Source organism: Salvia splendens, chromosome 22 (assembly GCF_004379255.2).
Source record: "Salvia splendens isolate huo1 chromosome 22, SspV2, whole genome shotgun sequence".
Classification (NCBI taxonomy): domain Eukaryota; kingdom Viridiplantae; phylum Streptophyta; class Magnoliopsida; order Lamiales; family Lamiaceae; genus Salvia; species Salvia splendens.
The window spans coordinates 4,973,940-5,213,864 of record NC_056053.1 but is presented as its reverse complement, the minus strand read 5'-3'; the positions used below and the strand labels follow the sequence as shown (position 1 = coordinate 5,213,864).

The 239,925-nt window shown below is 36.2% G+C and overlaps 28 protein-coding genes and 1 long non-coding RNA gene across 34 annotated transcripts; 14 read left to right on the top strand and 15 right to left on the bottom strand.

Annotated features, from left to right (window-relative positions):
- Positions 1–10,915: 10,915 nt before the first annotated feature.
- Positions 10,916–13,907, top strand: LOC121787599 (uncharacterized membrane protein At3g27390-like). Its single transcript, XM_042186375.1, has 9 exons — positions 10,916–11,202; positions 11,283–11,391; positions 11,481–11,673; positions 11,881–12,017; positions 12,094–12,382; positions 12,698–12,804; positions 12,883–13,241; positions 13,322–13,562; positions 13,627–13,907. Exons 1-9 carry the CDS (start codon positions 11,109–11,111, stop codon positions 13,820–13,822), a joined length of 1,725 nt encoding a protein of 574 aa, XP_042042309.1. The 5' UTR covers positions 10,916–11,108; the 3' UTR covers positions 13,823–13,907.
- LOC121787600 (protein transport protein SFT2-like) lies at positions 13,820–15,614 on the bottom strand. The gene is made up of 4 exons (XM_042186376.1): positions 15,262–15,614; positions 14,486–14,753; positions 14,305–14,409; positions 13,820–14,226 (listed from the first exon to the last, which is right to left on the bottom strand). The coding sequence occupies exons 1-4, from the start codon at positions 15,447–15,449 to the stop codon at positions 14,116–14,118; spliced, it is 672 nt and encodes a 223-aa protein (XP_042042310.1). The 5' UTR covers positions 15,450–15,614; the 3' UTR covers positions 13,820–14,115.
- Positions 15,615–19,107: 3,493 nt separating this feature from the next.
- On the top strand, positions 19,108–22,383 carry LOC121786112 (zinc finger protein CONSTANS-LIKE 10-like). Its single transcript, XM_042184647.1, has 5 exons — positions 19,108–19,325; positions 19,791–20,406; positions 21,001–21,222; positions 21,488–21,789; positions 21,884–22,383. Exons 2-5 carry the CDS (start codon positions 19,846–19,848, stop codon positions 22,011–22,013), a joined length of 1,215 nt encoding a protein of 404 aa, XP_042040581.1. The 5' UTR covers positions 19,108–19,325; positions 19,791–19,845; the 3' UTR covers positions 22,014–22,383.
- Positions 22,384–23,016: 633 nt separating this feature from the next.
- LOC121787016 (probable E3 ubiquitin-protein ligase XERICO) lies at positions 23,017–24,515 on the top strand. Its single transcript, XM_042185616.1, has 2 exons — positions 23,017–23,207; positions 23,813–24,515. The coding sequence occupies exon 2, from the start codon at positions 23,828–23,830 to the stop codon at positions 24,287–24,289; it is 462 nt and encodes a 153-aa protein (XP_042041550.1). The 5' UTR covers positions 23,017–23,207; positions 23,813–23,827; the 3' UTR covers positions 24,290–24,515.
- A 133-nt stretch (positions 24,516–24,648) lies between these two features.
- LOC121786631 lies at positions 24,649–26,061 on the bottom strand. The gene has a single exon (XM_042185266.1). The coding sequence runs from the start codon at positions 26,059–26,061 to the stop codon at positions 24,649–24,651; it is 1,413 nt and encodes a 470-aa protein (XP_042041200.1).
- A 2,243-nt stretch (positions 26,062–28,304) lies between these two features.
- Positions 28,305–29,765, top strand: LOC121786630. The gene has a single exon (XM_042185265.1). The coding sequence runs from the start codon at positions 28,305–28,307 to the stop codon at positions 29,763–29,765; it is 1,461 nt and encodes a 486-aa protein (XP_042041199.1).
- Positions 29,766–30,675: 910 nt separating this feature from the next.
- Positions 30,676–32,694, bottom strand: LOC121787086. The gene has a single exon (XM_042185706.1). The coding sequence runs from the start codon at positions 32,336–32,338 to the stop codon at positions 30,773–30,775; it is 1,566 nt and encodes a 521-aa protein (XP_042041640.1). The 5' UTR covers positions 32,339–32,694; the 3' UTR covers positions 30,676–30,772.
- Positions 32,695–32,863: 169 nt separating this feature from the next.
- Positions 32,864–36,001, bottom strand: LOC121787087 (protein JASON-like). 2 transcript variants are annotated; one of them, XM_042185707.1, is made up of 7 exons: positions 35,752–36,001; positions 35,602–35,662; positions 35,430–35,506; positions 34,413–34,645; positions 33,327–34,095; positions 33,165–33,247; positions 32,864–33,079 (listed from the first exon to the last, which is right to left on the bottom strand). In XM_042185707.1, the coding sequence occupies exons 1-7, from the start codon at positions 35,899–35,901 to the stop codon at positions 32,965–32,967; spliced, it is 1,488 nt and encodes a 495-aa protein (XP_042041641.1). In that variant the 5' UTR covers positions 35,902–36,001; the 3' UTR covers positions 32,864–32,964. The 2 variants fall into 2 exon arrangements, with proteins under 2 accessions (XP_042041641.1, XP_042041642.1); XM_042185708.1 differs by having other exon boundaries at positions 33,327–34,080.
- A 4,996-nt stretch (positions 36,002–40,997) lies between these two features.
- On the top strand, positions 40,998–44,472 carry LOC121786241 (myb family transcription factor MPH1-like). The gene is made up of 5 exons (XM_042184838.1): positions 40,998–41,376; positions 41,533–41,609; positions 42,606–42,709; positions 43,074–43,164; positions 44,065–44,472. The coding sequence occupies exons 1-5, from the start codon at positions 41,253–41,255 to the stop codon at positions 44,272–44,274; spliced, it is 606 nt and encodes a 201-aa protein (XP_042040772.1). The 5' UTR covers positions 40,998–41,252; the 3' UTR covers positions 44,275–44,472.
- Positions 44,473–44,638: 166 nt separating this feature from the next.
- LOC121786240 (WD repeat-containing protein 26 homolog) lies at positions 44,639–48,821 on the bottom strand. The gene is made up of 5 exons (XM_042184837.1): positions 48,687–48,821; positions 47,126–47,996; positions 46,655–46,756; positions 45,262–45,891; positions 44,639–44,933 (listed from the first exon to the last, which is right to left on the bottom strand). Exons 2-5 carry the CDS (start codon positions 47,897–47,899, stop codon positions 44,769–44,771), a joined length of 1,671 nt encoding a protein of 556 aa, XP_042040771.1. The 5' UTR covers positions 47,900–47,996; positions 48,687–48,821; the 3' UTR covers positions 44,639–44,768.
- Positions 48,822–59,611: 10,790 nt separating this feature from the next.
- On the bottom strand, positions 59,612–63,648 carry LOC121786153 (WD repeat-containing protein 26 homolog). The gene is made up of 5 exons (XM_042184705.1): positions 63,548–63,648; positions 62,068–62,923; positions 61,452–61,553; positions 60,126–60,755; positions 59,612–59,867 (listed from the first exon to the last, which is right to left on the bottom strand). The coding sequence occupies exons 2-5, from the start codon at positions 62,851–62,853 to the stop codon at positions 59,703–59,705; spliced, it is 1,683 nt and encodes a 560-aa protein (XP_042040639.1). The 5' UTR covers positions 62,854–62,923; positions 63,548–63,648; the 3' UTR covers positions 59,612–59,702.
- A 4,282-nt stretch (positions 63,649–67,930) lies between these two features.
- On the top strand, positions 67,931–70,189 carry LOC121786046. The gene is made up of 3 exons (XR_006047104.1): positions 67,931–68,197; positions 68,979–69,066; positions 69,937–70,189. It is a non-coding gene; the product is annotated as an uncharacterized LOC121786046 (long non-coding RNA).
- Positions 70,190–78,151: 7,962 nt separating this feature from the next.
- On the top strand, positions 78,152–79,651 carry LOC121786183 (fasciclin-like arabinogalactan protein 2). The gene has a single exon (XM_042184759.1). It carries the CDS (start codon positions 78,218–78,220, stop codon positions 79,445–79,447), a length of 1,230 nt encoding a protein of 409 aa, XP_042040693.1. The 5' UTR covers positions 78,152–78,217; the 3' UTR covers positions 79,448–79,651.
- Positions 79,652–88,754: 9,103 nt separating this feature from the next.
- Positions 88,755–92,965, top strand: LOC121787211 (2,3-bisphosphoglycerate-independent phosphoglycerate mutase). 2 transcript variants are annotated; one of them, XM_042185890.1, is made up of 10 exons: positions 88,755–88,865; positions 89,013–89,182; positions 89,424–89,551; positions 90,078–90,228; positions 90,436–90,639; positions 91,004–91,428; positions 91,589–91,781; positions 91,890–91,985; positions 92,300–92,455; positions 92,540–92,965. In XM_042185890.1, exons 2-10 carry the CDS (start codon positions 89,021–89,023, stop codon positions 92,702–92,704), a joined length of 1,680 nt encoding a protein of 559 aa, XP_042041824.1. In that variant the 5' UTR covers positions 88,755–88,865; positions 89,013–89,020; the 3' UTR covers positions 92,705–92,965. The 2 variants fall into 2 exon arrangements, with proteins under 2 accessions (XP_042041824.1, XP_042041823.1); XM_042185889.1 differs by having other exon boundaries at positions 88,763–88,865; positions 89,010–89,182.
- Positions 92,966–92,970: 5 nt separating this feature from the next.
- LOC121787212 (oxygen-evolving enhancer protein 2-1, chloroplastic-like) lies at positions 92,971–94,593 on the bottom strand. Its single transcript, XM_042185891.1, has 4 exons — positions 94,208–94,593; positions 93,554–93,786; positions 93,434–93,484; positions 92,971–93,352 (listed from the first exon to the last, which is right to left on the bottom strand). The coding sequence occupies exons 1-4, from the start codon at positions 94,455–94,457 to the stop codon at positions 93,092–93,094; spliced, it is 795 nt and encodes a 264-aa protein (XP_042041825.1). The 5' UTR covers positions 94,458–94,593; the 3' UTR covers positions 92,971–93,091.
- A 470-nt stretch (positions 94,594–95,063) lies between these two features.
- On the bottom strand, positions 95,064–99,249 carry LOC121787758 (DEAD-box ATP-dependent RNA helicase 53, mitochondrial-like). Its single transcript, XM_042186598.1, has 8 exons — positions 98,696–99,249; positions 98,208–98,335; positions 97,715–98,126; positions 97,481–97,579; positions 97,115–97,339; positions 96,427–96,588; positions 95,700–96,175; positions 95,064–95,329 (listed from the first exon to the last, which is right to left on the bottom strand). The coding sequence occupies exons 1-7, from the start codon at positions 99,062–99,064 to the stop codon at positions 95,711–95,713; spliced, it is 1,860 nt and encodes a 619-aa protein (XP_042042532.1). The 5' UTR covers positions 99,065–99,249; the 3' UTR covers positions 95,064–95,329; positions 95,700–95,710.
- A 4,916-nt stretch (positions 99,250–104,165) lies between these two features.
- LOC121787213 (auxin response factor 17-like) lies at positions 104,166–109,289 on the top strand. The gene is made up of 14 exons (XM_042185892.1): positions 104,166–104,333; positions 104,488–104,600; positions 105,103–105,201; positions 105,283–105,339; positions 105,437–105,595; positions 105,676–105,760; positions 105,857–105,947; positions 106,034–106,198; positions 106,271–106,393; positions 106,751–106,826; positions 107,103–107,250; positions 107,341–108,494; positions 108,565–108,755; positions 108,878–109,289. The coding sequence occupies exons 1-14, from the start codon at positions 104,279–104,281 to the stop codon at positions 109,080–109,082; spliced, it is 2,721 nt and encodes a 906-aa protein (XP_042041826.1). The 5' UTR covers positions 104,166–104,278; the 3' UTR covers positions 109,083–109,289.
- Positions 109,290–110,486: 1,197 nt separating this feature from the next.
- On the bottom strand, positions 110,487–113,886 carry LOC121787529 (polyamine oxidase 2-like). Its single transcript, XM_042186285.1, has 10 exons — positions 113,545–113,886; positions 113,083–113,198; positions 112,914–113,002; positions 112,481–112,594; positions 112,228–112,315; positions 112,043–112,128; positions 111,851–111,953; positions 111,641–111,738; positions 111,128–111,557; positions 110,487–111,027 (listed from the first exon to the last, which is right to left on the bottom strand). The coding sequence occupies exons 1-10, from the start codon at positions 113,582–113,584 to the stop codon at positions 110,719–110,721; spliced, it is 1,473 nt and encodes a 490-aa protein (XP_042042219.1). The 5' UTR covers positions 113,585–113,886; the 3' UTR covers positions 110,487–110,718.
- Positions 113,887–141,698: 27,812 nt separating this feature from the next.
- On the top strand, positions 141,699–147,591 carry LOC121787512 (heat shock 70 kDa protein 17-like). The gene is made up of 14 exons (XM_042186255.1): positions 141,699–142,510; positions 143,157–143,389; positions 143,488–143,647; positions 143,918–144,163; positions 144,251–144,387; positions 144,480–144,816; positions 144,897–145,058; positions 145,586–145,657; positions 145,773–145,873; positions 145,954–146,023; positions 146,511–146,567; positions 146,679–146,740; positions 146,908–146,980; positions 147,148–147,591. The coding sequence occupies exons 1-14, from the start codon at positions 141,740–141,742 to the stop codon at positions 147,346–147,348; spliced, it is 2,682 nt and encodes an 893-aa protein (XP_042042189.1). The 5' UTR covers positions 141,699–141,739; the 3' UTR covers positions 147,349–147,591.
- A 7,149-nt stretch (positions 147,592–154,740) lies between these two features.
- On the bottom strand, positions 154,741–156,654 carry LOC121786202 (probable UDP-arabinose 4-epimerase 2). 2 transcript variants are annotated; one of them, XM_042184779.1, is made up of 8 exons: positions 156,407–156,654; positions 156,197–156,304; positions 156,015–156,106; positions 155,811–155,952; positions 155,645–155,739; positions 155,443–155,572; positions 155,229–155,373; positions 154,741–155,156 (listed from the first exon to the last, which is right to left on the bottom strand). In XM_042184779.1, the coding sequence occupies exons 1-8, from the start codon at positions 156,512–156,514 to the stop codon at positions 154,933–154,935; spliced, it is 1,044 nt and encodes a 347-aa protein (XP_042040713.1). In that variant the 5' UTR covers positions 156,515–156,654; the 3' UTR covers positions 154,741–154,932. The 2 variants fall into 2 exon arrangements, with proteins under 2 accessions (XP_042040713.1, XP_042040712.1); XM_042184778.1 differs by having other exon boundaries at positions 154,741–155,373.
- Positions 156,655–159,889: 3,235 nt separating this feature from the next.
- LOC121786629 lies at positions 159,890–160,833 on the bottom strand. The gene is made up of 2 exons (XM_042185264.1): positions 160,825–160,833; positions 159,890–160,735 (listed from the first exon to the last, which is right to left on the bottom strand). Exons 1-2 carry the CDS (start codon positions 160,831–160,833, stop codon positions 159,890–159,892), a joined length of 855 nt encoding a protein of 284 aa, XP_042041198.1.
- Positions 160,834–164,711: 3,878 nt separating this feature from the next.
- LOC121787798 (protein PAT1 homolog 1-like) lies at positions 164,712–169,043 on the bottom strand. Its single transcript, XM_042186638.1, has 5 exons — positions 168,758–169,043; positions 168,438–168,595; positions 167,958–168,014; positions 167,737–167,812; positions 164,712–167,004 (listed from the first exon to the last, which is right to left on the bottom strand). The coding sequence occupies exons 1-5, from the start codon at positions 168,819–168,821 to the stop codon at positions 164,969–164,971; spliced, it is 2,391 nt and encodes a 796-aa protein (XP_042042572.1). The 5' UTR covers positions 168,822–169,043; the 3' UTR covers positions 164,712–164,968.
- A 15,583-nt stretch (positions 169,044–184,626) lies between these two features.
- On the top strand, positions 184,627–188,238 carry LOC121786472 (glucan endo-1,3-beta-D-glucosidase-like). Its single transcript, XM_042185115.1, has 3 exons — positions 184,627–184,765; positions 184,838–186,136; positions 188,011–188,238. Exons 1-3 carry the CDS (start codon positions 184,699–184,701, stop codon positions 188,049–188,051), a joined length of 1,407 nt encoding a protein of 468 aa, XP_042041049.1. The 5' UTR covers positions 184,627–184,698; the 3' UTR covers positions 188,052–188,238.
- A 2,309-nt stretch (positions 188,239–190,547) lies between these two features.
- Positions 190,548–191,360, top strand: LOC121786588 (VQ motif-containing protein 22-like). Its single transcript, XM_042185222.1, has one exon. It carries the CDS (start codon positions 190,618–190,620, stop codon positions 191,128–191,130), a length of 513 nt encoding a protein of 170 aa, XP_042041156.1. The 5' UTR covers positions 190,548–190,617; the 3' UTR covers positions 191,131–191,360.
- A 779-nt stretch (positions 191,361–192,139) lies between these two features.
- Positions 192,140–195,171, top strand: LOC121785740 (choline-phosphate cytidylyltransferase 1-like). The gene is made up of 8 exons (XM_042184160.1): positions 192,140–192,399; positions 192,883–192,996; positions 193,298–193,393; positions 193,889–193,931; positions 194,048–194,203; positions 194,350–194,430; positions 194,515–194,625; positions 194,691–195,171. The coding sequence occupies exons 1-8, from the start codon at positions 192,224–192,226 to the stop codon at positions 194,874–194,876; spliced, it is 963 nt and encodes a 320-aa protein (XP_042040094.1). The 5' UTR covers positions 192,140–192,223; the 3' UTR covers positions 194,877–195,171.
- Positions 195,172–198,303: 3,132 nt separating this feature from the next.
- Positions 198,304–199,397, bottom strand: LOC121787947 (36.4 kDa proline-rich protein-like). Its single transcript, XM_042186790.1, has one exon. The coding sequence runs from the start codon at positions 199,367–199,369 to the stop codon at positions 198,479–198,481; it is 891 nt and encodes a 296-aa protein (XP_042042724.1). The 5' UTR covers positions 199,370–199,397; the 3' UTR covers positions 198,304–198,478.
- A 10,926-nt stretch (positions 199,398–210,323) lies between these two features.
- On the bottom strand, positions 210,324–220,148 carry LOC121786021 (histone acetyltransferase HAC1-like). 3 transcript variants are annotated; one of them, XM_042184529.1, is made up of 17 exons: positions 219,952–220,148; positions 218,842–219,187; positions 218,310–218,421; positions 217,803–218,115; positions 217,208–217,726; positions 215,226–217,051; positions 214,564–214,860; positions 214,196–214,474; positions 213,647–213,775; positions 213,091–213,291; positions 212,853–212,995; positions 212,444–212,756; positions 212,166–212,305; positions 211,846–211,924; positions 211,347–211,736; positions 210,926–211,143; positions 210,324–210,846 (listed from the first exon to the last, which is right to left on the bottom strand). In XM_042184529.1, exons 2-17 carry the CDS (start codon positions 219,033–219,035, stop codon positions 210,735–210,737), a joined length of 5,265 nt encoding a protein of 1,754 aa, XP_042040463.1. In that variant the 5' UTR covers positions 219,036–219,187; positions 219,952–220,148; the 3' UTR covers positions 210,324–210,734. The 3 variants fall into 3 exon arrangements, with proteins under 3 accessions (XP_042040463.1, XP_042040462.1, XP_042040464.1); XM_042184528.1 differs by having other exon boundaries at positions 218,842–219,162; XM_042184530.1 differs by having other exon boundaries at positions 217,824–218,115; positions 218,842–219,162.
- Positions 220,149–222,764: 2,616 nt separating this feature from the next.
- LOC121787210 (protein-tyrosine-phosphatase IBR5-like) lies at positions 222,765–225,891 on the top strand. The gene is made up of 5 exons (XM_042185887.1): positions 222,765–223,183; positions 224,406–224,505; positions 224,855–224,912; positions 225,053–225,159; positions 225,359–225,891. Exons 1-5 carry the CDS (start codon positions 222,947–222,949, stop codon positions 225,667–225,669), a joined length of 813 nt encoding a protein of 270 aa, XP_042041821.1. The 5' UTR covers positions 222,765–222,946; the 3' UTR covers positions 225,670–225,891.
- An 85-nt stretch (positions 225,892–225,976) lies between these two features.
- On the bottom strand, positions 225,977–230,017 carry LOC121787209. Its single transcript, XM_042185886.1, has 12 exons — positions 229,886–230,017; positions 229,174–229,413; positions 228,719–228,928; positions 228,488–228,568; positions 228,224–228,310; positions 227,984–228,079; positions 227,828–227,881; positions 227,496–227,726; positions 226,856–227,424; positions 226,718–226,766; positions 226,593–226,632; positions 225,977–226,321 (listed from the first exon to the last, which is right to left on the bottom strand). Exons 2-12 carry the CDS (start codon positions 229,408–229,410, stop codon positions 226,173–226,175), a joined length of 1,803 nt encoding a protein of 600 aa, XP_042041820.1. The 5' UTR covers positions 229,411–229,413; positions 229,886–230,017; the 3' UTR covers positions 225,977–226,172.
- Positions 230,018–239,925: the final 9,908 nt, after the last annotated feature.

Sequence of the window (239,925 nt, the reverse complement as noted above, 5' to 3'; positions counted from 1 at the left end):
GAAAAATTTAGATATTGCTGCAGATTGGTGAGTATGCATCAGATAATGTTTTGAGTGTTGCTTCATCATCCAAGGTGGAGATTGTTATGGAAGATGGATGAAGAAGCGACGCATGTGCATGGGAGATTTATATGGAGATGCATTGTACCAAATCAAGAAGAGAAAGATTCAAAAGTTAGTTAGTTAAGCTGCAACGGCTACTAGCCGTTAGATATAGCTGTTGAGTTCTTGATTGAGCTCGGTTGTTGTAACTGATATAGAAGTGAAGTCTCAATCACTTCATTCGGTTTACTGATGTATATAAGTAGTAGATGTAGTGTAGTTAGCAGTTAGTTCGTTGTTCATCAATTCTTGAAGCAATAAAGATTCTACTTCTCTCTCCAAAACCCTACTTTCTATTTTCCTCTCCAAGTTCATGTTCTTGTCGATTGATCTCTGATATTTCACAACTTAGTGGGCCCATACTGGAACATTGGGGGTTCCCCTTCTTCGTATACATAAATTTTCATCATCTTCTCCGTTAAGATGTAACTCCTGCTTGCAAAATAAATAAAATTAAAGAACTACAAATATGTATTTAAGTTTTGTCGTTTGGGCTGAAAATACTGAAATTGAGGACAATGGACCTATGTCTATTCTAATCATATGAATTTCGCATGAAAATTGGGAATTATGAGAATAATATACTATCAATTGAGAGATCATAGTAAAAGTTAATGAAAACGTCAAACAAAGTCCATAAATTTCGCTACGTTAAATTAAATAATTGAATTATATACTGCCCCATAATTTGGGGAACATTATTGTATAGTAGCTATTATAATATATATTCTCGATAAACAAGAAATATGAAATATGAAATATGAAATATGAAATATGAAATATGAAATACTATACTATGTTCGAAGACACTTTGTAGACCCGCCTTGCATGTGTCATCGAATTAATACTAGACACAATTATTTAATAAAAACTAGAAACAAACAATGGAAGGAATTGACATTTTACAATAACAAGAAAGTTTTGTAATCGGCTCGGATAGTTTGCACATAGTGTTCATATATATATTTAAAAAATTTTAAAAATAAATTGAAAATACACCTAGTTTCATCTAATTAATGTCACACCAACATTTTATCAAAACAAATTAAAAAAACTATCTTTAAGAAATCTCGATGAATTCACAATTTAAAAAATGCAGCCTTTATCCAAAATTAAACTATGATCAACATTTACCTTTGGAAAACATAAGAATTCCTATAGATTTCTCCATGAGGAAAATAATCTGCTTCTTGCGCTAGCAGAGGCGAATCGCGACTCATGAAAATCGCATCTTTGATTAACGCTCTCGCGGAAGCAAGATCCGCTTTGATTTTGACCATATTTTCGTCTCTCTCGGTGCCTCTTCTCATCATAGTTTCCTCATCCAACTCCTTCGCCAATTTCTCAACCGCCTTCTGCATTTTCGGATTCTGTTTCACACAAAAATAATATGCAAAAGTATGTCACAAAATCAAGAATATCATGAGGTTTTGACCTAAATCATCAAACCAAGAAAAGAAATAGTACTACTTATACAGTGAAGGTAGGGTATAGGGCCATGTTGGATTCTTCGTCGTCGTTGTTGTTGGTGGTGGTGGCGAAGGGACGGGGGAGAGGGAGGAGAAGGAAGAAGGGTTCCATGCCCATGGAAGAGATGGGAGAGAGAAGAGAGAGAGATTTGTGGTGGATGTGTTGGTGAAGAGAGCCAAGGAAGCAATTGCTAGAGATGTAAATGCAAGAATTTGAATGCATTGAGATTTTGTGACTCTACACAAACCTTCAACAACAACAACACCTCTCATTGGCTCTGTGTGTGTGTGTGTGTGTGTGAAGAGTAATTGTCTTTTTTTTTTGTTTTTTCAGTTACAAGAGAAATCCTAGATGGTCGGATATTACTAGGATCCTTCCAATTATAGCTTGGTGCATGTCTCTTTAGTTCTTCATGATCTAACAGATTAAATATGTTATCCTATAGTATATGCACGTATGTTTATGGGTATTAAATACCTTATATTTTATTTGTACACAATACTATATGATGGAGTATCAACTAAGACGTTAAATAGGAATAGATAAATAAATAAATAAATATAGAACTATAATTTCAGTGTTCAATTTTTCTAATCCGACCTATATAATAAAATTCGGCAAATTTTATCCTATGTGGCTTGCCGTGAAATCTATGTATGTGTTTCAGTCTGAACTATACATAACACTATCGGGTTTAAAGGATGACCCATCATGAGAAATTGGAGTTGATCTTAAAGTTTATGATTTTTAAGGACTTTTTAAAATTAGTACTATATAATAAAATATTAGAATTGTTCAAAGTTTATAATTTGTAAGACAGATACATCATAGTTTATTTATATGTAATTTCAACATTATTGTTGTTATTAAGTATTATCGAACCACTGCTACAAAAAAAAGCCGTTAAGGACATTTTTTAATACAACTAGTGTTAACACCCGTGCTATGCACGGACCAAAGAATTTTGTAAATAATTAAAAATATATATATCATTATATACTCCCTCCGTCCCAAGGAATAGCACGGACCAAAGAATTTTGTAAATAATTAAAAATATATATATCATTATATACTCCCTCCGTCCCAAGGAAGATAACACACTTGGGAGATGACACGAGATTTTAGGAGATGTTGTTTTGTGTGTTAAGTGGTGAGAAAAAATATAATTTTATAATCGATGTGAGATGAAACTTTTTTCAAAAGATAAAATGTGACATCTGTTGTGGAAAAAACTAAAAAGGAAAGTGTGACATCTACTATTAGATGGAGGGAGTACAATTTATAAAAAAAAGAGAACGAATGGTCCTAATCTAAAATATATATTTCCTATTCGAAATCAATTTTAATATATTTGTAATTTGTGAGAAGAAACAAAAACTACTCACACAACTTAGATTTTCAATATACATAAATTTAAGACCACACTATGGAAAATTTCATTTTATTAAAAAGCCAAAATAGTATAACGCGCAATACTAAAAAATACAATTTCAACATTTACATGACCAAATTCCTCCGATAGAAAATGAGTTGGGGAAAGAGATTGGAAGGCATGAGAAATGAAGATAAAATATGTTGTATTTATAGAGTGGAAAAGAGGAATAGAAACAAAAATTAAATAAAAAATTATCAAATTATAGTCTAGGTGCCCGCAATGACGGACTATAGCCCGGATTATACATAGGGCGAGAGTGGCGGACGTAGAAAAAAATTCTGGTAGAGGTTGCACAATATATACACTTCCTTCGTCAACGAAGAATTATAATTTTATTTCCTTTTCGCTTCGTCCATATATAATGATATCATTTTACTCTTTTATTTTAGTAACTCAATCACAATAGGCTACTCCCTTCATCCCGACTAAGTTTTCTTTTTGGGATGTCCCAACTAATTTGAGTCATTTCATTTTTTTGACAAAAAACAAAATATCCAGTCACTTTTATTTAATTCCATCATCTATCTTTCTTACTTTATTTTTCTCTTATACTTTTTAACACAATTTCTCAATCGCCGTGTCCAAAAATTTTGACTCAACTTAGTTAGGACAAAGGGAATATAAAAGTATAATTGATATTTCATACACTTTCTTCATTCCCTTTTTATTATACATTCTTAAAATCCGAAGTCAAAGTAAAACGATTAATTGCGTTGAAGAATATATTTTTTTAGTGTTATGTATGCAAACACTAAATATACTACTCCGGTTAAACAAAATACTAATCCGACCGAATAACTCAAAATATTGTCCTATGTAGTTATAAAAGAGGGTTAATATTAATTGGGACAACTCCAGATTTCAATATGAGTCCCTCAAACTCTAATTCTAAGAAAAAAACATTAAACCAACGTCTTAACTTAAAACAAATAGAAATCAATTATTTAAATATAAAAATTTAGTATATTATTATACACATCGACAATCAAAACTAAAATTCTATATATTAATAAAAGCCCATATTATAAAATTAAAAACCCAAAATAAAAATTGAAATTTAAAATTAAAGCTCATATTATAAAATAAAAAACAAATAAAAGCCCAAAAGTAACAGTGTTAGTGATTTTTAACATAATGTACTAATTTGAAACAATAATCAAACTTTATGTGTGATGTATGCTAACTTAAAATTTTTTTTTACAAATTTAAAACATTAGTGAAACATTTTGTTTGTATGGTGTAATTACCCCTTAGACTAAAACCTTTAATCATTCATGGACTCGTAACTCTTGAAATTGCAACATACAATTGTCAATGACTAAAAAAATGTCTTTTAAGAAATAGGCCAACATGATCAAACAAATACAAAAATAAATATTTTTTACAATTAATATATTCGTTTTTGCCAAATTTAAATTCAATACATGAAAATATACCTAAACATGAAAAAATAAACTAAGAAAAATTAAAAAATACTTAAAAATTTTATCGTCCCTCTTGAGTTGAAGTAACACCAAATTTACGATCTAATATCAAGAAAATAAAGTATAGTATGCGTTCATATTAATAAAAATCTTAGTGTGATGCAATATTGTTTATGGTTTGATATTGATATTAATTTAGTTTTGCTTTTTATCATTATTATTTAGTATTTTATTAATTATTATTTGGTTTAGCCAAATTTTATTTCAATATATGATAATATAGTTATTATTCCAATATTTTGAAAAATCTAAAAGGAGAAATATGAGTAATCAAAGTTAACTCAATTCTAACTATATACTATGAATTTAATTAAATAGTAAAAAGACTTCAAAATTTTATTTTCCCTCTTGAGTAGAAATAACACCAAGTGTACGATCTAACATCAAGAAACTAACACATAGTATGTGTTCGTATTAATAAAAATGTTCTTGTGATGCAATACTGTTCTTTGTTTAATAACATTAATTTAGCTTCACTTTTTATAATTATTATTTGGTTTAACTTAAAATAAAGATTACAGAGTAAATAAGTATAAAAATATATTTATAGATAAGAAGCAATTAAAATAAGTATTGTAATATTATAAACAATTAAAAATCTTATAAACAACAACAAAAAGATATTGGTACTTCTCTTAACCCTCTCTCAATGAAACATTTCATATTTTAGCAGATGATTGTATACTATTTTAATATTTGATATGAGTGTAGTAGTATAAAATAAAAGAAATAACAAAAGAGGAGATGTGTGGATGAAATAGAATAAGACATACAAATAAAGAAAAATGTAATACTACTATTTACAAAAGAAAAAAAAGAAGCAAACTATTTGAATGAATAAATAGTTCACCAGTTTTGATTAATAAAACATAAGTATTGATAAATGCAAATAAAAACATAAAAATAAAAAACCAGTAGTTCATAAGTTTTGAAATTGCAACATAATTGTTTATAACTGAAAACATACTCCACGCTAATAAATCATGATATTTCAATTCTCATTTCTTATACGACCATCAAGATAATTGATAAAATTAAAATTTTATAATTTAATATTATATTTAAAAAATTTATAAAATTGATCATAAATGCATTTTCATCAAAGTACATGATAATATATATACATATTCAATTATTTGAGAAGTCTAAAACATAGAAATATGAGTAAATCAAAGTCAACTCAATTATAATTGTATATAATTTAATTACATAATAAAAATAAATTTAATTTTAAAAATATAATATATTATACAAATTTCAATAAGTTAGAAGTCTAAATTAAAATTTAGCTTAAAACGTAATAATAAAATCCAATATCCAAATTTAAACTCTATTTAATTAAAAATATACTCCAAAAGCATTATTTAAAACCAAAATTATACTCCAAAATCCAAATACACTAAAAGCCCACTAAATGTATAAAATAAAATCCAAATAAATATAATAAATAAATTAATATCCTAACCCTACAATGCTACACCTCACGCCTCGCCTCCATCCCTCTCTCACCTCTATCTCCTCACCTGATCGGCGGAAATCAATCTCCCCAGCAAGAGCATCATCCCTTCTCCCTCGGCGGCGCTCCTTCTCTTTATGTAAATCAGTCTCGCCGCTCGTCCCGCCTGTCTTGCCGCCTCACCGGCCGCGCTGCCGTGCCTTCCTCACCCACCGCGCCATCGCCGTCGGCTCTCCTTCTCTTTATTCAGCTTCCGACGCCGTCGACCCACCTGCACCGCCACGGCCGCAGTAACCCATCCTGCACAGCAGCAGCGTCGCCGCTTCCTCTTCATCTCCGGCATCTCTCTCGTCGCCTCACCCGCCAGCTGTCGCCGGATTCCAAGCAGAACCAAACCTGCTATACTGCAATCACAAAATCAGTCCACAAAATGCAGATTCTAGTCCATCTATTTAAAAGTGTTTCAAATCTTCTTCAAGAAGTTTGCATTTGGTTGGACCATTTGAGAAGCCACTATTGCTCAATATGAGCTGCCTTTTTTCTATCCAATGATTGTCATTTCTCAAAATGACCAAAAGGATAAACAAAATAGCTTCACAATTTCCCGCCAAAAAGGGCAATATTGACTTTCCATCCAACTGTCCCTTTTGATTGTATAGATTAATGACGCTAATTTGTGTTTCTAAATATACCACCAACGCTTTAAAAAATGTCTTTATTATTGGTGTTCCAATTAAAATTAGAGGACGCAAATGGAAGTGTCCTAAAAAATAAAAGATTAGGTTAATGTATCCTTAATTTAGAGACGCTTTATTTTGTATCCTAAATTGTTGTTATTTTTCAGAACTTTCCAAGTGAAGTGATTGCATCTCAATTTTTGTATCCAAAATAAGTATTTTGTAGTGAACTTTGACTAATTTGTTTCGTAATAATGGGCTTTACTTATAGATTGATGAAAATAACTGAATGTGTGGGGATAGACAGGTCAATCACCTTCAAATTAGTATTCCCTTCGTCCATGAAAAGCATGAATATTTGTTTTGTCACAGATTTTAATGCATAATTGGTAAACTAAGAGAGATAGAGAGACAAAAAGTTTTTAAAGTATTATTAGTGGAGAATGAGTCTCACCTTAGAGAAAAAAAAAGTTTCCAAAATTAGAAAATTCATAGTTTTCAATGCCCGACTAAAAATGAATGAGTCCATACTTTTTCAGGGACGGAGGGAGTAATTAATAATAGACTAAAGTCCAATTTTAGTCTCTTATATTTATTTTAAAATTCTTTTTAGTCCCTTACATTAAGTTTGTGACCTTTTGGTTCTTAACATATTGTTTTGGTATCTTTTGGTCCCAAACATATTGTTTTTGTCCAAAATAACCATTTTATGTTAAAATTAATAGTCAAAATGTTTAACCAATTTAATAACTTAATTATAATATAGGACTAAAGTTCAATTTTGGTCCCCTATATTTTCCATAAAAAAATTTTCGTGTCGCATACATTAAGTTTGTAACCTTGTTTGGGACCAAAAAGTACCAAAACAATATGTAAAGGACCAAAAGGTCACAAACTTAATCTAAGGGACCAAAATTTTTTTTAGGGCAAATGTAAGAGACCAAAATTGGATTTTAGTCTTAATAATACTAGCTAGAGTCTAATTTAAAGTATAAGATTGTGAATGCAATTTATAAAATATTTATGCATTTCAAATTCATGATTTTCTTTTCTACAATTGTGGATATTTTTTTGAGTCAGATGTATACAAGGAAAGAAAAGCATCCTACTATCAATTAAGCATATCTCGACTAAATAAAGTGGAAATTTGAACCATATAGGACCATCCATCGATCTTCGAATTTCTTGAAACTTTGGATTCATTGTCGGATAGAAACTAAATAAATCGGCACAAATAATTGTGAAAATTTGTCGGTTTATAATATAGAAGTAAAACTAAAAGAAAGAGTTTAGACATGGCATTGATGAGAGATGTAGCCAAACTACTAATTAATTACTTGACAAATGTAGCCCACCGTCCACTTCAAAATTAATTAATAGTACTATATGATAGTACAAATTTTAAGGTTAAACACTCATTAAAATTTCATTTTATTTGTATTTTTATGGATTTTGGATTTCATTGATTAACTAAAAACATATGAATTTTATTAATTTAATAAGTTACAATTAAATTGGAAGTGCTTTTTTTTATGCAAGTTGTAACTACTTGAACTAGAAAATAGTTTTTGGAAGTGCTTTTGCAATTTCCTCCAACACGGATTTAAAAGCTAAGAACTGACCTCAAATTTCTTGGAAATAAATTTAACTACGGAAGAAAGTGAACACTAAATCTATCCAACAAAAGTAACACACGCTGGACTAGTTAATTAACTACTTGAACTACAAATTAACTTTTTGGTTCTTTTTCTCTTCAATTTTTAACCAAGAACTGAAATGAAGGCTGGGAATTAGCATATAAGTAAGAACTCACTTTAAACTAAGTTAGAAAACGCAAGAAAATCGAAAACCTAAGGCCTTATACAAGATTTTTAAAATATCACCACATTAAACACTTCAATCAAATAAAACTTTGTGCAGTGTAGGTCACTAAGAGCTTGGAGAATGCTAACACCACAATGAGTCAAAACTCCCTTGCTTGGAAGAAATCTGCCTCGAGTTCAACTACTTGTCTGGTTTATCTTGCTAGGAAGGCTTAACACTAAAGATAGACCGATCAGATCGGGCATACCACGAATTGAGGATGATAGATGTATTTTCTACAAGGAAGAGCAGTAGACGTTGGAGCACATCTTTTTTAGTTGTAGAATCTCGAGTGGGGTATGGTATTACTGTTGTGTTCAATGGAAATTATCCATGTGCTTGCCTAAGGACCCGATGACATGCTTCCTCTCTTGGATGGGCACTCCTCTTCACGAAGCCAACAAAAAGGTGTGAATTTCTTTATTCTTTTTTATCTCATGTTCAATATGGAATATTCAGAATAAAATGATCTTCAAAGGTTTTGTGCCGTATTGGGAGCTTGAGAAGAAAAAATTGAAAAGATTGTGGACAAGATGTAGGCACCCAAATTCTCCCTTTCCAACAGAGATTTTGGGCGAGAGTTGATTTATTTCTTGAAGGCCTTAATACACGTTTTTTTTCTTTTAGGTTGTTTGGTTTTTTGGTTGGCTTTCTCCAAGGTTCTTTTGCCTTGATGGGGTATTAGTTTTTGGGTGCCCGTTGATTGCCTTTTGGTGTTGACACTAAGGGAGATAGCTAGCTTGGAAAGCTTTTTTTTTTGGATAAAAAAAAGCTAGCTTGGATAACATTTGTACTTGATTTTGCTGCCTTGTGAACTTATGCTCACCACTCATTGTTTTAGCCTTTTATTTTTATAAAAAAAAATAAAATAAACGCACAAGAACTAAAGCAATTACGCCTCTACAAAAAATCCCCAAAATGGTCCAACAATCTTAACTAAAGAGTTAAGATGTTGAAAAAACAAAGAAGTAAATGAATCGACATTCAACTCTGCTGATGGTCTTGGCAAGCTAAGCAATTTATGATTAATTGCTATGTGTTTGATTAAAGTAAATAATTGGATTATATGTTATGAAAATAATATGGTTATGTCTTATTTGATGTCTGGTGGGAAATGATAACGATATGTAGTTGGTGTAATTGATATGATGTTTTTACATATTGTATGGGAATTATATGAATCATATGATTAAAAAGAATCTGTGACGGTCTTGTCCTAATCTGAAATTATAGAGGGGCCTTCGAGTCCAAATACAGAGGGATCCATGAGTCCAAAACAAAGGGACCTATGAGTCCAAAAATACAGAGGGACCTACGGGTCATAGAGGAATTCCTAACGGATACCAGACTTGATTTGTCACTAAATAATTAACTGAATATAGAAGCATATGCATATTGATGGAAAACTATTTATGATCTTTAAAGCTTATGATTATATGTACCGGTTAAAGTATATGCTTGAAACAAAATTAATGTGCAATTAAACATATAATCACTGGGTAATGACGCATATAAACCAATAATATTTTTATTGAATAAGATGATGTGTTGGTTGATTTGAGTTATAAAAATTTCATATATTATCATGTAAAGACCAGAATTTGGCCAAACTTCGATTATTTAAATGGCTATTTAGTATTTACCCATTATTATTGAGGGTGCAAAAATTTTGGATATCTAGGGTTATCTTGTTGAAATCAGCTTGGAGCATACTCTCTCTGTCCATGAAAAATATGGCTATTCCATTTTTATCCTTCGTTTTAGAAAAATGATACTCCCTCCGTCCCGGGCTACTCGCTCATTTCCTTTTCGGCTCGGAGATTAAGGAATGAGTGTATAGGAAAGTAAAAAATGACGGCTGTAGGTGAAATTTTTTACTAAAAATGGAAAGAGTGCAAGTAACTTGGGACGCCCAAAAAGGAAATAAGTGCAAGTAGTGCGGGACGGAGGGAGTAATAAATACTTAAAGTGGAGAAAAAGAAAAGTAAGAGAGAGAATAATATAGACAAGAGACTTATCTATATTATAGACAAGAGAATAATATAGACAAGAGACTTATCTATATTATTCTCTCTCTTACTTTTCTTTTATCCATTTTAATTATTTATTATCATTTTTCCAAAATGAGGGATAAAAATGGAATAGCCCTATTTTTCGTGGACGGAGGGAGTATGAGATAGCACGTCTTCGTGGCCAATAATAATTAAGTGTATTAATTATAGTACAAAATGGCCCTATCAAAATTTTAAATGATTTAAAAATAGATTTCAAATAAAATTATCGGTCCTAATTCAGGTGGTTGTCGTTGTAGCAAAAAAGAAAACGGCAGTGGTTCCCGCCAAATGACACGTCACCTACCTGCTTTCGCGGGAATCCCACTTCTAGCCTGTACACGTGTCGCGATGCCATCTTCCCACTGCGCCACTCAGCGCTTTTCTTTCTCGAAAGTTTACCACTTTCAAAATCTGCTGTTTAATCTGCTTTAGGAAAAGTTGTTGATTCATCTCACAGCTGGGTTTGCTTACCAAAAAAATCAAGCCTTTTTAATTCTGTTGAGTTTTGAAGCTTTAGTTGATTTCTTGAAAGCGTTGGTTTTGGGAAGAGAGAGGTGAGTTCTGTCAATGGAGGTGCCAATTGGGTTTGTGGCCAAGTGTTGGAGCTTCATCTCCTTCCTGCCCTTCTTCTTCTCTCTCTTCATTCTTGGCTTTCTCAAAGGTATGGCCTCTTCCCCAATTTTTAATCTTCTAATAATGTTGAAATTAGGGTTTCGATTACTTAATTGCCCCAATTTGTAGGGTTGATTATATGTCCAATTGCTGTAACCATCACAGCAGTTGGAAACTCGGCAGTTGTAATAGGTCTTTGGCTTGCACATTTTCTCTGGACATACTACTGTGTTGCAAAGTAAGCTTGTAGGAGTAGTAGTTGTTATTTGATACAATTTCGTCTTCCGATTTCTGCATCGGATAATGGTGGATTTGTTTCATAAACAGAAGCAAAAGAGTTGGATGGGTTTTGAAGAGTCTAGTGTTGGTTTCATTGCCTCTCCCCTTGATCCTATGGCCTGTCATGGCCATTGTTGGGAGCATTGTTGGTGGGGTGGGGTACGGCTTTTTCGCCCCGTTGATTGCAACATTCGAGGCTGTTGGAGCGAATGTCACGGATAAAGCCTACCACTGCTTCAGTGTGAGTCTCTCTGTTTTCTTGAAGTTTCACATATAAAGCTTTATTTATGTCTGATCTGTAGTGTTTCCATGTTTGAAGGGAACCAAATTTCGGATAAGGGAGCGTTTACATTGCGTTCTAAAGTAGATAAATAGATAAAAATAATTCAAGCTAATCTACTATGTATCTCTAGTCATTTTGTTGTAAACCGCAGTTAATTTTATTCAGGATGGCTGCTTTTCAACAATTGAGAGTAGCTGTACAGTTGTTAGGGATTTTACAGATTTCTGCTTCCACTCTTACTTCTCCTACATGGATGAACTGAGCAAGGATGTGAACGAGGACGAGAAACCTATAGACATAGAGTGAGTCTGTCATTCAGTGTTGTCAAATCGTATGGATTTTTGCAGTAGAAATGATGCTTACATATATGGTTTACAGGTTATGGAGGGTTCCTGGGTGTTTGTTAGTTTCGAGTATTGCCGTTCTGGTAGATGTTCCTCTGATCACTGCGGTAGCTCTTTGGAAGAGCCCATATATGTTGTTTAGGGGATGGAAGAGGCTATTAGAGGATCTCGTTGGCAGGGAAGGACCTTTTCTTGAAACAGTATGCGTACCCTTTGCCGGTCTAGCAATCCTTCTATGGCCATTGGCTGTCTTAGGTGCCTTCGTTGCTGCTTTGTTCTCAAGTTTTTTCCTCGGTCTTTATGCTGGAGTCGTCGTTCACCAGGTATTTTAAGCTTTGAAATGTGTTTATTCCCTCTGTATTACTCCCTCCGTCCCTCTGTAGCTGAGTCGTATTCCTTTTTTGGTTGTCCCACGGTAGCCGAGTCATTTCCTATTTTGGCAAAAAGCACAAACTTTTCTTCTCTCTTACTTTATTCTCTCTTCATGTCTCTACCTTTTCCCTTTCCTACTTTGTTCTCTATTCATTTAACTCACTTTTAACACATTTTCTTAAATCCCGTGCCAAAAAGAAACGCCTCTACTACAGAGGGACGGAGGGAGTACTTATTAAGGCTTAATGGTATGATTGTCTGTCTAGGAAGAGTCGCTTCAGATGGGTCTTGCTTACATTGTGGCAGTGATTTCGTTGTTTGATGAATACGCGAATGACTTACTTTCTTTGTCTGAGGGTTCATGCTTTCCCAGGTATATATCGTAGTGTTTTGAGGAACGACTTCCAACACGAGCTGTGATTTTGACTAGTTAGACATTTTTGACAGCCAGGCCTCAGTACCGTCGAAGGATGAAGCCTTCAACCGGACTGGAGAAAGGGAGGTCCCTCGACAGCCAAGACGAAAGAGAAGGCTCTCGTTCACGGTCTTCTAAGCTGGTTTCGGAAGGATCGAGAACGCTCAAACAAGCTATTCAACGGTACACACCAGTGCAGGTATGGGATTGGCTCTTTAAGTCGTGTGAGGTGAACGGGAAACTTCTCCTCGGAGAAGGGCTGATAAGCATTAAAGATATTCAAGACTGTATGGTGAAAGGGGACTGTAAGAAGCTCGGCATCGAGCTTCCTTCTTGGTGCATCTTACAGTGTCTACTCACCTCAGCAAAGTTAGATTCCGCTGGTTTGATCATATGTGAGTGTTCATTTTTCGATATGGATTTTGATGAGATGTCATTTACTTTACATGGTTGAAATTTGGTGATGTTTATGCAGCAGAGGAAATGGAATTAACGAGATTCAACTTGCCAAGAGACAAAGTATTCGAGTGGTTTATCGGGCCGCTCTTCACCATGAAGGAGCAGATAAAGGGTTTGCAGTTGCAGGAGGACGAGGAGAGCTGCCTGAGAAAGCTTGTTTTAGCCTGCAATAACGATAGGCCGGAGGACTGGGACAACACCGGATTCCCGTCTACAGACAAAGTGAGAAGAGCACAACTGCAGGCTGTGATTCGGAGGTGAGTTAAACACATATTCAAGTGTTGGGAGCAACTTGATTAAGAGCATGGTGCATTGTAACAGGCTGCAAGGTATCGTGGGTTCCATGTCGCGACTGCCCACTTTCAGACGACGCTTCAGGAATCTAGTGAAGGTGTTATATGTCGAGGCAATTCAGACGGGCATTCAGGCCAAGCACCCCAACGGCTCCTCAAGAATACGTTTGTTTATTCGAGGGGGGAGAAGAGACAGAAATGGAGCCCAAGATGACATGGTGTGACCAATTGTATTTCCATTTCTACTAGTATAGTTTTGTATGCAACAGAATTTCAATAAATCTACCTGGTTAATTCCTAAGCAAAAAACACTTGCATTCAACTATTCAAGCATACCTGAAAAGTAGCCAAAGCTTTCTAAGCATCAAATTTACATGGTAGCATAACAACAGCAAGTGTCTCAATCGAGCGAGGGAGCTTCGATTCAGCAAGCTCTCGTGCATATTGAGGATGAAGGTGTAGCCACTGCAAAATCGAAACCTCAAAGCCGCTAATGGCATTTCTGAGGATAGGGGAATCATCTTCCGAAGCATCGGAGAACAGAGGAGGTGAGTGCTGAGGAAAGAAATCTCATTCCGGCTGAACCTCCGGGGAAGTATGAAACAACATAGTACAAGAGAGCCAGCACCTAACAACACAAAATGCTATTCAAATCAGTATCATCTTCTTCAACCATGATTCAAACATACAAATAATGATGCAGCACCTGTAACACCGAGAAGAAAACGGAGAGGATGTAGCTGTGGAGCACCATGGATACATAAATCGTACCAGCCATGCTACCAAAAAATCCTAGTGTGAAAGGCAGTCTCTGTGGGAACAACACAGCACATCAGTTAATCACCTGAACACAGCAACCACAGTGCCAAATGCAGTTCCAAAAATACCTCTTTTGACACCATGTGGCTAAGCTGATTCTTTGGGCCTCTTAGGGCGAAGAAGGAGCCAACGATGAAGGCGCACCCAATGGTGAAGCAGATTGCAAATTTCTGAGGCTTCAGCACCATCACAGGAAGGAATATGGTGAAGGCAATGAAGATGAAGAAGAATCCAGCTGCGAGGAAGAACCCGAAATAGACTAGAGACTTCCCCGAAGGCACGCTGCTAGTAGCCGAGTTGAAGCTCCCAGGTAAGTCCCTCACTCCCTTTGTAACCCTGTTCAAGATAGGGAACAAAGGTAGAGTTTTAGGGTGTAAATCACATGCTCACAATAATCACTTGCCTAGAGATAAATATCACAGCTTGAACTCTAGGATTTAAAGCTTTAAAACTAAAGAGGCCCTAACCCATGGAACTGTAGATCTAAAACTGCCCTACAAATGTGAATTATAGGATTCAAAACTGAAAAAGTAGAAATTTGAGATTGAACATATTTGGACAGCTAAGGAACAAATACTATCTTTGATATACAACTTATGCAGATTAAACAACCTTCCCACAAACATTAGGGTTCAATTTGATGAAAGGCATCAAATTCTTCGAAATTATGCTTTAGCAGAACATCAATTTACGGGTTTTGATCGAACGAGGCATCAAATTTATCTGTTTTTTGAGTTTGAGAACCGTTAGACAAGGAAACATCGAATTCCTAAAAAAAGCCTCATCACACATGATCAAAATCGATGAGCATGAACATTTTCTAGGTTTGGGGATTCACACTTACACGTTGAAAGTGGAGGTGACTCTGTCGTTGGCGGATCGCACAGCGGCCTCGAGATCGAATTGTGAATCGGCGGCGGCGGGCTCGGAAGCGGAGGCATAGGCGTTCCAATCAGCGAGTAGCGACGACGACGTTTTGTCGAGATTGCTGCTTGGGCCGCCAGCGAACCACGACTGCGCTGTTTTCTGCATCTCGGTTTGTTGCGGGAAGGAAAGGAGACGTTAGAGTTTGAAATCGGCGGCGGTTTTACAACTTTCACGGCGAGCAATTGGGCGGCATCCGGCGCCGTGAGTGAAAATGGATCTTACGCATCTGAAACTCTGCGAGGAGCAATTTTTATTAGTTTTACAAAAAATGAGTTTTTTCTATTTAATACTAGTAAAATTTTCTATAGTATACAATTCTTAACACCTTTTCATTTTTCTATGATTTTTTAAAACCAAATAATCAAATTTAGTAGTATTCTTTTAATTTTTTCATGTAATACAAGCAATTTCAATCAAATTGGTTCTCATCTCACTTGAAATATTCATCGTTTTGTTCTTAACATAAAATATTGACATACTAAATTTACGTGGATATAGTAATAATCAAAATAATTGCATTCAAAATATAATGAATGCAAAAATAAGAGCAAATGCCAAAATTAGTCTTGAACATATGTCCATTCTATCATTTTGGTCCTAAATTTTATTTTTTGAATTTTTTGGTCTTGTACATTTAAAATCGGATCATAATTGGTCATCCGTTAACAATTCCGTTAATATTTAATGGTCAGCGATATTAATAACAATTTTGACCAACTTAAACAAATTTTAATTATTTAATAATCAAAATTATTTTTTTAAATAAAATCATAAATTATTTATTCCTATTGTCACTTTCATCTTCTTCCTCTACTTCCATCAATGGCGTAACCCTAGAATTTCCTGCACCCGATTTGGGACATCCTTGTTGGATGAGAGTAAGAAGAAGGATTGAGCGAAGAGATTCAATCGAGCTAAGCTCATCCTTGTAGTATAGTGACGTAATTGAATGAATTGAAAATTTTGGGGGAAACGGCGAAGAAGGGCATGTGTTGAAGATCCGGATCGTGGTCGAGGCTGTTGCAGGCAATGTGGTGCGCGTTGTGGTTGCGCTTCCACCACGCGATGCTGATTCCGGCGAGGCAGTTGCCGGAGAGGACTTGGATAAATCGATTGGAGTTCCTTGTAAGCATGATTTGGTAATGGCCGGAGTCGTGGCCGAGCCAGCCGCTCTGGATCCACAGAAACCCCATGGCGCCGCCTCAGAGGGCGTGGAGGAATGCGCCGTGGCAGAAAACGACGACGTAGAGGCAGAGGGAGAAGAGCATTGCGATGGCGGTGAGGGAGAAGAGCATTGCGATGGCGGTGAGGGAGAATAGCACGTTGTGGCCTTTCTTGTCGAAGAGCCCTAATTTGGTGAATTCGTTGACGAGTTTGCGGTTGTCTTTGGAGACTTCGGAAACGACGTAGTTTGGAGGTGGTTGTGGAAGGGGCCGAGGTGGGACCAGGCGTGGCCGAGGTGGTAGGCGACGAATGCGTCGGTGGCGTCGCGGCCGGCGAGGTTGAGGAGGGCGAGGTCTCCGCCGGGGTGGGATTTGATCCAATCGGAGACGTCGTAGATTTTGCCCTGGATTGAGATCCAGAGGTCGCCCGGGCGTGTTGTGGGTGGCGAGCTCCTCGGCACTGATGTATTTCTTGGTTTCCGCCTGTTGAATTATAGAAACTCATAATAGAAACTCCATTAAAGGAGAAGAATCTTATTCACTCAAAATAGAGGAATACCAGATACAAAAACCGATTACAAAGTTAAGCCTTATTTATATGAGCTAACACAAAATATCTACTAACTAACTTCTCAACTAACTCTCTTCCATTTCACACTTAGCGTCCACATGTAGATGACATGTAAGTGATTAGGATCCAGCTCAGCTCCAGCTCATCATACTAAAGTTCATGCATGCACTCGTGATGCTCTCATGCAAAGTTAAGCCTTATTTATATGAGCTAACACAAAATATCTACTAACTAACTTCTCAACTAACTCTCTTCCATTTCACACTTAGCGTCCACATGTAGATGACGTGTAAGTGATTAGGATCCAGCTCAGCTCCAGCTCATCATACTAAAGTTCATGCATGCACTCGTGATGCTCTCATGCATGCACTCGCGAATTATCTTCAATATGCCCCGTCAAGATGGACCATATATTGTGTTGAAGTTCATCTTGCTCAGAATGGATTTGAAAGCAGCTTCGCCTAGCGGCTTAGTGAATACATCTGCCAATTGCAGATTGTTGCGTATGTGTAATGGCTTGATCTCACCCTTCAAATACTTCTCTCTCACTGTATGACAATCAATTTCTATATGTTTTGTTCTCTCATGAAAAACCGGATTAGAACATATGTGAATAGCTGATTGATTATCACAATATAGAGGAACCGCCTTTTCAATTTTTACTCCAAAATCACCAAGTATAGCCACAGCCCATGTTACTTCACAAGCGGCTTGAGCCATGGCTCTATATTCTGCCTCTGCAGAAGATCTGGATATAGTACTTTGCTTCTTAGCTTTCCAAGATATCATGGAGTTTCCAAGAAGAAGACAGTACCCGGTCATGGACTTTCTTGTATCGGGACAAGCAGCCCAATCTGCGTCAGAAAATATGCTTAGAGTCGGTTTACAGCTGCTTGAATAGAACAAACCATGAGCTGGGCTTCCTTTCAAATATCTCAAGACTTTCTCTGCTGCTTGCCAATGTTCAACACACGGATTTGAGACATATTGGCTCAATTTATGAACAGCAAAAGTGATGTCCGGTCTTGTAATGCAGAGATAGAGAAGCCTTCCAATTAATCTTCTATATTTAGAAGCATCTTCCATAGGAGTTCCTGAGTTTAACTGCAATTTCTTTAGAGGATCCATAGGAGTTGCTGATGGCTTGCTGCCCATAAAACCTGTGTCTTTTAGCAAATCCATAGCATACTTTCTCTGTGATATTTGAATTCCTTTCTTATTTCTTGCTATCTCGAGTCCAAGAAAATACTTGGGGATACCAAGATCTTTGAATTTAAAGTGTTGAGTCAGAAATTTCTTGAACTCATTTGTCATCTCTGGATCTGTGGTGGCAACTAAGATATCATCCACATAAACAACTATTCCAAAGAATCCAGCAGCATCATCAGATTTGTAGAAGAAGGAGTGATCAGAAGCTGACTGGTGCAATCCAAAACCTTTGAGAACTTATGATAGTTTTAGGTACCATTGCCTCGAAGCCTGCTTCAAACCATACAGAGATTTTCTCAGTTTGCAAACTATGGTTGATTCAGGAGTGGCCCCTTCAACAGTCAGCCTATCTACCTCAAGTCCAGGTGGTAAAGTCATATAGATGTCCTCTTCTAAATCTCCATAGAGAAAGGCATTATTGACATCTAAATGAGTAAGAGACCAGCCATTGATTGCAGCCAAGGCAAGCATCAGTTTCACAGTTGTGAGCTTTTAAAAAATAATTTTGATGATTAAATAATTAAAAATTATTTAAATTGATCAAAATTGGGAATAATATCGTTAAATATTAACGGAATTGTTGACGGGGGACTAATTATGATCCGATTTGAAATGTACAAAACCAAAAAATTCAAAAGATAAATTTAGGACAAAAACGATAAAATGGACGTATAACCAATTTTGAACTTTACTCCAAAAAATAATCTAATCTAATAATTGCCTACCTTTATGTTTTTGACAGAATTGGGTCCCACTCTCCACCTCGGACCCATCTACATGTTCTCTCTCTGCTACACTTTTTATTTCACTATTTACTTAAAAAATGGCAACTTTTGTCAGAACGCAAAAAAAATTCAGCTGCTCACCAATCTCATCTCCTGCTCGCAGAGAGAATATTCCATTCCCAAAAGCTCCATCCTTTTCTGTTGGTTAGGGTTTTAACTAGCTGACCACTCCAGCTCAACTGAGATCTGCCACTTTCTTCTTATTTTTCCACATATAGTAATCTGCTGCTGTCTTCCTTTATCGCCGAGTTAGGTAAGATTTCCTGCAAAATACGCTTTTTTGTTTTTATTTGGAGCAATTAGCCAAATCTCTCTAATTTCACCTCCTACTCATCTTTTCCAGTTCCAATTTGGTTGAATTTAGGAAACTATTTTGTTGAATTAAGTGAATAATTTCTGATTTTTTTTAAAATTTTTTTGGGGGTTTTGTCCGAAACTTGTTTCCCAGCAGATTGGAGAGTTGGGGAGTTTTTTCCTCTCCAAGTTTTATGGTGACGTATTGCAAGTGATACGTCTCAGTAAAAAATTGGGGGTTTTGAATTTTCGTGTCGTAGAAGAAGTTTATCGGTCTTGTTTTCGAATTAATATTGCTTGTTTCTCATTTTTTTTTCTTTTTCATATAGCATTTTGTGTTCAGATCCAAACCAACATCGACTGACTGATTCAATGTTGTTGCTGATACTTGATCTTGTTTGTTTCCGGCTGTCTTTTGTTGCAGAGAATAAAGTGTGTTTGTAAAGCAAGATTGATTAAGAAGTTGATTTTGTGTGAGTATGGGATATCGTTGTGATTTCTGTGGGGAGCAAAGATCGATTGTGTATTGTCGGTCCGATGCAGCTAGTTTATGTCTGTCCTGTGACCGCAACGTCCATTCTGCGAATGCCCTCTCGAAACGACACTCGAGAACACTTGTTTGTGAAAGATGCAATTCTCAGCCAGCTTCGGTTAGATGTATGGAGGAGAGGGTATCTCTTTGCCACAACTGCGATTGGGCGGGGCATTCCAGCTCGAGCACGCATAAAAAGCAGAGCGTTAATTGTTACTCTGGATGCCCCTCGTCCGCAGAGCTATCTCATATTTGGTCGTTCCTGTTAGACGATCCTTCAGCTGAGGGTTCCGCCTGCAAACAGGGGATGGATTCGATGAGCATTACTGATAACAAGCTAAGGGATTGCCAAGATAATGATGGTAGTAAAGGTGTTGTTACGTTGCCTTCGGAAACCAGCAACCTTAGTAATGTGGACATGGATAAAGAAGCAGATTGGATGGAGTTGTCAGCGTCGATGCAAAATGCAGGCCTATTGGCTGGATCTACTCACTCGGCCATGCGCAAGGTAGCTATTCTCAGAATCCTTTAGCAGTCTCAGAATTTTCATCAATTGTCATTGTAATTGGAAGTGATATAGGACTCTTAACAAAAGAAGATAACAAACAAACTAAGGATAATGACTCTTACAATAAACAAGACTCTATTTATTCCTACGTCTAATCTGCAGTGTCCGATAATTCCTACAGCTAATCTGCAGGAGATGACCCCTGTCATAGCCATTGTCTTGTTCTTCTTGTCTTGAAGCGATAGCTCCATATCGAGTTCATTACTTAATTTCATTTGAAGAAGATGAAAACGCATATAGATGATAACACTTACCTTACCTGGAGAAGCAAATATAGAGACAATGCAATGTCTTACTAAGAATTGTTAATCACAGGCAACTCGAAATACTAAAACTGAAATGCAGTTGAGGTCCCCAACCGTAGGACTAGTGTGGTAAAGCATCTCTGCTCGAAATTAGTTCAACCAAGATAACTTTTGAACTTAGCTTCAGGTTGAAACTAGAATTGGAGATGATACTTTTACATTTCAACTATCTTTTGGTTCTATTCCTTTTCCTTTTATTTTACTCCATTTCATTAACCGCGTTGTGCAGGTTTATGTACCTCGTGAAGAAGGGATTGCTGAATGCAAGGACACTGAGTTCTATGATAACTTCAATGTGGATGAAATTGACTTAGGCATTGAGAACTATGATGAACTTTTTGGTGCTGCCCTGGACAATCCTGACCGACTTTTTGACAATGAAGACATCGATGGATTGTTTGGGCCACACGACATGTCCTTTTCTGATTGTCAGGCTGCTCATCCTACTGAGGTAAAACTCTTGTTGGTACTTATTTCCTTTTTGGATGTCCCATTCAAAGTGACACGTTTCTATAAATGGAAACACCGCTCTATTTACTTTATTATGTCTCGTACTTTATTCTCTCTCCACTTAACGCACGGAACAACACCGGATAAAATCTGCAATTTCTTTGGCTTCTATATTGTTCTTCTTGTGGTATGCAATGGACTCTGCAATTTCTTTGACAATTTCAGAGGAGTTTAAAGGGCATAGTTTCGATTTTGATACTTACTAGGGATCGGCTGTTGGAGGAATTAAGATGCAACCAGCATGCAGCAATGCGGCATCTGCAGATTCGGTTGTTAGCTGTAAGACTGAACCCAACATATGTTTCATGAGGCAAGCACACTCTGGTTTCTCATTCTCCCGCCTCACCGGAGAGAGTAGTGGTGTCGACTATCAAGACTGTGGTGCATCGCCAATGTTAAACATGGGAGATCCACCATGGGGCCTTCCGGGTCCTGAAAGCGCGATGCCCCCCTCTTCCAGCAGGAGCGATGCTGTCATGCGTTACAAGGAGAAGAAGAAGACACGAAAGTAAGGATCAGCTCTTCCTTTTCTTGGTAACAGTTTGGTATGATTTGGTCTTATTATCCTTTCGTTCCTCTTTAAATTTTGTATGATTTGACAGATTCGAGAAGAAAGTAAGGTATGAAACCCGCAAGGCCAGAGCCGATGTAAGGAGGCGCGTGAAGGGGCGCTTCATCAAGGCCGGTGATGCATATGACTACGACCCGTTGTGCAAAAGCAGAAGCTGCTGAGTATAATAAACCTTCCGCGAGATCAACTTAGCTACTGCACGACATCATTAAAAAAAATGCACGAATCCGCCCTTTGTCATGACAAATGATCTTGCAACGAGCTTTACCAAGCCACGTTGAGATAACTCCGACCATCATCGGAAAAGATACTCCCATTGGCGGAGGCAGCAGCAGCCTTGCTAAATTTGTTAATACTGTTATGTTAGTTACACACATATATATATATAATCTGATTTAGTCTTGTTTGATTGGTGTGGGGAACATGTATAGAGCATAAGTCTCCCATTCACACTTTCTTAGCAAGAATGTGATTTTCTATCTGTAGAAAACAAGATTTATGTGATGTGTTTGTTGATATCTTGTCCGATGAGATCTCATCTTGTGTCCCTTGGTTGGATTTGATGGCCAGTCAATCATGCCCCATGCATTTCCCACATGATCTTCACGTGCTACTTCGAAAACGACGAATTTAGCGGTTTTACTCTCTACGAAGACGGCTTTGTATTTTTCTCCCCGTCTACTCTTTTCGTCCACTATTAACAGACGATACTAGTTTTAATGCAAATTTGAAATAATATTATTAGAGAATGTGAAAATGGAAAAATGAAGTAGACTGATGATGATAAAAAGGGACAAAAGAACATTCAATAAGTAGCAATTCATGGGTTAGTTAGGGCTACTAAATTTAGAGGTTCAACTAACATTTTTAAAGACATGATTTTTACATCATGGGTGGGTATTGATTGAATTTGTATTTGTCACAACATGTTTAAAAATGTGTCGGTGGTGATGTTTGAAACAACAGAATAAGTAACAAATTATATATGCTGAAGTAACCAATTCACTACATTGACCAAAATATTCTTGATGATTTGTTCCTTTTTTACTTTGCAATTTCTTATTTTCATTAGATTTAGTTTTCTTTTTATTTAGAGTAAAAGGAATTTATTAGAATTAAGAGGCAATAACTTTTCAGGGGTAGTTGGCTATGAGAGCTAATCAGTTAGTTAAAACTTCTTCAATTGATCCTAATTATTATTGCAGAGACCTCATCCACTAAAATAATACCCAAATTTTCTTGAGGTCAGCAGATAATTTGTATTTAAAAAGGAAATAATCTATATAATCTCCTCCCCTTCAATCTGCCTCTAATCTATAGCTGCTCTCTCTCAGAAGAAAGGGTTCTTTTCTTTGGTGGGTTTTGATTTCTAGATCTAATTTAATTTGTTTATCATCTATTCTATTCTTGATTGCTGCTTGTGTGTGATGCAATCTTGAGATTCCCTTTACAAAAATCCAGTTTTTGTGCTTCTAATCAATGTTTGAAATCAGAAGAATCATCATCTCGTTGCTTCAATTTGAGATGTTACTTTTAGGGTTCTTGAAAATGAAGTGTTTGCTTGTTATTTTTGTTTGGGATTTCGATATTCTGAGCAAATCTTCTTTGCATATGTTCTATTTCACTTTTTATCGCATCGGATTCCATATTGTTTGAAGAAATTTCAATAGATAAAGATCCATTCTTTTTGTCCATTTATTCAACTGTTTGATTTACTTTGCCTTTGTTTATTTGTTTAAATTACCAATTAATTTTATGAGCTAGATTGTTTCGTTTGTTGAACCAAGCCTCATTAATTGGATAATCTTTATGCATAACTAAGATTTAATCGATGTATGGTTTATATTAGTTGATATCATCATGAAAGAGAGGGCCAAGAATGGTGTTGTGTTCTTGCTTTAGTGCTATTTGAAGCAGTAGAATTTATCTGATCTATGAAGTGTTTTTTGGTTTACATTAGGTTTGATCCTACAAAATGGCTATTTCGTCGTATCCAACTCCGGCTGATGCTGGAGTCCTGTGCGTGATTCTGGCAAACACGGTGATATCCATATCGATCTTGAAGGAGCTCGTTCGCTCCATACTGCACATTGTTGGCATTAGGATTGCTTCGTGGGAGGAGCTCTCTGCAGACACATCGGACTCTGGTGAATGTCGTAAAGGTCTCTCAGAATCATACATGGAGGAGTTCAGAAGCCAGATGCCTGCAATGAGGTTCGACTCGCTCTCTATGCACGACAACCCGGGGCAGGAGTGCTCCATCTGCCTGTCTGAGTTCGAACCAAATGCAGAGGTTAACCACCTCACCTGCAGCCATGTTTTCCACAACGTGTGCTTGGAGAAGTGGCTGAACTACTGGAACACCACGTGCCCCCTCTGTCGTAATTCCATGATGCCTCAAGAAGCCGAGGAGGAAGAAGATACTTGTCCCATGTGAGGAAATCTAAGGGTGTACAGCTTAGTGTAAACAGGTTTATGTATCTTTAGCTGCCACGGTTTGCGTCCTCTTGAAGTGACGGGTCAGCATAGCTAGCTAGTATTCGCGTTGTATATATCGTAAACGGGTGTTGTTTGAAGTCATCACTTCTTGTTCTAGCAGCATCATCAAGCTGCAAGTTTTTTGTTTTCAATGGTGTTAAGTTAACTATGCCTTTTGTACTGAATCTTTACACCACAAAGCCTCTCTCACTTGCTATTATTAGGGAATAATGCTTACAAAAAATGTTACAGTAAACCATAAACATGAATTGATCCACCTTCTTTCACTCTTTCTTTCTGCTTGTTTCATGCATCAAACTAGCATCTATTCACACCATACCTGCAGTCTTCAGTCAGATCATTGAACGTCTCAATCCGCGTCTTCCCCATCTTGAACACGCCATCATCAACGCGTTCCCCCATGTAACCATCAAACTCGACGTCGCTGCCATTGTTCATCTTTCTCATATCATGGTACCAATCACTGTCACCATCCCACAGATCTCTATGATCATCAAGAGACTGAACCTCATACTTCTCCTTCAACACATCGAAAAACGATGCATTCCCCTCGTCTAAAGCAACATAAACCCTCCTCCCATCTTCCACACCCTTCCCTCTCAAAGCTGCCATCACAGCTTCTGGAGAAGTATCATTATCAAGATTAGGCCACGCCTCCTTAATCTTCGCCTTCCCCCTTCTCTCAACACGAACACCATCATATTCCCAAGCCATTCTCGATGTAATAGCAGAAGCCACGCTCCACAGCTGCCTAGACGACATAAGCTTATGCCACGGCTGTTGGATCACTCCACCAGACTCCCCTTCACACACTCGCCACCAGAAATCATCAGCCTCTCCGAACCTCCTCACGATCAGACTCTCATTCCATTCAGCCAGCTTCCCCGGTGTAGCCTTAGAACCCTCCACGACACGGACCTTCAAACCATCCCTCTCGCTCCACTCATTCCAGTCAGTCCAGAACACAGCCTGATCAACCACAGAAGACATAACCTTCAACATCTCAAAATCATAATAGAACCGGAAATCCCTCTCCTCGTCCATGCCAGACGAAGTGTAGATCTTCGACAAACACACGTTCATATCCACAACCAGAGTCCGGTTCAAGAACTCTGCCTCGCCTAACGCACAAACGAACTTCCACGAATAGTACCCCATGTCATGGCATCTATCACCACCCCCTGCATACATCAAATACTTCCCTCGACTAAACGGCTCCTCCATCAGCCGATCACCATCCACAATCACTCCGATTTCAGCCCTCTCCACCATCCCCTTCTCCACATTGCCACCGGAATGAAAATCCCCAATCCCAACCATGCCCAATTTGCCGTCACCAAATCTCAAAACCCTAAAATTCCGATTATCCTCATCAAATCCGCCCTCCCTGCGCCTAAACCGCCACGCCATGTGGCAACAACTGCAATTATCCCCTTCCACAGGCTTCCCAAACCGGTAGAAATCCACATCCTTGAACCTCTCAAATGCCGCACTCATCAGCAATTGGAAAACCTCGGGATCGCCACAGTCGATCGCCTCATCCATGCCACAACGCCCAATTCCGGCTAGCGCCGTCTGATTGGATGAGGGGAAATTCGTGAATTTGGAGGAAGGAGGGAGAAGGATGTCGTCGGAATTGTAGATTGCAGCGATTATGCTGAGAATCACTACCAGAGCTACGAAGACACTGAAACGGAGAGTTGCGGCCATGGATAAAGCATTGCATTTGTGGCGTAAATTGTGAAAGCGCAAAGACGGCGCAACATTGTGTTAATTAGCGGTATGAACAAAGCATGAAGCTTCCAATCCACCGATGTATCGACTGCTGAAGAAGAAGCAAAGCTCGGCTTGTTTTATAGGGATCAGCTCTGTACAGAAAATGGCGGCAGTCCAAATCAACGGTTAACCAGTTTGTTGGTGCTAGAATGAGCCGGGTGCGCATTTTAACTAACCAACCGTAGTAGTAGTAGAAATTAAAGAACGGATAAACGAAAATAGTTTATTTGATATTTTTATTTGCCCAATTAGATATAGAGAAAACCAAAATGTAGTTTTATTTATAAAAATATTAATATATAATTGATAAAGGGGAAGGAAATAGAGTAAATATGAGTGAAGTTATGAGATATAAATGAAAATAATGATGACAAAGTTTCTGTAAATTTAAGTAGAACTAATTTTAGTGTTTGTATCAAAATGTAAAAATGAGATATAAAAAATTAAGTATTAACTGAATTTTAAATAATTTGACTTACCAACTGATTACATAACTTTCATTCAATTGCTTCCTATATTTGGTTTTGGATTTGATCGAACCTGAATCAGATAATTTCAAAATAATATGCATAAACTGAGATTATTTTTTTTATTGATGGAATACTGATTGAACTATTTAACTAATTTGACTTATTAACAGATAACATAACTTCCATTTATTCCTTTATTAAAATTTGGATTTGATCGAAACTGAATAATCCCAAAATAGTTATGTATATAAAGATTTGACAAAGCTTTCTTATATTTTTACATGAACACTATATACACTTATATTACCATCATTTTTTCTGTTTTAACAACTATTTATCTATCTCTTACGTGCTAAACTTCATTCTTCACTAATTATATTACCATCATTTTTTTCTTTCTATCTCTTTCATACTTTATTTAACAAGTAATCATCTCTTACGAGGTAAACCTCACTCTCCACAAATTATATTACGATCACTTTTTTCTTTTTCTCTCTCTCATACTTTATCAATTTAACATTAAAACTTACATTGTCCCCGAGTCACTATTTTTTTGGGACGGAGAAAGTACTTCCCTCACCCCATAATAAATGTCATAATTTCCTTTTAAGTTTGTCCTATAAAAAATGTCACATTTTCTTTTTTGAAAAAAAATTATATCTCATGTTAATACAAATATAATATTTTCTCTCTTCACTTAACACACAAAACAATATCTCTTAAAATATAGTGTTATTACCCAACTATGTCATCTATTGTGGGAGGAGGGAGTATAATATTGTACTCTTAACTTTTATCTTAAAGATACTCTATAAACATTTTTATTATTAAGGGTATGTTTATTGCTAAAATACTCTATCTCGGAAAATAATCAATTTTCTTGATTTCTAAATTTTAATGTTTATTTAATTTTTAATCATATAAAGAAATTAATTAAAATTATGAAAATAAGAAAATCTTAAATTCACCATCTTAATATTACTATTATTATTAGTAATATTTTGGTTATTAAAAAAAATTCAATAAAAAAACGTATTTATTATTACTTAATTAGTTAATTAAAACTTACTATTAATATAAGTTTAAAATCACAATAAGTTGATATTTTCAATATATCAAATTAGATTTCATGAAAATAATTCCATAGTGTTTACATTTTATTTTTTAACTAATATGTCTGTGATATGGTATTCTGTTTAGAGACGAATCATAATACAAAAATTGAAGTTTATTGAATATCCCTATTTATAAAATCAAATTATAGAAATCAAATTTATATATTGACCCTTTCTTTTTTCTTTTTACTGAATTTTGTAATTTTCCATATGTGTTCCAGATAATGAGAATTCAACAATCATTTATATAGATTTTAAAAAAAGCAAATATAGTAATAAACATTTTCAGATAATCTCAATTCATTTTGATTAGATTCTAAATTTAATCACAATGTATTTTGATTAGATTCTAAGATAATACAAATGGATTTTCAAAATTAAGCAAAAAAATAGTAAAACAGACTCATTTATTAAATTAATAAAGAGAGTTAACTCATTTAACCGTCTCTTGATTTTCACTCGGCGCCAAACAGACTCTCTCATCCATATATATATATACATACAGACTCTATGTACGTATAGGTCTCCTTCTTCTTCACATGTATTCACTGAAACTGAGCCCAAGAAAAAGAGCTAACTGCAAAGCAACAAAATGATGCACAATCCTTGGGTTAGGAGCCCTAGAAATCTCGGCCGAAATGCGTTGGCCATGATCGCCAGCCTCCTTTTCACTCTATGGCTAACCGTTGTCGTAATTCTCACCACCTCCTTCGATTCCGAATTGTACTCCACCACAGAGCACACTGATTTCCTCGCGCCGGAGCTCAATTCGACCGATCAGCCGGCGATTGAGGCAGGTAATTGCAGCGTGGATGATCCGATCAATTGTCGCGACGACGAGGTTTTCGAATTGTTGATGAGCGCGGCCTTTGAAAACCTCCGGGACGTCGATTTCTACCAGTTCGGGAAGCCGGTGGAAGGGGATAACGGCAGCTCCTGCCACATGGCGTGGCGGTTTAAGCACAAGGAGGCGAATTTGGTTGGATTTTACAAGGATTATCGGAGTTTTAGGGTTTTGAGATCTGAGGATTGTAAACTGCGCGTGGCTGGAATTGGGGGTTTTCATTCCGGTGGCAATGCGAGGAAGGGGAAATTCGAGAAGGCGATTGAGATTGGAGAGACGGTGAATGGTGATTTGGAATTCGAGGAGCCGTTTAGTGATGGCAAGTATTTGGTGTATGGAGATGATGGTGTGAAGTACAAGAGCACATTGCACTTTTCTTGGAGCTTCTTGTGTGCCCTAGGCGAGGCGGAGTTCTTGAACCGGACGCTGGTGGTGGATAACATTCGTTTCGATTGGCCTAGCGTGGCTGAAGGGGAGATGGTGAGAGATTTCAGATACTACTTTGATTTGGAGAATTTGAAGGATGCATCCTCTGTGATTGATCAAGGGGTGTTCTGGTCAGAGTGGGGCAAAAGAAACGGATTGGAGGTCCATGTTGTGGAGGACTCTCGTGTTACACCGATGAAGCTGGCTGAGGCGAATCAGAGCTTGATCATAAGGAAGTTTAAGGGAGGTGACTATTGGTGGAAAGTGTGTGCAGGGGAGGCAGATAGGGTGATCCAACGGCCGTGGCATAAGTTTAGGAATTCGCGGTCTTTGTGGGATGTGGCCACGGCTATAGCCTCGAGAATGGAGTGGGATTATGATAGTGTTCATGTTGAGAGAGGGGAGAAGGCCAAGAACAAGGAAATGTGGCCTAATCTTGAGAATGACACTTCTCCACAGGCTGTGTTGGCTGCTTTGAGAGGGAGAGGTGTGGAGGATGGGAGGAGGGTCTTCGTTGCTACGGATGAGGATGAGGCGAGATTGTTTGATGTGTTGAACCAGAGGTACGAGGTTCGGTTTCTTGAGGATTACAGAGATCTGTGGGATGAAGGGAGTGACTGGGACTATGAAGTGAGGAAGCTCAACGATGACATCGTTGGTGTCGAGTTTGATGGTTACATGAGAGAGCTTGTGAACTATGATGTGTTTTCGAGGGGGAAGACGAAGGTTGAGACGTTTTACGATCTGACTAGAGATTGCAAGGATGGTTTGAACACATGCTAGGTTGAGTTTGAGGAAGCTCAGCACAACTTCAATCTGGTTTTGCCATCTTTGAATTAGTCTGTTGTTAGGAGAGAAAGCTTGCCATTTGCTTCTTACTAGTTCATGAGTTTTGTGAATGTTTTCGATGATGAAATTCAAGTGCTGATTTTGGTGCATTTATCTTTTAACTAACAATAACATGTCTCTCTTATAGTGATTAGTTAAAAATTAATTGCAGTCTATTTAACAAGAAAATAATATTGTTGAACGTTATAATTTCTGTAAGATACATAATGTAGACTATTTTATAGTATTATATTTTATTTTGATTGTATATTAAAATCTAGTTTGGACCATCTTATAATCTAATAAAAATAATTTGTGATTTTAGAATCAGAAAATAAATTGTGATTATCTTAGAATCTAATCACAATAAATTGCGATTATCTTAGAATCTAATCTAAACTTGTACTGTAGTAATTAAATTTTAAAAATCCATATATTTGAATTTTTAATTCTCATTATCTCGAACACATATGGAAAATCACAAAAAAAATCAGAAGAGAAAGTCAATATATTAATTTGATTTTCGTAATTTAATTCTTTAAATAAGAATATTCAATTAAATCTATTTTTTATAGTTTAGTTTATCTTAATTCAAAATAGAATGTATCATATATAAATGAATAAGAATATTATGACATAAAAGATATTATATCAAAAAGTCATTTTCCAAGAATTGGACTTGCTATCTGATCATATCATTTCCAAAAAGTCATTTTCCAAGAATATGTTTAAATTTAAACATATTCAATACATCAAAATGATCTGAAAAAATAGAAGTATTAGTAAATTATAAAGTGTCAATTTTGCATTAAAAATATGAAGCGTCTCCATATTTCCTTCTCCCAGAAGCTAATGTGATTGACAATATGCACCAAAAAAATGAACACTTTGATTTCCAACAAGTTAAACTAATTGTAGCTGTGACTACTTAACATTACATACCACTTTCTTGTTTAAACAAACTAGCATGCGTTGACACCATCCCTACAATCTCTAGTCAGATCATTAAACGTCTCAATCTTCTTCTTCCCCTTCAAGAACACTTCTCCATCTACTATCTGCCTCATGAATCCATCAAACTCCACCGCGCTCCCGTTGTTCATACTCGTCGTTTCATAGTACCAATCGCTATCACTGCCCCACAGATCTCTGTGTTCCTCAAGCGAGTGAACCTCGTACTTCCCCTTCATTGTATCAAAGAACGCTGCCTCACCCTCATCCGTAGCAACGTAGACCCTCCTCCCATCCTCCACCCCTCTCCCTCTCAAAGCTGCCATCACTGCTTCTGGATGAGTGTCATGATCAAGATTAGGCCACATCTCCTTGTTCTTGACCTTCTCCCTTCTCTCAACGCGAACACTGTCATAATCCCACCCCATTCTCGATGCAATCACAGAGGCCATATCTAGCAACGGCCTCGCCTTAGAAACCTTATGCCACGGCCGTTTCATCACACCATCCGCCTCCCCTTCACACACCCGGAACCAGAAATTATCAGGCTCAACTGCCCCAAACTTCCTCATGATCAAACTCTCCTTCGCCTCAGCTAGCCTCATTGGCGTGACCCTGAAATCCTCCACCAAACGGAGCTTCAATCCGCTCCATTTCTCCCAATTCGGCCAGAACTCAGCTTGATCAACCACAGAGGATGCATCCTTCAAATGCTCCAAATCAAAGTAGAATCTGAAATCCTTCCCCTCCTCATCCACCCCAGACAACGAGTGCATCTTCGACAAGCATATGCTCGTGTCGAAAACCAGAGTCCGGTTCAAGAACTCCGCCTCGCCTAACATACAAACCAAGCTCCACATATAATGCCACATGCTCTTGCACCTCTCACCACCACCTACATAAACCAAGTACTTCCCCAGCCGGAATGATTCCTCCTTCACCCCAAATCCAACGGCTGTCGATCGAACCTTTTCGATTTTCCCCCTCCCTTTCCTCTTCCTGGCATTGCCGCCGGAATGATAACCCCCAATTTCAACCACGCTCAGTGTGCAGTTATCAAACCTCAAAACCCTAAAACTCCGATAATCCTTATTATACCCAGTCGCCTTCCCCTCTTTCGGCCTAAACCTCCACGCCATGTGGCAGGAGCTCCCATTCTCCCCTTCCACCGGCTTCCCAAACCGGTTGAAATGCACGTCCTTGAACTTGTCAATAGCCGCCGTCATCAACAGATGGAAAACCTCGAGATCACGGCAATTGATCGGGTCATCAACGCGGCAGCTTCCGCTGTCAGAGAATTCCGTGAACCCTGCCTCTTCCACAACGGATTCCACGTCTCTGGTGTCGATCAACGCCGTCCGATCAGTCGATTTTGCTTCAGATGAGAGGAAATCCGAGATCTCTGAGACAGGCCGGAGAAACGGCTCCTCGGAATTGTAGGTCGCGGCGATTGTAGTGAAAATCACGACGCCGGTTACGAAGACGCTGAAACAGAGGCTTGCGATCATAGCAAGGAAATTTTGGCCGAGATTCTCCGGGCGCGAATTCCCGCCCCTAAGCGAAGAACGCCGCAGCATTTTCCCCTTTTGATTTCAATTTCTCTCTTGAGCTCAGTTTCAGTGAAAATTATAGAGAGATTTAGGTTTTGAAATTCGATTGAGACATATCGACGAACAAGTATACAGAAAAAAATGAGCTCCACCATTGAAGATGAAGCAGAGCTCTTGATGCAGAATCTGTATCTATAGGGAGGAGATTGCGGATCAGCTATGCGTGTGTGTGTGTGTCTGAGAGAGAGAAAGAGAGACTGGCGCGAGTCAAAATCTGAACGAGGAAGGCACAACGGTTAAACTAGACTGCTGGGTGCTAAAATCAGCGGGTGCGCATTCTATGTTCCGCTGCTAAAATGAGCCGGATAATAGTATTTTATTTAAAATTTCATTCAATTACTATGACCATTAAATTTAGTTTTTCATAAATACAGTCCCATTAAGTTCACAATTTACAAAATACTAATTTTATTCAAAAAGGAAAATGAACATTTCCATTATTATAAAGTTAGAGTTGATAAGTTTCTTCAATTGGGAAGGAAGAAAGGGAAGCATTACGGTAAAAGGCTCATTATTATATACATTGATGGAACTTTCATGCACAATGATGCATCAACTGTGTGAACTTGCATACTTTAGAAATGGTCTTTCAATCAGACTGTAACAACAGAACTGGGATGGGATGAAGAAGATTGAGGTTCTGATGAGGCGGTATCAGATTCTTCACATTCATCGAATTCGACTGGCGGGCCACCACTGATTTGTTTCCTGCAAAACATGGGATCTTGATATGCATACTAAGATTTGAATTAAGTAGATTTCCAGCAAATATGTCATCCGCAATATAACATACCTCTGAGAAATGAAGCTGTCTTCGGATAATGCCTTTTCAAGCCTCTCTTCGAATGGTGTAGCATGCCAGCTAACCTTCTGATCCTGCAAAGAGAATGGAATTCACAATTCTCAATGTGGATATATATATTCAAACAAGACTGAAAAGGTTCAAGATAATGACCTCTTTGTACTTTGTAGTTGTATTGGGAATGCCATTTACACCCCACCATTTAGGAGAGACATGAGTGGCTTCTTCATCATACCAGTGAGCTGCCACCATCCCAAGAATAGGTCGATCTCCCGGACTTCTCCAGTTATGAACATTTTGACCAGCATGCCCGTTGCTTCCCTCTTGATTGGCTGGTTGTGATTTAATCCATTCGGACAAGCTCAGCTCCTCCTTCTTGACACTTTTAAGCGAAGGAGCGTCTTTCAAGGCGACTGACATCGGGGTTGATATCAAGGTTGCTTCATCATTAGGCTTTGGTGATTCTCTCTGGTGGTTGGGATCTGAGTTCTCTTCGTTCAACCCATTCCACTGGGATTGATACTGAATTGGATTCAAGACTGAATACACGTATTGAGATCGGATATTAGTCGTCCCACCAGCCATATTGTTCGTGTATGAAGGGAATACAGTGCCGGGTGTTTGCATCTCATCAGTCAAGTGCAGTGGGGTTGGATATGGTGATGGCATTGATACTCTAGAATCACCAGATGATCCGGATTGCTTTATGCGTTGAACAGAATTTTTAGATGATCTATCAGAGTGGCACTCAAAGTGCACTGACTTATTTGTGCGCCGTACTGTAGAAGCAAAGGCTTCAGGTGAAACTGCAGAGCGATGAGCTTCATCAGTCTCGTTGTTTGGAGTTATGGCACCGTGATTGTCACTGCTCTGAGTGGAGCTGGTAGAGTCTCTTCTGGTATTATCTCTGGCAGTCAAGACACTAACAGAGAATTCAAGACAGGGAGTTGGCTAAGAATTGTCTACCACTTTTAAAATACAAAAATATAAGATATAACACGAGATATGAATTTAGGACCCATGAAAGCGAAAACAAGCTAGCTACTTAAAGAAGCTTGAAAAGAAACAGACAATGCTCAAAAATCTTTCAACAATTAAATTATATGAATCATGAAATTCATGTAATCATGTTGATATCTACTAATGTGCTGAAAACATGCCAACTCATTGTATAACTCAACATTATTTTTGAGAACTGGAGCTGATCAATATACTCAGATAAATATGCATGAGATATACCTGCTCGGAGTGCCTACCAAAAAACCTTCACCAGTTACCCATTTTCCACAAGTTTTAGCAGACGTTAAAGATTCATCAAGTGGATCCATGAGTTTCAGTTGCTCAGTGGATACACAGGTCATCAAAGGACTGGATTCTTCTTTGTGAGTGTCTGTATCCACCCATTTGCGAGAGACTTTTCGATTTTCAACAGGAGTCTCAAGCAAAGTTCCACATGCTTTCAGGAACTTGGCCTGCAGAATAAATATTTAAATGGACCGTTAAAATAATGTAAGGTATTGTGAGATGAATCAAGCATCCACTAGTGCACATATAACTTCATTCATCTTTTTCTTGTGATGGTAAATAGCCAACGTGATGCTACACATTTGTACGAAAAACATTTTGCATACTTCATTACCAAACTGAAATGCCATTATCTCAGATTCTCAAACATTTGAATCTATGAAATCACGCGGTCTCAAATTAGGCACAGATCCAGAAATCTTATGTTAAACGAAAACACATAATGACACGCATATTCCATTGCTCAAAGATATTCAAACGGACATAAGATGCACAAACAAAGGAAAGATGATAGCAACACGGTTTGAGTTCTGACTTCACTACACATAACATTAGTAAGACCAAACAAAGAATAGCTCAAAAGCACAAAAGTCTGATCTGAATAAATTAAAACAAGTAACATACAATGTAGACAGATGCCATCGATGTCAAGCTTAAATCAGCTGATCCGTTTAACAGATGATCAGCTTCTACATGCATTGCTATACCATACTATGAAGCTATAGATTCAAAAATCAAAGAATCATCATCCATTACACATGAAGAGAAAAGTCATCTCATCATCATTTCATTCATCGATCTGGCCTTTATATTCATAGACTAATTTATATACATGCTTCCTCATCATGATAAACTCAATTATGAAAGAATAATGCAGTATATCAACATTCTCACAGTTCAAAATGCCCAATCGAGAAATTACATTTTTCAATAATCTAAACACACACTGACCTCGTCCTTGAGCTCCTTGATATCAATTTCTTCAGATATTGTCTTTCGATTCAAATCATCTTCTGATTCTTGTAAACCTATTTAACATCAATAGGAAGAATCAATCAAGAAATTCTACCAAAAAAACTAATTATCATTGTTAAACGCACAGGAACAGGAAAAAAAATTATACCATCGGTAAGAAATAGCGATGAGAGTGCGTTCCTATCACGATGCACCAGGCGTTCCTTCTCCTGTAATCGAAAATGCAATCGAATCATTCACACAAAATTCGTTCCATATTATTGAAAATACAATCAATAATTGAAAATCCAATCCATACAGGAGTGGTTTTGTGACGAGAGTGTGGTTCTTTCACTCGAAGACAACCGAAAAAACACCCCATTGTTGCAGCTACCACTAGCCTCAGGAACCCTAATACACCCACTCTTTCACCGCCTTCCTTCTTCTTGACTCCAGAAAACCACGCCATACTATTTACTAGTATAACGATGAATCTCTTCAGCTTCAATTGATTTCGAAATTGTTGTGTGGAGAAGAATATTAAAGAGAGAGAGAGATGGCTGTTGCGATTTGAAATTCAAAATAAAGAGGGAAATGAATTCAAATGAAGAAAGTAGATCATTTATATTTACCTCCCATCAACTTTCCCATTTGACAAAATGAGCCCCTCTCTCAATGCTTCACACGATATCTAAGTTATTCAATGAATATTTTCATTGTGTTTTGATTTTCATTACTTTTCTCTTCCTTATTAATTACTCTTATTTCGAAAAATACAAGTCTTCAAATTCAATTTTAGTGACAATATTTTTATAAAAATAAAACAATTATGTTAGATAATTTAGAGTAAGATTTAATAAATAGAAATAAAGAAAAAAAAGTATTGTCATCTTCCACCAAAATAATCTTATTTTTTTTCAATTTATATCGGTCATAAAATTACTCTTAATCTATTTATAGTAAGTTTTGTCTCAATCTTTATAGTAAGTTTTATCTCTCTACTGAGGTGCTTCCTATTTTTAACTACGCTTCAACCTCTTTTTTTCTTTCTATTTCTACTCTTTACTAATATTACATTAAAATCGTACCGTATACAATGAAAACTATTTTTCGTGAATAGGGCTAGTATAAATAAAAAAATAAGTATATTTTATACTTTACACAAATATTAGTAAAATATCACTATAAATTTATATACTATTAAGGAGATCTATTCTTGCCTAAACTTTCTATGCACTAACTTTCTATGAAATTTCTAATTTGGAAGATCTAACTACACTACTAATAATATAAACCCTAATTTCCACTAATACTACTTCCAATGCCTTTTCTCTATATCTCTTATTTTGTCAATTGTATATTAAAACTCATTTCTAATCAAAATTTTATATTTTTCAGCAGTGGAGGGAGCACAAAATTCTAATGATCATTTTAAATATTTCTAACTAGCTAATCCAGTCAATGAACAAAAATACTCATCAAGACAAAAAATATAAAAGAAAGAGCAAAAATATCTTCGCTCGTCAAATAGTAGAAAAGTCATTTTAGCTTATACTATATCAGTCTAGGTACTATTTGGTGCAAATAAAATTCATTAAAAAGTACAAAAGAGAAAATAGGAATGTCCATAAAATTTGTAGTTCACTCAAAAAATCAAATATACTCCGCACACAAAAACATAGAGTACAGTATGTCTATAAAATTTTTACATTTTTTTTTAATATTTAGCTTCAAGAAATTTACGTTTCAATTACTTTAGTACAGTATATTATTATTCCATTAACTAATAATTCTATAGTTTATTTTATATTATGCCAATCACTTTTTTTCTCAAATCTTATACTACCTACTATTTTATATTTGAAATAATTAATTTGCGATATGTGTGATCCAAATGTACACACACTAACTAATCACGATGCATAAGTATTTGTGAAAATATAATATTAAATGAATATGATCTCAATTAATTTCACCAAATCACATATAATCACACATGTATATCGTGGATATATATGTGAACGGAAGGAGATGCATCAAGTGCACTATACCTAACAAAATACTCCCTACATCCTTGAAAATTTATCACCTATTTTTTTCGTCCGTCCCTAAAAATTTATCACCTTTCATTTTTACCATTTTTGGTAGTAGACTCTACATTCCACTAACTCATTCACAATCACAATTTATTATAAAACTAATATATAAAAGTAGGGTCACATGCCACCAATTTTTTCAACTCACTTTCTATTACATTTCTTAAAACCCGTGCCGGGTCAAATGGTGACGAATTATTAGGGATGGAGGGAGTATGAAAAATCATGAACAAAAATTCTGTTGGAATCGTTGCGATCAAAGGACTTTGACTAAGAATACTTCCAACGAGACATTTAATTTTGTGAAATTAAATAATATAGCGTCGATCTACGTTCGGAGTAGATGACCGTGGTATATTCATTTTCTCAAAACAGATTCCCGGTGAGTGAGAAATAATGGATTAAAGTTGCAAAATAATTACTAGTTAATTAAATGAGCTATGAGAGAAGCCATGTGATTAATTAAGTACCCCACATTGAAAGTTAGAAGCTTATTAAATAAGTATTTAATAAGTGGGATTATTACATGTAATACGTCTAGTGGACTAAGATGGGCTGTAGAGCCCACACGCGCGCGCCGCCGCCACCCGCCCTGCCGCGAGCCTCGAGCCTGTGTCCGTGGACTTGGATCTTGGCAATTGGTCTTTGGGCATGGTCGTGGGGCTTGGTGCTTGGGCTCGACCCCAAGGCTGGTTGGTGTAGTTCTTTTTCTTTTTTGACCACCAACGTTTCCACGCCAGCAAGCCAAGTAGGATGACACATCGTCAGTATGACGCGGTAAGAGCCTACGTGGCTGACACGTGATAAAGTCCACGTCATTACGAACCTAGACGCGCGCGTGTCCCGATGCGTCAAGGAGCAGCTCGTAACGATTTGTAACGCCCGTAACGTTCGGCAGTTACAATCTCGCAATGATGACAGCCAGCAGTGGACTGAGCCTATAAATAGGCTAGCCATTCCATGCATCTCTACACAACATTCACAAAGCATATAGCATCATAAGCTCTCTCCCTCTCCTGCATTGTTTTTCCTGTCGAAAGCTCTGCCCTCTCCTCCATCCAGTTCGCCGGAGCTCTGTTGATTGCGGTGCTGCTTCACCAGAGACGTAGCCGTTTTATCTTTGGGGACGACACGCCAAAACCGAGAGCACTACCGGGGCGTATCTCGTCTTGCGGAAAGAGGCCTCCTCGACTCGGCTAAACACTTTTACGGTCTTACTGTTTCGATTTTTTCCATTGTAATTTCGGTTCAATTCGTTCTTTTGTATTCCTTCTTTGGGTTGTATTACGCCCGGCTTTTATCTCTGGTAAGGAGAAGAATCACAACAAATTCTTATCTTTGAATAGAACTCTCATTTATTTAGCACAATGAGAGTTATATAAAAAAATCGTATATTTAACGTAATTATCCTATTTGAAATTACGTGTGATAAGGTGGCTAGCACTAGTGGACCTAAGTAATTCAATATGAATTGGTGAGTTTTTACACTTTGAGTAAATTAAGTCGAATTGAACAACACATATATTTAGTAAAAATGTGAAATATAAAATTCAACGAAAAATTCGAATTGCAGCTAAGTACAGCTGTTACGTGCATTAGAAAGATACGTAAAGAATATAATTTTAAGGTCAATATTAGTGAGCAATATATACCAAAGGAGTGAAAAGGACCACGTCAGTTAGTGTTGCAAAACCAAAGAATTTACTAACTTTTTAATTATATTATCATCCAACTTTAATTGAATTTCAAGAAAGCAATATGTAGGGTTGAATAATTTGGATAGAATGGGTCCAATATTAGGCACCGTCTTTCATTGACATGACTGCACCCAAAAACAAACATACCTTTTTATTCTATTATTGCATGCTAATTATATTTATTATTATAACAATAAATGATCACAAACATAATAAGTTCAAAGTGGTTGATTTTGGGTGATTGAACGAAAACATGATTCACACTATTCACATTAATTTATATAGCAATAATCAGATTAGCTTTTGATAATCCTATTATAAATAATTAAGTTCATGTCACTGAATTTGCACGATTTGAATTCCAATCAGGCAAATTTCATAATCTTGGTATGAACTATGGAGTTATTTAATTCATACTATTATGATCAAACCAAGTCTGGTATATATACATATATGAGTTTAGTAGATTCATACTAAAATTATTAAGCTAAATTTAATATGTTGGTATAGATTTAAGAATTCATACTATGATTACTATATACCAAATTCTACAAACAAAGTAAGCAGCCTAGGTAAAGAATCTAGCCTCCCATTAAAAAAAAGTGTCAATTCAACATATTAACACTGTATTTTATATGTTAATAATATGTAAAATATTTTATATTGATCTACTAGTTTATATGAAAAAATAGATATATTTATGCATTTAATTAAAATATATGGATGCATATATAGTACATGAAAAGTGCATAATACTAAAATCATATATTTATGATTTGTGTATACTTTTTTTTTAAATCATAAATGTAATTAGTGCATACTTTAATTCAAATTATAAAAATAATAGAAACGAAATTCAAATATAAAAATAAAAAATGAGATTAAAGGCTAATAAATCTTTTTAATTTATCCACTTACTGTATTTAGTATTTTAATATATAATTAAATGGTTGTATAAAATTTAATTGTTTATCATCACTCTTTTAAGTTTATTATAATAGAAATAGTCCTATTTCAGTGCCACGAATTTCTAAGTAAAAAAAGTCAAATAACGTTGTCAATTTCGAAGTTTTATTGCACTAATTAATTCAATGATTACTTGGGCGGCTGTGTCTACTTGGATTTTCGCATGTGCCTCATATGGAATTAATTGAGACAAAAATTTTAAAAAAGAGGTTGATAAATTTTGGATCAATTTTAATTGTTATGAACTGTGATCCACGATATAACTTGACAATAATAATATATTTGTGTGTGTTATACTATATCTCTTCAAGACAATGATTGTTGGAATAGTTTGAACTGATGGCTGAATAAAAATAATACTACTAGCTAAGAAGTAATCAAAATAATGGAAAAATGTATTTAAGAGAGAGAAATGCCAAAATAGATAATCTTAGAATGAGTAAAATTCTTTGGTCTTTACCTTCTGTCAGACGTAATTTTAAATTTCATACACTGCTGCTACCTAGAAAATTTTGCCACTTCAATTGTCATCAAATAGACTACTATTCGTATGAAAACTTTATACATGTACATTAATCAAAAATGAAAATTCAATAAGTACATATATATATACATATCCAACCCTTAATTATTTTAAGAACTGATAACTATTTCAGTCTTTTACTCCCAATTATTTACTCCACATCACATCACATCACATCACATCACATCACATCACATAGCTAGCTAGGTTCCAATCTCATGAAAATAAACAAAAATCATGTACAATTGATTTCACAATAAACCTCATGTAACACATACTAATTGAATAAAATTATAACCTCAAAATTCTATACAAAATGATAAAAGTCATGCAAAAGAATAAGAATTTATTAGTTCCCCAAAAGTCTACAAACCTTAGCACAAAAAGTCAAGAGTCTCCGACCATCATTTCTTCCTTACCACATTAATATTTATATCTATATATTGAATTATCCACTGCATTTAGACAAACATATATTATATTTTCAGCACAAAAAGCCCTGCAGAAACATTCCTCTTCAATTCGAGCATTAAGCAAAATGAAAAATTCAGACAGCTCTAGGGTTAGAAAGTATAGGAAATCATCGGCCCCGCGGCTAAGGTGGTCGCCAGAGCTCCATGACCGCTTTGTGGAAGCTGTCGAAAACCTTGGAGGGAAATATCGTAAGTCCGAAATTATTCATTTTTACACTTTTAATTATTTAGGGTTTGCCTTTGTTTTGATCAATAATCTGTGTGGAAGAAAAGTGCAACCTTTTACTTTAGGGTTTGAAGATTTTCATCAATTTCTTTTTAGTTGATATATTTTTGAGTTTGCAGAAGCAACTCCAAAGAGAATTATGCAGATGATGGCTGTCAAAGGGCTCAAGATATCTCATGTTAAGAGCCATCTTCAGGTATATGTTAAAACTGTTTATTTCAATTTGAAATATTTTGTCTTTGTTTTTTGTTTCAAAACCATACTTGTAGATTTGAATTGAATATTAACTGACCTAAAAGATATTAGTGAAATTCGAACCATGACATAAAAAATATAATATAAATCATAGATCAATCTCGAATGTTGTCATTTCTGTGATCAGATAAAACACAGTATGGGAAAAACCAACTATGTACCAAAAAAAAACATAATAATAAGGTAATACTACTAAAGTTTTTTTTACTGATCCTTAAAATTTGGAGTGGTTTTATTTGTTAGAAATCTTAAATTCATTTTAAATGCTTCTAAACTTCTGCAATAGAGAATAGGTATGAATTAAAAGTAAATGTAATATTTCATTACAATATAAATTTAGATGCATGTCGTATTTGTTAAATCTACAATAATAGTATACTAGTAATAAATATCGACCAAAATGCATCAATCATACATGAAATGTGTGAAATGTATGATACCATGAAGCATACATATCATGCATATATAACATATATCATGAACCATACATATCATGCATGAAATGTGTGATGAAAATATAATGCATTTTGAACCAATTTTATAATAATAAAAATAGCTACAATGTGTACATTTAACGAATACAGTATTAACGATGTAGCTACCAAAGTTTGAATAAAATAATCTATTTGCATTCTTTTACGACTATATAGGTGTAGCTAGGTTAGGTTTAGTTCATGTAACAAAAAAGTGTGTTGTCTTATGTAGTTGCTTTTGAATAATTAAATAAAGTATCATTAATTGTTTAAGTCTCTTAATTTGTTGCCTTGGACATTTAACTAACTCACCATTCATTATATATATATATATATATATATATATATATATATATATGATGAAAATATTACTGATCAGAGAAGCAATGCATTATTGTACTTCAGTATATTGCTTAATTTAAAATCACTTTTCAATTAATAGTTTTCCAAATTCATTTTTTCAGATGCACAGGAGCATGAAAGAATCCATGGGTTCAAACAATTTTATAGCTATTAAAAACTACCAACTAAAAGAATCCGAATACATAACTTTATTCTCTTCTCAAAGGTAAGTAATTCTCGCCTTATATTATTGATTTTTTTTATCCTAATTGGAATAAAGCAAGAAATTCTATAAATTTCTCAATTTTCGACTAAAATGTAGTAGTACGTTTGGATTAGTTATAAGTTATATCGTTATTTAAAATGTTTTTGTTTTCTTATTTTCCCTCACAAAAAATATATATAAATTTTTACAAGTAAAAAATAATTTTTTAAGTTCTTGCATTTGTTGATGAGCATGAATTTATACAATTTTTAATTTGGTTGCTTATGCATTGTTGATTGCGTCGTTAAATCTATTTAACTCATGATATTTTTTTTTTAAATATTAGGAGAAACTATTGTTAATATAAATAAATGCAATTTTGCAGACAATTTTCCGAAGCTCCAAATTGTAGAATTCAAGGGAGAAGGAGAAAACCTCAAATCGATGAAAATTTAATTTACCATCAACACCTGCAGGTAGAGATATTTCATAAGAGGGAACATCTTTTTTGGTCCACAAACTTTGTCAAAGTATCATTTTAGGTCCGTGAACTTTGAAAATATCATTTTAGGTCCGTCAACTATGAGTTAATGTCATTCTAAGTACATTTTTACTATTTCCAAGTTTTTCTGAAAGAAAAAATACCCTCAATACCTTGAAGGGTATATATTTTTAATAAACTTATCATATACTCATATTTTTTTATGAATATCTTTACTATATATTTTTTATGAATTTATAAATATAATTTAACCTCCAATACTATCACTTAATTTTGTGACATGCAAGAAATGTTCCTTATTCAACTTTTTATAATTAAAGAATTTCAAAATATTTTTAAGATATGTATACTCGTAAAATTAATGTCCCAGTTAATAGACGATACTTGAATACTGATATATTGATATTATTTTTAAATAATATATTAATATTCAAGTATCGTCTATTGACTGTGACATTAGTTTTACGAGTATACATATCTTAAAAATATTTTGAAATTCTTTAATTATAAAAAGTTGAATAAGGAACATTTCTTGCATGTCACAAAATTAAGTGATAATATTGAAGGCCAAATTATATTTAGAAAATTTGTTAAAAAAATATGAGTATGTGATAAATTAATTAAAAATATATATCCTTCAAGGTATTGAGGGTATTTTCATCCATAAAAACTTTGAAATAGTAAAAAAGTAGTTCAAATGATATTAACTCATAGTTGACGGACCTCAAATGATATTTTCAAAGTTCACGAACCTAAAATGATACTTTGACAAAGTTCGTGGACCAAAAAAGATGTTCCCTCATTTCATATTTGTATATATAGAGATTTGGATGTGGATATAAGTGTATATGTGTTTGATTATTTGATGGTGCAGGGTATAAAAGAAAGCATAGAAAGCATGAATGAGATAGAGAGTGAAGATGAAGAAGATGATGAAAGTGGATTTGGATGGACAAATATAAAGATGATGGAGGTAGGAGAAGTAGAAGAAGTAGCACAACCAAATCAACTTAGTACCTCAACTTCATCTCAATCTAATTCCCCTCTCAATTTAGAACTCACTATCTCAATGCCATCACACTAATCTATTTCTTGAGCTACCCTACATTCTTTTATTTCAACTATATATTTCAAGACATGACCAAATCTATTTATGTGATCCGTTCTATTTCTAGTAATTTATTTATTTACTTACTATCATAACTTTTAAACAGTTTTATAAGCTAAATACTGTTGAAAATTGTAGTCCTACTTCAATAGATTTACCACAGCTCACTATGAATGCTATCCCTTCTTGGATTCAAATAATTTAATTGTGCAGAGAAGTTCTTAGTATTTAAATATTGCCATTAATATGTAATATTCACAATTCTCTAAATTAGATTGATCTTCCATAATTTGTAACTCTCAGTCTAGAATAGCATTTAAGAAAAAAGCATACATTGTTGTTAGAGTGAATGCTAGTTTGCATTGATCATGAATTGTTACAGTGAGTGAAACAAGTAGCATGCTTGCTGCTTCAGCATTTTGAGGTATGAGAATTTACACAGAAGCAAATGTTAAACCTTTTCAAGTGGACTAGCTGTTTACTTGCTTGAATCCCCATATACGAATCGTACGATCGTCGCTAGCTGATGCAAGCATATGATGATTGGCTGGATTCCAGCTAACACAGTTCACAGCTCCAGTGTGACCACTCAAACTACAAATCAACTCCACAGAGTGTCTGTGCCATATGTGAACCTGCAAACAGAAATTTCAACACATCATTCATCACATTGTTACAAGTATTCCAATATTATCCTCATGTCGCAAAACATCACATGTTCATTTCATATGTATAATGACCGGAAAAATACAGTTTTGAGCCTCTCTAGAAAATCTCTCTGCAAATGTGATTATTGAACTCAAAAGGGTGATTCTTATCATGTAAATACATTTATCATCTTCACTTTGGTTCTCTGTCGAGAAAACTCATAGACAATCTACATTCAGCAGTCTATTTCTGGGGTGTGCAAAGAAACGAACGATATAAAACAGTAAATAAATAAGAGCAGAAAATAAAGATCACCTGGGAGTTTTCGCTTCCGCTGGCAACAAAAGCTTGCTTTAGTCCACCTAAACAAGACCGTACAACAAGATGGGAACGTTTGTTACCTTTGTACTCTCCTATACAGTGTAAGCATCCATCTATATTATATAGATGAAGATCTCCATTGCATAGGTTAAGGAGCAAGAGCTTTCCATCTTCGGAAAGCGCAAATGAAGTTATTTTTTGATTCTCTTCAATTGATCTTTGAGAATATGTTTCCCATCCAAACAAGACTACTCCATCATCTTTACAATGTATAATTAACTCCTTCCCATCAGTGGTGATTCCCAAGTTTTCCATACGATAAGTTGTCTTCCCTTGCCAAGAACCTACTTCTTTTCCTTCGAGATCCCACGTGCAGATGCTTTTATCAGTAACACCAGTGAATATATGTTTCCCATCTGCAGCCCATTCACATGAGAGCAAACTAAGATTTTGTTTTCCATAGACACAGAGGCATTCACCAGAATCGATATCCCACCGCCTAACTGTTTTATCTTCTCCACATGTAAGAATTTGATCATCTTCAGGGCTCCATGAAACATAGGATACAGGTTGTCCATGGCCAGTTAATCTATGCCTCATGATTACATGACCATCAGCATTAACCTAAAAAGAAAGAAAACCATCAGTGCACAAAAATGTATAATGCATGCACAACATACATATTATTAAGGCATGGAATGTATAGTATGCATTTGAGATGATGCACCAAAAATGCATCATATTGCACATCGATAAACTTGATGTAAAGTGATTGGGTAGTACGGTAGGTAAACATTTGAGCAGTCGATCGTAAGAATTTGACCAATTTAGTTCCACAAACAGCAAAAACAGAGTTTTCAAGTAATAGCTTGACTTGGTTTGACAAATATTTAACAGGAGGATGTCAGATTTAGATGAGTATAACTTAAATAAGAAACATCAATCCAGATAAACATATTCTTCTCTAGACCCCTATAACATGCGCGATATATTAGAATACTATAGAGTGCATTCTTGCAAACGAAGGGAAGGAGTACAACAAGTATCCATATATGGTAGAATTTCATCAGCAGGAGAGTGCATACATTTCCACTAAAAGTAATTGACACTGATTTACATCTTGTATCACTTTTTTTTATATGTACTGTACGTTGTAAATAAATGATATGTTTGGTCAAATCGTATCTTTTAACTTTATCAATGTCAGAGATGAACTTTCAACTAAAAGATATTAAACCGTAAAAATATTAGAAGGTTGAGGATTCTTTTGTAACAAACCTGGTATAATATGACAGTAAAAAGTCAAGTGCAAGCCACATCTAACATAAAGACTTCAACCAGCAACTTCAGAAAAAAAAACGAATTCAGACAGAAGGAGAAGCAGTACCACCCATATGATCACATGGGAATCCCGGGACGATGAGGCCAAGTATCTTCCGTTGTGAGAAAATTTCAGAAACAAAACTTCAGCACTGTGTTCTTCTAATATCTGGGGTTGAAAGGAGAGAGAGGATATCAAATACAACAGTCATGATAGAACACGAACTTTTAGCGTGACAACTATTTGAGATCCTAGTGGTTACTCTAGAATCAAAGATAAACTTTGTAAAGTTGATGTCCTATTACAGCAGGATAAGAAAAACACTTTGAAAAATCCACAATTGATAGTTTCAAGCAAGAAGTATTGATCCACCACTAAAACATCAGGAGCCAGTAGAAAGATACCTAGAGTTTCAGTTTTTCTTACTTGGATCAAATACAACAGTCATGATAAGAGAAACACTTTGAAAAATCCACAATTGATACTCCAACAAGTACTTGTTTACTTCCACAAGTATATGTGCAGATTAGAATATACCTGCACAGTTTGACAAGGAATCTGGTCCAGTCCACACTGATGGTCCACGAGCAATGACATTTCCCCAACTGAGTTGTGGAGCCTGCAACCATCCCTTTGAAAGTCAAGAGCTTGTTCAACAAGACGCACCAATCTGTATTCCGGGATTACCACTGTTGGAGGAAGTAACTTTTGCAGTTCCCCCAAAAACTTTTTACGAGAAGAGAGTCCTGACTCTTGACTGTGACTATTATCAAGCGAAATATGGGGTTGACAAACCATCAAATAAGACAGTTCTTTAGCTCTGTCAAGATTCACATTACGTGGCATAATCTGGGTCCTAAGAGTATTCAATGCATCCACTTCCTTTTCTCCATACAAAAGTTCAAAAAATTTCCGCTCTAGTATCATAAAAGATGCCGTTTTAATAATACTTTCATCTATTAGGTCAATTTGATGTAATGTTGTGACACTTTCATCCCATTGGCCATCAAGAATTTGCTGTATAAACGTAGCTACCAGATTGGAGTGTAAAGGTATTCCTGACTCTTCCTCCAAATGTTTCCCAATCTTTGAATAGCCAAGAGAATATAATGCCTCAGTTATGATGCGAACAAATTCAACTTTACTAATCAATCCATTCGAGCCAACAACCTTGTCATCTCCAGATGCCATTGAACCACTTAATGAGCAACTACCTTGTTCTCCAACAGATATGCCGTCCGAAAGACCTCCTATTTTTCCAGAGGACACTTTCATACGTTTTGGGAGCGGATCGTCCTCTACACCTCTCATTAGAAGCCCACTTCACCCCATAAATGGATAACACGGAAGCACAAGGGAACAGTTGAGATCTTTGTAGTCAGTTTTTTGATAAATCTCAGATAGTACTCTGTAAAATGCACCGAAAGGATACTACTAAGTTTATGAGCAGAATTTAGTAGTTACAATAACTAAATAAGGAAAAATAACACTCACATCAAACTTCCAACATAAAAACCTCTCTTAACGCATAAAAAAAACATAAATGAAACACAGTTCGACTGCAAGTAGCAATTTAACTGAAGACATTCCCCCTAAAAGAAAATATTACTATAATACTAATAGATTTCAAGAAAAAACTCATTTTACAGAAACTCAACAGGTTTGTAGCTGTAAAGCAATCATATTGTTGGGTTCAAATTTTCACTCAGGTACAAAAAAATCGATGAGTATGCAAAATTGTATTCAAGATGAATCCGACTTAAAAACATATGCATCACAAAACCATCAATATCTCTCAACTTCTTGCTTCAACCAGCTGACAAACAAAGCAGCATTGGTTCCAAAACAACTAAAATGGAATCAAGATTAACCACATAGAAAAAAGAATCAGAACTACCAACTTCCCCTAATCAAACAGCAAATGCAAATCCAACTCCTCAAAGTAATCAACTCTTTATATCTTATCACAAGCAACATCAAGATTGGGATCAATTTCACGTACAGTTGACTCAAGAAACGGAATATCCCAATGACAATGAATGATTGAATTGCAATTAGGAAGTGATTAACAGAAATTAATCAGAATTTAGGGACTCACAAGAAATCAGCATCCAAAGCGGTTGATGAAGAAAAAAGGAAATCGGTGGAGAACTTCAGAGATTGAGAAGTGATCCGGTTTGTAATGTGAATTGTTTTTTTGTGGGGAAAAAAGAAAATTGAAATGTACACTCAATTTAAATCTAATATTGCACACAACGACGAAAATAAACAAAATGGTTTCTAATACTAAAACATCATTGGGTAGTTACATCATTTTTCGATTAGACATGATACAATTTATGATAGTTATCATAGTTTTGATTAATTAATTTATCTTGATTGGGTGTTTGATATCTTAAGATAATTATGAATTATCTTAATAGGGATAAAATTATAATTGTCAAAATTATCCTCATTAATTTAAGTTAATGAATAAACTATCCTTGAAGAATAATTGCTCTATTCTATGAGTCTATGACACACTCTCTCCAATGATAGATCCAAAAAGCTGAACTCGTGGGGTAAAAAATATAATTAAAAATATTATAGCATAATATAAATAATTATTATATATATTACAACTTAATATTATATTATCTTTTTTAAGGCATGGTGAAAAAACACGTCACACAACTTTATATAATATATTGTTTAGACTAATATAGAAATTTTAATATTTTAAAATATTTTATTTTAAAATTTGTGATATGTTATGTAAATTGTTTTTATCATTTTTATTATTTTAAGTACACTTTTGTTAACTTCTAATTATACCAATAATTTTATTTGTAATTTTATAAATATTAGTATTGCTTTTAACTAAAAATGGATGAGTAAAAATGTATTTTACTAAAGTTAACTAGGTTGATATGTAACATAGGCAAATGGGTAGTTACAAATATGATTGAAACATAGGTTTTTCAGTGGGCTTTGTGCGGGCAGGATACCAAACACGGGCTGTGTAGATTGTTAACATAGCTACCAAATGCACAAATAAACCCAGATCACTCCTCTTATCTAGATGTTACAGCTACCAAATGGCCCATAATAGTAGTAATTTGCTATTCCCTAAGTTCAACATTAGTGAAGTCATTTTTCTATTTTGGTACATTCCTTAGTAATAAAGTCATTTTCCTTTAGGACATTCTTAATCCCGGTTCGAATTTAGGCCCCAAGTCCCCTCCACGTAATCATTCTTCTAAATTTCAAGTCCAGGCCACAACTACTATAACTTTGTAGTCCCATCCAGACCCCAACTATTAAATTGCACTATTCACTACTCCAACCTATTTTACTTGTAAAAATTGAAAACGTTGAACAATTATAACACGAGAAATTTATTTTTAATTCAAAAATAATAAATTATAAAGTAGATATTGAAAAAAATGATCAAAATAAGAAAATCAAAATGAGAGCTCCACTTCAAAATTTCCAACATATAATTATAAATTATATTATAAATTAAAAAAATTGAGAATCAGAACATAAAAAGAAATGCAAAAGAATCAGAAATGCAAAAATTTTCGTCGCCCCTCTCTCCCTCTTCATCCTCTTCCAAATGCAAAAAAAATCAAAAATTGGGGGACTAGCCCGAACCCCCTCCAACCCCGGGCCGGGACGCAATGGGTCACGGCCCCGGAAGCTCAATTGCCATTCCAGGCCGGAACTGGGCGCGGCCCAAGCCGCCGTCTTCGCTGCTCCATCGCGCCTGGCCCGAGCCGGACCCCAATTGCGGCCTGACCTGGCAGCATTAAAGATGCTCTTATAGTAAAAGTCAGCACATTTCTTTTCACTTACTTTACTCTCTCTTACTTTATTCTCTTTTCATTTCTACCTTTTTCATTTCTTACTTTATTCTTCCTTACTTAACTCACCTAACATAATTTTTCTTAATCTCCATGCCGGAAATAAATATCTCCTCTATTATGCAACAGAGGAAGTACAAGACTACGAAAACTAGATAAATTTTGGGTGTGTCTCGTACTTTTCAAAATTAAATGATAAATCACTAAATTTCATAATTTTGCAATGTTTTTATGATAAAACCTGGGATGATTTAGCAACCAGATTTTTTAACATGGACAAAACGGCAATATCACACCATGAGCATGTCTGGTTTATCCTTCTATTTCTTTATCTAATAATAAAATCATGTTGACATTTTAATATACTATGTCGACATTTTAAATATCAATATCAACACAGTGTATAAAAATATCAACTAAGTTTATGTTGACATTTTTAATGCACTGCATGTATAAGTTAAGAGAGTTAACAACTTTAAAAAGTTAGCAACGGATCACACCTCCTAATAACTACAATCTATTATATAGAGATATATTAAAAATATGTATGTTAAATCTAAATTCAATATTAATGCAAGAAAAATTGTATAGAAGATATTTTTCCACAAATACAAAGAACGCAAATTCAATTATAGTACTATAATGTATTCCCAAATATATTCAAACACACTAACAGAATTATACTATTAATGTAAGAATTATACTAGTATATTGTATTCCTTTGGTCCCATTGAAGATGACACACTTTCCGTTTTGGATTGTCCCAACCAAAATGACCCCTTACTAAAATTGGAAACACCTTTTATCTCTACTTTATTACATCTCTCTTACTTCACTCTTTCCACTTAACACATAAACTAAAGCTGCATAAAATCCGGTGCCGCCCAAAGAAGGGGTCATCTTCCTTGGGACGATGGGAGTATGTAGTAGTAGGGTTGTGACCATGTATATTCTCTTTGAAACTATCTCTATGTACGAAAAATGTAAACCATGTATTTAGATACGGGGTTCTCCAGCTAGATATGGGCGACCATGGTGGAGGTATTGAGATCAGCATTGGCTAAGTTCCCATTGGAGCGGTGGCATGGCCCATGTTGTCTCCGTGACTCCGTCCTACTTGTGATTAATAGTCATAAATAACTAATCTTATTTCTTGGTCGATTGTATTTTTATAAATTTGAATCGTGACAATATATATCGGTTCTACTCTATAAAAGAGGATTAAAATGAAATTATATCTCAAGAGTAATGATTTACCATTTCACTTTCACCCTTACAAATACAAGTTACAACTAATTTAATCCAAGACTAATTAATCTACAATGCTGAGGTACATTGCAGATAGAGCTAACGTAATAAATGTGTATTATAATCACTTTTCCATTAAAACATTCCATTAATCTACAATGCTGAGGTATATTGCAGATAGAGCTAAAGTAATAAATGTGTATTATAATCACTTTTCCATTAAAACATTCATAAATAGTATTTGATTCGTACTTGTCAAAAGACTTTTGATTGATAATAAATGTGATAAGATATTTTGTGAAATTAAATGCAATAGCATTTCAGACTATTTCACAAGAGCTTTGGTTATTGTGAATCAAATGAAAAGACAAGGGGATATTATTGAAGATGTTCGTGTTATTGAGATTATTCGTTCCTTGATGTCGAAGTTTGAGCATGTCGTTGCGGCTATCGAAGAATCAAAAGATCTCAACACCACAGTGGCGGAGGGAGAGGGGACAATGGGGGTACGAGTGTACCCCCAAAAATTTTTTTTAGTAATATTATATATTTAAAATAATTTGTTATAGGAATTTTATAAGTTAAGAAAATGCATTCTTTCTTTCCAATTCCTTTTTTTCCCTGAAGTTCGACAGCCACACCTCCTCAAAACCTCCATACCTTATTTCTTTAAAATTCTCAAGTTCATCACTGATTTCACGGTTTGTAAAAGTAATCACGAAATTGGAAGGTTATCAAAGTAGCTCTTCTTTACTGAATTGTTTTTGAATATTGAAAATTTATATATCTTAGGGATTATGGTTTTTGTGGTTAGATGTTCCTGATTGATGAAATAAATGATGTCAGAGATGATTAACATGAATTGAGATAGAGTTTGAGATAAAATCTTGCGGAGAACTAATCTCTTTGGTTTGTCTCCTCCTAGTTTGGATTATTAAGCATGAATGCACAACATTAGAATTGAATGGTCAATATTTATTTTGACAAATTTTGTAATGACATCGTGTGCAGGAAATAAAATAAAAAGTGATGAGAAAACAATCCGATCTTCGACAATTTATGTCCAAAAGGAGAAAAACTCATGATAGTTCAAGCTCTCCGGCTTCAAGCTCTCTACCTTCAAGCTCTCCGGCTTCAAGCACTCCACTTTCAAGCTCTCCACCTTCAAGCTCTCCGGCTTCAAATTCAATTGGTATTGTATCTCCTTCAGATGCTAGTGTGCCATTACTTGAGGAAGAATTGATTTATGATATCGAAAAACTTCATTATGATCCTATTAGAAGAACCGATATAATGAAATATCCTCCAAATGAGCGAGATACAATTAGGAGGGCGTATATTATATAATGATTTATCATATGACTCGCACCCCCGAATATAAATTCATGGATCCGCCACTGCAACACCATGTCTATCGACCAATTGCAGAGCAGCTTGGAAGTTCACAAAAAACGTATGAAGAAAAAGGCCACTGTTTCTCCTGAGCATATGCTACAAGCGAAGATGTCAATCAAAGAAGATAAGAAGTTTGAGCCTGGGACATCACGTGGTGGATACAACCGAGGTCGAGGCCGAGGTTATCGTGGTCGAGGAGGACTCAACCAGAATTATCAAAATGAGGGAGGGCGTCAAAATTTCACCTATCGAAGTTCTTATGGACAACAAGGACGAGGAAGAGGACAATATAGAGGCGGTTATTCGCAAACCCACAATCAATAATGGTTTGATAAAGCAAATGTCGAGTGCTATACTTGTCACGAATTCGGGCATTACAACTATGAGTGTCCAACAGCCGGAAATACCATGTCCAATCAACAAGTCAATTATGCCGATGGTGGAGACGATAATGAGCATGAAATTTCAACCTCTCTTTTTACTCATAAAGGCTTGTAGGTGATTAGTACAACACGTGGTACTTGGATATTGGAGCTAGTAACCACATGTGCGGGAATAAAGAACTCTTCGTGGAGCTAAATGAAACATCTTATGGGGATGTGACCTTTGGAGATTCCTCAAAAGTTATTTAAGGAAAAGGTAATATCTTGATTAAGCTGAAGAATGAAAATCATGGTTTTATATATGATGTATATTATGTGTATGCCATGAAAAGTAATATTTTGAGCTCTGGTCAATTGTTGGAGAAGGGATTTGATGTTATTATCAAGAATTCTTACCTTGCTATCAATGATGCTCGTGGTAATTTGATTGCATGTGTGAAGATGTCCAAAAATAGATTATTTGCATTAAATACGAAACATGATATGTTGAAGTGCATGAAAGCTATTGTTAAAGATGAATCGTGGTTATGGCATACGCGTCTTGGAAATCTGAATTTTGGTGGTTTAAAGCTTCTGTCCAAAAAGAATAAGGAGAAAGGCTTGCCGCATATTGATCATCTTGAAGAAGGTTGTGAAGGATGCATGCTTGACAAACATCATAGGCCAAGCTTCTCGAAAGAAATAAGATGGAGAGCATTATGCCCGTTGGAGATCGTTCATACGTATGTTGTCCTCTAAAGCTTGTTTCTACTGGAGGTAATCAATATTTTTTAACTTTCATTTATGATTATTCCAGAAACACTTGGGTGTATTTCTTGAAAAGGAAATCTGAGGTGTTTGATATTTTCAAAGAATTCAAAATTCTTGTTGAAAGACAGAGTGTGCATATATTAAAGTTCTCTGATCCGACCAAGGTGGCGAGTTCACATCCGATCTGTTTGAAAGTTTTGCAAGGAGCATGAAATCATTCACCAGCTTACACCTCCATATACTCCTCAACTGAATGGTGTTGCTGAAAGGAAGAACCGAACAGTTCTTGATATGGCGAGAAGTATGATCAAAGGGAAGGACTTACATCGAGAATGTTGGGCTGAAGTTGTTGCAACAACAGCACATCTCTTGAATTAGTGTCCCACCAAAAGTGTTCGCAACATTACGCCCGGAGAAGCATGGAGTTCGTTCAAGCCCAGTCTTGCGCACCTGAGAGTTTTTGGCTGCATTGCTTATGCCAAAATTCCTGAAGCTCGAAGAATTAAGCTTTATGATAAAAGTGAAAAATGTATCTTCGTGGGATACGTATATAACACTCACGAAGAAGTTGATCATAAGTCGCACTGAGGTGTTTGAAGAAGATCAAACATGGAGCTAGGAGGATAAGAGAGCTGAAAGCACGCCAGAAATTGTACCTGGTCAACAAGAAGATGCACGTGAAATCGAAGAACCAGAATCACCAGCATCATATCAAGGTCCAGTGGGAAGGCCAAGAAGAATGCACAATCTGAATGATATATATGAAGCTACTAAAGAAGTTGATGGAGCTGAAGATGAAAATGTTAATTTTATTTGTTTTTATATGGATGTTGATACTGTTGCTAATGCAGATGCTGCCCATGACAGAAAATGGAAGATTGCAATGGATGAAGAAATCAATGTGATTGAGAAAAACGATACTTGGTCGTTGACAACGTTTCCAGAAGGCTGAAAAGCAATTGGTGTGAAATGGGTGTTCAAAACAAAGAAAAATACCAATGGTGAAGTGTAAAGGTACAAGGCGAGGTTGGTGGCGAAAGGATAGAAGCATAAGGCTGGAATCGATTATAGGGAAGTATTTGCTCTTGTTGCTCGTCTTGAGACGATCAGATTGTTTATCTCGCTAGCCACCCAACACAATTGGAAGATCTATCAGCTTGATGTGAAGTCGGCCTTCCTAAATGGTTTTCTTGAAGAAGACATTTACGTGGAGCAACCTGAAGGTTATGTGAAACGAGGAGCTGAAGATAAAGCCTACAGATTGAAGAAAGCTTTATACGGGCTCAAGCAAGCAACCACGCGCATGGAATTCCAGAATCGATGAGTATTTTCTGAAGAATGGCTTTGTAAAGTGCCCTTTTGAACAAGCTCTATGAAAAAAGATGATACATGTAACATGTTATTTGTTTGCCTATATGTTGATAATCTAATTTTTACGTGAAATTGTGAAGCAATATTTCATAAATTCAAGAAGAGCATGATCAAGGAGTTCGAGATGACGGACATTGGCTTGATGACACATGTTCGAGATGACGCACATTGGCTTGAAGACGGGATATTTATTTCTCAACGCTCATTTGCAAAACAAATCTTGGAGAAGTCAGTAGAGTCTTGCAATCCTATTAATACTCCCATGGAGATTGGTCAAGAATTAAGGAAGCATGATGATGAAGCATAGGTGGATCCAACTTACTTCAAAAGTCTGGTTAGAAGTCTATGATATCTAACGTGCATTATGTGTTGATAACAAGTCCGCCATAGCACTTGCAAAGAATCCGGTGATCCATGAAAAAAGTAAGCATATTGGTACACGTTACCATTTTATTTGGGAGCACGTGAACCAACATGATGTGGAGTTGGTGTACTGCAAGTCACAAGATCAAATTGCAGATATATTTACGAAGCCACTAAAGTATGATGTTTTTAGAAGATTGAAAATTATACTTGGCATGAAGACCTTGAAAAATTGAGCTTAAGGAAGAATGTTAAGTTTATTAAACTCAATTACTTCAAGATTAAGAAAAATGATGAAGTTGTTGCATCACCACTTGATGAAAATTTTGAGATTTCTCATGGCTAAAAAGATGCCTACAAGTTCTCTAAGCCATATGGTGGTGGATTTTGTAGATCAATACTTAATTGTTCATGGTCAAAAAATGAAGCCACACTTCCATTTATGTAATAGGCGGTGGAGTATATGGGTAGTATGTGTATATTAGCTAGGTACTTTATCATATTTGAATATCTACTTATCTTCCAAATTTCATCCTTATTGAATGTTCATATATTTTGTGTGTCAAATACTCCAACACTCCACCCTCTTCGAAACCGACGTCAAAATCACCAATCTCAGAGACGGCTTCACCCCCGTCGGCTCTGATTCCATGGCCACGTTCCTCAAATCCATCTATGAAATGCCCTACAACATCTCCGTTATCCAAATCTGCAACTTCCTCACCTCGCCCTCGTCTCCACCCCAGCCAATTCAATATAATAGTATGATTCAATGATGAAACATTTTGTATGTATCTACGTATACTCATCTAATGCTGTAATTTGCACACATCGATGAAAATAAATAAATCGTTTTTTAATACTCTTAACTTACAAGACTACGAAAATATACATATGCATCTCGTTTGCTATTTTATTTTATGTTTCATTTATGCTTTTGGAAGCTTGTAGTGCTAGCTAATTAATTATTTCATTTAATGCTTTTTAAAAAATAACAAAAAGCACACAAAATTAACAACAAACATAAAATGAAGAACAGATTAAACTTTTGGCCCCATCCAATCATAGAATCTTGATGCTGCATGTCAGCCTAAATATATCTGTGATGTGATGAAAATATTGAAAATTAATTTCATTTATAATCGCTATACATTCTAGAATGTATAAAGGAAAATTGTAATGCAAAACGAGATTTTGTGTAATGTATATTATAAATAGTTGTGATTCAAATACTAATGTAAACGAAATAAGACACTGCTGTAACAATATTGATTGAGCAAATAGGGTCATCTTAAAATGCGTTTAGTATCCGATCCACGATTAATATGAGTGGATGAGATTAAAGCACATGAGTTTCAATAAATAGTATACATAAAATATTAATATAAGAGTAAAATAGTTACTTTGTTATAACATAATAATTTTCAGTTATTTTTATATCAACACAATGACCTGAGAATTTCAACACAAGCACCCGAAAATATTAACAAGTTTTATTGATATTGTACATGCATTATATTAAAAACTTTTGATGCAATTATTGATATAAAATCTGCTCTCAACATATACGAAAATTAAAATCAAAATTATAAAATTTTATCATCCGATCATCGTCGGACATATGCAATTAATATCATTAGAATTATTATGAAATTACCATTAATTTGGTATATTTTTTATGAAAAATAATTTAAATCGAGAGAGTTACGTAAATTTAAAGTTTAATATGATTTTGAAGAGAGAGAAAATGGTTAGGCTTAATCACAATATATAAGAACTGACATTAATACACCTATTAAGTTTATTTAATAAATTTTTAAATTTAAAATATAATTCACTTGTCATTATTTCAACTACTAGGTCTACTCTAATAGCTAAAATTTAACTTTAATTTGGAATTACTAATTAATTAGCAATTGATGAACAAATAATATCATATCTATCGTTAATTAGTCAAAATCGACTACTAATGATAAAATTGAACTTACCTTATGATAAACAATCATTGGCGCTTTTAGTTGCAGTATTTGAGTTGTTTTCATTTCTTGTTTTTGATAAAGTTAGTGTTCTGATAAAGTTTCAAAAGTGCTTTATTTTAAAATAGTTGTTCTTGCTAGTAACTTGCATTTTTATTATGATATTGAGCCTAAATTTTCATTCATATGTGGTTTGATTGAGTACATGTCTTTGTTTTAGAACTTGCTCAAGATTTTCTCAAATCTACATAATGAATGTGTATTTAAGTCATCTCTCTTTTAGCCAATTATATTTCTTACTTTGATACATTTACTGATTTACTTATAAAAATCCATAGTTAATCCTTTTGAACCTTAAAATCTACTTTTATTGATGAACCAATATTTCAAAGAAAACATTAATTTATAACAAAATTTATCACAATTTAAATCCAAATAATACTAAAATTAAAGTATAACATATTTTTTTAATTGATAAAAATAATAACTTTATTTTTTATTGGATAACCCGAACCCAACTCAAAATCAACGGGTTCTTATTGGGTCGATCCAATAAGGACTCAAACTTAATAAGACTCGACCCTAATCCATTAGTTTCATGTCGAGTTATTGTGTTATATCGAAAATTGTTAGGTCTAAGAAAAATTATATTTCATTCGTGGCTATGTAGTAGAGGCATTTTTTACTGTGTTTAAGAAATTTGTTTTTAAGTAAGTTAAGTGGAAATAAAACCAAATACTAAAATTATAAAAACGAGCTATATTATTTTTTTGCTAAAAAATACTCCTTCCGTCCTATAATAAGAGTTACACTTTGTCATTCGGTCCGTCCAACAATAATATATAGTCACCTTATTTTCTCGTTTTTTATTTTATCATTTCTTCTAGAATACGTAAACTTATTGAATTTAACTTTCCATGTCTTTGACAGTCAAATAAAATACCAATACGCTGAAAACAAATTTGTTAGTATGATATGGAGTAGTAAGTTTTAATCAAAATTGAATTTTGTTTTATGTTTTTTTCATTTTCTAAATTTTGCCTAACAACTTTGTTGTTAATTAGCCACATTGTTTTTCATTGATGACAAAAGTACTACTACTATTAAATTATAAACTAATTTTAATTCGATGAGGTCCACAAGTAATTTAAATTATTTTAGGTCATCCTTTATTAAAATGACTTAAAAATAAATTAACAATGACCTAAAAATGCATTTCGTATGATTTTGTTCTACATTTTTATATTAAGGTCTAGTTTTGCATAGATCAAAACCCATATATGTATTCAGGTCAACACATGCAGGTAGAGATATATGTATATATAGAAAGAGTTAGATATGGATATAAATGTATATATGTTTGATTGTTTGATGGTGCAGGGTATAAAAGAAAGCATAGAAAGCATGAATGAGAGAGAGTGAAGAAGAAGAAGAAGATGAAGAAAGTGGGAAAAACTGTGGAAAATTGTAGTCCTACTGCAATGTATTTTTCACGGCTAACTATGAATGTTATCCCTTCTTGGATTCAAATAATTTGTGCGGAGAAGTTCTAAGTATTTAATTGTTGCCATTAATTTCTAATTTTGACAATTCTCTATCACACAATTTGATTGATCTTCCATAACTCTCAATATAATGGAACTAGTCTAGAATAGCATTTAAGAGCAGAAACCAGAAGAATTGTTGTTAGAGTGAATGGTAGTTTGCATTCAAGAATTGTGTTACAGAGAGTGAAACAAGTAGCATTTACACAGAAGCAAATGTTTAAACCTTTTCAAGTGTACTAGCTGTTTACTTGTTTCAATCCCCATATACGAATCGTACGATCGTTGCTCGCTGATGCAAGCATATGAGGATTGGCTGGATTCCAGCTAACACAGTTCACAGCTCCAGTGTGACCACTCAAACTACAAATCACCTCCACAGAGTGTCTGTGCCATATGTAAACCTGCAAACAGAAATCTCAACACATCATTCATCACATTGTTACTAGTGTTCCTCACGTCGCAAAACATCACATGTTCATTTCATATGTTTAATGACCAAAAAAATACAGTACGAGCCTCTCTCGAAAATCTCTTTGCAAATGTGATTATTGTACTCAAAAGGGTGTTTCTTATCATGTAAATACATTTATTTTCTGGGGTATGCAAAGAGACGAACGATATAAAACAGTAAATAAATAAGAGCAGAAGATAAAGATCACCTGGGAGTTCTCGCTTCCGCTGGCAACAAAAGCTTGCTTTCGTCCACCTAAACAAGACCGTACAACAAGACTGGAACATTTGTTACCTATGTATTCTCCTATATTGTGTAAGCATCCGTCTATATTCCATAGATGAAGATCTCCATCCCATAGGCTAAGGAGCAGCAGCTTTCCATCTTCGGACGGCGCAAATGAAGTTATTTTTTTATTCTCTTCCATTAATCTTTGAGAACCTGTTTCCCATCCAAACAAAAAAACTCCATCATCTTTACAATGTATAATTAACTCCTTCCCATCAGTGGTGATTCCCAAGTTTTCCATACGATAAGTTGTCTTCCCTTGCCAAGAACCTACTTCTTTTCCTTCGAGATCCCACATGCGGATGCTTTTATCAGTAACACCAGTGAATATATGTTTCCCATCTGCAGCCCATTCACATGAGAGCAAACTAAGATTTTGTTTTCCATAGACACAGAGGCATTCACCAGAATCGATATCCCACCGCCTAACTGTTTTATCTTCTCCACATGTAAGAATTTGATCATCTTCAGGGCTCCATGAAACATAGGATACAGGTTGTCCATGGCCAGTTAATCTATGCCTCATGATTACATGACCGTCAACATTAACCTAAAAAAGAAAGAAAGAAAGAAAACCATCGGTGCACAAAAATGTATAATGCATGCACAACATACATATTATTAAGGCATGGAATATATAGTATGCATTTGAGATGATGCACCAAAAAGTGATTGGGTAGTACGGTAGGTAAACATTTGAGCAGTTGATCGTAAGAATTGGACCGATGTAGTTCCACAAACAGCAAAAACAGAGTTTTCAAGAAATAGCTTGACTTGGTTTGACAAATATATAACAGGAGGATGGCAGATTTAGATGAGTATGACTTGAATAAGAAACATGCGCGATATATTAGAATACCATAGAGTGCATTCTTGCAAACGAATGGAAGGAGTACAACAAGTATCCATATATGGTAGAATTTCATCAGCAGGAGAGTGCATACATTTCCACTAAAAGTAATTGACACTGATTTACATCTTGTATCACTTTTTTTTATATGTACTGTACGTTGTAAATAAATGATATGTTTGGTCAAATCGTATCTTTTAACTTTATCAATGTCAGAGATGAACTTTCAACTAAAAGATATTAAACCGTAAAAATATTAGAAGGTGGAGGATTCTTTTGTAACTAACCTGGTATAAAATGACAGTAAAAAGTCAAGTGCAAGCCACATCTAACATAAAGACTTCAAACAGCAACTTCAGAAACAAAAACGAATTCAGACAGAAGGAGAAGCAGTACCACCCATATGATCACATGGGAATCACGGGACGATGAGGCCAAGTATCTTCCGTTGTGAGAAAATTTCAGAAACAAAACTTCAGCGCTGTGTTCTTCTAATATCTGGGGTTGAAAGGAGAGAGAGGATATCAAATACAAGTCATGATAAGAGAAACACTTTGAAAATTCCACAATTGATAGTTTCAAGCGAGAAGTATTGATCCACCACTAGAACTTAATTCTCGAATGTAAGATCCTTTAACATCAGAGCCAGTAGAAAGAGGCCTAGAGTTTGAGTTATTTTCTTAAGCCCATTGTTTTCTTACTTGGATAAAAAAAAAACTTGACTGAGGAGCCATTGCAGAACAATACAAAGATGCATAAACATTAATTGTGCTAAAATACCACCTCATTTTAAAATCATAAACTTCAACACATCCCTCAGATAATGGGGCGTAACTCTGCTAGCACATGAACTTTTGTATTTCATTATTTTCCGGATATATTGGTGGTAGTGAGATTTGAGACTGATAGAACAGAAGCTTAAGCCATTGGAGCTAGTTAAAGTTTTAATCCTTAACAACTCCAACAAGTACTTGTTTACTTCCACAAGTATATGTGCAGATTAGAATATTACCTGCACAGTTTGACAAGGAACCTGGTCCAGTCCACACTGATGGTCCACGAGCAATGACATTTCCCCAACTGAGTTGTGGAGCCTGCAACCATCCCTTTGAAAGTCAAGAGCTTGTTCAACAAGACGCACCAATCTGTATTCCGGGATTACCACTGTTGGAGGAAGTAACTGTTGCAGTTCCCCCAAAAACTTTTTACGAGAAGAGAGTCCTGACTCTTGACTGTGACTATTATCAAGCGAAATATGGGGTTGACAAACCATCAAATAAGACAGTTCTTTAGCTCTGTCAAGATTCACATTAAGTGGTATAATCTGGGTCCTAAGAGTATTCAATGCATCCACTTCCTTTTCTCCATACAAAAGTTCAAAAAATTTCCGCTCTAGTATCATAAAACATGCCGTTTTAATAATACTTTCATCTATTAGGTCAATTTGATGTAATGTTGTGACACTTTCATTCCATTGGCCATCAAGAATTTGCTGTATAAACGTAGCTACCAGATTGGAGTGTAAAGGTATTCCTGACTCTTCCTCCAAATGTTTCCCAATCTCTGAATAGCCAAGAGAATACAATGCCTCTGTAATGACACGAACAAATTCAACTTTACTAATCACCCCATTCGAGGCAACAACCTCGTCATCTCCAGATGCTAACTGCAGAGCCATTGAACCACTTGATGAGCAACTACCTTGTTCTCCAACAGATATGCCGTCCGAAAGCCATCCTATTTTTCCAGAGGACAATTTCGCACGTTTTGGGAGCGGCTCGTCCTCTACACCTCCCATGATAACACGGAAGCACAAGGAAATAGTTGAGACCTTTCTAGTCAGTTTTTGATAAACCTCAGATAGTATTCTGTAAAATGCACCGAAAGGATACTACTAAGTTTATGAGCAGAATTTAGTCGTAACGATAACTAAATAAGGAAAAAGAACACTCACATCAAACTTCCAACATAAAAACCTCTCTTAGCGCACAAAAAAAACGTAAACCAGAAACACAGTTCGACTGCAAGTAGCAATTTAACTCATTTCACAGAAACTCAACAGGTTTACAGCTGTAAATCGATTCTTGACCCTCAAAGCAATCACATTGTTGGCCTCAAAGCAATATGCAAAATAGTTTTCAAGATTAAAAACATATGCATCACAAAACCATCAATATCTCTCAACTTCTTGCTTCAACCAGCTGACGAACAAAGCAGCATTGGTTCCAAAACAATTAATATTGAACCAAGATTAACCACATACAAAAAAAGAATCAGAACTACCAACTTCCCCTAATCAAACAGCAAATGCAAATCCAACTCCTCAAAGTAATCAACTCTTTATATCTTATCACAAGCTACATCAAGATTGGGATCAATTTCACGTACAGTTGATTCAAGAAACAGAATATCGCAATGAGTGATTGCACGCATGCTCGATTTGCAAATAGGAAGTGATTAAAAGAAATTAACAGCCAGAATTTACGACTCACAAGAAAGCAGCATTGAAGAAAAAAGGAAATCGGTGGAGAATTTCAGTGACTGGGAAGTGGGCCGGTTTGTAATGTGAATGTGAATTGTTTTTGGTGGGGAAAATCTCTGCTTCATTTGTGTTTTATACTTCCTTTTTCCCCTGCATATAAATAGCTTTCAAGCTATGAAAGAGTAGAGACTCAATTTTGCTAGTCTAATAATAAACAAATTGGTTTCTAATACTACTAATAATTTACAAGATTACAAAAATATAATAATTATCAAATAAATCATGAAAAATAGATAGATTTTGGTTTGTCTCATCTTTTTCAAAATTGAAATGATAAATCACTAGATTTCATAATTTAGCAATATTTTTTTGATGAAATCCACGATGATGTGGCAATAAGATTTTATAACATGGAAAAAACAACAATGGCATACTATGACATTGTGTTGTTTATCCTTCCATTTTTCATCTAATAATTAAAATCTAGGCTCTAATCAATAGCGGAGCCAAGATTCTAAACTTGGGGGTCCAAATTACTGCTAAATTTTGTCAGAGTGTTTTATGTGTTAACGACGTGGAAACGGCTCCGACATATGTGGTAGTATATGCGAGAAATGGATAATGAGATAAATAACTAGAGAATGAGTAATAAAATTTAGAAATATAGTAACAACATCGAAATAAAAAAATTAAAAGATAGATTTTTTTCAAATTCCATTTACTAGATCTTAATTAATAAGTCAAATGGGCGAGGGGCCAAGGGCCCTTGCCCCATCGTGGATCCGCAACTGGCTCTAATTATGTATTAAGATATAGTTATACATTGAGGTAACTGATTAAATACAAATTCTATATATTATACAAACTCCAGTTCAAACTATGGCCTGGACTGTTAGATTTTAAAATTTAATGTTAACAGATAACAAATAACGTCAACAGAAAATGTCAACACAATGTCATTCGTGGACAAGAGAAGGGAGAAGGGGAAGAAGAAAGAAAGATAAAAAAAATTAAATATTTTAATGAAAAAGTGAGAGTAAATAGACTAAATTTCTCTCTATGGCCTTAATGGTAAATGAAAAAAATGTTCTTGTGATATTATAGAGATATTCAAAATATGTATGTTAAATATAAATTCAATATTAATGAAAGAAAATTGTAGAAGATATTTTTTCACAAATACAAACAACGCAAATTCAATTATACTATAATGTATTCCCAAATCTATTCAAACACACTAACGGGATTATATTTAATGTGGAGTATTAATAGTAGAGTGAGTATGTTATATTGCTAACTTTTTGAATTGCTAATTTTGTTAACTCTAAATTAGGATTTTGGATGAAAATGTCAATATAGTGTTTTGAAAATATCAACACAATGCTTTGATAATGTCAACACATTGCTTATGTCAATACATTGCCTTAAGAATGACATTCTACATGTATTATATTGACATATTTTATATATTATGTTGACATTTATTGTTGTACGAAAAAATTGAAAATTTTCAAAAATATTTTTCAAAATTTGACATCGGAACATATGCAAGTGAGATCTCGTTAGAATCGTTATGAAATTATCTTTAATTTGATATATGTTGTGTGAAAAAATAATTTAAATCGAGAAAGTTATATGCGTTTTAAAGTTATGTGATATTTTTCAAAACTTAGTTACAACTAATTTGTTGTAAATTGACCTTAATACCCTTATTGATGTTTTTTGTTGATCGTATTGACATTTCGGGGTTGATGATCTATACCCTTGATTTGAATATCCAAGGACTATTATTTAATTATAGTTAGCAATTAAGTATTGAGTTAGCAATAAAACATCCCCTATGTCAACACAGTATATTGAAATGTCAAGAAAATTATGTGTTGATATTTTAATATCATCATGTTGACATTTTTAATGCACTGCGTTGATGAGTTAGCAGAGTTAGCAACTTAAAAAGTTAGTAGTTGATCACATTTTGTTGTGATCAATAAGCAATTCTCTTTTAAACTATCACTCAGCATGAAAAACGTAATTATGTATCTGGATTCATAGTTTTCCGCCTAGCACACATGGGCGACCATGGTGGAGGTATTGAGATCAGCACCGACTAAGCTCCCATTGGAACTTGGCCCATGCTGTCTCCGTGACTCCATCCCACTTATGATTAAAAGTCATAACTAATCTTATTTCTCATCAGTTATGTTTCCTAAATATTTGATTCGCAACAATATATTTTAGTCATACTCTAGTTGAGCAGTAGTCCAGAGCCTTTGTCCTAGCGGCAAGGAGCCTTTGTCCTCCTCTCCCACGATTACCCCCTCCCCACCCTAAAAAATATCCTATCTCTCAACGTCTTCACCCACTACTTTGGCGCCAAAAAGCTCCACCACCACCTCCACCCTCTTCCAAGGCTCTGCCACCGTCAAAATCACGAATCTCAGAGGCGGCAAGGTCGGCTTCGCCCCGGTCGACTCTGATTCCATGGCTACATTCGTCAAATCCATCTATGAATTGCCCTACAACATCTCCGTCATCCAAATCAGCAACTACCTCACCCGCCCGAGGCTGAAGCCCTCGTCTTCCCCCCCCCCCCCTCCCCCTCCAATACAACCTAATTAATACTTATGAAACAATGATGAAACATTTTGTATAAATCGTGTATTTATCTCTACACCGTGATGAAAATAAATAATAAATTGGTTTCTAATACTCATAATTTACAAGACTACGAAAATATGAATATGCATCTCATTTGCTAGTTTGTATGTTTCATTTATTCCAAATGTAGTACTACTAATTAATTGTTTCATTGCTTTCAAAAAATAACAAAAAAGCACATAAAATTAACAACAAACCTAAAATGAAGAACAAATTAAAATTTTGGTCCCATTCAATCATTGAATCTTGATATTGCTGCATTATCAGCCTAAATATCTGTGATGTGATGAAAATATTGAAAATTAATTTCATTTATAATCGCTATTACATTCTCGCATGATCACCTTTATAAAGGAAAAACTGTAATGCAAAAAATGAGATATTGTGTAATGTATATTATAAATAGTTGTGATGCAAATACTAATGTAAACGAAATAAGACACTGCTATACCAATATTGATTAAGGAAATAATATCATATCTACCGAAAATTAGGCAAAATCGACAACTAATGATAAAATCGACATTGGCGCTTTCAGTTGGTATTTATTTGAGTTGTTTTTATTTGTTTTTGTTTTGAGCCTGAGTTTGTTTTAGTTTTATCAAGTCGCCCGATTTAGTTTGATCTTTGCTTTTGTGCTTAATTTTAATTAAAAAAAGTTAGTGATCTTTGCTTTATTATAAAATATTTGTTCTTGTGGCTAGTAACTTGTATTTTTATTATGATATGCTCAATGGTGTATTGTCCGTTTACCTCGTCATTTAATTATATTGTTGAGATTGAGCATAGGGTTTCATTTATGTGTGGTCTAACTGAGTACATGTCTTTGTTTTTAGAACTTAGCTCATGATTTTCTCAAATCTACATAATGAATGTGTATTTAGGTCACATCTCTTTTAGCCAATTAATCCTTTAGAACCTTAAAATCTACTTTTACTGATGAACCAATATTTCAAAGAAAATCACTAATTTATGGTGATAAGTTATGAAAAAATATACTCCCTTCGTCCCCCAAAAAATAGAAGTTATTTCCTTTTTGCTCCATCCTCGAAAAATGAAAACTTTCTATTTTAGGAAACTTCTTTCTCTCTAATGAGGTGGGATCCATTTTCCACTGACACACTTTTCTTTTTATCTATGTCTTACTTTACCAATTTTGCATTAAAACTAGGGTTGGGAAAATATACCGAAATACCGCACTTACCGTACCGAAAAAATACCAAAAATACCGAATTTTTGGTATACCGTACTTTTCGGTACGGTATCATACCGTACCGACAGTTTTAGGTACGGTAAAGGTATGCATTTTGTATATACCGCGGTATACCGTGTTATACCGCATCATACCGCAATTGCGGTATATACCGGAAATCACGGTATACCGCATATTGCGGTATACCGAAATCACGGTACGGTATACCGGAAAAAGTGGTATGGTAACAATATCTAAATTTTGGTATACCGACTTTTCGGTATACCGCAATTGCGTTGTAATATCCCAACCTTAGAAGAATTAGGAATTAGAGATTAGAATTTATAGTTTAGTTAGTGGTTTTATTTGCATATGTTTTTGTTAGAAATAGAAGAGATAAATATAGGATTTTTTTTTGGAAATTTAGGAAAAAGAATGAAATAAAGAAAAAGAAGAAAGAAAAAGAATATGAAGTTGATGAGTAAGTTAGTAGGAAAAAAACGTGTCATGTGGAGAATTAGGAAAAAAATAAGGAAAGGAAAATAGGAAAAATAATACCCATCCTCTTCTTTCTTCTCTCTCTCTTTTTTTCGTTCTCCATCTGCCCATGCCAACTTCATCTCTGTGTAAATTTTCAATAGCCCTCTACTCCCTCCGATCAGCTACCGCGAATCCTCCGGCCGCTCCACCGTGAAACATGTAATACACTCCATCAGTCCAAGCTCTCAATTCCCCATTCTTCCCCTCAATTTTGGAGCTTAGGTTGCAAACCCACTTCCACTAATCTTTGGAAAATTGTTGAATTTAGAGGTTAGCTTCCTCCATAACCTCTTCAATCATGTTTCTAAGTATAGTAGTGATGTTAATTTGATGTGAATTTTGTTGTTTGATGCTTTGGTGTAATTTGGCTATTGAACTATGCAATTGGAAGTAGGATATAATATTTAAGCATGAAAGTGATAGGAAAAATCTGATTTTTGGGATTTCATTTGTTGGAAATGAATCATAATTGGACTAAAACCATGTAATTTTGTTGTTGAACATGAAATGTTTGGAGAAATTACCCAATGACACACAAATAGGAAATAGCTTGTATGTGGGCTGTTCTGATGCTACTGTACTGGTCAGTTTCGGCCACTTTAACATGATATAATTTATGTTCTAAAAATTTTAATGCATACTATAAGGTCTTGGTAAGATGTCTGCAAAATTTCAGATCGTTTCGTCAACGTTTGCTATTTTTAAAAATTCATGCTAAACCGTCGCCAGAATCTGTCACAAACTGGCAGGCTGTAGTCAAACGTTCATAACTCCCTAGTTCCTTGGAATTTTGAGGAAAACCTTTTTTGTAATTAAAATAGACATCTAGAGGTTTATTTTGGTGTAGGGCTCGACCCCTAGTTATCTCCGAGCTAAGTCAGTTTATTATATGAAGTTGATGTAATGCAGTCAATATTTTTCTAAAGCTTTAAAAGTTGAGAATAAAGGTTTTTATGCTAAAAGGGAGATAGATAGATGTGATATTTTGGCTTACATATTTGTGCTTTAAGTGTTTATTTATGAAGTGTATATGTGGCTATTTTAAACCTAGGTGAACACGGTGCAAGCACAAGCAATAAGGGAAAGGAGCACCTCCCTGGTTGACTAAGCCAGTAATAGCGTTTTTTTGACGTGTACAGGTAGTGTACGCGTGTTCTAGAATTTAATTCCTTTAACTTCGATAAATGTTACTATTTGGTTGTGTGATTCGTATGCTTATGCCATAGAACTTAAAAATGATTGTGTGGATTTTGTATACTTCCAAGTGATGTAAATAGCTATATGTGTTGAATAATGTGAAAGTTGATGTGAAATAGTTGCGTTGTGCCCCATTGCTTGAGTGAACCACAGGGTATAGTTGGCATGCCATAGGACAGCAGTACTGCACACATGTTGATCACTCGTCTTCTGGACAACCGAAGCGATGATCTATATGATATATCGATTGTTGAAATGTACCCTATATGGGTAATATATGACAGTTGTCTTGCATAGGCCATTTGGAAGATTACAGTGTCCGATACGGACTTACATGATAGACGCCCTCATAGGGCTACAGATAGTGTCCGTGTACCCGTGTCCATCACTAAGCATAACTTGGGGGCTGAATGTGACTTTCTATTTTTGAAATAATATGGTTGTGCTTTGAATTCTTTAAATAGTTATGTTTCTTATAGTATAATTATGTTGACGAAGGAAAGTGACTGCTGACAGGATCCTTTGTTTATATCATGTTGTTGTACAGGATGAATGTGTTGATTATTTGCAAGTGATATATGTGATCTTAACTGATTCAAACTTTTAGTAAGGATAATATTTGGTAATATTGTTTTAAATTTGTATATTGATGCCGATGTAAATTGAATATGTGTTGTACGACATTCCAGGTAATAAAGTGTTTACTTGTGGTAGTGATATAGATTGAAGTTTTAGAGGTTTTATTCTGGAATGCGATTACACTACGAGCTTTTCGAAGCTCACCCCCCCCCCCTTTCTTCTCCATCTTGCAGAGTATAGAAGCGAGTGAGCTCGCTAGTTGGCAGCAGCACGTGTCAAGTCACTACCCTCCCTTTTTGCTGGTAAAGTTGGAGTTCTCACGTGGCATGCTTAGGCTAACTTTTGGTTGTTTGTAGTTAGTTGGAAATGTAAGGTTATAACCTTCTTTTTGCTAGTGAAGTTGTATAAATATCTATCGAAACAGGTTAATGTTGTTTTGTTATGTACAGTAGTAAACAGTTGTGTTATCAGGTTTAGTTTCTTTTATGATAGTGTTGTATGTTGAGTGGTTGCAGAAAAGAGAGAAAAAAAAAACAGGTTTTGTTTATCTATCGTACCGAAAGGTAACGTCACTTATTCGGTTAAAACTAACCGAGTAAGGGGTGTTACATGCGGTATACCGACAAAAGCGGTACGGTAAAGGTATGGTTTTTGGTCATACCGCACGGTACGGTACGGTATGCGGTATGTCCATTTCGGCGCGGTATACCGTACCGTTCCAACCCTAATTAAAACTTGTGCCGTTTCAAAAGTTTCTATTTTTGAGGGACGGAGAGAGTATATTGACACCAATATTCCGCTAACTTTTTTTCCCCTACTTTTCTTAATATTTCTTAAAACTCATGCTGCCTAGAAATGAGACTCCTAGTGGCGACAGATGGAGTAGTTTTCTAGATCATTTTTAATAATTTGTATTTTAGTTAGTAAGCAAGTTGAAAAATCGTGTGGATTTGGTCATTATCGAGTCAATCTATTATCGCCCAACCCAATAAGGTCAAACCACATCCCAACCCAAAATCGTCAGTTCTTATCGGATCCCAACCGATTATCTTCGTGCGTGTTCGTGATGATTATCGTGTCATGTTAAAAATTGTTAGCCTCGCCACTAATATTAATAAGTTACTCTTCGATTTAGCTTGACACGACAAGATATCGATCAGAATATGATACTATTGCATCATTAAAACTTGATATTACACTATCAATTGTAGTGTAATATCAAATGCTTGACCCAAACCTTATAAGGCTTGACCCAAATGCATTAATTTCGTGCAGATTCGTGTCAGATCATCGTGTCGTATCAAAAATTGTCAGCACTAAGAAAAGTTATATTTCATTCGTCGCTCTATAATAGAGGCATTTTCTTAAGCACATGAGTTTAAGAAATTTGTTTTTAAGTAAGTTAACTGGAATTTTTTTTTAAAAAAAACTAAAATATGAAAAAACGAGCTATATTTCTTTTTGCTAAAAAATATTCATAAATAAAGAAATAACTTAAAAAATATAACTCAGCTATACAGAAATGGAGATTATTTGTCTCTATCAAAGTCGATTCATAAAATATAATGAAGAGTAAAGGCTTATTGTACTATTCAATATTTTAGATAGTGCGATTGTTTGTTAAGGGCATATATTCTTAAATCTTAAGTACGTCACATTGAAAGAACTAAATAATTGGATTTGGGTGCATGCCGTCGATTTGACCATGCTATCAAATTAAACTTGTAACACCCCGACTTTTACTACCTTTTTATTTTGTGTTCTTGAAAGGACCGTCGTTTGTGCACTTGAAAATTTTTTCGACCTTGATTCTATTATCGAGAGAAGTATTTCACTTTTTGGGCCAAACAATTATTCTTTCCTAGCTCAATTTGAAACCCAATTGTTACGAGCCCAAAATGATACCTACATGAAAGAATAGACCACGTATCAAATACACTTTCGACAACAAATCAAGACGAAAAGTTGGATAAGAACCGCATCACATCAAGACGAAAAGTTGGATAAGAACCACGTCGCATCAGGCACGTTTTCCAACGACGGCCGCATTAATTACTAGTCGCATCAAAACGAAAAGATGTGAATTTTTGTCTTTTATGAAAAAAAAATTCTATAAATACAACCTCCCTCCACTTCAAATCCTTTACTTCACTACCAAAGAATTGAGAAATCCGAGAGAGAGAAGAGAGAAGGGATGGAGGAACGAATTTCCGACCACCTACCTGTCGGGAACGGCGTCGGCGGCTGGGGGAGATCCTCGGCGATGGTGGCTGAGGCGGATCCGGGACGACGGCGGACCCGCAGCGGTGGCGGCGCTGCGTTTTGATCGAGGGAAGTGCAGCCTTACCTTCGACCAAGAGGAGAAAGAGAGGAGCACGGAGTGAAGGCTTTAAACGAACGAGGTAGGGCTTTCTAACTAAGTTTTTCGTAGGCTTTCTGTTAAAGTTACAGTTTTTACGAAAAGTATTTTACGTGGGCTTTCGAACTAAAGTGCTTTCAAGAGCTTTAGTTTTAATATTTTGATTCGAGCATCATTTTATGTGACGAAATTCCTTTTAACTGAGATTGCGAGTATTATTAATTTTTATTCGATGTTGATGTGATTATGTGCTTAAAGTGAAATAATTAAGGTGAAAGTGATGTTATGTGATATATGTGTTGATATATCGAGTGATTTGTGATTTGCTCGACTTGTTGATGTGATATGAGATGATGCTCGATCTTGACGGAACAAAAAAATGATTTATGTTTCAAAAACGTTTTGAGGAAAATAAAGTTGAAAAGATTATGTCAAGCCATATTTTGTTTTGGAACTATGCCTATCTGACTGCAACGATGAATGGAATGGATTGATGGGAGACCGTGGGAGGTAACCACTTCCCCGGCACTTGAATGTTAAGATATGATGAATGATGAAAGGAACGATGAATGATGAATGGACTGATGAATGGACTGATGAATGAACAAGAGATAGTGAAATCGGGTTTGTCAGATACGGCATATGTTCCAGGAAAATAGATCGAAAGATCGCTTTTGAAAAAGGAAAAGAAAAATGTTTAGTGTTCTCGGACTTTTCCTAAAATCCCGAGTTCACTCAAAGAGTGGCTTGACAAAATCTGTTTTTATAAAATATATTTTGGCACGTGTCCACTGAGTACACCAAGTACTCAGCCCTGCATATATTTTCTCTATGTGCAGGTTGAGCGGTGACGAGCGCGGTGGGTGTTGAGCATGAAAGTGAAGAAGATTGTAAATAAAACTTTCTGAATATATTATGTCTTCATACATAATAGTATTCTACTCTCGAATGCTTCCGCCAAGTGTTGTTGAGATAATTTTATCTCAAGTTGTTGATTGTTGAAAAGACACTCTGATTTTTATTCGAGCTTTTCCCATTTGTTTGGAGCTAAAGTCGAGTTTGCACTCTGTGTATCATACACTCTGATATATATATTTCTTTTAAGCTAATTGAGCCTTTCTTATGAACTGTTATCCTTAAATGCTATTCTTAATGTTTGTCCCTTGGTCACGATCGCCTCGTTTGTAACACCCCTGGGGTGGGCGGGCGTGACAGAATGATATCAGAGCAATTTTTCTTTCCGCTCTGGACCCGAGAGTCTTTTTCATTCTTAGTCTAGATTCGATTCGCTAGACTAAAATAAGGTTAAATTTGGAAGGCTCAACATCCCTCTTCGCCACGCTCAACCAAGAAAGAGGTAATATATATTTTTTTTTATGTGAAATTTTTGAGAAAAGTGTGAGTTTGAAGAAAATATTTATTTTGAAAGTAGATGTGAAATGTGAAAGGGTTGTGATTTGGGAAGGTAAATGTTGTGTATTATATTTGTTATTTGAAGTATGAATGACTTTAAATGTGATATTTGCTGATATGATGATGAAGTATGTTGTGAACATAGAGTGCTTATGTTGTAGGCTAGATTGAATACGCGCGAACCGTAGTTTTAAGTTGAGATAATTTATCGCTTTTCCGAGCGATGAAAACGAATGAGAATCTGAAAGTTTGGGGTGAACCCCTAATTTGTCAAGTCACGGCGAGGCAAGGAGATCGAGAGTGCGAATGGAGGCTGATGGACCATGAACATTTTCTTGGAATTGCGTGAAACTTTGAAGCAAGCTAAGTGCGAACCATTCGAAGTACGTAAGCAAATTTCGGGACGAAATTTTTGTTAAGATGGGTAGATTGTAACACCCCGACTTTTTCTACCTTTTTATTTTGTGTTCTTGAAAGGATCGTCGTTTGTGCACTTGAAAATTTTTTCGACCTTGTTTCTTTTATCGAGAGAAGTATTTCACTTTTGGGGCCAAACAATTATTCTTTCCTAGCCCAATTTGAAACCCAATTGTTACGAGCCCAAAATGATACCTACACGAAAGAATAGACCACGTATCAAATACACTTTCGACAACAAATCAAGACGAAAAGTTGGATAAGAACTGCGTCACATCAAGACGAAAAGTTAGATAAGAACCACGTCGCATCAGGCACGTTTTCCAACGACGGCAGCATTAATTACTCGTCGCATCAAAACGAAAAGACGTGAATTTTTGTCTTTTATGAATTTTTTTTTTCTATAAATACAACCTCCCTCCACTTCAAATCCTTTACTTCACTACCAAAGAATTGAGAAATCCGAGAGAGAGAAGAGAGAGGGGATGGAGGAACGAATTTCCGACCACCTACCTGTCGGGAACGGCGTCGGCGGCTGGGGGAGATCCTCGGCGATGGTGGCTGAGGCGGATCCGGGACGACGGCGGACCCGCAGCGGTGGCGGCGCTGCGTTTTGATCGAGGGAAGTGCAGCCTTACCTTCGACCAAGAGGAGAAAGAGAGGAGCACGGAGTGAAGGCTTTAAACGAACGAGGTAGGGCTTTCTAACTAAGTTTTTCGTAGGCTTTCTGTTAAAGTTACAGTTTTTACGAAAAGTATTTTACGTGGGCTTTCGAACTAAAGTGCTTTCAAGAGCTTTAGTTTTAATATTTTGATTCGAGCATCATTTTATGTGACGAAATTCCTTTTAACTGAGATTGCGAGTATTATTAATTTTTATTCGATGTTGATGTGATTATGTGCTTAAAGTGAAATAATTAAGGTGAAAGTGATGTTATGTGATATATGTGTTGATTTATCGAGTGATTTGTGATTTGCTCGACTTGTTGATGTGATATGAGATGATGCTCGATCTTGACGGAACAAAAAAATGATTTATGTTTCAAAAACGTTTTGAGGAAAATAAAGTTGAAAAGATTATGTCAAGCCATATTTTGTTTTGGAACTATGCCTATCTGACTGCAACGATGAATGGAATGGATTGATGGGAGACCGTGGGAGGTAACCACTTCCCCGGCACTTGAATGTTAATATATGATGAATGATGAAAGGAACGATGAATGATGAATGGACTGATCGCCTCGTTTTGTAACACCCCTGGGTGGGCGGGCGTGACAAAACTTAATTCCAAAAATAAAATTAAAAAAATGTGTATACCTTATTTTCTTGTTTTATTTTATCATTTCATCTAGAATATGTAAGCTTATTGAATTCAACTCTCTGTGTCTTTGACAGTCAAATTAATTACCAGTACTCTGACAATAAATTTGTAATGACATAAGTTTTAATAAAAATTGAATTTTGTTTTATACTTTTTTCATTTTACAAATTTTGCCTACCATTAAATTATAAACCTAATTTTAATTCGATCAGGTAGAATTTCCCCAACGCGGAAATCGATCACCCTTGCTAAACCTTATAATATGTACTATATCAAGTCATGTAATTAATGATTATAATATAAATTCAAAAACACGTGTTTGTTTATCTTATAATTATACTTCCTCCGTCCTCATTAATTATCTACTTTAACCATTTTCGCTCATCCCTCTCATTAATTATCTAATTTTACTTTTTACCATAAATAGTAAATATACCTCACATTCTATTCATATTTTATATAAAACTAATTATATAAAAGTGAGACCATTATTCCACTAACTTTTACAACCCACTTTTCTTTACATTTCTTAAAACCCGTGCTAAAACCAAAGTGGACAATTATTGAGGAACGGAGGGAGTATCTTTTTACTCAGCCCAATTTATATTTTAAAAACATGCAAACTGATCGGTGCACATATTTTTACAATTTTACTATCTTCGTCTTTTAAAAGTACAAACTTTTAAAACGATATGAGTATTAATACGTAATTGGCAAAGTAGATAGAAAAAAGTGATTGAAGCTAGGGGTGAGCATTCGGGCTTCTGTTCGGTTTTTGTCCAAACCAAACTAGACCTGAAAAACCGAATTTAGTATAAAATCCAAAACTAATCGAAATAAAAAAAAATGAAACCAAAAACGGAACTAAACCGAAATACAACTCAAGGGAGGTTGTTATGTAACTGCCGCGAGTATATAAGAGAGAAGCAGCAGCAGCAACGACAAATGGTGAGAAGAGAGGAAGAAAAGAGAGTTTCAACCGCGAGAGTTAGCTCAGAGAGAAGTGAAACTGAGAGTTGAATGTTCTTCATCTTGATTCTTGTTGAGAGAGTTGTTCTTTGTAAATCACCATCTTCACATCACCTTCAAATAATACTTGAGAGATCACGTTTTCACCCGTGGTGGATGTAGGATTTATCCGAACCACGTTAAAACCTTCTGTTCTTCACATTTGTGTTGTGTTTTTCTTTGAGTTCTTTCATTCACATTTTGAGCATGGAGATTAAAGAATATAGTACATATTTTAAAAGTTGAGCGGGATGAGATTGTGAATAAAATATGAAAAAAATAAAGTAAGAGAGATAAATATATCATATATAACAGAAAAGGAAGTGATCCAACACTAATAAAACATCCTAATAAGTAATATGATCCAACCCTATCGGATCATCGAGAGAGTATATCAAAACTGATAGAAGTTACATATTCTATTATTATTATTATTATTATTATTATTATCCTCAAACATGCCCTGTTCAATTTTGGGCACAAAAAAGGCCGACAATTTATTATACACATAAAAGTATAATCCATAATGGAATACCACTAAAAATGTGTAGACAATCTGACCATGATTGAGCCCCCCCCTCTCTCTCCAATAGTTGTAGAATTAAATTTAATAAATAAAGTGTAATCAACACTATACATCGTTGACAACTAAGATGGATGATTTTAACCAATAAACCACCACATTGAGCTGTATCCAAATTGTGTGATTGATCACACTACACTGTCTTCTTCATAATCATATTCGATTATCCAACAAAAATGTACTAAAATAATGCTAAATGTGCAAGCTTGTGTTTCCGCCGACACTTTTCTTTAACTAAACTACAAAAAAGGTCATTGTTTCCTAACAATAACCACTATTTAATGTAAATAATTAACCATATTATCTTAATCTTTGGTTGGATCATAATAGTTCTGGTGGAAATATTGAGTGATTATTCTAATCCATTTTACCTATACGTAGGAACATCAATTTGCCGGTAGTTGAAAATACTACTCCCTCCGTCCCTGAAAACTTGTCACATTTCATTTTCTTCACTCGTTTTAGAAAAATGATAGTATACATCTAATAAGGTGAAGAGAGGGTAAAGTACAAGAGAGAATAACGTAGATGGGAGTTTTTTCTTAGTTATTCTCTCTCTTACTTTACCATCTATCCACTTTAACACTATTTATTATTTTTTTTTTCTAAAATGAGTGCAGAAAATTAAATGTGGTAAATTTTCAAGGACGAATGGAGTATATAATGGTTGACATAATGGTTGAACACCTCATCCCTTATATATGAGATTAAGGGTTCGATTCCTTTCCATGTGAATGGAGCAATCCATTTGGTTAGTCTCTTGTCGATAAACCATTTGGTCAGTTTAACATTCAGTGCGCTGATTGTTGGGATGAGAGATTAGTCATCTAGTTGTCCTAAGGAAGAATACTTTAGGAAACGAAAAATAACTATAACAATTAATATCTCATATCCTCCTATAAATAACTATAAGTTGTCCAAAAGAAGAATACTTTGCGAAACAAAAAGTAACTATAACAGTATCTAATATCATCAACTAAATTGGCCAGCTTATACGTAATGAAACTAAAAAATGACGGACCCAACAGGTGATCCAATTCACAACCAGAATAAGAAAAAGTTAACCCCTTTTAAACTTCACCTTGAAGAATTTGAGTAATCTATTGACAAATGAAATTAAAATAATTAAATCTATATCTCACATTGCTATTAGTAACACATTTCTTCGCTCCGAGCATCCAAAAAGACCAAATCTAAAACATTTAATCATAATAAAAATGCATTATAACCACTTTTCTACCTAGAAATATTAGTAGTACACAATTTGGAACCACCATATAATGATATCATATCAATTGGTTCGATTTTCTTCCCTTCTTGCACGATGACACTCCAACAAACATGCTATAGTCAATATCTAAATTTCATACACCAACATTTGAAAAACAATTTAAATTACAAGCAATGTAAATGCATGGTGTGTGTGTGTATACAATTCTTCAAAAGTTGTCCCTTCCAAAAAAAAAGGAAAAACTATACTACCATGAAGCCGATCAAAACATTCCTCCTCCTCCTCCTCGCCGTCGCGGCCGCCCTAGCAGCCACCACGAGCGAGGCCCACAACATCACCCGCATCCTCGGGTCCCACCCCTCCCTCTCCACCTTCAACCACTACCTCTCCGTCACCCGCCTCGCCGACGAGATCAACCGCCGCGTCACGATCACCGTGTGCGCCGTCGACAACGCCGCCATGTCGTCCCTCCTCTCCCATCAATACCCCCTCCCCACCCTCAAAAACATCCTCTCCCTCCACGTCTTCGCCGACTACTTCGGCTCCAAAAAACTCCACCAAATCACCAAGGGCTCCACCACCACCTCCACCCTCTTCCAAGCCTCCGGCGAGGCCGCCGGCACCTCCGGCTACGTCAACATCACCGATTTCAAAGGCGGAAAGGTCGGATTTACCCCCGTTGACTCCGATTTTGACCCTCCCATGGCCACATTCCTCAAATCCATCCACGAATCGCCCTACAACATCTCCGTCATCCAGATCAGCAACGTCCTCACCTCGCCGGAGGCCGAGGCTCCCGTCTCCGCCCCCACCGATCTCAACCTCCTCTCTCTCCTCGCCAAGCAAGGCTGCAAGTCCTTCTCCGATCTCGTCGCCGGCGCCGGCGCCGGCGTCGCTGACGTCTTCACGGAGTCCGTAGAGGCCGGCCTCACCGTGTTCTGCCCCTCCGACGCCGCGATCAAGTCGTTCTCGGCGGCGTACAAAAACCTAACCGCCGCCGGAAAAAACTCGCTGCTGCTGTACCACGGCGTGCCGGAGTACAATTCGCTGGGGATGCTGCGGGTGAGCAACGGACTGATGCGGACGCTGGCGACGGAGGGGGAAAAGAGGTTCGATTTCACGGTGGCGAACGACGGCGACGAGGTGAGGCTGAAGACAGGGGTGGTGACGGCGACGATTAAGGGAACGGTGATTGACGAGGATCCGCTCGCGATTTTCAAAATTGATAAGGTTTTGCTGCCGACGGAGCTGTTTAAGGCGGATCCGGCTGCGAAGGCGGAGGCGCCGGGGCCGGCTGGGGAGGATGACGCACCGGCGGATGAGGATTCGAATGGCGGCGGTTTGACGGTTGCGCGCGGTGGCGGGATTGTGGCGCTGAGTGTTGCTTTTGTTTTTGGTGTTTTATTTGTTTGAAAATTTTAATTTAATTTTTATTTTTTGAGAAAAATAGATCTGTTTCGAACAAAAGTGTTTATTTTTTGCTACTGTAAAAAAATTGTATTTTTATTGGCTTCTTGGGTTTGTGTTTCTTTATATTGGATTTATCTTTCTTATAAGCGATCTTATTTTTAAAAAGACATAGACTAAAGTCCTAATTTTGTGCTTAACATATTGTTTTTTTTTTTTTCAAAACATTATCTTTTGAATTATTCGGTCTCTCATATTTGAAATCGGATCACATTTGGTCCATTTTGGACGGTTCCGTCAAATTTTTGACGGTTTTAATTACCGGATCACAAATCCGTCACTAATCCGTCACTAACTGGGAGAAACTGATCCGTCACTAACTGGGAGAAACTGATCCGTCACTAATTATCATTTTAGTCATTTACGTGTAAGTTACATAAATTAGGAGGAAATTGAGGCATGAAAGTACTATTATTAGAATAATGATAATATATTAACTAACTAAAATATAGAATATTAAGTGGTACCAAAAAGTAGTACTTCTACATTTTATTGTTGAAAATCGACGGACACATATTTACATTTTTCTATATGTAGCCTAATAAAATTTGGCTCTTTTTCTATAAGTACACAATTGCATACACTTTCATTTAATTATAAAGTCTAATAAAGTAAATACCTATATTTATATACTTTACAAATACTAATTTTATGCATGCGTACATAGTGACGGATTAGTGACGAATTTGTGATGGATTAGTGACTGATTAGTGACGGATCAGTTTTTCCCAGTTAGTGACGGATTAGTGACGGATTTGTGACCCGGTAATTAAAACCGTCAAAAATTTGACGGAACCGTCCAAAATGGACCAAATGTGATCCGATTTCAAATGTGAGGGACTGAATAATTCAAAAGATAATGTTTTAGACCAAAATAATAAAAAACGCAATATGTTAAGGATCAAATTGTGACTTTAGTCAAAGATATACTGTAGTTATAATTTATTTTTGAAAAAGCATAAATTTGCTCAATTATGCATGCTTGTCTTCATGAAAGAATACAGATTACTTGAGAGCGATGCAAAAGAAATTGCATGTGAATGTTCCTCAATTATTCATGAATTATGATCAAAGAAAAAATTGGTTCGTATGAAATTTAAAAAAAAAATACTAGTAATTGTCTGTAATTGAATAATTTATTTATATAAAATATAGTAAATGTTAAAATGCATTTTGAGAGAGAGAGAGAGATGTTGGTTAATTCATGTATTATTATGTAAATACAGCTAAGATTGGCTCCACATTATCAATTTTTATAAACAATTCTACAGCCAGCCCATCATTAAACAGCTAATTAAGCATTTAGGAACTCAATTTTTTTAATTAAACTAGACCGAGGATCCTTAAAGCATTATTGTTTGTACATTCGCAACCAATAAACTTATAAAAATATTATGGAAAGTCACATCACAAAGAGTTACTACTAAATTTTCCAATTTGCACATTTTATACTGTACTTTTTCAAAAAATAGACTAAACTGCCTCTGAAACCAAACCGTAAAGGATGTTTTGGTATAATAGTATATTATAATAAATAACGTAATGATAAGAAAATATAATAACCAGTATTAGTAGTACAAAATCAAAATTGTGTTTTTGCTGTTGTTGTATGAACCTATTAATCGTATGGGAGGTAGGGTTTATTAATTTCTAAGTATTAGCATATGAACTTTCTAAGTTTTGAAATTCCAGGATGGTGATGCAAGGTTTATTGTTGGTATTAGATTGTGTAATATGTAAGTTTGAATTGTTTGTCTGAAGTTGCATTGTTATATTGCACGATTCTCTCACTAAATTGTCGTTCAAATGCAAAGATATATAGGTAAGTGTACCTATTCGATCATGAAACAGAATGCAAGATGATATAATTTATCAATGCTATCAGTTTTTTAGTTAAGCTTAATTATCAAACCTAACAATGGATGCATGTAGTAACAAGTGCAAACACAGTGATAAAATGACTTCACAAAGTAGGGAACATGTCATACACAATCCTCATAAGGTTCAATACGATAACATACCAAAGTACTTCACAGTGATGAAACAACTTCACATGTTCATAAGGTTCAATACGATAACAACTACAAAAGACTAGAGTTGCGGCGAAACATATACTATCACCGGATGTAAATGCATCCACAACTCATAACGGCCTAACAAACCAAAGTACTTTCCTCCTTTTAAAGAGTTTGAGGTTAAACATACCAAATTGTCACGCCCGCATTTTCTAAGGATAGAAAACACGGTTGATCGCGACTAGTGGATGATTAAAGAAGCGGAGAAGAAAGGGGAAAACAACACAACTCGACCAAAGCTCGAAACAAATGGGAATAGCTCGAATAAAATCAGAGTATCTCAACAATCAACAACTCAAAAATGAATACTATCTCAACGATACAAGAACTCAAAACAAGGACAACTACTTAGCGGAAGCATTTGAGAGAAGGAATATGCCACGTGTGAAGATATGACACATTCTACACACTTAAATTTCTTCAACGGTCTTGCTCAACACCCACCGCACCCGTCACGCTCAACCTGCACATTTTTAAAAATAAATGCATGGTTGAGTACTTGATGCACTCAGTGGACTCATGCCGAAAATATTTTATAAAAAGTATTTATCATGCCACCATTGAGTAACCTTGGGGTTATAACTTTAGAAATCGCCCAAGACACTAAAATCATTTCCATCGTAAAACTCGTGACTGCGCAGTCATTTTCCCATAGATGTCTACCATATCTGATCCATTGATGACAAGGAATGTGGCCACATTCCAAGTCACTAGACTGGCCGACCCAAAAGACGGCTCATGATCTCCATAGGCGTACACTAGCCTAAATAGGGACTCACTCCCTAGACAGACCCGAATTCGATTATCCATTGATGGCAAAAGCCACATCAGATAGGTTCCATAGATAAAACAAAACACGGCATGACAAATATTCATATTATTTTCACATAAAAATATACTTAGGGCATTGCCCTTATTTAAAAAGAAAGCTCATCTCAAACGCTTAACTCCTCAAACACTTTCTGGTTCCAACCGCAACAACGTGCACATGTTCACCCTTTTCGAAATATCATAATATGCAAAAATCAGACTTTTCAAAATAATTTAATTTAAAAACGATGCATGCATCCTCTGTGTGTGCTCAAATTATTCCTCGTTCTTTCACATAGATGAACACACATATTCTCGCACAATCAGTCCAACGCCTACTCAAAATTATTTAATTAGCCAAGCAGAAGTTACTAAATGCAAGCTAGCTACAAAGCAATTAAACAGAAACCTTCCAACCCATTGATTTAATCTAAGAGGCCCAACTCATGAAATTTAAGTGGCCTAATACATAAATGAAACTAGCAAAAGAAAAAGAAGGCAAAGTAATTAAAAGACTAAAGCTATACTCCTTGCCATACACGTATCCTCCCTACCCAACACTTGTATATGTATTACTAGTATAAATCCGACTCCACTCATTTGCAAAAAGGAAAAAAAAAAAGAAAAAAAAAACACAGTTTACCCCCAAATCGTCTTCCCCAAAAATCATTCGCACAGTGACACTACTTCTCCATCCTCTCTCTATCTCAAACTTTCACACTCTGTGACTCTCTGAAACTAACGCTCCTCCGTCGAGAACTGCCATCGCCCAAATTCACGGTGCCCCTGACCCATCGGTCCACCAACTCCGCTGCGGTCAAACCGTCGCCGCCGCAGCCCGTCGTCGCCGCTGTTGTCGAGCAGCGCCGCCTCTCACAACAGATCCGTCCCTCTCGCCTTTATTTTGTTTTCCCACTCAAAACTAATCTTTTATTTATTCCATAGTTTAATTAAATTTCAGAATCTATAAACAATTGGCAAAAGATTTGATTCGAAGGGGCTAAAGTACTTCATCGAGAATTAAAGATTGGAGCTTCTTTTTTTAAGAGGATCGTCAATGGTTCCCCATCTACCCCATGTTGAGTTCGAGAAATGGCGAGTAAACTAGCCCCCCAGATGGGTACAGGCCCGTAAACTGCCAAGCCAGCAAGGAAACTAACCACCCCCAGATGGGTACAACAGGCCCGTAAACTGCCAAGCCAACAAGGGAACTAGCTACCCCGGATGGGCACAGGCCCATAACCTTGTTAGGCCCACATAGGAAATTAATCCCAGATTGCGCCTCGCATGGGTCGAACTCGTGTCCTCTAGGATGGAAGGTCTCTAAAAAGTTTCATAGTGTTGTATGAAATTCATGTGAGTGAACTACCGTGAATCATGAATTATGCCACAAAAATTGAGGGGAAAAGGCTATACCTATTCGTTCAAGGAATGAACTTAAATGTGCAGGGAGAAAACTTGATGAAACTCACGGCTACCCTACTCCAGATGTGATGAAAAATTTGTGGGACGGTTTGGGTGTATATATTCACATATAAATTGTAGATTTGAAACTGATATGGAGTAGTTGAGATATATATGAGCTACACGTTTGGATATGGAATTGAGAATTTATCCCTCTTTTTCAGGGTGGTGGAGAGATTTGAGATAACTACCGTGGATTTGAAATTGAAGAGTGATAGATATCCTTAGATTACAATTAAGAGGGCTAATTTTGAGCTCAAAGAAGGAAGAATTAAAAAGGTTTTGGGCTCATAACAAGCGGGTTCCTAATTGATAGTAAAAGAATAATTGTTTGGCCCAAAAAGTGAAATACTTCTCTCGACAAATAAATAAAGGCGAAAAAATTTTTCAGATGCACAAACGATGTCACTACGAGAACAAATAAAAATGGAAGAAAAAGTTGGGGGTTTACACAAATAAAATAACTCCATCGAGTTCGACAAAAAATCAGTAGCTAACTTAGGAATATTGGTCAGCAATGTTCCTTAGAGCATTCTATCAGTTTCCAAAAGATCACAGACAAAGGCCGCACGAGCAGTCTCATGCAATCCCCGAAAGAGGTCAAGAAGTTCGGGTTCTTTCACAAGCTTCTTTGAAATATAGAACTGTTGTTTCAATGTTAGGCCCGGAATACCTTTCATTTGATCAAACACTCCGGTCCTCTTGGTACTAAGATCAAACTCGTATCCAATCCTGGCTGAGATCTATTTAAGCCGCTCATTTGTGTCAGTGTGTATCTGACCCATGAGAGTAAGGACTCCATCCATCTTGTCCTCTATTTTTTCGTTTCTTGAGAACTTTCTTCGGCATCTTCGTTCCTGCGCCAGAGCCAGAACCGGATTCTCTTTCTGCTACGGCCCCTGTCCCTGGCCCTGCACCAGACACAGTCGCACCACCCTCCGTAACAGACTGGCTCTCATCTACCATCTCGGGGAGAACCCCATCGGGGAATAGCTCTTCGAATGTCATTGGGTGGGATGTACCATCATCGTCAGGGGAGACCTCTTTATTACCATAGATCTTTCCAACTGTAGCCCCAACGTCTACACCCCGTTCACCATCAGCACGATCCACTCCGAATATCTCCTTCCAGTCTTCAAATTGTGGCCACGACTTGTTCCTCATGTACCTTACATTGTTGTCTTTCTAGCAAAAATTGAAAGTGAAAAGCAAAGGTGTAATTAACAGCAGCAACAATGCTAAGGTAATCTATTTATAAATATGTAGACAACTAGATAAAATGATGATGAGAGATGCAAGCATTACTCAGTTTGTAGATAGATAGTTGAAGGAATGGTAGTGAAATTCAAACAAATACTCATTGAAATTATCGACATTATGACAAACCTTAACGAATTGTGCCCACGACTCATCATCACATTCTATTTTGTAATTACCGTCCGAATTGAACCCAATAACACTGTGGTTAAGCATCATCTTTAGAGAACCATAATTTCTCTTCCACGTTGTTATCTTCGAATTGATGTGCGGGTGAGGCAAGATATCCGTCTTCGGAAATTCACGCTTGATCGCCTCCCTCGCCCGTACAAGATATCCTGATCGGAAACCGTTATCGGACTTCCAGTCGTTGGCTGCCAGTTCCTTCAACGTGGCCATTAGGATCTCTTCCTCGCGAACACTCCAAACGCGCCTCGACCTGTCTGATTTCACGTTTTTGTTCGTACCCAAATCGTTGCTACCTACAATCTTATATTAGCGACAATGAACACAACAATTAAGATCGATGAGTTTGAAATTTATAGCAACCAAAACTGAGGTAATACACAATTACCCTCTGGTACAGGGCTACCATCTTCCTCGCTAACTCCTAGCCGCTGAGAGGCCATTCGAAAAGTTGATTTCAAGGGTTTGCGCACGGATACTACACCAAAAACATTTTCAATCAAACTACACAAATGCATCTTGTTGAGGACTTTATTATTAATCAAACTACAAGACCTAAATTCTCTAAATTGGAGATGAATAATGTGTTAACAATGAGTTTCTTTTAATTTCTACAAGTTCAGATTAACCGGAATAAAGCATCAAAACATAATATGAAGCAGGGGTCCGCAAATGATAACTACACACCACATAATCACGTCTCTTCCAACTTTCCGATGATTGCAAAAACAAGAAAAGTTACTGGTGTAGATCTTCCCAACTCCGACGATTTGTATATGATTTGCTAGATGTTAATCGAATCCACGCATCTCCTACCGACATGAATTTGATAGAGGCGCGCAGCTATTCAATTTGGGCGCCATTTTGATTTGGCTGTGAATAACATAGAGTTTCGAAAGGACAAAATGGTCAATACAAAATGTGTATGAGGGCATATTTGTCAATCAGTGTTGCTATCATGGTTTTGTATTAGCCCAACCAAAAACCAAATAAGTTATATGATTTGCACTATCAGGACAAACAAACATCCGAGTGAGATATGGATATATCAGCACTATCATGTAAAACCCTATTCAACTATCCTATCATACATAATACTCTCATACCAATAAAACGCACCCTTATCATATTGAGTTATAGACGCTTTATGAATTCTTGGTACTACGCTTCAAGAAAGCTTGAAGAACATCATTTACATTTAGGGTGTGTTTGAATTGAAGTTTATATTTCATTTAGATAAGAACACAATCATTTTGTAGAAATGTTTTTCTTGGTTTACCATTTTTATTTGTGGTGTTTGAATTGATGGTATGTTATCTATAATCTTTAATATCACATGTCTGGTTTGTTATATAAAGTCACACTATAGTAGGAAATTCCAAAACTATCCTCTGTCTTTTTCAATATGTCCAAGATTGAGGGCTATATTAGTAAATTTCATGTGATTTAAGATTGATATAGTGCTGCAAATATTACTATCACTCAATTTTTCATGATAATAAAACACTCTTTTTCAGCTTTAATCCAACGGACCCTTGCCCATTAAACGGGCCACACAGAAAATTTAAACAACATATCAAACACTAGATTGGAACATTAAATATACTTTAAATGTGCCTATCTACCAATTCAAACACACCATGAAAATACAAAACTGCTGAAAAATTCCCCCAAGCACCAACACAGAAAACACCATTAAAAACAAAAGCTTTAAGGAATTTGATATATGAAATGAACCAAGTTTCCAATGCAACGTTTCTATGTAAACATTATGTTTCTAAAGCTTAGATCAAAAGAGATCCAAGCAATTTAAGAAGAATAGAGGCCCACGATACAGCTCCCACTCACACCAACAGACACATCATGGTAACTTGGTAAGGGTGCCAAAGTGTGAGTGACAAAAGTAGCAACATACGAATTTATAAGAGGAAAGAGATTGCAAGATTAAACGACTTTCTACTTTTGTAGTTTTGCTACATGCGTATTGTCTAAGAAAATGACATCTTTCTAGTGTGTAAAAACACTTTATGCTCACTATGCATCAACGAACTTCACGATATTCCAAGAATGGAGCAAACATATTTCTATACAAATGCTATACGGATAATATCAAACATGTCACTTTGCAAGAGACATTGATTTAGTCTTTTTTTTAATGTGAGTTTGACAAAGGTAACACCACTTTCAACATGTTTATTAATTGTACACATCGATTAGCTTAACTGGGGTTGGCAAATCGTGTGGATTGCGTCATTATCAGGTCTACCTGATAACGACCCAATACAATAAAACTTAATCCAAAACCCGACCTGTTAAGGAAACTGTCAATCTGAACACGAACCCGACCTACTACCCTCAAACCCAAACAAGACACGATATAATATGAGTTGACACGACACGATAACAACCCAAATCCGATATTACACAATTAAAACTTGATATTACACGATTAAACCTAATTTTTAAACATGATTTACAATATAAAAGTCCATTTTCCACGATTTAAACTTGATTAACAAGAAATTAAATAGCTAAAGTAAACATTATTTTAAAAATAATAATAATAATATTATTTCTTAATGGATTATCCGCATCTAACCCGAACCTGACTGAAAAATTTTGAGTTCTTAACAAGTCAATCTAATAAAGACATGAACCCAATAAGGTTTGACTCACACTCATTATTTTTGTGCATATTCGTGTCAGATCAATAATTTCGAGCCCAAGCTTAACCCATCAGATATCAACATTATTTCTATTTAATTTGAATAATTATCATAGCAAGATTAAATTAGTTGAATTATTGAGGCATGAAAAAGAGATTAGTATTTGTGAACAGATGATCCATGGTGGTGTGATTTAGCACGCGAGAATAAGCAGTTATAGCCACGCGAGCTATTAAAACAAACTACTCAAAGATTCTCTAATTGCCACTAATTCTAAAAGCTTAAAATAATAACGCAAGCATATTGTTACTAATTCATTCCTTACTTTATTTTTACATATTAATTATTTTTTTATGTTTGGAAAAGTATAAGTGGCTTCAGTTTTTCTGTTGCAATTGTACCAATTTGAAAAACAATTAGATTAGTGGACTTCTTACAAAAAGAATTTCGTTTTACTATAAATAATTTTTTATTACACGAAATATTTATAAACGAATAAAGATAAAGTCGTTCAATCTAGTGATGTACAACTATCCTCTTTAAATTTAAGGCTCAAAATAATGAATCAACATAATGGATTTTAAAAAAAAGCAAATATATTCGATAATTACAATAAACTTATCATAAACGAATCAAGATTTAAATTATACTACCTAATAAGTATATATCATCTTTTTTAGTTGGTAATTTGCATTAGTTTTTGAAGAGTACCTTTTTCACTTATTTCACAAGATCATTAATTTTTAAAATTTGGCATATTCCCTAAAGATCTCGATTAAACAATTAAATAAAATAAAAAATCCCACCCACCCCACGTTTAGTATATAAATACAACTTCAGATCACAAAGCTCCTTAATTTTCTCTCCCAAACCTAATTTTTTCACAGAATTTTGTCAATTAACTTTGTAAGTTGCTGAATCTGGTATTCACATAGTTATGGTTGCATGCGTGTGATTATTTTAATTCATGCAAATCGTAATCTTTTATGTTCTAGATCTGAAATTGTTTGCCTCAGCTTGTAAAGATTTGATTTTTATTTGAAATTTCAGCAGAAATCGAGATGGGTAGCTCTGGATTCTCATGGAAATTGAACGACCACCCCAAACTTCCCAAGGGGAAAACCGTAGCAATGGTGGTTTTGGATGGGTGGGGCGAGGCCCAAGCCAATCAATACAACTGCATCCACATCGCCGAAACTCCAACCATGGATTCACTTAAAACGGTAGCACCTTTATCTGTTTCCCTTTGATTTGTTATGTTTTTACAGTTTTTGACAATCGATCTTCAATGGGCTAATGGATCTGTAGCTGTTTTTGCTGTTGCGGTTGTTTGGATGTGTGTGTGTTTGATTTTTTGGAAGGAATTTGGATTGATGTTTTGTTGTTTGGATGTGTGTGTGTGTGTTGATTTTTTGGAAGGATTTTGGATTGAGATTTTGTTGTTTGTGGGTTTGTTTGATGAAGGGTGCCCCTGAAAAATGGAGATTGGTGAAGGCCCACGGTAAGGCTGTGGGGCTGCCCACAGATGATGACATGGGTAATAGTGAGGTTGGACACAATGCTCTTGGTGCTGGCAGGATTTTTGCACAAGGGTGAGTTTTATTTTGTTTAGTTGTTTGTTGGAAAGTTAATGCCTTGAAATCAAGAGATTTGAACTTGGAAATTGGAGTTCCAAAATAGATGATGAATTGTGCAGCTAGTTTCTGTTTTTTCAGTCTGCAAATAATTCTTTTCCTATTTTAAAATGTATGGAGATTTATATGTTGGCAAATTTTTCAGAGCTCAAAGCTACCTAAGCTAGTGGATAAGTAGAAAAACCTGTTAAATATTTGCTTGTTAATATTGTCAAGTCCAAGAATCATGTGATGGCGTTGTAGGCAACTATAGTAGTAACAAATTTTAGGAATCAGCTTTGGGTGCTTTCTTTTGCCTATCTTGTTTCTTTTTGTTTTTATACTCTTTTTGTTGCACTATTGTCAAAAGAGAATAAGCCATTTTTCTTGTCCTCACAGGCATGATGTATAGATATAAACTAAAAGGCCTTAAAGTTTTGCACATTGGGTTATGTACTTTAACATGATATTATCTTAATCTTCATTTTTGTGTTTCTTGCTGTAGTGCTAAGCTTGTTGATAGTGCTCTTGAAACTGGGAAGATTTATGATGGGGAAGGTTTTAATTACATCAAAGAATCCTTTGCAACTGGAACACTTCACCTCATTGGATTATTGAGTGATGGTGGTGTCCACTCTCGGATCGATCAATTGCAGGTATCTTAGTTCTATAACTTTCAGAATAACAACGAATCCGATAGCAGCAATGAATTTTTTAAATATTCTTTGGTTATATGCTTCACTCTTCCTTATTTTTTAACTTTGTGGGCCTTTTCTTTCTTGCAAGTCTTTGTTGTGTAAATATGTATTTTATCTGTATAAACACAAGGTATCTAATGGTGCAATGCGTATGATGAACTGCAGTTGTTGCTGAAAGGTGCCAGTGAGCGTGGTGCTAAAAGAATCCGTGTTCATATCCTCACTGATGGACGTGATTGTTTGGATGGATCCAGTGTTGGCTTTGTTGAAACTCTAGAAAATGATCTTGTGAAGCTTCGTGAGAAGGGTATTGATGCCCAGATTGCATCTGGTGGAGGTCGCATGTATGTCACCATGGACCGATATGAAGTAAGTAGTCCATCATTATTATTTTATTCTAAAACGTACAGATATATTTTTGTTTTCATGCTGGAGAGAATGCTTGACTCTAGGTTTAGTATTGGCGGTCTTCCATTTTAGCCATGCTAAGTTAGCTGACATGGGTTATCTAGTGTCCGTTGATTTCATGCTTTGTGTGTGTTCCCGGAAATATATCTAGTGGTGATAACGTCTAACATTTTCGGCTAGGATGTAATGGAATTTGTTAAAGGCATGAAATTAATCAATCATTTCTTTCGAACTTGAAATATTTTTGTGCCACATTGGCCAATTTCCCTCTCAATGACTCATTATGTATTCCTGATGGCACCAATGTCTTTCTTGATGCTGGCAGAACGACTGGGAAGTTGTCAAGAGAGGATGGGATGCCCAAGTGCTTGGAGAAGCCCCATATAAGTTTAAGAATGCAGTTGAAGCTGTCAAGAAGCTGAGAGAGATCCCTAACATAAGTGATCAATACTTGCCCCCTTTTGTTATTGTTGATGATAGTGAGAAGTCCGTTGGGCCTATTGTTGATGGTGATGCTGTTGTTACCTTGAACTTCCGGGCTGATCGCATGGTCATGCTTGCTTCGGCACTTGAGTATGAGAAGTTTGACAAATTTGACAGAGTTCGTTTCCCTAAAATTCGCTACGCTGGAATGCTCCAGTATGATGGTGAACTCAAACTTCCAAACAAGTACCTTGTTTCTCCTCCAGAGATCGACAGAACCTCTGGAGAATATTTGGTGAAAAACGGTGTCCGTACTTTCGCTTGCAGGTAAGTCTAGCAAATCTTTATTTTACAGAAATATCAGTTACTTTCTGTGTCCATATCAACAGTTGGTCACAATTTGAGTGAAAAAAATGAAGCTTTCACGTTTATAAGACTTGTATGCCTGGGCTTAGTTGGGATAAACGTTTTCCATGGTGTTTTGCAGTGAAACGGTTAAGTTTGGTCATGTCACCTTCTTCTGGAATGGAAACCGCTCAGGATACTTCGACAACAAACTGGAAGAATACGTTGAAATCCCAAGTGATAGTGGTATCACATTCAACGTCCAGCCCAAGATGAAAGCCTTGGAAATTGGTGAGAAGGCGAGAGATGCCATTCTTAGCCGCAAATGGGACCAGGTAACCCAACAATACCTCGTTCTTGCCACCCCCTCCTCAGCACAAAAGCATCTCTTTGTATAAGTAACAACTTAGTTGTTGATGATTTTCATTTTCCTTCTCTAAAAGGTACGTGTCAACCTACCTAACAGTGATATGGTGGGACACACTGGTGATATCAATGCAACAATCGTGGCTTGTAAGGCTGCTGATCAAGCCGTCAAGGTAAATACTAGTAATTCATAAGCTGTTACTCTTTCGTTCTGCATTTCCAGCACACGAAATTTGTCATATGAACCAAAACAAATCCAAAATAATTACAAAGATGATCTATGTTCGGCATAATAGTAGTTTGTTTAAATCGTGTGGTAAATCAAGGAGTTGGAGTTTTAGGAATACAAGTTCTGCAAATTTTGTATTTGTTTCAATGTAATGAAGGCTCTTATTGACTCTACGCTAACAATCGACCAGCTCATAACCGTTTTTTACTACATCAAACATCAGCTGGGATAATTTGCTGATCTTTTGAATTGGTTTAGATGATTCTCGATGCAATTGAGCAAGTTGGTGGAATCTATGTCGTTACTGCTGACCATGGCAACGCTGAGGATATGGTGAAGAGAAACAAGAAAGGTGAACCTCTACTCGACAAGAATGGCAACATTCAAATCCTTACTTCTCACACCCTCGAACCTGTAAGTATCATTTATCCTTGGTTTTGAGTTAGTCACAAATGAAGTCATTTCCTAATACATACACATTGCCTAATTCTGCTACAGGTTCCTGTTGCAATTGGTGGCCCTGGGCTGGCACCCGGTGTCAGATTCCGCACTGACGTGCCCACCGGCGGACTGGCTAACGTGGCTGCTACCGTCATGAACTTGCACGGGTTTGAGGCCCCTAGTGACTATGAGACCACCCTCATCGAGGTCGTTGACAAGTAGACGAGCCGGAGAGCCGATCACGCCCTTGATTTTTGAGTCTTTTTCCTTCTTTTTTGGCAGTAGAAGATGTGAGAGTATTACACAGTCCTTCAATGTGTCCCAATAAATAACTTTGCTAGGATTTTATTCACTTCCTAGAATTCTTGATTTGTGACTTGAAACATCCAGCAGTTTCTGCTTGAGATTTTCATTGTTCTCAATCAGTATCTATTTCAAGAATTCAGTTTGTCATTTATCAATCAAGACTTGATTTTTCTACAATTCTGTTTGGCTCATGATTGAAAAATTCCATTGCAAGAAACCTTAAACAAAATACTTGATGGAGATCAAACTATCATACAGTTTTTTTATCAAGTATGGCATTAGATACAAAATATAGAGAATCAATCAAGCAACACTGAAAGAAGTTGCTGCACTCTCCACAAACTTCTTTGCACCCTTGAACCATCTCTTGTCCCCGGCTTGAGCCTTGCAGATGTAGAGCTTACCGTCCTTGACAGTGGCCGTGATCAGCTGGTGCTTCCCCCCCTCGTCTCCGTCAGCAGTCCTAGTCAGCACAGACAAGAAGTAGTACTTGGTTCCATCCACCACCGGAGTTGCAGTCTCCAGCAAGTTAGCGGTCGCCACCGCCCCAGAGTCGAATCCACCCTACAAATCCCCAAGTGAATTCATCATCAACATTTTAATTTTTAGGAATACATCACATTTTAATTTGAAAGATGTGATTACCTCAGAGTCAGTTTTGCCAAAGTAGGCCTGCTTCCCCAGCAAGTAGTCAACCTGCAAGAAATTTACATATGTTGAGAAATTTTAGGAACAAAGGAAGGTTTCCGGGTTAGGGATAGTTACTTGAGATAGGAACTCCTCAGGGGAGCCGTAGTCGGTGATGGTTTTCTTGTCAGTTGGGTTGACGGTGACGGTGAGGTTGGTGCTGATATCAAAGTTGTCCTCGTACCGGAGGACTGTGCCCGGGAACTCGATCTCGCTGCTAGGGTTCCATTTTGCAGGGACTAACACCTTGAATCCGTTTCCGGTGTAGGGTTTAAAGTCTGTGTTTGCCTTTGCCTTGCCAAACACATTTGCTGCACCAATTTTCCATCATTTCTTCCGTTTTATTCATAACAACGATTACTTTTCACTAGCAAACTCGAAATTTTCTCAAACACAACTTGAAAGATCTCTCGCACCACAACAAAGTCTGATTAATGCCCGAGGCCAAATGTCACATATCACTCAAGTTTTGGACAAACTTTAGTTATATAATAAAAACGGTAGAAATTAGTCACACACCCCCTACGTGATCATTACCAAGTCTAATGTGGGACAAGAATGAGATCTATATCGACTTGGATCTGTTCTGATACTATGTAGGAATGAACCACTCGCTCTCTTAAAAGGCCTTATAAGTCACCAGTAATATATAGATGAGACATAATCATTACCAAATAGATACGAAACAAAAATGAATAGTACTAATGTAGATAGATAGAATAGAAGTGATACCGGCTTCTCCGTAAACAGCCTCAGCAGGTGAGACCTTGGAGGCGACAGCAGCAGCTCCAATGAGGACGGTGAGGGCCAACCTCCTCGAGACGGCGGCGCCGGAGTCGGATTCTTGATTCTCAGGCTGCTTCTGGGCTCTGCAGACAAGCTGCTGGGCTGGCTTCAGAGAGGGAGAGTAGCGGTTAGAAGTGGTTCTTGCTGAGGTGGAGAGAGCTGCATGGTGGTGCAAGAAGCATGCAGTTGATGCCATTTCCTATTTACTTCTGTTTTTTTTTTCTTTCTGATCAAAGACGCACACAACCTCCTCTTCTTGACTAATTGATAGGTTGAGAAAGATTTTGATGAGTTGAGTGTGTGATGTGTGAGTGGTGGAGTGTTGATTTTTTGGATGAGATTTTGTGATGGAGGGATAAGGTTGTGGTGGTCTTCTTGATGCCAACTCTTCTTCATATCTCCACCTAGGATGCATGTGGGGCCCATGTATTATAATTATACTTCATCTTCTCACTATTGCAAATGTTTTGGAATTTTCTACTTTTGTTTGCTTCTTCCCAAAATTTGAAGTACTATTTTTTTTGGTTCAACTAACATAGGAACTTGCTTTTGTCATTTTACACCAATCTCTTAAAATTTAAGTAAAAGTAATTAGACACAAATGTGTGATTTGTATATTTCCAAAGAGACAACAACTGCATCTTAGGGGATAAAAAAGGCACTGCAAGATTGATCTCTGCATCATTATTGAGAAAAGATTATGACAATAAATATTTAGATTATATAATTGCACATATGTTTGTCAGTTGAGGCAGCATGAGTCCTATTGCCGTTTTACACATATGAGCATTATTATGTCGGATGATGTTCAATAAGCCATTCCTTCATAAAGAATCTAAAGCAAAAATTGTCGATCCAAAGCTTTGACATCAGCAACTATGAACACTAGCAACTAACAAGACAGTAGTAACATATGGCATATTATTACAAGTCTTAAGCAGCAGCAGAAGAGCGACGAAGATAATCCCTGCATCTTCCTCCAAAAGGTTTAAGGATCCTAGACGACTCACGAGCTTTGCTCCCAGAAGGTATTCTTTTTCCATCCTTGCCTTTGCTGCTACGATAATGCTGTCAAAGCCGAGAGTTAGGTAGAGTAGACAAAAATTATCAGTAGCAATGCGAAAGGCATAAGTTACTTTAGGTAGTAGAGATAGCATTTCAAATAGGTTGAGTATTCAGCTCAACTCAACTCACTTACACAACACAATATATAAGTATGCACAAGTAATTGAACCTCCTGATCTTGTGTAGATTTGATACAAGAAATGATTGCTGCATGCGAACTGACAAATGCCAAGTAGTCAACAGTGATAACCTTTTGTGAAACATTAAGGATGTAGGCTTAGGATTTTCATACTACTGGATACTATATCACAACTATAACTCATCATGGAGCACCACAATTTCATGAAACACCACATAGGCAAAGGGGAATTACCATTGATATCTTTAGAATTCATCATCATTGCTATAACCACCACCAAAGCGCCCAGAACTCTTTCCAGATCCACTGGATCGATCAGAACCAAAACCAAAACCACCCGAGCGACGCGAATCATTGTTTCTAACTGGACCACCGAGGCCACCAAAACCATCCGAGCGGCCAGAGCCCCCGAAGTCCCCAAAACCACCTGACCGGCTAGAGCCAAAACCACTGGATTTTCCTGAACCCTGTCCCCCAAATCCACCACCCGAACCAAAACGACCGCTTCCTGAACCTCCATATCCACCAGAAGAACCAGAATATCCACCAGATCGACCACCCCTTAAATCTCCAAAACCACCAGAACGCCCAAAACCTGAATCCCCAAATCGACCATTTCCCCTGCTGCTTCCACCAAAACCAGAACGACCACCCTGATCCATGGAACTATACATGCTCAAAGCATCATCTCCAACAGCTATCTTCGGGAGCTAAAAAACCAGGAAAGTTTCAATAGATTTAGCTAAAAAATTGGAAGAGCATGAAAACATGACATAATATGCAGCCGGCAGTCACATACTTAGACTGATTTACAGTTCTTTCAAATAGACACGGTTGTATTATACATACACAATATATAGCATTTATAAGAACAAACTAGAAGGCAAAATTGTCAAAAATATCAGTGCACACACATGAACATTACAGAAATGCTTAAGAAAAACATTGATTGAGAGCTTACCTCTATAAAACGACATCCAACTTCACGCTCAATAGATTTAATTTCCCTATATTGGTGGTCTGAATAAATAAGAACCGCACTACCTTTCTTCCCAGCACGGCCAGTTCGTCCAGACCGATGAACAAAAATCTCAGAAGAGTTGGGAAGTTCATAATGCACCACCTAAGCAGAACAAAGCTTGTCAGATAATGTCAAGAAAACATAATAGAAGCATGCACAGATCCTAGTTATATAAAAAACAACAGTTTTTAAGAATTTAGTGATTATTGACTTGACTTAGAATCAAACGAGTGTATGAGTTGAACTTACTCAAGAAGTAATAATCCACTCAACACAAAAATATTGTTGATGAATCAAGCAAGAAGTTTATGTGAGGTGAGATCTCACTTTAAAATATAGCATCATGTTTGGCCAATTTCATTTAATACTATTAAAGATCCAACACATATCAAATCTAAAAACGGAAAAGCAGGGTCTTTATTCCAAGTGAGTGAAAACATAATATAACATAAATACAGAGGAAGCAGGATATTATTTACACACTCCAGTAGTCTATCAATAATTTCTTTATGTTTTAACAAAAAATAGGAAAATAGCAAGATAGCTCATCCAATGGACCAATGGTGTATCAATTATCATATTGACCAGTATATAAATAACACATGAACAAGATAATTCAAGAACATACAAGATCCACATTTGGCACATCAAGTCCACGGGCAGCTACATCAGTGGCCACTAAAATATTGATCCTTCCCTCACGGAAAGCAGACAGAGTTCTTTCCCTCTGGTTCTGTGTTATGTCCCCATGCAAAGGTTCACATTTAAAATTTCTTTGCATAGCATATGCCAATCTATCAGCATCACGCTTCGTCTGAGTAAACACAATACATTTACCTCCTTTTGCATGTTCCTGATAAAAAAAATTGGTTGTACTGCTTAGCTCAGAGCATTGAACATTATGATAAGATACTGATACATATGATGAATTAATCTAGTAACAAGACTGGTGTACAATAAACATGTAAAGAAGACTTAAATGGAAGATTCATACAGTTATCAGAGGTCCAAGTATAGCTGGTTTCTGCCGCATATCTGAAACAATGGAATATAAGGAAATCCCATCTGCTAATTTCTGATCAGATTCTCCAACCTGCAGAACATAGTTGACAACAGATTTCATATTAGATGATCAACTCAAAATGATGCTTGTTGCATGGAAACAGCTAAATAAATAAGATCGCATAAAAGGATTAAAAGTCAATAAACACAGAAACTGGACTCGTACAAGGTCAACGGTAACAGGGCTTTTCAGAAACTTCTGGGTAAGTTTCAGTATCCAATTTGGCATAGTAGCTGAAAACATCATTGTCTGATGTTTCTGCTTTATGAAGCTCAGGATCATCTCAACATCTTCTGCGAATCCAACGTTAAGCATCTGATCTGCTTCATCAAGGACAACAAACTGCACCTCTGACAGGTTCAAGGAACCACGCTTAATCAAATCAATGATGCGGCCAGGAGTTCCAACCACCACATCAACACCACGGTCAAGAGTGCTCATCTGGCGGGATATCGGAACACCCCCATAGACACAAAGTGTGTCTAACTCTGTGGCGGACTCTGCAAATTCTTTGTCAACCTGTCGAGCAAGTTCTCTTGTTGGAGCCATGACAAGGGCCAACGGATTCCTTCCCTGTCTGAACAATAAAAGCAAGAAGAAATTATTAGCCTAATAAAACAACCCCAATTGATTACTTAAGAATAAGTTATATACTTACCCGTGCTTCTTATTGAACTTAATAATTTTATCCATGATGGGAATCCCAAAAGCCAGGGTCTTCCCTGTTCCAGTTCGTGCCCGCCCTATCATATCACGGCCCATCATGGCAGGCTCCAGCACTGCCCTCTAAAGTTAGAAGAAATCAAATTATCAAAAAAGTGGGAATATAGAAACGAAAAAAGTAAATAATTTCAATAGGTGATAACACAATTCCCGAATGTCCTCACATTCCCTTCAACACATTGATAGTATCATAATTAAACAGACACCTTTTTAGCTCAACAATTCAATTCATTGTTTCCTTTTTAACTTCAATTAGAACTCGATTCAACTCACATAATTGTTAGCTCTTGAAATGACGAAACAATTCACCTAATTTTATATAACAGTGTCAATCCCTAATCAGCTTCAACAAGCTATAAGATAATTAAACACTAGCACACAGTATTCAAAACATTTAACGATTTATGCATTCTAGATTGATACCTGAATCGGGAAAAGCTTCTCGATTCCCCTATTCTTCAAAGCCGATACAATCTGCGGAGAAATATCAAGCTTGGCGATCTCGAGCCCTTCATCCGTGGGCCCGCTCGAGGCCTTCTCCGTATCAGAATAATCCGCCATAGCAAAGGCTGCCCGCAGAGGCTGCCCCGAATGGAAACCCCTCGCTGATCCTACGCATGGATAAGCTGTAGGAAGGCTCGAACCAGCTGCGCAGGAGTGAATCCGTGCACCAAAAACCGCATTCGACGTAGCTGATTGCGGATGGACGGAAATGAAACGGCTGGCGGCGGTGAGAGCCAGCGTCCTCAAGTAAGATCGAGAAGATCTCCTAATTAGAAGAAGGCTGCCCATTTTCTCCGAATGTTTCTGTGGAAATTTGGGTTGTGGTGAAGAGGGGGACGGAGATTAAACCCTAGGGTTTTGGTTAGGGTTTATCGAGGACTACAGAGATCTGAGAGGAGAGTGAGAGAGTACTGAAATATGAATGGCGGTTGAGTGTTTTGGGGGTTAGGGTTTTAGATATTTTCATTACAATTGAATAAATTTTGGTGCATTTAATGGTTTATAATTGTCTAGTTATAATTGTTAGAGAATAGAGGGAGTATTATTTACTTAGTATAATAGTACGTATCACTTCTTTTTCTTACTATGTGTGTTTCAAATGATTCAGTTTTGAAAAATGTTTTAACTTATTTATTTATTTTGTGAATGAAACAAGTTAAGCTAAAGTAAAGACAGGTACTATTTGTAAGCATATTTCAAAATATACAAGTAAGAAACTGTTATTAAATCATATTTTTATTAGGTTCGGGTTAGTCCAATAAAGATGTGATACAAAATCACATGTTTCAGATAAATCAGTGTCTTTTAATCACCACAAAATATAAACGGCATAGTAGATATCATATTGATTAGTTTCAAAAGCAATATAGACATGGTAGCAAAATATCATCAAACTCATGCTAAGAACATTAGACTGCGATAAAGAACATACTAAAGTACCTAAAGAAGACTAAACGGCATGCTCTAGTTTAGTATGCATCGGAACTATGTCATTTGGGTTATACCAATTCTAATTTCAAACATATTGGAACTTAAGAAACTCTACCTCTATCTATATGTTTACATTAGGAGGAGAATTATGACATAAAAGGAGTGTGTAGTAGAATTGCATCGCAAACTCCTCTATGAAAGTTGAATATGTGGATGCTTCTGCTGCAAAGGAATTGTTTATGGAACTTTATAATGTCTTTGAACGTGATTTCGAGTATTCCCTGGAGTATTACTTTATCTGTTTCCTCATAGTTGAGTTATAGTAGTATATGGTAACACTTTTTCTCACTCTTAATTTAGACTCTCTTACTCTACTCTCTCCACTTTATCTACTTTCTACTCTATCCTCTCTACTTTTTCCTCTCTTTTTTTATTTATCTACTTAACACACTAAACATCCATTTCTTAAACTCTGCACCGAATTTTTTTTCGTCAACTATGAGGGAACGGAGGAAATTCTATCTGTTGTGATAATTAAGGTGTTGTGGCAAACTCAATGGAACCACGAGCAACAAGCTCATAGAGATGAAGTACACTATGTTATAAGCCTGACAAATCCTTTCACAAAGAGCCTACCTGACAACACATTGAACGTCATGTGGAAGGAGAAGGATTGAGTGTTAGATACATTAATGACCAATGCATCATTTATGTATAACTGGTAGATTTTAGTAGTTGTGTATACTCGAACACATGATTTGAGTATAAGTGAAGATTTTAGCAGTTCTATATACTCGAAAGCATATTTTAGGTATAAAGTGGGAGATTGTTGGACTTAGTATACTGAATAACATATTTTGAGTGCTTTATACATGTAAAAACTTCATGTTCACTTTGAACCTTTTACTAGAAGAAATAATTTTATTGCATTGCTTGTTCATTTAAGTAATATAAGCAAATGAGTATAGATCTTTTGCAAATTAGTAAACAAGCAAGAGACAAATTGGGTTTGATAAAATATGGAGAAAAGCAAAGCTTTTAGATCCAACGTACAAGTCTCAGTCTTGATTCAATTAACTAAACCTATTATCTATTTCGTGTTCCAAGATTAAAAGGAAAGTCGCAACCCTAAAATAAGCCATCTCTTAGTGCACTTACACAAAAGATTAGATTATAACTATCAAAGTCTCCTCCTAATAGATTAGAATCTAACTTCTTTAGCTCATCATACCCAAGCCCCTCACAAAGGATCCCCTCTTGAGTGCAAATAATCTAAGTGATGATCGTTCCCTCTACCACGTAAAGCTAACTATCTCTTAACTAATTTAGCTAAACGAACATATTTCTTAAGTTGGCTAGACGAAAAAATAATAAAACACATAGAACAATCAAAACAATCACAATAGCTAGGTAAAAAGATTCAATTGCATAAACCAAAACTTAAACTCGTAGTCTTCACCAAAAACTCTATGTAAGTATTTAGCTACTCGTGTTCAACATTATTCAAGCAAATAATTGGTAAGAGACAATAAACACACGAACAACCAGAAGAATGAAGGTCACGGAGAAGAATTGGACGGATGGAAGTCTTCAACTTGGTGATCAAAGCCTTTTGGAAAATATGGACATTTTCCATTTTGGTTTGTCCCATAAAAATAACTCATTCTATGTTTAGTACGACCTTCGTCCAAGGTAGTTGGGACATTTCTTTTGGGCACGAGATTTAGGAAATTGATATGTTAAAGGTGTTAAAGTGGGGAGAATAAGTAAGAGATGAAATAAAATAACAGAGAAAATAAAGTAAGAGAGATGAAGAGAAACTAAAGTATGGGAGCATCTCCAATAAGAATAGCTCAGCCATAACCCAGCCACAAACTCCTCCTGCCACATCATCAGCACTAAAACTCCTCCTGCCACATCATCAGAACAAGCAACTGGACAAGCAATAGCCCAGTCACAATAAACAAAATTATTAAAAACAAATAATTAATAATCACACAAAATACGGAATTAAATTTACGACACATATACGGGAAAATTCAATAATTTCATTTAAATTAAAAAAAGTTCATTCAAAAAATTACATTATTAAAAAAAACCCCTCTTCCACCCACGAATTACGAAATTACAAAATTAAAAATTACAATCACGCAAATACGGAATTAAATTTACGACACAGATACGGGAAAATGCAATAATTCTATTTAAATTAAAAAAGTAAATTATAAAAAAATTACATAATTAAAAAAAATCCATCTTCCACACACGAATTACGGAATTACAAAATTTAAAATTACAATCATGCAAATACGGAATTAAATTTACGACAAAGATACGGGAAAATGCAATAATTTATTTAAATTAAAAAAAAGTAAATTATAAAAAAATTACATAATTAAAAAAAAAGTCTAGCCGATTCCGGGCCTACAATGGCGACTAGCGGATCGACTAGAGCCCGCGAATCGGCTAGAGCTCGCCGATCGGCTAGCCGTTTTGCCGCTCGCCGCCTACAATGGTTCGGCTAGCCGGTCCGCTAGCCGATCATTGGAGATGCTCTGAGAGAAGATAAAGTATTTGCCAAAAAGGAAATGACTCAACTACATTGGGACAAACCAAAAAGAAATACCACTCAACTACCTTATGACGGAGGGGGTAATTCATTTCTATTTAATGAGATGAGCCTCATTATCACTAGCAATACTCGAATTACTTTTTTTTGACACCATACTCTAATTACTATTTATTTCTATATCTCTTTTATTTTACCAATTTTGTATTAAAACATGTGCAGTCCCAATATTCATATTTTTATATGATGGAAGAAGTAATCTATACTTTTCATTTTGTTGACTAATAATTTAATCACCATGCTATTGAATATATGACATTTATTAAAAATAGGGAAATTGGTAAGGAAAAACATGCAACTTTCATAAAATTTTGATATTTTCCACAACCTTTAAAAGTGGTCTTAAAAATCACCAACTTTTCAAATTGTGCGGATTTTTCACACTAAAGTTTCCGGCATAAATTTTGCATACGTGGAATGCCGATACTAATTCTAGAGCATCCGTATCATCATCAGTTTCATCTTCCCTACAAGATCAAATGTAGCTTCGACTATGACACGTAGTAGGTTTTTTGGCATTCAACGTAGGCAAAATTTATGTTGAAAACTTTAGTGTGGGAAATTCGCACAGTTTGAAAAGATGATGATTTTTAAGACCACTTTTAATAGTTACGAGAAATACCAATTTTTTTGTTAAAGTTTACTATTTTTCTGACCAATTTCCCTTAAAAAATATACTTTTATATACGAAAGAAATAGTTATGGTATTTTATAGCTTGACTCTATGACACATTTTAAATTCGACGGTGTTAATCTATTTATTAATGTACTAAGTACTCATGTAAATATGCATTGTAATCAAATCGGTGATCTTTTAAAAAAGCATTTAACAAATAATTAGCTAGTATAAGTAATATCTCTAAAAGCATTAAATTTAACTTGATGCTAAGGGCTTTCCTTTTACTTTATTATCCTAACAAAATTTATTAGTTTTGTAGTTTTGCAACTTGCAAAAGTTTATTCAATCCTCTCATTAAAATTGTTTCCTTTTCATGAAAAAGTAGACATCCAAGACTCCATTTCCCTAAAATACCTTGTAATAAAAATCACATCTTTGTCATTTCAAGAAACTTTTATCGCTAAACATTGGATTTTTTTTGCAATTATTTTCTCATTCGGGTTGTATTTTCAATCATTTGCTCCTTGGTCCGAATTTTGGTTACTTTTTCAAGAAACTTTCAGCACCCAAGATTTAAAATTTTGCAATAATTTTCTCCCTTAGATTTTTTTTTCAATTATTTTGTACTTTTGTAATAAAAGATTTTAAAGAAAAAGAAAAAAATGAATGCAATAATTGATGTACTTTTTCTGGATTTACCATGACTACCGGCATCGTTTTTACTTGTGTACGATCGAGAATATAGGGAGTAATGAATGAAAAGAAAATAAAAGGAAAAAGAGAAAAATACTGAAAGATCTGTAGACTGTAGCTGATTTTAGCTTCAGAGAGAGAGAGAGAGAGAGAGAGAGAGAGGGAGCGGGTGAGTGAGGGTGAGAGAGAGACAGAGATCTCAATGGTTTACAAAAGCTACTCGTCATTTCCTTCTTGTTTAGCTTTTACTTGCTCACTTTAGTTCATTTATTCCTCGGACCAGTCCTCTTCTTGTTCTTTTTTGCGTTCCTCTTTAGGGCTGTTTGTTTCAACTTCAAGATCTGCTTTAACTTTTCGTTTTTAAGCAGATATTTATGAAATTTCATGCCCCCACTTTGCTTATTTTGAGCTTTTCTTGAACTTGGGGAAGCACGCTGCATAAACTGGGGGGAGGAGGGGTGCATGTGTGGTTTGGATGAGAAGAATCAGCTGTTTTAGTTGGTTTTTGGGTGGGGTGGGGTGGGGTGGAGGGATATCTTTCAAGATTGTTCCTTTTTTATGAATCCCTTTTGATTTCAGGAAAATTAATTAGTGCCTTTTGTTTTGAGCAAGATTGCAATTAGTAAGGAATATGAGGTTATCTTCTTCACCTACTTCCACTGGATTTAATGCTCAGACTGAAGAGGGTGAGTTGTGTGTTTGTGCTTTTTTTCAAGTCCAGCTCTGATTTTGGTGCTGCATATGGAAATGCTGGTGTTGTTTTAAGAATTTATGATATGGGTGTGGAAAAATTGACTTCTTGCTGCATAAAAATCATTTCTTGCTGGTTTTGGATGACAGGAGAGACGAAATGCTTGAATTCAGAGCTATGGCATGCCTGTGCTGGCCCTCTGGTCTCTCTTCCTTTAATTGGAAGTCGAGTCGTCTACTTTCCTCAAGGCCATAGCGAGCAGGTATCGTTGTTTATGGCAAGATTTCCTTGGATGTAAACTTTGATGAAGAATTAGTGTGTTCAAGTTTACAAAATAGTGTAATTGTTGTTGTTTTCTTGGAAATAATTGGAAGTTTGTTAAAATCTTAGGTGAATGTTGTCGCCTTGGCTTTCTTGTGATGTGTATATGTGTGTGTTTTATATGAATCAGTGAGTAGTTTGCAGCTAAACATATCTTAAAAGTCACATTGTTTTATTTCATGTTGGAAGCATGATTGATTGGAAAAACTACGTAAAATTAGCTTCGTTATCCAGTTAATCATGCTGACTTCTTCGAAAAAAATCTTAAGTATTTCAAGATTTTCGTTACAATAAAAGTTATTCATGTTCTTGATTATTTGACTCTATATCTTAATTGCTTCTCTTAATAAAAAAAACTCTATATCTTAATTGCATGTTGTGATATTAGCAAAGTTTCTAGGGTTTTTAGGTGGCTCCTTAGATGTGTGGTGATTTGTAAATAGGTTGCGGCCTCAACGAACAAGGAAGTGGATTCGGCTATCCCTAGCTATCCGGGCTTGCAGCCACAGCTAATATGCCAACTTCACAATGTTACCATGCATGTAAGCCACCTTTTCTTCTGAAATTTTTGTCATATCCATATAATGACGCGATTTTAATGCTTGAATATGTTGAAATCACAGGCAGATATTGAAACAGATGAAGTATATGCTCAGATGACTTTGCAACCACTCACCACTGTACTGCACATTAACTTCCTTGTTACAGCTATGAATTTTATGTGGCCTTCAATTCTTCGTTGCTCATGTGATTTTTCACTTTTGCCATTTTGATCAGCAAGAGCAGAAAGACTTATGCTTGTTACCAGCAGAACTGGGCACCCCGAACAAACAGCCGACCAATTATTTCTGTAAAACTTTGACAGCTAGTGACACCAGTACCCATGGGGGATTCTCTGTCCCTCGCCGAGCAGCTGAGAAAGTTTTTCCTCCCCTTGTACGTCCAACAGTTACCTACTTTTATGGTCGCTAATGCAATTTTTGATTAGTTAACTATGTTTCTATTTATTTCTTCAGGATTTTTCTCTAACGCCTCCTTGTCAAGAACTGATCGCAAAGGATCTTCATGGAAATGAATGGAAATTTAGGCACATATTTCGCGGTGAGTTCTTGAAGATATCATCTGTTTTAGCAGTTTTCTGAAGCTGACATTTTTTGTTCTTCAGTAGTAGTTAAATTAAAGAATTCTTGTTTACAGGGCAGCCTAAGCGACATCTCCTTACCACTGGATGGAGTGTGTTTGTGAGTGCAAAGAGGCTTGTCGCTGGAGACGCCGTTATTTTCATATGGTATGCAACAAATTTTGTAAAATGATATTAGTGCTATACTATTCCTATCCATAAACTTACACGTGTCGGACTTAACTCTCTGGTAGGAATGAGAACAATCAATTGCTTTTGGGAATTCGGCGTGCTCAACGTCCTCAAACTGTTATGCCGTCATCAGTTCTGTCCAGTGATAGCATGCACATCGGTCTTCTAGCTGCAGCTGCTCATGCAGCAGCTACAAACAGTCGCTTCACTATCTTTTACAACCCAAGGTACAAATTCTGCTTTGTTTGGTTCAATTAAGTAGCTGTGTGCAATCACATTTGTGTCTTTTCTGATTTTAGGGCAAGTCCGACTGAGTTTGTCATATCACTGGTGAAGTATGCCAAAGCAGTGTATCATACACGTGTTTCTGTTGGGATGCGCTTCCGGATGCTATTTGAAACAGAAGAATCAAGTGTTCGTAGGTAGGTCTCCAATTTGCTTGCCGATTTCTGATCTTTTCCTTTTGTGGAGTTGGGCGGAGGACCACCATACGACCGACACAAACATCTTTTAACATCATTCTCTTTTCTTGACGTCATAGCGTATATGCCAAAATTGGTAAACTTTCTTGATTGAATGACGTAGGATTTGAAGTTAGTTTATCTTCCTCTTAAGATGCTATTACCTTTCACGAGCCCCTCGGCTGGCGTGCTTTGTATTTCAACAGAATGTTGAGAAATGTTTGCTGTATACATGTAAAAATGAAGAAGGCATGATTCACCCACCAACTATTGAATTCCGTTCTTCTTCGTATGGTACTGATATATGTTTGAACTCAGATATATGGGCACGATTACTGGAGTCAGTGATATAGATCCTGTTCGCTGGCCAAACTCACATTGGCGCTCAGTGAAGGTTTTTCCCTCTATTTTGATCAAAATTCGATTATTTTTCTTTATGCATTGAGTGATCATGGCATAATTTCTATTAAGTCATTCGACATTTCCTTCTACTTTTGATGAAATTCGGGATTATGTTTCACGCACACTGACAGCTGTTGAAAACAGTCTTAAAACTTCCAAGAATGGCTTTATCATTTACTTCTAGTGGGCCTTCTTTTGCTCAATGCTGAATGTTGACAAGCATACGTTTCTCTTACTATTTTAAGCATATCCTGCATTTCTTATTTAGGTTGGATGGGATGAATCAACTGCAGGGGAAAGGCAACCGCGAGTATCCTTGTGGGAGATCGAACCCCTCATGACCTTTCCCATGTATCCGTCTCCATTCTCCCTCAGATTGAAGCGTCCATGGCCGTCTGCACTGCCTTCCTTTCCAGGTCTCATTCTAGAGCTTTAACGGTTACCTAAGAAACGTGCAGTTTCCTTATATGTTTCTCTTCTCGTTACTCACTTCTTTGGCTATTCAGGTGTTGGAGATGGTGATATGAGCCTTAATTCTCCACTGACATGGCTTCGTGGTGGTGGTGGAATTGGAGATCAAGGGATGCAGTCGCTCAATTTCCAGAGATTTGGCATGTCCCCATTCATGCAGCAGCCGAGGCTCGATAACTCCATGCTTGGTTTACAACCTGATATGTACCATTCGATGGCGAGTAATTCTTTCCAAGATGCACTCTCATTAGACCCCTCTAAAGTTCCCAATCAGTTGCTCCTGCAGCTCCAACAAAACGTCTCTGCTTCACCGATCCAGAATCAAATGCTGCAGCAGTCGAACCCTCAGCAGACCTTCGTTCAGAACTTCCCAGAGAATGTCATGTCTCAGGCTCAAATGTTGCATCAGCAGTTGGAGCTCCACCAGCAGTTCAAAGACCAGCAGGAGCAGCAACTGCAACAACACGAGCAACGAGTTCAGCAGTCTCAGCAAATGCATCAACACTTGCAAGATCAGCAAAACAAAACCACCATCCAACACGGGCCAAGAATGGGGCAAGCCTCTCAACACCAGCTCTCGCCTCTGCAGGCGATGGCCTCGACAAGCCAGCTGCACAACTTCTCCGACCTCATCGGGAACCACGTCTCTTCCTCTAATGCTCCCTCAATGCCTCAGAACCTTTTAACTTCGTTCTCCAATGAAGGCATGGTGAACTGGCATGGACCCAACAACACCTTAGTCTCTCATTCCTCGTCATCAAAGCGTGTAGCATTAGACCCTCAACTCCCTCCCAAGGTCTCCCAGTTTGGAATGCTTCATCCGGATGAGTTAGTGACACCTGGTCCCAAGCTCCCCGACCTCTCAGCTTTGTTGCCCCCGTTTCCTGAAAGAGAGTTCTTGGGTCTCCAAGGTGCCTCTGACTCTCACAACAAAAGCCCTTATGGAGTTACTACAGACTCGTCTTCGGCTATGATGCTGAATGGGTTATCATCCTCCTTTAGTAACACGGGCAATGAGAACGGATCGTTTTCAATGCCTTATGCTACCCCTGCATTTGTGAGTGCTGCAGGCACCGAGTTTCCTCGTAACTCAGAGATGACTTCTTCCAGTTGCGTAGATGAGTCTGGCTACTTGCAGGCCTCGGAGAATGCAGACCAAACTAACCCACCCCCTGGAACCTTTGTGAAGGTGGGTAGGCATATATTTCTATGCATACTCTTTTTCACAGATTAACACAAATTTAAAACATTTTTATCAGGTTCATAAAACAGGGTCCTTTGGACGGTCGCTCGATATTTCCAAGTTCAGCAGCTACAACGAGCTCCGCAGTGAGCTTGCTCAGTTATTCAGGCTGGAAGGCTTATTGGATGACCGTCAGAGATCAGGCTGGCAGCTTGTATTTGTTGACCGAGAGAACGACATTCTTCTCCTCGGCGATGACCCTTGGCAGTAAGAGCACCTAACTACAGTCTTGCATTTATTTTGACAAAAACAGCATCTTTAATTTTTTATCGGCTCCATATAATTACTCGAAGCATCTTCATCGAGTCTCTCGTGTCTGTCCAATCCAGGGAGTTTGTAAATAGCGTGTCGTGCATCAAGATTCTATCTCCTAACGAAGTACAGCACATGGGGAAAGAGGGGCTTGACCTTCCTAATACGTCCCAGTCGCAAGTGCTTCCCAACAATGGCAGCAGCTGCGATGACCGTACGAGCCACAAGGAATCGAGAGGTAGCTTCAACAGGATACCCTCTGTGGGCTTGTTCGACTACTGATGATGGCGCGTGGCTCAAGTAGACCTCGGTTTATGTGTAAGACGTTAAGTTTCGTATGACCATTGTTTGCAAGAGGTATTTTATCACTTTTTCAGACTGTTGAGGCCTGCAATATATGTAATATTCTGTTGTATGTAGCTTGGTCTGATGTATTTGACACCTCTCTGAATTTATTGTGATGATATAGTATATATATTTTGAGTCTCATGCAAATCCACTCCTTATTATAGAATCGCAGTACTAGACCAGATTAGGGTTTTTAGATCTAATTTTTTATAGATGAAATATGCACATGTGTAAATTATTTTCGCCTTCCGCCTATTTTACTTCTGCCCAGGGCAAATAAGTCATAACATATTGGGAAGATTTAACTTAATTCTAGTAGGTCTAATACGTACATGCGGTTTTGCCGTCGCGTACCGTTCTTTCTCTCTGCAATGTCTATAACTGCCGCTACGGCGCTGACAACAAAATGGAATGATAGCTTAATTGAATTGTGTAAAATGTTAGCCTAATTGAATTGTGTAATAAGCACATGAAATGATGTAATAAACTATTTGAATGAACTATGTGTAGTCGTAGAAATGATGTAATAAACTATTTGAATGAACTATATGTAGAAGCATTTGAAGTCCTACTGGAATGAAGTAAAAATCTTGTCCAATGAAGTAATAATGTTTTCTAATGAAGTAATAAATCTATTGGAATGAATTGTATTTTTTAAAGTGAATAAAGTAAAAAATCCAATGAATACGGATGAAGCATGTGATGAATCATTTCAAAACTTACTGGAAGTAAGTAAAAACATAATGTAGTCTCAAGGTATTACGTACCAGAATGAAGTAATAAACCTATGGCAAAACACATCCTTAAGTCCTTGTACTTTGATTGTTTATTTCAATAGGTCCTTATATAATTTTTTCGTTTTAGTAAATCCTTGTACTTTTATATTCGATAAATTCAAATCCTTATTTGACGAAATCGTTCATTTCCGTTATAAAATAACACATAATATATTAATTATTTGAATATATTCCACCTAATATCCTAGTTGGAAAATATAAACATAACTAAATATAAAAAAAAGATAAAAATAAAAATAAAAATAAAAAAAATTAAAGAATTCCAAATCGTTAAAAGAAATTTGTTGTTTGATTATTTGAAGTAGGAATATTAATTTATAGAAATTTTGCATAAACCTATTACAATGATGTAAAATTGCCTTGATCACAACAACTTATCCCATAAATCTTTGTCATTCTAGAAACTAGTCTTGCAAAGAATCATCAAATTCTGTTTTATTACCAGCTTAGAAATTGTGGTTTCTTTCATGAGTGTTGTGTTTTCTTGAATTTGTAAGTGCAAACGTCGAAGAGGGAGGCAAGATGGATTAACTACACAGCCTTTAGTTAAAGATAATAGCAGAATTGTCACAAATTCACTCAACATATACATACACTTTTACATCATTATACACAGCAAACGTTCTTGCCTGAAATATACCAACACATTCTAACCATTAATACACACACATGGACTGATGCTCCGATCACTCAATTGGGAAACCTTCTGATTTCCACAACTGTTCACAAAGCAACAACCACCATACATTTGCCTTGCCACTACACCACACTGCTTACATACGAGAGATGAGCAACGGGACAGAAACCGGGCTGTCCTCGCCCATCACCGGCTGGAAAAGATCCAACATGCCGTACCTCTCCAAGACGCGCATCCTGCAATCCTCTGCAGCCATCAGACCGGTTGCGTATGCACCATGGACAGACCCCGGATAATCTATGCTCGTTGCTTCACCAGCGAAGAACAGGTTGTCGACAGGGATCCTCAGCCGCTCGTAGAGCTCATGGGATTTCCCGACTCTGTCGTAGCTGTAGGATCCCAGCGTGTTCCTGTCGGATCCCCAATGAGAAACAAGGTACTGTATCTGCAAGATCACACAAGTAACATCGTGTAAAGAATTTCCGACGTCTACAGCCACACATACGAAACACAAGCATTACACATGTGCACGAGATATGACTAACCGGCGCATCAGCATTTGGAAGGATCCTCTGGAGTTGTGCCAAGGCAAACTTTGCTGCTTCCTCGTTGGACATTTTCTCAATCTCACGGGCAAGCTGGCCAGCGGGCATGTAAACAAGCACTGCACGGCCGGTGGCCTTGTGCAGATTGAGAAAATAACTGCACTCGTACGAGGTCTCAGCAACAACGCCCAAGAACTCTACATTAGGCCAAAACACCTTCTCAAAGTGTAAGATGATCTTGTTCTCGATCCCGATTCCTAGGTCGTTGATGGCTGCTTCCTTCCATTCAGGTAGTCTCGGCTCAAAACTGATGCAATTCGATTTCAGAACACCAAGAGGAACAGTGACGACAGCAGCATCTGCTACAAAGGTCCTCCCATCTTCTACAGTCACCTTCACTCCGTTGTAACGCCTAACGACTTTGATCACTCTAAAAGGTTCACATCAAGAAAGGTTGAAATCAGTATTCTTCACTAGAAAGGGTTAGTCTAGGCCATTAAGGAAACATGCTACCTGTGGCCCAAGCGAATGTCAAGACCTTTGGCAAGAGTATTAATAACAGGGCGATATCCTCGCACCATTAGCCCATGGCCACCAGGGAGTAACTCTTCCTGTAAATGCAAATATTACCAACCATGAAAATCATACTACAAGGATGGAGCTAGCTTCGTCACTAATAAACAGATTTTTCACTAGGAAAAAGCCATAGTAAAAGGAAATAACCTGATCCCAGCCTCTAAGTGATATGGTATCAGAATCTGCAGAAAACCAGCCTTCCATTCTGCATAGGTACCACTGCAAAACTTTATGACCAAGGCCCTCCAACCTGAAATAGAGAGGAGTTGAATCTTCGTTAGAGGACCGTTAATAAAGTATCTTTATACGAAGTGTAGGATGTTGCTGCATCTATACAACCTTAAATCTGGTCTCCTGTCGAAAGCAATTGAGATGGCGCGCTTAATGGACATGTCCTCACTGAATTCCTGTCTTATGAGTTCCGTCTACAGAAAATTAATTTGAGAAACAATTAGAAATATAATAGGCTAATGAGGTGTCCAAATAAATCTCTAGCACTCATCATGTAAAGAGATAAGACGTACCTCTTTCAAGATGCTCTCAAATGCTTCACCAACTTTCGACACAAGATCAGGGGAAATTTGCTCCCCATCCATATCAAAAAGTGCATAACTGAAATTGAGAAGATATTAGATAGTAATCGATGGATTTTTTTTACTTATCTGAATCAAAGCAATGTGTCAGACCTAATATAAAACTTACTATTGAAGCCAATATATACACACATACAAAAAAGGAAGAATAAGAAAACACATTCTTTTGAAGCTGCAAAATTACCTCTCGAGATCATGATCATACAAAACAGAGTTATCCCCACTAGTACGATAAAGTGGCAAACCCAGTCGTCCTATAACAGGGGCCAACGGATTTTCCTTGCACACACCATGTAACCTGAAACATGAAGGAACATGGTGGCAAGCAAGATTAGGATTATTAGAGCAATCAATATATATTGTATAGAGGGAGAGAGAAAGCAACACCAAACTAAAAGGGTTAACTCGTTTTCAGTTGTTGAAGCTCCAAACAACACAATTAAAACACTGTCCATTATATAAATGGACAAAGATTTTGACATCTTTGCATTCTACAATCATACACAAAGCTTGCATTTCCGAAACATATACAGAACGGCTCGTTGCTTGAAGGCACTTATTTAGTTATTTCAAGAAGGCCTACAAATAAAAGTAGTGTTGAAGAGTGAGACAATTACCATGAAGCACCCAAGTCCAGTGGGAAACCAAAAGAGTAGTCAGTGTGCACTCTCCCACCTATTCTATCACGCGATTCAAGCACGACAACCTGCACACAGAAATTCACTTGTTTCAAGACTTGTATCTATATCCTTTCTTAATCATGCATAATTGCATACTAAAATATACCTCAAATTCCGCATCATGGAGAGCTCGTGCAGCTGCAATGCCGGCAAAACCGGAACCTATAACAATAACAGATGGTGATGCCATCGACTTCCTCCCAGAGTTTGAATAGCAAACAGCTGCAATATGCAAATTTTTCTCAATAATCAACCTTAAAAACATAGTAATTCACTCATTTCTTCACATTTTAGAGTATACTTATTATTTATTAATAAATCAGCAATAAAAGAAAGCGTTAAAGTAGCAAATTAAGATGAACATCATACATAAAAATTCTAGAAAGAAAAAAAAAACTCAGAATAGCAGGCTTAAAAAAATCAACAAAGGAAAAAACAGATACCAAATCAAATTCCATGCACAACTTACTGATTTAACAATGTTTCAACTAAAACAAAACTGGCGCCAAAAACTAACTCAAACACACACACACACACACACACACGCACGCACAGTGTTAAATCTCACCTCTTTGGAGTTGTCCTCTACTATTATTCCTCGACTCCATAATTTGCGACGATCGGAGCGAAAATGAGAATCAACGAAATTGATCGAAAATTTTAATTATTAATCCTGCAACAGCACAGGTGACTTCAGCAGCAGAAGCGAGAACAAAAAGGAATTTGCTGAAGAGCACTGGATAAGTGACGAAATTGTTGGAATCTGAAGAGCTGTTTAGCTGCAAACTTTCTACGAATTAGGAAAAATGCGGAGAGAAATTGCAACGGTGATGAAATCAGAGATTGAAGAAGCAGATTGTGTGGATTTGAGAGGAGAGAGATTGAATAGTTAGGTACTTTCTGGTATTTCTGCATCATGTTTTCGAGTATTTATGGAGAGAAGATGAAAGCACTTCCACGTTTTTTTGGTATTTTCTTTTATTTTTTTAATAATATCTTTTTTCCTTTCAAATATATTTAATTATTTGCATTACCGCCTCTGAAGTTTTCCTTTTCCACGATGTTACCCCTCAAACTTTTAAAATGTGACTCTAATACCCTTTTATACTAAAAATTCACTCCATTCGTTTTATATTACTTGAATATTTCTTTTTGGAGTGAAAATTGTGTAATAAATAATTTTCAAGATAATAGGGGGGAGGGAGTAAAATAATACTCCCTCCGTCCCCTAATAGGAGTCGTTGTTTGACCGGGCACGAGTTTTAAGAAATGTAGAGAAAAATTGGTTGAAAAAGTTAGTGGAATGTGAGACTCACTTTTTTATATTGGTTTTATAATAAAATGTGAGTGTAGTGAGTTAGTGGAATGTGGGGCCTACTACCATTTATGGTAAAAATGAAGAGTGACTCTTAATGGGGGACGGCCCAAAATGAAAATTAGCGACTCTTATTCGGGGACGGAGGGAGTATAAATTAATATTACACTATTTTTTTTGTCATATAGAAAAATATCACAATAGACGTGAAATGAAATACTACAACTCAAATAATATAGGGAAATGCGACAAGAAACGTGAAATGAAATACTACAACTCAAATAACTTGGAATGAAATATGAATAATTAATTAAAATAATACTAAATGAATTTTCGTTTTTTGGTTTTGATATGCCACATAGGAGTTAGGTGGTTAATAACCGTATCATTAAAAAATGAAACATCAATTTGGTCGGTAGCTAGCAAATTAGGTAACCACCTCGATTCATATAAGATTGCTAAGATTGGAGCTTCAAATTAAGATAAGGTAAAAGTTTGATTAAAATGGGATTAATATGTGTGATTAGTTGCAACGTGTGGTGATTTCTTGATTCTTTTTCTAAACCAACTTAATTAGTTTTTTCTTGTAAGAAATAGTATTAGTATGAAATACTACAACTCAATAATTAAATCAACAAAGTGTACCTTTTCATATATAAATAATTGAAGTTAATCTAAGGGAAGTAAAATTTGCTCTATAATAATGTTTTAAATATGACATTAGTATATTTATAAAAAAGAAAAGCTCATTTAGTTGATTGAAAAAGACTCGAGCAATTGAAAGTAGATATAATTGTTAATGTACTTTTGTATTCCATGTTGCGACGCGTAGGAGTGGAGAATTTAGGTAATATACATTGGATGATGTATCACACCACTAACATCTTGTTTTTATAATAAAATAAATTGTTAGACCAAAATATGTTATTATCATCGTAATCGTTATTTATTAGGATGCATCAATTGAGGATAATAAAAAGTTATACTAATGCCGTTATGCGTCTCTTTTGCGCAACAAATATGACTTAGATATAATATTGCATAAGTTAATAATTTTTTAATCATATATTCATTGATTAGATCAGTTTACTTAAAAAATAGGGTTTTTAAAAACTTTATTCATTATACAAGACAAATTTCCATTTTTATTAGTATTATTTTAACTAATATTTGCTTGAAAAGTGTTTTATTAATATTTGAATTTGAAATATTTTAGATTGAATAATACCCACTTAATCGTTAAGCTATTTTTAAAGGGACAGCCACGTTAAATATTAATAGATGATGGATTGATGTTGATATAATTGAAATGATAATATGGCCCCTCCATGGGATGTGACATATAGGAAATGTGAATTGATAAAATGTGTCAAATTTTGAATCTACATATAATTGATTTTATTGCACGTCCAAAAATTTGGTTAACAAAAATTTTACTTGTACGACTACCTCTATGTTCGGATCTCACATTCTCACTACTCCAAAAATATTTCTTAGATGATAATCCAACTACTAATATGGATCATTATATTTGGAAACTGATTAATCATATTTTTTCAATATTTGATAGTATCATTTTTGTGTATAATTGTATATGCATGCTAGTATGTCATTGAGTGTATTGCAGTTCATTCAAGATTCAAAATTTTGAAACGCATAATATCATTAGGAATATTAATGTTAGACTCAAAGAATATTGAGGTTACAACTTAAATTAATGATTTAGAAAGTGACTAAAATGTTGGTGTATATCGTTATAATCTCTTTTGCAAAAGTAATAGTACTTGTACACAAGAAAGAATGGTATTGTATATATGACAAAAATGATATTATATATATATATATATATATAGGGTTTTGATCTTTGCAAAACTGGATTTAAATACAGAAACGCAGAACAATATCATAATTAGGGCACTTTTAGGTCATAATTAGGTAATTTGTAGGTCATGCTAACAGAGCATGACCTAAAACGATCTTAGTATGACATTAAATCCAAATATTATAATATGACCTAAAATTGCTTAATTATGACCTTCCGTGTTTTTGGTTAATTATTGACCATTAGATCATCTAATCCTAGGGCTGAGATTTGGTCTGCATTTCTGGATTTAAACACATACTTATTTTGATCATCTCCCTATATATATATATATATATATATATATATATGGAATATTGATATTAGCCTCAAGAAATAATGAGATTATGACTTGATGTTATTGATATAGCAATAAAACAAAATTACTTTATTATCATTTTTATTATATTTCTTTCTTTATTTCTTTAATGCTCCGTATTATTCTTCCTTATACTTTATTATCTCTCAACTTAATTATCCACATCATTTTTTTAAATCACGTGATTAAAAGTAACCTCTCACATATTACGGGACGAAGGGTTTATCATTTTTCATGAGTCTCATTATCATTTTTTCAGAAGTATATTATCATTTCTTAGCATCATAATATCAGTCACAAAAGATAAATTTTCCAATGCCACAATACCTTTTTTTCAGCTTTTGAATATAATATCATGCAATTTAGGTTTGAATTAAATTCTTATAAAATTACTTTTAATTTATATTTTCAATGTGGAATTTAAAAAATTTTAATTACTGTAGAAGAGAAATTAGTTTGCATAAAAGTTTTGGGAGAAAATATATAATTATATGAAATTTTATATTAAAATGTCAAAATTACTTTATTTACTAGTAAGAAAAAAATGGTTTAATTATGGCGGTCTAATCACGAAATTGAATTATCAAAATAAAGTGATACTGGAGCGAGGGACGGGTCGTGCTTTTGGGGCGGCTTGATTCGAGATACTGCATGTATATGGAAGCATGGGTTTGTCATCAGCGTAGGAGGTTGTTCCATTTTGCTAGCTGAGATATGGAGTACTCTTTTATGGATACAACTAGCGGAGGTGGAAAGTGATAATTTGTGGTGGTCTCCATGATTCTGGGCAATTTAAACTATCAACTGCCGCTCCATTGTGAAGCGAATTCGTGATATGCATTCGGGCTTTGATTTAATTATAGTACGCCATGTGCATCGATAAGGTAATTTTGCTATTGACTACATCACACTATCTATGCATACACGTTTCATCAGGGTGTCCATGTTCTAGATACCTCTCCGTCAGATATTAATATTTGGCTCTGCATAATAGACTTGGTGTCTCCATCTCCGGTAATTTTTGTTTTGAGTTTTTTGACTGTTACCGCTTTTTACTACTAAAACATATAGTGATGCTACTACTACATATTAACATGCATTTGATTACGATTTTTATAATATATCTATCTGCACCTCGTTTTTTATGTATTTACTTTTATATTTACTAGCCAAGTACTTCTTACTCATTCTATTAAATTTATTGTGGTGACAATTCTGCCGCCGATCTAAGTTGATTGTGAACCTTATAGTATCTTAGTATTTGAACATCAATCTCGTGGCGAATTATATACCGACACATCACTATTCCTCGTGCTAAATATATATGGTGCAAAATCATTTAAATGTTTACTTTTTGGATTTTTTATCCCTCTAGATATTCATTCTACAAAACTGTATTGTACTATAAATAAACCAATACTATATAGTAGTATATGTTTTATTTGAATTATATTTTAATCAAACCTCTACTCCATAAATGACGCCACTCAGCGATACACTATCATGTAGTATATGATAGAATTCGATAATAATTTCGAATATAAAGGCTCAAGGCATATAAATCACAGTCAATAATGTGTATGTTACAAGTAGTGTTATACTATCAGGTTAGTATGAAATTGATAAATAATCAGTCATAATATACTAGCCGAACCTTTTACTTGGCACACGTGACATAACAAATTTGTGATTGTAATTTGCTTTGGATTTTTTTATTCGACATGAGAAAACATATTGGAATACCTATACATATAAAATTATATGTACTCTCCTTCTTGGGTGATGAAATAATGACTTCTACAAATTTATGGTCAAATGTCATGTTCGCGTACTAAAAGAATACAATCTCATTTTGGGGTCATGCATATTTTGTTATAGTATTTTATACATATTTTTTAGAAGAGTTACATACGAATAAGGTAGATTGTTTATCCGTGGTCATTTAAACTTTAAAATGCATCTGCCTAATTTTTTTGTTTTCCAAGATATCGCTCCTGCCAACAACCAAAGAACTAACCATCGTCCTAATTACCGTCAGTGCACTAGACAGTAGGAGACTAGCCAAATGATTTGCTTCATTTACGTTTCTTCCTTTTCACTTCTATAATTTCTCTCTCAACATTAATTAGAGATGAGCATTCTTAGAGCATCCGCATCGCTGGCTCAATACTGTCTCGGTCTCGTCCCGTATCCCTCCGCCAAGAAGAGGGTGGCGAGTTGGCCACGTGGCGTGTGGCCTTGACGCCCACTCGCCGGCTCACGAGTGGGCGTCGTTTATATCCGTTGAAAAAATATTTTTTTATTTTTTTAAATTCTGAAAAAAATTGAAAAAAAATTTAAAAATTCCCCCAAAAATACTAGCCGTTTTCCCCAATATTTTAATTTTTTTTCTATTTTTTTAAGCCCCCAATCACTTCTATAAATATAAAATCATTCCCACAAATTATCCATCATAAAAAAACTCTCTATTCTCACTCAAACACTTTACATTCTTCATCTCAAAACATTATTCTTCTCCCAAATTTAATCCATTCATGGATCCATTTGAGCAAATGCGTCGAATGATGGAAGAATCGCTAGAAGCAGATCGACGTAGGGAGGAGGAGGAAACCGCGGCGCGTCAAAAGCGACCCCGGAAATACATCCATCGTGACCGGGAGGAAGCCGCCGCAAGGTTGGTACGAGATTACTTTTGTGAGAACTCAGTATGGGGAGATACCTACTTCCGTCGCCGTTTCCGCATGTGGCGGGAGCTATTTTTGCATATCGCAAATACATTGGCGGCCCGGGAAGAGTACTTCCAAGAAGGGTACGACACTATTGGCCGTCCCAGTCTCACGACACTCCAGAAATGTACTGCAGCAATCCGTCAGCTTGCTACTGGACAAACGACGGATTTTTTCGACGAGTACCTGCACATTGAGGACAACACTGGGAGACTGTGTTTGATGAACTTCTGCAAAGGCGTCCGGGCAGCCTTCACCGAGGAATATCTCCGGAAGCCAAGCACCGCAGATTGTCAGTTTATGTTCCGACTTCACGAAACAGTGCACAGATTCCCCGGGATGCTTGGCATCGTCGATTACATGCATTGGCAATGGAAGAATTGCCATGTGGCGTGAAGGGGATCATACACGAGCGGCCACAAAGGCACCCACCCCACCGTTATACTTGAGGCCGTTGACGACTACCGGCTATGGATTTGGCATGCATTTTTCTTGGTTCCCGAATCGAACAACGACATCAACGTGCTCAACCAATCCGACCTCTTCAGCGAAGTTTTGAATGGTAAAGCGTCGGCCATCAACTTCACCGCTAACAACCGCTAGTATAAAATGGGGTACTATCTTGTCGACGACATCTATCCGAAGTGGCCAACCTTCGTGAAGACGTTCAACAGGCCGATAAACAAAAAACAAGATCTTTTTGCGCAAAAGCAAGAGGCTGCTCGCAAGGATGTGGAAAGAGCGTTCGGGGTTCTACAAGCTCGATTCCACATTATCAAATCCCCGGCTCGTACGTGGTTTATGGAGAATATGGTCGACATCATGTATACGTGCATAATCTTGCACAACATGATTATCGACGAAGGACTTGAAGCGGGAAATTGGTTCGACCCTGAAACCCCGGAAGGCTCTACCGCAAGTAGTCCGCCTCGTAGTGGAGTGCATCCTTCTTTGCAAGAGCGAATGTGTGTTCGGGCAAGGACACATGATTCTATCGCCCACGCCCAACTCCAGGAGGATCTAATGGAGCACATTTGGATAAAATTTGGCAACCGTTAGACGATCACCGCATCACTTTCCATGATTATGCGGATTTCAATAAATTGTAATATTAGGATTTCAATTATGTATTTTTTCATATTTTTGGATGTTGTAATTTTTGTGATTTTTAATGATTTTATGAATTATTAGTATTAATTTAATATTTCAATGAAATATTAATTGAATTTGTTGAAAATAAAAATAAAAAATGAAATTGAATGAATAGTTAAGGGATTGGATGATTAAGAGATGGAGGGTTGCAGGTGCTGTCTCTTAGTTACAGAGATGAGGTAAAAAGTGCAGTGGAGCCCATGAATAGTTAAGGGACGAGACGGTATTGAGATATGGATGTGGACGGCCTTAGGGTTTGATCCATTGATAGAGAATTTAATAGTGGAATGCACTCTAAGAGCACGGGAAAGCATAGACAAATTTTGCTGTTTTATTTTTTTAATAAATTAAAGGCTCAAACCTTCAACCCAACCAAAAACGGACAACAAGATCACCAAACAAGAACAAACATCAAGTAAAAAAGACACAAAAGAAATGAACGACAAAACCACGACCAACACATCTCCCGCCAACAAAGAATGCAACAAAGAGGCAAAAGCAGCACCACCGCCAAAAGGAGAGAACAGTGCGACCCACCCTTTCCAAAAACACATGGAATTATCGTCTCTCTTGTCCGAAATTGCTCGCAACGATTGGATTCAATCTACTTGAATTATACCAAAATTGTGTATCGTCATTCACCACTGCAATTATAGCAATTAGCAAACAATATTGATGAATTACTACTACTTGCCTTGCAAATCCAGATCTGAATATATATTGGTTTCATATAAGAGCAGAAATTTTAATTGTTCGTGAAATCAAAGCAAATTAATTGGTCGATAATTTACACGAAGATATCATGGTTGGTATGCAAATCTAAAATTTGGCGAAAGTTGAATTTACAGACAAATTAATTACCTTTTCATAAATTTACCTTAAAGTAGACATTAAATTCTACAAAAAAACATCCGGGTATGGCATGGGCATCAGGGCATGCATCTCTCTCTTTAATAACAACTAGTATCACACCTGTGCTATGCACGGATTAAGGTATTTTCAAATAACATGGACTAAAATATAATTACTGTGATTTAAATTAACCAAAATAGTGGTTATATAAATTAGTACGAATTGCAACGCAATAAAAGAATACTTAAACCAGCAAACGTATAGTACATAAGAGTAATATAATTATTGTGATTTCAATTAACCAAAATGGTGCTTATATAAATTAGTATGGATTGCAACGCAATAAAAAAAAAACTTAATTAGCCAAATAATTCAGTACCCAATTAACTAAAAGAATAAATCTAATCAATTAAAGACTTCGACTAATCATACTAATAATTCGAATACCGAAAAAGCCTAAACCCTCCTTCTCCCATCATCACTGTACCTTATTTTTTTATCGAGAAACTCCATAAAAAGATACAGATTCAAATCTTAAATTTGTAATGCCTCTACTACCATGCACAAAATACAGATACTCATCAACCAACTAACCGAGCAACTATAGACAACTCGAATATGACCACCCTAATGGTGAAATCTCATAAAATAACACAAAAAACCCTTAGATCTATGACTCCATCGCTGCCACATACATGAAATAGTCGATCGCCATCTGCATCGATGTGTCCTCCGCGTCGATAAGGTCCGGGAAGCTCATGTTGATATTCTTCCTGTAATTTCCTCGGACCCCAACAATGTCCAAAAAAAATGCAAATATGAATAACAATGAAAGAACATGTATTTGTAGATAAAAACTAAAAGTTAACCTTTCATGTTCCACAATTCATAACAAAAGACCTTTTAGTTTCTACCATCTTCAACATAATTATACTCCGTCCGTCCCATAAGAATATGCACTCTTTACTTTTTAGGCCGTCCCACAAGAATATGCACTTTCCAATTTTGGAAACTCTTTCACCCTAACAAGGTGGAGCTTATTCTCCACTAACAATACTTTAATTAGTTTTTCTCTCTATCTCTCTCTTATTTTTTTAATTTTGCATTAAAACTCGTGCCGATTCCAAAGTGTATATCCTTTGAGGAAGGAGGGAGTAATATTTACATATGAAACGTTTACTAAAATTTAATATTTGTAGGTGAAATGCTTAGGGAACAAATGCTAATTAAAGGTCACGTACGGTGGTTTTTGGAACGTGGAAAGCAAAACCCGTAGAGCAAATATACTCCACCAATTTAAACCATGGACTATTAATAAAAAATATTTTAATTAATAAATAACTTTTTTATTAACCTGACATTGAATATCAAGTTTATTGTCATTTGTTACAAATTATATCAATAATAAATGTCTATTTTTTTACGTTTCAAATCATAAACTATTTATAAAAAATAATTTTAAATAATAAATAAATTTGTTATTCAAATGACATTCATGTAAATATGACCAAAACTCCCTGAGCTTCATTTCATTGCAATAGAGTGACCCTATACACTAAAAACCTAAACCTTGAAACCTAAATCCTAAACCCTTGACTTTAAAATATACTCATCATGACCAACAAATGAGCCAAATATCAATAAAATTCTCCCTCCGCCCCAGTTCAATTTTACTTTGTTGATCATTTATTCTACTTTGGAGGTTTTAGATCTGTATTCGATATCTTACACTGGGTCGGCCTACTTGATAATCCTTATTAATAGTAGATGTTTTTTTACTCGAATCTTGGCTATAAATCTGTTTATATGCTCATATCAAGAAAGAATAATTTTAATTAAAAAAACATGATGACATTCTGTTTTTTTCCCTAAACTCCACTTTTATATAATTCATAAAAATCTATATGAATATCATTGTAAATATTGAAATTTATAAAATAATTTAGGTTTAAATTATATTTCATATATTTGATTGGATTAAAAAAATTAATTATCATCATTATTATTGTGCATTAAATATTACACAACATTATTATCTAATATTTAAAACTTTTGATAGAATGGAATAGACTCGATCATGCAACAACATGAGTATATTGACAATAATGATCCGTAATTGTATAATATTATTAACCGGAATTTCATTCATTTATACTAAGGTTGTTCACATCCCATACTATAAACGGTATACGTATACCCCATCTCAGAACCCACAGTTAATTATGTCACGTTATTTTACTCCATTTTGAGTGTTGCAATACCTACAATAATTCATACCCCACAAACACCAAAACTATATCACAAATTAATTTGACTTTCTCAAATATTTTTAATTCATCTTAAAAAAAAATTCATTTCATTTTCCCCATTCAATTCAAAAACCTTTCTTGTAATTTATTTATATATCAAATATAATGTATATTCGATAAAAATTACATAGCTTGAAAATGAAAATATGATCCATTAAACATACTACAATAAAATGTAAGCATAAATTAAAACATATTTAAACATTGGAATTCAGTACATAGTATAATAATAAAATGTGAAACGCATTTTTACAAATTAATTGTTACTACAATCTAACCAATTACATTAGCTAAATATGAAGCCCAACATGTTCGGTCCATGCCCTTGAATTCCAGTCACCTTTAACTCATAGAACGAATAATAAATTCATGCGGCCCCTTTGAGTCTCTTCTTCGACTTCTTTTCAGTTTCAGAGCTTTTTTTCTTCCCTTCTTCCCAACATTTCAATATCCGAAAAAAATTGATCTTGAAGGTATGTTTTGTAATTAATATTCATGTATCGTTAAAATCCATTAAACAATGTTAAAATGCATTAGTAAAAATAGTTTTAGTAAAATTATAATTTTATCACACCCCGTGCTATGCACGCCAATTTCACTTTTTTTAAGTATGAAATTTTATTTAAAATAATAAAAAAATATCATTATAAAATTATAAATATATTAATAAGAAACGTATAAAATAATACATTTAATAAAAGTAGTATAAATTTTATTAGGTTACAAACATGACTTATTCTTAAGAAATATATTTCATAAAAAATTATTGTATACCGATTCTGAATTCTAGCTGTATCATTTTGTTTTATTTTTGTATGAAATAATATTTAGTTTTACAATTTTATTAAATATAAATGAATCTATTTATTAACAAAATTTAAGAGTGTAGCATGTAATGTACATTTCTAAAAATAGTTCCAATGGCACTAAAAATCAAAACTAAAATAATCCAACAAATTATCTAATCAAAATACAATGTAAACCTAAACACACCAATATATCACTACAGTCGGCATCTCCCAAATCCTACTCAATACAAATTCTTTCACTTTCTCTCTACTTCACCTGAACCTGAACCTGAATTATTGAAACCCTCTGAACCTGAAATGAAACAGTCTCACTGAACCTGAAATGAAACAGTCTCACTGAACCTGAAATGTGCATGTTATTTAATGGTGTTGGTGTAAGAGTAATGCCTCTTTGGGTTTGTGCTTAGTTCAATTTCCAAATCCAATTTCTGGTTATAATCTTCAATTCATATATAACAAGTACCTTACCTGGTTCATACTTTTAGAGCATGCTCGCCTTTCCTCTTTCGTTTGTGGACTTTGCATTAATGATACAAAACAAAAGGAACATAAACTAAATTCTACATCAAGCAATAACTTTTGACCAGCCAAAACAATCTAATTCCATACACATCCACTGCATGTAGAAGGTGAACGAAAACTCTCCAAAGACGTGAAGGTGGTGTTGGAAACACAATCACAAGAGCAAGGCGAGCACCAATTAGCCAATGCAGTTGAATACATTGACATTTAAACAAAATATGATAGCTTTTGGTATTCACAATTCTCTTATAATATGCTCTTTCGAAGAACTCATTCATTACAGTGATTAAATGAAATTAAAATATTATTAGGGAATATGTAGTGCCACCTCACATAAATGGGGTATATTTTTATTAAATACACATAAATGAAATTTTACAATGATTGACATACACCAGTCGGTTATGCACAAATAAAAAAAAGTAATTTCAATTAGATTATAATTTTAATATAAAATGAAATTTCCATAAACACCCCCAAAACTTCCATTTTATATATGTATAGATTAAATATCAATTAAAGCTTAATTAGTTTAGAAGCAGCTGCATGCTCATCTGATTAATTAAGTGTGTTGTTAATTTGAATCCATATTGCTGACAGAGAAATAATGACAAAAGATGGAAGTGAAGACGACATGATTGAAAACCACTAAAGAGAAAGTAAAATACAAAATAAAACTTTCGTGTTAAAAGATACTCCTACTTTAAAAGTAAAAATGTGTTTTAAATGACATTTGTATATGCATTTTAAAATTTATCGACTGCTATTGGCACATTTAAAATTTTGGATTTAACAGATAATTTATAACGTAGCGTTATAATATTGGTACGTGCTTTTTTTTTCCTTCTTTCCTCTTTTCTACTGATTAAAATTACAAATGACTGAACTGGGAAGTAATTAAAAGAATTCTAGTTTTTATAAAAATGAAAATATTATTATAAATAAAAACTACAGTCAAAACATGGACAAACTTTATTTATAAGCGCTTAGGAAACACTATAAAACACAAACGGAAACTAGGAAATTACAAATAAATCGTACAAATGTAAATTATTTTTTTCGCTCCCTAAATAATATAAGATGGCCAAAATCTACTGTCCATCGTTGGAATGTCTTCGGTTTATAAGCTCGATTCGTAAGCACCGTCCGAATTTTAAGTCATTCTGACTCAACCCATTTACAGCATCACTGGCGTTTACTGCTGGAACTGCATAATCTTTAGCATGTACCTCGAATTATTTTGAGTTTGAATGTGTGATAGAAGTGTAGATGTTAAAATTCTTAATATCTTGTCACACATCAACTTGGTAACGATCCTAGCTCACATATAAAAGTATGGATAACCCTCCCCCTTATAAGGCATTTTAAGGGGTGAGTGACCCATTTCTAATATGGTATCAGAGCAGGCCCAAGTCGATGATGGATTATATCTCTTCTCTTGCCTACCCATGTGATGGAAGTCCGATGTGTCATTCCGGCCCACACGTGAGGGGGCGTGTTAAAATTCATAATTCTTGTCCCACATCGACTTGGTAACTATCCTAGCTCACCTATATAAGTGTGGATAACCCTCCCCCTTATAAGGCCTTTTAAGGGGTGAGTATCAGAGCGGACCCAAGTCGATGATGGATTTTATCTCTTTATCTCTCTCTTGCCTACCCACGTGATGGAAGTCCGATGTGTCATTCCGGCCCACACGTGAGGGGGCGTGCTAAAATTCTTAATATCTTATCCCACATCGACTTGGTAACGATCCTAGCTCACCTATAAAAATAATGATGACCCTCCCCTTATAAAGCCTTAAGGTGTGAGTAACCAATTTTTTAACGGTAGATAAACTAAATATGAGAGTCATGAGCCTTATGACAATGCGCATAAAAGAGTTTAAAGGGGAGTAATTATAACGAGTTTTTAAATATAAAAAGTGAGGATGCAGAATCTTATAGAATATAATAAAGAGTTTATAATTATGAGTATAATATAATTGGATAAACCTCTAGTGACTAAACAATGTTTTTTGGGGAAAAGTAGAAGTATAGCTCATTTTTTTTTGTTAACAAAAAGAGAGACCAGTGCTCTACGAACACGTATACTCAAGAGATGAGCTTTTTAAACCTTATATATATATCGAAGAATAAAATCAATAGTATCGTATAACCAAACAAAATTCAATAGTTTTATAATTTTGAATGTATAATTTTTTGTAAAAGCAGCCGCTCAAGGCCTCAGCTACTGCGAAAAGATAAGCAATACGTGATAAATGCGTTAACTTTGTTTTTGTATAGTGACAAGCATTTGGATTCCACATATTTTAAGATATTATCTCCAACTTTTAATAGCAACAATTTACAATCGTCTTATTTTGGTAGTATTTCATGACCCCGTGATTTTTTATATTTAATAAATCCGAAATTCATTGTTTCGTACATCGTGTCATTATCACTAGTGACCTACAGTGACTTGACAAACGAATTTAATCCTCGTGGTTTGCATAGATAACTTTTTGTGTGTTTATTGATAATATTATAAACAAATATTTCGAATAAATAACTGAATTGTAGAGTATAAAGAAATAAATACAAATAAGCACGTGTTGAGGAATTAATAATGGTACTCCCTCCATCCTGTTTTACCTGATTTATTATTTTTGGGTGTCCTACTTTAGAAGTTTCGGTTGAAATATTCTTAAATGGTAATAGGCCTCTATATTTCACTAAATTTTTTTCCAACTCACATTTCAGTATCTTTTTCAACAACTTCTCTTTACATTTTATAAAACTAGTGCCGAACTCAAATGAGATTCCTAAAGTGGGATGAAGGGAGTAAAAAGAATACATGCATAAAATAAAGTTTTCCTATCATTTTCACAGTACACAGTAAAGTAAAAAAATTATTGCATAGCCAGGAAATTATATGAGAGGGAGCGAAAATATATATATTGAGTAATTTTGAGACTTTTAATAAGGCGGATTTTGTGAATAACTTCTTACATATTTGAAAATTAGGGCAAAAATAAATTACTTAGAATGAAACTCATAGAAAATAGAATGAAAAAAAATGAAAGATCGAATAAAGACTAGTTGTATTTGTTTATAGCTACACAAGTACACAACTCTTATAGTCTCCTGTAACAAGTATCTTTTGATTTCTCATAATCATTGATTGATTAATTCTTACCTTAAATCTTGCTTTCAATGAAATTTTTTCCCAACGAAAACGTTTAATCACAATAGTTTTTTTTATTATTATTTTGAGTGAAAAAGGCAATGTGTGATCGAATATGACTATCATGACTATTATGACACCTTGTATGAGTGAGAAATATTATTAAATTATACTTACGTATGTATCATAAGGTCACTTTTTGTCACAAAGACTTACCAAAACTTACAAAAAGAAGCACAAGACAAAAGGCAAGAAAATATGTAATTAGTGAGTAATTGATACACAATTAATAGGTGATTGATACACAATTACATTGTCTAGGAATAAATTATTCCCTACCATACATGGATGTAATATGGCCTATATTAAGGTGAACCTATTGATGAATCAAACACTGAAACATATTACAATCATATCAATTTGACAATATGGTATCAGAGCGGGTGAGGATTCAGAAAATTATCATCATCATCCATAAACCATTCCCAACCCTTTGGCAAAACCAGCAAAAAACATGTTGCATACGAAGGAATTCAACTCCGGCGACATCAAAATCCAAACCACCGAAACGTCAACCCAGAATGTGATGGTGTTTCCACCCGAATTAGCCGCACAATTCGCGGAATTCTTGAAACAGAGCAGCCTCATATCGGTCTCTGAACCACCAAAACCCAACACAACATCAACAAATCACCACCGTCATCACCCAAAATCATTGGGCGATATCACGGTCAAACCAAAATTGAACGGAGAGAACTATCCTCTCTGGTCCAATCTGATGGATCGAGGAATCAGGGGAAAGGGGTTGTCTTCTCACATAGATGGAGTTACAAGTCCCCCAACCCGATCTGATCATTTTTTTTTCAAAATGGCAACAATGCGATCACTGCTTGTTCAATTGGATCATCAACAACATTGAGACATACCTGATTAATGAGGTTTCGCAATATGAGACGACATATGACCTATGGGAGGGTCTCGCCATCACATACGGCAGCGGGGGTGACCCACTCTAAATTTACGACCTACATCGGCTAACCAACACAGTCAGACAAGAAGGGACATCACTCGAAGACATATGGAATAAGTTCCAAGGGCTGTGGATATCAATTGACCGACGAGAAGTGAAGCCAATGGACAAACAAACGCTACGGCTGTATTAATTTCTCACCGCTTTGGATGACAAATATGATGCAATAAAGAAGGAGATAATTACACGCGACCCTTTACCAACGGTGCGCGAGGCTTACTGAATTGTTCGTCGCGAATCGAACAACGATGCCATCCTTGGTGTTGGAACTGGAGGAACATTGAAGGATGGAATAGGCTCCGGCCTTGCTATTATCGACTTTGGACTCTCCAACCAGCCGCCCAACACCGCCAACCGACAGTGGAATCGATGCTCTGACGATAATAAAAGTCGATTGACATGTTCCCACTGCGGCGGAAAGAAGCACACCAAGGATGGGTGCTTTCACCTCATTGGATTCCCCGATTAGTGGGATGATATGAAGAAGGCAAGGAGGGCGCGTACACTGAACAGAAACGGCGGAGGAAGAGCAGCACTCGCTATTACCGACCAGGCTGCCGACACCGGAACTCCGGTGGGTAGCACCGGCACAACACGGCGGGAGGCAGCCGACGGAGGAGCGACCCACACCGGCGACGAGCTAGCCAGAGCATCGGCGGCTAAGGTTTGGGAAGAAGGTAGTAAATTACCCCTTTTATACCCTAATTCTCATGAAATTAAAAACCAACCCCAAACATTCCATAAAGCCCAAAATGAACCCTCCAACTCCTGGTATTCTCAGTTTGACCCCGGGAAAAAATCCTCCTTCAAAAATCGCCCACACACTTCCGGAAAAGATTTAAATGAGCCCATTAGTTTCTGTGCTTTTGTAAATACACCCTCAAATACCCCAGAATTGGAAATTGCCCCCAACATCCCTTGCCACAATAAATTCCAAGCCCTTGCACACTCATCAATATCTGAAAATCGACCTAAAGATTATGAATAGATATTTGACTGTGGTGATACTGATACTATGTCTTATGAACTCACTGATTTTACTAATATTTCTGCTCCACATAAGAAGTACGTTCAGACAGCAAATGGAAGTATAATCCCAGTCCAGGGGGCGGGCACAATCAAGATCACTCCAACACTGCACATCTCGAATTGTCTATATGTGCCTTTATTGGCACACAAATTACTCTCAGTTAGTCATGTAACTAGAGAATTAAAGTGTAAACTTCTAATGGAGCCAAATTTGTGTGTTCTACAGGATATCAAGATGGGGACGACAGTTGGGCATGGCACTGAACAACAAGGACTGTATTATGTGGACAAGATGGCCCAACCTGGTGCTGCGATGCTGACTCATGGACCAACAGAATCACGAGGTTGGCTTTGGCATCGCCGGTTAGGACATCCCTCCATAGGATACATGCGTATATTTTTTCCCAATTTAGCCAGTACTCAGTTTTCTTTCAATTGTGATACTTATTTTTTTGCTAAGAGCCATAGACACTCATATAAGCTCAACAACTCTCGTATGGACACTACTTTCTCTTTGATTCACTCTGACGTTTGGGATCCAACACCTGTTTTGGGTAGCCTTGGATTTAAGTATTTTTTGTTATTTATCGATGATTGCACGCGTTTAACATGGGTATACTTTTTAAAATCCAAATCTGACGTTTTTGAGAAGTTTACTTTGTTCTACAATATGGTGCACATCAATATAACAAGAAAATCAAAATCCTTAGGTCAGACAATGGGGGGGAGGGGAGCAGCGGTGGAAGGGGGAGAGTCTGTTAACTCAAGAATGCAACAGTATTTTTCTGGAAAAGGGTTAGTACATCAAACTACGTGTCCACATACTCCTAAGCAAAATGGGGTCGCAGAGCGGAAAAATAGAAAAATCCTAGAAATGACTAGAGCCCTTCTAATCGACTCACACGTACCGAAAACCTTTTGGCCAGAAGCCGTAGCTACCTCAATTTACCTACTCAATCGGTTACCCACCCATATCCTAAACTTTAAAACTCCATTCGATGTCTTCTCTACACAAAACCAAATTCCACCACCACTTACACTCGACCCTAGAATTTTTGGGTGCTCTGTCTTTGTCCACATACCAAAACAAGACCGAACAAAATTATCTCCATGTTCAGTTAAGTGTGTTTTCGTAGGATATGGGCGGAATCAGAAAGGATATCGGTGCTACGATCCAAAGACGAAACGTCTTTACGTTACCATGAACTGTGATTTTGTGGAAAGCGAATATTTTTATAACCAACTTAGCAGTCAGGGGGAGGAAAAGGGTTCTCAACCCGTTAGTGACCTGCTAAGTTGGTCCCCGAGCCCAAGTCCAGACCACCCACTTTCGCCAGACTCCCCACTTCCTTGCCTACTGTCATTGCCAAGTCCTGTGACAGAAGATGGTCCAACAGACGATGCAAGCCGCGGTACTACCGGGCCGTCTTCGTCCCATGATCAACCTTGCGAATCCAGTGAACTAGCCTCACCGTCAGACCCACATACGATTCCTGAGGTTAGTAATCCTGAGAATAATTCCATCCCTCAGCTTAATACTGACCATGTGAGACAGGAAAATAAGACAAGTGAAGAGTCAGGTGTGAGTGACAGAATGTTTGAGCTGCCACCAAGAAGCACATGAGGTGTACCACCAAAGAGATACTCACCTGACTGTAAGGGACACAAAACAAAGTACTCTATGGCAAACCTCTCCGTTGGACACCTAACTGAGATGGCTAGAGCTTTTGAAGTAGCCTTGTATGAAGAGGATCTTCCACGATCAGCTGAAGAAGCAATGGAACATCAGCACTGGCGAGAGGCGATGAAAAAGGAGATGGATGCACTTCTCAGAAACAATACTTGAGAAAAATGCAGCAGACTAGATGGAAAGAAACCAGTAGGGTGCAGATGGGTGTTCACCATCAAACGACGGGCAGACGGGTCTATCGAGAGGTACAAAGCATGGTTGGTGGCAAAAGGGTACACTCAAACTTATGGGATCGACTATGAGGAAACCTTTTCCCCGGTGGCAAAAATGAATACAGTCAGAACCTTGCTTTCAGTGGATGCGTGCAAGGATTGGGAGCTACACCAGTTTGACGTAACAAATGCCTTCCTACATGGAGAATTGAAGAAATATGAAGAAGTGTATATGGAAGCCCCTCCAGGATACTCAGAAGAATTCGGAGAAGGACAAGTGTGCCGGTTAAAGAAAACTCTCTACGGACTAAAGCAGTCCCCTAGAGTATGGTTTGGGAGATTCTCACAAGCCATGAACAAGTATGGATACTTTCAAAGCTAATCAGACCACACTTTGTTCATAAAAAGAAGGAGTGACGGGATGGCCTGTTTAATCATCTATGTGGATGATATGATTATAATTGGGGGATGATGAAGAAGAAATCGAGGACTTGAAGAGAAACTTATTCCAGGAGTTTGAAATGAAAGATCTGGGAGCTCTCAAATATTTCTTAGGAATTGAAGTACTTCGATCCAAAGAAGGAATATTCCTACGACAGAAGAAGTATGTGTTGGATCTCCTCGCACAAACCGGGCTCCTCGACTGCAAACCAGCAGACATACCACTTATGGTGAATCATGGACTAAAATTTGAAGATGGAGCAAAACTGGCCAATCGAGAAGATATCAGCGTCTGGTTGGCAAGCTAATATATCTCGCCCATACAAGGCCAGACATATCCTATGCAGTGGGAGTCATAAGCCAATTCATGCACAAACCTCAGAAAAATCACATGGATGCGGGCACTAAGGGTAGTTCGCTATTTGAAGGGGACTGCAGGTTATGGAGTATTGCTAAGAAAGAATGGTGATCTTGAAGTGGATGGATACACTGATGCTGACTGGGCAAGCAACCCGATAGACCAAAAGTCTATTGGAGAATACTTTTCCTTCGTTGGAGGAAATTTGGTCACGTGGAAAAGTAAGAAACAGAAGGTGGTAGCATTATCGAGTGCTGAGGCTGAATTCCGAGGAATCAAGAGTGGTCTAACAGAGATTATGTGGTTAAGGCGTTTACTCACTAAGATTGGTCTTCCTCCCAAAAAAAGAAGCCAGTTATTCTGTGACAACAATGCAGCTATCAACATCTCCGAAAATCCAGTTCAGCATGACAGAACGAAGCACGTGGAAGTGGACCGTCACTTTATCAAAGAAAAGATCGAAGGAGGGATTATAGAATTTCCATTTGTCAGATCAGAAGATCAACTCGCAGACATTCTTACCAAGACAGTAAACCCAAAGATGTTCAAGGAAGTCTTAAGCAAGTTAAGCATCAGAGATGTCGTTGCTCAACTTGAGGGGAGTGTCACAAAGACTTACCAAAAGAAGCACAAGACAAAAGGCAAGAAAATATGTAATTAGTGAGTGATTGATACACAATTAATAGGTGATTGATACACAATTACATTGTCTAGGAATATATTATTCCCTACCATACATGGATATAATATGGGTTATATTAAGGCGAACCTATTGATGAATCAAACACTGAAACATATTACAATCATATCAATTTGACTAATATTAGAAGAAGTTGTTATTAAAGGAAATAGAAATATCTTGAATGAGATAAATAAAATAGATAACAAATATAACAGATATTATTTACTTTTGTTGATTCAGCACATTAAACCAAACATCAACTTCGTGGTATGTACATTTAGCAAACACGTATTCAACAGAAATATCTTTAAAAAGAAGAGATATTATCAAAGCATTTTGGTTGTCATTTTTAATTACATTAAAAAGAAAACAACTATGGGCATTTTTTAATACTAGTAATTAAGAATGTTTAAAAAAATTCTTATTTTTAGTGTCTCAACTAAAATTAGGTGATATAAAGAGAAATATTTTTAAAAAGTAAAAAATTAAGATAATTTGCTCTTAATTTAAAAATATTTTCTTTTGTGTTCTAACTTGTGGTTATTTGTCAAAAGTTTCCAACATAATTAATTGAATCTTTATTTTTTCGTTCTTATATAAATTTTTTGTAATTTATATTATTATTACATATTGTTTGGTGGGAAATATGCACGTATAAATAATTATTCACCCTCCAATTATTCAATTCCATAACAAATAATTAGTTATTTTCTAACAAATTTCAGGTTTGACATTTCTTTATGCTTCATTAGTTCATTATAATCCCTTTCCAAATTAAAGCTAAAAAAATACTGTAATGTGGTATTTATAGTACTATTATATTTCTCCATTGAAAGCCAACTCAGTCAGTTTAATTTGTATGAATGAATCACTGATCAAATTCAAACTTTAGAGAATTGACAGACATAATTTTCAAACAGTTATGATTAACCACAATAAAATACTAGTATAAGAAAATAAAAATATTGTTGAACTTCTGAAAATTGTTTTTAATTAACCAATTGTTAATGATATACGTAGTATATGGATCATTTGATTCATGCCGTGACATTTTTGATTAACCACAATAAAATACTATAAGAGATTAAAAAATATTATTGAACTTTTGAAAATTGTTTTTAATTAACCAATTATTAATGATATAATATGGATCATTTGATTCATGTCGTGACATTTTTGATTAACCACAATAAAGTACTATAAGAGATTAAAAATATTGTTGAACTTCTGAAAATTGTTTTTAATTAACCAATTATTAAAAATATAATATGGATCATTTGATTCATGCCATGATATTTAAATAGCTAAAGTGTGACACATGTATGATTGTCGCTAAATTAATCATTTAGATCAATTTTTTCTTGAATGCTAACCTGTAAATTAATTACAAACGTGTGGCGAGAATCTGACTACATCTCAAGCTTTGAATTTAATCAATTTTATCCCTTTAACCTTTAGTAATTGTGTCAATATTTCCCAAAATATCAATTTACTTTTCAATTAGTTTATTTATAATCGTTTCTAAAAAATTAGAAGGTCATTTTTTTATGATAAATCAAAATATTCAAACCACACAAGTGGTGAGGGAAGGTACAAGAAAGAAACAAAACAACAACTACAACAAGAGAAGCACAAACACAAACATAAACGATACGACAATATCCAAAAAACAGACAAGAAGAGAAGACAACAAGAGACAAAGACAGAGGAGAAAAAGCCAAACACAAACTGATAACACCAAAGCAGCTATCGTCCAGAGACCGCTCGAAATCACAGCAGGCACCAAACAGGAGAAGAAACAAGCACTTCCCCACCAAGTCATCTTCTACGTGGGCTTGTTCCCCTTGCCCACCTTTTGACATCCTCCATAATATGTCCCGGTGAAAAAGGAAACTCCGAGCACCATCCTCTTATCGAAGATCCAAGGTGCCAAAAAATAATTTTTTTCTCAAAATCCCAATTAGGCTTAAACTTTTGGAAAATGATCTTATTCCGGATATCCCAGATTGACCAAGAAACAACATAGAACAAGGCAATCCATATTTGTTTTTCAACCTTCCTAAGAGGAAAGCCAAGCCATGACATGAGGCAAGCTCCTGGTTTATTAGGAAGACAAATGGAGATATTCCACCGAGCACCGCAATAGTACCAGAAGTTGCTTGAGATCCTGCAGCTGAAGAAGAGATGTTCGACAGTTTCCGGATCCTCTTTACAGAACGTACATCGATCGTCTTCCACTCCATTCACACCGAATTTGAATAATCGATCTTTGGTGTTTAATCTTCCTTGGAGAATAAACCACACATGTAGTTGAGCTTTAGGCGGGGCAAGGTTCCTCCAAGCCAATCGCCCGTGGTCTGTAGCTGTTTCATCCTTCCCCGTGAGTTTCGTGACCTATAGAACAAAGTTAAAAACCGAGAAAGATTTCGAAGGAAGCCAAGACCAAACTCTGACATCCCTCGTGTTTTCTCTCAAGCAGATGCGGTTCACGGCTTAGAAGGTCATCTTTAGATACGTCATGGCTCGATTCCACCGTTAGAGCATCTCCTACCATTACACAAAACCTAAACTCATTTTAGTGTAATTATACTAAATAGTGGTTTTACTTCAACCACACTAAATAGTGTAAATGGTTGAAGTAAAACCACTATTGGGAGTTTTATTTCTTATGTATATATGTAAAATTTTAAATTCTTATTTTATTATGCAAGCATGTTAACTTTTTAACTATATATATCAAACCGACGAAGTCAGAACTCATTCCAGTAGACAAAGTCAAATTTCAAAACAAAATTACAGATTAAAAAAGGGAACCAACAGAAACAACCAAAATAACTAAAACGATCAAACTCCATTAAAATTGAAAATCACAATTCCAGAATACAAATACACTCGGATTGAAAGTAAAAAACGTTACAACCTAGTACAACGGATAGAAGATCATTTTCTTACTAAAAGAATTGCACAGACAGACAGTCTGAACCACATAGAGACCGATATTGAAAATTGCCACCAGTAGTGAAATTATCTTCGCACTCTTAAAATTTGCATACCAAGTTTTAGCTTCACGAGAACGATAAGTGTTAAAAATTAGTTTCGTCTGACTTAGTTAGGCTATGGAACGATAACTGAACCTGATGATTGACATCCAAATAATGGAGATGAATGTTGTCTACCCCTCACTCCATGGAAGGTTCATTAACGATAGAGGCTTTGAAGTGGTTTATCAAGATATAATGTCACAACCGTTACCTATTTCGGTATATTGTACTGAAGTAGTGTTACCTATTTCGGTATATTGTACCGAATAAATATTCCCTCAGTCCCATAAAATTATGTGCACTTTCCATTTTTATACAACTCACAAGAATATGTGCATTCTATTTTTGGAAAATTACCCCAATTTATTACTATATACATCAACTTATTTACAACTTATACCACTATTAAACACTACTAATAATGCGAGTCACACTATCCACTAACATTACTTTAACTACACTTCACATATTCTCTCTTACTTTACCAATTTTGTGGTAAATCCCGTGACATATCAATTGCCCATATTTTTATGAGACGGAAGGAGTATAATTAAATTTATAAATGATTTATAAATTATTAATGGATATATTTATTATTTTAATCCAAAATAGTAAATTATATTATTATTTTATTATTGATTGGTGTATGTTAGAACCTAAGAATTTAATAGGCCGAGTACAATATTAATAATTATTAATATGTACGGCGCCTCTTCCCAATAATTTTCCCCGAGCTCTCTTAATCTTGGCCTCTTCTCTCTCCTGTATTTTGCCATTTTTTCGCAATCTCCATCTGCTGGATATGTTTTTTGGGAAATTTTACTAAGTGTGGAAATCTCAATCTCTTCGAAATATTTACTAAGTTGGGGAATGGAGAAATACAATATGACTCGGGCTTTGTTCATACCAAGCCTTGTACAATGGCTTTATCACATGATATCGGTAATGAATTTCAATCAAAATTCATAGTTTACTTTTGCTACCATTTGATTTAATTTTTGAATTTGTTTGCAGTTCTCATTGTTGTTGAGATATTCGAGCAGTATGTGCGGTTTGGTTTCCAGGATGATACATATATCCGGCAACTGGTTTCATAGCAAAATAGGGAAGGGAGATTGAAATCTCTAAGCGAGATAACATCCGTCGGGAAAATGCTGATTGATAATCGCACTGCCAACAACTACTGTCGGAATGCCAACTGTGGCAATCTAGCCTCGTTCCTGGTCCGCGTCCTTGAAAATGTAAGGGTGAAGGCCGGAGAAGGCTCTCAAGACTTGGCTGATCTCGGTTTTCAGTTGGCTATAGCCGATCCTGAGGCCATACAGAATGAGAAACAAGTATCCAGCCTCCTTTATGAGAGGATATCCTACCATGTACTTTATTTGGTTATTCTTGGAGCACTTTTCTAGTTCGTGTTTATTACAAAGAGTACGCCATCTAAAAAGGACGGTGGGTGGAGGGAAGATCTGAGGCCTTTTGGAGAGAAGATCTAAGATCTTTTGGAGCATTAATTCTAGGTTTTAATCATAAATAAATTCGACACCTAGAAAGGACATCCCAGTACCATACAAAATTATACTCCCTCTGTCCCATTAAAAATGAAATGTTTTCCTTTGTAGATTGTCCCATTAAAAATGAAACATTTCCTAAAATGGAAACAACTCTTTCTTTCTTTATTAACTCACAAAACTAAAATCTCGTGCCGATTTCCAAATGTTGTACTTAATCTTGTGCCGATTTCCAATCGCCCACACTTCTGATTTTAAATATAATTTACTATGGTATTTAATGTGATTAAGACTTATTTAGGATTAAGTACAATTTATTATGGTAATGTAATGTTCTTTATATGTTTTGCTTATCTGCTATCAATTAATGCTTTATCTGGATTGCTTGTCATATTGTCAGGTGTTTGGCTTTTCAGTTACCAAAGGGGTTTTTACTATGTTTCTGTTTGGTTTAAAAGCATGCAATTTGAACTTTATTATGTTTGGTATTGTAATGTCCTTTCTATGTTTCAAACTAATTTAGGATTAAGTATAATCTAGTATGGTATTGACTTATTTTAATCATATTTTTATCTGATTTGTTATAATCACAACAAAAGAGATTAAATCAGGATAATTCAACTATCAATGCAAAGTAGTATTAATTGCCTATACATACATTTCTCTCAATTTTAATACTAGTTGATAGAAGTAGTGGCACTATTAACGCACATGAATAATATGTTGTCTTACTGAATTAAAATACTTTCAGTTTTAATAGTACTATAAAAGTATTTGATCTGTTTGCTGCGGGCTATAATCCAACTTCCATTTTTAAAATTCGATGTTTTAAAAACATGCCGGGTAGATAGATAAATCGGCAAAACTATCGGTTCAAGCCGGAATACTATATACTATATACTATCGGTTTTGATTTTGAACACTATTTAGCTTATGAATCTGAATAATCCCTATATGTATATATTATACAAAAATATCAAAATTTAGTGAATAGTGTAAAAAGAAGTACTCCTATAATAAAATGCAAGTCTTGAATCTGAATAACTAGGGGTGTGCATTCGGGTTTCGGTTCGGTTTTTTGTCAAAACCGAATTTAGTTCAAAATCCAAACCGAACCGAACCCGAAAAACCGAAAAACCGAAAACCAAACTTAAAAAACTGAAAAACCCGAACAAAACCGAAAAAACCGAAAAACCCGAAAAAATAAATATAATATTAATATATATATGTGTGTGTAATTTATTTTATTTTATTTTATATATACTAATAGAATATTTATATATAATATAAAATTAATAATACATATAATATATATAATATAGTAGAATTTATTAAAAGAATATACTATATATTATATATAATTAATATATTAAATTAATAGAATATATATATAATTCGGTTATTCGGTTTTTTCTTCGCCCGAACCGAACCGAACCGAAAAACCGAAATTTTTGTATTTTCAAAACCGAACCGAACCGAAAAACCGAAATAACCGAACCGAATTTCAAAATTTCGGTTTGGTTCGGTTCGGATATTCGGTTTCCGGTTTTTTTGCTTACCCCTATGAATAACATACGAAGTGGATGGAGCATGCCAAGAAATCCCTTAATTGTGAGATTTTCAAGCTACCTATCAATTATTTTGGTATCGCCCTTGGAGCCAGCCCTAAGAGGGTTCAGACATGGAATCTTATCATCAATAAAATTGAGAAGATATGGTGAGAAATCTATCCAAAGCTAGTAGACAATACTCATCAAAGCGGTACTTACTGATCTATCAATGTAATCCCTCCGTCCACGAAATAATGTCCCAATTTGTTATTCTGGGACATCCACAGTGTAAAGTCCCACGTACTTTTTTCTATTTTAGGTCGTGGATCCACTCTCCACTAAATTCTTACACTCACATTCTAGTAGAGTTCGATCTTGAACTTACTAAACTTTAGTTTAAGTTTAGGATTGATAGAAAAGTTATAGATTAAGGATTTAACTAACTAATTAATCATATAGCTATAATTTGTTTAGCATGTTCAATGTCTCTCTCTACTACTAAATAACGCATCCTCTTTAGCATGAAATAAAATTAGAGGTGGAAGATTAATACATAAAGTTAGGAGCAACATGACTTATCTCTTGTCTGATCAAAGTGTCGTGTTTTCAGATTTTATTCACGTGTTTTATTATCCCCTTCGTATTAAAAAATCATTCTACAAACAATTTTTATTTCAATATCGACAGCTACAATTGAAATTTTGATATTGCAGCAATCATGATGTTGTTAGGTTAATTTAATTAAACGTGAGCGCATTTATTTTACATTGAATTATTAACTCTAAATTACACCTCACTCATATGTGAAAAATAGTAAATTATAGGAGTATCATGATTCATGAGAATTGCAAACAATTATTTAAAAATTTGATCATATTAGCCACTTCAATTGAAGTAAGTGATAAATGGTCGGTTACTCAAACTACCTATCTTTAAATGATAATTAAAAGTCCAATTATAGGATTATTTATTCTATTTCTTTAGGCAGGATAAACGTGCACATAAATATGCACTTTTCAGATGCTTCACTTCCTTCATGTCACACGCTTTACGGTCAACATAGGTAAAATATATTTTTACTGTTCTCAGTTTTAACAATTTCACATGATATTTTCATGGATACCCTAACATTTACTATTTCAAAATTGAATGTCAGTAATAATTGGAAGATCACATTTTCAATGTGAAGAATTCCATACATATATCATTTCAAATTCATCTCAAAATATTGAAATCCATCTTGCAATTTAGTTTGTTCAAAGAGATATATTCTCTCCGCCCGGTCTAAGTGAGTACATTTCATTTTTCACGTGTTTTGAAAAAATAATACTTATAAATAAGTAAAGTGAAGAGAAAGTAAAATTTATAGAGAGAATAATGTAGAAAATAGTCTCATCTATATTATTCTCTCATACTTTGCTTTCTTTTCACTTTAACTATTTATTACTGGCTCAACAAAGTTGAGTCATTTCCTTTAAAAAAAATTAAAATAAAACATCCAATCAGTTTTACTTTATTCCATCATCCACTTTACTCTCTCTTTATCTATCCTACTTTTTTCATCTCTCCTACTTTTCAATACAATTTTTGAATCTCGGTGCCCAAAAGTTTTGACTCAGCTTAGTTGGAACGGATGGAGTATCATTTTTTCCAAAATACGTGCGAAAATGAAACGTCTTAGCTTAGACTCTGACAGAGGAGTACATGAATCTACAATCATTAGAAAAGGCATACCAAAGATTCAATCAAATCTTATTCAAACTTGTCCACGAATCTATTACTACAAAACAAGTACTACTATTAATAAACACTATCCATATCGCGATTGATATCCATGAAATACTATTTACTATGGAAATAGCCCAACGCTAATAGTCTACTAGTAGTGGGCCGAGCTATTATTTAGTGGCCCAATGTCTAAAAATTGGGTTTATTGGGCCCATCGACCCGACCCGACCGCGAAGTCTCGAACCCATTATCACGGCTGCACTGCACATGTTAGTTTGCACTCGGAAACTTTTGACAACGCCATTCACAACACATCAGGCTACTCAGATTCTGCCACGTGTAATTTAGTCTACATGTAATATCTTGATTCGTTGTATGTTTCCACGTGGATATAACTCCTTTACAAAACCCCTTCCCCCAAAATCTCCATTTGATGCAACGGTGCGCTCGAAACTTCCACAACAATGGCGACGCCAAATTCACTGCACGCGCTGCTCTTTCTCTCGCTCTTCCTCCTGCATTCGTTCAGCTCCGAATCTGCTGTTGCGAGCATAGATCTCGGCTCCGAATGGCTCAAAGTCGCCGTAGTCAACCTCAAGCCTGGCCAGGCGCCGATCTCTGTCGCCATCAACGAGATGTCGAAGCGGAAGACGCCGTCGCTCATCAGTTTCCACGCTGACTCTCGCTTGATCGGTGAGGAATCAGCGAATCTCCTCGCGCGCTACCCTACTAAGGTGTTCTCCCATCTCCCCTCGCTCCTCGCTAAACCCTACAATTTCGCCCGCGATTTCCTCAGTAAACTGTATCTGAGCTACGAGATCGCGCCCGAGGACGCCCGGGGCGTGGCGGTTTTCAAGGCCGAGGCTGGGGATAGCGGGAATTTCACGGCCGAGGAGATGGTGGGGATGGTGCTCAAGTACGCGGCGGGGCTAGCGGAGACTCACGCCAGGACGAGTGTGAAGGATGTCGTGATCATGGTGCCGCCGTTCACGGGAGTGGCTGAGAGAAAGGGGTTGTTGGCTGCGGCGGATTTGGCTGGGTTGAATGTACTGGCTTTGGTGAATGAGCACTCTGGAGCAGCTTTGCAGTACGGGATTGATAAGGATTTCTCGAATGGATCAAGGCATGTGGTGTTTTATGACATGGGGGCTAGCAGTACTTATGCCGCATTGGTGTATTTTTCTGCTTATAACGCTAAGGTGTCCGGAAAGACGGTGTCAATTAATCAATTTCAGGTAACTTGTTCTTCTGAATATCGAGTATTATATTTGAATTGTTTCATTTCCTATCGACAATTGAGGTTTAGCATATAGATTGAATCTGTTGAACGTACTAATGATGTTCAGGCTTGTTTGAATATGATCGGTTTCTACAAGTTGTTTTGATTAGTTTTCCTTGGCTTTTTAATTCTCTTGTATAAACAAAGTAACAAAGGCGAGTTTTCCTGGGCGTTCGGTTCACTTGTATATACTTTTGGGCTAGCTGGGAGTATCTTATAGAGAATTAGGATGAGGTGTTGAACTTTTACAAATGTCATTGAAATGTGTAGGTCTTAAGCAATTACATGGAGTAGTATTTTTCTGTTCTAATGGTTTTACTAATGATGATCTTGCTGGATTGCATAGCAGCTCTTGATTTTTTAGATGGTTCTTGTTAAAAGTATATGGAGTAGTTTGGGTTGCGATCTTGATGTCTAACACAGTAACACTGAAATCAAACATTGTTTTTAGTCAATCTGATAATGAAAAGGGTGCGTGTGCGTGAAATTACCATAAGTAGCCAAACTTTCCTTGCACGTGAGCCATTCTTTCCAAACATAATCATCATTTTTTCTAATTTCAGTTTAGAGTTTGCTGTTTGACATTTGATAGTTATGACCAGGTGAAGGATGTCAAATGGGATGCAGAACTTGGAGGTCAGAATATGGAATTGAGGTTGGTGGAGTATTTTGCGGATGAGTTCAACAAACAACTTGGAAATGGGGTTGATATTAGGAAGTCACCCAAGGCGATGGCCAAATTGAAGAAGCAGGTTAAGCGCACAAAAGAAATCTTGAGTGCCAATATGATGGCTCCGATATCTGTAGAATCTATCTACGATGATCGTGACTTCAGGTTAGCCCGAGAAACCAGAAAATTGCTTTTCTGAAATAATCATTGATAATTCATTTTCTAGTCCCCTGTTTTAAATTCTTGGAAATTAATTTTTCTAGGAGCTCAATTACTCGTGAAAAGTTTGAAGAGATATGTGGAGATCTTTGGGAAAAAGCCCTTCTTCCCATAAAAGAAGTTCTTAAGCATTCTGGAATGAGCACTGATGATTTGTATGCAGTGGAATTGATTGGAGGTGCTACTCGGGTTCCGAAGTTGCAGGTACCTCTGAATTTTAAGCCACTATTTTAGGGTGTTGATGCAGTGGCACGACATTTCTTGCTGTGTAGTGTTTCTTTCTTAGTTTCTGGAACATACCATGTTATGTCGTTCTCTAAATAAGAACAGTTTTCAAGTTTGGCCACCATGCGTTGGCTTACTCTTGGTTTAATGCCAGAGCCTCAGAACAAAACAACAGCTTTCTGTTTTGAATCCCAGCTTCTTTCTTGGTATCAATGTATGGTTTGGGCTTGACAATGCTTTTCCCTACAGGCCAAGCTTCAGGAATTTCTTGGGAGGAAGCAGTTGGACAAACATCTGGATGCTGATGAGGCTATTGTTCTAGGTGCCTCACTACATGCTGCAAATTTAAGTGATGGAATCAAATTAAACCGCAAGCTGGGAATGGTTGATGGTTCTACTTATGGTTTTGTGTTGGAGTTGAAGGGTGATGGTCTTTTGAAAGATGAAAACACCAGACAGCTGATTGTACCAAGAATGAAAAAGTTACCCAGTAAGGTAAGTAAATTACTTTTTGGATGCAGAAGTTTAATGTATCTCTTTCCATCATATTATTTATGTCTCTTCTCTTTTACTTTGCTACAGATGTTCAGATCTGTTGTTCACAACAAAGATTTTGAAGTTTCACTTGCTTATGAGAGTGAAGATCTGCTACCACCTGGTGTTACCTCTCTTACGTTTGCGGATTATGATATATTAGGTCTTGCCGATGCTAGTGAGAAGTAAGGATCAATTTGAATCATAAGTCTGTTTTCATTCATCGGGTAACTGTATTTTTGCCATGAGGTTTTCTCAATGCCCTTGTATGTTCCAGGTACTCATCAAGGAACCTTTCCTCCCCAATTAAGGCTAATTTACATTTCTCTCTGAGTAGAAGTGGTATATTTTCTTTGGATCGAGCTGAGGCTGTTGTTGAGATAACAGAATGGGTGGAAGTCCCACGAAAGAATCTCACTGCGGACAACTCAACATCTGCTTCTGCCAACACGACGGATGCTGAAGCTAAGAATATTTCAGAGGAGAGCACCGACAAGTTAGAGACTAATAATGGCGATATTACCAATTCTGATTCTAGTACTAATGATTCTAGTAATGTTGATTTGGGTACTGAGAAGAAGCTAAAGAAAAGGACATTCAGAGTTCCCCTTAAGGTTTTCAAAATGAATAATTATCAGTTGATAGTTAGTTCATTTCTTAGTGATGTTAAAGAATGTATGTGTGTTGCATGTAGGTTATTGAAAAGACAACAGGGGCTGGAATGCCTCTCTCGAAAGAATCTTACGCTGAGTCCAAACGCAAATTAGAAGTATTGGACAAGAAGGACGCAGAAAGGAGAAGAACAGCTGAATTGAAAAATAACCTTGAGGGCTATATCTATTCCACAAAGGACAAAGTAAGAAGCTTACTTTTTTGCCTGTGCAGACTCTGAACATGTATGAAAAATCCCAGCGCATTGATCGTGCCTGTTACTCTGTGATTACTTTATATGTTAACAATATGGAATATGGATACCATTAATTTTCATATCATTAATGGTCTTTTTAGATGTCATCTTAGGATAATCGACTCAAGGTCTTGTGTTATATTCTCTCGTTAACCTAGAATTGCCATATAACTGATGATATCAGCTAGCTTTGTACCATCAAAATTTCATATGCATGATGCCACTATTCTGACATTAGTTTTTTCCATACGATTATTATCTTTTCTCATTTTTTAAGCCACCCCCCCCCCCCAATTCATTGCTACCATGGTATCTGTCTGACTCTGAGGTGGCTTTGCCCTTATTTTAGATCTTTTGATTACTTAACTCTCCCAGTCTTATTATGTTTTAGTTTACTGTTATTTTTTAGCATACTGCGATTCTGTTTTTAAAATTGAGTAAACTCACACATGCTTACTTGTGTGCTGATATACTAGCTTGAATCTGAAGAGTTCGAAAAAATATCATCTGAGCAAGAGAGGAAATCTTTTATGGAAAAACTCAACGAGGTTTGCTATCGATCCCTCTGTCCATGTACATGCATGCATGCTCATTGTTCCATGGATTAGTCAACACTTTGTGGTATTTGGTTTAGATACTTGCTGATGATATCCACTGATGCAGGTAGAAGAATGGCTGTATACTGATGGTGAAGATGCTTCTGCCTCTGAATTTCAACAACATCTGGACACATTGAAATCTATTGGAGACCCTATATTTTTCAGGTTTTCTTTTATTCCAATGATTCATTAGATTTATTACATCTCATTGTCTATGTTGGCCTTAATGTCGTTATTTGTTGTAGGCATACTGAACTCACCGCACGGCCTGCTGCATTTGAACATGCACGGACATATCTAACCGAAATAGACCAGGTAAAATAACTATAGTTTTGTAAATTTTTTGCTTACAGCTGGACATCACAAGAAAAGATGTGATTTAAGTGATCAAATGATGAGAAAGAGAAATATTTTCTCTACAACTTACCTTAACTGTTGGAAACCTTGACAAGCTATCTGATTATTTTTCTTTCATGATATGTTTTTTCACTTGTACGTGCAATTATGCTTATGACCTGCATGAATCGAGTCAAATATTTGAAGAGGATGAACTTGGGTTTAGTGAACTAAAGGGCTTTTTTTTGTAGAAAATTGTATTCATTTGCTTGAGTTTTTTTTTGCTGTCCTCGAGTAAAAGCTATGAATTTTTTTTGTCAAGGTTTTACTTTATAAGATTGTCCGCTTGTTTTTAGACAAGGTTTTACTGTATACGGCATTATGGCTTGAATCTTTAGACGCATGCTTAGACGTGTGTTATTAGATCAATCTCTCTGACTATATGTTCGTCACCCTAAATATTCAGATTGTGCAAGGATGGGAGAAAAACAAGTCCTGGTTGCCAAGAGAGAGAATTGACGAGGTACTCTTAACCTTTTATCTAAAAAGCATGAATTATCTCATGCAGACACACAATAGATGACTATAAATGTCATGATATGCAATCATCACCTTGACGTCTGCGGTTTTATAGGTCTTACGTGAAGCTGATAAGTTAAAAACTTGGTTAAGTGACAAGGAAGCTCTTCAGCAAAAGTAAGTTTTACATTTTCTTTCATTTCAATTGGCTTGGACAAGGAGACCCTCTTTTCATTTTAAGATAATATTGGTTTCTACCACAAAATATATATTAGAAGAAAATTATTTTTTGTTCTTTTTTGAAACTTTCCCATGTACGAAAGCATTAATGTAACCTCTAACAGGACCACTGCATTTAGCAAACCTGCTGTCACATCCGAGGAAGTACACGACAAGATTTTAGATCTCCAAGACGAGGTACTCATCTTCATAATCTTTAATGGTGCCTTGTTTGTTATTCTAGTGTTTGAAACTGAATGCGTACGATCATTTTTAATCCTTGCTACTTGCATGCATTTTATAATATGTATATTTTGTTTATTTACTCATTGATTTTTTATTCATGCTTGTCTTCTCATGTATAGGTTGGAAGGGTGAACAGAATCCCCAAGCCAAAACCTAAAGTTGAGAAAACTGTGAAGGTGGACGCAGAGAAAGATATCGATAAAGATAAAGATAAAGCAAACAACACAGATTCTGCATCTGAAGAGACCGCGTCTTCAGAAGATCCGGCAACGAATGAACCAGAGGCTGAAGCTGCATCCAAAGGCCACGATGAGTTGTGATATATCATTTAGGGTACACATACAGAACTGAAGGTGCCAATGCTCGTCGATATGCAATACAAGGATAGATATAAATGCTGATGATGATGATTAGAGGTAGGTACGAATAGCAAAATTTGGTTGGTCGGTTTTTTCTTGTGCCGCCGTGGATCGGATATACTTATAATTGTATTACTAAGAAACTCACAAGAGAATTGTTATTGACGAGCCATTTTTTATTTACTCATATAATTTTGTTTTGTATTTGCTTGTCTTTGTTTAATTAGGGGACATAGCAGTTCTTTGTTTTTGTGTGTGAGTTGGATATCTGCTGTTTGTGCTTTAGGTCAAATGGAATTGGAAGTCCATTTTGTATGATGTGTGCGATTGATTTGATTATTTCAATCGGGCTAAGTATAAATGCCATTTTCAAACCCCACAGAATAATAAATGCAATTATGTAGGCAATATATAATTTGCATTTTTTGATCTTATAAACAGATAAGACTGCAATTATAATTATCTCTTAATTATTTTGAAAATTAAATTTGGATTGAAGTTTAAAATTAGTCTTCTAAAAGAACATTTTGATACGATATATTATGTGTTAGTTTCTAATCTCAAATATGTATAGGTCCAAAATTATTATGTACTACTTATTAGAGATTAATGATAGGACACACAAAATTTTGGCCAAAAGTACGAGAACTAATTTTAGACTTGAGTACAACTCCCTTTTGGTCCAAAACATATAGTCAAATTACGAATTTTGTCCATTACATTCATTTTCCAATTTTCGGATCCATAACATACGAAAATCGCTCCCGATTTGGTTCTTTTTGGACGGCTCAGTTACAATGCGGAAGTCAACCGTTAATTAGCAAAGGTTTGACTAAATTAAGCTTTAAACTAGATTATTAGTGACTAAATAATTTTCTAATTATTTTCTTAAAAAATACAAATTATTTATTTTCATAATTATAGTTATGCTTTGAATAAGAGAAGAACAACTCTTCAACTCTCATTTTCAAAAAGAAGAAGGCAAAGTGTCGTTCCGGCGATTCTGAGCGATAAATTCCAACTCTCACTCCAAGCCCTAAATTCCGGCGATTCTGAGCGATATACCAGCGTTCCAGCCATGAGTTGGGAGTCTCCGAACCCACCTGAAAATGAAGTCGAGCCACCTGAGAATGAAGGCGAGAAGGGTCCTAGTCCGTTGGTAGCTAACCCTAGTCCCGAAGGTGGGTTGGCGTCGTCCAACCCTAGCCCCATCGCAGAAGTCGAAGTGGAGCTACATTCCGGTAACGACAGGTCAAAGTCAGACCCTAATTCTTCCAAGGGTGACCGATAGACGTCACCACGGTTCGGGAACCGGCGGTTCACGGTTCGGAACCGCCAGTTCCGGTTCAAGAAAGGCGTGAATCTGAACCGGCCCGGCCAAGGTTCGGCGGTTCCGGTTCCTGAACCGTGAACCGCCGAAACCGGCGGTGCATATCCGGTTCCGGGCCGGTTCGTCCGGTTCGGCGGTTCATTTTATTTTTTTTAATTTTTTTTACATTGTAAATTTGTAATTCAAGTAAAATATGTAAATATATTTGCATAAATAAAATTAGAATAAAGCGATGTTCAAATACAATTTTATTGATACAAATTACAACTTCAAAATTACAAATTACAACTTTAAAATTGCAAATTACAAATTACAACTTAAATTTACAAATTACAACTTTAAAATTACAAATTACAACTTAAAATTTACAAATTACAACTTAAAAATTATAAATTACAAAAGACTTAAAGTCTTGATTACAATTTACAAATTACAAATTCGAAACAAAGGGGAGAAAAAAAATAAAGGAAAAGGACTCGAGCTCAACTTAAATTTAAAATTTAAGTTGAGATGCTTACGTATCATCAATGCTCAATTGCATTTTGGAACCAAAGTCCACGTAGTTCTCTTACCTTGCTTACCTATTTGGCTTGATCGGAGGAATTGGCGCCTACTCTTCTTCGTCGGGGAAGTAGTCTTGGTCGGGTTGTACAACTTGATTGTCCCAATCCAGTTCTTGGTCTCTAATTTCGGCGGAGCACCAATCATCAAGTAACATGGTGGCTTCCATGTTTTGCCCGGTGAGTCTACTTCTTCTGTCGTCCAAGACGTTGCCTCCAACACTAAAGGCGGACTCGACGGCGACAGTGGAAGCCGGAACCGAAAAGATCTCTTTGGCCATTGATGCAAGGATGGGAAAATCTTTCTCGTGTGATCCCCACCAATCTAGGACGTCGATTTGTTGGGGAACGGGACCTCCTTCTTCCTCATTGAATGAAAAGTGTGAGTCAAAATATAAATCTAACTCACTTGTCGAATTTGCCATCCTTCCTCCGCTGCTGAAGCCGTATAGGTCCGCCAATTGGGATTGGGCGCCGGGGTCATCAACTTGGAAGAAGCCAAAGTTATGTGTTTGACAGGGGGGGTCTAGGTCTCACTTGGTGGGTAGTGTTGTACTTGGCTTCGTAATCGTGAAAGAGAGCCCACAAGTCGAACTCAAAACTTCTTTGTAGGGTTGGGAGGTGGGGGAGGTTTATTTGGAATGTTTGGGCTAGGTTTATGTAGTTGTCGTCGTCCTCTTCATTCGATTCCAAAGCTCGGAGTGGTTCAAGATCAATAGAAGCCAAATTGTTGTAATAAAATTCTAAAATTTTTAAAGTACCAACTAGTCTCCATTTTGGATTCAAAACTTTTGCAAGCAAAAAAACCGTTGGGATCTCATTGAAATACTTGAGCCATTTTTCAACCATGTAATATAAAACACACATTAATTCAAGATTATTTGCGGAATTTTTCATTGCAGTTTTAAAACCAAGTGATGTACATACAATGTTCTAAAACACGAACGGATGTGCAATAATACACACCCGATAATTCAACGGTGGCATTTCTAAAACCTTTGAATAATTTAAATAAACTCATGCTTTGATCCCAACAAGAAGAGGTTAGATATAAATCATCTACATTTCTATAAAAATCAACCAAATATTCTATATGCTCTAATGTAGAATGCAACATATCATATGTAGAGTTCCACCTAGTAGACACGTCTAAAGTAAAAGTTGTGTACCTTATTTTCTTCGAGTGACAATACTTCTTCCACGCCTTGCCAATTTGAGGCTTCCAGTGAATCAAAGATACAGCTGTAGTAATAGGTTGAATATGTCTTTGCCATAAAGACAAAGCATCTTGTACACATAAGTTTAAAATATGACAAATACATCGTTGGTGAAAATACTTACCGCTTATCACCGGGGAGCAAGCCGCAATTAAATCGGATATACTTGCGGTGTTAGCGGTTGCGTTATCAAAACCAACCAAAATATCTTGTTGCATAACTCATACTCATTCAAAACTTGAATAATTAGAGATGCAATTGCTTGTGCGGTGTGTGGGGAAGGAAATTGTCTAAAACCAATTAAACGTTTATTTAAAGACCAACTATTGTCTATAAAATGACATGAAATTCCCATGTAAGAATTTCGTTGGAAAGAATCCGTCCACACATCGGAGCAAATATTAACTTTGTGCCCCAAGGTGGATAGAAATTTTCCAACCTTTCTTTTTTTTGTCAAAAAACTGGCAGTTGTTAGATCTTTGAGCAATAGATGGGAGAATTCTTTTTGTAGCAACATTAAAAGCGGTTTGCATAGTAACTTCATATTTTTTGTCATTAAAAAAAATTGAACGGAAAATGTTTCATTGCCGCCCATCTTACCATAGCATCGGTACCATTTTTGGGGTCATATTTAAATAGAGGCATACCTGTTTGAGACGATGAGCCGGAGGGGAAGTTTATTTGGCTTTGGGACTTAGTATGCCCATATTCCACGGGGTGTTTTGACTTCAAATGGCGATGGAGAGTACCATATCCCCCACCGGTTCCAAATGGATAGACTTTATCGCAATAGTTGCAGTATGCTTTGAACTCACTTGTCTCCACGGTAGTGGTCGGATCATTAGGATTTGAAATTACCACCGGAACCTTCTTGTAATGTTTGGTGAAAATATCGGATTTCAACTTGGGAGGCATCTTCTTCGTTTGTCGTCCTGCGGAAGGAGGATGAGCATCGGCCTCCTCATCATCATTTTCTCCTACTTGGCCGGTGCTAGAAGGGGGGAATTGATGCAATCCATCATCGCCTTCGTCCGACGATAGATTCACATCGTACTCGAAACGCGAAGCCGAATGTGAATGCCCCCATTGTTGGTCGTCGTCGGCGAGGGCAAGTAACAAGGCCGCATTTCGATCTTCTTCCTCCTACGAAAATTATACAACTAAGTAAAAATACTAACACAAAAATAAAACACATAGACAAATAGATGTTGAAAAATAAAATTATGAATTTAATAAAAATGAATTAACAAAAAACAAAAACATATTAGAACTTACTTGTGCTCGAAGAGCGGCTCGCCTTCCCACCTCCTCCGCAACTTGTGCTCTAGTAGGGGCACGACGACGACGAGTATCACTTTGATCTTGGGCAATTCCCTTGCCCCGATCACCGCTACGACGAGATGAAGACATGATGTTTATGGAAATTGAAAGTGGAGAATAGAGAGTAGTGTGATTGTGTGAATATGATAACGTGAACAACGTGAGTAAATTATAAGCGCAAATAACGTAAACAACTTGAGAGAATAAGGATGGAGAATAGAGAAATTGAGATTGAGAGAGAAATTCTTATTAACACAAGAATGGGGTGAGTAGAAATGAAGATGATGGGGGTATTTATAGGGGAAAATTGTGATTAAATAAAAAAAATTCAAAATTTTGAAAAAAACGGCGAAACCGCCGGTTTACCGCCGGAACCGCCAGTTTTCGGGAGAAACTGGTGGTATTGTCGGCTGGATTCAAATTTCAAATTTTTGAAAAAACCGGCGGTTTTGTCGGAAACCGCAGAACCGGCGATTCCGCCGAAACCGACGGTTCGGAACCGCAGGTTACGGTTCGGTTCCTGGCCGGTTCGGTTCGGTTTGGTGACCTCTAGTGACCGACGACCTCCGATTGACGCTGATGACCCCAAATTAGAGAGGAGGACGAAGATGAGATGCGACCGCTCTGTTTCTCTTAAGCCGCCACTTTCTCTGAAGAAGAAGCAAGCAAGCTAGCTCGCAAATGCATCGAACTCAAAATACAAATTTCAAACAAAAACTAGGATTTTCATCAAATTAATTCAACGTACAAAATATCCCAACAACAACTACAAATCATAGAGCACATACAACAACATACACTAATTTTTCAAATTTTGCCTTCATCTCTGCTTTAATTTTGTCCAACATCAACTGTACAACCTCAATTTTTTCATTAATTTCTGCTAAAACCAACCCTAAATCAGAAGCAACATCTGAGGTTGATGAAGAAGAGGCTTCGCCTTGATGAATTGGCTCACACCACTTGAAGAAATTGCATTCGTTCTTCTCACAAGCAAAGTAAAGCTTCCCTTTTGAAGGTTTGGTGTTGCTGCTGACGATAGTGCTGCTACCTTCTTACAAAAGCATAGTAGAGGCCTAAATCGAAGGTCGCACCCACCGCCGTTGTCGCCGGAATTGCTGCTGGAAGTCGACTGATGCATTTCAAACGATTTTTCGGTGTGTTCCAGGGTAGGGGAGGACGACGAAGAATTAGGGTTCTTCGCTGATTGTGTGGGGAAGAAAGAGAGAGATAAAAAAAGATGAAGTGTGTTTTAAGATGAAGTGTTAAAGAGATGGAAAGGAAATCAGTTTTCAAATAACATTTGGGGAATTTTTAGTTATAATATTATTTTACATAATTAAAAAAAATATGAGGGACCATCATTTTTGGTCCACGAACTTTGCCAAAGTATCATTTTAGGTCTGTGAACTTTGAAAATATCATTTTAGGTCCGTGAACTTTGAGTTAGTATCATTTGAGGTACTTTTTACTATTTCCAAGTTTTTTTGGACGAAAATACCCTCAATACCTTAAAGTGTATATATTTTTATTAAATTTATCATATACTCATAATTTTTTATAAATATCTTTATAATATATTTTTGACAAATTTTCTAAATATAATTTGACCTTAAATGTTATCACTTAATTTTGTGACATGCAAGTAAAATTGCTTCTTCAATTTTTTATATTAATTTTTTTTAAATTGAATAAAGAACTTTTCTTTTATAATAAAAAATTGAATAAAGATCTTTTCTTTATTAAAAAAATATTCGCTATATTAATCAAATTCCTTAATCTAGTCAAACTTTTGCTAATTAACGGTTGACTTCCGCATTTTAACTGAGCCATCTAAAAAGGATCAAATCGGGAGCGATTTTCTTATGTTATGGACCCGAAAATCGGAAAATGAATGTAATGGATAAAATTCGTAATTTGATTATATGTTTTGGACCAAAAGGGAGTTGTCCTCTTTAGACTTTTTTACTTAATTTCACATAAGTAGATATGCTAGATAACCTTGATAAGTAATGTATGCTAGCTTTTCTCGCGTAATCATCTCATTTACGGCGCATCAATACATCATTTAATAAACCAACTTTTCTCGTATACCTATTACCACCATCTAAAGTGATGTATAACAACTATTGTAAATTGTTATAAGTACATATTATTTGTATAGATTTAGAAAAAAAATATTATTGAGATTTCATATTTGGTTTAACAAGCAGAAAATTTTTGTCTCTCAGTGATCTATAGTTCAATGTTGTACTCCATCACACTAATATCATAAGTCATCTAAAATAAAAATGTGACTTTGGAATTGACTCTGCTATGTTTCACGATAGAGTGAAAAGTTGTGAATATTTGTTAACTTACTTTTACAAGAAACCAACTCAATTTTTTTTATTACCATAAGTCTGTCAATCAATCTAGAATATAGGACTTTTTATTGAATTAATTATTACTCCATTTTTTATAAGTTCAATCATGTGACAAAAATCATTCTTTCTCATAAAATGGAGAGATTAAGAATTTAAAAATACAAAATATATTATTCCTATATTCCCTAACAAAAATTTACAGTGCTAATTCACGCAAGTACCATTTAAAATCTTGTGTGATCGAGATTGCCCCAATTTATTTCTTTGGAATTCCAAAATCCAAAGATTCTTAACCTCTAAATGATCTTTGGAATTTGAAGCATTTAACTTCCTTGCAAAATTACATGTATTTTTGATGAATTAATTCCACGAACTGGACTTAGAGAAGATCGAGCTTTTAAGTTCCTTTTCTTCCCATCGAGTTTGATTGGTGAATTGAAATTCATGAATGATGTGAGATGTAACATCCTCCATATGCAATCTTAAAAGATGTTACAAAACTATATAGATCGAAAACGTTACATAATCACTCAATCTTGACACGATTAAAGAGATATACTTTTAAGTGGCGCAAGACGAATGAGATGACAAAGTGTTATATTTTGACATAAATCTCGAATGTACTTTAACATAACGATGATGCACAATCTCAGCAACCCTGACTGTCCAGGGCGTAAAATTCGACTAACACGCCCTTGGCCTTTGCATCGTCCTCAGCCGGAAAAAAACCGCGATTTTGAAGAGCGTGACGATCAATTATCGTAGCCGTTGTGATGCGCCTTCTGCCATCCCCAAGCAACGCTCAAACTCTGCTCCAGGTCCGTGTACTTAGCCGACCAGTTGAGGTCCCTCAAAATCTTCGAAGGGTCGCTATAAACCTCCGCATAGTCCCCTGGCCGTCGGCTAAGGTACTCCACCTTTATGCTCGCCCCGGTCGCCTTCTTGCACGCCTCCACGAATTCCTTCACTGAACTACCTATCTTCACACAAACTCTTTTTAGTCCAATCCCCCAACTAATAGTACTACTACATGTAACAAATGACAGACCTTTTCCCGTTCCAACGTTGTAGATCCCGACTTTCCCAGGCCTCGCGTGGGCTAAGGCTTTCACATGCGCGTCTATCAAGTCAGTCACGTCGATGTAGTCCCTTACGCAAGTCCCATCTCTAGTCTTGTAATCAGTCCCTCTCACCTACATTGTTACATACACGTTGATGAATGTGCGTGTACGTGTAGAGATTGTCTCGAGCAGTTATAGTACCTTGAGCCCGGGTATGATTCCCCTGGCTGCGTCAAAGCAAGCCCCGGATATCCTCCCTTGCTCTCGTAGCTCGGGCCGTGGAGCTTCTCCAAGCCTTCCCTCGGGATCCGAGCCAATCACGTTAAAGTACCTATCCAAACACATGAGTGAAGTGATCAAATTTGACAAATTTTTTTTAAGAAAACATGACAAACACTAACACCTTAAGATCATGACAGCCATGTCCTTTGTCTTTGAGAAGTCGATAATTATGTCTTCCGCCATTTTCTTGGCCTTACCATACGGATTGATGGGGACCTGCGATTCAGCCACAGGTTAACGAGCCATGATCCGAAAACCAAGTATCTCTTGATGCAAAAAGAGCTCACTTGTGGGGTGGTTTCTGTGATGGGCATCGTGTCGGGCTCTCCATAAGTCGCGCAAGTGCTTGAGTAGATCAATGTTTTCACACCACGAGCCGCCATTGCCTTCACAACTAGCAATGTATTTGATGTGATATTATGGTAATACCTGCATATTTGGCCTTGAGAAATCGATCACACGAAGAATTTAAGCAGACGAGACAAGAACACCTTAGAGGTTCGGAAGTGCTCTCGCCAACATAAGCAACAGCAGCAAAATGCAGCACAGCATCAAAGGCATTCTCTGTAAAGATTTTCTCCACCTGATAATCAGACTTAAGGAAGAACTCAACGAACGTGCTAAATAGTCGAAACACATGGTAGAATCGGAGAAAAACAGTGGTCATGGATACAGCATTTGCATCTCCTAGATCAGCATGTATGAACTGAAGTCTCCCTTGCTCCGGATACAGCCCTTGGAGGACTCTAACGGCCCCCATGTTTCCGCGAGAAAGATTGTCCTAACGAACGATTCAGCCGAGAAAAAAGTCACATATTCACACAAAATTTGCAAGAATGAAACACAACATGCACTTTTTTGATTGCAAAGTTGTTTCAAGTACCACAATAGTCACACGGTACGAATCTCTGAGAAGGCGAAGAACAGCATGGGAGCCGATGTAGCCTGCACCTCCCGTCACTAGGACATGTGTCACGCCTACCTCGTGCATAGAAAACTAAAGAGACATTCAAGAACAACAAACACGTATATTCATAGCGATAAAAATGGATTTCAACCATGCATTCACGTTTTAGTCTCTGTGTGTGTCTTTGTGCGTGAGAGAGAGAGTCTTCTTTCTTGGAAAATTGGACTTAGATTCTAAACAGCATAATTATGATGTCATTAATTCGCCAGAAGTTTAAACATTTGAAAAATTAATTACACATAAGTGCTAGTCTAAACAGCAAAATTGGGCTAAGAAAATATAGTTCTCTCTATTCCCTTTATGTCCAATCACAATTGAAAGATAACTAAAAGTCTAAAAGGGTTAAGTGCTAGAATAGTATAGATGCCAAAATTCATTAATAATAGCTTTATAAATGAAAAGAAAAGCTTGTCTATGACAAAACTTTTCCACGAATGGATATGCTACGTGAATATTACATGTGTATTAGATGGAATAAACGTGAAGCTGCGGTATAAGGCAAGTTGAATAACTTTAGATAATAACGACTAAAATTAATTAAATATAAGAATAGTAGGAGTAATTAATTTCCTACCAAAGTGGTTGCGATTTTTCTCATAAATCAAGGGCGTTATTATGATTATTAATGAGATACTCTTATAACTTTTTTCACTATTATTTCCAAAAGAGGTATGTAAACGAACACAAATAAAGAGGTGCTTATTAGAAGTCTCATTTTTTTACTGATACTGATTTTAAAAAATTGTTTAATTTTATAATTAAAAATAATAGAAAAAGTCATATCATACTTTTATATTTTAATTTTATAATAAAATACAATTGGAAAAGAGTTAATGAATTTTATGGTTCACTTAAAATAAAATTAAATTTTTAATAGGGAACAAACTAAAATGCAAAATGGGTTCGCACTTAAAGAGAGTAATACTTTAATCGTAGTATATATCTCTTACCAAATATAATCAATCATAGAACATGTGTTACTAGAGCTCCTTTACAATTATAGGCTGTCTCAGTTAAAGATTGGGTAACTAATAAGGTGATGGGAGAAAGTAAAATCGTAAAAATGACTCAAAATTATTTTATAGATATTTTCTATGCAATAACATGTGTAAAGTACAGAACAAAGTAAAATCGTAAAAATGACTCAAAATTATTTTATAGATATTTTCTATGCAATAACATGTGTAAAGTACAGAACAATTTCAGGCCAAAAGATTTGGTGATTTTAGATATTTAAAAATAGAGTGAACCGCTCCAAATGGCCATAACTTTTCGCTGTGTAATAGTAGAGGCCCCTAACTTTTAAAAATCCCACCAGAGGGATCTAATAAAATATGTAATCACAAATCGTGTATATTTTACCATTTTTCCGACGAAAATGCCCAATTGGGCTGAAGGGTAGTTTAGACCTTTTACGTACTATGCCTGCACATAGTCTGCATGTGCATGGGCTGTCTTGTCAAACAGTATAGTCTTCATAATTCCATTCTCCTATTTTCTTTCTTCTTTCCCTCCCTATCCGTTTCATTTTCATCTTTCATATTTCTCTCTCTAACATAATAGACGATTATATTTTGTTCGGCATTTGTTCGGCATCTGGAAATTAGTGGTTTTCATCTGGATTTCGCTGAATTTATGGTATCCACAAGGGTTTAGGCGATTTCAGCTGGAATTTTATTTTGCAAATTGGTGGTTGATTTTTTTGTTGAAGGGTAGCATCTGAAAAACTAATTTGCAATTCTTGGTCGAATTTAATGGTTGTAGGGTTACAGTCGGGGCATGTGGAAAATTTTGCTATTCTTGGTTGAAGTTTACAGTTGGACAGAAATTTTAGTTTACAGTTGGGCGGAAATTTTAGTTTACAAGTTGGGTGGAAATTTTAGTTTTTGTGCTATGTGCTATCTTTTCGGCGAAATTGAATTCAGGCCGTGTTGAATTCTTGCATTGCTGATTTGAATTTTGTACTGTCAAATTGAATTCAGGTCGTGTTGCAATGTCTTCTTCTTCTTCTCAATCTTTCGGCTCAAGCTTCAATTGGAATTGGCCTCGTCCCGAAATTATGAAATGTAATCACGATCTTGAGGTTGAGCTTGTGACATCTAGGACGGCTGCTAACCCGGGTAGACGTTACTATCGCTGCACAATATGGAAGGTTAAAACCATGTATTTTGGTCCTTTTTCCATTAATTTTCTTGGCATAAAGATTAATGAGGAAGTATTATGCATGAAGATGATTGCAAGTTTTTTCGATGGGTTGATGCGAGTATATCCCCAAGTCAAGACAGTTACTTTCAGAGAGTGAAACTTGAGCGAGACCAATTCGAATCTGAACTTCGAGCCAAATCAGTACTTGAAGGTGTTCTGCAGGAGAAATTGCGCATGAAAACTGTGGAGGTTGAAGCCTTGAAGTTACAACTGGGCATGAAAACTGAAGAGTGTGACGATTTGGCGGTAACAATTGGTAAAACGGCAAAAACTCTTCGACGGTTAAAAATAACAATCTTGTTCTTATGTATTGTAATTTTTCTACTGTTATAACACAGCTATGTCGTGTTCACTCCGTCGTTATCTTCTGATGTGGATTAATTACGCTTTGCAAAGCTTTTTTTAATCTATGCCTGAGAAATCACGACTGAGGTTACTCAAATATGACCGAAATCACAAACCATGTACACAAATAAATCACGAAGTACTCTATCAAATGCCTGATATTGATTGACCACGTTTTGTTATAATCTATGCCTGAAATCGAAATCACGAATGAAGTTACCCAACTATGATTGAAATCACATGCAATGTAAAAAATGGATACAAACCTACGAAGTACTCTATCAAATACCACCAAAATATGTCATGATATCATTTCCACCAAAATAGTAGAGTAATTTGTTACAAACTAGTCTGTAACATACATAACAATACATATCATATCATCACCGCCACCAAAATATACAAACTCATAGTTACCATACATATCATATCAACACTGCCACTGTAAATTGTTCACCCATCCCAAACAAACACAAAGTTTTAAGATTAAGTAAGGCCCGTCAATCTTGATCTTCGCGGCGGCCGCATCTCTGAGGCTGAGTCCTGGTCCGAGTGCTTGGTCCCGGATTCGAAACATTAGGCTGCAACACTTAACAGCATAGTAAGTATATACGAGAAAGCACTGTGTACAATTAGAGAATATATGTTTATTGCATATTACCTCTCGGCAATTATTTGACGATTCTGGCAAAGTACTCTCACCACGTTCATGCGACCCGTTGTGCTACGAAGTCTCCCCAACCTGAGAACGGGCATCTGTCCGAGGATCATTGCTGCATGTCCTCCTATTATGACCTTCTTGACCGCACCGCCGACATTTCATCACGAAGGTGCAACGCAATGACTCACCTACGTCCGCATGAAGACGAATCTGGGGCTCCTCACGTCTCCGTTTCCTCGGCCTACCACGCTGTCGCTTTGTCCTCGGGGGCGCCAGTTCCAACACATCAGCAGAAGTAGACTTGGGCCAATTGTCCACCCCATTGATGGGTAAATGACATTCTCGTATAGCACGATCATTGTGGACTTCAAATAATATCGGGAGGCGAATCGCATCACGTCGTCGTCATTCTTGTTGATTGTTGTGACAGCATGCGTGCATGAGATTCCGGTTAGCTGCCACAATCTGCAGGAGCATGTGAAATCACGCATATTGACTACATATTGGCCAGACGGCCCAGTAACTTGGTACGAAGACTGTCCGTTCCATGTAGCCCTCCACGATGACGCCCTCGCGTACCACTTGTCAACAAGCTCCTTGATAACAGGAGGGACTGCGTGAGTGTAGCTTTTGATCCAATGGCCTCTGATCTGAATTCTTTCCATTTGACTTGTTCGAATATCCTCCAACATGCTGATAATTGCTTTCTCTCGAGCCAATGCAATCTTCGAATTGAATGTCTCACAAATGTTGTTCAGGAGCACATCACAACAAGTGTGTGGAGAGAAAAATGCCTTGACCCACTTTTCTTTGGGAGCAACTCCAGAAAGCCACTGATGTGCTAGGGGATACTCGGTCTGCAAAGCATTCATCTTGTCCACATAATGTTCGAGGGTGGTACTCGAGGCAATCTCCCACAACCGTTCTTTGAAATTTTCTCCAACAAATCTCTTCTTGAAATTGTTGTAAATGTGCTGCACACAAAAGCGATGCTCGCTTTGTGGGAATTCCTCAGCAATCAATTTTGCAAGCCCCTGATGCAACACAACAAAACATTACCACAAAATCACAGTTCAAGTACATCATGTATTGATCAAATCACAGATAAAATAAAATCACATACCACGTACATTATGTAATATTGAAATCACAACGACCATACCTTTTGTTAGTCAGACATAAACACAACAGCTTCTGTTTGGTCTGCACTACATGATGCAAATGCATCCATCAAATTCTTACTTGCTGCCTTCTCTTCCCTCTTCCATTCGCGGCGTTTGTCTTCTAAACTTTTAGTCAAATACTCTTCAAACTCGACATCCCTGGGGTACTACTCAAGCATCAATAATGGTGACGATGGTTTCCTCTGCTCCTCGTGCTGATGTTTCTTCCTTTTCGGTTTACTCTTACTCTTCGGCACAATTGGTTCCGGTTCGTCAAGCTCTTCAATGACCACAGTGGTTTTTTTACAAGCGTTCACAAATTTTAGAAGCTCCTTCGCTTCTTCCTTTCGCTTCTTGAGCAATGCGGCCGCCTCTGTCAGCTCCACGAGATAAATGTGAACAAGCTTTGTGCTAGTAGCCGCGACTTCGAGAAAAGGGGCCAGATGTGGATCGTTCGTAATGGGTAGCAAATGACCTCCTATTTCCACGCTCATACAGCCAATACTGTGCATTGGATGAACGTAATAGAACTCACAGATGGTTTTCCTATTGTACCCCAACCGTAACACCATTGCGGAAAGATCTAGGAGCTCGAATTGGAGAATCCAGCAATAGTCGAAGAATGTCAATTGCCCCCCAACATACTTCTTCTGTCCATTGATTTTGAAGATGGACCCTCCATGATGAAAAGCGATGGAAAACATCCCGACATGGTCCCCTGTATAGAATTAGAAAACTTCCAAATTTAAACCAACAAAATCCTAATTAGAAAACATCACATATAAAGTCCTAATTTCCCAAACGCGACGACCTCAAAACAATTTCACAAAACAACCAATTTTCGGAGCCCTAAATCACAGTCAGAATCGCTTGCTTGGAATTTTAAATTTGAACTTACTATATTCTTCTTCCGGAACAAAGAAATCCAGTAGAGGATCGCGAATGCTCCACGTTTCTGGGTCTACGTCGATTAGCTCCGGCCATCGAGCCCTTCTACCGTATCTAGGTGATGCCGGAGGTGATGGTGACGAAGACGATGGCGTTGGCGTTGGCGACTTCTTTTTGCGCCTTGAAGAACTACGGGAGGAGGACGCTCCACCGGAACTTCGTCTCCGTTTTGGAGGCATTGATGAAAAGGCAGCGGCGTTTTCCGAGAATTAGTAGAAAATTGTGATGAGATACGGTTATGCAGACGAAAATGATGCAGTTAAAGTGGATTGAAGGGAAAAATGAAAGCGAAACTACCGCCTAATTGTTTTGGCGAAATGACTAAAAATTGGAAATTATAATGCAGGTCCGATGGTTTGAAAATAATAGGGGACAAGAACCATGCTTTGCAGTCACATCAATTACTTTTCGCAGGTCCCATCAACATTGCATGCAGCAGTGGCGGCCATACAAATGGCCGGTTTTGCCCTTCCAAGCCCTGAGGGTATTATGGTCTGAAAATACACGATTTGTGATTACATATTTTGTTAGATCCCTCTGGTGGGATTTTTAAAAGTTAGGGGCCTCTGCTGTTACACAGCGAAAAGTTAGGGTCATTTGGTGCAGTTCACTCAAAATAGACGTCATAAATTTAACTTAGTTGAAATCCAAAATAAATTTAAGTCTAAACCCAACACCCATACTCACTTTGTCCAAATATAGATATCAAACTTTCCTTTTTAAGTTTACTCCACAAAAGATGTTATATATTTTTTTTAATTCTCTAAATTTGCATAAAAATTAGAGGGAACATATTTTTAGGTCCACGAACTTTGCCAAAGTATCATTTTAGGCCCGTAAACTTTGAAAATATCATTTAAAGTTTTTTGAACTTTTTTCTGACGAAAATGCCTTTAAGGCCTTCAAAGGGCAATTTTGACAATTCTTTCACCGCTGCATCTTTGCGTCAGAGACGTCACTTCCTAGTACCACCGGAAAAATGAGCACCTATCATTCTTTCCTTTCTTCTCGCAAACAAAATATAACATTCCCTGCGAATGCCTCCTTGAATCTGCGTGATTTTAAGGGTTGCCCGTTCACGGCACAAACAATTAACATATTTAAAGCGTAACCAGTGACATCTATTTGTAGAAGTGGTCGACATGTAGAAATTTTAAAAGATATTCCGAATTAGAGAGAAAGAGGGGAGGAGAAGGAATGGGGGAAAATGTGAGAAAGAAAGACATGGATGAATTATTTGAGTAAATAGAGAAAATACCTCCCTCTCTTCTCTCATCGGTATGACAAAGTGCATAAGTATGTCAAAGCACTTAAAAGGCTGATCTTATTGTAGCAGCATCAGACCACCCATCAAACTAAATTGACATAATTGCCCTTCAAGGCATTGAGGGCATTTTTGGCAAAAAAATCTTGAAAATATTAAAAAGTACCTAAAATGATATTAACTTGTAGTTGACGGACCTAAAATGATATTTTCAAAGTTAACGGACTTAAAATGATACTTTGGCAAAGTTCGTGGACCTAAAAAGATATTCCCTCTAAAAATTATATTTCTCTCTCCACTTAACATAAAACGGCATCAAATAAAATCTAATGTTATCACCCAAATGTGAATTTTTTATTTGTTCTATTAAACTTTGTTTTTAAAAATCAGATTTATAAAAAGAAACTTTATATTCTCTTCTGATATCTTTCCCCAAATTTTTTCTCTAGATTAAAGCTTACATGTCTATCAAAAATGTTAGTGTTGCAACACGACAATCATTAAAACGACATCATTTTTAATGAAATACGTGATCTTTTGAACTTTGCTGATGTTTACCAAAACACAAGTTATATAATCCATTTGTCTCATGTTACTCGCATTTTCCATTTTAGGCCGTAAATTTAGGATTGATTTTTTAGTGTAATTAAATTAGAATTTTAAGTGTAATGAGACATCACCTAATAAAGGAGCTCTTAACTTAAACTAACATATTAATTAAATGCATTAATTCTAACTTAAACTATAAATAGTGTAAGAAGTTTGTGACGAGCCGAAAAGCAACAGTGCAAGTAACATGGGACGGATGGAGTAATAAAAAAGCTAAATCAATAGTACAATTTAAAAAAGAGCAAATTTAGAGCAATACACAAAAAACAATTATCGAGAAAAAGAATAAAAAAATTCCCAAAGTTAATACGTATAGATTTTTAAAAAATAATACTACTACTCCCTACGTCCCACTTTAAGAGTCCGAGTTTATCATTTTTGAGTGTCTCACTTTAGAAGTCCCGGTTGAAATATTCCATAAATGGTAATAGGTCTCACATTCTACTAACTTTTTTTCACTCACATTTTATTATAAAACTAATACACAGTATATAAAAATAGGACTCAGATTCTACTATCTTTTTCATCAACTATCCTTTTACATTTATTAAAACTCGTGCCGAACTCAAACGGGACTCCTAAAGTAGGGCGGAGGAAGTAATATTTAGAGAAAAAATAAATTATCAAAACTTCGTGTAGTTATTGACAAATAACCCGAAAGATTTTCTTCTCATGTTTCACCACAGTAAATGGGAGTAATACTTGTTATATACTTCCTCCGTCCATAGTAATGAAGGCGATTCTTTTCGGCACGGAGATTAAGAAAATTGTGTTAGGTGAATAAGTAAAGAGAGAATAAAGTGGAAAATGAACAAGGTAGAGAGATGAAGAGAGAGTAAAGTAGGTGTGTAGAAATGTGTTGACTTTTATTAAAAAAAGAAATGACTCTATTACTATAGAACGTACCAAAATGGCAAAATGACTCTATTACTCGTACCATGGAACGGAGTGAGTATATAGTCCACATCATTTTAATTTGATTGGGAACAATAAAAAGATCTAAAAAAATTTTGAAAATTCGACAGATACCCAAAATATAAAGAGAGGGATCCCAAACCTCGCCGTTTTCCCAATGGCTGTACATTTACACTGAAAATGCTAATCCATAAATAACATTAACAATAATGAAATACTCCTATAAAGAGAGCTTTGAGATTATCCAAAGCTTGCAAGAAATTTATTACTTATTTGAAAATGAAGGCATTTCTTCCCAAACAACAAACTGCAGAGGCACTAAAATTCTGCCAAACCCCCAAAGCAGCAGCAGCAGCAGAGCAAAGCATTTACAGTTCACAGCTCACCGATTCAGGATTCCCTTGTCGACCACCCTGCGAGCTTACCCCCGTGACGGGCATTGACCGTTGCGCAAAATTCAGCAACACTTTCATCTGGCTCTCGTTCGTGTGGGGTAAGCTCGCACGCAGAACCTCCACCGGCATCTCTCCGCTCACGGCTCTTGCAGCCTCCGAACCGATCTCCTTGTCTTGAGAGATCATGGATTGCACTATACTTTCATACTTGCTGACACAGTACTTTGTCAAGAGGCCGAAGAAGGCATCGAACGACGCCTGCCAAAGGGCGCGGTTAGGCGTGCTCAAGTTGTTGGCTGGAAGGGGATCTCTCAGTAAATGAGTAGCTCGTTCTAGAACGGACTTCAGGATGACTGCGGCACCATCTCCAGCAGGACTGCCAATTGGACGAAGGGGTGGCTGCTCGGAGGAACAAACAACAGCAACAAGACAGGCACTAAGGGAATTAAGATCCATACCACCAACGCAGATTGAGACCGTTTCAGCGAGATCATTAACTGTTTTTGCATCTTCTGGTAGGCCCCCGAACAGAAACCTTAGATGGCAAAAGATAGCCATGCATACTATTCGAGCCAGTTCACTACCGGGTAAAAGAAGCTGAAGAAACCTTGAAATGAGTTTCCGGCCCTTGCCAACCGACACTATCCTTAGAAACACAATATCATCCTTGGGAGATAGGCCAAATGAATTGCCACTGTTACCAAGTGGGTCAACCAACTGCAGAGAGGCTGCTAATCCTTCTAAGAGGATATGGCGCTTTCGGCTTAACTGGTGTCCACCATCCTGAGGTTGAGTAGCTTGTAAAAGACGATCGATGTCATCCACCTCTAGAAGGACAGAAAACCCATCCTCAATTGTCACCCTTGCTGCAAACATCGGCTCCTGCTCCAGAGTCTTACCGAATACTTTCTGCTCAGAACCACTATCTCCACAGGCACATGGAGGGGGTTCAAGTTCAAGAAGAGGGCAAGGCCTGCGAATTGAAGAAAAAGAAACCCTTCCAAGAGCATCAACCTGAAGACGTGGTTGTGATTCAATACTGTTACGGGATCGAGTAGACTGTTCCCGAGGGACGGGTGGGCAAAAACGATATTTTGACTTCATCTCAGCAGATTTCTTTGCAAGGCGGGCTTGGTGGTAGTAATCATCTACATAAGGGTCATTTCCATGTGCATGCTGCATTTTCAGTATGCTCTCTATTTCATCAGCAGTCATGTACTTAGAATTGATTTGTGGAAAATTACTCTCAGTCAAGTGGACACTAGCATCAGACCCCTGATTAGAGAACCGCACAGAATGTTTACCTTTCTGTGATGATTTAGGTTTTGACTTGCTCTTCGGGTTGAATCTATATTTGCTCCAATCTGATGAAGAAGGAACACTATTAAACATTTGAGATTGTAAGGCTGAAAGTTGAGCCAAAGATGGTTGAAAAGAAAGGTGTCGTCTTGGCTGCTGTGGGGATAACATCTGTGGAGGTAATAGTCCATTCTGATACTGATGCTGCAGGATATTGTCCAGGAGGATGGATTGATCCCCATGAAGAACACCAGCACGACTAATCCAGTGGTTTTGCAAATGATTATTATGAGATATATTTGGAGACATTAGGTTCATATTAGCATTATATTGGAACCCTCGAGGCAAACTGGACCAGCTGAGGGTAGAATTAGAAAGCAGAGAGTTGTTCTGTGCAGAGAATGGTGACTGAGGTCCACTGGAAAGAGATGACATATTGAAAGAAGTTTCTTGTGAACCCAGTGGAGGGAAGGAAGTGAATGATGACTTATGGGGAAAAATAGGTTCGCTTAAAGCATGAAGCAGCTGTGGCTGTTTCTGAGGGTAGGATGATGTTCTACATAATGGTTTGGATTCTGTAAGAAACATTGATGACGTATGGGGCTGCGATGACCATCTATTATTTTCTTCATAGCATTCTGAGTCCGACACATGGTGATCAAACCATTCATGAAAATCGGTGTCCCGAGTCCACTCTGTAGCTGATGAACCTGAATCAACATTTATTAATCAGAGGGCCAGAAAACACCAGAAAAATAAAAGAAAAGAAAAGAAGAAATTAAACATAGCATGGAATGATGGAACGGAAAGCAGGTTAAAGGTGTGCTTGTGTCAAGAAAAAGTAATTGTTTAAAATGTGATTAGTATCTTTCCTTTACACCTTAGAAAGATCAGAACTCAAGGAAATTCCAAATATTGATATCTAGCTTCGTAACAGAATATTAAAAAATAAGTACTGGTTAAAGGGAAAGATACTAAAAGAACAAATAAGAAACAAATGTAGGTTGTAACACCTAGCATGCAGGAGTGAACAAGAATAATAACACAAAACATCAATTTCTCAACCTAAGTTTAATAATTGATGTGAATCCAGTTCGTACAAAGTGTTTTTCCTTCACGGGGGAAAGAATCCAAAAAAATTGCTTTTACTTTCAGAATACTTCATAACAGTGAAGAAATTGGGGAGAGGGTCTGATGCTTATCTTTACCTTGAGAGCATTCACTCTACATGGGTATTAGTATTTTAATTGCCAAAAAAAGTTAACCGCAAAGCATCAGATTGAGAAAAATGCTTTAACATTTTGAAACAAATTTTCTTTAGAAAAAGGGTCAACTAATTTACGCAAGTGGGGTGAACCACGGTGCATGCATATTTACAATCATCAGCATTTGAATCAAATGAAGGCAGTAACTCTGCAAATAGACACAAAATAAGAACTCACTCTCTCTAGAGAAAGATCCAGATCCTCGATCACCAATAACTCCAGGGTGTCTGGGTCCTGAAACAACTTTGTTCAACTGCACAATAACAGCACAAAAAATATAAGCAGATGATAAAGTGATCAAAACTGAGCTTTTATTGGACAAATGTAAACATCTAGGAGGTTCATATTAGCCCAAATATGATTGATACAGAGAAGTATATGCTCCAAAAACAACTCACTTTTGCAAATGTAGTTGCCAGGTCATCAAATTCTGACAAAGATCCCAATCCTGAGCCCTGATAATGTAATTGTATTCAAGACATTAGATAAAATTAGATGTATGCAAGAAGTTAGGCGCCCTTATACAAGAAGAATTTCAACGTTTGACGGTAAACAGGACTCCCGTAGCTAGCAAATAAGACCATCTAAAGAACTCTAGCAGCTATCTCATCAGCATATGCTAAATATCGTTTAAGAGACATCCCTCTGTACCATGGCACATGCAAAATACTGCTACACTTTAATAGCCTCCATATGCTGATTAAACACTTGATTACAAGAACAGCTATCGGCTTCTGCAATTCTAAAACTAGGGCTCTACAACAAGGGTTAAGCGGGCCCAACGACACCATTAAGATGAACAACAGCACAGAAACATTATGATCTAACATCTAAGCTAATAAAAAATACAGTTTCACAACAATCATTCACATATTCACCTCATCTTTCTGAAACAAATGATACTCATTCAATTCCTCTCCACCACAAAATCCTCCCCCAATCGAACGAACAACCTCCTCCCCATCCTCCAAACCCCCCAATTCCACTTCATCCTTGCCGAAAAAGGCATACTGTGACGCGTCAAACATCGCACCACCTGCACGAAATAAACAGACGTCATATCAGAACCAACCTCGCGTCTACAAATTCGAGCTCAAAAACACATCCACACTCAATTCATAAAGCTCGGAGACAGATCAAAAGCGATAAACGAATTGAATCAAAGCACTAAATAATCAAAACAGAAAAGCTTGCTAACCAGAAGCGGAGCTGCTGGAGAAGTCGGTGTAGTCGTTTAAATCCTTGGCGTCGGATCTCTCCATGACGACGCAATTAAGCAAAACCTAACTCCAATTACGGAGAAGGAGATGATGATTCGCAGCTGTTGATCGTTCCCCTTCTCGCTTGGAGATTCTCTTTAATTAGGGTTTAGCAGCAGACAAAACAAAGACTCAACAACTGAGATATTCACACAGTTCACACAGTAAGCGGTTAGGCTCGATTTTATATTTGTACGTGTGTGTATTTTAGAGAGAGATTGTCTGTTTTAGTGAGAGAGAGCGAGAGAGAGTTTATTTGTTAGCAGTGTTTGGCCTTTATCAAACAATGCAATATTACTCCATCCGTCCCACCTTACTTGAAGGCGCTTCTTTTCGACACGAGATTTAAGAAAGTTGTATTTAATGAGTTAAATAAAGTAGAAGAGAGTGTAAAGTAAGAGAGATGAGAGTTGGTAATGTAAAAGAAAGAATAAAGTAAGTATGATTAGATGTTTTGTTTTTAGTCAAAAGAGAAATGACTCAAGCAACTTGAGACAATCCAAAATGAAATATGACTCAAATAACTTGGGACGGATAGAGTATTTCATTAGTTTTATAGTACTAGTATTTGTTTATCTCGAGTAGCATTCATATGATAGTAAGGGTGTCCACTATAAGGTGGACACGCCCAATAGCCCCGCCCCAGTTTTTTGTCCATAGCCCCAATTTTTTATCCATAGCCACAAAATTCTATTTCCGCCACTATAGTGGACAACTCCAATAGCCCCAAAATTTTATAATCAACTTTCATTTTATAATATATCAAGTAATTATTAACAAATTTATCGGGCTCTAATTAGTGGATTAAGAAAGGCCGACTATACGAATTAAAAATAAAAATAAAAATAAAAATAAAAATACAAATACAATACAAATTAAAATTAGAATTACACACTAAATTAAAATTAAAATCACACACTACATTGAATCTAGTACAAATCACTACCAAGTTTACACAACGCCACTACCTCCCCCACGTGCCCATACTTCTTCAATCAAATCGGCCTGCAGTGTGTTATGTGATGTGGTCCTGCGCATATCAGCGAAGCGTTGGATCAAATATTCATTGCTCCGTGGTACGCCCATCTGGATCGGCGCGGAGGCGACACCGTGACTTGTACTTGAACCCTCTTCCGGCACCCATCGCTCTGCCGCAAATCCTTCATCTTCTATTATCATATTATGCAATATGATACAGGCTAACATAATATACTTATATAAATGAGAGAAATTGTTCATTTCAGTTGTCTCTCCACAAATTGTTCATTTCCGACCCCAAATTGTAGTGAGAGAAATTTGTATAGATGTTGTGTTTGAATGGTGTGAAAATAATGAATGGAGTGGGGTGTATTTATAGGTGAATTGAAATGTAAAAAAAAAAAATAAAAAATTCGCGTCGAATAGCCGCGGCTTCTTCCTCGTTACACTATAGGCGCCGCGCCTATAGGCGCGGCTATAGCTCCATCGCCGCGTCCTCGCCCCGCACGCGGCTATCCCGCGTCCGCCGCCTCCCTCCCCCCTCGCCGCGTCCACCTCCGGGGCGGACAACTCCGCCACTATAAGGCGCCCCGCTTCCGCCCCAAACGCGGCTATAGCCGCGGGCGTGTTATAGTGGATGCTCTAACTATGGAGAGAGATAAGTCTATTCTTGATTTTCTGATTCTTGATTTTCTTTTCCTTCTAACTTTGATTTGTTTTCCTTTCTAACAATTTACAGTGTGAATATCGATATGTAATAAATACTCCATCCATTCCATAGTAATGGATGCGTTTCTTTTCGGCACGGAGATTAAGAAAATTGTGTTATGTGAGTTAAGTAAATAGAGAATAAAGTGGAAAATGAAAAAGATAGAGAGATGAAGAGAGAATAAAGTAAGAGAGAGTAAAGTAGGTGTGGAGAAATGTGTTTGACTTTTACTAAAAAAGAAAATGACTATATTACTATGGAACGTACTAAAATAGCAAAATGACTCTATTACTATGGAACGGAGGGAATAGTAATTAGTATAAATATGTATTGTAATACTATAAAGTCTTGCATAGACTACCAGAAATATTTTATGGCGGGGAGTGTACAATAAATTTTTTGTAGTTAACACTTAACATACACTCCCTTCTCCCTTAGTCTTTTTAAAATAGAAATTACTGCGGCGACACAAATTTTATAGTGAAATTGGTATAGTATGAAACATATGATAAAGTAATTGAAATAGTATTAGTCTTGGTGCCCCGCATAGTTAGTAGTGTAATATGGTAGTGAAAAAGTTTTCAAAATTTTAAAATGAACTAATGAATTAAAATGTTAAAAATAGACTATATTTAAAGGATGGAGAAAGTATATATATAACAATGTATCATAAAAATCATAATCACGGCAATTTTAAGAGTATAAAACATAAGTAATACATAGTCACAACAATCAATAAAGTTAATGAGGAGTAAAATACAACTCCTATTTGTTTTTCTTTTGCTAAAGTAATACAGTAACGTGTAAAATACAATAACATAAAATATATTACGGTACTCCCTCTCTTTCTACTCAATTTTAAGAAATAAATTTAGTGAAACTTGGGTCTTATTTTTATACTCCCTCCGTCCCGAGCTACTCGCTCATTTCCTTTTCGGCACGGAGATTAAGGAATGAGTGTATAGGAAAGTCAAAAATGACGGCTATAGATGAAAATTTTTACTAAAAATGGAAAGAGTGCAAGTAACTTGGGACGCCCAAAAAGGAAATACGTGCGAGTAGTGCGGGACGGAGGGAGTATATTATTATTAGTTTTGTAATATATTTTCTATCCCTGAAAAGTATGAACTTTTTCCTTTTTAGTCCGTCCCTGAAAAGTATGGACTCTTTCCTTTTTAGTCCGTTCTCGAAAAGTATGAACTTTTTAATTTTAAAAACTTATTTCTTTATAATGAAGTGAGACTCATTTTCTACTAACAATACTTCAAAAAAAATTCTTTTTATCTCTCTCTTACTTTTCCAATTATGCATTAAACGGGCCGAACCAAATATTCAAATTTTTCAAGAATGAATAGAGTAAAATTTTAATGGAACGGGCTAGTAGAACACAAAAATCATTACCAACAATAAAAAAGTAAATGAGACAATTAATCAGATAAATATGAAAATGAAAATTTACGCCAATTAATTGTGGAGTGAAAAGGCAAATTTACGACAATTAATTGTGGCAGGAAGGAGTACTTTATTAAAAAATCTCAATAATAATAATACTATAATTTTGTGAACAACTCTATTAAAAAAGTATGAACTTATTTTTAATACATTAAAAAGTACCAACAAAAATAGAACACATGATATAGACGTAGCCTATAAATAGGTGACTTTGACATTTGTCAATTTTACTATTAATTAGTTTTTTCATCTTCATCCTCAAGCAACAACACTATTTTTATGGAGTACTAATTTAATTAGTCTTGATTTTTTCCTTCTTCCTCAAGCAACAACACTATTATTATACTAATTTATTAATCTTGATTTTTTCATCTTCTTCCTCAAGCAACAAAGCCCGTTATTTTTTTTTTCTAAACTTCCATATCCAATTTCAAATTTCAGCCCCTTCCATATGATAAAATGTTCTTATATATTTGTATATAAATGTGTGTCTATATTTTTTATATGTATGTATCTTATGGGTCAATTGACCCTAAAATCAAGATCTTTTATATAAGATACAGTGCCCGGACTCTTAATAGGAGGCCATAGGCGACGAGTCCTTCAATTTGAATTCAAAAAATCAGGCTTACGCATTTATATAGACTACATATATTTGTTCTAAAGTTTTCATCTTATTTTTTTCTCTTCTAGAATGCTCTACTTTTTCTTATATATTATATTAATTTCTAGATATTTATATAATAAATTATCTTCAATTTGAATTCCAAAAATCAAGCTTATTATTTATTTGACCACATTTCGTACAATGAATATACTAGAATAAGAAGACGTTGAAACGCACCTCAATTGATAAAATATTTTTTTCAATCCAATAAGTTAGGATTTCAAATCATCACAAGAATAAACAGGAAACCTTTATTGATCCTTATTTTCAAAATAAAAATAAAAATGGTAGATTAAGTATATTCCCAAGCCTCACTGCTCCGCCGCCGAACCTTGTCACATTGTTGCTCGCCTACCTCACCAAATCTCCTTGCGCACTGCTCCGTTGTCCGCCTGCTTTGCCGGCCTCGTTGTTGTGTACTGCAATAATTATTGATTTTCTTCAATTCAAGTATTGTGATCTAATTGTTTATGTTCGAATTGATTTTGTTTCTATTTTTAAGATTACGTTTTTGCTCGTTTTTATATCGTATTTCTTGATATTTAAAACTTTTTGGGGAAATCGTTAGGGCATCCACAGTGGGGCGGATGATAGGCCGCCCGATGCCTCGGGCGCGCCATCGTCCGCCACTGTGGGTGCTCGGGCGATGGACGATGCATCGTCCTCGCCCTAAGCTTAGTCCACGGACGAAGCCCTATCGTCCGCGCCATCGGCCGCCCACTGTGGATGGCGCGGAAGATGCGACGCGTTTTTTATTTTTTTTATTTTTAAAATTCAAAAATTGTGTTTATATAAATACCCCTACCCCACATTTCATTTGTAACCTTTCGTATTTGGCCGGGTACACAACCTGACGAATATCGGTCATTCGACCCCAACACGCAGTACGATCCCGATTTCAATACGAATTCGTACGGTCTCTCTGACATGGAGCTGCGACAGAAGTTGAGAATTTTGTAGAGTAGAACTTTTTTTTTATTTCTAACCCGTGTAACTTTTTTTGTAATCAATGTACTATTTGTCGTTTTTCATTTAATCGTTGTGTTTTTTAATTAGTTTGCATTTATATATTTGAAAACATTTAAATTAATTAACAAAACAATAGCAAAACCTATAGGACGCGCCTTAGGGCGCCCCACTGCAGGTGGAAGTGTAAGAGGATAAAATGCTGACGTGGCGGTTCATAGGGTGGGCTTTAGGGCGCCCCACTGCTGATGCCCTTGTCTCTCCATTATACTCCCTCCTAATCAAGGTAGTTGGGTCATTTTTTTTTTGCATCAATTTTACAGAAATGATAAATAGTTAAAGTTGAGAGAAAGTAAAGTAAGAGAGAATACTATTTATCATTTTTGTAAAACAGGTGAAAAAAAATGACACAACTACCTTGAGACTGAAGGGGTATATACTATTAAATATATATCTTGCCCAAAAGTTTCAGCAGTGTTTCTTCATGAGCACAATAACTTTTTTCTAACCAATGAATGAATATATCTTACTCTATTTCTAATAAATCTGACATAGACTGTACTTTTTGATAAATTTATGTTTTGAATTTATTATAAATTTTTATGGTTCAATTATAATAACAAAACTCTTTTAAAAATTTATGATGCTTCCCACCAAAATATAGCTCAATGGCATTTATGAAAATAATCTCAAAACTCTCTCTTTATACTGGTATATAGGCTATAATTGGAATTTATGCACAAAAAATAGTACTCCCTCTAGGGGTGGCAAATCGTGCGTGTCGGGTCGTTATCGTGTCGACACGATAACGACACGAACACGATAACAACAAACACGAACACGACCCGTTAAGAAAACCTCAAACACGAACACGAACACGACACGAAACCCTCAGACACGAACACGACACGAACACGACACGAACCCATTAACGACACGAACCAATTCGGGTCAACACGACACGATAACAACACGTACACGAGATGACACGATAACGACTCGATAACAACACGACCTGATAACGGTTAAACCTATTAAAAATGAAAATAATAAGAATTAATAATATTAAAATATTATTTGTGAACGGATAACACGAACACGACACGAACACGTATTGTTAACGGATAACACGAACCCGACACGAACACGACACGAACACGACACGAAATTTTCGTGTCCTTAACGGGTCGACCCGATAAGGACACGAACCCAATAAGCTCTGACCCAAACCCATTATTTTCGTGCCGGTTCGTGTCGTGTTATCGTGTCGTGTCAAAAATTGTCAGCCCTAACTCCCTCCGTCCCTGAAAATTTGTTACCTATTTCCTTTTTCGTCCGTCCCTAAAAATTTATCACCTTTCAATTTTACCATTTTTGGTAGTGGACTCTGCATTCCACTAACTCATTCACACTCACATTTTATTATAAAACTAATATATAAAGTAGGACCCACATGCCACTAACTTTTTCAACTCACTTTCTATTATATTTCTTAAAACCCGTGTCGGGTCAAATGGTGACGAATTTTGGGGGACGGAGGGAGTAACATTAAATAAAAGTAGTTTAAGATTTCGTTAATATTGTGCAATTTTTTTTGGTAATTGAAGTATTTAAATTGAATAATAGAATGGTGAAACTCTTGAAGAGTGTAAGAGCATGCTCTTGCGGAAGAGCATGGATGTGAGCGTTGTGCTCTTGCGGAAGAGCAGAGAATTAAAAATGAACAAATGTGGGTGTTGTGCTCTTGCGGAATAGCAGAGAATTAAAAATGAATAAATATTGGTCCGGACTCACATTCATACTCTTTGGCAAGAGCATCTAACCATTTATTTTAGTTTTCTTCATTCAGCTTAACATTACTCATTTCGATCCAACTTACTGGAGTCGTTTATTTGGACAAGAAATTAAAAAAAATTGTTTGGATATTGAGTGAGATAAAAAAGAATAAATATTAGAATAAAGATAAAATGTACATAAATTATAAATATCCATATCATAGGCAAAATATCAATAGTGCATCTTCCTTGGATAAGTGCTAAGTTGCTAATTCACCGTTAGCAGTTTGAAATTTTGAATATACGATATGCTAACTTAGAAAATTTTAGAAAAAGTTTGAGGATTAGAAGACAACATGGATGTGTTTCTCTACAAACTAAGAGCATCCACAGCGGAGAGCACACCGCTGTCCGTCCGTGCCAGCGGCACGGCACCGTTGTCCGCCGCTGTGCTCTTGCCACTGGCACGGCGCTGCTCTTAGCTAAGAGCACGTCCGTGCCAGCGAGCAGGGCGACGTGACGCGTTTCTATTGGCCGTTGTCATTTATTATTATTATTATTTTAAATCGAAAATAATACAAAAAATTAAAAAAATATATTTCTGGATTTCCAAAAATATACAGATTTTATTACCATTTTTTTGAATTTTTTTTAAATTAAAAAAAATTTAATCCCAAAATCATCTATAAATACACACATTCATCATCCATTTGGGTGAAATTCAGCCACGAGTAGTGGGTTTTTTAAATTTTATGAATTTAATTATGTAAATTTTAATTTTTAGGATTATTATGTAATTTTGAAGACTTTAATGAAGAAAATTTTAATTTTTAGGATTTTAATTATGTAATTTTTATTTTTTTTGTAATTTGTAATATTATTCTGGTTATTTTTAATGTATTTTAATATGGTGGAAATATTTTTATTTAAATTGAATAATAGAACGGTAGGACACTTGAGCATGTTCTTGCAGAAGAGTACGGATGTGGGTGTTGTGTTCTTGCCTAAGAGCATGGAATAAAAGTGGGTGGATGCTCTAAAATCTGGGGCAGAACAATATTAGTTGAAGAGATATGTGGCAACTGACAACCTGGTTTGGAGGGTGGAGTCCTTCTTTAAGGGACATGTGCCAAGGCCATGCGGCGCTCCATGGTCGCATGGTGACACCCACTTCGCCTCAGCGAGTTGCCGCCATTTCGCTGTTTAATTTATTTTATATAATTCTTGTTTAAAATTGGGAAAAATTAAAATTAATAAATAATTTTCACTTTCCCAAATATGATTTTTATATATGCATTTCTTAAAGTAAATTTTAATTTTTTGGATTTTAATTTTGTGATTTTTAATGTTTAGGATATCATCGTAATTTTTAATTTTTAGGAATTTAATAATGTAAATTTTTTTTAAAAAAATTGTAATATAATATTCAGGTTTTATGATGAAGTTTTATTAATAAAATATTTTTTTATTAATTGCATTTTTCAAAAAAGGTAGAGTATTAACCATTTTTTTCTCTTTCCTCAACAAAAGGACAGCACCCAACAATTCATCTCATCTATTAATTATTCATGGATCTCATTATTTCATTATTCAATTTAAAAATATAATTAATACAAAAATATTTCATTAATTAAACTTTATTAGAAAACCCAAAAATTACATAACAAATTCCTAAAAACTAAAAATTACATAATTTAAATTCTAAAAATTAAAAATTTACATAATTAAAATCCTAAAACACTCAAACTACTCCTCCAGCGGCATGGTCTGGGACTAGTGACGCATGCAATGGTGACCCGTCAGGGACCCGTTCCGCTAGGACGGGCGAACCCTGCCGATCGGGCACTGTTGTGGATGCTTTAAGGGATGCCGGTTATGGATGTTATAATAACACTTTCTATCACTATTAAAATTTATGCCCTCCCCATATATTTTAGACAATAGGAGTACTTTTGAAATGTCAATTAGTTCACATAAGTTATGCTTGGAATTTGCTAAAGTTTCGACGTATGATGTTTTATTTTTGTCTAGTATTTTGTTCCTTTTGCTATTCAAATTTTGTACCTCTGAACATGACCCTCAAGACATGTTACATATCTTGATTCTTGATTAATGTTTCATCTTATATTTCTTTTACCATGTTTTGTATCGCAAATTGTTCGTAGTTTTAGGAGAATTAGAGAGAGGCCATGAGTAGTGCCTGTTGGGGATAATGCTGGAATTACAAGAGATAAACAATACCGGGCGTAATACAACCCCAGAAGGAAGAACTAAAAACTGAAAATTACAATGAAATCGAAACTGTAAACTGGAAATAAAACTTAGCCGAGTCGAGGAGGCCTCTTTCCGCAAGACGAGATACGCCCCGGTAGTGCTATCGGTTTGGCGTGTCGTCCCCAAAGATAAAACGACTACGTCTCTGGTGAAGACGCACCGCAATCAACAGAGCTCCGGCGAATTAGATGGAGGAGAGGGTAGAGCTTCGAAAGAAAGACTATGCAGAGAGTATGATGCTTGTGTTCTAATTGTTCTGTTGTGCTCTATCTCTAATGCAAGGAATGACTAGCCTATTTATAGGCTTGGTCCACTGCAGGGGTCAATTCAGCCTTGATGGCTGTCATCATGGCGATCCAAGTCCAAGGGCAAGGGCAAGGGCTCGGGCTCGGGCACGGGCTCGACTCGGCGCGCGTGTGGGCTCTTTCACCAATCTTAGTCCACGATAATTACTAAGTGTAATAAGTCACTTAATAAATACACATTTAAAGATGTGTCTCATCTCCTATGTGGGATAATTAACACTAGTTAATTACTTCCTACAGTTTCAACTCATAGTTTTATCAAAAGCTACAATGTGACCAACTTTAATCCATTATTTCTTACTCACCGGAAATCGGATTTAAGAAAGTGAATATATTACGGTCATCTACGCGGAATGTAGATCGACGCTATATCATTTAATTCTCCAAAATTAAATGTCACATCACATTTATTATTGGTCAAACTTCATTGACCGAACATCTTAAAACAAGATTCCAACAGTGCCTTAAAAGAAAAACTTAAAATTAAATAATTACTTAACCCGGTGAAGGAAATGAATAGTTTTTCCTTTAATTAAATATTGGAAAATATGAGGAAAACATAAGTACAAATGAAATGTTTAGTAAAGTGAGAATCTTCTTCTTTTTATCTCTCTTTTTTTTTCTTTGTCATTTTCTATCCACAGATAAGAATGAAGTTGAAAAGTATTTTAGAGTACTTATCAAAATTGGGATATTAAATAGTGCAATTTTACATTATTATCAGTAGTGTTAATATGTAAAAATAAATAAAATAATATATTCGCAATAAGATATGTATTTACGTTAATCTGGGACCTACATTTCTGGTTTTTTAATAAATGGCAGATCGAGATTTATAATTCTGGAGTATTACAATGTTTTAATTCTATCTAACCATACACACACATATTCTTCTCCACATTTTGACATTATAGGATGTCCATTACTGATAGATTCTTCTTTACGATGCCCTTTATAATTCTTTATGCAGTAGTTCAACTTTCTTGATTTGCTAAAGATTAGATAAACTAAAGTAAAAAGTGATTTGTTATTTTCTCTTTTTTGGATATTCAGTCCATCTTTTGCCAACTCATTAGTAATAATTTCTTTTGGCTATTTTTGGAATCTATAATATTTGAATGTAATTCATGTAGTAATTTTACTGCATTAGTGATGGATTGGATTGTTAAAAACAGTTGGCATGAATTTGGCGTTTACTTTGATAAATTTTTATTGGATTATATTTGACCTTGTTTGATTATTATATCCCCGATAATCGTATATTATTATTATTGTTAGCGCAATCGTAGCGCCATGAAATGCAATGCTCACATATTGAGCATGCCGAGTAAGAACAAGGTCACGTGCTTCATAACACGTGCACATAATTCTCCTTTTCCAATAATTCTCCTTTCATAACGAGTAAGAACAAAGTCACGTGCTTCGTAACGCTAGTGACATGATTTTGTCTTTTTAATTAAATTTAAAATTTGTATTTGAAAAATTATTATGAACGACTAAAAATCTCCAACGAACGTTTCTTTTTTATTCTTATTTTTCATGTATGTACACTAAATTATCCATACATAGGGCTGTCGATGGAGTAAATCATATTCTTGTAGCAGATTAATTACTCGGAAAAATAAACATGTCATATCAAATATGGAGTATTAAAATACTGAAAAATTGTTTTAAATGGAGTGAGAGTGAAGTGAATGCTAATTAATCAGCAAACAGTTTCCTAACTCTATTCTACCTAAATTATTCTTTCCTTCAAACTCATTTGTGGATCTCAAAACAAGTAGTACTACCTTATTTTTAATGATGTTGATGATAATATTAATATCTATGGTTTTGTGTGGTGAATGTGATGACTGATGACATTTTTGTGGTAATATAAGCATTTACTTTTTCAAAATATTTTAATTATTTAGGGAATAATTTTAAAAATCAAATTAGATCGATAGATAAAATTATACTACTACTCCATAAGCTTATTCATATTTAGTTGAATACATTGGAAATTTAAAATATCTCAAGCTCATTGATAGTAATTTCTATTATTCAAGCTAATTTTGTTTATTTCATATTATTGGAAAATGTCTGACAATTAGAATAGAAATATTCACTCATGAATTTTATCAACCATGAAAAATAAACCGTCAGTTACATGATTTTGAAATATTTAAGTCCGTTGTACTTTAAAAACATCTGTACTAGCTAGCAAATCATTGATTGGGAAATGAATGTGAAACCTCAAAGCATCCGAGACGCCGTGGCAGATGCTCTATCTCGTCACTTAGCTGGGGGGGAGATGGCGGGACAGCCCGCCACACTCCAGCACCACGTGGCGAGCTCTGGCGCACGGCGTGACGCCGCGAGTGGGCGTCGATTTTTTTATATTTTTAAATTTTTTAAACTCTTAATAATAATAATAATTAATCTGCCCGTTTTTTTTACCGTTTTTTAATTTTTTATTTTTTTCCACATTCATCTATAAATAACACTATGCACACACAATTCCCCCACCATTTTTTCCACACACAAACACTACACTCTCACAAACATCATCTCTCTTTCCTCTCCAATTTCTGCAAAAATGTCCGGTGACGGAAACTCCGGCGACGAGGGCAACGGCGACGAAGCACCCAAAACATTGTACATGCCGATTGGGGGGGGCATGTACAATGTTTTGGGTGCTTCGTCGCCGAGCACCCAAGGCTCGGTGACGCCGGCGCACCAAACACCATCTTTTTGCAGTTGATGCATACTATCGTCCTCCCCCTCCCTTGGGTCTGAGGAGCTCGCAAACACAGGAATTATCCCAAATTAGGGAGGATATTCCGGAGGAACCCACTCCGGAGGCTGTGCCGGACGGAGACGACGATGGCCGTCATCCATACACACAAGCGGATATGATGACTTTGTTCGACGCTTGGATCAGTACGTCGAATGATCCCATCCTCGGGAATCAACAAAATTGCAAGGATTTTGGGGATAAGGTCACCGTCGTATACAACGCAAATAAGCCGAAGGGGGCCTTCCGCCGCAACCTGAAGATGCTTCTCTCTCATTTTGAGCGAGCTGACAGAGATGTCAAAAGATTTGGTGGGATCTACAAGAGGGAAGTTGAGCAATACCAAAGCGGAGCCAGTGGATCCGACATTCTGAGAGCGGCTATGTGAATCTTCTAATCTGACACCGGCAAAGATTTCAAATTTCCCGATGTTTGGGATGCGGTCAAACATCTTGATAGGTGGGCTGGCGGTGTCTATTCCTCCACGGGCTCGAGCTCGTCTAGTGAGGGCGGGGAAGCCAACGCACAAAGCATATGACTAGTGGCCAATACTCGTCTAGTGAGGGCGGGGAAGCCAACGCCTCACTAGAGGTTGAGTTCCCGACATCCACTGCAGGGGGCTCCTCCGGTACACGACGTCGGCCGCAAGGGAACAAGGCGGCGAAGGCGGCTAGAGGGAGGGGGAGGGGCCGAGGCGGATCAAGCCAGGTGGGCTCCCAAGGGTTGTCGTCCTCCCTAATGTCCATGTACTTCACAGCCACGATGGCTGACACTTCCCGCATGACGCCTCCCCAATATCAAGCCCATCTCGCCGGCATTGAGTATCTGACAAATCAACTTGGTATTCCGCCTCCACCTAGCTTGAGGGCACCGCCACTGCCTTCGGGGGATGATTCGCCGGCGGAGTAGTTTTTATAATTTAAGGATGCAATTTTTAATTTATAGTATTTTAAATTACGTCTTTTTAATTTTTTTAGGATTTTAATTATGTGTTTTTTTTTATTTTCTTGGGATTTTAATTATGTATTTTTTCATTTTTTTAGGATCTTAAATTGTAATTTTCTTTTATTTAATGAAGTGTGTTTTTATTAATTTAATTTGTTGGAAATAAAAATAAAAAATGAAATTGAATGAATAGTTAAGGGATGAGATGATTAAGAGATGGAGGGAAGCATGTGATGTCTCTTAGTTAAGAGATGGGGTAAAAAGTGCAGTGTGACCCATGAATAGTGAAGGGATGAGACGGTTAAGAGACGGTATTGAGACACGGATGTGGATAGCCTCATAGATCCGTCCATAATAAGACATGAATTTTTTTTACATATGCAATCCAATCATGCCATGTTGATTAAAACTCATGTGACCATACAAGCTAAATCAAGGAATACCATTATGATACTAATTAAACACTTAAAAAAGTGGAGTAGTATTGAAAAGTTTAGTTCGAGAAATTTATAAGACGATACCCATATTTAGACACAAAAGATCAGTAAAATTATAAATATATCCTTGATACAAATTTGCATTCAGATATATCTATCTAAGAAATTATTTCAATCGATCTTCATATCGAAATTATGATATCATCCACATCACCTAAAGTGAGCTTTAAGGTAACGGCACACTCAATTTTGCCCACTAACAACCAACAATAAAATAATAAATCCAAGTACCTAAAAATAAATCCAACCGTAATAATAATTCTTACCCAAATTAAAGAAAAATCAAAATTCCTTTTGATTGGAAAAGCAATTTCCGGTGACTATTTGACTTGGGAGAATAAAAAGGACTTTTATATAACAACAGCAGTCAATAATATCTGACTACATAGATACTCCCCGATGAAGTATTCTGCCACGTGTCTCGCATCATAGCCGTTGATGCTGCATCACCATCGTTAATTCACCTCATTACTCAACCATAATTTCATTAAATTCGACATTAATCTCCAAAATTAAATTAGAAAACGGTCGACTCTTGTGGGGCCCAAACAGCTGGGACCATGTGCTACAGCCTACAGGCTTCCGTGGGACCCGCTAGCCTCGAAAATTCACTTTTTAGCATTATTAGGGTGTCCACTTTGTCCACTATAAGGTGGACACGCCCAATAGCCCCGCCCTAGTTTTGTGTCCATAGCCCCAGATTTTTGTCCATAGCCCCAAAATTCTATTTCCGCCACTATAGTGGACACCTCCAATAGCCCCCAAATTTTATAATCAACTTTCATTTTATTAATGTTTCAAGTAATTACGAAAAAATTTATCGGGATATACGTACGTAGACGAAGTCGACTATACGAATTAAGAATAAAAATAAAATTTAACTTTAAATTAAAATACAAATTAAAATAAAAATTAAAATTAAACACACTAATTTAAAATTAAAATTAAAAGTACACACTACATTGAATCTAGTACAAATCACTACCAAGTTTACGCAACGCCTGCTGGGCGGCCTGGTGTTGCATCTGTTGAAGCATAGCATTCCAGTTGTCTCTCCACATATTGTTCATTTCCGACCCAAAATTGTAGTGAGAGAAATTTGTATAGATGTTGTATTGGAATGGTGTGAAAATAATGAATGGAGTGGGGTGTATTTATAGGTGAATTGAAGTGTAAAAAAAAAAAAAAAATCGGAAAATCGCCAGCCGCGGCGGTTGTCCTCCGCTATAGGAGGCGCGCATATAGGCGCGGCTATAGGGACGCACGCCGCGTCCTCGCCCCGCACGCGGCTATCCCGCATCCGCCGCCTCCCTCCCCCCTCGCCGCGTCCACCTCCGAGGCGGACACCCCCCTCACTATGATAGCCGCGCCTTTCTCCCCCCTCCGCCCCCAATCGCGGCGACCGCCGCGGCGTGTCCATAGTGGACACTCTTAAAGTTATCTTAAATTCTTAATTATAGTTTTCTAATACCTGAAAATTGAAACATAATAACTGAACTACTACTGTATTATATGCATAAATATAATTAGTTTTGGACAATTTATTTTGCTAAAATATTATAATTATAATAATTTTAATTTCTTACTTTAATGAAAAAACTAATATTATTGCCTAGTTAATTACATGGAGTATATTTGTTGTACTCCATTTCTTATGCAGCGAAAAAAATATTGCTCAATCGATCCTATCTCTACTATAAATTATATAATATGGTTATCTTAAAATTCTGAAAGCTACATAGTCAATTGGTGGCTATAAATCAATTGTGAAAATATATTTATATCTAGTTTATAAATTATAATATGATAATGTTAAAATTATACTACTCCACATCAGTATATGTAAGCAACATTGCCTTATTGTGGCTATGAATAATTTATGAAGATATATTTATGAGGTTATAAATTATAAATTTGATTCTGTTAACACGTACATGAAAACTGCATAGTCTTTTTGTCGTTATAAATAAAATGTGAAGACATATATTCTTGTTGTGGCTGTAAATAAATTGTGAAGATATATATTTTTTTAGATTTTGAGGTTTGGTATTAAATAGTCGAAGATTACTAGAAAATAGCAACTTAAATCGTGAATGTAGTTAAAATCTGATTAATCACATTTAAAATGAAGTTTCTCATTTATTTATTTTATCATTATAATTAATTTCAGAAGTATAATATAGTACTCCACGTTCTAAAACATGAATGAGTTAAAAGATATACTGAAACGTAAAAAAGAAACTGATTAATTATTACGATCCATTATTTGAATGATAAACTAACTATTGAAATATAAATAAAATGTCTTTTCAATGACTGAATATACTTTTCAATTAAATTTCTTCAATGAATAATCCATTAATTAAAATATTCGATAAAGGTAAAATAAAAATGACTATGTTAAACAAAATTAATATTAATATAGAAATTCTAAAAATAAAATTAAAACAAAATAAATCCCCCCTCCACCACCATCTTCCCCACACTCTCCACTCTCACTTCACTCCCTCTCTCTAAACCAGAGAGAAGAAGCTCAATGCATTCACCATCCGCATCAATGGCGCCAATCTTCATCCTCCTCCTCTCCCTCCTCTCCGCCTCAGGTAAAAATCTCTCACCACGCCTCACATTTTACACACACAATTCACTCACCTATCTCAATTTTCCCTCCACAGACGCTGCCACCGGCGCGATCGGCGTCAACTACGGCCGCATTGCCAGCAATCTCCCCTCCGCCTCGCGCGTCGTCCGCCTCCTCAAATCCCAACGCATCGACCGCGTCAAGGTCTACGACTCCGACCCCGCCGTCCTCAAAGCCCTAGCCGGCTCCGGCATCAAGCTCACCGTCAACCTCCCCAACGAGCTCCTCTCCTCCGCCGCCCGCCACCCCTCCTACGCCGCCGCCTGGGTGAAGAACAACATCGCCGCCTACCACCCCGCCACCGCAATCGAGGCCGTCGCCGTCGGCAACGAGGTCTTCGCCGACCCTCACAACACAACCCGCTTCCTCCTGCCCGCAATCTACAACGTTCAAAAAGCCCTAGCCAAGTACAAGCTGGATGGCGTCATCAAAGTCTCATCCCCATTCGCCCTCTCCGCTATACAGAATTCCTACCCCGCCTCCGCCGGTTCGTTCCGCCACGATCTGGTCGAACCGGTCATCAAACCATTACTCGAGTTTCTCAAAAAAACCGGATCTCCTCTCATGATAAATGTTTACCCCTTTTTCGCTTACGAATCCAACGCTGACGTCATCCCCCTCGACTACGCGCTTTTCCGCCCCAACACCGGCGTCGTAGACGCCGGCAACGGCTTGAGATACTTCTCCTTATTCGACGCGCAGATCGACGCCGTATTCGCGGCGATGTCCGCGCTCAAATACGACGACGTTTCAATCGTCGTGACCGAGACAGGCTGGCCGTCGAAGGGCGATTCGAACGAGATCGGCGCCAGCGTTCCAAACGCCGCGGCGTTCAACGGAAACCTAGTCCGGCGAATCCTCAGCGGCGGCGGAACTCCGCTCCGTCCGAAGGCGAATCTGACGGTTTTCCTCTTCGCTCTATTCAACGAGGATCGGAAATTCGGACCGACGTCGGAGAGGAATTTCGGTTTGTTCTACCCGGACGAGAGGAAGGTGTACAACATTCCTCTGACGGCGGAGGGGCTGAAGGGGTACGTGGAGCAAGCGGCGCCGCCGCTGAGCGACGGGGAGAGGATGAAGACGGGGAGCGGGGAGACGTGGTGCGTCGCGAAGGGGGAAGCGGGGAAGGATCAGCTGCAGGAGGGTTTAGACTTCGCGTGTGGGGAGGGAGGGGCTAACTGCCATCCGATTCAACCGGGATCCACGTGTTTCGATCCTAACACGGTGGAGGCCCACGCGTCGTATGCGTTCAATAGCTATTACCAGAAGAATGGTCGCGCCACGTCAGCCTGTTTTTTCGGTGGGGCCGGCTCCATCGTAACGCAACAGCCTAGTGAGTTTTTATTTCCTCGAATTAATTATTCATCAAATTGCTACTAATGTTATTGCTGTTGAATTTATAGCTGGATGCCATAATAATTGATTGTTTCAGTAATGGGGCATACAAAATGTTGGGCTCAGTTTCTGTTATCCACTACTGTTGGATCGCAATAAATGAGACCAATATTTATACAACTAGTTATATAAATCAATAGTGGGATCCAAATAAAAGCTAGTCCATATTATCTTGTTGTCAATTGAATTGTGGTTAATCTTAATTTTCACAAGTATTAATGGATTGGTATGGGCAAAATGAGGGTCAGGTGAAATTATGGAAAAATGAGATTAGTCATTGTTTTATAGAGAATATTGGAGTTTCGAGAGCATAGATTGTGTTGTGTTTATAGGTAATTTAAGTGGGCGTAGGTTATGGACGTGGGGGGAGGAGTGGCTGCTAACATGTGCGGGGGGTGAATAATGGTGAATGAGGTGGTGGCCCACTAGCACAAGGAAAAGTAGTGGTAATTGAGTAGCACGTGATTGACGGACACACATTTTCTGACATGTCTCATTGTCTTGTACTACTACTTGAGTCTTGACTCTTGAGCCACCCATCTAAAAGGAATACGTTTTTGTTTATAATAGTAATAAATAACTAAATTTTGTACACCAAATAATTGTATAGTATTAGTATTTGATGTATTAATTATATATTAAAATAATAAATATAGTTAGTGAATAAGTTAAAAAAAACTTGATTAGTTTTTAGCCTCATTTTAACTTTAATTTTATGGAGTATTTGAATTGTATTTTTATTGTTTTCCAAATTTAAATTAGAGTACGTATTAATTATATTTTATGGTTCTAAAAACGTAAAAAAAATTATACACAAATCATTAATGTATTACCATAACATTATGCACATTCTATGTACTATATATGCGCTTATATATTTTAATTAAATGCATAAATAAACTGATTTTTTATCAAGTAAACTAGTTTTGGTTATACAAAATTTGGTGACATAGATTTATTGTTTTTTTTGTGACTAAATTTTGTACAACCAAATAACTAATTTTATGCATTTAATTAGAACATATGGGCGCATATATAGTACATAGAACGTGCATAATAGTCATATATTAATGATTTGTGTATAATTTTTTTACTTTTTTTAACCATAAAATGTAATTAATGCATACCTTTAATTTAAATTTGAAAAGCAATAGAGAGACAATTCAAATATAAAAAAAATGAAAATAAGGCTAAAGAGAGACAATTCAAATATTAAAAAGAAATGAAAATAAGGCTAAAGACTAATCAAGTCTTTTTAACTTGTCCACAAACTACATTTATTATTTTAATAGTATATAATTGATACATTAAAATGCTAATATAACTTTATTCAGTTGAACAAAATTTGGTTATTTATCATCACTTTTTTTTAAGAGTATTAATAAACAAAACATTAGTTTTGAAGTATTTTTATTTGTAACCTCTATATTAGGGTGAAACTACACTTTTAAACTAACAGTTTCGGTCTAAATAGATTTAAAGCATGTTATTGTATTCTTGCAAAAAAAAAAAGTTGAAACCCCACCCTCAAGGGCCGCCATCACATTCCTGTCCAATATTATTGTAAGGGGTGTTCAATTAGGATACGCAGTAACCTGTTAAGATGAAGTGCCGTAATCTACTGTCTTGCTAAAAGCTCAGGCCTCGCACTTATATTGACTTCGTGTATTGATTCTCAGAGACTGAATATTTATTTTTCAAATCTAAAGTTTCGGATTTGAAAATAGAATAATGCTTTGACTGAATATTTATTGATTTTCTTTGATTCATTGAAGTATTTTGTTACTCATGTATTCTTGGTTCTTCTTGTAGAGTACGGCAAATGTGGGCTCCCCTCTGGAAATGAAAATTGAAGAGAAGGAAGAGAGGGGCAATGAAACTAGAGCTCAAGTGAATTGAGAGTACTAATTTAATTCCATTGTAAGTATAATATTATATTAATTTGCTTTTTTGGTTCCTATAATTACTACTAGAAAACTAGTGTTACATAAGTGCCCCAATCAAATGGACTTTGTTAACTAGCTTTTCCTACTTTTCGTATACTATTTCTTTATGTGCAATGCTAACACCAATAATGTGTTATAAAGATTAAATTATATAATAAAACAGTAGGAGTATATTTTGCCTAAATTTTTAACTAACAATCTTTACTTTTACATTATATTGTCTTCACCTTTATAAAATATTTTACATTATATTGCAATTTACTATTGCAATGTTTAAATATCAAAGGCATACAATGAATCTATATTAGTTACGAGGCACATGTTATACACATGATTTTAAAAGATGTTTATTGTGTTAAATAAAGAGTTAAATAATAGCAATGTAAGGATAGTGAAAATTAAAATAATTACTCCATTCTTTTTATTGAAGATGATCTATTTTTCTTTTTAATTTATCCTAATTAATATTACTGAAAAAATGTAAACATATTTATCTTTATTTTATTCCCATATTCTTATTTTATTTTCTCCACTTAACATATAAAATAAAGCCGCATAAAAATCTCGTGTCACACAAGGGATGAGTCATTTTCCTTAAGACGGAGTGAGCAGTTTTTATTTTCTGCCAAAAAAAAATACTAGTACGACATAGTATTTTGTAGATCAAATTAAAAAGAAAAGTCATATATCTGTTCCATTTAAATACTTACGTAGTTACGTACTACAATTAAACACAACATTTTAGTATCTTAATAGTCTTTAACACTATAATTTTGTGTGGGTGGATATAATGCGACTGCATAGTTTTATTGTTACTATAAATAATTTCAATTTTCCCCTGTTTCATCCAAATTAAAATTTTACTAATATTATTATAGCGAAAATGGAATTATATTTCTCTAGCTTCACTGAAATTACAAAAATGATTAAGTTCGACAATAGTAAATCTACTATAATTACTATCTAAGTTAGATATATGACCTTGAATGCAAAAGCAGATATCTAATATTGAAGGAGAATTGTAAGGATAAGAATTTGACATAAATGACAAACAAATTTTTTTTTTAGGATAAATGACTAACAAAATATTACGGTTAGTTAATTAAACTCTTCAATATTTTGGTAGTAAACATGTCCCAAAAAATTGTAATCACATTCCTTATACCCCTAATTCCAGTTACTCTGTTATATAATTTGGTCAAAGAGAATTCGGTGAAAACTGAATTGTACATTTGAAATTTCATAAATAGGCGTCACTGCTGACGTGCCACTGATGTTCACCCCTTTCAATATCAGTTTAATTTAAACTTGAATTATTCCTAATTTTTACTATTACTAATCATCGTAGAGAAGATTACATGAATTCTCTAATTTGATAAAATTAAAGTTCTAATCTGCGTCGACTCGAATAGTACACATATTAACACACATCACTCTCACCTTACATTCTTTGTGGTTTATAAGTTGATATTAATGAAGATAATCTAAATTACTAAAATATTAAAGAAAAGTCATTGCTTCGACTAGTCCTACAAGTTTCGATCTGAAAATATATTGTTCCGCATCGAGCAAATTATATTTTTGTAAAATACTCGTCTATATTTCATATTGAAACTAATATATGAGATTTGAGATATAATTAAGTTTAGTCATTATATTACTACTATTATTATTATTATTACTATTACTATTATTATTATATTATTATTATTATTTCAAATTGATTAAAGTTCAAAATTAGTCAATAGTTATTGATGACATCGCCGATGGTGGACAATTCATCGGCAATTACTGATGATGGTTAACAGTGTTATCCACGGTATAACAAAATGACCGTAGTCCTTCGCTAAAAAAATTACCGACAGAAATGGAAAATTTTTGTTAGTAACACTTTTATCAACAGAAAAATAGGAATTACCCACATATATTTTCGTCGATAAAGTTGTTTTTATTTGTTTAATGGTCAATCACGATTTTAAAAATCCAAAATTTGTCTTGTATATTTGCACAAAAAAATCTATTTGATCCTACACATTAAGTGTTTTAGCTTTCGATGCTAGATAATATGTTAAGGTCTATATTTAACTCATTAACAAGGTAAAAACGTGGCTGAGCGTTTAATTTTTAAATAAAAATTATTAAATATGAATCAAAACATGGAGTATTGTTTAAAACCAGAAGCTACCACACCTAACTTAATCTGTAGATCTAAAAGTAGATCAATTTTAGAGTTTTAGCTTTTCAAAATTATAATTTGCACAAAAATTCTTGTTACGTATACCTAACATCATATATGAGTTATATCAACTTTATAACTATATACTATTAAAATAACAAAATATAATCGTTCTATATAATGTAACATAGAAATCAAACAAGCGTAACCCTCAATAAATACTCCTAACCACCCCACAATCAACTATTCAATCTTCCCCATTTTATCAAACATAAAAAACAAGGTATAGAAAAAAAAATGTCATATCCTCACGATTGGATGCAACTCAATTTCACCAATGAAAATCAAACAAACACCCCTCCGATTGCCACCACCACCACCAACAACAACACCACTACCGCCGTCGCCGCAAGAAACAACATTCCGGCCGCCTACGAAAGCCACGGAACGAGGCCAATCCGGCGGCGTTCGAGGGCCTCACGGCGAACCCCCACCACCCTACTCAACACCGACACCACCAACTTCCGCGCCATGGTGCAGCAGTTCACCGGCAGCCCCGCCGCCACGCCCACCGCCGCGCCGGGCCACCTCGTCAACGCCGCCGGGATGTTCGATTTCACGCAGCCGTCCAATTGGTATGATCAAGGGAGAGGAGCTCAATCTCATGTCCCATATCCGATCCATATGCAGCCGCGCCACGTGTCCGCGGTAGCCGACATGCATGGACGCGGCGGAGGCGGTGGCGGTGGCGCTCCGGCGGAGTCGTCTTCGCCGAATGAAAGTCGTGATTATGAAAGCTACATGCTTTGATCAGCTGACTTTTCTTTTATAGGTTTTGTAAATTCTTTTCTCATACAAATAATGCTGGCTATTTTTGGCCACTTTTTTTATTGAATAAGTGGTAATTTATACTAGGATCTTTCGAAAAATTAATTTCAATAATATTTGATCCGAATTGATACTATGTGATAGTACGGAGAGAAAAACATTAAGTTTCCGATTTTATGCTATGTTTTAATTATTTATATTAAATGTTTTCTCGATAATATGCTTTGTTCAAAATGTTTGTAAATGATATGAACCGGAAATTCTTTGCAGCTTGACTATTGACTCCATTTCACACTCTAATTTTGTAGAATAATAATCGGTCGCCTAGCTATCATATTTATAATTTCAAAATCTTATTTATTGTAATTAAGTAGTATATATTTTAACTTTTATCCCGTGTCAAATAGGCATATTTTAATTTATTGGTGCTAAATATCATTCTCCATCCATTCATAAAAATAGTCTTGATCGTGGGGGACACAAGTTTTAACATAAAATCGACAAAGTAAGAGCAAGAAAAAAAGTGATCAAAGTGTTGCTATTGTAAAATAAGACCACCTTATTAAAGAGAAAAAATATACTTATAAATAGATGAATGGTGATGTTGGTGGACGGTCGAAATAACACAAATATGATTATTTTCATAGACAAGGATAGTATATTTCAAATACTTTTACTATTAATGGAATTAATTTATATGTTTAAAAATTTAATATTAATTATTCATTCAAAAATTTTAATCAGTTGAACTTGTGATGGTCCTAAAACACATTTTACCCAAATTTTATACTCCAATTAGTTATTTTCTTCATAATTTATGTGGTATATACGGTTTTTGATTTAATTATATAAAATCACTCAACCAAGAAATTACATATTTAAGTTAAAAAACAAATGATAATATATTAAAATTTTCCAAATTAAGGAATTTACTAAGATTTTCACTCTCTTTTATCTGCGATTAATAATAAGCGAGCGTATGAGGCATGAAGCGGTAATATCGGAATGATATCAACAAATTAAAATGCTGAAGTTATAATCACAGGTAGAATTAGATTTAAAAAAAACGGTTGCGATGGGAGATAAAGTTACCGGAAAAGCAGAGGAGAAGCAGCGGCGGACCACCGCCGACGATGCTGCGGGCTCGAAAAACGGACCTCCGGTTGATCGCCCCGTACGCGTCTACGCCGATGGAATCTACGATCTCTTCCACTTCGGCCACGCTCGTTCCCTTGAACAAGCGAAGCTTTCGTGCGTTTTTTTCTCCTTTTTGCGCTGTTGTTATTTTCGCTCTCATTGATTCAGTTTGCGATCGTCTAATTTCGTTTAATTGCTGAGAAATCCGCTTTCGACTGTGATCATTGATTGTGAATTTTTTTTGATGATTGTTTCCAATTTCGATTACTTTCGGCTAGTGAATGAAATTTTTGTTTCTCAATTTGTGTTGTTGAAGGGGAGAATCCGAAACATTATATTTCAGCTTTTTGTGAGCATTGTTTCCAATTTCGATTACTTTCGGAAATTGCATGAAATTATGGTTGCTTGATTTGTGTTGTTTTAGGGGAGAATCCGAAGCATTATATTTCAGCTTTTTACTTCCGTTTGCATTGGAGTATTATTTTGAGATGAATTTATGAATGTTTTGATCAAATTGATGTTAAGCTATCAGGAGATGATGCCTAAAAGCTTTCTCTCTATCAATTATTAGTCGAGTGGTGATACCTTTCTCCGCAGGTTTCCCAATACGTATTTGCTGGTTGGATGCTGCAATGATGCCACTACGCATAAGTACAAGGGAAAGACTGTTATGAATGACGCTGAGCGATATGAATCCCTTCGTCACTGCAAGTTTGTTTCCAAATCCCTAGCTCTTCGTGTTTATTTTCATATGTATGTCTTGTTGGTGATACACTGGATGATGCATTATTAATGCTAATCTGGTCAGCCGCTAGATTGTGGTTCCATTATATGCATCTATTATGGTTATGCCATCTGGATCGAGTTTCATTTGGGTTGCACGCGTGTTCTAGAAGTCAGATAAGTCGAGGGAATAGCTATAATTATTATTAGTATGCCTACGTCTAAATGCTTGGTTGCACGAGATATCCTGTAATTTAACATGTTAAGTTTTTCTATATGACAATGGCAGGTGGGTGGATGAGGTTATCCCTGATGCTCCGTGGGTTATTAATCAAGAGTTTCTTGACAAGCACCGTATCGATTACGTGGCTCATGATTCTCTTCCGTAAGCCTTTCTCATCTAGAAACATCCTTTTCAGGACAGGAATTTGACACAGTTACTAAAAGTTTCTAAAACTATAGACTATATATGGTTCTATGATTTGTAACATTTGTTAGATTTATTAGTCGAGGCTGTAGCAATTTGATGCAGAAGTGATAGTGTCTTTTGAGGTCTAATATTAATGTGCCAGGGATTTACAATGGATATGAGACTAGATCAGTTGAAGTTCATAAACACTAATACTAATGGCTACAAATATTAGTCTTCTAAACCTTAGTGATCATGCTAAACATATATCCCCTGCTATGCTGCCAAACAATCTTTTTGGTGATGTCCGTAAACTTTTCAACATTGAAGCAAAATTTAGTGGTTTTGACACACCTAATAGCTGGTCTTGTTGTTGTTGTGAACTAGTGCATAAGTATAGTTGAAAACGTGTTTGCACTTCCAGTAACCGAGTATTTACTCCCCTAGGATGATGTAACCTCTTTTTTTCAGTTACGCAGATACTAGCGGAGCTGGAAATGATGTTTATGAATTTGTAAGCATTGCTTTTGTTCGCATATTGTCCTTTTGGTTTCGTAGATGTTGATTGCTGATGTCTTTTTAGCACTTCGGAAGCCTACTAATCATCTTTTACTTATCTCTAAAATTCAGGTGAAAGCTGTTGGACGATTCAAGGAGACTAAAAGGACTGACGGAATTTCAACTTCAGATGTCATTATGAGGATAGTGAAGGATTATAACCAATATGTGATGCGAAATTTAGACCGTGGGTATTCAAGGAAGGACCTTAATGTCAGCTACGTTAAGGCATGATACTCTTGCTCCTGTTTTTCTGTCATCAATTGATTTAATGTACCTCAATTCGTCTATCTGGTTACGTGCCAAAGGGATCAGTGGTATTAGTTTTCAGTGAGGCTGGCGTTTTTATGATATCGTTCTTTTCACATTGGCAGGAAAAGCGACTGAGGGTGAATATGAGACTGAAAAAGTTGCAAGAGGTTGTCAAGGAACAACAAGAAAAAGTGGGAGAAAAGGTAAACTTTCCTTCAAATGGAAAAGTTGGATTATGACCGCCATTTGTTGTTGCATGTTTACATTTTAACATCTTCTTCTTTCAGATACAAACTGCAGCGAAAACAGCCGGTGTGAATCCCAATGTGTGGGTTGAAAATGCTGATCGATGGGTTGCTGGGTTTCTTGAGATGTTTGAGGAACGTTGCCATAAAATGGTAAGCAGTACTGTTATGGATTTGGATACATGGTCCAATTTTTAATCTTCTGAACTTCTTCTCAGGGGACGGCCATTAGAGATCGTATTCAAGAGAGTTTAAGGGGACAGCCGGCATTGGAGTATGAGACCAGTGAAGAGGAGGAGGATGACGTCTATGGAGATGATGAGTATTACTACGACGGTGGAGGAGACCTCAATGACGAGGAGGAATACTACGAAAGTGATCTCAAATGTGATGACAAAACCTAAGCAAAATGATTTGTAAGTTAAACTGTTGGTTGCTGCAGCAAGGTACAACCTGCATACTGATCAACTTGTATAAACTTTTCTAGGACTCTTTCTTTGTCTTGTCGATTTGATAGGTTGTTACTGTATTTTGTTCGTTTTGTTTTTCGTTCTCTAAAGCCATTCTTTCGTCTAGAACTCGGCCTCTGACGAATCATATAGTTTTATACTGGTAAGGTTGGAAAGGAAACTGTATATGCTTACGAAACTTAGTTTGTATTTGGTGTTTATGTTAATTTGCGAAGTTGTAATTTCAACCTCTTTTGATCTTTGCTAGAAATCCTTTTTAACAAAAACTCAGCAAATTATGTTGCATTCATGACTCCAATTTCAAACTCAAGTTTTAGTGTTACATTTATTTATTACAAATCAATAGTCTGTATCAATTTGTCACGAAAATGACTGATGAATTCATGAGTTCGAAGCATTGCTCATCATATCATCAATTAACCTCTTGAAAGAAGCATATGAAGATCCACCTTCAACCACAGTCATCCTACTCTTCTCCTTCACCTTAATCCCACTCTCCATCACCTCCCTTATCCCTCTCTCCACCTCCGCCGCGGCCACCACCGATCCGTCCCCACTCCTCTCCAAGTAGCTCAGCGTGATCTCCACCGCCAGCCCCAACTCCCTCACCAGCTGGAACGCGTTCTCATCTGTTGCTCCGAGTGCAAAGGCCATGTCGCCACGGGCACGCCACACCAGAGGCTCTCGAGCACCGAGTTCCACCCACAGTGCGACACGAACCCACCCACAGCTGGATGGGATAACACCTCCAGCTGTGGTATCCACCCCACAACCTTACCCACTCCACTAGTTCTGTCCAGGAACCCCTCCGGCAGGACTTACCCAACAGCGCCATATGCCGAATCCACGACGAACGATCCCAACGCATGAGGCTCGAGCTCAGCAAAAGTGTTGCCTTCCTATAATCACGAGCATAGTGGCTCCTAAGGCCGAAGCTCGGATCCCGAGTCCCCGAGCGCGCAGACGCTCGTCGTGGAGGGTCTGGAAGTGGAGCACGGCGCCGAGGAAACTGGCGGGAGAGGTGAAGAAGATGTAGGCGGAAGAGTAGAAATCAGATGAACAGAGAAGAAAGTAATAAAAAAGGAAGAGGAAGAGGAAGAAGGTTTAGAGTTTGAGGGTGGATGATGAGCTTCGCAAACTCCAGGATTTGCAGGTGGGCCATGGGATCAACATTAAAAACTCTCTACATCTCTCCTTAGTCCTTTGCTTTCTCTTTAACCAACTGCAGCAGCTGCTGCTGGGCATAATTTAACCTACTACTACTTCACATACTACTTACTCCATCCTTTTCACTATATTTTTTATTGTTATTGATTTTCTAAAATAACAAAGCTAGGTAGAGTGTTTCTTTAACTGCAAATGTTGATGAATTACATAGCGGGAATACATACATATATATATATATATATATATATGAGCTATAAGAATCAACTTGAAGACTAACTTTATGTATCGCTCAAACTAAATAAATAAAACTCTATTCGGAAAGGGAATATAATGATCCATTACAGTAGCCATTTTATTTCTACTACTTGGCCTCACTTCCACCTTATTCATTTTACAAGGTAATCTCCTATTGCATCATAAGGATTCTACCGAAATAATTGTCTACTTATATGGAGTATATATTTGGCTTGAACTTTTTTTATATGAAATTACAAAGACCTGGATTTAATTTGTACGGACAAAATCTGTATAAGTACCACTCCCTCTGTCCACAATTTTAAGAAATGTAATAGAAAGTGAGTTAAAAAGTTATTGAAGTATGAGTCCTAATTTTATATACTACTCCCTCTGTTCGGCAGTAGTGAAGCCATTTTGCCAATTTGGTACGTTCCATGTCATTTCATTTTCTAGCAAAAGTCAACACATTTCTTCTATCTTACTTTACTCGCTCTTACTCTATCCTCTCTTCTTCTCTCTACCTTTTTTCCATTTCTTACTTTATTCGTTCCATATTTAACTCACCTAACACATTTTTTCTTAAATCACGTGCCGAAAAGAAACGCATTCACTATTATGGAAAGGAGAGAGTATTATTTTTAAAATAAAATATAAGTGAGATGAGTTAATGGAATGTGGTATCCATTACCAAAAGTAGTACAAAAGTAAATGAGACACTTAATTGTGGACGGACGAAAATAAAAAACTTGAAACACTTATTCGTGAACGGAAGGAGTATAAAAAATCAGTATATGCACATGCTAATATGCATACAATGAATCTGAATAAAAAATTACTAAAAATGCCAAAATCAGAAAATAATCTCACAAATGGTGGTTGCAATATAGGCCGGGGAGATCGTTTAAGGGTCAAAAACATCGTTTTTATTGTTTTTCCGGCGAGTATTTTCATTTGTACAGATTTAGCTATATATTGATTTCAATGTGTGATACATGTTGATTGTGCTTGTAATATATGTTGATCGTATTAATTATATAGATTTTTTTTATTGTGTTTCTAATGTATGTTGATAGAGTTTTTAACTTATAATGATTCAATTCTTAACATATATCGATTGAGTTTTTTTTAACATATGTTGATTTAGTTATTGTGCTGATTGAGTTTTGTACATATGGATCAAACTAATAATTTAACATGAAACACGGTTAGACAATAATTTTAAGACAATTCAAAATTCCACTCACGAAATTGAATTTTTAATTGGACTGAAAACAAAGGGTATATAAATCCCTATTGGGCTCAGAATTCTACTCTTAACATATTAATTGTTTTTGGGCCTAATCCCCAAATTCATTTCTCGCCTCTCATCACTTTTTAACAAAGTGGACCTATTATATGTTCAAAACGATTGATTCTTTTGTAAATTGTCATAAGAATCAATCGAGTCCGTACAAATTGAAAGGTAAATGAACAAATATATCGAGTCCGTACTATTATGCACTTTTAATACGCTTATTTATAGGTGACATACATTAGAAAATTTCTGATAATTATTTTTATATAATAACTATCCACAGTTATTCTAATAATTTTTAGTTTAGATATAATATTGTATATGTTGAAAACGATTGATTCCTTATGTAAATAACTACGGAAATGATAAAATTAAAAAAACTATGGAAATGACAAATGACTAAATGAGGCACGTGAATAATATAGAAATAAAGGCATAGGCGAAAAATCAGGAAAAAGCCAAAATACATGATTTAACACTGCCAAAAAGGTTGACGATGACCCATAAATTTCTAAAATCGTGAAGCTTTTTTGGGTCATAGTAAATAATTAATCAAGTGGGCTTCAATGATTCATGTCTGTACGATGTTACTAATAATTTGTGCATTTGCATCAAATCTCAAGTAAAAAAAAAAGCAAAAAAAGAAAAATTAAAGCCATGATGTATGCAAAGAAAGATCATTCAACGAATAGTAGTACTAACATTCGTTTCGAATCAGAAAATTACTACTACAATGCAAACTCAATTAAAAAAAATAAAAATAAAAAGAAGAAGAAAGGAAACGATAAACCCTAACACAATTAATTTTGGAGAAAAGTAGCATAGATTGGTGGATTGTTCAAGCAGAGCATTGGAAGCCAGAAGGTGGAGTCTTGCCGCATTCGAGGAGGAGCTGAAGAGCAATGGGAATGATGATGTTGATGTTGAGCAGCTTCGCTTTAATGGTCGTGCAGAGGCACAGCGCCGCGTCTAGGTCCAGCAGCCCGCCGAGAACCGGGCAGCACGCCTCCTTCGCGCCGCTCCCGATCCCTATGTGGATCAGCCCGCCTAGCACGTCCACGCACGCGTCCAGCTTTAGCGTCGGGCATGTTTGTGGCGGCGGCGGTGGTGACACGGCCGGTGGAGGCGGCGGACATGGCGTTTCCGGCGGCGGTAGGGTTGGAGTGGTCGGTGGCTCGGGATTGGTCGGCGGGGCCGGGGTGACCGGGGGGTAGACAACGGGTGGTTTAGGGTTTACCGGGGGGTAGACAACTGGTGGTTTAGGGTTGACTGGGGGGTAGACAACGGGTGGTTTAGGGTTTACCGGGGGGTAGACAATGGGTGGTTTAGGGTTTACCGGGGGGTAGACAACAGGTGGTTTAGGGGTATGTGGTGGTTTAGGGTTTACCGGGGGGTGGACAATGGGTGGTTTAGGGGTATGTGGCGGTTTAGGGTTGACCGGGGGGTGGACAACGGGTGGTTTAGGCACGTGCGGTGATGGGTTCGGGTGGTTAGGAGGGTGGTGGATGGGTGGCTTAGGCACATGAGGGGTGTGATGATGAGAGGGTGGCTTGGGGGTGTGGGGTGGCTTGTAGGGGGGGCCATGGGGTGGTGACTCAGGCGGGGGTGGCTTGATCTTAGGGGGGTGTTTGGGGTTTGGGTTCGGACAATATGGGCATGCTAGGGAGAGGTGCAAAAACCCCAAGTTGAGAGCAAGAATTAGGGTTTGGAAGAGATTGAGGTTGCCCATGATTGGGAGGGGTAGTTTTGGATGTGTTGCAAACCAATTCTTTTATAGGCAAAATGGAGGCCAAAACTATGTGCTGTCTTAGATTGTCTACAAAACCACAAGCTATTTGCTTTTTTTTGGAGATATTATATGAAAATCATGAGTTTCTACTAAAATTCCTCTTAATTGAGTTAAGGGGTTTTGGAATGATCAATAGTAGTACAACATTGATAAATTGATAATAGGGTTAAGGCATGATTGAGTAGTCACAGCAATCTTGACATTAAACAAGCAGAAGTGGCCCCCAAAAATTGAAGCTTTGCAGCTGCAAAATTTTACCATTTTGTGAAGCTGTTGAACCCGTGATTGGTCAAATTGAAATGTGTATGATATAGGGAGTATTAATTTTGGTGGAGTATATATGTGAGCCAATAAAATTACCTAAACCAAAAAAGTAAGGCTAGTGCATGTGAACTTGCAAGACTACAAGAGGGAATCCACTTTGGTGGAGGGGGAAAAAATTACAAAGATTTGGGTGTCACAAGACGCCATTGTTTCACAAGAAGGCAATAAAAAATATTATCCTTTGTCGACAAGTTGTGGTGATGAGAGAGAAGAAATTGCCGAAATCAGCGTAAATTGCGTCGGATCTGTCCAATTTTATATGTACTAAAATGTCATATATAGATAATATTATTATATAGTAGTAAAGCATTAAGTATATTAATTATTCAATCAGCGAGTATTTATTACTCCCTCCGTCCATAAAAAATAGGACACATTGTGAATGACACAGATTTTAATATGGAATTGATAAAGTAGGAGAGAAGGGAAAAAAGAATGAGAGAAGTAGGGTTAATGGAAGGTGAGATCCATATTATTAGTAGGAGAGAAAGGAAAAAAGTAAGAGAGAAGTTGTTGAAAATTTTTATTTTTTAGATGTGCTCTATTTTTTGTGGACAACCAAAAATGACAAATGTGCTATATTTTTCATGGACGGAGAGAGTATTTACAATAAGGGGTGTATGAAGATCCATTCATTCAGATTCTCGGTAATGATTACACGGATTTTAATATAAAATTAATAATTTAAAAGGAAAAAATAATCGTAGATTTTGATAGGCTTTTACCTATCAAAGGAGTTATTTGAGAGAAATAGGCGTGAATTGAGAGAGATAGGATAGAAATCGGTTTCTCCAAGAAGAGGGAGAACCGTAGGGAGAGAATGATAAATATTAATTTAATTCATTCTGCTTAATAATAATAATGAAAGACTCCACACATATTATAAATAAATATGTGTGGTACAAAAAGTCTCCTATAAACTAGGAAAGCAAATCAAAGCAAATAAAATCCTAACTATTAGGGAAAGTAAATAAAATCATAATAACTAAATAATACTAAAACATAAATAAACTAAATAAATATACGAAGAGAATATCAGCTCCCTTCCGGAATAAAATAGAATATCATGTCCCTATCAGATTTGTAGTATTGTGCATCCACTATAGCATTCTCATTTTCATCCACAATCTAGTTTCAACCGTAACGATATGCAATATAGGAGTAATAAACTCGTGGATAGACGTCACCACGGTTCAGGAACCGGCGGTTCACGGTTCGGAACCGCCGGTTCCGGTTCAAGAAAAGCGTGAACCTGAACCGGCCCGTCCTAGGTTCGACGGTTCCAGTTCCTGAGCCGTGAATCGGTGGTTCATCTAAACCGCCGGTTCCTATCCGGTTCCGGGCCGGTTCGGCGGTTCATGTTATTTTTTTTATTTTTTTACATTGTAATTCAAGTAAAAAATGTAAATATACTTGCATAAATAAAATTAGAATAAAGCGATGTACAAATGCAATTTTATTGATACAAATTACAACTTCAAAATTACAAATTACAACTTTAAAATTACAAATTACAAAAGACTTAAAGTCTTGATTACAATTTACAAATTACATATTCGAAACAAAGGGGAGAAAAAAAATAAAGGAAAAGGACTTGAGCTCAACTTAAATTTAAAATTTAAGTTGAGATGCGTACTTATCCTCAATGCTCAATTGCATTTTGGAATCAAAGTCCACGTAGTTCTCTTACCTTGCTTACCTATTTGGCTTGATCGGAGGAATTGGCCTACTCTTCTTCGTCGGGGAAGTAGTCTTGGTCGGGTTGTACTACTTGATTGTCCCAATCCGGTTCTTGGTCTCTAATTTCGGCGGAGCACCAATCATCAAGTAACATGGTGGCTTCCATGTTTTTCCCTGTGAGTCTACTTCTTCTGTCGTCCAAGACGTTGCCTCCAACACTAAAGGCAGACTCGACGGCGAAAGTGGAAGCCGGAACCGAAAAGATCTCCTTGGCCATTGATGCAAGGATGGGAAAATCTTTCTCGTGTGATCCCCACCAATCTAGGACGTCGATTTGTTGGGGAACGAGACCTCCTTCTTCATCATTGAATGAAAAGTGTGAGTCAAAATATAAATCTAACTCACTTGCCGAATTTGTCGTCCTTCCTCCGCTGCTGTAGCCGTATAGGTCCGCCAATTGAGATTGGGCGTCGGGGTCATCAACTTGGAAGAAGCCAAAGTTATGTGTTTGACGGGGGGTCTAGGTCTCACTTGGTGGGTACTGTTGTACTTGGCTTCGTAATCATGAAAGAGATCCCGCAAGTCGAACTCAAAACTTCTTTACAGGGTTGGGAGGTGGGGGAGGTTTATTTGGAGTGTTTGGGCTAGGTTTATGTAGTTGTCGTCGTCCTCGTCATTCGATTGCAAAGCTCGGAGTGGTCAAGATCAATAGAAGCCAAATTGTTGTAATAAAATTTTAAAATTTTTAAAGTACAAACTGGTCTCCATTTTGGATCCAAAACTTTTGCAAGCAAAAAACCGTTGGGATCTCATTGAAATACTTGAGCCATTTTTCAACCTTGTAATATAAAACACACATTAATTCAAGATTATTTGCGGAATTTTTCATTGCAGTTTTAAAACCAAGTGATGTACATGCAATGTTCTAAAACATGAACGGATGTGCAATAATACACAGCCGATAACTCAACGGTTGCATTTTTAAAACCTTTGAATAATTTAAATAAACTCATGCTTTGATCCCAACAAGAAGAGGTTAGATATAAATCATCTACAGGGAAAGTTCTATAAAAATCAACCAAATATTCTATATGCTCTAATGTAGAATACAACATATCATATGTAGAGTTCCATCTAGTAGACATGTCTAAAGTAAAAGTTGTGTACCTTATTTTCTTCGAATGACAATACTTCTTCCACGCCTTGCCAATTTGAGGCTTCCAGTGGATCAAGGATACAACTGTCGTAATAGGTTGTATATGTCTTTGCCATAAAGACAAAGCATCTTGTACACATAAATTTAAAATATGACAAATACATCGTTGGTGAAAATACTTACCACTTATCACCGGGGAGCAAGCCGCAATTAAATCGGGTATACTTGCAGTGTTAGCGGTTGCGTTATCAAAACCAACCAAAAATATTTTGTTGCATAAATCATAATCATTCAAAACTTGAATAATTAAAGATGCAATTGCTTGTGCGGTGAAGGAAATTGTCTAAAACCAATTAAACGTTTATTTAAAGACCAACTATTATCTATAAAATGACATGAAATTCCCATGTGAGAATTTCTTTGAAAAGAATCCGTCCACACATCAGAGCAAATATTAACTTTGTGCCCTAAGTTGGATAGAAATTTTCCAACGTCTCTTTTTTTATCAAGAGGGAACATCTTTTTTGGTCCACGAACTTTACCAAAGTATCATTTTAGGTCCGTTAACTTTGAAAATATCATTTAAGGTCCACCAACTATGAGTTAATATCGTTTGAAGTACTTTTTACTATTTCCAAGTTTTTTTGGACGAAAATACTCTCAATACCTTAAAGGGTGTATATTTTGAATAAGAGAGAACATCTTTTTTGGTCCACGAACTTTACCAAAGTATCATTTTAGGTCCGTGAACTTTGAAAATATCATTTAAGGTCCACCAACTATGAGTTAATATCATTTGAAGTACTTTTTACTATTTTCAAGTTTTTTTGGATGAAAATACCCTCAATACCTTAAAGGGTGTATATTTTTAATAAATTTATCATATACTCATATTTTTTATAAATATCTTTACAATATATTTTTGACAACTTTTCTAAATATAATTTGACCTTCAATATTATCATTTAATTTTGTGACATGCCAGAAAAGATCTTTATTCAATTTTTATTATTAAAGAAAAGTTCTTTATTCAATTTTAAAAAAATTAATATAAAAAATTGAAGAAGCAATTTTACTCGCATGTCACAAAATTAAGTGATAATATTTAAGGTCAAATTATATTTAGAAAATTTGTCAAAAATATATTGTAAAGATATTTATAAAAAAATATGAGTATATGATAAATTTATTAAAAATATATACACTTTAAGGTATTGAGGGTATTTTCGTCCAAAAAAAACTTAGAAATAGTAAAAAGTACTTCAAATGATATTAATCTATAGTTGGTGGACCTCAAATGATATTTTCAAAGTTCACGAACCTAAAATGATACTTTGGCAAAGTTCGTGGACCAAAAAAGATGTTCCCTCTTTTAATAAATTTATCATATACTCATATTTTTTTATAAATATCTTTACAATATATTTTTGACAAATTTTCTAAATATAATTTGACCTTCAATATTATCATTTAATTTTGTGACATGCAAGAAAAGATCTTTATTTAATTTTTTATTATTAAAGAAAAGTTCTTTATTCGATTTTAAAAAAAAATAATATAAAAAATTGAAGAAGCAATTTTACTTGCATGTCACAAAATTAAGTGATAATATTTAAGGTCAAGTTATATTTTGAAAATTTGTCAAAAATATATTGTAAAGATATTTATAAAAAAATATGAGTATATGATAAATTTATTAAAAATATATACACTTTAAGGTATTGTGGGTATTTTCGTCAAAAAAACATGGAAATAGTAAAAAGTACTTCAAATGATATTAGTCTATAGTTGGTGGACCTTAAATGATATTTTCAAAGTTCACGGACCTAAAATGATACTTTGGCATAGTTCGTGGACCAAAAAAGATGTTCCCTCTTTTATCAAAAAACTGCCGGTTGTTAGATCTTTGAGCAGTTGAGGGGGGAATTCTTTTTGTAGCAACATTAAATGCAGTTTGCATAGTAACTTAATATTTTTTGTCATTAAAAAAATTAAACGGCAAATGTTTCATTGCCGCCCATCTTACCATAGCATCGGTAACATTTTTGGGATCATATTTAAATAGAGGCGTACCTGTTTGAGACGATGAGCCGGCAGGGAAGTTTATTTGGCTTTGGGACTTAGTATGCCCATATTCCATGAGGTGTTTTGTCTTCAAATGGCGATGGAGAGTACCATATCCCCCACCGGTTCCAAATGGATAGACTTTCTCGCAATAGTTGCAATATGCTTTGAACTCATTTGTCTCAACGGTAGTGGTCGGATCATTAGGATTTGAAATTACCACCGGGACCTTCTTGTAATGTTTGGTGAAAATATCGGATTTCAACTTTGGAGGCATCTTCTTCTTTTGTCGTCTTGAAGAAGGAGGAGCATCGGCCTCCTCATCATTTTCGCCAACTTGGCTGGCGCTAGAAGGGGGGAATTGATGCGATCCATCATCGTCTCCGTCCGATGATAGATTCACATTGTATTCGAATTGCGAAGCCGAATGTGAATGCCCCTAGTTGGTCGTCGTCGGCGAGGGCAAGTAACAAGGCAGCATTTCGATCTTCTTCCTCCTACGAAAATTATACAACTAAGTAAAAATACTAACACAAAAATAAAACACATAGACATATAGATGTTAAAAAATGAAATTATGAATTTAATAAAAATGAATTAACAAAAAACATAAACATATTAGAACTTACTTGCGCTCGAAGAGCGGCTCGCCTTCCTACCTCCTCCGCAACTTGTGCTCTAGTAGGGGCACGTCGACGACGAGTATCACTTTGATCTTGGGCAATTCCCTTGACCCGATCACCACGACGACGAGATGAAGACATGATATTTATGGAAATTGAAAGTGGAGAAAGAGAGTAGTGTGATTGTGTGAATATGATAACGTGAACAACGTGAGTAAATTATGAGCGTAAATAACGTAAACAACTTGAGAGAATGAGGATGGAGAATAGAGAAATTGAGATTGAGAAGAGAAATTCTTATTAACACAAGAATGAGTGAGTAGAAATGGTTTTCTGTGGAAACCACCGGTTTCGTCAACGGGTTTCTGACGAAAACCAGCGGTTTCTGAACCGGTTTCTGAAAAGGCTAGGGGTAGGTCGGAAATAGCCTGAAAAGTTATCGGAAACCGCCGAACCGCCGTTACGGTTTGTCCAAAAATGAAATCTGAACCGGCGGTTCCGGTCACGGTTCGAACCGCCGCCGACGGTTCCGGTTTCGGTTCGGAACCGCCGGTGACGGTTCCGGGCCGGTTCGGCCGGTTCTGTTCGGGGACCTCTAGACTCGTGGAGTTTCCGGCCGAGATCATGAAACCTTCTTTCTATTGGTATATTGGATGATTTTGGCATTTGTGTTGATGAATGTTATTGTATTTTGACTTTTAGGAAGATTATTTAGATCAAGAAAAAATGAGTTTAGATTTTCTGTGTGGATTAATAAATTATAGAGGCATGTGGAAAAGTATAGACATAGTACAGAAAAGTAGTAGTTGTGTCTCATTGCTCAGTATAGCCCACATTTATATAGTACTAGTATACAATAGACTAAGCTAGACTATATTCTTAACGATGGTAATCGAGAGTTAGGCGACTCATAGGGTAATTTAGAGTAGAAAAAACGTTTGGAGAAGATGATTGTTATTGTATTATTGTATTATTGTGTTCTATGTAACCAACGGTTCTTTCCCCTACTTAAAGGGAGAATTACAATGTAATTTAGGTAATAGATCATTCTATTCTAGGACTATGTATTGCATATTAATTTCATATCAATTACATATCATCTTCCACTAATTACTTCTCTTCCTTTGGTAATTCTTAACTTTGGTGTATTTGACACTCCCCCTCAAGTTGAGCAATGGTATCTCCAATGCTTAACTTGGTCAATACTTCGTTAAAGACTTTCGGGTGAACCGCCTTGGTTAGTATGTCTGCAAGTTGCTCTTCCGAATGGACAAATGGGAACTCAATAATTCCTCCTTCCAATTTTTCTTTAATGAAGTGCCGATCAACTTCCACGTGCTTTGTTCTGTCATGTTGCACCGGATTTTCAGAGATGCTAATCGCAGCCTTGTTATCACAAAACAATTGACTCTTTCGAGTAGGTGGGAAGCCAATTTCTGTAAGTAGCCTTCTTAGCCATAGGATTTCCATGAGTCCACTTTTCATTCCTCGAAACTCGGCCTCGGCACTGGATAGAGCCACCACTTTTTGTTTCTTACTCCTCCACGTAACCAAGTTTCCCCCTATGAAAGTGAACTAGCCCCCTGTAGATTTCCTATCCACCAGATTACTTGCCCAGTCAGCATCAGTGTATCCATCCATCTCCAGGTCTTCTCGTTTTGCTAGGAACACTCCATATCCTATAGTGCCTTTCAAGTAACGCATTATCCTTAAAGCGGCTTCCATGTGATTAGCTTGAGGTTTGTGCATGAACTGGCTTACGATGCCTACGGCATATGCAATGTCGGGTCTAGTATGTGAGAGATAGATGAGTTTTCCGACCAGCCGTTGGTACCTTTCTCGATCTGCGAGTTCCACTCCATCTTCTAGCTTCAAACCATGGTTGGGAATCATTGGAGTGACAGCTGGCTTGCATTCGAGGAGACCAGTTTCAACTAGCAGGTCTAGAACATACTTTTTCTGCCTTAGGAATATTCCGTGTTTGGATCTCAACACTTCTATCCCTAAGAAGTACTTCAGTGCTCCTAAATCTTTCATCGCAAATTCCTTGAACAAATTTTCCTTCAACTTCTGGATTTCTTCTACATCATCTCCAGTGATAATCATGTCATCAACATAAATAATCAGACATGTTACCTTGTTGTCTCTCCTTTTTGTGAAAAGTGTGTGGTCCGACTGGCTTTGTTGGTATCCGTGCTTGAACATGGCTTGGCAGAACCGGCCGAACCAGACCCGGGGAGACTGCTTCAACCCATACAAGGTTTCCGCAGTCGACAGACTTCTCCTTCTCCAAATTCTCTGGCGAAGCCTGGTGGGACCTCCATGTATACTTCTTTATTTTGTTCTAGCTCTCCATGTAGGAAGGCGTTCGTCACATCAAACTGGTATAGATTCCAGTCTTTGCACGCTGCTACAGATAGTAGTGCTCGAACAGTCTCCATTTTAGCCACTGGGGAGAAAGTCTCTTTGTAATCCACTCCATATACTTAGGTGTATCCTTTTGCCACGAGTCTCGCCTTGTATCTCTCGATTGAACCATCTGCTCTTCTTTTTATGGTGAATATCCACCGACATCCAACTGACTTCTTTCCTTTTGGCAACGTACACTTCTCCCACGTGCCATTCTTGACTAGAGCATCTATTTCTTTTTTCATAGCTTCTCTCAAGTGTTTGTGTTTGCTTGCCTCCTCAAAAGACTGTGGAATCTCTTCTTCCTCATATAGAGCAGTCTCGAAGGCCCGGGCCATTTCTGATAGGTGACTTTGCACAGCATTAGATACTGCGTATTTTGCCTTCCTTCCCCTCCAGTCCGGTGAGTACCGTCGAGGAGGCACTCCTCTTGTTCTCCTTGGGGGCAACTCGTATGGATCCCTTTCACTACTTCCACTGGTTCCGCTTTCCTCATTATTTCCCCTATCAAGGTTAGTACTGTCCACAGGTATGTTATCAGAATCTGAACTGGTTACCTCAGGAATCGAAGGCGGGGTTGATAGAAATCCATGGGTTCCATCCTAAAACCAATTGGTAATAGGAGGAGGGGCCCATGAGACTTATATACTAGTTTCAGTTTTCTCTTGACACCGATGTGGGACAGTTATATGTTATATTTTTAGTTTCAATTGCCAACACCCTCCCTCAAACCCTTCAAGGTGAACCTTGGAGGGGTTGGACTATTTTTTCTAATCGATTGGACAATCGGTCCAATTTTTTTCGATCGGTTGGGACCACTTGGCCCAAATTTTCAGCCCAGTTATACTGCTGGGTCAGTCATTTTTTTCGGTTTCATCCCAGATATACTGCTGGGTCAGTTAAATATGACCCACAGTCGGCGACCCGCTCTGATACCATGATAACGATGGTAATCGAGAGTTAGGCGACTCATAGGGTAATTTAGAGTAGAAAAAACGTTTGGAGAAGATGATTGTTATTGTATTATTGTGTTCTATGTAACCAACGGTTCTTTCCCCTACTTAAAGGGAGAATTACAATGTAATTTAGGTAATAGATCATTCTATTCTAGGACTATGTATTGCATATTAATTTCATATCAATTACATATCATCTTCCACTAATTACTTCTCTTCCTTTGGTAATTCTTGACTTTGGTGTATTTGACATATATCTCATATAACCGATGTGAAATAGAATGCATATAGTAATATAATACTTCATTCGTTCCATAGTAGTGAAGTCATTTTGTCATTTTGATACGTTCCATAATAGTTGAGTCATTTTCCCTTTTTAGTAAAGTCAACACATTTCTTCTCACTTACTTTACTCTCTCTTACTTTATTCTCTCTTCATCTCTCAACCTTTTTCATTTCCTACTTTATTCTTTCTTTATCAGACTCATTTAACACAATTTTTCTTAAATCGCGTGCCGAAAAGAAACGTCTCCATTACTCCAGAACGAAGGGAGTATAATATTTGGAGTTTTGGATTTTTGGTTTTAGAATATTTTTACGCAATTTCGGATAATTTAGTTACAACCGGTTTTTATAGTTCGGATTTCCAATTTTTGGATTCAGATTTAATTTTTATGAAAATTTAGTTTGTCGAATCAGATTAGATTAGGAAAAAATTGGAACTGAAATTCGAACACTCGCCCTTGAGCATCAGAAAAATTACAAAAAAAGATATAGAGAATAAGACTGAGGTTGGATGATTTGATGTGAAATGTGTGATATCAAAAAAGTTATTTTAAAAAAAAAAAAATAAATAAATCAGCTCCCCACACCCTTGGTCACCATGCATTGACCGGCCGATAGAAAAAGAGAATATTTAAAATAGTGGAGTATAAATTTAAATATTTTTTAATTGAAATGAAAAAAATTAATTTGGGTTGCCACACCACGAACCACGGCAGACCATGTTGGCTACTCGTTGCGGTCATATTGCTAGTGGCCTTAATTGAAGGTGAATAAATAAGAGAAAGAGAAAATGTTCGAGAGTAAAATTTGATAAACTATATTACCACAAATATAAAAAGTAACTAATTTTTGTGAACGGACTAAACTAAAAAAAATATGACTAATAATTGCAGACAGATGAAGTATAAACATAAATTCCACAATACTCCAAAAAATTGGCTGAGTAGAAAAAACAAGTCATCATATCCAGAGAATATAGTCTCCCGTACATGTGATTATTTCTTAAAAAATGATGAATTTACATATTTTACACTTTCTAAAAAATTAAAGAAAATGCACTCCAAGGATTAATTAATTGCCTAAAAAAAACTTCCAGAGTGTTGGCTATTATTACAGCAATTCCAACACAAGGCTTTTTTAAGGAAATTGAAATTTAAATTAAATGAAAATATAGCCAAAACAGCATCATTCAGTCAAAATATAGGTATAGATTGAAATAAACAGAAATTTAATGTAAGATAGTGATGCGCACTTTGCAATTCCTAAGAAAGTGTTTGTGATTACAATATTTTTATACTAATAATTAACCCCTTATTATCAAGAAAAATCCAACTCTGTCTCAACCATACACACAATTAACACTGAAAATAAATATATCTACAATCACAAATGGAGGATGATGAAGAAATCAGTATACATTCATTGATACATATAATGAACTATTGGTGGAAAACTGAGAATTTCTCTTGTTTCTTTGCAAGTCTGAATCTTATACATATCAAAACAGCTATGTTACACTCAGCCATCAAATGATGATAGCAAAACAGATGAAAGTACAACAAAATCAAAGAATAACTTATCAACTCTCCTAAATTACAAACTTCCCTAGCAACCTTACCAGGACAAGTTATGAACAAAAAATACTGAGCTTCGTTGTCATCAGAGAACGCAGGCCGGTCATGTGGTGAGAAACGCAGATTTCTTCTTCTTGTAAAGTCAAATAAAACAGGTATATCAACATCAAATTACCTCTATGAAAGAGCTTTTTCCCCCTTGAAATGCTGCCAATATATGTACATTGTTGGACATCAAGAACTGCCACCGACCTCTGTGGCCCGTTGCCTCATCATTTCCATCACAGCAGCCCTTCGTCGAGAATCGGACTGCTGTTGCAACCTTCTCATGTGCTCATTCAAGTCTCTGCATAAGTATGTTAGTATGAATGTGGGTTTTCTGATGATGTGTGAAAATGAAAGAATAGTGAGGCATGAGTTTCTACCTGCAACGTGGCACGCTGCATTTTGATTCTTTGCATGCCCGTGAGTGAAGCTGAAGGAGATACCACATTTTCTTGCACAGAACACAACCTCCTGAAGCACGTACCTTGCAGCTCATACCGTGTCGGAAGAGTCCCTTCACCTTGCGACAGTTTGGATATTGGCAGTGTAGCGTACGGCATTGAGAGGCGTGCACCAAGAGCTCGAGCATTTTTCTCAACTGCAAGTTCAAACATTAAGGATTACATTACTTCCTGTAAAGCACTAAACACATAACCACAGCATAAAAAGAGAAGCAACTTCACTTGTTTTTTATTGCAACTGTTCAAGCAATTTTGACAGCATTTAGATAACACTTAGTTATACCATTTCCGATCTAGCAGTGCATCTCATTTATGTTGTTATCATTGCTAGCATGAGTACCTGTGTCACTCTCATCTGGCGGGCCTCTTTGTTTTGTGCATCACGGTCATTAGATGGATGATTTGTCAATACATGAGGATGATTGATTCCCCCATCCTTCGAGTAACACGCGTTGCATACATCATATTCGGGGCATGTCTCGCAGCGCCAACCTTGCCCGGTTTCAATGTCAAGGTTACATACATTACATGTTGTCACAAAAGCTGGAGCAGTCGGATTATGGAGGTGATAGAGGACCATCATCGACGAGTGCTTAGCTCGGCGAAGGGTATCATACTGATAATGGTTTCCTTGACAAAGACTAAGGAAAGCCTGTCTGGTGTCAAAGAATTCACTCTCAAGAATCTCATCTTTGTCTTTAGTATCATCTGGAACGCCGTTGATTTCCACCTGCCGATCCATGAATTGCTCAGTCAAAATGTTTAATTATCTGAATTAAACAGAATAAGACTAAGTGCAGAAGAGGAAACGTACTCCCATGTAACGATTAGGGACTTACAGGATATAGTGAATGCTTGTCCTTCTGATTGATAGGGTGTCTCTCTCTGTCGTCACGCTTTCTTTCCACATCATAGCACCTGAAGTGAAAAAGATATGTTCACTTCGATGAATTAACCAGCTTGATTCACATCATGATTAGTGTACCCTAAATCCATTAGCTCCCATAGATTGAAAAATTAAGATTTCCACCGTGGATGATTCCAAAACAAAATTATAGCCAGAGTATGTGTCGGCTAACAAGGAAAATAGCATTATTCACAGCAAGCAGTAATTAAACTCTTGATTGGCAAAGCGAGACAGAGGTCAAAAATTCCTCACCTGTCACAAAGCTGAAAATTCTTGCACTGTCTGCAAGACCAACTTTTTCCCGAGAACATCAGAATGCAGCAATGTGAGCATGCGGGCTGCAAGTGAACCATGATAAAGTCTTCCTTCATTGTAAGTATTGTCTCGCCCAGCTGCGGAAAGAAAGTTAGTAAAGAAGAACTAGAAGAAACAAGTTGTTGTCATAAACAACAAAAATAAATAACATAAAATACATATATGCTAAATTTTAATAATAGCATTTGTAGATAAAAAGAAGCACTTGACATTACCTTATGCATTAACATCAGATCCTTCGAAGCATTGCCAGATAGATCTGTTTGGCCAGATGCTTTGAGAGATCTTTTGGTAATGGTCTTTTTTAAAGGTCCCCTTTTATACTGTTTTCTCCCATCCTCATCTTGTTGCAATTGGAATATGATGTCCTCTGCAGCACCAGGCCAATAATCCCCATCGAAGTATGGCAACCTAGCTGCAGTTACCTTTGCTCTACATTCAGCAGTGGTGACAAAGAAATGATCATACAGATTAGTAAGTTCGACAACAATATTTTCCTTTGCAGCTTTCCTCAACATGGCCAGATACCTGAAACCCAAAATAAGATTCAAGGGTGTGTATTAGGCTATGAGCAGACAACCCAAGACTACAGTCTCCTCATAACCATAAAAGGATCGAACTTACCACTCGCGAAGTTTATCAGATTTTGGAGTCTTCTGAATTTCTGGATGGCAATACAAAATGTAGTCTTCTCCCTTTAAAGGGGGGCAAGCCCAAATATAGCAGCTAGTGAAACCACGCTTCTTACAATAATCCAAGTATCCAATCTGAAAAAAAGAAGACAATATACTTGGTAACTGAATGCAAACAACAACTTTGTAGCCAAAAGCGATTGCAAAATAACGAATATCTAGAAGCTTGCCAGAATTTCATGGTACACATATGTTCGAAGAGCCTCTCCACTCTCTGCCTTGACATCTGGCCTGAAATACTTAACAGAGTCCAAGTAAGAAAGGTAGACCCTGCGGTGATTGGGTTGTTGACACTCTGATCCAAATTCTTGAACATACATGCCAAACAGGCATACTTCAACACCTTCTATCTTTTGAAATAATAATATAACCTGGAACATAGAAACGGAAGTGTTAATAATTACAGATGTCACACAAATCAAATACCAGTTTACATTACCTTTCGTTTGGTACACGCAAAATAGCAAACTAATCTAAGTTAGGATATAAGGATTCCATCAAATCAAAGCAATACTAGTAACCTGTTTAGTTTGGCATATTTTAGAGTTGTCTTTCAATTAAAAATGACAATCTTTTGTATGCCAGGGTGAATGTTTTATAATGATATATTATCAAAACTGGACGTTCTGCCAATTTTTGATTCGTTCTAATGTACTAGATGAACTAAACAAGGTACTGAAACTCTTGTGCTGGGTAATTCCCAATAAATACATGTATATATCCCACCTTAGACTTATACGGGTACTCCATTGGATAATTTTCCTCCTGGAAAATTTCAAGAAATCTTGGTTTAACTTCCAACTTCTTGTCCACTGATGACACCACTCTAACAACAAGTGATTCTGCTCCTGGGACCTGGAAAAGTAATAACAACAACATATTAACTGGAATCACGAAAAACTTGGAAAATTAATTTTTATATTTAGATTCAATTTTTCAAATAGTTTATTTTCCACTGAAGGAAATTGATATTCAGTTCATCACACTCTTAACATCTTCTGATTGGTAGTGTTTTCAAGAGAGCAAAAAGGAGGTTTGGAATGACTTGGTCTTCAAGTTCAAACTCACATCATAATTGAAATTTGAGATATTTGTTAACCCATGTAAGCTTAAAGGAGAATATTTGAGGTTTCAAACTAGGTGCATCACATGCACATATCTCAGCCAACTTATAACAAATCTCAATATTGAGATAAACACATTATTAGCAAACAACTCATCATGTCCATAGGAGTGGAATCGGAAATGCAAAAAACATAAGCAAAATCAGATCACCTCATCATAACTTTTTCCTTGAGCCCTTGCTCTATCCTGCCTTTCTTGCTTCAGCTTTGCAAACAATCGCTGCTCCATGTGATCACTCAAAATTGTTCTAGGCAAATCTTTTGCTCCTAGAACAGCACTCTGTGGTAATGGCACACGTTCTCCTCTTTCAACTTCTTCCACATAACAATTTGGACAAGTATATTCAGCTTGTCCGCCATCATTTCTTTTACCATTGAATAATGCACAAATCTGGTGCTGCCAAGCTTCACACTTGTCACATTGAACCCACTGCAAATAGTAGTGCATTTCAGTAACACATGGAAAATTTACTAAGTCATGGTCAAAACAGAACATGTGGTCGAGAATATATGACATACCCATTCTTCAGTTTCCTCCTCATTTTTCTTTTTCTCCATCCTTGCTTTTGGAATAGGAGTTCCATCAGCCACTATTGTGTCCCCACGGGTCTCATTATAGCATGAAATGCAAAAGAAATGACGAGTATCACCAGCTCCAACGGTATAATACATATGATTCCTTTTGACCCGAGCACCACAGGGTGTACAATATATAGGGGGTGGTTCAAAGGCAAGCTTCTCAACTGCGCACAACTGGCAAGAATTTTCACTCATTGAGTGCTCCATTGCCTGGTTCTTTTCTGCTTTTGCTTTGCTCTATGAACAAAAGGTGAAAACGTATTTTAGCACAGTGATGAATAAGCGTTGAGTTTCATAAGATGTAAAGGCAAAATGTACCAAGTTCAGCTAAAGACACCACATATTTGTACAATCTTTTTTCCAATGCCAAAATATTGAAATCATATTAAAAGGTTGAATACAAACAGAAACAAAAGAAGAAACTAAGGGTAGCGAACAACCACATAAATTAACAAAAAATATGCTTCCACATGTAAATGATAATCAGAGGCATATAAAGGACACAGACATCCATGTAGCATGTCTGCAGAAATCTTATCAATAAGAAAGAATGCAATTATAGGCCTCGCAAAGTAGACATGACAGAAGAGTGCTAGACTGACCTGGCCAACCCAACGTCTAAGACCTGCAATATGCTGCCGGACTTGCTCAGGAGTGAACAACTCTGTCAATGATACTCCCTTGATTTTTGGCTTCCCGGACTTGGATGTACTCTCAGGCGGTGGATTTTCCATCTTAGGTAGTTCCAACTCCTTTTCACTCTTAACAATCTCATGTGTACCATATCCAACAGGATTTTTCGATGCAATAGTATCCCCTTCAGGTTTTGGGGGCTTTTGCACATACTTACCGTCTGAGTTATCCCCTTTCATTTCGATGTTCTTGGAACTCAACTGTCCAAGACTTCCAGGAATTTCCACTTTTACTCGAGTACTTACATGCTCCAGAGGAATGTGAGGATCATGATACTGGTCAGGATGCGGTGCGTCCTGAATGGGAGATTTATTTACTGCAAAAGACAGTGCAGCAGGAGTTCCAGTTTCAGAGACTACAGGCTGCGGGACTTGTTCAATTTTCATGCGTTTAATGGAAGGATGTATGTCTTCGGGAGTTTCATGCATCACAGGGCTCATCTTAGGCATTGACATTCCACCAATTTCAGCAGCATCACATGATTTACTGGAAGCATTGACAGAGTTAGCCTGCCGGGAATTTATCTCAGCACGAGCAAGTGCCTTCATTTGCGCCTGTTGCATATAACACTTCACAGGAACACAGACAGGACAGCTTACATCACGACAGCGTCTATGATGATTGAGTAAAACTCTAGTAGCACAACAACGTGGATACGGACACTGAAATACATTGCAATGTTCCATATGTTTCAATAGCTTTTGAACTGTCAAGCAGTTGGACTCTTGGCATTTTCCTTCTGGAGCAGGACATCGACGAGCATGCCGCAAAAACAAGAGCCACCGCTGTTGGTTCTTGAACTGTCGTTCACGATTAAGGTTATTGGATTGGCGTGTACCGTTGCTCGCGCTGGGAGGTTCAGCTGATCTAAAAGCATCTGATTGACCAATTATTGATTCTTCAGACGATAAATTATTTAATTGAGCTACATCTTGGACTACTAATCTATGCTGGAACTCATCTTGCACATTTTGGTCCTGTGAGAGTCTTCCAGATACATGAGACGCATCTTGAGAATTGGAATACCACTGACCATGCAAGGCTGCATCTGGTTGAACTCCACCGGGAGGACCACCAAAATCACTTTCTGAGTTAGAAAACTGCTGTGGAAGCAAAAACTGTTGCATCTGATCAGAAGATTGACTGAGTGACGAAGTCATATCCTGTGGACCAGATTGTTTGGACAGCATCTGACCTCTAGATCGGCCTTCCATAGAGTTATGTTGGAATTGATTGTGTATATCAGAGAAATCGAAGGGGTCAGAGCCTTGTGAGTGCATACTTCCATCACGATTCTCTGACCCATGCCCTGGCTTTGCCTCGGAAACTGTATTTGTCGAAAGGTGAGGTTGAGTAAAAGGTTCATTCTTTACCGCAAGCTGGTTCTGAGTTAGCCTTTGTTGGACCTCATTCTGGACAAGGTGCTGGCGCTGAAATTGATGAGACTGCTGCTGTAATTGTTGATGTTGATGAGGTTGCGCAAGATTTTCTCTAATTGAATACTGTGGCTGAAAATTCATTTTCTCTGATTGATCAATTGGCTGAGACACTGTTGTCGATGGTTGTTGCACAGAGTGTACATGCGACTGACTATTAATCATCATAGGAGAGTTTGTCTTTGGCATTGACTGGATGGATACACCATTCAAGCTCTGATTATTTATCATAGATCCAACTGATGAATACAAGTTTCCCGACCCTGAGGCCTCAGAAGCACTAATTCCATGTCCATCACCTATCACACAAAATACCTTGCAGTGAGAACAAAACCTAAGAGCTCAATTGAGATAAAGTTTCTTAGTATTAAACACTATTGTTCTGTATTTCACAACATATCACATGCACACAAAAGAAAAAGAGAAGTCTGAAGAGACTAGAGAGAAATCCATACCCTGCATTACTGGTTGCTGCTGTTGGTCAAAATTTTGATGCATGTGCTTGTTGGAGTTTCCATACACTGTCCCTGATAAGTAGCCCTCCGTTGTTCCAGAACCATTCATCATGGACATATTGTTACCCATCATGCCCAGCCCTCCATTTAAGGGCCCATTTGATAACCCATAAGACTTCTGCTGCAGTGTAGATCTGATTCCACCACCCATGTGGCCCCCAATATTATGTAGGATACGACTGTTTTGACCAATACTGCGCTGCTTTTGCTGCATAGGCTGCGATAGCATAGAAGATTCACCAGCTTGAAATGTGCCAACATTATTGGATGACTCCATATTCATGAACGACTGGTTATTAGCGTTGCTATTCACTTCGCTCGTGTTGGAGTTATTGAATCCAGGAGTAGGCATCATTTGACTGGCCATCCTCTGAGAACCCATGGATGTCACCATGCTATTTCCCCCAGAATTGACAGAGAAAGCAGAAGATGACTGTTGATATCCACCAGACAGAGCTCCTAAAAGAAATAACGTGTGAGATAAAAGTTGATGGTCAAGTCAAGACTAATGCCTAGATCAGAATACAAAAAGTACCATCAGATGAACTAAAAGTACCGCCACGAACATGGCTAGAAGACCCATTTCCATGCATCATGTAGTTCCCAGAATTGACACCGTTTGGTCCAACCGTATTGGAGTTACTGTTAACCATAGGTGAGCTATCTACAGACTGAGTCCCCTTTATGTTAGAACTTCCACTTTGTTGCAATCCAGGAGTTGGAATCATTGTACCAATAGAAGGAGACGAATTAGTATGAGAGAACTGCTGGCTGTGATTACTCATAGGCAGTCGTTTGATCAGAATATGGAGACGGCTTTCCAAAGTTGCTAGGTTCAAGTACTCATCCTGACACAATCCGCAGGAAAATGAATCTTAGTTCTACTTAGATACACCTGAAATCACTTTTACACATATTTTTTCACAAGAAACAAAATTTTATTCACAAAAGTTATTCTGTTCAAATCAGAAGGGATATATTATCAGAAAAAATGGTGCAGTATAAGAATAATGTCATTAAAGAAGAATAGCTTGCAACACACCGTTGTCGTGGCACTCTTAAACAAAGCCTCTTCTAAGCGTTTAACTAAATCGATCATCTTCTTACGGGACACCTCATGTGATTGTTGACGCCGCTGCATAAGAAATTCCCATCTGCAAAAGAGCAAAGCATCAACTTAGTGTCTCAGGGAAAGTAAAGCAGCAAGTATACAAAGAGATATATGGAGCTTAATTCATGCAAAACATGGAAGCTTTCCAAGAAGCTTGTCTTCCATGACAAGTTAGCAAGTGCAGAAGTTTATCAGGTTAATATTTTTAGAATGCCGTGTTTTGGATGTCTACATGTATCTGATAGCTCATCTAATGTCAAAAATCAAGAGAATGTGATCGACTACCTAGAATTTAGATACTGCATTCTTAAAAACACATTTCCAAGAAGTAGCTTTACATATATCCTATTTCTAAAACACAAAAAATCATGCAACCTGACATTGAGAAAGCAAAACTAGTTCCCTGTAGCAATCGTAAAACATGGAAGTATTTCAATAATAGATAAAATAATGAAATTCTTACATCTTTTCTTGCATATATCTGCGTATTTTCACATATTCAGGATCTGTATTCTGAATACCACGGTGCATACTCTGATTCTGAAACTGGTTGGGCATAGGATTGCCATTTTGCTGTGGTAGCCCAGGCAACATGGTACCAGCTTGGTTCGGTACCTGCCCTGGAAACTGCCCAGAATGGTGCGTTTGCATGTTCATGGTTTATTTGGCTCAGCATATATGTAGTCAGAGTTCCATATAGAAACCATTAATAACTAGTTGGAGACCTGCAGCTATGAATAGTCAAAGTTCCACAGAACGACAGAATCCAATCTGACCAGAGTTCCTGTAAAATGAAACCGACAAGAGAACTTCAAAAAGAAAGGGTATCAAGCTATCAGCTGAAATTTCAAAAAATTACTATAACAAAAGTTCAGCATGCAGACATGATGCAATCCCATTGCATGCAAGGAGCTATTCCTGTGCTTTTGTAGCAAATCACAAACTTAATCTTGAGTCCTGAAGTTGCTATGCAGCATTTAATTCACATAGTTTCAAGGGCCACACTATTTAGAACATCAACTAGGAAATTAACACTTCAAACAAAAGTTAAGATAGAAGCATCCCAGTACATGAAGTTATATAAGCAGTGCATCAGAGCAATGGTCTTTCCCAAATAGTTTGGCAACGATGCTATTTTCGTTTCAACGATTATTCCTTTAAGTAAATGTGATGCATCTTGGTGGTGGCACAAGTGAAAAGCCTGAAGGAACTAACTCCCAACGTAATAAAAACTCAATCTTCAACTGATAGATACATGCGGGAGGCAATCTTAAGCATAACATAGACATTAAACAAGATTAATATCAACTGCTTGACTAACATCAAGCCACAACTAAATCAAATTGCTAATAAAGAAACCCTGATCACATGCATAACATCATAAAAACAGTCAAATGAAGCATCCCAATCAAATTCCCAGTATCAAATAGATCGCATACAGCCGGCAGAGCTAAGCACGACATCCAGCTAGGGCTTAATCAGATTTGGGGGAATTCGAATTCGAGCATCAAGTTTGATCGAAAACAATATCAATTGACAGATTAATCCAACAAATTGTCAAAAATCAACTCACCCACTGAAAATGAATGACGGCGAGCAAAAACGCAATCGCAATAAGCAGAGGCTGAGGCAAGCAATCAATTACGCAAACAAGCAATTCAATGGCCAGCTGAAAATGGCGGCGCCGAGTGGGTTGAACGGCGTCGTTCGTTGTCGCGGTTGATTTAGGGAGGAAAAGGGGTGATTTAGGCGATGGGCATTTTCGTTAATTGTTTCTTTTGTGGACTGCAATTTCTACAATTTCATCAATTAGTCCCAATATTAAAATAATTATTTTCTAATTGACCCCATTACTTTCGTGGTATATTGAGTTAGTCCCTATTTATAAGGTGTCTGTGTCAACTTTGTCCGATAAATTGGGTTTAATCATGTAGTGTTGTAAAATGGTGTTATTTTATTTGTAGACATCTCCTTACTATTTTTGTATAAAGATATCAACTTTATTTTGTGGATACTATCTAAAATTCTGAAATTTACTATTTCTATGTAAAGATATCAACTTTACTTTGGGCATAGTATCTAATATTTGTTTGGCATAGTATCTAATATTTGTTTAATAAAATAAATCTAAATACACATCTATTAATAATATGAAATCCCCATTGTTAAAGTATGAATATCACACAATACGATTTTAAAAATATGATTTCTATTGTCAAAGGCATGCCTATCAAAGACCATACCAATTGTTAGAGTTTGTATATTAGAAATCGCTTGAACAATATCACACAATACGATTTTAAAAATATGATTTCTATTGTCAAAGGCATGCCTATCAAAAACCATACTAATTGTTAGAGTTTGTATATTAGAAATCACCTTTCAAGTGATTGAATACTGTAAAACTCTTTATTTTATTTTCCAATGGATGCAACAGATTATTTTTGTAATAATGTTGTTATGTTTTACATTTAATGAATGTTTATTGCACGTTTAAATGTATAAGTAACTTAACAAAGTCTAAGTCTTTGTTTTAGTAGACCGCTTGTGGGCATCGTCCACTTTAAGGTAACACGGTCAGTTCTAAACAAAGAAAAATAAGAATTTTTATAACCCAAATAGGCCTAGACTACCTATCGTGAAAGGTTGCAATGTCAGTCCGCATATTTTTAAGCCTTACTGAAATAAGATGACATTGGTGTGGTAGAGCACTAAATTGGATCTAACGGCGAGACAAGTCTTTATGCTATCTACTGAAAGACGATGTCTTGATAAATTATTTATTTCTTAATCAATGTACGGCATACGATATTGATTATGCACTACTTTGACTTACCAAATGGTGCAGATTTTTCGCAACCCAATAATCCTGGTATATTGGGTAGTGGTGATTAATATTTAGTGGTGCTAGGATTGCTATTATATTGAATCGTGCGCGAGATGAGTCTCGTTTGATAACGTCCTCAAGAGGAGCTCGAAACAAGGCTTTATTATTCGGAACTTAGCTAGTTGGAGTTTGATTACTCTATGAATAATAAATAAGTGTTTCTTGCTAAGTCCACTCTTGGAATTAATAAGACGTTAATTAATTAAGTTCATAGCAGACACTAATTAATTAATGGACATTTCTATCTTAAGCGCTAGAAATGAACGACAAACAAATGGAAACTCGAATTACTTATAATTTCGGATTTGGATGGGCAGTGCAATATTACTTCTGTAGTGACTGCTCGTAATATTCCAATATAATCTTGTATTAAATTGTGGGTTCAATTTAATTAGTAAAAAGCTAATTGGGGGAGACCATATCCAAAACCTTCCATAGATATCTGACTGAGCCCAATATATGACTTAATATAAATAGGAGAATAAAGAAGACAGAAAAGACAATTAATTATTGCACAAAAATTCGTCCCTCTCCTAATACCTATAGGGGACGAAAATTTCTCCTTCAGCTCACCTCCGTGAGATAGAATTTATGTCTTCTTTATTTAAGTCATAGTATTCTGGTGAGATCAACTCACACTGATATAAGCCTACAGTCTGGAACCAGTCAGAAGATCCGTGGTTTAATACTCAAGATCTTCATGTGAAGAAGGCGCTAGCTATCTTCGATTCTTTGAAGAATCCTTAAGGTAAATTGGCTAATCCGTAGAAAGCATGTTTTAGGTACATGAGATAATCGCGCGAATAGAATTTATCTAAATAATCTGCTAAATAGATCAGAATTATTATGTGATCAATTTAATGCTACCGCTGCCAACCCCTTCACTAATTACATAATCAATGTGATCATGTTATAGATTTTTTATTATAGTTTGGCATGATTAACAAATTAAATTTAATGCATACAAACATCAACTTACTATTTTAAGTTTATCATCAAGCTAAAATATGGGAGTCATTTGGACTTAGAACTTTAGTTATCATAGTATTTAATTAGTTTTGTCGTGTTGGCGGCAAAATCTATGTATAAGAATAAAATTACTGACATTTTATCATAGTATTCTAGTACAGTTATCATGGATGGCATCACTGTGATTCTATCATCATAGTTGTAACATATTAAGAGTGAAATTCAAAATTAATGTATGAAAAATTAGATTTACATTTTTTTAGTTCAACAGTAGGAAAATCACGTTTCAAGGATCTTAACACGTTTGACGTACCCCGACTAACTATTTTACCGTTGAATCCATGAATGTATAATAAGTAATTTCATTCATCTCATTATTATTATGGAGTTAATAAATTGATCATTTTTTTTATCATTACATGGTTTTTTCAATAATTATTTAATGTATAAGTTTTTTTTAATATTTCACTGCATTTATTTAGTTTGTCTCTATCTCTTAAAATTGCTATTTAAACAAACTCCTTTTGGATTCAAACAAACCCCGTTACTTCATCACTGTTGGAGAATATTCAGTTCTCCTGAATCAACCGCTATTTCTAGAGAAGATCAATCTAATTCACCCCTCCAAATCTCAAAATCGACAATCCAATAAATCTCGAAATCAATCATTCAATCCAGTGACGGTTGCATTCGGTCAGCAGCAGTTGGGACTATGAGGAAGAGGGAGAGAGAAAATCCCTGCGCGATTTGCGGCCACTACCACAAGTTCGAGGAGGGCGAGGTCTGCGGCATCTGCGGCCACCGTATGCCCGCCGGCGCCGACAAATCCGCCGCGCACGTCAGCGCCTTCCCCTCCGAGATCCTATCCGAGTTCCTCTATTTAGGTAGCTTCGACAATGCTGCCCGCAGCGAGCTTCTCAAGTCCCAGGGCATCTCATGTATTCTTAATGTGAGCTGATTTTAATCGATCACCGATTCTCAATTCTGGAATTTGATTTTTGCTCGTTGTTGATGGTTGATTTAATTAGGTTTCTGATTCCGATTGGATTTTTGCACTCGATTTTGTGTTGTGTAATTGAATCTGCAGATGAAACTAATTGTTTTGGTTGAATTAGGATTTTTTTGGAGTCATGATAATTGAATCTCCTAGTTCATCGACTGTCTTGAATTTCAAAATTTCATGGAAAGAATTGTGAGAAAGTATTGTTATTGTTGTGTACTCTGTGTTTGTGGAGTAGGAATGGTGAATATGTTGTTTTCTTGTGATGCTTATCATAATGAAGTTGGGAGTGAGGGTTTTACCTCACTAGGGTGGAGTGGAAGCTCTACTTTGTCTATAATTAAGCTAGAGATTGATTGGTAGCTCGTCTGATCCATTCCTCTTATAGTTGTGAAACTGATAGACAAGTGGATGATTGATGTTAATGAGTATGTATTACACAGGATATAACTCTTTATTGATTGTCCATTGTCATTGGGAGGATACTCAATAAAACGTGTTGGATTCGCAAGTATCTCGATCTGGGACTATTTAGGACACCTATGAACGCATCAAGAGGTGGAAAGCTAGAAGTGTAGAAATCTGTCTTCAATTGTTAGAAGTCTTATCTTCAAATGATAGACGCTATAAGTCTATCTTTATTTTATTAGCCTTTTGAGGGTCCTAATCTTATAAATATAAGTCCCTTTAGGTTTGAGAGGGATGTTGAATCTTGAGTTTAATTTAAGGATGGTAATTACGGTAAGGCCTTGTAAGAGGAGGATTGTTTATTAATATTTGTTTCAGTTCATTACATTCCGTTTTACATCCACTTTCTGTTCTTACTAGTCCTTCCAGCCCCCTCGCCTCTTTAGTCTTTACTCTTAACAATGTAATTACTCTATTAAGTACTTTCCACTCTTATGATTGGAGATGACATGATGAGCAAGTCAGTTTTTCCATAAAAGCATGGGTTATTTCGTACACAGTTTTCAACATTATAAGTAGTTTTTCATTATTACCGCCAAAGACAACAGTCTGTTTCTTTCTAGTTGCTTGAATTTGATTGTCTCAATTCAGCTAGTATTTTCAATATGCTGAACTTTTAACATACATTTTCTGTGTGATATTCGATCATATGGTAAAAATGTGCTGTTCATTATTTTTGAAGATACTATTTTCTGTGGTGCAGACTGTCCCTGCTTGTCAGAATTTGTACAGGAACACTTTTACCTATCACTGTCTACAGTATGATAAAAAACTGCCATTTGAAGATGCAATTCAGTTTCTGGGTAAGTTTACCTGGCTAAGAGCAATGATCTGCTCGAATGGATCATAAGAAACACAGGGCATCTCAAGTTATTTGATGTTTGTCGCTGTGCAGAATCAAGGTTGTGAATTCCTATTATGAGTTTCCATATTCTGCAATCTTGTTGTCTCTTAAGCAAAATATGCCTTTTCTGTTTCTTATCCCTCGTTCTGCCCTCGTAATTCACTTCTTGTTTTGATCCATATGATTTAACTCTCTAAAGCTACAAATTTTGCACAATCTGCTTTTTTTTTCCGCATCTGCCATTGCTCCATAGCATTTGTATACATTCTATAATTTGATTGATTCATCACAGAAACATGTTTATGCAGAGCAATGCCAACAAGAGAGGGCTCGGGTTCTTGTGCACTGCATGACTGGTAAAAGCAGGTGAACTTATCATCGCAATAACGAGGCTATTTCGCCTTAATTTCCTCATGCATATATCAATTGTTCTTGCAGTTTATAGGATTTTAAGTGGAGATCATAGTCAAGATTCCTATCAACGTGACATATAATATCTTTGGCAGGTCTCCTGCCATAGTAATGGCTTTCTTGATGAAAAGCAAAGGCTGGAAACTCTCACAGAGCTATCAATGGGTGAAAGAACGCAGGCCTTCGGTCGAACTACATCCAGGTTTTGGTCACACCTTTCTTGATGAGATTGTATTAGCTTCAATCATCTCCAATATATAAATTTTATTTTATCAAAATTAAAGATTAATATCGAATAATTGGATAAGAAAAGCTACGGTTCTCCAAGAAATATCGAATATATGATGTTGATCCAGGCAACCTCGTTTCATCTAACACGTTCAAGCTTTGATTAAATGCAGCTGTGCACCAACAACTCCAGGAATTCGAGCAGAAACTGTTTCACTCAATACAAGATAGTGCTGTGGGCATGTCTTCTTTAAGCTTTGGCGTTTCAAGGCCAAATGATACACCATTAGCCCCAGCAGCAGCTCCAGTTTTCACTAACACTAGCAGTGCTTCGGTTTTCGCCTGTCCCTCGCTCAACGTGCCCCCTCAAGAATTCACCTTTGGAGCAGGCCTAACTCCAGAAGCCACACCACATAACTCTGGTGTCACAACCAGCACCGCCAATATCCCTGCTGTCAACGACATTTCCATGGATGGTTCTTGACTGGTTGGGTTGAAATCACACGTTGCTCTTGAGAAGTAGGGTTTTATAGCGAAGGTGGGATGGTGAAGTGATGATTTTCAGCACTCTAGCTATTGATGAACTCATTGGAACCTAGCCACCCGTCTGTCTCTCGTGAAAATCGATATAGATGAGAATTCCTTGGTGTTGAATTTTATTTGTTTTTTGTTTTATTTAATAAAATACGATACTTTTCTAAATTCATATATTGGTCCTGTTACAGATATGACTGATCAGCCAATGAATTAGCAATATCTGAAAATGAAGATTTACCTGCACAGTTATCGCGTACGAAATGAATGTTTACATTTTATTCGAATTCAGTTAAATAGTACTATCATATTATACACAAATGACTCTTGCACACCACTTGAATGGTGATGTTATTACAGTTGTAAAAATGTAAATATTACAAACAACAAATCCTGCAACACCAAGCCATTCTCAGTTTGTGTATACATGGACGATGAACCCCGTTCCTGCAGCTACAAAATGCATGTCTCGAGGGATGATTTGGCAAGCCACAACAAGCCTGGATCGTTTCTTTGGAGCACAAAATAAGGTTCGGTGTTCCCTGATTCAACAACAATGGCTTGTTCATGGAAGCCGATAAGTTTGAGTATTTCCACAGCAGCTGCAGGGCAGATAATCTACTATGAATACGGCACTTTTAATTTGACATAGAAAGGAGAATCTACTGTAGTAATTTGATTATCTTGAATTCCCCTTTACAAACTTAATCCACTAAAGGAGTGCTTAGTTTGTGTGATAAGATGATCAAAAGAGTTCAAAATTAATCAACCCATCAAAAGCGATTGATAGTTTAACCTATATATTATCTTTGTCTATCTTAATACAAGAAGATGGAGAATAGAAGTCGACAGGGATTATAGGTAAAATCATACCTTTGTAAGTAACAATATTTCTTTGGATTAATGTATTAGCCTGCAAAATTTTATCGGAAATATTCAAAAAACGAAGAGTTTAGAAACAGGTGTAGGATCTAGTAGACTAACTGCAGGTAACATACCTTTCTGAGTTTTCTGAACTTCACATCATTTGGGTATTCCATTGCGTTACTGCAAGCAATGAAAGAGAACATCCCTCATTCCTTTTTCAATGTCTGATTACATAAAAAAAGGTTGATGTTAAGATAAACTAAGCATACCTGACTATCTTGATTAAAGTTTGTAGAACCCTTTCCGTTACCGAGGGCATAGCTTCTTTTCTCAATGACTGCACAGCGCTTTGCAGACGATCACAAAACTCAGTAACAGGGTCTTGAATCATCCGCAACTCCGGATCATCAAGATCAGGTTCAGTGCTGTGGCTCTTTATTGTCAACCCACCGGAATCAGGCTCTGTTTGCATCTCGTCTGGATGAGAATTGCTTGGACATTCTTCACCAGGAGTTCCACTAACATGATTTGGTAACTCTGAAGTCAAGTCCATTTGAAGAGGCTCGGTGTTTTGATCTCTTGGTTGATTTGGGTCTGCTTCTGCACTATCAAGCTCAGGTTCTAGTATGGCGAGCCTTTTGTCAAAATCTCCATCAAGGCTGGATTCAGTGGGACTAGTCCTGGAATCATTGGGATTAGATTGTTCATCTCGGGCAGTCTCAAAGTGGTCTTGTCCTGATCCCGTGTAAGGCTCAAGTTGCATACTGTCATCTCCATCACAGCCATCTGGATTAGGTTTAGACTCATTTGGAATGTCATTGATATTAGGATCAGGTACCTGCAAAACCATCTGTTAGCTGAGATCTCTTTCTTTATTTGACAATCAATATCTAGGGTGTCGTCACATACCACAGATGACCCTGAAAGAGGAGTGGATGTGTCAGCCAAACGAGCAAAAGCTGCATTCGCTGAAGCAGCACGAGCAGTAGGAAGAACAGAAACTCGGCCTCCAAGCTTGTGTGATGAAACTACATTACTGTCGGGGTCAAACTCCTCGTCATACTGTTCGGAAGGGATACCTCCAGTAAGAGTGTGACCCCTTGATTTAGTCCAATCAAGAGTAATAGCTTCTTTGTTAAGCTGTTGCACCAGACATGCATCAAATGAGCCGTTCAAGCACTGTATGCAAGAATCGGTATGCAATAGGGATTGAAGAAAAGCAAAATCTATTGTCTCCATACCTGTGAATCCAGAGCAAGGAAATTTGAATCATGCTCGGAAAACACCATATGTGCCTAAAAGAATACACATGTCAAATAATTAGCTTTTTGTAAGTAGTAGCTGTAGAACAAAGAGGAACGCAATGAAGAAGACGTCTATAGAAAATGAGAACGTACTAGCTCATGCAAAAGAGTCTTCTTAATTTTTTCATATTTCCTGAAACCCTTGAGGTCATCAGTTCGAAGTCTGAGTGAGATCTCTTCTCCATGATTCTACGAATTCACACACAGAGAGTTCCAAAAAGACATGGTCAACTGTCAATTGATTCGTGATACATGAAGTTCGAGGATGGCTGAGGGGAGCAGAATTTTAAGCAGCCACAAAAGAATAAATCAACCTCTAATGACAAACGTTACCTTGTTGAAACCAAGGATGCACTGAGGACTGATTCCAACATAACCTTCAGGTGCCATCTCAGTCAAAATTCCCACCCGCCAACGATGCTTTAAAAGGAGAAAATTTCAAAAAGATTTCATCACAACTAAGATAATTTCTAAGTTATAAAAAGAGAGGGTGGAAAAGAGTATGAAACAAGAAATACAAATCTGTTATCCCACTATATGGGGTTGGCCATATAGATTATATAGTATATGCCAGCAGTAAAGCTACATGTAAGGTACCTTATTCATAATTGCAACAATTCCCGGATCTGAAGCAAGCTTATGCAGCAGTTCTAGTGCCTTCGATGCAGGAGGGTTCAACTGCAATCATTCAGAAAACATCAGTTAGCTAATATAGATTTCAAATCCTAGTTAACACATCATTTACTACCTAAAACATGGCTCTCCACGTAAATTAGAAAAGTTCAAAGCTGATTAGCAGACATGAATATTGAGTACTGCAAAACATACCACTATTCCAGGAAGGCTAAGTGTTCGAAAGTCACAAAAGATATAATTTCCTTGAGGAAGTTTGGGTGAGTTATATGATCTCCGGGAAATTCTTTGCTTCAATCTTTTTTCTTCTTCATCAAACCCAGCTATCCTCAGGTCTACCTTTGCCTTTTGTAAGACTTCATCAACCTCACCTTTGGGTACTCCCATCATTCTAATAGCTTTTCCCTGAAACATAAGGTAGAGGAGCCGTTGGCGATAATTCAAAGACTGGTTCAGGAAAAAGTCGAGCAATTATATATACTTATGGATACGAAAAAAGACGCAATAAAATTGACAAAAACCGTATTAACAGCTAATGGGACTGCATTAACATTTATGTTTCCTTCAACACTTCGAAAAGTAAGAACCATTGCCATTCCAATCCCAGGGAACATTGTTAAACAAAACAAGCTAAAGAGTGGTCTCTGCACCTTAAGAATTGACGCCGTTTCCAAGCTCATCCGAGAATGTTCATCAGAAAAAGGATACAGCAGCTTTGAATTTTTCTCAACCGGAACGAGCAGCCTTAGAGTATCAGCCTCGACATGAGTGAGCTCTCGCAGCTTATCACCAAACTCCTTAAGAGTGGCACCTTGATTCATCTCAACAACAAAATTTTGTCCCCTCCAAACAACTGAGAAGCTTTGCAAATCCTGGTGCTTCTCCATATTCTGGTCATATAAATCGAATTGAAAGGAGAAAATGCTCAGGATTTGTGTTACTACCACCAAACACCCTAAAACTCTCAATATCCACAATAGATTCAACAAATGCTAAATTCACAGCTATCTATTGGGATAAATCAATCTGACAAATTTTAACTCGCTATTAATTCATGAATATATCTACTTATTTGCATCCAATCAACAGAAACCAGTCGAAATTCACAGTTCATTAAAATCTCATATTACAACTTGATGAAAATGAAAAAAATCAATCAATTGATTGCTCGATATAGGCGATAAGACTCTCCAAACTTTAAATTGAGCGGAATTTCAGCTGAAGAGGAAAGAATTTCCCCGACTAAAATTGTATTTAGCACAGCACAATTCGACGGAAACTTCTAGATCACTTTTTCACACGACAATACAATAATTTAGAAAAAGATGCTATAAAAGAAGAAGGAAATTCGAGATAATTTACCTGAATTCTGGTGTTTGAAGATGTCTTCTTTCTCAAGACAGCGAAAATGAATTTAGCTAAAATTATGAATGAACTTGTTATATATACACGTCGCCGGGGGAAGCGGGTGGCGTAATTTAGATTGACCGGCAGAGAAACTGCTAACATAAGCGGTTGGCGCATAGTTACGTATCTGCTGACGTATTGAACGCTCCGTAAAAAATTGTAAGAGTATTACGTTTACTTTAAAACATTTTTTAACACAATATTTTACTTGAGCATCCGCAGCGGCGTCTCGTCGCTTAGCTCATGGGGGAGGGGCGGGACGCGGGACAGCCCGCCACGCACCAGCGCCACGTGGCGAGCTCTGGTGCGTGGCGTGACGCCCACTCCCCGGCACGCGAGTGAGCGTCGATTTTTTACTATTTTTAATTATTTTTTTAAAAAAAATCTGAATGAAAAATAAAAAATAAAAAATTTTACCATTTTTTTCTTCCTTTTTTACCGTTTTTTTTTATTTTTTTTGAATTTTTTCTTTTTTCCAAATTCATCTATAAATAACTTAATTCTCCCACCATTTTTTCCACACACAAACACTACACTCTCACAAACACCATCTCTCTTTCCTCTCCAATTTCTGCAAAAATGTCCGGTGACGGAAACTCCGGCGGCGAGGGCGGCGGCTACGACTTAAACGCGTTTGTCGACTGGGGGGCATGTACAATGTTTTAGGTGCTTCCGGTTCCGGTTCGTCACCGAGCACCCAAGGCTTGGCGACGCCGGCGTACCAAACACCATCTTTTCCAGTTGATGCATACTATCGTACTCCCTTGGGTCCGAGGAGCTCGCAAACGCAGGGATTATCCCAAATTAGAGAGGATATTCCGGATGAACACACTCTGGAGGCGATGGAGGACGGAGAGGACGACGACCGTCATCCATACACACAAGTGGAGACGATGGCTCTGTTCGACGCTTGGATCAGTACGCCGAACGATCCCATCCTCGGGAATCAACAAGCCCGCAAGGCTTTTTGGGATAAGGTCACCGTAGAATACAACGCAAATAAGCCGATGTGGCCTTCCACCGCAACCTGAAGATGGTTCGGGCTCATTTTTGAGCGAGCCGACAGAGATGTCAAAAGATTTGGCGGGATCTACAAGAGGGAAGCGGAGCAATACCAAAGCGGAGCCAGTGGAACCGACATTTTGAGAGCGGCTTTGCGAGGTGGTCAAACATCTTGATAGGTGGGCCGGTGGTGTCGATTCCTGCGCGGGCTCGAGCTCGAAGCGCACGAAGCATACGGCTAGTGACCAATACTCGTCTAGTGAGGGCGGGGAAGGCAACGCCTCACAAGAGGTTGAGTTCTTGACATCCGATGCAGGGGGCTCCTCCGGTACACGACGTCGGCCGCAAGAGAACAAGGCGGCGAAGGCGGCTAGAGGGAGGGGGAGGGGCCGAGGCGAATCAAGCCAGACGGGCTCCCAAGGACCGCCGTCCACCCTAATGTCCATGTACTTCACCGCCACGATGGCTGACACTTCCCGCATGACGTCTCCCCAATATCAAGCCCATCTTGCCGACATTGAGTATCTGGTAAATCAACTTGGTATTCCGCCTCCACCTAGCTTGAGGGCACCGCCACCGCCTTCAGGGGATGATTCCCCGGCGGAGTAGTTTTTATAATTTAAGGGTGCAATTTTTAATTTCTAGTATTTTAAATTATATCTTTTTTTATTTTTTTAGGATTTTAATTATGTGTGTTTTTTTTAATTTTTTTAGGATTTTAATTATGTGTTTTTTTTAGGATTTTAAATTGTAATTTTTTTTATTTAATGAAGTGTGTTTTTATTAATTGAATTTGTTGGAAATAAAAATAAAAAATGAAATTGAATGAATAGTTAAGGGATGAGATGGTTAAGAGATAGATGGATGCATATGATGTCTCTTAGTTAAGAGATGATGTAAAAAGTGCAGTGGGGCCAATGAATAGTGAATGGATGAGACGATTAAGAGACGGTATTGAGACACGAATGCGGATGACCTAATACCTTCATACTTTAAAAGTTACTACAACTTATAAAATAGCACATATTTTAATATATAATTAATAAAATAAAAGATAGATAAAAAAATTACAATATCTATACATATATAAAAGTTGAGTTTTGGGGGCCTCTTGGGAATTAAAATTTTTGGTTTGGGATTATAATGTGCCATTATAAATATTTAAATGAATATTAAAACTATATGATTAAAGGATCTCTAAATGTGTGATTAAGGTAAAAAACGTGTGACTAAAGGGCCTCTACATTAATTTGCAGTTACATCATATGAAAGACATATGAAAGGTCACAGAATTTTTGAAGTACCAATTATTTGTTTAAATTAATCCATAATAAATGGAATTAGGATAATTGCAAATAATTAAGATTGAGAAAGAATGCCAAAAGGTATTACATTTTCTATAAATTTGGATTCCTTTAATCAAATGCATGTCTACATTGTGTATCATCATCTCTCGATTAATGATTTTTAATTTAATATGTGGATTGTATTCTCTATGTTTATGATTTGATATATTTTTTATATTGAAGATTCATATTTCTTTGCAATATCATGTAACCTATATTTTTGCAGCAACATGGCCTGCCACAAGAAAACGAAAGAAGAGATTAGAAGAGGAAAAGAGGAATATGTAAGTTCAACTAACATCATATCTTAACATTTTTTCCCTAACAAATCTGCAACACAATTGGAAACCACAACATGTTGTTTGAACAAAATGTACCTTTCAGGTGGAAGTGCAACTACTTCAGTTAGTGGCAGTGTTGGAGCAATAGAATTAACGTCGGTCTTCATTTGACGATCGTTTTGGAAAAATAGAATTAACATCGATCTTGAAGTTTGCAATGACAAAGGATTTGGAATTTATAGAACAATATGAAAAGAGTATTTAGTGTATAGGTGGTGATGATGGTGGTGGCTAGAATTAATGTTTGTAAGTATTCCATATATACATTTTCATGTTTGATGGTACGAAAGTCCAAGATATTTCTATATTTTTTGTAAATAGTTTGGCCAATTAGAAAAATTACAATCCATTTTCTTCAATTTCTTACGCGTTGATATGTTTTTCTATTGCTATTACTTAATTTCATATGGTAAGTATATTAGAGTGTGAATAATATTACTAATAATTTGTGAATTATTACTCTTGAGTGTATTGCCATTTGTTATAATTTTTTGACTGAAATCTATTTTTAGTATTGGTTACTAATATTTTAAATGTTTCATGTAAATATCTTGAAAATATATTTTTATGTTATTTTTATATGAAAGTCTTTCCTGACATTATGACATTTACCATATCCGCGAGTTAAAAAAAATGATTCTCTTTGAAATACTGGTCTATATACGTGAGTTACAAAAAAATATATACTTATGGAAATGGATGCAAACAAATCGGCCACACAATCTTATGCATTAAATCACAAAATGATAGCCATGTTGAGGTTGATGAAAGTTTTTTTAGCTGTAAATTATCGTTATAATATTAAACTGCCTTATTGAATTTTAATATTATATTTGTAATTATTAAATGAAAATAATATACAATGACATTCATGTAAATATAAAATGTTATTGTCTTTGCTCATCTTAATTTTTTAAAATATATATGTAACTATTAGTTGCATTAGCACATCAATTTTATATAGTAAAATTTAAATTCTATTAATGTATTGATATGTAAATGTTTATTATTCATAAAACAAACACAAGTATATTAATTTAGACTAACATCATATTAATAGCAATATGTGCGTATTTTTTTTGCCAAATTCACGGATTAATTTAGACTTAACCTATATATAAAGGGGAGTTTTGGGGGTATTTATGAAATTATCATTTAAGCTTAAATATATAATTTAAATACTACAATCTAGACATTTAAGAATAAAAACTTTCTCACAAAGGTGCGTAGTGTGTCGCTACAAGTGGTCAAATTTAATTTTAAAAAAATGTGTTTTGTCTCTTCACTTCCACTTGAATAATTTGAAAGGTCACAAGATATAAAGGATATTTATTATTAATTTAATTTACAATAAATAATACTATCCCATTGAGATACTATAAAATCTTCTCTAAATACCAATTCTATTAATAAAAAAAATACTAAAGTGATTAACAAAGTAAAATTGAACTGGGACGGAGGGAGGATTTATTTATATTTCGCTCATTTGTTGGTCATGATGATTATATTTTGACGTTAAGGGTTTAGGATTTAGGTTTCAAGGTTTGGGTTTTTAGCGTATTAGGGTCACTATATTGCAATGTAATGAAGCTCGGCTATGATAAAGTATAGTACTAATTTAAATGGATACAGAATACAAAAAAGATTACACACAATTTTGTGGAAATATTAGATTACACACAATTTTTGTACTTCAAAATACAATTTTAAAACCATTTTGAGGTTTGAAAAGCTATCGTCCAATTTTAAAACTTGCAATACCACCAATTTGTTTTCGGAATCAAAACTTGATCTTGTGTTAATCAATTAATAATTTAAAAATCGTATGATAAAAAAATATTTCATCGTGCATCGCACGTGGGTTAAAACTAGTTATTAATAAAGAATGAGTTTCATAAAAAGAAAAATGTATCATAAATTGAGTGTATAATTATAAGGGATGGATACAATATTAAATGTATTTCAAATTTTTTTCATCCATCCGTCATTAACGTCTCATTTATTGAATTCTAATATTGGCAAATTAAATAATTTCTTAAAATTTTTACCGATCTAATATAAGAATTTATTTTTGTACAGAGAAAATAAGTATATTTATTGTGTAAAATAAAAAGAATAATAAATACAAGAAAAAATATGACTGAGAATAATGTTTATATTTTCACTTTAACAACAATTAGCATGTTATAAACCAAACTAAGTACACTTATAAAACGAGTCTATGCCTTTTGACTATCAACCTTACACGAGTAATAATTACCAATTTTACCCCTAATCCGTGCTAACTACAACAATATCAACATTTAAATAAAGTAATACCCTACAGTGTTATCACTACAGCAAAAAAAAAATCAGATAAGGACATGTTATTATGCTATTAAGGACATTAATTTGTATGTCCAATTATACCATCAACGTTTTATAAAAATGTCCTTATTGTTAGTGTTCAAATTAAAAATGGCACGAGACCTATATTATTTAACTGATAAGTATAACTTTCTAAACATGGTATACACATATTTTTATGGGATGAACGGAAATGGAAAGTGCACATATTTTTATGAGACTGAGGGAGTAGTTATTTAAAAAAATTTCCAAACGGAAAACGCTATTAATTGTGTCTTAATTTTTGTGTCCCTAAGTGCATGTTTGCTTTTACTTTTTTTTCAAATATTTATTGTTTAGTTATTTAGAAACAATAATTTTTTGATGAAGATAATGGACATTCCAAATGGAGGAAGACTCATGATATTATTATTATTAGAATAATGTTAAAACAGTACTACGTTATAACGTTGTGTGTCCCAGGAGCATTTACTCAAAAACATTTTTTTTCCTAGTGAAGTTATTTAAAATATGATGAAAATTTTGTGTGCGTTAGAAATATTAAAAGCATGATATTATTGAGAAAAAAAAAACACAAAACATAATTACATTTCTTCTATTATTGTAAGATGATACTTGTGACTAATTGTGAGTATACTATTTTAGATAGATTCTACTGAAATGTAGAAAATATAGGCTCCTGAAATCATGGAGAAGAGCAATTACAAGGAATGGTATTCCTCAAAATTCTATTTCAAAACACCAGACACCATCAGGAGAAGTTCATTCAATTTATAGATATATACATGTTGTATATGCTAGCTGTAGAAAATTGATGAATAAAACATTTTAATTAGAGGAAAATAAAAAGCTATATAATTAAAAGAAGGGTAAATTGCTTCAAAAGTCGTCAACTTTGCAAATAGTTTGGTATTTCCCGTAAACTTTAAAAGTTACATGAAAAGTCATGAACTTTATATTTGGGTCCCGATTTCCCGTGTCGGGTATTCCGGTCATCCGGGTGTTGACGTGTAAATTTTATGCTGAAGTGGCGGATGATTAGGATGCTGACTATGCATTAAATGACCTTTTTTTCTTTTTAATCTGCAAATAATCTATTTTATACCTCAATTCGAGTTCGAATAAACAAATAAACAAATCTGCAAACAAATAGACAGATCGATTTCGAATTCATGCTTCAATTTAATTTAATTGAAACTAAAAAATGACGTCGTTTTATTGTTCTGCCGGAGATTTTGCCATGTCACGCCTCCGGCGAGCTACGTAGGATTAGTTTTTGCCGGAAATGTATCGGGTCGGGTCGTACGGGAAATTTGCAACACCTGGTAAAGTTCATGACTTTTCATGCAACTTTTAAAGTTTACGGGAAATACCAAACTATTTGCAAAGTTGACGACTTTTGAAGCAATTTACCCTTAAAAGAATGGAGAAAAAGGTGGTGGCGAATTTGATGGTGCTGGTTGTGGTGATAGAGCGCTTTTGTGGCGAAAACGAGTGCGGAAAATGACAGTAATGAGATGCTTCACAAGACTGAGTTTAAAGGAGAAAATGAAAATTTTGAACAAAGTAACGCATACCTAACCTACCCGGCGCTAGGAATGGGGAATGCGCCATCGCCACCGGCAAACCAATATCATCGGAGTTGCACTCAGGAGACCAGATGTCGCGGTGGTGATGTCTTTAACCATTGAGAAACTTATGTAAACAAAAAGAATTTTATTATTTAGATATGAATCATTGTATATACTCTTTATTTTTATTTTAGTAGGATAAATCTGAGGAGTTTATCAGCCAATAAGTTTTGAATTTTTTGGTTGTTTCTTTACCAATTATGTCTATTCTTGTTGTATTTTTTGGATTTTAGGCTAAATTGTTGGATATTAGACGAAATTGAAGTTCAAATTGATTATTTTTATGCTATATTATCTTTTTATGCCCTTTTAATGATTTTTGTGTGAATTTATGAAATTTAGTTAAGTTTAGTAAGGTTGATTTTGTGTGTTTGTATAGTAACATCTAGAAAGATGTAGTGTGGCGCGGAAGATCCTTCTTTTGCAATATTCACGCGATGCTCATATACTATCATCTAGACTTTGGAATGGTAAAAACGGAGATGCTTTAAATGTAGGCGATATGAAAGTGGACTATGGAATGTCAGGCCCTTCCCATTTAATTTTGTTTTGTTTGTTGAGTGGAGATGATAAAATAGAAATAATTATGTTTTTATTTTGAGAAATGTGTTAATTAGAGTGGGACATCCAAATAAGAAAATGCGTCACTTAAAATGTGAGACGCATGAAGTATTTAACTATGGGAGGCCAAAGCCAATACTGTAATACCCCTAATATAAGTTCATGCAGGCCGAATTCATTCATGCTACAAGTTTGAATAAGATAGATTCAAAATTTCTAGAAAACAAAAAAATTTATAACTCAAGATTCAAAAGAAGTTTATATAATACCAAAAATTTCAGCCCCAAAATATTGGAATCAAACAATTTGGGATACATCTTGCACAAATGAATAAGAACTTACCTCTTAAACTATGAACTTTCTATTTAGAAAAGTTTCTCTAATAAAGTGTGACACATTCTCTATTAACAAATATTTCATTTATCTTTCAATCTTTCTCATATTTTACCAATTGTGCATTAAATCTCGTACTCATTCAAAATTTCATAATTTTAAGGGACAAATGAAGTATACATTTGGTACTATTTCCGTCTACCAATAATTGTCTCATTTTACTATTTCGTCTGTCCACCAATAAATATCTCGTTTGTTTTTTTTTTGCTACTTTTGGTAATAGACATCACATTCCACTAACTTTATTTCACTTTAACTAACATAAAAAGTTGGACCCAACTTCCAATCTTCCACTAATTTTTTCCACCTATTTTCTACTATATTCTTTAAATCTATGCCTGGTCAAACTTAGCCTTGTATTGGTGGATGGAGGGAGTATTTAAAATGTCCAAAGGAAAATTTTCCTATGATTTATTTTAGTAATAGGGGCATTCATATAATACTCCCTCCGTTCCGCCAAAGATAACTCACTTTCCTTTTTGGTTTGTCCAAACCAAAATAACTCATTACTAATTAATAATGGAAACACATAATTTATCTTTACTTTATTCTCTTCACTTAACATACAAAGTAAAGTTGCATAAAATCCCGTGCCGCTCAAGGAAGGGGTCATCTTTCTTGGGACGAAGGAAGTAATTTACATAAAATATCAAATTTTTAGCAATATTATACTCCCTTCAGTCCTCAATAAATGCCCCATATTTGACTAGTACAAGCTTTAAGAAATTGTTTGACTTTGTAAAATAAAGTGGGTGGAAAAAGTTAGTAGCATGTGAGCCCTACTTTTATATGGAGTATAGTTTTATAAAAATTGTGAGCAGAATGTGAGATCCACTTACTAAAAATAGTACTCCCTCGGTCCCCCCTCCCTAAAAAGTACTCCCTCCGTCTCATAATAAATGTCACACTTTCCTTTTTAGTTTGTCTCACAAAAGATGTCACATTTCCTTTTTCGGAAAAAAATTTCTCTCACATTAATATAAGTATATTATTTTCTCTCATCACCTAACACACAAAACAACATCTCCTAAAATCTCGTGTCATTCTTCAACAATGCCATCTATTATTGGACGGAGAGAGTATGAATCTATGGTTATGTAGTACTCCCTCCGTTCCTCTACAGTTGAGACGGAACTTTTGGGCACGGAGTCTAAGAAAATGATGTTTAGTGGATTAAGTAGTTAGATAATATAGTAGAAAAAGTAGTTGGACTTTTTGAATTTGAATTTCATTTTTGATTTGAACTTTTTATTTAAAGTAAACACAATTTGTGTTACAAATTCAATTTTATAAATTGTTTATTCATTTGTTAATTAACCAATTCTTAAAAATTAAATTTTGAATTTAAGAGAGAGAGAGAGAGCCGAGAATACATATGCTAGCCTAAGGAGGAACGACAGATGTACGACCATAGATGGTGAATTAACCCTTCATCATCTCGGGCTAATTCTCGAGATCTACGGCGGGAACCGACCGAAATACGACCTCTACCCCGGGAACTGGCCGAAATACGACCTCTTCCCCGAGAAGCGGCCGAAATACGCCCTCTACCACGCGACGCTGCTGGAATACGAATCACCATTAAATATGCTGATTTTTCAATTTTTAAGTGTGTAATTAACTTTATTAACTGTGATAAGGGGTGTTAATTAAACCAGCTAAATCACCATTAAATATGCTGATTTTTTCCATTTTTAGAAACGACTCAACTATGGAGGAACTTCCCGAAATGAAAAAATGACTCAACTATAGAGGAACAGAGGGAATAGTATCTATTTTAGTTATTCTTGTCCTTAATCCTTCCAGTAAATAATAAAAACAAAGAAATAAATAAGTGACGTAAAGGTCAGATAAACAAAGAAATCCAGTAAATAATAAAAACAAAGAAATAAATAAGTGACGTAAAGGTCAGATAAACAAAGAAATCCTAGCATAGTGATTTCATCAAAACTCAAGTTTTACTAGGATTTGTTGTCCTCACGTTTATTCTCAAGTTAATAATTATATTGACTAATCTTGTTAATTATTTCTATCGTGTATCAACACTTATGAGTATAGTATTTACACAAAGTATATAAACTAATCAAAGCTATCACCAATCAATGATTCATATTAATCAAAGTAATAATTAATCAGTTAAAAAATAAACTTAAGGAGTCTTTTAAGTAAAACAAGTTCCGAACAATAAACAATAAAAAGAAAACAACTATTAATTAATCTCATCCCCTAAGATTCTATGAATTTTGCTATCTATACACAAATAAACCAAATTAATAATCACAAAATAAACATGTCTAGTTTAACAAAAAAATAGATAAAACCCGAAAGAATTACTATTCCTTTGCTTGATCTCCTTTGAATGCTTTGCTCCTTAT

Excerpts from the sequence above, each read along its gene's own strand:
- LOC121787798 (XM_042186638.1), bottom strand. The coding sequence starts at position 168,821 with ATGGAGAGATCCGACGCCAAGGATTTAAACGACTACACCGACTTCTCC. Across the intron at positions 168,015-168,437 it reads ATTTGTTTCAGAAAGATGAG|GGCTCAGGATTGGGATCTTT; the intron begins GTGAATATGTGA and ends TTACATTATCAG. Across the intron at positions 167,813-167,957 it reads TGGCAACTACATTTGCAAAA|TTGAACAAAGTTGTTTCAGG; the intron begins GTGAGTTGTTTT and ends GTTATTGTGCAG.
- LOC121786241 (XM_042184838.1), top strand. The coding sequence starts at position 41,253 with ATGAAAAATTCAGACAGCTCTAGGGTTAGAAAGTATAGGAAATCATCG. Across the intron at positions 41,610-42,605 it reads ATGTTAAGAGCCATCTTCAG|ATGCACAGGAGCATGAAAGA; the intron begins GTATATGTTAAA and ends TCATTTTTTCAG. Across the intron at positions 43,165-44,064 it reads TTTACCATCAACACCTGCAG|GGTATAAAAGAAAGCATAGA; the intron begins GTAGAGATATTT and ends TTGATGGTGCAG.
- LOC121787086 (XM_042185706.1), bottom strand. The coding sequence starts at position 32,338 with ATGCTGCGGCGTTCTTCGCTTAGGGGCGGGAATTCGCGCCCGGAGAAT.
- LOC121787016 (XM_042185616.1), top strand. The coding sequence starts at position 23,828 with ATGGCTATTTCGTCGTATCCAACTCCGGCTGATGCTGGAGTCCTGTGC.
- LOC121786472 (XM_042185115.1), top strand. The coding sequence starts at position 184,699 with ATGCATTCACCATCCGCATCAATGGCGCCAATCTTCATCCTCCTCCTC. Across the intron at positions 184,766-184,837 it reads CTCCCTCCTCTCCGCCTCAG|ACGCTGCCACCGGCGCGATC; the intron begins GTAAAAATCTCT and ends TTCCCTCCACAG. Across the intron at positions 186,137-188,010 it reads CATCGTAACGCAACAGCCTA|AGTACGGCAAATGTGGGCTC; the intron begins GTGAGTTTTTAT and ends TTCTTCTTGTAG.
- LOC121787210 (XM_042185887.1), top strand. The coding sequence starts at position 222,947 with ATGAGGAAGAGGGAGAGAGAAAATCCCTGCGCGATTTGCGGCCACTAC. Across the intron at positions 224,913-225,052 it reads TGCATGACTGGTAAAAGCAG|GTCTCCTGCCATAGTAATGG; the intron begins GTGAACTTATCA and ends TATCTTTGGCAG. Across the intron at positions 225,160-225,358 it reads TTCGGTCGAACTACATCCAG|CTGTGCACCAACAACTCCAG; the intron begins GTTTTGGTCACA and ends GATTAAATGCAG.
- LOC121786631 (XM_042185266.1), bottom strand. The coding sequence starts at position 26,061 with ATGGCCGCAACTCTCCGTTTCAGTGTCTTCGTAGCTCTGGTAGTGATT.
- LOC121787758 (XM_042186598.1), bottom strand. The coding sequence starts at position 99,064 with ATGGGCAGCCTTCTTCTAATTAGGAGATCTTCTCGATCTTACTTGAGG. Across the intron at positions 98,127-98,207 it reads AAGTTCAATAAGAAGCACGG|ACAGGGAAGGAATCCGTTGG; the intron begins GTAAGTATATAA and ends TTTATTGTTCAG. Across the intron at positions 97,340-97,480 it reads TACTTGGACCTCTGATAACT|GAACATGCAAAAGGAGGTAA; the intron begins GTATGAATCTTC and ends TTTTTTTATCAG.
- LOC121785740 (XM_042184160.1), top strand. The coding sequence starts at position 192,224 with ATGGGAGATAAAGTTACCGGAAAAGCAGAGGAGAAGCAGCGGCGGACC. Across the intron at positions 194,204-194,349 it reads TTAATGTCAGCTACGTTAAG|GAAAAGCGACTGAGGGTGAA; the intron begins GCATGATACTCT and ends TCACATTGGCAG. Across the intron at positions 194,626-194,690 it reads AGGAACGTTGCCATAAAATG|GGGACGGCCATTAGAGATCG; the intron begins GTAAGCAGTACT and ends ACTTCTTCTCAG.
- LOC121786153 (XM_042184705.1), bottom strand. The coding sequence starts at position 62,853 with ATGGGAGGTGTAGAGGACGAGCCGCTCCCAAAACGTGCGAAATTGTCC. Across the intron at positions 60,756-61,451 it reads CCCATGTGATCATATGGGTG|GTTAATGTTGACGGTCATGT; the intron begins GTACTGCTTCTC and ends TTTCTTTTTTAG. Across the intron at positions 59,868-60,125 it reads GCGGAAGCGAGAACTCCCAG|GTTTACATATGGCACAGACA; the intron begins GTGATCTTTATC and ends TTCTGTTTGCAG.
- LOC121786630 (XM_042185265.1), top strand. The coding sequence starts at position 28,305 with ATGATGCACAATCCTTGGGTTAGGAGCCCTAGAAATCTCGGCCGAAAT.
- LOC121787600 (XM_042186376.1), bottom strand. The coding sequence starts at position 15,449 with ATGCAGAAAACAGCGCAGTCGTGGTTCGCTGGCGGCCCAAGCAGCAAT. Across the intron at positions 14,410-14,485 it reads GCCACATGGTGTCAAAAGAG|AGACTGCCTTTCACACTAGG; the intron begins GTATTTTTGGAA and ends TTGTTCCCACAG. Across the intron at positions 14,227-14,304 it reads TTTTCTTCTCGGTGTTACAG|GTGCTGGCTCTCTTGTACTA; the intron begins GTGCTGCATCAT and ends TTGTGTTGTTAG.
- LOC121787212 (XM_042185891.1), bottom strand. The coding sequence starts at position 94,457 with ATGGCATCAACTGCATGCTTCTTGCACCACCATGCAGCTCTCTCCACC. Across the intron at positions 93,787-94,207 it reads GGCTGTTTACGGAGAAGCCG|CAAATGTGTTTGGCAAGGCA; the intron begins GTATCACTTCTA and ends AAATTGGTGCAG. Across the intron at positions 93,353-93,433 it reads TTGGCAAAACTGACTCTGAG|GGTGGATTCGACTCTGGGGC; the intron begins GTAATCACATCT and ends GGGGATTTGTAG.
- LOC121786588 (XM_042185222.1), top strand. The coding sequence starts at position 190,618 with ATGTCATATCCTCACGATTGGATGCAACTCAATTTCACCAATGAAAAT.
- LOC121787529 (XM_042186285.1), bottom strand. The coding sequence starts at position 113,584 with ATGGAGTCGAGGAATAATAGTAGAGGACAACTCCAAAGAG. Across the intron at positions 111,558-111,640 it reads GACATTCGCTTGGGCCACAG|AGTGATCAAAGTCGTTAGGC; the intron begins GTAGCATGTTTC and ends TGAACCTTTTAG. Across the intron at positions 111,028-111,127 it reads TTCCAAATGCTGATGCGCCG|ATACAGTACCTTGTTTCTCA; the intron begins GTTAGTCATATC and ends GTGATCTTGCAG.
- LOC121787512 (XM_042186255.1), top strand. The coding sequence starts at position 141,740 with ATGGCGACGCCAAATTCACTGCACGCGCTGCTCTTTCTCTCGCTCTTC. Across the intron at positions 142,511-143,156 it reads TGTCAATTAATCAATTTCAG|GTGAAGGATGTCAAATGGGA; the intron begins GTAACTTGTTCT and ends AGTTATGACCAG. Across the intron at positions 144,164-144,250 it reads TGAAAAAGTTACCCAGTAAG|ATGTTCAGATCTGTTGTTCA; the intron begins GTAAGTAAATTA and ends ACTTTGCTACAG.
- LOC121787209 (XM_042185886.1), bottom strand. The coding sequence starts at position 229,410 with ATGGAGAAGCACCAGGATTTGCAAAGCTTCTCAGTTGTTTGGAGGGGA. Across the intron at positions 227,727-227,827 it reads TCCTTGCTCTGGATTCACAG|CTTAACAAAGAAGCTATTAC; the intron begins GTATGGAGACAA and ends CTGGTGCAACAG. Across the intron at positions 226,767-226,855 it reads ACTTTAATCAAGATAGTCAG|TAACGCAATGGAATACCCAA; the intron begins GTATGCTTAGTT and ends CATTGCTTGCAG.
- LOC121787087 (XM_042185707.1), bottom strand. The coding sequence starts at position 35,901 with ATGGCGTGGTTTTCTGGAGTCAAGAAGAAGGAAGGCGGTGAAAGAGTG. Across the intron at positions 34,646-35,429 it reads TCAAGGAGCTCAAGGACGAG|GCCAAGTTCCTGAAAGCATG; the intron begins GTCAGTGTGTGT and ends TTTATTCTGCAG. Across the intron at positions 33,080-33,164 it reads GACAGCTTCATTTCTCAGAG|GAAACAAATCAGTGGTGGCC; the intron begins GTATGTTATATT and ends CATGTTTTGCAG.
- LOC121787947 (XM_042186790.1), bottom strand. The coding sequence starts at position 199,369 with ATGGGCAACCTCAATCTCTTCCAAACCCTAATTCTTGCTCTCAACTTG.
- LOC121786183 (XM_042184759.1), top strand. The coding sequence starts at position 78,218 with ATGGTGTGTGTGTGTATACAATTCTTCAAAAGTTGTCCCTTCCAAAAA.
- LOC121787211 (XM_042185890.1), top strand. The coding sequence starts at position 89,021 with ATGGGTAGCTCTGGATTCTCATGGAAATTGAACGACCACCCCAAACTT. Across the intron at positions 90,229-90,435 it reads CTCGGATCGATCAATTGCAG|TTGTTGCTGAAAGGTGCCAG; the intron begins GTATCTTAGTTC and ends GATGAACTGCAG. Across the intron at positions 92,456-92,539 it reads CTTCTCACACCCTCGAACCT|GTTCCTGTTGCAATTGGTGG; the intron begins GTAAGTATCATT and ends ATTCTGCTACAG.
- LOC121786021 (XM_042184529.1), bottom strand. The coding sequence starts at position 219,035 with ATGAACATGCAAACGCACCATTCTGGGCAGTTTCCAGGGCAGGTACCG. Across the intron at positions 212,757-212,852 it reads TCTGATAAACTTCGCGAGTG|GTATCTGGCCATGTTGAGGA; the intron begins GTAAGTTCGATC and ends TTTGGGTTTCAG. Across the intron at positions 211,737-211,845 it reads ACAAGCATTCACTATATCCT|GTGGAAATCAACGGCGTTCC; the intron begins GTAAGTCCCTAA and ends ATGGATCGGCAG.
- LOC121786202 (XM_042184778.1), bottom strand. The coding sequence starts at position 156,514 with ATGCACGAGGTAGGCGTGACACATGTCCTAGTGACGGGAGGTGCAGGC. Across the intron at positions 156,305-156,406 it reads CGTACCGTGTGACTATTGTG|GACAATCTTTCTCGCGGAAA; the intron begins GTACTTGAAACA and ends ATCGTTCGTTAG. Across the intron at positions 156,107-156,196 it reads ATCTAGGAGATGCAAATGCT|GTGGAGAAAATCTTTACAGA; the intron begins GTATCCATGACC and ends TCTGATTATCAG.
- LOC121787599 (XM_042186375.1), top strand. The coding sequence starts at position 11,109 with ATGGAGGTGCCAATTGGGTTTGTGGCCAAGTGTTGGAGCTTCATCTCC. Across the intron at positions 12,018-12,093 it reads GAGAAACCTATAGACATAGA|GTTATGGAGGGTTCCTGGGT; the intron begins GTGAGTCTGTCA and ends TATGGTTTACAG. Across the intron at positions 13,563-13,626 it reads CTGCAGGCTGTGATTCGGAG|GCTGCAAGGTATCGTGGGTT; the intron begins GTGAGTTAAACA and ends GCATTGTAACAG.
- LOC121787213 (XM_042185892.1), top strand. The coding sequence starts at position 104,279 with ATGAGGTTATCTTCTTCACCTACTTCCACTGGATTTAATGCTCAGACT. Across the intron at positions 105,202-105,282 it reads TTCACAATGTTACCATGCAT|GCAGATATTGAAACAGATGA; the intron begins GTAAGCCACCTT and ends TTGAAATCACAG. Across the intron at positions 108,756-108,877 it reads CTCGGCGATGACCCTTGGCA|GGAGTTTGTAAATAGCGTGT; the intron begins GTAAGAGCACCT and ends TGTCCAATCCAG.
- LOC121786240 (XM_042184837.1), bottom strand. The coding sequence starts at position 47,899 with ATGAGAGGTGTAGAGGACGATCCGCTCCCAAAACGTATGAAAGTGTCC. Across the intron at positions 46,757-47,125 it reads TTCCTTGTCAAACTGTGCAG|ATATTAGAAGAACACAGTGC; the intron begins GTATATTCTAAT and ends TTTCAACCCCAG. Across the intron at positions 45,892-46,654 it reads CCCATGTGATCATATGGGTG|GTTAATGCTGATGGTCATGT; the intron begins GTACTGCTTCTC and ends CTTTCTTTTTAG.
- LOC121786112 (XM_042184647.1), top strand. The coding sequence starts at position 19,846 with ATGGGATATCGTTGTGATTTCTGTGGGGAGCAAAGATCGATTGTGTAT. Across the intron at positions 20,407-21,000 it reads CTCACTCGGCCATGCGCAAG|GTTTATGTACCTCGTGAAGA; the intron begins GTAGCTATTCTC and ends CGCGTTGTGCAG. Across the intron at positions 21,223-21,487 it reads AGGCTGCTCATCCTACTGAG|GGATCGGCTGTTGGAGGAAT; the intron begins GTAAAACTCTTG and ends GATACTTACTAG.